General features: G+C 37.7%; 2 protein-coding genes and 1 pseudogene across 3 annotated transcripts; all 3 read right to left on the bottom strand.

Moving 5' to 3' along the window:
* Window positions 1-13,945: 13,945 nt before the first annotated feature.
* HPGD (15-hydroxyprostaglandin dehydrogenase) lies at window positions 13,946-44,642 on the bottom strand. The gene is made up of 7 exons (XM_059697619.1): window positions 44,442-44,642; window positions 43,990-44,113; window positions 40,500-40,606; window positions 32,617-32,713; window positions 19,800-19,876; window positions 16,752-16,915; window positions 13,946-15,737 (listed from the first exon to the last, which is right to left on the bottom strand). Exons 1-7 carry the CDS (start codon window positions 44,532-44,534, stop codon window positions 15,599-15,601), a joined length of 801 nt encoding a protein of 266 aa, XP_059553602.1. The 5' UTR covers window positions 44,535-44,642; the 3' UTR covers window positions 13,946-15,598.
* Window positions 19,872-28,456, bottom strand: LOC132235367 (keratin, type I cytoskeletal 18-like; annotated as a pseudogene).
* Window positions 44,643-151,947: 107,305 nt separating the features above from the next.
* GLRA3 (glycine receptor alpha 3) lies at window positions 151,948-286,097 on the bottom strand. Of its 2 annotated transcripts, XM_059695290.1 has the most exons (10): window positions 285,816-286,097; window positions 260,235-260,362; window positions 249,701-249,768; window positions 225,480-225,703; window positions 218,297-218,379; window positions 192,671-192,808; window positions 189,178-189,392; window positions 172,494-172,637; window positions 170,100-170,144; window positions 151,948-152,270 (listed from the first exon to the last, which is right to left on the bottom strand). In XM_059695290.1, exons 1-10 carry the CDS (start codon window positions 285,884-285,886, stop codon window positions 151,998-152,000), a joined length of 1,389 nt encoding a protein of 462 aa, XP_059551273.1. In that variant the 5' UTR covers window positions 285,887-286,097; the 3' UTR covers window positions 151,948-151,997. The 2 variants fall into 2 exon arrangements, with proteins under 2 accessions (XP_059551273.1, XP_059551274.1); XM_059695291.1 differs by lacking the exon at window positions 170,100-170,144.
* Between the last annotated feature and the right edge of the window lie 2,261 nt (window positions 286,098-288,358).

Below are 288,358 nucleotides of genomic sequence, written 5' to 3'. Positions count from 1 at the left end.
TTGGCTGTACCTTCCTCTAATAGTCTGGCTTCCTCCCCAGGTGGATTTGATCAGAGTCATAAAAATGGCTGCCAGTAGGCACAAGAGCAACATGTTACATGATTCATACCCAAGGGGAGAGAGATTGCCACTTTGTATAACCATTTAACAAAAGTCTTAAGATTTATTCTGATTGGACCAATCACTGTGGCCAGGAAGAAACCAAATGTTGATAGATTTGGACTTGTGTGAAAGCCCCTAATGGACCAATTCTTTTGTTTTAAATAGGGAAAAAATAATATAGCTTGGAACCTGGAGGGAGTCAATCCATTCAAAATTCATGGCTACAGCACAGGGGGTGAGGGGTGTTTCCAAAGGAAAAATCTAAGCGCAGTTAGTAAAAGTGAAATAAATTCTGAGTACATAACCAACTATTATTCACAAAGTTCCTCTATATGGAATCTATTCTTTCAGTTTTTGAAAAAAGTATAGGAAAACATAGATACAGAGGTTTGTTTGCCAAACAGGAAAATTGTATGTGACTCGTATTTAGTTTGGCAAAGAAAGTTCCTTTCTAGTCTATGGTAACCAGATCTTTACTCATTTCTTAGCATGGATATACATATCCAACCATGTGAGAGATTCTAAGTATATATAATTCAATGGCACTTTTAGCCCCCAGACATGTGGAGAAGTTCTAAGAGACCACGTACAAGTAACTTATGAGGAAAGTGACCAAGATGGTACCAGCCAAAGTTGTGAGTTCCACATGGTCTGGTGTAAGGTTTACAACTGAAGACAGGGCATGTATGATATCTAGTTTATGAAAATAGAATTCTGAGGAAAGAGCCAATTCAGCACTTAAAGAGTTAGCTAGGAATCAATTTTCTTGACCCTCATCTCTCTTCTTGGTTCTGTGGCTGCTATGTTTTCTAACAATTAGTAGTAAGAAATTTTAATTTAGTGTCCTTATGATTGCTCTTATTTCATTACAAAAAAACAGAAAAACAAAACAAAACAAAAACATGCCCTAACCGGTTGAGCTCAGTGGATAGAGTCGGCCTGCAGACTGAAGGGTCCCAGGTTCGATTCCGGTCAAGGGTATGTACCTTGGTTGCGAGCACATCCCCTGTAAGGGGTATGCAGGAGGCAGCTGATCAATGTTTCTCTCTCATTGATGTTTCTAAGCATCTATCCTTCTCCCTTCCTCTCTGTAAAAAATCAATAAAATGTTTTAAAAAAACATAAAAAACAACAACAACACAGCAGTTTTCTTTTAAATAAATGAAGGGAAAAGAAAGAAAAATCTGTCTTCAAATTTCTTCACTTTCAGATCATCATGTTTAAATATTTAAGGACAATCCCATTGACAGAAAGTAGCAAATATTTACTTTTCTGCTTGGTATTGACATATGGGCCTGTGACAGCCCTGTTCCAACACCCAACTTGATTGCTACCAGAATCTCTACATCCAAAAATATCTCCTTACCTTCCTCTGGTGCCTAGAATTTTTATCTGTGGGATCGTTCCTGATTTGCTTTTAGACCTTGTCTGGACAAGTTACTTTTTAGAATGCTTAATACAGCGTGCGTAGAAAAACATGCTACTAATATGCAGGTTAAATCACTGTGTCAAGCTTGGAATGTGAAATGCTTGGCTCTTGCCCTTCCGGCCTTGGCTGCATGTCTTTTTCACCTACATGTGGTGAAAGGAGAAAGACATGGAGCTCTGTTTGCTGCCCTGAAAGAGCCGGCATGGTGAGACATTGGTGTGAAGTATGTAACAGGGGCCCTGAAGGAGAAGGACCAGCTGAGTAAGACTACTGCTAGGAAATATTCCATTGTTTGGGCTGATAATTAAGATCTTTTCTGTTCATCAACTCACAGCAATGTAAATATCGAATCCCATGAGTTTTAATCGCTATGTATTAGAAATATTTCAGAATTGTCTGCTCAGCACCCCTCCTTCTCATGGGTACTATCAAGCCTGCTCTCTAATTCCTCTCTCCTGTCACTGTCCTGTTCACAGAAGGACACCATAACCGAACTGGATCAACTAGAATCCTTGTAAGAGTTTTAGAATGAAAGTAAGTATCTGACAGTATGCCAGGAATATGGGTACAAAGGTAAAAGTGTGGAAGCCATTAGTGGCTGTGTATTTTATTCTGTGGGCAGGACAAGCCAGAATGCAGAAACTAGTGTGATATTTTAATCAAATGAAGACATGAAAGAGATGCAAGATCCAATAGATGTTACCTAAATCTAAAAGAAAACATTAAAAAATACAAAATCCAATTAAGTGGTGAAAAATGTCAGGTAAAATCTCTGGTGGCAGAATTCCATTTATTAAAATCAGGTGAAAATATTAGAAAAAGGAACTGTCTTGAATCCTGTTGTCAGAGGCAGGAGCAGTATCAATCTGTATGTCTACAGTCCCAGGTCTTTCATCCTGGCCTCAAGTCATAGATCAATAGTAATTTTAACACACTGAGATGTTAAGACCAATTTCTTTTTGAATAACAAAATTGCCTTCCTGAAAAGATTTAAAATGAAATACAGCATCAAATCAATACTCTAGTATAACAAATCTTCACTTAACATTGTAGATAGATTCCTGGAAATGGCTGTTAAGAAAAATGGTGTAAAATGAAACCAATTTTACCAGGCTAATTATATGAATCAAAGAAGTTCCTATGGCATATTTCTGCTCACAAAATAATCACCCGTCTTCGAAATAAAGACCCCCCATTTCAATATTAAAACAGTAATGTGAGTTATACATAGATTTAAAGAAGATCAATCAAAACAAGTAAGATTATTATTTTCCAACGCCCTCATTTCATGTTTACAGGTGACCAGAGCCTCTCCCAGCAGCTCAGGGGACAAGACAGGCACTCTCCCTGGACAGCACATCCTTCGATCTAAGGGCCACTCAGGCCCACCGTACTCACTCAGACTAGGGCGATATAGATACACCAATTCTCCTCACATGCATGTCGTTGGGATGTGGGAGGAAACCGGAGTCCCTGGAGAAAATAGTCAAATAGAGGAGAAGAAACTGCAGTGCGGACACTTTTGGAGATCCTGGGTCCACTTGTTTCTGCCATTAGCTGCATTTCAGTCCCTTGAGTTCTGTAAGTCACCTTGGTGTCATAATTTCTTGCACTTGAAACCAAGAGCCTGAACTCATCTATGTTTTTCCTAGAATCTCTTCTGCAGAAATGTAATTTGTGAAATGCAAATTGGACACAATACCTCCTCTAGTCATAGCCATTCTAGAAGAGCCAGAGAAGCTCTCCAGCATAGGCCTGAGGATACTGAGTTTCATTCCTGAGCTGCCATCATTTCCCCCCCAGGGAGGTCAACTTCCCCATTTATTAAAACAAAGTGGATTTTATATTTGACCCCTGCCTCATGTGGATAAGGAGAAAATAAATAATGAACTTTGAAAATTTTTGAAAATAATAATTCTAGTTCAAGGTTGCTGGAATTGCAGTTACATTTCAAGAATCTCCCCAAAGCAGTTTACACTTCATTTATTTTGTAGTATTGGGGTAATAATGGTGTCTGTCTTATAAGATTGTTACAAGATTTGAAAGGAAGCGCTTGGCTTGCTGTCTAGAACAGAGTAAGTCCTCAATAAATGCTATTGATGCTGCTATAAAACTTTGTACATGGCATCTAGAAAACCTGTGAATGGTCCCTCCCTTTCACTGCTCATTGTCCACGTGACACTGCTGATTCTGATTCCCAATTGTGTCCTGTCCATTTTTACCTCTTCATCTCCATTATTACTGCATTTATTGAGGCCTCTACCATCTCTCCTATGGAATTTTGGAATATTTCTCCCCTGAGTTATCCACACTTTCAGGCCAGCCCTTACCTCCTCCATTCTGAATCCACCCCAAGATTATATTCTCAAACACCAGCCTGTTCATATTGCTTCTTATCAACATCCATGGAAGTTTCCCTATCGGCCAACAAAAAGTGCAAACCTCTTATAAAGCTTCAGACAACTTCAACCCTCAGTTCTAAACTCCTAGGGAACTGATAATTACCGTTTATTGAGCTAATTATACATTTTTCCTTCCTAGAACACCTTCCCCCCAAAATTCCTAATCATCTTTCAAGACTGGGCTCAAGTGTCTCCTTTTTTATGACGGCTTTTCCTTCCTTAACCCCTCAAGCAGAGTTTCCGTTATAATCTTCCCATCAACCCTGCCCATAAGTCTTTTACAATCCTTATAACATGGAATGATGACGCTTTCTCCCTGTTCATATCTGTTCCCCAAACATGATTGTGAGCTTCTTGAAGGCAGGCCTGTGACTGTTGCATCATTAATTCCTTGGTGTCTAGTACTGTGCTTGGCTATTCAGTCAACGTATGGGAAATTGCAGGCAGAACTACTGGTATGCTCAGAAGTTAGAATATTAAATGCAATTTACATCTAAATTAAATTTAAAACTTCGCTCATTAAATATCCTGCGTAAGAGCTTCAAGAAAATTAAGTTTTCTCACAAAATTTCCTTCTATGGGGGGAAATGGCTGTTTTGGATTATAAGCGCACTAAATTAAAGTAAAACAAGTTTGTCTCCTTAGAAAGTGGGGCAGGGAAGAAGAAAAACGTTTTTCATTACTTTCGTGTTTAACATGCAGGTTAATACATCATTAAAATTGGATTTGTCACACATAAGCTGAAATGCAACAGAGTTGATTGACTATGTTTAAGTCCGGGGGAGCTTAAAGAGGGGCTAGTTTCCCCATTTCTTACTGTCGGTTTCCATGTTAAAGGGGAAGAACCCCAACAGGAATGGATTCAGTGAAGCTCATGATTGAAAATGACTATGGGGGTGATTCAGCCTTTTCTCTCTACTATAAAATGCTCAAGTAGCCAAGAGGAGGTAATGAAAAGAGACACTAACATTTGCCTTAGAAACCTCAAAATATGAGTAGCCTTTTAAAAAAAGAAAGTTTTATTGGAGATTGCCTGGCTTTCTACTCATCAAGTTGTGTTTTTGTGTGTGTCTATGTGTGCGAAGAGCTCTCCAAATAGAGTTATTCTGCTTAGTTTTTAAAGTTTTGAATATTTTACAGCAATGACAAGAAACAGAACTGTTTGGAGTTCAGCATTCCTCATTAGTCACTCACCACAACTTGTAATAAGATGAAAAAAGATAATGGAAAGCAGAGATCAATCGCTGCTCTGTTGTACTGGGCATAAAATGATATTGAGAGACACAGAGCAACCCAGAAACCCAGCAACCTTAGGGCCTGATGTGTGATGTTTTAGAACACAAGTAAAAAGAACTGTCTGGGATTATGGCTGATATCGCCCCCTGCTCCCCCCCCACCACACACACTCACACCAAAACAGTTCAAATCAACCAGCAAGCAATAAGTAAACACTTGCTATGCACCAATGAGCTATTGGCAACCTGGAAAGGCCTGCTGTTCTGTCTTAGGCACTTTGATTATCATATGGAAAATGTATTCATTGTTCCATTGAGTCTAAATCAACAATGATTGCAAACATCTGCATGCATACAATTAAATTTAAAAAATCTATTCCTTATGCTTTTATTCTAGGCTAAATATGAAAAACATATTTCCCTGAAATTCATCCAAGTCTCTTCCTACTATCATTACCCTAAAACTCCCATCACCCCCCTACCCCATCCCTAACATTAATTTTCTCCCATGTGCAGGATTTCTATCCTACCCATCCCCCTTGCACTTTTTCCTACTCTCTCCCAAGAAGATTTACAGATAAAGATGAAAGAGGAATAAAGTAAGAAAAATCTAGAGCTGGAATTTGGGGACCCTGTAATTCGATAAAGATTAGCCCAGGTAAGGCGGGACTGGTGAATTGTGGTTTAATTGTGTAAGGCCTGAAACAATTGTCTGGAGGGCTGGACTTTGTGCCTTTGGAAATAGGAGGCAGAAGGTTTGGAGTTGGGGACTGACCCACTGAGAGGCATGTGTTAGATCCCACCAACATAGTATTTAGGGTTAATTGACTAGGACAGACCCTGGGAGCTGGAGAGCAGTTATGATAAAAATCAAAATACATTAGCACATGTAAAATGTTGTGAGAACTTGACTTTGGGATGGATCAAAGAAAAAGGGCAAGGAGGAATAAAAGATTTTAGGCAAGAAAGATGTAATTTTCTGACCCAATTTCATAAATAGCAGCATGTTTGCCTCCATAAAACCATAGGTGTCTGCTTGTATCACTCCTGTACATTTACAAAATCTTTTGTAAATAATATATAGGAAGAGAAGACAAAAAAAGATGAATTTTATGATAATACTTTAAGGGACATCAGATAAGGATGATAAAATTTACTGAAGAAAACTGATACCCCAAACATCCTCCTTACCAAGGAAATCTCCCCACACCCATTCCCATGGACAGGAAGAATGGCCCAGCCATTCATCAACTAACATTTTGTAAGCTCTTAGACACAAAATCTAAATAAAATAAGCACTGGACTGATCCCAAATTGGGTGGCCTCTGTGACTCATTTAAAGAGGTCCTTGCCAGAGGCTGGAAGTTCACACCTAGGTGTCTGTACAAGATGGGGTAGCAAGTGCAGAAGCAGCAAAGTAGGTCCACACAGTTCTGAAAAGCCTTCTACCAAATTATCCCTCATATTAAATAAGTAGGAGAAACTGGACATTAACAAAGGTTAGAAAAAAGCAAAATAGTGAATGAAAACCATACTGACCTTTTCTGATTATGGGAAGCATAGTATTACTATGAATGCTATTAACTTGCTATAAACTTAACTGCAAGGACCATTATGTAGTACTATAGAACAGAAACAAAATTAAAAGTAATTTTTTAAAAAATATATTTTATTGATTTTTTTACAGAGAGGAAGGGAGAGGGATAGAAAGTTAGAAACATTGATCAGCTGCCTTCTGCACACCCCCTACTGGGGATGTGCCCACAACCAAGGTACATGCCCTTGACCAGAATTGAACCTGGGACCCTTCAGTCCGCAGGCCGACGCTCTATCCACTGAGCCAAACCAGTCAGGGCTAAAAGTAATTTAAAGCCCTTTTGGTCCAACTTTCCACTTACACAGATATGCTGTGTACAATATCCTTAATAGGTGGCTGCCAGCCTCAACCATTTCAATGATCAATGAATTTTCTGCTTCCAGGGCAAATGTAATCTCATTTAGAGTATCCTAATTCTGATGGTACCTCATACCACATTCCTTGTATCTCCAATTACTAATAATTCTATTCCCTTTTGAAAACTATGTCTCTTCTGTCTTCTTTTATAACAACTACAAAATTTGAAGTTTTGTATACTTCTCTCATTGCACTTAAGATAAAACGTAAACTCCAGATTTTTAAGCCCTCTTAAAATGTGATACTTAAACTCAAACATAATATCACAGAAGTCATCTGATCAATACAAAGAAGAGTGGAAACATTAACATCTAGTTTGGGGGAATATATATTTACATATATATATATATATATATATATATATATATATATATATTGATTTCAAAGAGGAAGGGAGAGAGAAATATAAACATCAATGATGAGAGAGAATCATTAATTGGCTGCCTTCTGCATGCCCCACACTGGGGATCAAGCCTTCAACCCTGGCATGTGCCCTGACTGGGAATCAAATTGTGACCTCCTGGTTCATAGGTCAACACTCAACCTCTAAGCCACACCAGTCAGACAGGGAACATATATTTTAAGGCAGCTTAGGATGCTTTAGCCTTTTAATAGACATTTCATTCATTCATTCATTCATTCATTCATTCATTCATTCACTCATTCATTTTACTTCATGCACAGCATGTTCTATGAATTGAAACAGATAAAGTCCTTGTTTCTATAGAGCTTATATTGTGGTAGAGTAGAAAAACCATATGAGGTTAAAAAAAATAGCAGAGATAAATTTACAGAGAATCAGTCTTATAAAGATAAAAATAAAAACAAGGGCGATGTGGTAGCCTAGGGTAGAATTGCTAAATAGGTTAATTTAGAGTAGTGGTAATAGGAGGTCTTACTGAGAAGGTTATATTAGAGCCAATAATATGTGGGAAAACAGCCATCTAGTTAGAAGACCGAGCACAAGGGCCTGGAGGGGAGAGATAGTTTTGACACATTCCAGGGTCAGCAAAGCTCCTGAGCCTAGAGAGAAGTCAGACAGAAGGGGAGTGAAAACAGGTGGGATTTTATTCTAACTGCAATGGGAAACCATTGGGGGTTGTAGAGAGAGGTCAAGATGATTGCATTTACAATTTCATTACTCATGCACCCATTTGTTTTCTATTGGGTCTCTCATTATATATACTGATTTTTTCTTTTTTCTGTTCTTTAGATGTATCAACTATTATTGTGTTTCTTTCTTTCTTTAATTTATTTTTATTGTTGACACTATTACAGATGTCTCCCACTCCCTCCTTCTTTGCTCCCCTCCACCCAGCCCCAGTCTGCCCCTACTCTGGCCCTCACCACACTGATTGTGTGTTCCTGGACGATGCATATACATTCTGTGGCTAATCCCTTCACCTTCTTTTCACCCAGTCTTCCTCACCCACCTCTCCTCTGACATCTTTTAGTCTATTCCATGTATCCATCCTCTGGTTCTGTTTTGTTCATCAGTTTATTTTGTTCATTAGATTCACATATAAGTGAGGTCATATGGTATTTGTCTTTCTCTGGTTGGTTTATACATTATTTATTTTGTATATTACATTAAACACTATTGATTTCTTAATATCTAATAGTACTTAGTGGTTCTTACCATGTCCCAGAAAATATAAATAATTTAGGACACTTTCCTACTTGCTTCCTCTTGACTTTTGTGTTTTCATATATTTCTAATCCTAGAAGTGATGATTTTCATTGCTTAATACAAGAAATCTTTTTTATTTCCTCACACCTTTTTCTTTTTCATTACCCCTTATACCTCCCTGCCTCTCTCTTCCTCCATCTGGGTATCCTTTTTGGCGCCCGAAAAACTCCTTGCTTACATTTCTTTGAATGTAGATCTGTTGTAACAAATTCTCTGTTTTGTTTTTTTTTTAAACATCTTCTTTATTGTACCTTTAATTTTGAAAGAGTTTCTTCTGCATGTATAGAACTCTAGCTTTATTGTTTGTTTGTTTTGGAACTTTGAAATATTATTTCATTGTCTTCTGACTTATGTAGTTTCTGTTATGAGGACACTTGCCAATTTTACTTTTGTTACTTTAAAGATAATTTGTCCTTTTTTTCCCCTCTGGCTTTTCCCCCCTTTGTTGTTTGTTTGTTTTGGTCTGGTCATTGGCTTCCCGCAGGCAGTTTTTACTATCATTTGGCAAGCTGTGCTTTTCTTCTTGTCATTTGCATTGTTTCTGAAATCAGTAGCTTGAATTACATTTGGAAAATTCTTGAATTTTACTTTCAAATTTTCCTTCTGCCTTGATTTTCCTTTTCTTCTTTTCTAAAACTACTTGTACCTATGTTAGACTGCTTTGAGTTTCATATTTCTCTCATGCTGTTTTTCTCTATTGTCCATCTCCCTTTTTTTTTTGTTTCAGTTTAGATATTTTTAATTTAATGCTAGGAATTGTGTACAAAAGTTAGAGAAGCTTTGGATGATAATTTTTCTCCAGAGAAGGTTTCATTGACTTATGGCAGACAAGTAAAATAGTGGTACATCAGTTAAATCTAATAAGGAATTAAGTTCATTTGAGCCTGGGGTTCAGTCTCTGTAAAGCCTGGTCTCTTTTTCTGGTTTGCCCTTACTTGTAAAGTACAGCTTTTTGGGGGCCACAAATGAAAGCCTGGGAGATTTTCTATTGCCTCACAATCATAAAGGACACGTCATTATTTTTTCTCCCCCACATGTAATCTGATGAGAGCTATGTTTAGTTTTTCCAGTCTCTTAGCAGCCACCTTATACTTAGCTTGTCTGCTTCTCAATCCTAGCTGCTTATGGAGTGTTGAATGGCCTGTAGTGAACCTGGTCCAGATCTTTCTTTTCTGTAGTTCTTTTCTCTAGATAATCTTTCCTCTCAAATTCTGATGTTTTAGTAGTCCTAAACTCCAATCCCCACCCCCAGCCTTATAACATTTTAATACTGTTTTATTCTACTGTTCTGCAATTTAGTAGTCATGCTATGCTAGTTTCTCATCTCTGTGAATTTAAAAATTGGCCTCAGTGGAAAAGTACCAAAAACACTACAATCGTTTTGGTGAGCTTCTCTTTTCACCAATGTCTTGGTCTCTCAAATTCTGATTGCCTGGGTGGCTTTCCTATGCCATCAATGAGATTTTTTGCATTGACCAAGCTTTCTTAGGTTTGTTTTTTATCTCTTCTTTCCTTCTTCTCTCCCTCTCCCTCCCTCCCTCCCTCCCTCCCTTCCTTCCTCCCTCCCCTCCCATGAAAGCCAGAAGCTACTTAATAATTTTTGTTATTAAACATGCTCTATTTTAAATGTCTTTTTTTTCTGTTTTAGGATTTTCACCTTTTTCCTGTAATATCTTTGTTTTCAGAGCCTCCCTGCATCAGCTAGCAATTGCTGCATTATAAAGAACCCATACAATAGTGGGTTAAGACAGCTATTTATCTCACAACTCTGTGGGCTGGCAATTTGGGCTGGGCTCAGCTGAGCCCTTAGTTCTGTTGTTGTGAGTCAGCCTTGGCTAATCTCCTATGGGGCTCACTCAGTCCCTGCTGCTGGCTGCTGGGTTGGCTAGGAACTGGCAAATAAAAAGTGTTTTGGTTCTTCTCTATGTGGTCTCTCATCCATCAGCAGGCTCTCCTCATGCTTGTTCATGAGGTGGCAGGATTTCAAGCACAAAAGCAGACACATGCATACAAAAGCTTCTTCAGAAACCACCCACTATTGATTCTCTTGCATTGTTTTGACAAAGGAGGTCACAAGGCCAGCCCATATTCAAGATAGGGAGAAATAAACTCCACCTCTTGTTTGGAAAAGCTAAAAAGAACGGTTGTCATATTTTTAATCTATAACGCTTGCAAAAGTCGTCATGAATTCTAATATTAAATCTCTTGTACTTTTGTACAGGGTGTCCCCAAAACATATAGACACACTTTAACAGCTGAAGGCTCAATTGATGTTTCTTTCTTTTCAGCCAGACTAACCTTCGAACAAAGGAGAGTCATCCTAAAATGCTACTGGAAGTTTGAAAATGCACTTGAAGTACAAACACTGCCTTTATAATTATTCAAAGTATGTATACATTTGGGGGGGAGCAACCCCAAAATGTATACACAGTTTAAAAGCTGATTAACTCAATTTTCACTGTTTCAGGTTTAACTGATTTAAATAATGGGTGAAGCCAGACTAAGCTTTGAACAAAGACAGTTTATCCACTAGACTGTTTTATGGGGATACATAAACGATAAAGCTTATGGTACAAAACCAGCTACAGCTGACGAATTGAGGGCCCGCAAATACCAAACAAAATGATTGTTGATGTTTGCAATTCCATTGCTTCACATTACCAGCAGGGCCTGGACAAGAACAGTTATTGATTTGAAAACAGGCATTGACAATATATATATATATATATATATATATATATATATATATATATATATATATATATATATATTTATTTCTTTAGATTATTTTAAATTTTGAAAATGAACTATATGTTAATAAACACTGACTTTATAATCATTCAAAATGTGCATACTTTTTTTGGACACTCTATATATTAATAGTCTCATCCACTGAGAATAATGATAGTTTTTTTCCTTTCCAATTTTTACATTGCCATTTCCTTTCATTGCCTGATTGCACTTAATAGACCATCCTGTACAATTTCAAATGAAAGCAGTCTATCTATGTCATCATGAGAACCGTATAGGAAGAACTCAATGTTTACAACAGAGCTCTGTGGCTGTAACCACCCCTCCTCTTGATTTTCTTTTCCTTTCTATAGTTTCCTTCTGCATCTTTGTCTGGGGGCAGTGTGTGCAAGTAGCTCACCATGTCTGCATGTTCTGGATTGCAATCCTTTGTGTTTCCTGAATAAATAATTTTCAGTGATGGAATACCTAATTATTTCTGTTTTCCAGTTGACACTGGGTTGTATCATCATTCCACGTTTGGCTCTTTAGTTCTCTTGTAATACTTTTTAAAAAATGTTTTTAAATTGATTTTAGAGAGAGAGGAAGGGAGAGGGCTAGAGAGATAGAGACATCAATGAGAGAGAAACAGAGATTGGCTGCCTCCTGCACATCCCCTCCTGGGGATTGAGCCTGCAACCTGGCATGTGCCCTGAGGGGGAATCAAACCAGGAACCTCTTGTTTCATGGGTCAATGCTCAGTCACTGAGCCACACGGGACAGGCTCTAATACTTTTGTAACCAATACATTCTTTCAGACTTCAGTGCCATTTTCCAGATCAGTCCTTAATCAATATGTGTCTGCACTAATATTTACATAAGACACCCTATACTAAAACTTGTGTATATATAAATTTTGCCCCCAAATTGCTCAGTAATTATTTGTTGAATGAGTGAATATATGTGTGTCAGTGTTATTTGAAAACTGGGGATGGGGAATAGTTTAATGGTTCAAAGGTAAACTTACAAATCCCTATTAAAATTTAGTCTAACTATATGCTGATGATGTAATTTTAGTAAGGAGAATTAGAAGTGGTGCTAATAAGTTTGAATGGAATTATAGGATTAAAATGGTAACAGTCAGAAATTCAGAAATGAAGGCTGTCTGGAGGCAGTGATTGCAGTCAATGTTAAAACAAGTAGCTTTTGAACGTTTTTCACTTGGACCCTCAATAAGAAATATATTTTACATTGAGAATGAGCACGAACACATATGCATGAGATGCCTGCTGCATTTTTTATTCATTTTCTTCTGTCATATCCCATCCAACATGATACATACAATTTGAAAAACATGGATCTAGGCATATTATAGGCACCACGGTAGTCTGTGGAAATTTATCTAAAGGATTAAGGCATAGCTAATCCTTTGTTCACTCTGTCTTCCCCTACAGGGGTTATCTCTGGTTTTTGTTCTGGTAACGGCAGCCTAATTTTCCTCTTGAAAATTATCCCTCTCCTTTTCTTAGTCCATAGGATGCAAGTCAATTTCCTGCCCATGCTTTGTGTTCCCCAGCACCCTCCATTCTACCAGCTCTGGGGAAGGCATGTCATTTGGTATCTCTCTGACTACACGCATGTCTCAGTAATCTGCACATAAGCTAAGAAAGGCCAATGAACTCTTGCCAAAAACAGGCTCTTGTTTTTCCAGTTTGGAGGTTGGAGAGAATCCGGCTGTAGCTCCTGGAAGCACCATATGAAGAAAGCTGCCTAGGAGGGAAGCCAACAAGAGGACAGAGATGGAGGACCGAGGACATCACTTGTGACCTTACATCCAATCACCTTTTCCAGGGCACCAGTAAGTGTGCCTTTTGAAATTCTAATGTAAGAAAAAAGCTACCCATCAAATGATATTTAGTATGAGAATGACTTTAGATTTTATTAAACATGTACATTTCCAGACCTCTTCTGTGTCCTAAATTTATGAATAAATAAAGCATAGATGGAAATCATTGACATCATCACTTGTATCTTGAATGGTATTATAAGTATCTAAGACTATTGTCATATTGAAAAAAATAGGTTTGTTGGACATTTCAATGTCAATAGCGAATCTCAATCTTTTTTCAGTGCCCACACATTTTTAGTTTTGCTGCTCTGCGAGCCCTACTTCATGTATAGGGAAAAGACATTTGAAAAATACATATTATTCACATTTGGATTTTCACTGAAAGATACAATTAACGGAACTAAACCTCCCCCCAATTTAATATTTATTTTTTTTCTTGACCAGCATGTAGAGATGTCATATAACATTATCGATTTATTTAAAGCTATTTATAGAAGATAAATTTTAATGTAAAATAACTTTTTAAAATATAAATCACATTTTTTAGTTCTACCCAGTTGTAAATATCTGCGTAGTTTATTAATTTGAAAAAAATTAAAAATCAAAGTACAGAGTTTACTGAAGGCTGCCGATACAAAGAATTATCCATGAATGAAAAGCTTAAGCTACAGCTTTAAACATTACAGTGGAAAAATATATACAAAAGTGACACACCACATATAGTACCCATGTTATTCACTGATTGGTCACTGCCGTAATGTACAAATAAGGTTGTGCTAATTATACAATTTATCTCTATTAGACAGTCACTGATGTTCATTTCTTGGTGGCTTTTGAAATACATTATGTGAAGATTTAGACAACAGTTACTCATATTCAAATTCCCTTTTAAAAGTGAAGGCAACTTGTTCTCTATGGCAGAATTAAAACAGAGCAAGATATGGCAACACTCCAGGATCTCCAGGAAATATTTATTAATCTCAGGTGGATAAATTTTGTTCCAAGCTGGGAGCTCTGGAGTTAGCAGACACAGTGAATCACTCATACAACAATTACATTTTGTATTTTGTATAAGTTATAAGAGGAAAGGATTGAGTTAGAAATCTTGTGCTTTCACTATTATTAGCTTTAATTATTGCTTGTGAATAGGGTTGCCCAAAGCAGGTGCACTTAATGATCCCATCTTAAAAGACCTGACAGGGAAAACAGAAATACACCACAGCTATTTTTACCTCTTATGATTATGGCTCTGAGCATTCAAAAACATTTACAGTGGAAGCTGCAACAAATTGGCTTCTTCTGCATCGCTATACATAGAACACTAAGTAACTTCTGGAGATGTGTGTGTGTGTGTGGGGGGGGAGTTTCATTAAAAGGAAGGCACTTTTGAAATTAGTAAAAATAAATGAGAAGTAACCTGAAAAAAAATTACATCTGTATTTGTTTTCTTAATAAGTGTATCTTAAATACAACATTTTAGGAGCACTATCTTTTCTGCTGTAGCTATTACAAATTTCATTCCTGAGATTTTTGGACTCAATGAAAGTTTTTAAAGTAAGCAAAGAGAGAAAAACCGCTTTTCCCAGACGGGAAGCTGAACTGTGAATCAACAACTCAGCCAGTTACATTCTGTCATTTTTCATGCATCAGATTTTTCATTTAGGATTGTACGCACACTGTAATTTATTCCTTAACTGCCACCAAATAGGCCACAACTTTAAAAGCTGACATGTTCAGCTGAAAGCTGGTATATAAATTATTGTTACTAAATAGTTGCCATGGTCAGTAGCCTCCCTCTTTTAAAATGCGAATATTGAAAGAAAATGAGGCATGTCTTTTACATATGGTTTGATTTAAATAACAATTCAAGTATCCCCTTTAAAATGATGTTCTGAAAAACAATATTTATGAACCACAAATTTAAATACATGTTTTGAAAAGCAGAATATTCCTTGAATATCCTTTGTTTTAATCATTACCTAGACCATAAGGATCAAAACCTAGCTTTGGTTCACATCATATTTTTGACAGTCCCCAATTTTTTCTCTCTATATTTAACTAATCATTTAGGAAAAAATTAACATCAAGTGCATGAAGGGAAGTGTTATACAATAACATTTCACTTTGAAAGTTATATTCGAATGAAGATATGGTCTGAATATAAGTCACTTGTGCTTATCTTCAGTTATGGCTGATATAGAAGATGTTCACTGAGTTTTTACAGGAAGTGGAGTTGCATCATAGTCTTGAAAATGAACTCCCTTAGAATATGTGATCTTCATAATAGCGCCATTTAAAGCATCATCTTCAATGAGTGTTATTAATCCATCGGCGATTGTTGATGGGCTAAAAGGAAAGGAAACACTGGTGTTTTAAACTAAAGATGAAGGCATAATTTTCACTTCAGTTTTTAGTTACTTTTGAATAATTTACTACTTTTAACATGTAATAGGAAAATGTTTATCAGGAAGCTGATAAACATTTTTTATTCAATTAGATAGTAACTAAGTTATATGATAAATTAACTAATAGATTTCCAATCCTAACCTGCTATCATTTTGACAGGAAGGATTTATGAATTTATATTTATTATTTACATTGACAAAATTACTATTTTCTCATCTTTATTCTGCCAGTACATGTTAGACTTATCAGACAGAAATGTTATTCGAGTGAAAATAGAAAGAATTTTAGCTAACATTAATTGCATATCTGTTACTGAATCTGTTGCTGTTTTAAGTACTTTACATGGATCAACTTATTTGTGGACTTTCAAAAGTCCCCTAAGTTTGTTTTAATATTATCCCCATTTCACATGTGAGAAAACTGAGTTTTATGGAGAAGTTCATGGCCAGAAGTGGAGTTGGGATCTGATCCCAGATGGTCTGATTCCATCAGCATGAAAGCTATGACTCTATACTGTGAAATCTGACTGCTCTAATTCAGACATCGTTCACCAAACACGTGTTGATCCATTGTTTAGTATAAAAATGATTGCAGTTAGGGGGCCATATGAAATTTCACAAAGGGTATAAGTAAATATGGCTTGGAATTTAGGCTGATAAGGAATCACTGCTTCCAAAGATAACTAAACATCACCTTTTTACACTATATCTGATTGTGGCTGAAGGTATTAATAATGCATTGTCTATATCTTAATGCAAAATTCATAATGTAGAAACAGTCTATTCGGAAACCCAGAAAAGATATTTTCTTTCACAGAGTATGCCAAAGCCAAACTTTGAAGTTTGCATTCATTTCTCAACTTCAAAACTTTATTCCCCCTCCCCCTTTTTATTGCTTATTTGTAGATAGTGCTTTGCTCCATCAAATAAAAAAGATAGGTATAACTTTACTCACTCCAAAATCCCATAGTATTTCATCATATCTTTGATGTGGCATGCATATTCTATATATTGTCCCATGTTTTCTTCTTTTTCAATGGTTTCAAGGATGGGCGTATTGACAAAGCCTGGGCAAATGGCATTGATTCTCACACCACTGTTCATAAGATTAGCAGCCATCTGCCAATTGGAAGAGGAGAGTTTCAGGTTTCAGTAGTCTTGCAAATGCACAGCATAGGACAGACTGATAATTAAAGCTATTCAAAGGCTCTGATAGGAAAAATACTAGTCAGATATCCTTGTGGCTTCATAACAATGGCAATATTAAAGTTGGTTCATAGCAGGAAGTAAAAGAATATGTATCTAAAGTGTTGAATTAATTCCGGAAAGCCTCACCTAATTAAATTTTTTAAATGAATATTACTGGAAAACCCTTGAAAATACTTAATTATCTAAACTGCTCTTATCTAGTGAACACTGCAGAATCTGAAGGTAAGAAGCTGAGGCTTAAACTTAATATCCCAGGTTTTCTTTCAAAGATTAGGGCTGAATAACAGAATAGTTGCTTAAATAATACTATTAGTGGAAATTTTTAAGACTTTGATTAATTCTAAAGATACTCTTCATTATCTAGAAGACAAATTTAAGTATTTTCAGACTATCTTTGGCTTAATTTTCACCCCACTGATGTATTGGAACTAGCTGTAAAACAAAATGTAGTTGATTATTTGGGGATTCCATTTGCTTACTTGGCAAAATTAATCTGTAACCCCCCCCCCCCCACCCCCCAATTCCCTGGGGCTTTCAGGGTCATTTGCGGACAAGCCACAGAGCAGGGAGAAACTTGAATTGCCCAATGCCAATGTTCCAACTGAGGTTCAACAGAATGATACTCTGTTTTCTGGTTTTAGTTCTTCTAACTATAAACAGGTCTCCTTTTCACAGTGCATTCAGTCCATGTTTTTCTTATTGTTGTGCTTTTTGTTTGTGATTTTGCTATTAAAAATGCCCCTTCGCCCAAGCATAGTGTTGAATTGATGTCTAGTATTCCCAAGCAGGCCTTACCGAAAAAATATGTGTGTTAAATAAGCTTCACTCAAGTGTGAGGTGTAAGTGCTGTTGGCCATGAGTTCAACATCAATACAATACATATTAAATAAGGTATCTTTAAACAGAAATTCACATAAAACTTTACACAGAAATTAACATATGTATTAATTGACCAAAATGTTGTGACCAGAGGCTCCAAGAAAATGCTAATTCAGTGATTAAAAGTGATTTTATAGACCATAACAATCAGGAATAAGAGTTGACTGTATAAGTTCCCAGTCTTGCAATTGTAAATATGAGATTTCTGGTCTTTGAGGTTTATTTTGATTTTTAATACCTTTATGTGTTTATTCAAAAGTTGAGTTAAAGATTAAGCCTTTGGAAATTAAATTTCCAGTGAATTTAAACTAAGATTGTGAGAGCTTCTTATCTTTCTGATTGAACATTTACTGGTCACACATCTGTTTTCTTTATCCTAGTATTTTTTCTGTTGTTAATATTTTTCTCTTCATCTGTCTAGACTCTATTTCTCACTAGACTAACCACTGCTGAGACCTCCCAATTTCCTCATTTCTTCCACATGTGTCATCTCAACATATTTTCTAACTAGCAGTCAGAATGGTCTTGTTGAAATGGAAATCTGATCTTGTCACCCCTGTGTGTAAAAAATACATTGATGGCTTCACTCTCACTAAAATCTAAGCTCATTACTACAACCCATAAGACCCTCTTGGTCTGGCCCTTGCTTACATCTTTAGTCATTTCTCATCCTACTTTCCTTGCTCATCTAGCTTCATCCAAGTTACCTTTTTTTTTTCAGTTATTATGAAAGGAAAGCATTCCCATTTTACATTGTCTTTTTAAAAAAATGTATTTCAGAGAGGAAGGGAGAGGGAGAGAGAGATAGAAACATCAATGATGACAGAATCATTGATTGGCTGCCTCCTGCAGGTCCCACACTGGAGATTGAGCCCGCAACCCAGGCATATGACCTGACTGGGAATCAAACCGTGACCTCCTGGTTCATAGGTCAATGCTCAACCACTGAGCCGTGCGGGCTGGGCCCCTTTTACGTTATCAATGCATGTGATCAATTAGGTCTAAAATTTTTTTAAAGCTGTGTACACTTTACACGCTAGGGCTCCATGGAGACATCATCCTTCACGACTCTACCCAGTGAATTCCTGCCCACCCTTTCTGCCTGCCCCTAGGCGCTCACTCAGTGACAGGTAATGGCTGAAGCATACTGCAAATTCTCTTTAAGGAAAGCAGAAGTTAATGCTTTTTAGATTTGGAGTCAATTTTAAAATTAAAAACGATCTTCCCATTATGTAGTCTTAGAATATTTTTCAATAACACATCTATGTTCAGAACCTACTTCATTTTAAAATGATCTATTCTTACCCTAACTCAGTGGTTCTCAACCTTCTGGCCCTTTAAATGCAGTTCCTCATGTTGTGACCCAGCCATAAAATCATTTTCGTTGCTACTTCATAACTGCAATGTTGCTACTGTTATGAATTGTCATGTAAATATCTGATATGCAGGATGGTGTTAGGCGACCCCTGTGAAAGGGTCTTTCGACCACCAAAGGGGTCATGACCCACAGGTTGAGAACCGCTGCAAATGGTTTGGCTCAGTGGATGGAGCGCCGCCCTGTAGACTGAAAGGTTCCAGGTTCCATTCTGGCCAGGGGCACATGCCCAGGATGTGGCTCAATCCCCAGTAGGGGGTGTGCAGGAGGCGGCCAATCAATGATTCTCTCTCATCATTGATGTTTCTATCTCTCCCTCTCCCTTCCTCTCTGAAATCAATAAAAAAAAATAAAATGATCTATTCTTTATTTGGTCCTTTATGTGATCTAAAACTATCTTTTTATAATAAAGACTGAACTATAATATTTTACTTTACTCAGATGCACTGAATCCTGAACTTGTTCCCCTCGACTGTATAGAACTCCTGCTACACACATGTACAGAGAGAAAAAGAGATAGTGTGGTTGTTACATCCTCACCGCTGCTGAGCGTGTGAATCCAACTATGCCATGCTTTGAAGCGCAATAAACAGGCTGCTGTGCAACTGGCATGAGTCCTAAAACAGACAACAAATTTAAACAATTTTATTGAACAATAAGCAGATGAAACCCAATCATAGCTATGCAAAGGAATCATTTGTGCCTGTTCATTTTAAAATTAATCTAGAAAATACACTGAAACAATCACCAGACAGCTTTGTAGAACTCACTAGTCTTATCATGGCCACTCCTTCCATGATCTCTATCTACTGCACTGCCCAGAATGCACTGTAGGTAAGTTATAGCTGAGGGATGCAATCAAAAGCGATATATAACTTTTTCTGTTTCCCCGACTTTCTGTCAAGAGAAGTCAATGTTATCTAAAACTTATAGAGAATCGTCTTTAATTCCAGTAAATTACCATCTCATTTTCAGTCTTTAAGCCTGGATTTTTAAAAGTACATAGTCTACATTTTTAAAGGTTTCCAAATGGCTGAAGAGGCTTAAATTGCTTAAATGGAATTTGGAGAATCTATGGTTTTAATTCATTTCCTTTCATAATCATGTACAGAATTCAAACAATATTAGAATTTGTTTAACTTTCCACATGTAGGCAATAGGAACTAATCAAAAACATAATTAAATTCATGGTCTGGAGAAAAAGCAGGACTCTAGATTGTATAGCATCTTTTCTCCCCTACCTCCTAGTCCAATTCTCCCCTCCCCTCCAATAAAACAGCAAGAAAAACTCATTTTACTATAGTAACTATTACTATCAAGCCTATCTCTCATAATTGTCAATTCTCCATCTAATCAACAGTAAGACTTCTAACTACAGCTGTCTGTATATTTCAATTTTTATCTAATTTCTTGAAGTAACTCATTTTCACATTTTTAAAATTCATGATTTCTGAGTCAAGAAACAGTGATCCCTGATTACTCTAATGATATTACTATCAAAAGTCATGCTAATAACGCTCAATTATTCTGCTGAGGCGTGCTCATCTCCACCCAGCTAACTAGTTCCAGAGCACCACCAATCAGTTGAGCATGTTGTGCCAAAGTTCAGCAATAAATGCAGACCTTAACCACTCCCTGGGTGCCTGCCCAGAGCAATTTAAATCCCGAGAATGATAATTCACACACTGTGCGTCCGCCCAGTGATCTCAAAGTACTGGAACAGGTAGTTCCCTTCTTGTTTTGTTTTGCTTGTAGGTTAAGTAAATGTGTAAGTTACTTTACGTTCGGCAATATCAGTCAACAAGAAGTCACGGTGCCTGCACAGTGTACACAGGTGTATGAGGAGTTGAGATGGAGGCAATAAATAGTTGCATCAGGCATTGCGGCTTCTTGTTCATTGAAGTTGGTTTCTGTTTTACCCTCTCCTTAAGTGTTTCTCAGACAGAGGCAGTGTGGTTGTGGGACGGTGTCCACAGACTGCAGGAAATGCAGAGTGAGCCTACATCAGCGATAAGCTAGTCGACACGGCCACAAAGAGCACAGGGATGCTGTTCATAAACGTCACAGTTGAATTTGGAATGAATTTCTGTTATGTAAGTGGAGCTACTGAACTTCTGAACCCAAGCTAGTTCAAAGAGTCACAAACGTACAATATATCAAATTCTGTTATGTTGTTTCTGTTTAAGAAGCAAGCAAGCACAAGGCATATTCTTTCCTTTAAAGGTAGAACGGAGCGTGCAACCATAAAGAGAAGATATTTGCATTTTTAAAATGCCACCTGGTTTTATGAATCTTGTTGTAACATTTCGATGACATTTTCACTGCTATCCTGCAAAAACATTTACTCTTGCATTGTTTCACTTTTTGATATTATACAGATCAAAAGCTGCGTAAATTAATTTCAGATGTACAGAAATTGTGCATCCTTTTCTCTTTATATTTTTTGCAGCTTTATTAAGGTATAATTGACATACAATATAAGTTTTGACATATGTGGACACCCATGAAACCACAACCACAATCAAGATAATAGACACACATATCCATTTCCTAAGTTTCCTGATGTCCCTTTGTCATCTCTTCCTCCCGCCTTTCCCCTCCCCCAGGCCACCACCGACCTGTTGCTTTGTGCCACAATAGATTCGTTTGCTTTTTCTGGAAGTTTACATAAATGTAATCATGTAGTGAAACTCTTTTTTGTCTGACTTCTTTCACTCAGGATAATAATTTTGAGATTCATCCATGTGGTAGTGTGTATCAGTAGCTCATTTTTCTTTTCTGAATAGTATTTCACTGTAAAGTTAAACTTATCAATTGTATATACATTCACCTGCTGATGGATATGTGGGATCTTTCCAGTTTGAGGATATTATAAATAATAAAAATAATTCTATTCTTCAATTATTTTATTTAGGCAAGTTGCAATTAATTTAGTTAAATAGAGAGCTTTCCTTTACCTCCACAATAGATGTAGATGTTAACTGTTGCTTCTTATATGTCCAATAGGTAGGATGGGTTAGTGATCTGCAACGTTTTTCCCCTACCTTCCAAATGACTTTCTTTCCCACCCCCCAAATGATATAAACTTTTTCTTGGTCTCCTGCTCCCCCAAGGGGTGCCCCACATCTGCTGCCTTAACACCTCAGAACTTTGGTGTCCTTGACCTCAGACACCACTTTGCCACCCACAATTCTGTGGGTGCTGGTCTTTTGGATGGCCCTGTATAGAGTTGCTGTTGTCCAGGGCATCACCAAGATCAGAGTCCTCCTCTTCTTTCAGCAGGAGCCTGTCAATGGTGATCTCGGCCTCCAGCTTGACCTTGTTTAGCAGGGCCTCATACTCCTGGGCCTGGTGCTGCCCCTCTGCCCCTGGCTGGGCCAGGTCTGACTCCAGCTGCAGCAGGATCCCAGTGAGCTGTCCATCTGCATGGCATAGTAGCCTGTCTCCACCTCCCTCAGGCTGTTCTCCAAGCTGGTTTTCAGATTTCTTGTCAAGTTCAAGTCGACCTCCAAGGACTGGACCATATGTCTCAGCTCCTTGACTCTCATCTCAGCAGCTCCTATGTCAGTGGTCTGTGAGGTGACCACTGTGGTGCTTGCCTCAGTCAGCTGGGACCAGCACTTGTCTGGATCCTCTTGTTCTTCTGAGCCAGCTCTTCATACTGGGCCCAGATATCTGCCATGATCTTGCTGAGGTCCTGAGATTTGGGGGCATCCAACTCTATGGTCAACCCAGGTTGTCAATCTGGTTTTGTAGACCATTTAATTCCTCCTCGTGGTTCTTCTTCATGAAGAGTAGCTGCTCCTTGAGAGCCTCATCTCTGTCTCCAGCTGCAGCTGAGTGATATTGACGTCGTTAATCACACTGCCTTTGAAGCCCATTGATGTCACTCTCCATAGACCAGTGCACGGCCAACTCCATCTCATACTTGAGTCTGAAGTCATCAGCAGCAAGATGGGCATTGTCAATATTTAGAGTGATGTGGGCCTTGTCCACTGAACTTGCAAAGATCGAAGCCCTTGGGTCCTCGATGGTCTTGAAATAATGCCCCCAGGCTCTGACTTGGGGTCCCTTCTTTTCCAGGTGTTCCCAGATTTTCTCTATAGTCTCTGATTATCAGCCTTCAGACTCCTCACCCTCTCCAGGTAGGAGGCCAGGCAATCATTCAGGCATTTTGCATAGTCTCCTTCTCACTCTGGATGACCCCTATACCTTCCAGATCCCTGGACATCCCTGAAGCCAAGTCCTGAGGCCCCCACCCGCCCCACATGCTGGTGGAGTGGGACACAGAAATCTGGGAGCCTGAGACCACAGCACCTGCATAGACACTGGACAGGCTGCTGGCCGGCTGGGCCCGATGGCTTGCCACTAACTGCACAGAGCTCAGGGTCCAGTAGTTTGTGGAGAAGCTGGAGCAGGTGCGGAAGCTCATGTTGTTCAGGGAGGAAGGTGAGAGGTTCAAGCAGCTCAACTGACTTTCAATTGAGAGATTTACTATCTACTCAGTCTGTTGCTTTGAAAAGGTATATTAAATGGAGGAAGACAAACTCTTTTTCAAGCCAGATCAACCATATCCAAAATTTTAGTTAGGTGAAAAATTTTTAGAAATCAAAAATTTTCTATTGGTTCTTAAGACACATTTTTTTTTCTTTATAAGTATAGCATTATTGCTATTGTGGTTTAGTTTCAGTATTGGTTAACCATACTTCTTTACTTACCTTAAACCCACACACCAAAACATAATGTTTCTATGTGCTTCAAACAAAATGTGTTCTGATGCTGGTATTAAGGGTCAACATGGAGAATTGTGCTAAGTGTGCCAAGTGTTCATGGTATGGATTCTGGGGACACCATTCATGTGGTAGTTTGCATAAATAGCACCCCCTAATGTGTGTGGTTTACAATCTACACAACTATCTATATACAGCAGTCCTCTATGGTAGAGGAAAGTGACTAAGCAAAAGAGACTGAGAAAATGTGAAGGGATTAAGAAAAAAAACACCACCTCACAGACACAGAGAATAGTATGGTGATTACCAGAGGGAAAAGAGGGATGGGGGAGGTAGAAGAGAGGAAAGGGGGGTAAACAGTAACAGAAGGAGACTTGACTTTGGGTGGTGAACACACAATTCAATATACATATGATGCATTATAGAACTGTAGATTTTGAAACCTATATAATTTTATTAACCAATGTCACCCCAATAAACTTTACCAGAATGTTACTTCTTATAATATGTAGTCATTTAAAAATGTCCTCTTAATCGAGTTTATCAAGAGGGATTATAGCATAGTGGTTTTGGACTTTGGGTGTCAGACTGGCTGAGTTCAAATCCTGAATCCACCATAATGAGCTATGTTAGCTTTGGAGGGGTAACTGCTGTGTACCACTGCGTTTTTCTTCTGTGAAATGGAGTAGGAATAGTAATTACTGTTCAGTCTTGCTTGAGATAATTTACATAAAATACTGAAATGAGGGCCTGGCAAATAATAAACATTACTATTTGCTATTTTTTTTTATAAAATATAAATTAAAGTTCAACATATTCCCTTAAAATGAAACATCTTAAAGTCCTGTTTTATTGACTTATTTACCTATTTATCCGCCTTGTACCTTCTTATGAAAACGTATCTTTTGCACTAAAATGCCACTAAAACCTGGTAGAGAATCCTAACTTGGAATAGTTTCTGGATCTTGACAAGCTGTGGACTGTTGCTTATCCTAGTTCAAGAGGATTTATAGAAGTGCATTTATCTAAGATCTATGCATAGTACCTCTCAAGTACAAAATATAATGAAGTAATATTTAAATATACCCTATTGAAATGTGTAAAACCAATGGGAGGACCCCAGGTGCAGGGGTAGGGTAGCACTTGATTGGTTGAATAGCCAGATCAACCCTATCCAACTTTAGGGAAGTTTTGCCAGTAGAATGACACAGGACCAATTAGTTACTGGAATTAATTTGGGTTTTTAAAATCTTGCAAATTAATTCCCATATGCACAGGGAACTTTATTTGTCTTACTATTAAAGGACTTAAGAGTAACAACAAAGCAAAGGATTGTGACAATGAGAAAGTAGTCTCTAAAGAAATGTCATCTTGTTTAATGTTATGAGAAATCTTTTATTTGTGCTTAAAAATGAATAACTTACATTTAAAAAGTACACACTTTCCAATACTTATTCCAGGCCCACCATTGTGCAAGTTTAGTTATAGACTTGTATAAAGGCTTTCAAACTATATCATGTCTAATTAGTAACAGGTGTTTGTCTATCATAACTATAGATTTAGGAAAAAAATATCAATAGAGGGAGAGATTCGACCCATAAAACAGAGACATATTTTCTATAACCACTCAGGTTAATAACACCAATTAGCCATAGACTGATGAGATAATTATTAAAAAAAATTAAATGCCTGGAAATTACATATGAAATTATAGGAGAAATAAGGAAGTCATTTAGAAAAATATAACATAATTTACATTTCCATATTTGCTTTTCCATCTTTAATATTCTTTCTACCTACATTTAAAAGAGATAACTTTAATCCCTACATCTCATAGAAGATAAAAGCTCAAAAAATTATCTTAAAAACTGAAATCTGCTCAGATAAGGCAAGTGTACTATATCATCATTTTCTTTTAAATAAATAGAAGCGCTGTAAAACGGACTATATAGAAGTGCTAAAGAAATTAAACTTAGAAAAATAAGTTGAGAATCTAAGGATACTGATCTTTCCCTGACAACTCAAACTCAGCAGCAGTGCCAGAAAGCAGAAATCTGAATTCCTCACATTTCTTTACCATCCAAAAAACCCTCCCACAAACACAAAACTGTCTACCCATTTTTCTGTTTTTAACCATCACTTCTCTAATATGAGGGAAAAAAGGAGAACTACTGAAAATCTATTCATCAATGTTCGTGCAGAAAGCTGACCAAAGTAACTGGTGGACTTCCCCATTATGTGATTTTCCCACACGACAGGACATGTTATCTGATGCTGCCTTCACCCTCAGTCTCATGTTTACCATAACAAATAAGGTCTGAAGTGTGACTTGACATAAAAAGTGACATAAACTTTCATGAAACTACATCTCCTATAATTAAAAGCTTTCCAGAAAGGTAACTTCAAGAATTAACATTGTTAATTCTCAGAAAATTGCTCCTAATGTTCCACCAAAATCCACCTTCCTAAAAGTTCAGTCATTGCCTATGCTGAGATGAGCTTCCTAGCGACTCAAAGAAGATTCCTCTGCAAACTGGAGGCTGGCTCTGCAAAGTGTGGTCCAAATACCAGAATCAGAATTTTAGGACCCACTCCCAGACCTACCGAGTCAGAATCCGCACATAAACAAAGTCCTTAGGTAATATCTATGCAGGTTAAATCCTAGAAGATATTACCTAGTAGTCTTTTCACCCCCCAGGCTAGGAAACGACATCATTTATCCATTCCTCAAAAGGTCAATTTATAACTAACCTTTCTTATTTATTCCTTTTGGCCTGTCTTCTTAATGATTTTATGCCATAAGACTACAAAGTGAACACCATGGAGAACTGTGCCAGGACTAAGCAAGAAAGGTAGCTCACATATTTATAACAGTTGGCATCTGACCAATTAATATCCAGAAATATAGGCTTATTCATCCATGATATACCCTAAAATATAGCAAATAAAGTTACTTTTATTACTATTGCTAATTCTTACCACATTTTCCAAGTTATGAAGCTTGTTTGATAGTAGTTGTTCAACTATATAGATACTGAAGATTTTTAAATTGACCTCTATTAAAGGGACTTGAAAAGTTAAATGTGATATCACAGAGCCAATAATTTATCATAAAGCCTGGAACTGGCAGTTGCTAACTCTGTTAGGCCCCTTGCCTTGTATCAAGCATATTTGCAGAGGTGGAACCATGTGATTTTTTAATTTTTAGCCTAGAGTTGAAGGAGGTGATCAATGTTTCTTTACCTGAAAATTCTGGTCTGTTGTGACATTTCAGGCCATGGGAGTCCCAGCACCTTGCAACTCAATGTCCTGTTTCTCTTTAAATGGCCTGTGCTATGCTATTTCATTCTGCTCTATTGATTCAAGATACTTATTACATAGCTTTTGGTGTGGAAAAAGTAAGTAAGGAGGGGACTTACTTTTATGCTCCCTCCTCCTTTTTTTTTCTATAAATGCTCAACATATGTTTGATTAACCTGAATTTGTTACTTAAAGTAGTAATTTTAGCACTTCCACCTTAACATAAACTGCAAGCGAATGATATTATCTATAATAATGAAAACATAACATTCTAATTAGACTGGATGTCCTTCTGGATGTCCTTTCGGTTGACCTTCTGGACGAAGCCAGGGCTTCGAGGGGAGCCTCGTCCTGGATGCCAGAGGGAAGCCAGTGCCCACAGCCAAAGGAAGGAAGGCCTACTCTTGCACGAATTTTGTGCATTGGGCCTCTAGTTTTAGATAAAACTTATAGGGCAAGTGAGTATGTCCCTGCATTGATATTTAAGACATGCTAAAAAAAAATATGATTTTCAAGTGTTTTCTTGAGGTTCTAATGTTTTCAGCTCAGAGTAAATAGGATTTCATGGGATCTCCCACAAAATGCCACTAAGTGACTTCAAGGCACAGAGGATGCCCCCCAAATAACAAGACCTCAGTAGCTGAGTGTGTCGGCCGATGGAAGCAGGATTCTAAACAGATTCTTTTTCCTGCAACAACTACTTTGTCCTTCATACCGATTTTAGCAACTAAGTATCTAAGAAGCATATTTGACTCTTATGGGATGTTTTATGGGAACACAGACATTTAATTATCTGCATTAAACCAGCTTCACTCTTTCCTGTTGTTCCTTCCAACTTTTCCTCTTTTGATAGTTCAGGATGAATGTGGCAAAATGAGCGCAGGTTTATATATTATGTTTACAAATAAAAAACCCATATCGAAATGTCTATGCGGTTAACAATGATCGGAACAACTTCTGGGCCTCCAGACTGGAGCACACCCTCCCCTCAACACGCTGAGGAATCACCCTCCACTTTAACTACTCCTATGTTTGTTAAACTTATTAATTGCATTTGATAGGTTTGCTGTGCGTCAGTGGTCATTACTCATTAACTTCTCTCCCCAAACCAGTGTGTCAAGGTTTTTACTATGACAGTGAAGGACTCCACTGACTCTATGCAAGAGATCATAATGATAGACTGGCTGAGTTGAATGTAACCCACAGCTCTGCCTTTAATACAGTGAGTGGGGGGTGGAGGGGTGGGGGTGGGGGTGGGGAAGGAAGGGCATAAGGACATAAGGATGAGGACAGGACAAGTCTATGAGGAAGGAAAGTTTGGAAAACAAGAGGACGCAACCATTGGAAATACTTCTTCTACAACGTTGTCAATTATACCTCAATAAAGCTGGGTGAAAAATAATTTGACTCTAGAGCTTCTCAAAGACTTTTTTGGTTGGCTGACCTCTACCAACATGGTATGACTGCAAGGGTATAAAATGGTTGATAACATTTATGAGGAAAGTGGGCAGCCAGAGAGGTCCACATTTATCTTCTACTATTACAACATTCTGCATTTTTGTCAAACTAATCTCATTATGGAAAGAACAGAAGCTCTTGGTGAGTGGACAGAACACAAGGTAATACGTTTTAATATTCTCTCTGAGATGAGGGCACCTTAGTGACAAACCCCTGGGTGGGCAGAGAGGTAGCAGAGGACTGGTAGCAGGTTGGCCACTGTCAACAGGAAACAGTATAAATGCACCGGGTATGGAGGCCAAGCATCAAGAAAGGAGGGTGCCTCCCTTCATACTGGTGAAGGTACTGAATCAAGTAGAAGAGACAAAGATACACTGTTTATAATGGTTTCAAATATTGGCTCTCAGATAGGTAAGAAGAGAATTAACACCCAGGGGTGGGTAGTATGATAAACCAAGCTCTTAGCCAAGAAAGCCAAGTGGACCTCTAATTGTAATCCCCAAATTGCTCTTCTCAATGGCATGTTTTGACTTGAGACTTTGGAAAGCTCCTCAAATGTTTTCAGGACTTTACTCTGTGTGTTAAATGGGGCAAAAAATTAAGATTCCACTGAAGGTTTAGTAACATAATTGTAAGAGGAAAGCAGTGGCTCACATACACTAGCAGTATTTGGCAATCCCCGTTCACCACATTCTGGCCAGTCAGGAGTATTTGATCCGATAGCTAACACGTTAAATTTTATTTTCATTTGCATCATCATGATTGCTCGTGAGACTGACCATTTATTCCTGTTTATTAGCTGTTTTGTCCTATCTGTTCTGTGAATTGTAGGTTTATGTTTTTGCCCTTTAATTTAAAATATAGAGGTTTATTGTCAGTTATATTAACTCATTATATATTAATAATTTTTCACTTTTATTTTTAATCTGAAATATTTGCTCCACAAGAAAGATCCATAGACCTCAAGAAAGCTAAGGCATTTTTATTGTTAATAAATATATCTCACCAATATATCAGAAATGCATTAAAAATATATTAAAGCAGTGCCCAAGAGACCTGAAGATACTAGCAAATTACACTGGCTTAATCACGTTGTAAAAATTATTTTTTTAATATTTTTTATTTTATTTCATGGGCTAAGATGGACATGGTAAGAGAGATTAACAGACACACCATAGATAGAAGAGTTAGATAATTCAGATAAGACATGAGGTCTTTTATCAGGCTGCTTACACATGAATTCCAGCTCTGCTGCTTCCTAGATGTTAAACACTATTGCAAGAAACTTAAAGCCTTCTGCCGAGGTGCCCTCATCCACAAAATGGAGATTATGAAATCTACTTCACGGGATTGTTGTGAATATTAAATGAGATCATTGCATACACAATATGTGAACTATTATGGAAACAGGGAGTACTCAATGAATGTTCTTATTGGATAAAAGGCAGTATTACATTGCATTTCTCTATCTATGGTCTTTAGGGAAGGAAACCTCCTCTTATGGTACAGAATGTCGTCCAGAGAGTCCTAAATTGATCCAACCCGAGGCCTTCCAGCCTTCCTAAGAAGACATCAGTGCCTCCAGTGACACAGGGCAAGGGGCTTCCTGGATAGTGATCCAGGTTTAAGCTTTGCAAGCCCTCCCAGCTGTAGAGAGAGAGTCCATGCAATTGTCTCTTGACCACCACCCAAGTTTATTCACATTTATATTTTAAATAAAAATTAAATAGTTCTTGTTAATTTTCCTATCATGCATGTATTTCTTCTTTATGGCTTTATTTCTAAATCATGTAGATTTAGTCTTGACAATTTACCTTTAAGGTTTCAGCCTCCCAGAAACTGAAATTTGGTCCTCCTTGAGGCCAAATATTTTACATATTGCCCGTGCTCTTACCTCTTAATCTAGCCTTAGAATTGAAATTCGTAGATGTCATATTAGGAATAACAGCCAGATTATCCTGAAGAAATTATAGAATTAGGTCTATAATAACTTTAGGGATGCCATTTTGTCCTTAAGAGACCTTCTAAAGGAGATTCCTAAGTCTCCACTGGTGGCAGGTTTTGGTGGTTTAAGGAGCGTCTATTCCCAGAGGAATGAGGAAAATGGTGACAATCAGACACAGGTGTGGTCATAGGTACCTCCAAACCTGGATACCCAAATATTATTGAAGCTGGGAGGTGGGGAAAAGGTCTGAGGACACCTACTGTGAAATGACCACACGAACAGAAACCAACCAGATAATTTAAGAAAGTCTCACTATTTGCGGACATGAATAGTTGAGACTTGCTGTCACTATTGGTCATACTTCTAAAACTTCATAATATCCTTTGAACTATTTAAGAACCATTCATTTATTTTCTAGAACTTTAAAACTAAGGGATCTGGCTAAGTAACTCCAAAAGTTCCTGCTGACGGTTGATAGCTACTTTTGAGTTACATGATACCAGCTGATAGTAAGTCCTACTGCCCCGAGTAAAGCAGTTTGGATTGCACGTGGTGATAGAGGCTATTAACTGTCTACTGGAATCTACTCTTCCCCAGGCACACAGCTAGACTGCATTTCCCAGACTCTCTTGTAGTTAGATGAGCCGTGAGAGCAAATCCAGACCGGAATATGAGCAAAAGTGAAGTTTGCCATCACTGGGTGGGGAGGGGGGAAAGGGAAGGGGGGAGGGGGGGGTCCAAAAGAGCAGCTACGCCTCCTCAGTGTTCTCATTCTACTGGAGAGGAGTCCACAGTAACCTTGAAGGCTCCATAGTGGAGACAGAGCTTCTGCCAGCCTTGTTTTCCAAATGACGGCATGCTGCAGAGGTTCCCTGCAACAAGAACCTCACCCTGGGCTGAGTATTCTATATTTAAGCCACTATGTGCAATAGTAATTTATTAAGTCCATTTATTACAGCAGATTATCATTGAAGGGTGGCAGACTAGGCCACCCCCAAGCATGCCACTTTGGCATAAGGATTATGTTGAGGTTAAGAGACTTGAAAAACAACAGGTGCAAGAAAGGCACTTGGACCTCCCCTTTCTTCCAGAAAGCAGGAGTTACAAATCCAATGTAAAACTGCCCTGTCTAAACAAGGAAGAAAGAAACATTTTTATCACCAGAGACCAGGAATCAAGGCCAAGAGAAATCTGTACAAGCAGACCTTGTTAAAAGAAAATAACTCTTATCTTCCTGTAGCCTTCCTGTATACTTTAGTTACATTTCCACAATTGATTCCCTTTGTTGAACCTCGTTTATAAACACTTAGGACTAGCCACTTCTTTGGGTCTTCATTTTTCCATTGGAGGTTCCCATGTACCTGTAAAAATCTGTATGTTTTTCTTCAGTGAATCTATCTCATGTCAGCTTAATTCTCATGCCTAGCCAGAGACCCTAAGAAAGGAGAGGTAAAGTTTGACCTCCCGACGGCATATCCCAACCACTACTTCTGCCGTATATTAAAACTCCATGTTCTTATTAAAATCACATAGAGGTACCTTAACTTCTCTTTGTACTTTTCACTTTGCCAAAGGTGCTTTCACATGTATTACTGATCAGGAATCTCACAATAATCACTGAAAAACAGTAACCCTGGGAAAATATACGTGTGTGTGTGTGTGTGTGTGTGTGTGTGTGTGTGTGTTTAAAGAGTACTTCAGTAAGATAACTTAAGAAGTCACAATTTAAAATAATAGAAGTAAACATACAGTTCAAATGTTTGATATGCAATAGAAAATTCCATAGAGCCATTAAGAAAACAAACAAAAATTAAACAAAGTTTCAATTCCAAACCCGAGATGATAATAAATATACTTTGAAGATTTACTTCTGTGGTCCAAATCACCAATAAGAAATAATTATTAACAAAACAAGTGTCCTTACCTGCCAAGGATGACATATTGACAATGATGCCACCTTCACCTCCATTTTGCTTACTCATGTAATCCAAACCAAGATAGGTTCCACTGATGACAGAAACCTAACCCGAGGGCATGAATGGGAAAAACAACACAGACATTACACTCTGTCATATAATCATACACCAATATATTTATTACTATCCCAGGCAGAGTTCAACAACTGTTATCGATGAAGGGTTTTGAAATAGCTCTTAAAAAAAAAAAAGCTAGTCATTGACTTGGATTCTCTTTGGTTTGCGTAAAGTTGTGGAGCTTATCACATCTCTGCAAAACTTTACTTAGTTGCCCAATCTGAGAGTTTATGATAAAGATCGTAACCCTATGGTGTTTTGTCAACATTAACTCAATGTTCAGCATCATCAAGAATTCTATATATTCTTTTTCTTTTCTAAAGATTGGATACAACATTCATTTACCCTTATTAGAAGCATATGGTCCTCATGCCCGGGGAGTCTGCATTCATCTGCTCTGTTTAATTCCCTTGGATCTTGCAGTATATGATAGTAGATTCCCTTAATTTCCACTATTATATATCACAAGAATCTAAGAAAACAAAACCTCTAATTTGCATTTGTATCTACTTTTCCCCCAGGTAATACAGAGGAAGGTGATCGCCCAGCTTTAGTATAGACACTGATTAATCTAATTCAGTCATGGAAATCCCATTCTCCTTGCCAGAGACTGGTTTAGGAGATGGCATGTGACCCATTTCTGGCCAGTAAGACCTGAGGGGCAGCCGGCTGGAGCGGAGTGAAGGGGCTGGGTTGGGGAAGGGTGGTAGAAGAAGGTGCTCATAGAAAAATTGTTGATACTTTTAAGAAAACCAGAAAGAAATGATTATATTACTCCTCTTCCATTGCTTTCTATAGGTGCGATGGCGAGCATCCTCATAATGAAACTAGAATAAAGGATGACAGTTGGAAGAGTAGATAAGAAACTGGATCCTGAGATGCAACATCCAACAGTCCTGATGCTACAACCCTGTTGTGTGAGGTCACATAACCTTTACCCAGCTTGAATGGGAGATTTGGTTACTTGGGACACATGGTCTTCAGTAATGTCTGCCACTTAATTGCGTTCATCACAGCGTACAAGTGTGCTTTCGCTGGTTTACTCTGCTTCACTGCTCCTTGCCATCGGTAGATACCCTTTCTGTTTTATTCTAATATTGAAGAGTTCACCACTACTCAAAGCAACTTGTGATGTGAAACTTATATTTGAAATCCTTTTTTCCCTTTTAAGAACTTCTCTCCCTTCCAACTCAGATTTCTAAAAGGTGGAAATTTTCTTTTGGCATCTTAATGCCTACCTTTTTCGTTCCTTATAATACTGCAAAGAAAATGACGCAATAATGAGTCTGGAACTGAGGGCACAGATTACTGTTTACCTTCTTTTAATTTAAAAAAAGTCCTTTGGGAGTTCTTTGAAAAGTGTTCAGAGTTGCCTCTCTACCTAACAGGAGTTTAGAACAAAAAAGTAACTTGAAGATTTTATTCACTTAAGCCATGTGTCAGTTTGATATTAAGTGGGCTTAGGGATAATGAGTAAAATCCCCACATGATTCCCTTTAAAATGGAAACACAGAACATGAATGGTTTATATAAGAAGGAAAAACTGATGCTGCTCGCTTTTGCCCAAGTCTCCAGCATGTCCGAACAGAATTTCTGTTTATGCATATTGGCACTATGCTTCTTCTCAGGTATTTACACTCTGCTGACACCCTACATTTGTGTTTTCAACATCTACAAGATGCAACCAGCTAGAAAAGTTGGGAATGTGTAAGCTTTATTGTAATTTTTTGTTAAGCAAGATTGATTCCCATGTCCTTGGTGGAGAAGGAGCACAAAGGGTAATTTCCCCATCCATTGTCAGGATATGAACTGAGTAGCTTTTCAAATGGAAACACTCTTGGACTAAATCTACATGACAAGGTCTAATGCTTTGCCCTGCAGGTTCTTGTCTTTTCTCCAGTCCAGTTCTCAAGAAATATAGCAATATATATGATCTTTCTTTTTTACCCCTGAAATCCTTTTTCATAGTCAATATTGTTCCAGTTTTGCTTGTTTAGGTGGTAAATATTGTCTTCCCCCTTGCAGAAATTACTTACAACTTAACTATGATAATAGTTCAACTGGATCTGCCTAACTATGATAATAGTTCAACTGGATCTTTAGATATTATAGAATAGTAATAATAGAAAGTAGTTACTAATTTAATTGGTAATCAACATCTTGGTAACCAAAAAAAGGGAGTACATTTGACAACAATATTTCTATCCATTTCTTCAACTCTTCATTTTGAGGTAGAGTAGGAGAGAGGAACCCGACTCACATAGAAATGAGACAGTGAGAAAGGAAGAAAATGTAGATTTTTATACTTTGGAGAAGAAAGGCAATTTATTGAGTGAATACTTTGTAGTAGAACTGTGCTGGATGTGTCCTACAAATCATGGCTTGTTTAAGCTAGAGGTTATCTTTATTCTTTCACAAACCGGGAAATTCAAGATCAGAGAAATAAAAGTTCACGAATTCCAAATTCAGGACTGAAATGTAGTTTCAACTAATTCTAAATGTATACCCTTTCCAAGTTCAAGCCTTATATTTCTGAAAAGAAAATCACCAGCAGTAGCCATCTATTTTGTTTCATTTTTATCTAAACATACAAAGGGATTCAATATATGCTAGTTACATGTCCAAATTAGATTACAAATCCCACTTGTGTGGGGATTGATTTTTTAGGGTTATCAAAGCTTCAGAATGTACAATAAGTACATTACAGAACATTCTTATCAATATTCCAAGTTAAATCTATCTCTGCCGAATTGCCAAGCTAACCTTTGATAATTATGCAAATAGTTCTTTTTGAACATTCCCAGCAAGCTCTGAGCAGCTATACCGAAGGCTGCTGCGGTTGGCTTCAGACTAAGGAGGAAGTACAGAATAACCGAACGGAAACAAAGGACTGGGAAGAGGTTTATTGTACCTCTTGTGTGGGAAGAGTGATGAGATCAAAGGATAATGAAGGGTTAAGTTTGGTAAGGAGTCAAGGTGAAAGGACAGATAATACTGTGTGGGATTACTGAGATATTAGGAAATCATCCAAACATTGCATTAAAATTCAAATTAAATATCCATGGATGTAAAGTATCATAGGATGACAGTTTGTTTATCCAATAAATAGTAATTGAATATCTACTCCATACACAAAACAATAATGTTCTACCTTGAAGACGTTATAGCATATTAGCATAAATTACACATGTATCAAAATCACTCTAAAAATAATAATTTTAATAAAGTTTAAAAATTGGTACATCAAAGAAATCCAAAACACCAATCAGAAAGAATGTATGCACCCCTGTGTTCATAGCAGCACAATTTACAATAGCTAAGATCTGGAAACAGACCAAATGCCCATCAGTAGAAGAGTGGATAAAAAAGCTGTGGTACATCTATACCATGGAATACTATGCAGCAGTAAAAAAGAAGAATCTCTTACCCTTTGAGACAACATGGAGGGACCTGGAGAGTATCATGCTAAGTGAAATAAGTCAGTCAGAGAAAGACAAGTATCACATGATCTCACTTTTATGTGGAATCTTATCAACAAGATAAACTGATGAATGAAATGGATCTGAGACATGGAAGCTTGGGACAGAGTGTGGAATCTCGGAGGGAAGGTGGGGGAGGGTGGGTGGGTAGGAGGCAATCAACCAAAGACCTTGTATGAATATATGCATAACCCATAGACACAGACAATGGGGCGGTGAGGGGCGGGGGGGGGTTTGGAGGGAGTTGATGAGGGGAAAAAGGGGACATATGTAATACTTTCAACAATAAAGATTTTTTTTAAAATAAAATAAAATAATAAAAAGTTTACATCATATAAATATGTTGTGTGAGATTTCAGAAGAGGGAGGTATGTAGTAAGGTTCTTTAACTAAGTGGTTACTTTCTTATAAGGACAGAATATAGAAAAATGTACAGAAGAACACACAGAATTGTGTGAGGCAAATTATATTCAGAACAATGTCTAAAATATCATTATATTAACCACATGTAAATATTTGCATTATACTAACAGAGATAATCAAGTTGGAAGGACCATGATTGGTCAGACTCTAATCTACTCTTGCAATGGGTGTCTTAAGTAGGTGGGGCAGTAACATGTTTGTAGTTACATATGGGTAACAAAGCTTATATTTTGTTCTAAGTAAGATTAAACAAATGTCTTCAGCCCTTGGTGTTAAGCTAAGGAGTGGTTTATGTCAGAAGAGTCCAGAGAAAAACAAAGGCCAGCTAAATTTCAATGCAGAAGAATCCAGGAGAGTGAATTGTAACTAAAGGAGTCAAATAACATGCCCTTGGTCTTCCAGAATTTCCTATTTTCAGATAGTTTAGGAAACTTCCAAGCTTGGAGCAGATGTTTATTCACCTAGGCTATATTCAAGCAAACATGCTCTCTCAGCTGGATGAAACAGATAATTCGAATCCTTTGTGACAATCTCTTTACTATTTCCATGTTTCTCATATCATTGCACACTTTTCTGACATTTTTTTTTCTCAGAAGTAAGACATAGTAGGTGTCCATTATGAATATATTGACTATAGAAACTTTATACCCTAGTGACCTTCATCTATACATATGTAGCTATGTATTACTGATGAAACTGTTAGAAATATCAAACAATTTTGCTAAAGGGAGAAAACTGCTGCAGCATGATTTGTGCTTTTCACTAGGTTAGCTCAAAGCAAAAACAAAAACAAAAAAAAACCCACTAAAAATTCTTGTCACTATGTGGTTCTGGAGAGTAGCATAAGTTCATAAGAATATATTCTTAAAAATTTATGAAGCTCTCAATTGGTTGTAGTATCTTTTTTTCAACCAAAAAATATAATGAAATATACTTCATAATAAGTCAGGGTAACCACTAAAGATTAGATATAAAACATACAGTTTTCTTACCAGCAGGAGAAAATTAGAGCTATCCAATGGAATTTAAGAAGGAAATAGAAAAAGAACAAAAACAAAAAGGAAAGTGAGTAAATATAAAATATGAAGTAAAATGGAAGAATAAATCTTAATAAAAAAGTAAAAATAGCCCTAGCTGGTTTGGCTCAGTGGGTAGAGCGTCGGCCTGTGGACTGAAAGGTCCCAGGTTCGATTCTGGCCAAGGGCACATGCCTGGGTTGCAAGCTCGATTCCCATTGTGGGGTGTGCAGGAGGCAGCCAATCAATGATTCTCTCTCATCATTGATGTTTCTATCTCTCTCTCCCTCTCCCTTCTTCTCTGAAATCAATAAAAATACATTTTACAAAAAGTAGAAATAAATATAAGTGGCTTAAATTCACAAATATAAAAAGCAGATGTTCTCAGATGGGATTTAAAAAGTAAGATCTCATATTATACTGTCAGCAAGAGACAAATTTAATATAAAATGTTACTTATATTTTTAAAATAATGTAATAGAAAATAGTATATCTAGGTAAATGACTGATTTCATATATGGAAATATGGAATGGACCAAAACATCATAGGTTGCAAAGGGATATACAACTTAAAAACCAAATGAAAGATCAATAAATTATAATCACTAGCAATTTATTCTCCAAATATTACAGGTTTATAATATGAAGTCTAAACTAACAGAATTACTGAAAAAGGCAGGCAGATTAACATCTGTCCTTTGAGATATGATTTGATTCTGTTCAAAAACTGACAGATTGAAGAGATAAAAGTCAGCAAAGGAATAATTGCCACTCAAAAAAAAAATAGAAATATTGTAAGAAAATAAAATTATAAGCTACAATCATGTAGAAGTAGAGACATAAATACAAAATCAAATTAGGTATAACTAAGCAAAATCAATGGTGTATTAAACATTGATAAGCCATGATAAAGTATTATTTAGCTGAGAGATATAAGCATGTTTCACAATTAGAAAATATTTCATTTTATTTCACTTACATTACTAGTTTAAAGTGGAAGAAAAATCATAGAATTGTCTTACTTCAGGAAAAGCAGTTGTTAGGTTTCTCTAAACACACACACACACACACACACACACACACACACACACACACACACCAGAAAGACTTTGGAGGAAATTTGACACATAGGTCTTAAAATTATTTTGAATATAATGATATCCAGGAACACTTGAGACAAATTTTAAAAAGGACTTCAAGGAGGTGTTTGTACTTTTAAATGGAAGCTTTTGTTTTCATTTACAGGAGTTTAGGCATCTATTAAATTTGGGGAGCAACTTTGTACCCTTATCAAAGCGATGCTTATAGATTCAGCTCTTTTGTGAATTAGTATAATTCTCATTACACCCATCAAATTATTAATACAATTAAGTAATTACTTCTGGAAATGTTGATTCAAGTCAAACATTTATTGACCAAGCACTATTTTCAAGATATTGGGCTGATGACTGAGAGAGGAATATAAAGAACATAACACAGTTCCTTTTTTGAAGGAGTTTATAATCTCCTAGTTGGATATCATGAAGTAGGGGCCACTCCCTGTACTTTACCCATACCCACTCGGCAAGTGAGAGTGACCTTAGCAAGGCCAGGGTGGCCTCATGCACAGCTCGGCTGGGATATTTTCCTTAGCTAAGGTTTGGGTTATACTAAACCCCAATACCTTATGTCAGGTGTGTATATAAATGGGAAAACCACCAAATGTGTGATACAATGGATGCAACAGAAGTTTTACTTCCTAATTTTACATTCTTATAATTTAAGTAAAAGCGAAAGAATCATCAAACTTTGTAAAACTTACACCATATACTACGTGCACAAACAAACACACATATGCATACACACACCAGCTTTCAGGATACAATTCTTAGTAACTACAAAGTCCAAAAATCACTGGCCTGGTTTTCTGTTATATTGCTGGAATTAAATTAAGATTTATTTTTAAATAAATAAGTTAAGTCATGGCTGGCAATTATTTTCTGTAAAGGGCAGGATAGTAAATTTTTTAGACATCACATATGATAGGCCTTTTCACAACTACTCAATTCTGCTACTGTAGCATGAAAGTAGCCAGAGAGAATCCTCCTATATAATAATATGCAAATCAACCGAATGGAGGAACAACCTGTTGCTATGATGCACACTGACCACCAGGGGGCAGATGCTCAATGTAGGAGCTGCCCCTGGTGGTCAGTATGCTCCCACAGGCAGAGCACCTCTCAGCCAGAAGCTGGGGTCAAGGCTGGTGAGCACAGTGGCAGTGGCGGGAGCCTCTCCTGCCTCCGCTGCAGGCAGGCAGTAAGGAGCGAGGGGTCCTGGACTGCAAGAGCCCTGGGCTGCAAGAGGGATGTCTGACTGCTGACTTAGGCCTGATCCCTCTAAGCCGGTAGTCAGACATCCCTCGAGGGGTCCCGGACTGTGAGAGGGTGCAGGCTGGGCTGAGAAACCCCCCTACACCCCCCAGTGCACGAATCTTGGGCCTCTAGTGTGTAAATGAATGTCTATAGCTGTCTTTATTTTTTACATTTCTGTTCACTTTTTTCAACCACTTAAAAATGTAAAAGCTATTTTTAGCTTGCACGTCATACAAAAACAGGTGGCAGGCTAGAGTAGTCTGTGGGCCATAGTCTGCCAACTCCTAAGTTATGCAATAAATTATGTTCCCTTTCATATTTTCTTTTATTATTTTAAGACATATTTTCATAATTAAAAATCTCAAATATCTTCCTAATTATAAAAGGAAATGCTTTTTTTTCTAACTTTCTGTAGTCATTGTATTGTTTCTGTGAATAATTTTTCTTGAAAAATCACATTATTAAACACTTTTAGGCAATTAGCATGGCTAAGATGGCTTACCAAGTTAATTTGCAGCATTTTTTCCCAGTTTTTCTCATTATTCACTCCAGCATTATTGACCAGAATGTCCAGTTTTCCAAAGTAGTCTACAACTTTTCTGAAAGCATCTGAAATCAAAAAAGAGACGTTACAGATATGTTCTTTCTTTTCATATGTACATGTAAGCCATATCCTACACCATGGCATGCATTTTTATGTATCCACCCTGTTAGCGCGAACATTACACTCTTAGTGACTCAATGCCTTGCTCCTCAGTGTGGCTTGTGAGCCAGCTGCATTAGTCAGCATCACCTGGGAGCTTATTAGAAAGGCAGAATCTATGACCACCACAGACCTACTGAATCAAGAACCTTAATTTTGCCCAGCTAGTGTAGTTCAGTGATTGAGCATCAATCTATGAACCAGGAGGTCCCAGGTTCAATTCCCAGTCAGGGCACATGCCCAGGTTGTGGACTCAATACTCTGTGTAGGACGTGCAGGAGGCAGCCAATTAATTATTCTCTCTTATCATTGATGTTTTTATCTCCATCTTTCTCTCCCTCTACCTTCCTTTCTGAAATCAATAATATATATATTTTTTGAAACACACACACACACACACACACACACAAAACCTTCACTGTGTTTAAGCAAGGTATAGTTTGCATAGATTCTGAAGCATGAAGGTCACTCATTCCGTGGTCCAATTACATATCCAGCTCTTACAAAGCCTCCTTAGCCAGTTCATACTAGGTTTTCCTACTCGTGTGTGAGAAACACATTTCTCAGGGTTGACTTTTACATAGTGCTATTGATTTAAACTGTTTCCTGGGGCCTTGTACCATTGGTTCTAGTTCTATTACTTGAGACTATAAATAACAATTGTGGTTGCTCTTCCAAATGACAATATATGTTCTCAGATCTTGGGGCCAACTCATGAGTTCCTTGAAAAAAAAGTACATCCAAGTAAAATCATAGAATTGTTAACAACCACCAAGCACATTAAGTTCCCCAAAAGATAATTCCTTATGCAACTTAAGTGTCAAAAATAGTGGCAACATTTTCTAATATGTGCCCTTCCCAGTACCCTTTACCATACTGGAATGGAAAACAACAAAGTAAAAACTGTTTCCTTTTTCATGGAATTTTTACAATAATTCTTAAGATCTCAAATTGATTCTAGGAAAGATCCTCTAGTAGAAAAAAATTAAGAACTTTTCTTTTTATTCATTTATTTTTGCATTCCATCCTAAGAATGTTCTCTTCAGAACTCCACATCCATCTTATAGGAAATTAGGTTGTTAAATATGTATGTCTATTAGCCATCGTTTGAGCTAATGTATAAAGTGTCCAATGTTTTGTATAAAGAGAATTAATAAATTAAAATCCTAAAATGTATTGATACTCTTTAATAATGTGCTGAATTTTTTCAAAGTAAATCAACTGTCTATAGAGTTTTCATAAAACAAACAAAAAATATGTATATCTAATTACTTCTTTAATTTTTTCTCATTTTGGTCTCCACTGCATTTCTTATATTCTGCCCTTACCAATGTATAATATACCATCTTCTTTCTGACATACCCCTAAGTGTTGGGCCCAAGCAACTTACAATCTCGCTCTTGGTGATGTTTATATGCTGTGGTACTCTTTGTAATTTACCTACTCCCCCCATCACCACCACCACCAGGTTGCATTTCTTCATTTATAAAAAGAAGTCTGTCTTGTTCTTCTCCAAGAACATTTTCACCTCTGTATTTTTATGATTTCAATGAAGGCTCCCTTGGCCACATGTCTAAACCATTTGAAAAGTTATAGGCAGCACTACATCCTGAAATCGGAAGAGCCAATGCCGTGTTTTCCTGAAGTGCAAATACGTGCTGATGTCCAGACAACATGTGGCTTTCTCATGACCACATGCCTCCTCCTGGTCACTCATTATGTGTCTGAGTTTCCTCCTCCACAATCACTTATCCTTAAGGAATGTGTTTACAGCCAAGGTACTAATTTCAAATACGGAAAAGCAAAAACAATGAAGGTTAAATGTCACATGTGAAACTACACAAATTCAGACAGAAATAGCTTCCAGATGATCTATACCATGGATTATTCCATCCTGCATGGATTTTGAGATTTGACATGCCTCTATTCTTGATCCAAAATGTCATGTGCAATCAACAAACCTTTATCCTCTGGCAAAATATGTTCCATCAGCACTGTGTTTATAGCTCTCTTCTGCTCATGCTTGTCATCCATATTATAGATCTTTATTAGCATTTTCAGATTTTAATTACATATCTTCCTTTAAAACAACTTCCCTTAACTGTAGGGGAACACTCCTTTCTAACATGCTATTCTATTTCTAATCTCTTACAGAATATCCCAACATTTTCAAAGAAAGTCATACTTCAGTGTTTCTTTAAGAGCAGGAGTAGCAGTGACTTTTAAAAAATATATTTTTATTGATTTCAGAGAGGAAGGGAGAAGGAGAGAGAGATAGAAACATCAATGATGTGAGAGAATCCTGCACGCCCCCCACTGGGAATCGAGTCAACCAGGCATGTGCCCTTGACCAGAGTTGAACCCAGAATCGAACCCGGGACCCTTCAGTCCACAGGCCGACACTCTATCCACTGAGCCAAACCGGCTAGGGCCAGAGTGACTTTTATGAAAGTTTTTTTTCTCCCTTGATAAAAGATGTGCCAACAATTTACCCAGTCTTTCAATAAAACTTTGTGAGATACAAATATTTATTTTTTTTATTTTTTTTCTCCTGAAAAAACTTTTTTTTCCTGCATATCTGTTGGACCTCTATATGACCAAATCCGTTTATATACCAATATCGTCCCTGATATTTCACAAGTGGATTGTTCTATTTTAAGTGAGTAGACGGAAACAGGAAAGCTTTGAGGAAAGTCTGATAGAAACTTTTCTTCTGCCATCCTCACACTGTAGCGCAGCTATATTATTTTTAAACTACTATCTCAGAGGGGAAAAACCAAAGAGAGCACGTGGTTAACAGCATCTAGCATGTCTGTGCTGATGACCCTCGACCCTGCACTCTAGTACTTTTTTAAAAGAGAAACACTGCCAATTTCATTGTCATCGGGCTGTGTCTTCCAGCTTTCTGGGAGAAGTTGTTGCTTGCCCCAGTCCCTTAGCCTCTGTTTAACTTTCCAGGTTCCATCTGCAGTTTCAATCATTTAATAATGACTGTTAGCAGCGCTGTCTTTGAAGACACCAAGGAATTTTGATTGCATGATACGCTGCCAAATGACTAAAATAAAAGGATTTCTCAGGGTTGGGCTCCCTCCCTCCCTCCCTCCCTCTTCGTTTTTTGCGGCTATTGGGATGTCAGTAGGAAGCACAACACTCCAAGCTCCCTCCTCGGGCTTAGCGGTAGCTGCTCTCCAGCTGCCTGCCCCAAGCTGACTCTCTGGCACCGGCTGCCTTCCAGGTTATTGCTTGTTCAAGGAGCGTCCCGCGTCGCTGAGCAGATCTCCTTGCTTACCTCTCAGTTTTTCCTGGTCGGACACATCGCAATGGATGAATAGAGTTTTCTGGGGTTCAAACTGCTCATCCAGAGCAGCTTTACACTCGATACCTGCTTCATAACTCCAATCCACCAGCGCTACCTGCGGGGAAAGAAGAGGAGCCCAGGTCCCGCGCAGCTCGAGGACTAGACACGCAGCAGACGATCAGTAAACAAACAACAGGACGCTCCCCGTGGGGACCTGACACTCAGCGATCCAAGGTCGGGTTTTCTCCCAGCCGCTTTGGGGGTCTACTCCAGGGCGTCAGCCTCGGCAGCTTTGGGACGTGGCGCGGTGGGCACGTGGGGGCGCAACGCCCCGATCCCCCACCCCTGGGACCCCCTGGGCTGGGCCGGCGGGATGGTGGAGGGGTGGGAGGTGAGTCTCCGGGCTCGCAGAGAAGGTTTCCGCGGCCAGGCGCGGCTCTTACCTTGGCGCCCTTGTGCAGCAGCGCCTCGGCCACGGCCCTGCCGATGCCCTGCGCCGCGCCGGTCACCAGCGCCACTTTGCCGTTCACGTGCATGGTGCGGGCGCTGCTAGGCGTCTCTGCGCCTCCGCAGCTTTTATGTTCCCAGGCGCGCGCCTGCACCCAGGCCCGGCGCCCTCCTGCGAGTGGGCGGGGAGGAAACTGTCAAGCCAACGCCAGGGCACCCAGGGCTGTGTCACCTTGCCCTGGAGCGCTGCGCGCGATCTTTGCCTTCCTGACTCTCTGCTGAACCCAGGTCACAGCCTTCCTCCACCTCTGGCTGCGCTGCTGGCCGCGAGCGGACAGGGAAAGCAGAAAGGTTATTTCTGAAAAGGATTGCCCTCCATCGCTCCCATTGTGATAACGATGTACGGTGCCAGGTGGGGACTGGAGCTATGGGGGAGAGGGGGAGACACTTTGTAAAGCAGGTGATTGTCAACCGCGATGCTGTACGCCTGAAATGAACACAACATAATATTGGATGTCAACTGTCATTGAAAAAATAAAAGAAAAATTAAAAAAATCTTTCCTTTCAGGGCGCTAAAGACCACCTTCGTCAAAGGACGGGGGAGAAGAGGCTTGGGAGCTTCAATCCCCCCTCCTGCGACCGGGTTCTCCACTCCCTTACCGCCTCCCCTCCCCTTCTACTCCCCTCCCCCGAAAAAAGAAAGAAAAAGGCAAACAAAGCAAAAGTTTCAGGATGTTGCTCTTTTGTCCCAGTCTACTTTTGTGTCTGAATTCGGGCTCACGGCCTTCGGAGTGGGAATGGGGGGAGCCGAGTTAAGTAATACCAATGTTTCTCACTTTCCTTGTGTTTTTGACAAACTTGAATCTATCCTTTTCACGGCTGGTTCTTTAAGAACCCTGTTGGCACTTTTGTTACAGATCAGGATAGGCTGCATGTCATCCCGAGAGCGCCCTGCAAGAATGTGCATCCTTCACTTGCACGGGACTTCCAGGTCGCTGTCAGCCTGGTGAATTGTGGGTTCAATGGAATGCTTACCCGTTGACTCATACTTGTTTCAGAGCTAGGAGTTCAGTGCGGGACAGAGGTTCCCTGTCCTCCAGGAACTCGAATGGGAGCTGTGTGCTGAGATGCACTCAGCCAGGGCTATACTGATGATCCGGTCACTTTTTTCTTTTTTTCTTTGTCTCCCCCTTTTTTTTTTCTTCATGTTTTCACCCCCAGGCTTCAATTTTATTTTCCATAAGCTTAATACCCGTTGGCATTTATTTTCATGAACAAGGAAATCTCAGCAGCTGGGGAGGTGACCTTTGTGTACTTTTTTTGCTGCTTACAGGCCACCGGAGGAAGGGGATTGTCGCAGTAGGGAAGGCTGCCTGGGGATGCTGTGTAAGAGAGATGTATGCTGTCAGCAAGCCACTGAAGCAGGTCCTCAAAGTTGCTTTGAAAATGGGTCTTGCCCAGCCCCGTGTAGCTCAGTGGTTGAGCTTCAACTTAGGAACCAAGAGATCATGGGTTCAATTTCCCAGTCAGGGCATGTGCCCCTCTTGAGGGAGGCATCTGATCAACGATTCTCTCTTGTTGATGTTTCTAACTCTCTCCTCCTTTTCCTTTCTTTTTGAAATCAATAAAAATATATTTCTTTTTTTAAAAAAGAAGAAAATGGGTCTTGAAAAATATTGAGAAATTAAGACAAGGAGAGAGATATTTATATTCTATCATGATAAATTGTAATGTGAAGAGTAGGTTGAGGTATCAGATTGAAAGAGAGCAGCAGCAGACAAAAATAAGAGGAAATAAACAAAGCTCAGCACCTCTAGCACATGCACAGAACACAGAACAAGAAAAGGAACAGTTTCTTTGTCAGGAAAGACCTAACGAAAGAGACAGGAAGAACCGCTAGAGTGACACAGGGCTCTGTAGGGAGAGCAAAGGGTTGCGGCACATATTGGGGGAAAATAGTTTTGAGAAGATAGAAGCAGTTAATGATGCAAAGTGCTCCGATGCACATAAGAAAAGAAGGCTAGGAAAAGAAATGCTTTGAAATTTTCATAACAATAATTAGTGTTAGTAAATTTATAAGGCACAGTACATATTAATTAGTGCTAACTAATTACTTCTGGATTCATAGAAAATACATGAGATAGAGGAAAATGTGAGAGGTTTTGTTTGTTGTTTTTGTTTTATTTTGTCTGTTTGTTTTCAGCGCATAGAAAAGACTGGAATTTAAGGCAGAGTTTCTTCTCGTTTTCCACTCCCATTGTCTTTATTCATACTCTTAGACATTTTCCTGTGATGATAGCAATAGCAGTTAGCCTTCTGACTTACTTTTTGCCCCCCAAATTTTTAAATCCAATTCAGTTTCCACAGTCCTCCAAGTAAATATTCTAAAACATAGATCTGGTCACATGTAGACATCTTCATTTTTAAATCATTAAGATATTTAAACTGGGAGGCATTCTATGCCCCATGTCTTTGCTGTAGCCCCTGTTTGCACTCTGGGAAACCATGTGGGTTAAAACCTTCTCCACTCTCTCAGCATCAGGCCTATGTCTTACAGCATCTGCTCGCCTGACTATCCTTTACCTTCCACTTTCTTCACTTGTCTTCCAACTCAGCTGGAAAAACACTGCAGTGGTTACTGCAATCACATTGTAATTATCTCACTATCTCTTGAGTGTTTGCAAGGAGAGCTATCTTTATCTCTGGATGTCTCCAGCATCCAGCTCAAAGTATGTGCTTGTACTTGATGAATGCGGTTCAGATAAACAAGAGAAGTTGGAAAATCTGAACCAGATGATGAGATTTCCTGTATACCGTGGTTCCCTTTAATGTGACTTAAAAGTAAGATTGAAAAAAATACATTGGATATATGTACTACATCTTTTTTATCTGATCATCTATTGAATGACATTTCATTTGTTTCCATGTCTTAGCCATCATGAATAATGCTTCAATGAACATAGGGGTGCATAAATCTTTGCGAATAAGTGTTTTCAGATTTTTCAGGTGAATGCCCAGAAGAGGGATTGCTGGGTCATATATAACCCTATTCTTAATTTTCTGAGGAATCATCATACTCTTTTCCATAGTGGCTGTACCAATTTCCATTCCTATCAGCAGTGAATGAGGGTTCCTTTTTCTCCACAACTTCTCCAACACTTGCTTTTATCTGTCTATAGCCATTCTAAAGGTGTGAGATGGCATCTCATAGTTTTGATTTACATTTCCTTAATAGCTAATGAAGTTGAGCATCTTTTCATTTATCTGTTGACCATTTGTATGTCTTGGGAGAAGTGTTGTTCAGGTCCTCTGCCCATTTTTTTCATTGCATTGTTTGTTTAGTGTTGAGTTGTATGAGTTCTTTATATAGTGTTTTGGATATTAACCCTTTGTTGGAGCTGTTGTTTGCAAATATCTCTCATTGATTGGTTCCTTTTTTGTTTTGTTAGCGGCTTCTTGGGTTGTGCAGAAACTTTTTAGTTTGATATAGTCCCATTCATTTATTTTTCCCTTTAATTTCCTTACCTTTGGGGTTAGATACATAAATCTTCTCTAAGACAAATGGCATACTACTCAGACATAAGAAAAAATGAAATACTGCCATTTGCAACAACATGGATGGACCCTGTGAATATTATGCTAAGTGAAATAAGTCAGTCAGAAAAAGCTAAGACCTATATGATTTCATTCATATGTGGGATATAAAACTGAAACTCAGACACAGACAACAGTATGGTGGTTATCAGAGGGAAGGTAAAGGGGACCAAATATATGGTGACAGAAGATGATTGGACTTTGGTTGATGGGCATATAATGCAATATATAGATCATATATCATAGAAATGTACACTTGAAAACTATATACTCTTATTAACCAATGTCACCCCAACAAATTTAACTTAAAAAATAAAATTTAAAAAAGATTAACTCTCACCCTCCACACATCAGTTCACAATAAGAAATGCATTCTTTTCCCCATTTTGTGAATGAGATTACCAAGCTTAGGGGCTCACTCAAGGTTCCAGAGCCTGGATTCAAACCATTCTGACTTCACAAAGAATGCAACATGCCCACGGAACCTGAGCTCTTCTCCTCCCAGCGCTGTGCATTCCTGGAAGGCGGGCTAAATTTAACAATATTTGTGCACCATACACGGTGCTTTATACATTATTAGTCTTCAGTAAGTATTTAGAATTCTAGACCTGTAGAAACCTCATATCCATTAGGAATGGGTTCAAATGCATATAACAGAAGGTTCAACTCACAGGGCGTCCGAGAAATAGGGGCTTGTTTTGTTCACATGACAATGCTTTGCTCACAGGGAGGTCGGTGGCTAGAGTGAGGAGAGATGATTCCTGGGGCCAGGGTTGGCAGTGGCTCCTCAGTCATATTAAAATCGGCGACTCACTTGGAATGTCTATCTACTGAACTTCTAGTCAATCTTCCCAACTGTGCTATGACAAAGAATTTGTCTCCTCTTGGTCCAGGCTTTCTGGCATGGACCTCCTAAAGGCCTTGGAATTTCCTGAGCGATGTCTTTGTCATGCTATTGAGGTGACTTTTGGTGGACCTCTAGGAGGGGGCTGCTCACCGGAAGTCCGACTACATGATTAGAGGGTTGAAACGTTGGGCCAGTCCTACCTCTGGGAAGTGGTGGTGGGTTTGGAGACAGAGTTCAATCACATGGCCAATGATATAATCAATCATGCCTATATAATGAAACCTCACTAAGGACCCTGGGCACCAAAAGTCAGTGGAGCTTCATGGTTGGTGAACACATCAACATGCTGGAAGAGTGATATGCCCTGACTTCATGAAGAGGGCACAGAAGCCCTGCATTCCTCCCATACCTCATCCTATGTGTGTCCTTTATAATAACACTGCAATCATAAGTATAATGCCAAAAAAAAAAGAAAAAATTTATTGGTATGAAGAAGAATGTTTTGACATTTTATTATATTTTATATTAAATGTCCACATTGACTTAAAAATATCTACAGGGCATTATGTATAGTATACCAATAAACACATACCTACCCCCTTGCCCCTCGCACACCACACACACCAGGGGGTTTGTGTGTTTATTGTTTTTGTTTTAGATAGAGGAAGGGAGAGGGAGGGAGAGATAGAAACATCAATGATGAGAGAGAATCATTGATTGACTGCCTCCTTGCACACCTCCTACTAGGGATTGAGCCAGCAACCCCCTGGGCATGTGCCCTGACTAGGAATCAAACTGTGACATCCTGGTTCATGGGTCATCTCTCAACCACTGAGCCATACCGGCTGGGCACACGGGGAGGCGGGGGAGGAGGGGAGGAGGTGGAGTTTGATATACATTTCTTACAGTATTACTCAGTTTCATTTACATTAGTTATATATTTCTAGCCTCAACATGATTAGAGTTATTAAAAACATGATTTTTGCCCTAACTGGTTTGGCTCAGTGGATAGAGCGTCGGCCTGTGGACTGAAGGGTCCCAGGTACGATTCCGGTCAAGGGCATGTACTTTGGTTGCAGGCACATCCCCAGTAGGGGGCGTGCAGGAGGCAGCTGATCGATGTTTCTCTCTTATCGATGTTTCTAACTCTTTATCCCTCTCCCTTCCTCTCTGTAAAAAATCAATAAAATATATTTTTAAAAAAACAACATGATTCTTAACTAAAACTAAGTTAACTCTGAAATAAACCACCACCCATATAATTTTGTGAGAGCATCCCTGTTTACAGGTTGTAGTTTACTTAGTTGTTTGAAGTTTTTTAAAATAAAAACAAATAAAATGATGCAAAATGAAGTGACAGACAAATTAAAAGGGATGATTTCTTTTCCTGCCATGCCATTGCAGGTACTGGGTGTTGAACATTCAGGAACAGACATCCTGGGTTCAAAGCACAGCCGGGCACAGAGAGACTCCCAGGGTTAGAATCCAGCTCCCCCACCTCCAAACTGTGACCTTGAGCAAAGTACTTCACTTCTCTGAATCTCAGCCTCCTCATCCAGAAAATGAGGATGATAATCAGACCTATTTCATAACGGTGTTATGAAGACTATACCGAATTAAATAAATACAAGTCAAGTGCTTAGGCCAGGTTCTGGCACACAGCACGTGTTATGTAAACGCAGTTATCACTAAGCACCATGCATATATCATTGCGCTTACTATTTACAACCCGACTGTGAGGCAGTTCTTATTGAGGTCGTTTTACAGATAAGGCAAATAGGTTTGAAGAGGTGAGGGAGTTGGGCCAAGGTCACGAATCTAGAATATTGAAGGAGGTGGCTTTGACTCAACGTCTGACTGACTCCTGAGTAGCACTTCTTTTTTTAATTAAATTTCTGGATCACATATATATTTTCACAAGCACGCTAGTCTTTGCTGACTCAGTTCTGACCTGCTAAAGCAGAGCTTGCTTTTTGCCCAGGAATGAGCACAGATATCCCAGTGTCAGCTAGTCCCAGGCCCAGCTCAGACAGAGATGTATTAAGTCACCCAGTAAACATAAGCTTATTTAATCTTTAAGTGAGCACATATAAATCGATACAGAAATAGGCTTTTTTCTTTTTTTATATATTTTTATTGATTTCAGAGAGAACAGGAGAGGGAGAGAGAGAGAGAAACATCAATAATGAGAGAGAATCATTGATCGGCTGCCTCCTACACACCCCACACTGGGGATGGAGCCTGCAACCCGGGCATATGCCCTGACTGGGAATCTAACTGTGACCTCCTGCGTCATAGGTCGATGCTCAACCACTGAGCAACACCAGTTGAGCTAGGCTCTTTTCTTTATTGAAACCAAAAAAGAGCTGCATAAATAAGGCAATTTCTTCTAATATTGGGGTCTAGGGTACTTGTCTTGGCTTTGCCTCCACAAGTTACAACAGAGGAGCTGACTATTCTTGATTATTTCTATGTTTTTGTTTTTTTGCATGCTATCTCATGTCATCATTTTGCCAACCCTGCAAGGTAAATATTGTTATTCTTGTTTTTACAGCTAAAGATGAGGCTCATGGAAGACAAGTGACCTACCCAAAGGTCACACTTTGAAATTAGCGACACACCTGGGTTCGAACCCACCTCATGCAGTTCCAAAGCCTTCGCTGTTTCCACTACATTCAGCTGTCTTAGACAAATGGATGTTAAACGCAGTCTCTTCCTCTTGGCTAATTCCTAGGTTTCCTGAGCTGCTAAGTGGGGGAATAAATTGACATTCCATGAAACACCCAGTAGAGTGCCTGGCACTATTTGGTGATCGATAAATTATCATTATTAGGTTCTTCCTGAATATTTATATTTATTTCTAGACTCAGAGATAAACAGTTAACAATAGAAAAACAATGATGATAAGGATAGATTTATAGTTCCAAAGTATAGGTGAGATATTTTAACTTTTCATGATGTATTCGTCGGCCAGGGCTGCCATAACAACACAGTACAGTCTGTGGCTTAAACAACAGAAATTTATTTCCTCACAGTTCTGGACTGAAAATCCAAGATCGAGGTGCTGGCAGGTTTGGTTTCTTCTGAGGCCTCTTTCCTTGGCTTGCAGATGGCCGCCTTCTGGCTGTGTCTTCACGTGATTTCCCCGGATGCATGAGCCCCTGGAGTCTTCCTGCCTATTTACATTTCCTCTTCTTATAAGGACACCAGTCAGATTAGAGTAGGGCCCATCCCAACAGCCTCCTTTTAACTAAATCACTTCTTTAAAAGCCTCTCTCTAAATACAGTTATATTCTGAGGTCCTGGGGGTGAGGCCTCTAACAGATGAATGTGGGGGTGGGGGCAGAATTCCTCTTATAAAAGATAGGTTTTTTCAACTTGGAAATGGAAGTGTGTTTATTGGCAGAATTATATTGGGGAACCTTATAAATGTATTAAGAATTGAGCCAGAGTTGTGATGTGTCATTGACAAGGCATCCTGTTCCTGTGAGTGGTAAGAAGTGGAAGGCAAAGTGGGAACAGAATTGAATGGCCAAGGTTACAGCTGCCAAAAACAAGGCAGTGATGTGTGACAGAGGGTGAGGGTGGGGGAAAGAAATTTCTCTGTTGCAGGTGACCCCAGATTTGAGAGTGAGGAACCTCTGAATAAGTTGCTACACCTGTGTTCTCACATCTTGTGGCAACTGCTCCAAAGTAATTTGCATATCAAATGTTAAGCATATATAAATTGTACCATTTATTCAAAAAATGTTTCTTGGGCACCAAAGATATGTCCTGCACTGGAACATGAAGCCATGCAGTAAGTAAAACAAATGGTTGCACTCAATAGCCCTTGTAACTAAGCTGGCAGGGGAGGCAGACAATAATTTGGACATAGGCAGCTGTATGGGAGTGTGAGTCAGAAAGACATATGGAGTGAGGTGGGTGAGGAGAGAGGAGGCTCCTGTAGCAGGTGCTATTCCTCCTGAATCCTAAGAGCAGTTTAGGAGCAGTCCAGAGAGGAGGGGAGAAGGTACTGCAAACTTTCAGAAGCTCGTTATCTAGGCATTGAAGACATTTTTTAATACATGATTTTCTATGTTTCATAAATCCTTAAAGTTTTTAAGGTAGTAAATGTAATAGCCCTTATAAATTAAGGTAGAAAAACTTTCATCAGTGAATCTATTTTTGGTTCTGAGAATTAGAATACATTACCGAAAACCAGCTTTGGAATGTCTAGAATCTGTGACTTGGAAGTCAAGGGAATTTGCCCTAATATAGGCTGATGTGATCAAGCTACGTGGACATCTGCAAATCAAATCCTCAGGTTCCCCCATCTGTAACTCTAGGGCTTGACTTAATAAGAGAGCCCATGTGTCTCCCAAAGGAACTTGCTTGTCCTCCCGTCCCCAGTACCCTGTCTCCTTCCTCCTCCTCCTCCTCCTCCTCCTCCTCCTCCTCCTCCTCCTCCTCTTCCTCCTCTTTTCTTCCACTCTCCCTCTCTCTCATCCAGGCTTAGAATTCCTTGCAATAAGAAATAATAAGAAACTAAGCATGAGAGCAGGACAAGAAAGAACTGTTTGTTCTGGAAGATTTCTAGCAGACCCACTGTTCCAGGGAGTACATTTTATGCTATCTTCCTGAAGAAAATTAATGGGATTTATGGGCACAGAAAGTTACCCAGAAACCTCACATTAGAGTAGGAAGAGGAGTGTATTGTGGTTTTCAGGGTTACAGCGGCTTGACATGGTTAAATAGATGTGCATTAGTTTCCCGGGACATGTTTCCAAAATAGTGGTAATGATGGTGATGATCATGAAGATGGTGGTTATTTATTAAGGGCTTGCTCTATAATAGGCACTGTAGAGGTTTACACACATTATCTCTCTTATTCCCTAAAATGATGCTGTGAAGGTGCACCTGTGATTTTCTTCCGATTTACAGAAAGGTGAGGCTTAGAGATATTTAGTCAATTGTCCAACTTCACACCATTAGTAAATGGCAGAGCTGTTGAATATGACGTCATCCCGTGCATTACCGCTATATTGCTCTGCTGTACGTTTGAAAGTCTGCCAAATTGTATGATGCACATTACCCACTACCATTTCTTTTTCTGATTTGTGTTGGGATTGAGTAACATTTCAGGAAGACATTGTGGATATACTTAGGCATTTTTTAGAATTGTACGGTAGGAATAAGATCCTGGGCATTGAGTAACGGTATGGTTAGGCGGTGCTGAGTACCCAGATTTTTCTGGACTGAGTTTTAGAAAGAAGAAGGGAAAGGCGAGCCTTCCGATCCCAGCTTACCACTGACCAGCTGTGTAACAGGTGGCAAGTCACTTCCTTCTTCTCAGTTGTTGTATAAAATTTGAGGTGGGGATGGTGGTTTTTATAACAATGTCAAAGGAAGGGTAAGTGATAAGATGGATGTGAAAGCATCCAGTCTTATGCTTGGAACATCATTCAATGTTCATTGATCCCCAAAAGCTCCTGGCAAAGTCGAAACACATTTTCAAAGACTAAATTTTAGCAAAAGGATTTGAGGAAGGGGAAAATAGAAACTTTGGAGGGGTTTCTTGGTAATTCTTAAAGGAAAGCAACAGAATAAAAATCAACTAGAAAATATGATTGTGAGTAATGAATAAAATCAAATTTAAATTTCAGCAAAAACAGGTAAACATGATCTCAATTGTTGCTGTGAACTAGTAGATGGCAGCCAGACTGGAATATGGCAGGGTCAGGGGATCCTTTGTGCTAAAGAAACAGACCTGAGAGCAGGCCCAGGGGAACAGAAAGCATATGCACAGTTGAAAACTCAAGAGAATCTAAATGAGAAATTATTTGGGCCAAGAAAGAAAGAAAGAAAAAAAATGACCAGTTTGGCTCAGTGGATAGAGCGTCAGCCTGCGGACTCAAGGGTCCCAGGTTCGATTCCAGTCAAGGGCGTGTACCTTGGTTGCGGGCGCATTCCCAGTGGGGAGTGTGCAGGAGGCAGCTGATGGATGTTTCTCTCTTGTGGATGTTTCTAACTCTCTATCCCTCTCTCTTCCTCTCTGTAAAAAATCAATAAAATATATTAATAAAAAATGAAATTATTAATTTTATAGAGTACAGCACAAACTGAAATCCAGCTTGTATAGGTCAATTCAGTTTAACTTACAGTTACTTCTCCCACTTACAGTCAAAGTAACTGGTGGCAAAGATTTTTAAAAATAAAGACATAAATTCTGACTTTAAACAACTTATAAGCTGGTGGAAGTGAGGAGAGCAGGTGATGGTATATTTTGTCTGTTTTCAACTGAAAGAGCAAAGCATGAGAAAAATACTTAACTTACTTTATTATCACTCTCCGCTTCTCACCTCCAACTGCTCACAGGCTGGGACCTTCCCCCCAAAGCCATAGCTCTCCGAACTGTGGCACTGCCTCCCGACCTTCCCAAGCCAAATTCTCTTATTATGCTGACATCAGAGTTTTTAAATACAGTTTAAAATGGCGGTTGTAATGTTCAAGAAAAAAGTAACCTTGCTCAGTAATTTGAAACAAAATCATGTCCTCTAAATATTTTATATTCCAGTACATTTCTTAGGGGAACCGACTTGAATTTTTAGAACAATTTTAGGTTTATAGAAAAATTGAACAGAAAGTTCAGAGCTTTCATGTACCCTCCAAGCTCCCCCATCTTGTCAGTTCTGAGCCCCAACCCCACATATTTCCCTTATTATCTTGTATTAGTGTAGTATATATATATTTACAATTGCTGATCCAGATATCAGCACATTAATATTAACTAAAGGCCAGAGTTTACACTGAGCTCATTCTTTGTGCTAAACAATGCTATGTCGTTTTGACAAACACATGTCATATGTCCATTGTTACTATCTCATACAGAATAGTTCCACTGCCCTAAAATCTTTCCTTCCACCCAGACCCCTGGCAACTGATCTTTTTATTGTCTCTGCAGTTTGGCCTTTTCCAGAATGCCACGTATTTGGGATAATGCAGTACGTAGCCTTTTCAGACTTGGTTTTTTCACTTAGCAATATGCATCAACACACTTTCAATGAATGCTTTCAATGTACAAAGCATGGAGCTAGAAGCTGGAGTAATAAAAATTCATACCTATAATGAACTCATGATCTAATAAGGCAAGCAGATATGCAAATAAATAAATTACAATAGATGGAGTAAATACAGGAGCCATTAAAAATACATAGAGATAGCATGAGAGAAAACAAATTATCTACAGATGGGAGTAAATGGAGAATAGATTAGTTAAGCCTCCCCAAGTAAATAATTTCTAAGCTGGGTTCTGAGAGATGGGTAAGGTTTTACAAGAACAAATGCGTCATCATTCTCTAGTTTCTTTATTCTGACAATTCCAGGAGTCATTTACACACATACATTTCATATATATATATATATATATATATATATATATATATATACACTTGAAAGCCACTTCCCTTCCTATATCCTTGGTATAATCTAGGATTATATTGGCAATATAACCTGAGCATGTGACAAATGCAAATAGATGAGTATATTTTAAGACTTTCCATGAATATGCAAATAATGATGTTATTGGCCTGATCTACTTGTACTTTGACTTGCTTTTCTGTCCTTGATAATAAATTTGTGACCAATATACTAGTAGCAGGAATTAAGGGTGTTGTCAGAGACTGTAAAAGAAAGTCATCTGTCATACACCGAGACTAACCCTATGACCACCACTTGTCTGCCAGAATAAACTGTCAAAATGGTTTAATGGTTGTGGTTCAAACATAAAGATGTGCACATAGATACACAATACAAATCCAAAAATATTTCCGATTTTTCCTTTAAGTGAATTTCTATTCTGATAAAATTAACCCATGCTGTTTTCCACAGTGGCCGCACCAATCTGCAGCCACAGCACCAGTACACGGGGATTTCCTTTTCTCCACATCCCTGCCAAAATTTGTTTGTTGATTTATTGGTGATAGCCATTCTGCCAGGTGTCAGATGATATCTCATTGTGGTTTTAATTCACATCTCTCTGATGATTTGTGACACTGAGCATGTCTACTGGCCATCCATATGTCCTCTTTGGATAATTGTTGATTCAAGTCCTTTGCCCATTATTTGATTGGATTGTTATTTGTTTTTTGGTGTTGTTTTGTAAGTTTTTTTTTTTTTTTTTTATAAATGTTGGATATTAACCTCAGATCTTCTTAAAGACTCAAACTTTAGTCGCCGTTTAAATAAAAAGAAGTTCAGAGTGGCTCAAGTCATTTCCTGTACTTAAAACACTTGGCAAAAAAATGTGTTCCAGAGTTATTAAAACTGATGTATTCAATTTTGGCAGCTTCTTTTGCCTTCAGGATACTTTGCAACATCTGCTATTCCATAGGGTATATAATAATCATGAGTGGCCTTGTTTTATTATGTTCTTTTCAATACTTAAATATATGTGAAAAATAAAACACAAGCCCTTCAGGGTGAATGATACTGTAAAATAATTTTTTTGGCAAAGTGTGGGGAAAAAATGCAGCTTCTCTCCTAATTTAAATCTAAAACAACTCCCATAAATTAAACACCCACAGAATAAAACTTATTTTTCCATGTAAAGACCTTAATAAAATGAAGTAATACATTTCCTGAATTGCATCATTGAAGGAGGTTTGTGATGACCTTGAAGGGTAGTAGAATATGACAACCCAAAATATACTACTTTGGCATAAGGATTTTTTTTTTTTGGCTGATGGCAATTAAGTAAATATTAAAAAAGCTCTCTAAACTCTATTTGCCAAAAAGCAGGACATACATTTGTAAAGGTGTCCCCTCTCCTAAGAAGAATAGCGGTTAATCACCAAAGAAAACTCCAGACCCTTATGAGTCCATAGGCAGCCTGATATCACAAACTTTGCTAAAACTAGCCCTTGTCTATCATTTCCCCATATATTTGCCTTTCCACAATTTTCTGCCTTTAAAAGCTCAGAATCGTTTTCTTTTGTGTTGTCACTTCTCATACAAAATTATTCTTCTTTTATTAAGATGCTATGTAAACCCAAGTTCTAATCAACCCAGTGATTTATTACTGGGTGCTCCCATGTGCATGTACAGTGTGCATGTTAATGAGCCTGCTTGCCTCTCTCTTGTTGATTTGTCTTTTGTTTAATTTACAGCCCCCCAGCCAATGAGCTTAAAATGGTTATAGGGGAAAGAATGATTTTTTTTCTCTACACTCTTAACTCCCAATGACATGCCTAGAGTTACAGTTCTATTAAATTTCTTTGCAAACCCATGTTATTGCAAATGACAATATTTCAACATTTTCATGGCTAAGTAGTATTGCATTGTATATATGTACCACATCTTCTTTATCCAAATATCTGTTGACAGAGAGATTGTTTCCATGTCTTGACTATTGTGAATAATGCTGCAATGGACATAGGGGTACATATATCTTTATGAAAAGTGTTTTCAGATTTTTAAGGTGTATAACCAGAAAAGGGATTGCTGGGTCATATGGTGGCTTTATTCTTAAATTTTTCCATAGTGGCTGCACCATTTTACATTCCCACTAGCAGTAAGCGAGTGTTCCCTTTTCACCACTGCCTCTCCAACACTTGTTATTTCTTATCTTATTGATAACAGCTAACCTAACAGGTGTGAGGTGGTATCTCCTCATGGTTTCAATTTACATTTTCCCTTATAACTAGTGATATTGAGTGTCTTTTTATTTACCTGTTGTCCACCTGTATGTCCTGTCTGGAAAATGTCTATTCAGGTTCTCTGCCCATTTTTTTTTATCAGATTATTTGTTGTTGTTGTTGAGTTGTATGGGTTAGTTATATATTTTGGGTATTAGCCCCTTATCAGAGGTATCACTTGTAAATATCTTCTTCCAGTCAGTTGGTTGCTTTTTTGTTTTGTTAACAGAAACTTTTGAGTTTGATGCAGTCCCATTCATTTTTTCTTTTGGAGTCAAGTTCACAAAAACCCCTCTCAGATCAAGACCCACAAATTTATGCCTATCATTGTCCTATATATTTTATAATTTCAGGTCTTATATTCAAATATTTAATCCATTTTTAGTTAATTTTAATATGTGCTGTTGATAGCAGTTCAAATTTTATTTGTTTGCATTGAAAGAGGAAATATACGGATGCATTTATGTGCTCAGCTCTTAGGAATGCTATGCCAATAGTTTCATAGTTTTTTATTGTAAGACTAGAGGCTCGGTGCACAAAAATTTGTGCACTCAGGTGGGTCCCTCAGCCTGGCCTGTGCCTTCTCGCAGTCTGGGGCCCCTGGGGGTCCCTTCCCCTGGCTGCTGGCACCAGTTTACCTCCGGCGCCTGGAACCCAGGCCTTTGCTCTTTGCCAGGAGGTTCTGGCGCGGTGGGCGAGGGGCTTAGCTCCTTGCTTGCCACGCGCGGGCCACGGGGGCGTGGCGGAGGCCTGCACGGCGGGCTTCCCTCTTTGCTCTTCGCTCGCCATGCTGGCCTTTGCTCACTGCTCCTGCCCGGGGCCAGCTGGCTTCGCTCCATTTCTTGGCGCCTATGTATGCAAATTAACCACCATCTTTGTTGGCGGTTAACTGCCATCTTTCTTGGCAGTTAATTTGCATATCACCCTGATTAGCCAATGGGAAGTGTAGTGAAAGTACGGTCAATTACCCTTTTTGTCTTTTATTAGAGAGGATATTTACATGTATACATTAAGGGAAGATACATATATTTTTTGACTCCTGTAGTTAAATTTATTTTGTTCAGGGATCATGCTAGCTCATTCTAACCCCCTAAAATATTTTTATATTCCTCTTTTTAAGGAGTCACCTAGGATTTGCCAATATAACAGCTAATTGGATTAAGCCCCAAGGAAGCTGATGGTAATTTTCTTTTCATCAATTATATATTTGTACCTCTGTCTCCTAAGAATGTAGTATAAGTTCAGAACATTTATTTTCTGGAGTAGAGAGCCTGGAAATTCTTCAAAACCCTCTAAATTATCCACTCTTCAACTTGAGCAAGAAATGCTAAGTTAGGCTGTAGGCCTCTCCAGACACTTAGATTTTCCACCTTTAAACAAAAGCATTGTGAATAAAATATAAATATTCATAGAACATTGAATTCAGAAATGTGTAATAAGAAATTATTGATCATATAAACCCCATTAACCTTTTTTTTCAAATCTCATGAAAGTACTATCTTGAGTTGATTAGCACAATATTGATAGTGATGGTCAAGGACAACAACTGCCCAAATGCTTTACATAGTGTCAGAGGTAGGCAAAGGAAACATTAAAGAAGCAAACAGATGAAAGAGACTGAGGAAAGGTGAAAAGAGAGAAGTAAGTATAGACAAATCTATAATAATAAAAGCATACTATGCTAATTAGACTGGATGTCATTTCAGATATCCTTCAGGGAAAGCCATGGCAGCGGGAACTGAGGCAGAGGTGGTTAGGGACAATCAGGCAGGCAAATGAGCAGTTAGGGATGATCAGGCAGGCAGGCAAGCGAGTGGTTAGGAGCCAGTGGTCCTGGATTGCAAGAGGGTGCAGGCCGGGGTGAGGGAATCTCCCCCTCCCCAAGCATGAATTTTGTGCACTGGGCCTCTAGTTATTGGGTATTTTCCTAGCACTTTTCTCAGCATCCTTTCTAGACCACTATGTGGTTCACCATTACTGACAACTCACTGTCCTTCTTGTATAGAGATTGTTTTCTGTAGAAGAATCTTGATTATATACTTTTTGCTTCAGCAATTCTCTTTCTATACATTTATCTAAATAATTTTTTGAAATGTGTGCAAAGGTGTCTGTACAAAGAAATGATTTTCAGTGTTGTTTCATAATGACAATAGGAGCAACATAAATACCAATAATAGAAAACTGGTTTCAAAACTGTCATGCAGCCACACAGTGAAATAGAATGGTACTATTAAAAAATGTATTGTCTTAACTTGTTGGTCTCAAAATTCTTTGACCCTCTTACAAATGATAAAGAATGACAAATAACTTCCTTGTGTGTGAATATATCTATCTAGTCAATCAATCTGATTGTTCCAATGGTATAGTTCAACTCTGCGTCCTCTTTACTGCACACTGGGGTCAGGTCACCAGGCACAAAATAATGGCTTCTCAAATGTGCAGATAAGCACAGAAACATACCAACCTGTGCTTTTTAGGATGAGGAGGAAGAAAATTAATATAAAGGTTAAAAAACTTCCTACATGACTTACTACCAAAAGTTGGCTCTTGAGAATTCCAAGCAGATTGTATGAGTTAAACTGCCTCAAAACCTCAAAATCAAAATGTAAAATAATACACTATATTTTCTTTTAGAATCTACCAAGGTGGTGTTGAGGAATTTATACGTTTCCACATAAGAACCTGTAAGATTAAGGACAAATTGTAACGAACTTCCTGTGTTTGCTACTTTATTGTGGTATCCTTGTTTCTTGTTTAGCAATAGCTTAAGTAGGTTTTGCAAGCTGAAAAGAAAATTGTTTCATGGGTGTAGGGGCAGGCTAAACAGGAATGCAGAGCAAAGAACTACAACAGGCCCTGCTGGTTTCTTACAAGCTGTACACTGTTGTACAGCTTGTTGAATGTTGTAAGAGACCTTCTCATTAGGTACGAGACATGCACCTCCAAGCCAATCAACTAGCTATAGTGACGAACCTGCTTCCAACTCATTCCTCTACCTGGCAGGATTTAGTCAAATAGTCTTCATGCTGTAAGGAAACCTCCATTATGCTAATGGAATCATCTTGTAATATTCTTCATCCGATACTTGATCTCTCGGGCAGCATCCCTCAGTATCATTACCCAGGGTTTCTTTAACACATTTAGTAATGTACCTAAGCCAGGTAACTCCTTCTTTTGTTGAACAGCTCAAACTGTTATAAAGTTGTTTGTTATGTTGAATATTAAAGTATTTCCTAAATAGAAAAGGATTTTTTTGTTCTGATTCTATACCCTGGTATGACACAGAAAAACTTTGCTCCCTCTTCCTCATGTCATTCTTTCAAATACTTGGAAGCAACCATGATATTTTGCCTAAATATTCATTCATGTTTTCATCATAGAAATTTACAGTTTGTTCATCATAAGGTTTCAAGTCTCTTTACAATCTTTGTCATTTTTCTCTGGACATATTTTAAATTGAATGGTTTCCAAGATCTCATTGACAGAGAGCAGGCCGACAGCTGTATGGGGAGAGGAACGGGGTGAGGGAGAGTGGGGGGATTGAGCTAAAAAGAAAAAACAAAGAGAAAGAATTCATGGGCCCAGGCAACAATATGGTGATTACTAGAGGGAAAGGGGTGAGGTAGAAGAGGGTATAGAGGGCATAAATGGCGATGGATGAAGACTTGACTTCGGGTGATGAACATGCAATATGGTTTACAAATTGATGTGTTTTATAATTGTGCCCCTGTAATCTATGTAATTTTGTTAGCTAGTGTCACCCCAATAAATTCAATACATAAATAAATAAATACATAAATATACAAATAGTTTCCTAGATTTGAACAAAAATTTTTAATTTGTGCACTGTATGTAGGAATGAGTAGTCCCATCAAATTATGCATTTCTATGGTGCTTATATTTAAATTTGTTTCAAGTATTTTTCAGATATATTGTTATCTTACCTCTTTCTCTGTATTGTACTCTTTTTAGTACTTAATTTTATTCAATATTTTAATTTTATTTTTAGTTCTGTGAAATCTAACAGTTGATATAATATGACAACCCAAGGATACTTTTGGATTTCAGATTTTTCATCCAAACACATCTATCTTGACCAACTCATAGAAATTTGTTTTTCCTTTGTGTTTGAAAATGGTGCTGAAAAAACACTCCATCCATTTTGCACAGGTAAAGTTATGTTGTAGGCTTGTGGCTGGTTCCTGTTCTGATTTCTTAATGCCCATGATATCCCAGTCACCCATTCCTGCGTTTAGCTACATGTCAAAGGGATTGAACATAGTGAGAGGTAGATTTATTATAAAACACTAGAATTTTACCCATGTGTGCCCTCCTCTCAAACGATAGCAAAATAAACTCATACAAGCTAATTTGTCTATAATATGCACCTTAATGAAAAACTTGAAAAATTATTTTAATTAGTCTATTTCTCTATTTTTGGAATGGTGATAGTTACAAAAGGCAAGTATTATTCAACCTTTAGGGGGAAATCTATTTGGTAATTGTTTTTTTAAGTTTATCTTTTTTGGAGAATCTTAAAAGCAGTTAAATACTATAAGGGAGCTCCTGTAAGACTGTCAGCTGATTTTTCAATAGATACCTTGTAGGTGAGAAAGGATTCTACAGGAAACAAAGTGATGAAAAGCAAGGACCTACAACCAAGACTACTCTATTGAGCAGAGCTATCATTTAGAATCAACACCAAACCAGTATTATATGAAATATTAAAGGACCTTATTTAAGAAGAAGAAGAAAAAGGTTTAAAATATGAGTTAAGTGGCAATAAATACATATCTATCAACAATTGAACCTAAAAAAACAAACAAAATAAATGAACAAACAGAACAGAAACAGATTCATAGTTACAGAGAACATTTTGAGAGTTGTCAGATGGAGGGATGGAGGGGAATGGGTGAAAAAGGTGAAAGATTAAGTACAAATTAGTACTTACAGAACAGTCATCAGGATATAAAGTATAGGGAATATAGTCAATAATATTGTATTGCTTATGTATGGTGTCAGGTGGGTACGAGATTTATCAGGAAGATCACTTAGTAAGTTATGTAATGTCTAATCACTAAGTTGTACACCTGAAACTAATATAATATTCTATGTCAACTGTAATTGAAAAATAAAAAATTATATTACCAACTGGTGTGATTGAGCGTCGACATATCGATGAGAAACATTAATCAGCTGCCTCCTGCATGCCCCTTACTGGGGATTGAACCCACAATCCAGGCATGTGCCCTGACAGGGAATCGAACCAGTGACCTCTTTCTTGGCTCTGATTACTCTGTCACTCTCCCTCTTCCCAATACTTAAGGACCCTGCATGTCCTGGATGATCATTTAAAATTCACTAAATGGTCTTTGAATTTAAAGTATTACCAGAAGAAAACATATGTAAATTCATTTACAGTCTTTTCATGAAGGCATTTCTAAGCATGGCACAAAACCCAGAAATCAAATGAAAAATGATTGATCCATTTGCATCAAAATTAGCAGATTTTATATGAAAATACCTTATACCTGTGATAATAGTATCATAGTTCTGTTTTTTAAAAGTTTTTGTCTTTAGAGATACATAGTGAAATATTTGTGGACAAAATGGTATGATGTCTGGGATCTATTTCAAAATGACTTGGAGCGGGGTCAGGGTGAAGCTTGGTAATGAATACATGGGGTGCTTTTCTCTCTCTGCTTTTATATGTTCAATTTTTCCATAATAAAATTGTTTTATATGCCAATTTTATAGCTTTAGATCCCTCTTTATTTCACATGCTTCCTCAGATGGAGTTTGCTCACTAAGTTATAATTATAAAAAGAAAAAAGAATGAAGTTTATCTTTTTAAGGAAAATGGGCTATTTGAAATGAGTCCTTTCTATGCAGCTTGGTCCATATGTAAAACAATGCATTGTTCTCAGCTTCAATGGTTCTCTGTTGACTATCTTCTTTGGATCTCTGTCCTTATCCAGCTCTGAATCCGGATACATGACTTTCCTGCCAGAAGTTAATGCTTATTTCTCATTTGTTTTCATTTCCTGTTGCCTTCAGAGCTCCACAGAGGGAAGGTGCTCTATCTGTGATCTCTAAGGCATGTGGCTTTCCCAGGCAGATTGTTTATTTAATAAAAAAGATAGAAGAGAGTGCACTCTATTTGTTTGGAATTACGTAAATATTCTTTAAAAAGAGGATTTCCTCATTTATTCCACTTTAGTCTTCCTGTTCAGGGAGAGTTTTAAATGTACCTTTCATCACTATATGATGACAGTTATAATTATACCAAATATATTAAAGAAATTGAGAATAAGTAAAGGAAAATGAAATAACAATTCCTGAATTTCTCTTCATCTATATTGTAAATATAGGATTACTACATCTGAATGTATTAAAAACCATTGATCATTGTAAACCCAACAATAAAAGCAGCAGACATAGTGCTGTAATAATAGCTCAATTCGGATGAAAATTATGAAAGAAGAGACTGATAGCTAATTGTTTTACATGTCAATCTTACAATTTTATTTCCCTCTTTATTTCACATTCTTCCTCAGATGGAGTTTACTCACCAAGTTATAGTTGAAGTTAAAAAGTTCTTTAAAAGGTAGCAGAAAATATTTTCAATGAGAAATAATTTGTTTTCTATACCCCCTGACATTATCTTGTGATTCAAGTTTTAAAATAAACATAGAACTCAGATAACATTATTAATAAACCTTAAAATATTTTTACATGATAGTAAATACAATTATTTCTCAAATATGTACCTATGATGGGACATGTGGTAGCACAGAGAGAAGAGAAACAGCAATGATTAAATATTATTAAGAATAACATTTTAGCTCTAGCTGGTTTGGCTCAGTGGATAGAGTGTCGACCTGCAGACTGAAGAGTCCTGGGTTTGATACTGGTCAAGGGCACATGACCAGGTTGCAGGCTCTATTCCCAGTAAGGGGAGTGCAGGAAGAAGCTGATCAATGATACTCTCTCATTGTTGATGCTTCTATCTCTTCCTCTCCCTTCCTCTCTGAAATCAATAAAAATGTATTAAAAATAATAATAACATTTTATAATAAATGTCAATGATTAACATAAATGTGATATATAATATTTCTATAAATATATTACACATTATCTATGTTGCATATAACATTACATATCTATTTATAATACATATAATTATATTATCTCATATTTTAACATATATGTTTGTTTTGTGTAATACATAGTATTTATAGTACAGAGATATTTAATATAATAAAATGACAATAGTATTTTGTTTTTATTTATTTATTTTTAATTGCCCAATAGTATGTCATGCTTCATGCTATAGGCTTTATATATTATCTCATTCATGTTTGTGCCTCTCAGTGAGGTAAGTCCTATTTTATGTCCATTTTAGCATAAGGAAACAGGAGGAAAGATATTGAGTAATATGCTCACAGCAACAGAGATAGTAGGTGGCACATGTGGAGTAGAGCCCTACTTTACTAGAACCTCCACATTTGTTTATAACCCCATTATATAAAAAAGAGTATAATACTACCGACTTTGTAATTTGTCACAAGACTTTGATTTTTGTATTAGATTCCCCTTAAAAGTTATATTTAGCCTAGTAGAATGTTGAAATGGTTTTGCTGTTTCCAGAGCACAGACTTTGCTGAATGACCAGCACTAACCGCGGCTGGGATTTTTAATTTGCAGGGGCTAACTAACCTTTAAAGTAAGTGACTGTGTAGATAATTACAAAGACTCACATTAAAAACATGAGAGGATGTTCTGAAAGATTGTTTTCACAGGACTTCCTTGGTCCCTATTAAAATGTTATTTGATTTTATTAGAAATGACATAATAACAGTAAAAGCAACTTTCTCTAAGAGTAAATCACATTTGCTATAATTATTTACTATCCTGTCTATTACTATTACTATCTATAAGAAGAAAACAATTCAAAAGAGAATAAAGTAATAAGCAAGCAGAAGTTATAAAATGAGATCACTGTTAGTTTAATAAATATCAATAGATATCATGTTTTCTTCTGTATTGCAAAATCTCTACAGTCGCTGATGGCAAAATTCTTTAATAATAAACTTGCATGAAAGGATAGATGTTAAACCATTATGCAAAATCCCCATGAGTTATTTACCAAACTACATTTACTTTACAAAAAGCAACTATAGGCCGAAACCGGTTTGGCTCAGTGGATAGAGCGTTGGCCTGTGGACTCAAAGTTCCCAGTTTCGATTCCGGTCAAGGGCATGTACCTTGATTGCGGGCACATCCCCAGTGGAGATGTGCAGGAGGCAGCTGGTCGATGTTTCTCTCTCATCGATGTTTCTAACTCTCTATCTCTCTCCTTTCCTCTCTGTAAAAACTCAATAAAATATATTTAAAAAAAATAAAAGCAACTATAATAACAAACTAGCATAAAAATAACTTTGAGGCGCCATTGGGTACAAAGAGTAAAAAAGGAAACTGAGTCATGAGAAGCAATTCAGTCCTCACAAAATTACATCTGGTTTCTGTTACTTAATAACATGCTTAACAATCTAGAGTTCCAACTGATAGTATAAATACCGCTTAGACAAGATTTTTATTACCTGATCAAACTTTAACTTCTACTTTTTTATTATTGAGGAAATAAATGTACTTGAATTTTCTATTCAGATTGAACAATTACAATGAACATTGGAATTCCTAAGAGAATAGAGACATGTATCCTTTGACACTAGTTTTGTAGAATTTTGAGGCTAAAATGTTATGATAGTAACCTGGATGTGTGTCAGTTGGGGCATTGTTACAATGTTGATGCTTGAATTAGACTAGGGTGAACATATGTTCATATGATAGGGTGAACATTCATACATCAGTTATTGATAATTTTTTCTCAGAATATTTTTATAGTATGGTAAACATTTCTGTATAAAAATAGTGAAGTAGCCAAGCCAGTGTGGATCAGTGGTTGAATGACTATCCATGAACCAGGAGGTCTTGGTTTGATTCCCAGTCAGGGCCCATGCCCAGGTTGTTGGCTCAATCCCCAGTAGGGGGCATGTAGGAGGCACCCAATCAATGATTCTTTCTCAACATTGATGTTTCTATCTCTCTCCCTCTCCTTTCCTTTCTGAAATCAATTTAAAAATAAATAAATAAATAAACAGAGAAGTAAAACCATCAAAATGACTATTCTAGCTCAACATAATTACTTCAAACAAAGAAGGCAAGATGAATATAAATTCCTACCTAAATCATGATATCTATAAATATAGATGACCTTATTTAAGGGGAAAAGAAATGTATTAAAATCACAATGAAACAGCAGAGAAAGAAAGTGTCATGGATTCAATGTTTTGCAAGGGACACATCATATTCTTTAAACAATAAGTTATCAAGTGTTTTACCACAGCTTCTTGAAGTTGATACATGACCTTTAGATTTGTCATGCATACTACATGATTTTCTTGTTTGGAGTTACACTGGTTTTGTTTTGCAGTGAAGTCCATTAATTATTCTGCTATTATTTTTTTTTTATTTAGAATTTTGGATATTATTTCACAGAGATTCAGAGTTTGAAGTGCCTCAAAATCTTTGAACTCAAAAAGGTAAAGGAAGTTTCTTTATGTCAAATATTAGGATAAAAGCAAAGTTAAAAAGCAAACAAGCACTGACTAAATGTTGGATAGACTTAACTAGTTTTCTTTGTGTTCACCTCAGGCATACATTGAAAGCTTATTAAAATGTATCGACTTGTGTAAAACTGTCATAAAAAAATCATAGCTTTAAAATCTTCTTGGTTCCTTTAGGCAGAACCACAAGGGAAACAAACAAGTGAAAAGAAGTATTATTGTTTGAAGGAACAAAGAGTTCAGGGTTTTACACATTCCCTCAACAATTGTTCCTATTATGCTCAACTGTACTGTCAAGGCACCGGTCAGTCTTTTTCAGTTTCTCCTTTTTACTGTAACTTAAGACAAGCTATTGCCTTCTCTTTTGTCCTTGGTTTTGGGTTATGTTAGTTCACCACTGTTATGTGCCAGATATATCTTTGACCAAGATGCCTAGTTCTTCTGTTTTTCTTTTCTAGATGAAGAATTGTAATTGTTTGAGCCTATCACCATAGTTCTTCTGTATCAAAACTTTCATTGCCAGGAAGATTTCTTTCTCCGGCTTTCCAGAGTCCTCTACGGCATTCATAAACCAGAGTTAGTTATCACTGATATAATTCACTGTCTTTATTTCCTAGTTAGGATTATCTCAGTTAGACTTGTCTTCACAACTTTTATGATGCCTTTGATATTATGACAAAAAAAAAAAACAAAGGATGCATGGATGAATTGAAACAGTATAGAATAAAACTAAGAGTGTTTTGTTTTTATTTAGAGGTGCTTTTTGTTTGTTTGTTTGTTTTATTAATCCTCACTTGAGGATATTTCCATGATTTTTAGAGAGATTGGAAGGGAGGTGGAGAGACAGAGAAAGAGGAACATTGACGTGAGAGAGACACATCGATTGGTTGACCAGGGGCATCAAGCTTATAACTAAGGGACGTGCCCTTGACCAAAATTGAACCCTGAGACCCTTCAGTGCATAGGCTGACACTCTAATCATTGAGCCAAACCTGCTAAAGCTATTTTTTAAGATATATTTTTTATTGTTGATAGTATTATAGATATCTCCCATTCACCACCCCTCTTTACCCTTCTCCTCCCAGCCCCTACTCACCACCACCCCAGGTCTTCACTACCCTATTGCCCGTGTCCATGGGCTATGCATGTAAGTATATAAGTTTCTTTGATTTATATCTTTTTGTCCCCCCAACCCCACGTTGAGGTACACCAGTCTGTGGTTGTTTGTTCTTTTTAAAGAGAGGAAGGAAGAGGGATAGAGAAATAGTAACACTGAATATACCCTGGCTGGAATGGAAATGGTGACCTCTTGGTTCCTGGGTCGAAGCTCAATCGCAGAGAAACACCAGCGGGCAAGCTAAGAGTGTTTTTACAGAGAAGGCGTATACACTGCTGAGCTTCTCTATAAGCAGAATACAAAGAGTCTATTCTTTCTTTTGCAGATCTGAGATCATGGGATTTTTCATTACCTCAGTAAACCTCCACTTAACAAAATATTTGCAACTTACTGCTATTCACAATTAGAGTACCAACATGATGAATTAATGATTGTTGCTATATAGGTAAATTCAGAGACTTCTCAGAAAACTCTAATTTCAGATCTAACTTATTTTGTTCCAAGGCTGATTCGGAAATTTTGTTTAGATTTCCTGTTCTTAATGGATCTTTGAGTGGTGTTTATCTCTGTAATCTATAGCCACAGGGAACAGTGGAAATTCCTTATAAACTGGTTATCCTCAATCAATAAATAAAAAGATTCACATTTTAGGTGGGTGTTATGTTCCGTAATTAGCCTGTAGAACAAAAGCCACACACACTGAAAATTACTGAGAATATTTTACATAGTCCTTGAAGTACACTGATCATTGTTTTGTGTACAAAAATGCCAAATAGTATTAGTATACATACACTAAAAAAAATGGAAACTACTAAGCAATCTAAAGAAGAATCTAGCCCTAGTCGGTTTGGCTCAGTGGATAGAGCGTCCGCCTGCAGACTAAAGGGTCCCAGGTTCGATTCTGGCCAAGGGCACATTCTTAAGTTGCGGACTAGATTCCCCCCAGTAGGGGGCATGCAGGAGGCAGTTAATCAATGATTCTTTCTCATGATTGATGTTTCTATCTCTCTATCTCTCTCCCTTCCTTTCTGAAATCAATGATAATATTAAAAAAATAAAGATCTATGATGTGTATGTCTATTCATTCAAAACAGTCATACTTAAGACAGGCATAAAGTGTCTAGCAGTGAATTAGAGATGAATGGAAGAATCCAGCTTCCTGGTACATTTTACTGTATTCTGTTTTCACAGTAAGCCTTATTAGTGCCGATAGTGTTGTGAAGAATACAGCGATGGTGAGGTCACTTCTATGCATGCAGATGAGATGCTGGTCAGATTTTAAAGTCAGGGCGTAGGTGAATTGGGTATTGTATTTATATAGTTCCCCTGTAGAGTCTAGATATTCAGTAAAATAATAGGTCTCACTGGCATGGCTCAGTAGTTGAGCATCAGGCTATGAACCAGGAAGTCACAGTTAGATTCCCGGTCAGGGCACGTGCCCAGGTTGTGGGCTTGATCCCCAGTAGGGGGTGTGCAGAAGCCAGCCAATCAAAGATTCCCTCTCATCATTGATGTTTCTATCTCTCTTTCCTGCTCCCTTCCTCTCTGAAATTAATAAAAATATATTAAAAAAATAGGTACCAAATAAATGCTTGTTGAAGAGCTAAATTAATTTTTTACCCACAACTTTCTATTCTTTTGCATCCTAGTCCATGTCCACTCAGGCAGACTGCTGCTTTCTTCCTTTCATCATTTCTTTCTTTTTTTTTGGTCATATTCATACATGCAACCTCTACCTTTTCACCCTCTCTCCTTCTCTTTCTCACTTTCTTTGTTTCCTTCCCTTCTCTTATACTTTCTTTCTAGTCAATTCCATCCCAACTCATCTGAACACATTTCGTGAGACTGAAAACAAAAATTTAATGTTTTTATAAAAATTTTAACAACTCATAAATTGTTTAGCAATTCAGAAATGCCTAAAGAAAAAGCAACCATAACCTCCACACCCATCCTTACCATTTGTGAACCTCATTCTAGCTATGTATAACAGCCTACCTGTGGATGGATGCTTGAATGGACAATGATACTAAAATCATCTCTAGCCAACACTTGCTGACATTGTTCAAAATGTTTTCAATTGATGTTTATTTCATCCTTTCTCTGAAGTCATGATTATTTCCATCTGTATTTTCCAGGTGAGGAAATCAGGACTCCTGGAAGTTAAGCAATTTGCCCCAGGTTACATAATCAGTGAAAGCTGAGTGAATAAACAAGCACCCTTGGATTGATGAGGGATATTAGGAAAGATGAAATGACATTACTTTAAAAAAAAATAGACAACTATTTTAAAGCAGTTTTTGGTTCATGGCAAAATTGAGCATAAAGTAAGGACAGTTCCCATATACTTTTGAGTAAAAAAAAAAATTGTAAGGAATCATTAATAGAAATATTTTTATTTTAATTTGGATAGAGATGCAAATCAACTTTTTGAATAGAAATTTTATTTACTACCTGAATAGCTCTTGCTTCTTCAGTAAAGTATGATCAGGAGGATACTGATGACAGATCAGTTAATATGGAAGTCAAATAATATAAAAGGGGATAAAAATATATCATTAATTCTGATGTACATGCATGAATTATGAACTATTAAGTATTATCAATGTAAGAAGTGATAAAACCTGTAGAGAAACTTTATAAGAGTTTATTTTAGCCCAAACTGATGACAATGCTGGGAAGCAAGACCTCAAATGCTTATGAGGACAACTAAAGGCCAGGTGCACAAAATTTGTGCACTGGGGGCATGTCCCTCAGCCCTGCCTGCACCCTCTCCAATCTGGGACCCCTCGGGGGGTGTCTGACTGTGGGATCAGGCCTAAACCGGCAGTTGGACATCCCTCTCACAATCTTGGACTGTTGGCTCCCAACTGCTCACCTGCCTGCCTGCCTGATTGCCCCTAACTGCTTCTACCTGCCAGATTGATCACTCCCTAACCACTCGCCTGCCAGCCTGATCGCTCCCAACTGCCCTCCCCTGCCAGCCCAGTCATCCCCAACTGCCCTCCCCTGCCAGCCCAGTCATCCCCAACTGCCCTCCCCTGCCAGCCCAGTCATCCCCAACTGCCCTCCCCTGCCAGCCCAGTCATCCCCAACTGCCCTCCCCTGCCAGCCCAGTCATCCCCAACTGCCCTCCCCTGCCAGCCCAGTCATCCCCAACTGCCCTCCCCTGCTGGCCATCTTGTGGCGGCCATCTTGTGACCACATGGGGGTGGCCATCTTGTGGGAGGGTGTGATGGTCAATTTGCATATTGCCTCTTTATTATATAGGATAGTTTTGCAGTTTCTTTTATGCATTTATTTGTGTGTTTTTTTGTTAATCCTCACTAGAGGATATTTTTCCATTGTTTTTCAGGGAGAGTGGAATGGGGGGGGGAAGAGAGAGAGAGCGAGGAAGGGAGGGAGGGAGAGAGAGAGAGACAGTGGTGTGAGAGGGGCACATCATTTTATTGCCTCCTGTACCCAACCTGACTGGGGAGGGGATAGAATCTGTAACCCAGGTACTGCCCTTAACTAGGAATCAAACCCTAGACCGGGGGTGGGCAACCTCTGGCACGCGTGCCAAACATGGCATGCCAGTAACTTTTGCTGGCACGCGAAACCCTCTCTTATAATCTTCCATTTACAATTTTTGTGAACATTTGAATGACTTAAATGTTAAATTACAAGGAACTGGCAAGACACTTGATGTTATGGTTGGTTACATAAAGGCTTTTGAAAAGAAACTGGACGTCTTTAAGAGGGATGTGGATGGTGAGAGATTTAGATATTCCCCAAACCTCAAGAGGCACATCAAAGACCTCCCGAAAGATGACAGAACAGACTGTCAAAGCCTTCAAAAACTGTTTTTAAACATTATCACATCAACTATTGAGCAGTTCTTCTCAAGATTTGTGAAATTCAGAGAACTAGAAGAGACAGCAAAATTCATGAGGTTTCCAGACAGCATGAAATTGGAGGAACTAAACTTACAAATGTTATCATGGATAGACATGGCTGACTTTGAAATGCAGTTGATTGAATTTCAGAGTAGCTCAATTTGGAAGCAGAAATTTATTGACCTTAGAGTTGACTTGGAAAACATTGAAAAAAAGTGATTAGAGACAGGAGTACCAGAGAGAAGTGTCGAAAATGAACTATTGAGGACTTGGAATGCCATTCCAGAAATTTTTTTCTGTTTAAAAAACTTTGCAACAGTGTTACTCTCCATGTTTTCATCCACATACACTTGTAAATCTTTGTTCTCAATGATGAATTTTGTTAAGTCTCATAATAGGAGTAGCCTGATGGATGAAAGTAGTAGCTCGTGCATATCTCTGAAGGTCATGAAATATAAACCTGATGTAAAATCTCTGTCATCAGTGATGCAGCAGCAAAAGTCCCACTGATAATATCAAACGGAATCATAAAGTTTTCTGTCGGACTATCAGTGTACATGTACACATTAAAAAATAAATGTATTTTTCATCATCGTATACTATGTTTTTGTCGCTCGAATGAATTTTATTATTTCTTCAAGGTTCTTCACATATGTACACCTTAAGAGATATCAAGTAGGCATAACATGTTCTCAAAAAATTAGGGTTGGCATGCAGAAGAATTTTGAGTCAGAAATTTTGCTGGTTTTGGCACGCACTTACAAAAAGGTTGCCCACCCCTGCCCTAGACCCTTCAGTGCTCGGGCCAATCCTCTAACCACTGAAAAACACTGGCCAGGGCTCTTTTATGCATTTGAAATTATGGAGGGAACAAATGTAAGGAAGATTACCTGGAGGTGGGAGAATACAAGGTGGGGATTGGATTCCAGGATAGTTAAGATTATGTATTCTCTTTTGCTTATTTCAAAGATGTGTTAACCTAGATGAACAAAAACAATGGACAGAGCGTACTTAAGACAAAGATAAACTAAAAGTGTTATGTGATGGAATGTGACTACCCATTATAATGTGCCCAGTTAGAAACTTGATCCGATCACCTTGATAGGTCACTTCCCAAAGAATCCCTTTTTTGTCCACAGTAGGTGGTAACATTTTTTACTATTGGCCAAGTCTTATTTGCTCCAAGGAAGAGAAAAATGTATAATTAAAAAAATTAATTGAATGGAATCTAACAGTATGTTGATCAAAGAGAGTATTTCATAGGACTTCTTTTCTAAATTTAATTCAATTATACTCACAAGGATTTTTTTTTATTTATTGCTTAAAGTATTACAAAGGGTATTACATATGTGTCCATTTTATCCCCCCACCCTAGACAGTCCCCTAGCCTCCCCTATCCCCCAGTGTCTTATGTCCATTGGTTATGCTTATATGCATGCATACAAGTCCTTTAGTTGATCTCTTACCCCCCTACCTCCTGCCCCCCAACCCTCCCCGGCCTTCCCGCTGCAGTTTGACAATCTGTTTGAGGCAGCTCTGCCTCTGTATCTATTATTGTTCAAAACTTTATAATGGTCTCTATTATCCACGAATGAGTGAGATCATGTGGTATTTTTCCTTCATTGACTGGCTTATTTCACTTAGCATAATGCTCTCCAGTTCCATCCATGACGTTGCAAATGGTAAGAGTTCCTTCCTTTTTACAGCAGCATAGTATTCCATCGTGTAGATGTACCACAGTTTTCTAATCCATTCATCTACTGATGGGCACTTAGGCTGTTTCCAGATCTTAGCTATGGTGAATTGTGCTGCTATGAACATAGGGGTGCATATATCCTTTCTGATTGGTGTTTCTGGTTTCTTGGGATATATTCCTAGAAGTGGGATCACAGGGTCAAATGGGAGTTCCATTTTCAGTTTTTTAAGGAAACTCCATACTGTCTTCCATAGTGGCTGCACCAGTCTGCATTCCCACCAGCAGTGCACAAGTGTTCCTTTTTCTCCACATCCTCTCCAGCACTTGTCGTTTGTTGATTTGTTGATGATAGCCAGTCTGACAGGTGTGAGATGGTACCTCATTGTTGTTTTGATTTGCATCTCTCAGATGATTAGTGACTTTGAGCATGTTTTCATATGTCTCTTGGCTTTCTGAATGTCCTCTTTTGAAAGGTGTCTATTTAGGTCCTTTGCCCATTTTTTGATTGGATTGTTTATCTTCCTTTTGTTAAGTTGTATGAGTTCCCTATAAATTTTGGAGATTAGGCCCTTATCAGATATGACATTGGCAAATATGTTTTCCCACACAGTGGGTTTTCTCGTTGTTTTGTTGATGGTTTCTTTTGCTGTGCAGAAGCTTTTTATTTTGATGTAGTCCCATTTGTTCATTTTTTCTTTAGTTTCAAGTGCCCTAGGAGCTGTATCAGTGAAGAAATTGCTTCGGCATATGTCTGAGATTTTCTTGCCTTTGGATTCTTCTAGAATTTTTATGGTTTCCTGTCGTACATTTAAGTCCTTTATCCATTTTGAGTTTATTTTTGTGTATGGTGTAAGTTGGTGGTCTAGTTTCATTTTCTTGCATATATCCGTCCAATTTTCCCAACACCATTTATTGAAGATACTATCTTGGCTCCATTGTATGTTCTTGCCTCCTTTGTCAAATATTAATTGAGCATATTGGTTCGGGCCGATTTCTGGGCTCTCTATTCTATTCCATTGATCTATATGCCTATTCTTGTGCCAGTACCAGGCAGTTTTGAGAACAGTGGCTTTGTAATACAACTTGATATCTGGTATTGAGATCCCACCTACTTTGTTCTTTTTCAGGATTGCTGCAGCTATTCGGGGTCTTTTTTTATTCCAGATGAATTTTTGGAGAGTTCGTTCTAGATCTGTGAAGTATGCCGTTGGTATTTTAATGGGAAGTGCGTTGAATTTATAGATTGCTTTGGGTAGTATGGACATTTTAATGATGTTGATTCTACCAATCCATGAACACGGTATGTTCTTCCATCTGTTTATGTCTTCCTCTATATCTTTTTTCAATGTCCTGTAGTTTTCTGAGTAGAGGTCTTTTACCTCTTTAGTTAAGTTTATTCCTAGGTAGCTTAATTTTTTTGGTGCGATGGTAAACGGGATTGTTTTTATAATCGCTCTTTATGAAAGTTCACTATTGGTGTATAGAAATGCCTCAGATTTCTTGGGGTTAATTTTGTATCCCGCTACATTGCCAAATTCATGTATTAAGTCTAGTAGCTTTTTGATGGAGTCTCTAGGGTTTTGTATGTATAATATCATGTCGTCTGCAAATAAGGACAGTTTTACTTCCTCTTTTCCAATTTGGATGCCTTTTATTTCTTCTTCTTGCCAAATTGCAATGGCTAACACTTCCAGTACTATGTTGAACAGGAGTGTTGAGAGGGGGCATCCCTGTCTTGTTCCTGTTCTTAGGGAAAATGGTGTTAGTTTTTGTCCATTGAGTATGATGTTGGCTGTGGGCCTGTCATATATGGCTTTTATTATGTTGAGGTATGATCCTTCTACTCCCACCTTGCTGAGAGTTTTTATCAAAAATGGGTGTTGAATTTTGTCAAATGCTTTTTCTGCATCAATTGATATGACCATGTGGATTTTTTCTTTCAATTTGTTTATGTGATGTATCACGTTTATTGATTTGCGGATATTGTACCATCCTTGCATCGCTGGGATAAATCCTACTTGGTCATGGTGTATGATCTTTCTGATGTACTGCTGGATCCGATTTGCTAAGATTTTGTTGAGGATTTTGGCATCTATGTTCATGAGGGATATTGGCCTGTAATTCTCTTTCATTGTGTTGTCTTTACCTGGTTTTGGTATTAGGGTGATGCTGGCTTCATAGAATGAGCTTGGAAGCGTTCCTTCCTCTTGAATTTTTTGTAGTAGTCTGAGGAGGATAGGTTTTAGTTCTTCCTTGAATGTTTGGTAAAACTGCCCTGTGAAGCCGTCTGGTCCTGGGCTTTTGTTTGCTGGAAGCTTTTTGATGACTGCTTCAATTTCTTCCATAGTTATTGGCCTGTTGAGATTTTTAGATTCTTCCTGATTGAGTTTTGGAATGTTGTATTTTTCTAGGAATGTGTCCATTTCCTCCAGGTTGTCTAGTTTGTTGGAGTAGAGCTGTCCATAGTATTTTTTAACAATCATTTGTATTTCTGTGGGGTCTGTTGTTATTTCGCCTCTATCGTTTCTGATTTTATTTATTTGGGTCCTCTCTCTTTGCTTCTTGGTGAGTCTGGCTAGAGGTTTGTCAATCTTGTTTATCCTTTCAAAGAACCAGCTCTTGGTTTCATTGATTTTCTGTATTGTTTTTTTGGTCTCTATGTCATTTATTTCTGCTCTAATCTTTATTATCTCCTTCCTTCTGCTCACTCTGGGGTTTTCTTGTTGCTCTCTTTCTAATTCTTTGAGTTGTAGAGTTAGATGATTTACTACCATTTTTTCTTGTTTTTTGAGATAGGCCTGTAGAGCTATAAACTTCCCTCTCAGGACTGCTTTCATTGTGTCCCATAGGTTTTGGATTGTTGTGTTTCACAAGGATTTTTGAAGAATGCTTTCATTCTAATTTAATTAAAATGCAAGGTAGAGAATTAGGAGAGTTATTGGAAGTTCATGGTTAAATAAGTATAACTATAGTGAAATCTCACCATGGGAGACAATTTTTTTTTTTCTCAACTGAAGACATGCTTTTTATTGATTTTAGAGAGAGGAAAGGAAAGAGAGAGAGAAACATTGATTAAGCCCTGACCAGGAATAGAACCCACTATCTTTTGGTGCATGTAATGATGCTCCAACCAATTGAGCCACACTGGTCAGGGCTATTATTTATTTATTTATTTATTTATTTATTTATTTAAAATAAATTACTCTTAAAAATATTTTTAATTGATTTTTAGAGAGAGAGAGAGAAAGAAACATTGATGTGAGAATACAACATAGATCGGCTGCCTCCTGCATGTTCCCTACCAGGGATTGAGCCCATAACCCAGGCATGTGTTCTGACTGGGAATCAAACAGGCAACCTTTCAGTGCATCGGAAGATACCCAACCAACTGAGCCAGACCGGCCAGGGCACAGTGGGAAATAATGTTATCTGTTTGTAATGCTTTTACTCTTATGTCCTGTTTCTTTAATAAGAATCAGACTCATAGATTTTAAAGGAACTTAAAATGTCATCAAAATTGAGAAACTATGTATATTTTGTTACTGTTTGATTAAATGTTTCACCTTTCAACTGGTTGTTTTGGCATCAATTCAGCTCTGATACTTAAATATGAAGGGCTACTATTGACTCTAAATCATGGAATTTGTTTTCAACCTTGCTCTTACCTTATCAGGGAATTTAATCAGCTAGGAGCTTGCTACCGATCACCACTAGGAAATTGAGTACATATTTTTTGTCGTTGGTGAAGAGATTATTTTCTGAATATATGTACGTAAACAAATAGACTTCCACTTTAGCTTTACAATTGCTTTGGGAATAAATTCAAATGTACTTACTAGAGGTTTATTTGTTTTAAAAATTAGTTTTAAACTTCAGCTAGCTAGATTTAGCTATCCTTAGTTTTGTTATTATTCATTTATTTATTAACTCCAAAATTCAATTGGAATTTAAGTCAAATCCCCTAGAGACACGTGTAGCAAATGTGTGAAATCAAGAAAAACTACTAAATATAAATTATTAACGGTAATTATTCTAGAAACAATTGTCTAAATATTCTAGAACCATGTCTAAATGGTTCTCCACAGAACTATTTATTTTAGAGAAAATGAAGTGGAAAGATTAAATGACCTAAAATTACCTCAACTTCTTAACTTCCCTATGGAATTTTTTTAAATAAATTATTTATATATCAAGAATAAAGACTGGGTGGGAAAACTGCTGAAATCAGATAACAGTGTTCTATGAATCTAGTGATTACAAAGGGATGCAAATAACTGATAAAGAGGTTGTATTTATACATCTTCAAGAATATCACTACCCTTTTTGAAATAGACTTGATCCTTCTCTAGCAATTAAAATAATACAACTCTACTTTGCTTTATAAACAAAACATTGGAAGACAATGCTCCAACAATGATAAAGTTTATTTGGGTTAATGAATATCTTGTCATTTATTTAGAACTCTTTCATTTCTTTAGCCTGCACATATATTACACATGTGTCAAGTAATCATTATAATAGGACTATGAGTCTACAAAGCAAAGCCTATTAAATTGTTCTGCAGGGCTCAATCCCCAGCCCTTGTTGGGATGCATGTGGGAAGCAACCAATCGATGCTTCTCTCTCTGTGTCTCCCCCTCCCTTCCACGCTCTCTGAAAACCAATGGAAGAATGTCCTTGGGTGAGGATTAACACACACACAAAATTGTTTTTGAAGCATCAGAGACAGTTTTGAAGAGAAGGTAAGCTTTCTTCTGACTTGAGGTAAACAGGGGATCATTAGGTGAACAAGTGAGGTCAGAGAGGAAAGAAGTTCAAAAGTACTGGGGTGTGAGTTAGGATTAAACATTTAAAAACTTGCAAGTAGTTCTGGTTTGACATATTTGGTTTGACATTCTGGTTTGAAATCATTGATGCATACAAAGATGATGGAGGGAAATATGTAGTTAAACCCCGGTCTTATGTGCTCCTGGAAGATAATTGGTCTTTTTCCTGTGAGTAACTGGGGCTACTAAAGGATTTTAAGCAGAGGTTAACAAACACGTTTTAAAGATTACTCTGATAGTTGGATGACTTGTTTAAACGTTTTTACTTTTTATTGTATTTATTTATTTTTATAGATGATAAACATGCTTTCATTCTGTATTACTATGTGTTAAGATGAAAAGGAAGAAAGAAAAGAAAGTGGGAAAAGGAATAACAGGGGGGAAAAAATCCCAAATATTTTCTTTGAAAAATACCTTGACTTTAAAAACAGATAGATAACAGCCAATCAATGACTCTCATCATTGCTGTTTCTATTTCTCTCTTCCCTCTCCCTTCCTCTCTGAAATCAATAAAAATGTATTTGAAAAAAATTAAAAATAATAGTAAAATAAAAGCCAGTTAAAAAAAAATTAAAAAATGGATAGATAGCTACTTCCAGAACTTGTTAGTAAAATGACATTTGGATTGGTGGCAAAGACATTCTTGAACTTTTTCTCTCATATAGGGACAGTCTTGACTTACTTAATATTTTATTTGCTTATTTATTTTACGTAACATTGGAAAAGATGTGTATATTTTAACCTGTATAAACTCCTGGGGAGGGGGGATCTCCATATTTGTGGAATATCATGTATACTGTATAAATATTATTTATTTTTGTTTTGTTAAATTTATCTCTTTTTTTGTAGCATTACAAAATGCATTTTAGTTTTATTGACATCAGGCTCTGGTGAGCAAGTTTAACCCAATTCTGTATACCTGAGTCTAATGGTATCCATATGTGTTTTTTAAAATATAATTTCAGTTCTTTTCACCATATTCACTATTTAACTCAACAAAAGGATTTCATCATTTTTCTTTTCTTGTTATTGTTTTGGTTTTGCTCAGTTAAATGGATGAAAATGAGTTCTGCAGAAACTAATCTCACAGGTGATCTGATTGTGAATTCCTAACTGGACTGGTCATGGTGGGTAGGCACAGTAAAAGGCTCATTTTTTCCTTAAGCAATCCCTGCCCATTCTTTCTGTGCAAGTAGGTTAACACACCTATGACCATATTCAAGAGAGCACATAGTCTTAACTATCCTGTAATTTCTCCTGCCTTCATTTAATCCTTCTTATGTCCTCAATATGGGAGAGGAAGAAACTTTTTCTATATGCAAGGTTCTGTTGGCTGGTCTAATAATCAAACAGACATGACATTTAAAAAACAAAACAAATAGACATAAAATAGATTAGCAAGAGAAAATAATCAAATTTAATACATACATATATATGGGAACCCCACATACATGAGAAAGTCAGAGACCCCACATGCAGGAGGTGTTCAGAGATAGAAGGGGGATCAGGTACATAAGACATCCTGAGCTAGGGATGAGATGAGGTCCCTTGGGGGCTTTCAAGGGTCATTGCAGGATGATAAGAAGAGCAGATATTTTAATAAATAGAATTTTGCCCTACCCTATTGATCAATCAAAAGAGATTATCTATAATAACCTCCCATCATGGGCAAGGCCTTAATTCAAGTTTTTCCAGGTAGTCAAGGGTGGGGTGGAAGTTTCTCTTGAGTCTGGGCTAAAGTTGCCTTTAGTTCAAACTAATCTCCATGGCACAGAGGCACATCTTGGGCTGACTTGGTCTGAATCCCTACATTTCCGGCCTCTGAAACTTCTCTGAAAGTTTCATATCCCAGAAATTGGGTTGGTTAGGTTGTTCTATATCTGATTAAACCAGTCTCAGTCTTGAAAAGAGTTCAGTTCAGTTAAAAAGCTGCATTTCAGTCTCAGTGGTTGAGCATTGGCCCAAGAACCAGGAGGTCACAGTTTGATTCCTTGTCAGGGCACACGCCTGGGTTTGGGCTGGATCCCCAGTGGGGGCATGCAGGAGGCAGCTGATCCATGTTTCTCTCTCATTGATGTTTCTATTTCTCTATCCCTCTCCCTTCATCTCTCTAAAATCAATCTATAGATATATACATATATATATCTATATCTATATATCTATATCTATATATCTATATCTATATATCTATATATCTATATCTATATATCTATATCTATATATCTATATATCTATATCTATCTATCTATCTATCTATCTATCTATCTATCTATATATATATCTCCTATATAATAAAAGGCTAATATGCAAATCGACCAAATGGTGGAATGACCAGTACTATGACACACACTGACCACTAGGGGGCAGATGCTCAATGCAGGAGCTGCTCCCTGGTGGTCAGTGCGCTCTCACAGGAGGAGCACCCCTCAGCCAGAAGCCGTGCTCACTGCTGGTGAGTGCATTGGCGGTGGCAGGAGCCTCTCTTGCTTTCATGGCAGCACTAAGGATGTCCAACTGACAGTTTAGGCTTGCAGGGCGGACCTAGGCCATCAGTTGAACATCCTCTGAGGGCTCCCAGACTACGAGAGGGTGCAGGTTGAGCTGAGAGACCCCCCCCTGAGTGCACGATTTTCATGCACCAGGACTCTAGTATATATATAACTGTGTTTCATTTCAGGAGGCAGTGATGTATTTTGATTTCTAAAGTTAAGCCTATGGTGCAAGCAGTGGTGTTTAACAAGAGACATCTCGATAGAAGCAAGGAAAACAAAGGTTAATCATGGAAGCAGACTATAACCTTAGTTTCTGAGCTCTGAAGGCAGGCAGTCAAGATTTCTAGATGTCTATCTCAAATTATTCTTAGATGGAGTGAAGACAGTCAGTTACAGTTTGATAGATTCTCCTGGTCTGCGGTTTGAATGTCTCTGGTGATATTTCTGTAGCAAGTATGAAGATTGTTCAGAGATGATCCGTTGTGGTGATTTCTCTGAAGTCCTATATCAAGCTGTCCAACTTTAGCCTTCCAGCCTTTGTGGCCTTGGAAAGGGCAGTTTTAGTTCTTAAGTCCAATCAAAGGATGAGAAAATAAAAATGTTAGTTTGGAGGGTTCAGCTGAATATTTAAGAAAACTAGAAAAATTCAGGATTAGTCCAGTTTATAGGTAGAAAATTAAAAAAAAAAATTCAAAAAGCAATGAGTAGCACTAGAATATAGTATCCACAAAGATCTATTATGGTTTCTATTGGAATATTTTTTCTCTCTAAAATTACCCCATCTTTACCAAAGATAACCAAAGTAAGACTAATTTATTTGCAAAATAGTCTATTTCCAATAAACTTGACCTGATTATTTGTATGAGCCCAGCAAGAATTACAATTAACCAAATAGGCTCCTTTAAATCTGCTTTACTGGAATTTTTCATAAGAAATCTTCAATCTTCAGTCTTGAATTTAAAACGGCCCCTTGAGTTCTGGCTGGTTTGGCTCAGTGGGTGGAGCATCAGCCTGTGGATTGAAGGGTCCCAGGTTCGATTCCAGTCAAGGGCACATGCCCGGGTTGCAGGTGCAGGAGGCAGCCTATCAATGATTCTCTCTCATCATTGATGTTTCTATCTCTCTCTCTCTCCATCTCTCTTTCTCTCTGAAATCAATAAAAATATATTTAAAAAATGAAAAATAAAAAGGCCCCTTGAGGCTAAGAAGCTAAGTCACATAATTCACCTGCAATGCCTATATATTTGGGGTTACTTCCTCTCTTCTTGAGGCCCCGATTTATCCAGAGATTCTTTCTTTGCATCTCCCAGGAAGCAAACTGTTTCCCACCCGGAAAGACTGCTGTGAACTATGAAGGCGAAGTATTGGGCTTTTTTTCCAAGGGGTTTTTATTGGCTTCCAAAATCAATCTTAATCCCTTAAAACTTTCTGGTCATATCTGAGTCTATTCATGTCTTTCCTAAATATGACACTTTAGTCAAATCAGTATGTCCTGTTATAAAGAGAAGAGATTCTTATTGAATTTATGCAAACTAACATTGCCCTGAAAAAGACATACCCAGTGAGAGTTTCCAAAATTTAGAAGAATCCATTAGAGAGAGAAAAATAACTGTTTAGATACTGCTTACAAAAGTATAACTTACCACATAGTTTAAGAGGAAAAAACCAAAATCCTTATATCTGGAAAACATTTTAAAAATTCAGCCATATTTTAAATAAAAGGTCATAAAATTGTAACCCTTCTCATCAGTTTCTTTAGTCCCGTGTAATTCAACTTGCTCTGCTTGAATCCAGTTTTTCCATTAGTTCTCTCTGCCTTGCCTGGTAATTGAGGGTGATAGGGTCAGTGATAATTCCACCAAGTTTGCAAGGCTGTCTGTCAAGGTTCATGTGGTTTGTTTAGTAGAGTGGGACCCCAATCACTAGAGAAGGTGCTACATTTATGGAAAAGGTACACCCCAAGTGGGAAACACACTTTCTAACAGTTTATTTGCCCTCTGAGGGCATCAGTCTTGTGGCAGGGGAAAGCTTCAACTCATCCCCCCCAAACCATACATACAACAATAAGAACATATTGGCAAACCATACTAAGTGGTAGTTGAATGAAGTCCAGCTTAAATATTCTAAGATGGATGAAGAAATGCAAAAATTTTTAAATATGCAGGAAGCTGGGAAGATCCAAGAGGCACCCCCAAAGGAGAATGCAGAGAGATGCAACCCTCACAAGGATAATATTTATTCCCAGAGTTAACCTAAGAAAGATGGGGAGCCCTATCTAAACAGCTATTCCCAAACACAGGGAATCACATGCTTTCTCCCTTAGAATAGAATAAACTTTAAGATTCCCTAAGCTGGATCCACAGCCTCTATGGCTGCCTGCCAGATGCATATGCATCATCCAGTTGTCAGAGATAATAGACGATCTCTGGGAGGAATATAAGACGCACAAAAAACTCCCTTGAGAGCTAGTCATAGCCGGATAGAGAGCAAGGTGCACCTTGGCAAGTGCAACCTCTGGATGGTAGAGGCCAGAGATAAAATATTCTCACTCATCATACGGCCAAGCTCTCAGGACATATAACAAGATGAAAGGAAAGAAATCAGAGACAGAGAAAAATAAAGTCCGTGAGGACTAACACCAAGTAGCCAAGAGTCACTAGCCCAAGAAACTAGTTTCACAAATATTTTCTCCTGCCTATCTAAATTTAGAAGAGAAAAAAAGATTCTCACCCCTTTCACACCCACTGGTTCCTGCTGAGAGATGTGTGTGTGTGTGTGTGTGTGTGTGTGTGTGTGTGTGTGTGTGCTGACATGGCAAGAAGCCTTACCTTCTGCCAGCCTGTGTCAGATGACCCAGAACCTCTTCACCTGCAGCAGCCTCTTGGGTAAGTATGGAGTTTCAGCCAGTGAGTTTGTCATGCTCACAATGCCAATTTAGGGAGGAACAAACTTTTCTCTACCCTCAAAATTACTCTGGCAGATTAACAAGGGGGAATAACCAAATTTAATATGTACGTATGTATAGGTGGCCCGCATATGTGAGAGAGTCAGACCCTAAAGGCACAAGAGGTTCAGAGATACAAAGGGGATTAGGTATATAGGACATTCTGAACTCTTTAAGGCTTCAAAGGATTATTGCAAAATGATAAGAAGAGCAGATGTTGCCCGGCTGTTTGGCTCAGTGGTTGAGCATTGACCTATGAACCAGGAGGTCACGATTCCATTCTTGATCAAGGCATATGCCCCGGTTAAGGGCTGGATCACCAGTGGAGGGCATGCAGGAGGCAGCCAATTAGTGATTCTCATCGTTGATGTATCTATCTCTCCCTCTCCCTTTCTCTCTGAAATCAATACAAATTATATATATATATATATATATATATATATATATATATATATATTTTTTTTTTTTTTTTAAAGAAGAGATGTTCAGTAAATAGAAATTTGTTATGCCCTAAAGATAGGTCAAAAGACATTATCTCTGATAATTTCCAATTATGCACAAGGCCCTAATCTGAGTTCCTCCAGGTAGTCAAGGGAGGGGCAGACCTTTTTCTTGAGCCTGGAGCTAAAGTTAGCCTTTAGCTCAAAACAATCTGCATAGCATAGAGACACGTCTTAAAGTGAATCATTTTGGACTCCCACACTTCCTTATTTCCAAATGCATACAACAATCTGTCAACTTCCATTTATTGGGAGCATTTATATCAGCCTGTTGAGATTTTGTTTCCATACATATCCTCTATTTGGCTCAAATAAATTTTTATAAAATTTTCTTCAGGTTTGAATTTCTTACATTGACACTTATAAACTCCTTTACTCACTTAGTAACATAAATGAGTCGCCCCCTTTATGCATTTCTTATCACTAATGCTTGCCCATATCAACATTGCCATCAAAAAAAAAAAAAAAAAAGAAATCAAGAGGAAGGCACACTTCCAAGTTCTCTCTATGAAGCCAACATTACGCTAATCCCAAAACCAGATAAAGACACTAAAAAGAAAGAGAATTACAGGTCAATATCCCTGATGAACATAGATGCTAAAATCCTCAAAAAAATTCTAGCAAATCAGATCCAGCATTACATTAGAAAGATTATACACCACAACTAAGTGGGATTTATTCCAGGAATGCAAGGATGGTACAATATTCTCAAATCAATGAACATGATACATTACATAAACAAATTGAGACAAAAATCACATAATCATATCAATTGATGCAGAAAAGGCATTTGACAAAATTTAATACCCCTTCCTGATAAAAACTCTCAGCAAAGTGGGAATAGAGGGTATTTTACATAAAACTCAAGCTTTTTTTTCATACACCAATAATGAATTCACAGAAAGAGAAACTAAAAAAAAGAAAAATCCCATTTACCATTGCAACAAAAAAAATTAAGATACCTCAGAATAAATTTAACCCAGGAGGTAAAGGACCTGTACTCAGAAAATTACAGGAAGCTGAAAAAAGAGATAGAGGAAGTCATAAACAGATGGAAAAAATATACCATATTCATGGATTGGTAGACTCAACATCATTAAAATGTCCATACTATCCAAAGCAATCCATAGATTCAATGCAATCCCCGTTAAAATGCTAATGGCATATTTCAAAGACCTAGAACAAACTCTCCAAAAATTCATCTGGAATAAAAAAAGACCCCGAATAGCTGCAGCAATCTTGAGAAAGAAGAACAAAGTTGGAAGGATCACAATACTAGATATCAAGCTATATTACCAAGCCACGGTTCTCAAAACTGCCTGGTACTGGCATAAGAACAGACATATAGATCAATGGATAAGAACAGAGAACCCAGAAACCAACCCAAGCCATTATGCTCAATTAATATTTGACAAAGGAGGCAAGAACATACAATGGAGTCAAGACAGTCTCTTCAATAAATGGTCTTGGGGAAATTGGACAGATACATGCAAAAAAATGAAATTAGACCACCAACTTACACCATACACAAAAATAAAGTCAAAATGGATAAAGGACTTAAACATAAGACAGGAAACCATAAAAATCTCCATAGGCAGCAAAATAGCAGACATATGTCTTAGCAATATCTTTACCCATACAGCTCCTAAGGCAATGGAAACAAAAGAGAAAATAAACAAATGGGACTACATCAAAATTAAAAGCTCTGTACAGCAAAAGAAACCATCAACAAAACAAGAAAGCCCAATGCATGGGAGAACATATTTGACAATGTATTCTCCGATAAGGATTTAATCTTCAAAATTTATAGGGAACTCATACAATTTAACAAAAGGAAGATAAACAATCCAATCAAAAAAATGGGCAGAGGACCTAAATAGACTTTTTGAAAGAGAACATTCAGAAAGCAAAGAGACATATGAAAACATGCTCAAAGTCACTAATCATCCATGAGATGCAAATCAAAACAACAATGAAATACCTTCTCACACCTGTCAGAATGGCTATCATCAACAAATCAACAAATGTCAAGTGTTGGAGAGGATGTGGAGAAAAGGAACCCTCATGCACTGCTGGTGGGAATGCAGACTGGTGCAGCCACTGTGGAAAACAGTATGGTGTTTCCTTAAAAAATTAAAAATCAAACTTCCATTTGACCCAGTAATCCCACTTCTAGGAATACATCCCAAGAAATCACAAACACCAATCAGAAAGGATATATGCACCCCTATGTTCATAGCAGCACAATTTAAAATAGCTAAGATTTGGGAACAGCCTAAGTGCCCATCAGCAGAGGAGTGGATTAGAAAACTGTGGTACATCTACATAATGGAATACTACGCTGCTGTAAAAAAGAAGGAATTCTTACCATTTGCAACAGTTTGGATGAAACTGGAGACCATTATGCTAAGTGAAATAAGCCAATCAGAGAAAGATAAATATCACACGATCTCACTCATTTGTGGAATGTAATGAACAATATAAACTGATGAACAAAAATAGATACAGAGACAGAGAAGCATCAAACAGATTGTCAAACTTCAGTGGGAAGCCAGGAGGGGGTGAAAGAAATCAACCAAAGGACTTATATGCATGCATATAGGCATAACCAATAGACATAGACACTGGCGGGGGAGGGTGAGGGCATGTGCTGGGGGGTGGGGGTGGGCTGGGGGGAGGTCAATGGGGGAAAAAAGAGACATATATAATATGATATGTAATACTTTAAACAATAAAAATTAAAAAGTGCCTTTTTCACAATATGTCTCATAATTAACTTTCCATGATTCTTTATTACCTTATCTCTTGTAATTAACTCTCTGTATACAACTAATCCAGTTGTTTTTCCTTCTTAGGCTTTTCACTCTAGGGAGGGCCACATTTGCTGTCTGTTTAACTTATTTTCTCCTTTACCACTATCTAACTGAGTATGAGAGGGTGGGCTTCTTACTATTTCCTCATTTCTGTGTCCTCTTAAAAAAATTTCCATGCTACTGAGACAAGCTAGTAAGCCAGGACAAGTAAAATATGGACATTTAGAAGAGAGAAAAAGATTCTCACCACTGGCTCCTGCAGACAGAGATGTGGTGGTGTGAGTGCTGACATGGTAAGAAGCCTTACCTTCTGCTAGGCTGTGCCAGATGACCCAGGATCCCTTCATCGTCAGCAGCCTCCTGGGTGAGCGAGGCTTCAGCCTCCTGGAATGATTGGGTCTAAAGAATTCTTCTGCTTGTATTATAAACAGCTGTGTATAGATTGAAAAATATAGGTATGTGAGTAAAGGAAATAAGCAGGTATGGGTTGTTTTTTTCCCTTCATGGTATTTTGCTTAGTTTAGTGGGGTTCATACTCAGAGTAGTATGATATTTGTTGTAACTTATAACTAAATGGGACAAACTAAAATACAGAATCAAATATTGTTCTACCTGAGACTAAAACAACCACTGTCAATTATAAATCAGCCTTTTCCTCTTGATTATATGTTTCTAAACATTACATTATATTTAAACAGATGTATTATTATTACAGCGACCCCGTCTAAACATAAGAGGAATACATGTTTCAGAATCTCTTGAAGTATGCAAAAACACTTTAGAGTCAATTGCTTAAAACATAAACAAATCACGACAATTTTCTACTATGAATCCAAAACTGTTTTAAGTGAGTCAACATTTTATGAATCATAACAATATGCTAATACATTTAAGGTCGGGACATACCTATATGAATATGTCCAAAACATACTTTTAACCATCTATGGGCAATGTTTGGAGCAAATGTAAGTTCCCAGACACTTTGCATTGGAAGTAACTAATCAATGTGCGGAGTGCAAAAGGCATTTGGTCACGGGAAAGAAGAGAAGCACTCACAGCAAAAAATAGTTCAAAGTGAGGTAGAGAGGGTCGAATTCTTCTGTAATAAGAGATGCCAGCTTTTATTCAGACATCCACATACTTGGCACTTCTAAAACGAAGAAGGCAATGGGCATGTCAGGTCAAAGGGAGGCCAGGTCAAATGTTGACATATGTCAGGCAAGAAACACTGTGAAGGTGATGCATAGCTATGTATTCTAACTTCTACATGTGGATTCTTCGGTCTCTAGATAAAACCAGGGATTGCAATACTGCTGGAGGTCTGTTATAAATTTGATCGTATCTTACTGTTTTCTCTTCTTGGTGGAGCTTTTACTCGCCTTAGCCACAAAGAACTGCAGCTAACCAAACTGACCACAGATGACCTTTTACTACAAAGAGTTCAGGGTATGGCTCAATTAATGGAAATAGATTTGTGGCGCTTCCACATAGATCCAAAGAATTCTAGAAACCAAGCCAAGTCAGCCAATATGAGTGTGAGCCAATGATAAGTGAAAATAACTCCTTAGACCACTGAGTACTACTTGGCATTGAATAGCAATAATTTGATTTATATTGCCTTTATGCTTTTACAAGATCAAAACTTCTTTTTCAATAATTTTTAAAAAAATATACTTTGAAGAACAATTAACAATTTTTTAAAAAAAATAACTGAGGAAATGTTGGGAAAGGTGTTGTGCCAAATTATTCAAGGCAGAGGGCATACACTTTTTTGTGCTGTTGATTGTTTCATGCTTTGATCACAATAAGCCATCTATTTTTTCCATTTTAGGCATTTAAGTTAAAAAGATTTAACTATTTCATAGTAAATAATGTCCCCATCTCCCTGAAATTTTCAGGTACTAGTCCTTGTCAATTTATTCCTCCTAAGATCAATCTATTAATTTTGATTTACCAATCACCAAGCATTTAAAACAAGACAATCAGGGAGAGATTAGAGCAATTGAGAGCAGGTTAATCTTTACAAATCTCCTTTCACTCCTAATATATTTTAACATACATTTTGAGGAAATCTTAAAAACAGGTATTATTATTTTTTTCAATAATATAAGAGCATAGGGAATACTCTCCCAAAATATTTAAGTTCTAGGAAATTTTTTTTATTTAAGCAAGGTGAATAAGATATAAAACAGATACAAAGCAGTGCAATGGGCTTTAAGGAAAAGGCAAAAGTTAAGATTATATTTAGCTTTGTTTAGGTATTTTGCAAAAAAGTGCTGTATAAATTTTAAGAATTGCTAAATGTTAACTTAATCTGTTTTAGTCAAAGTGATGTGTACAAATAAAAAAATTAGGGAAATACTAAATAATAAATAGTCTCTTGCTTCAATATTCTTCTCATCCAACTTTATTTCTCACAGAAACATACCATCAAATCTTTCAGCTTTTTAAAAAGCAATTTCTTTTTTAAAAGCATATATACATATACATATATGTGTGTGTGTGTGTGTGTGTGTGTGTGTGTGTGTGTGTGTGTATGCAAGAGTAGGCCTTCCTTCCCCTGGCTGCCAGCACTGGCTTTCCTCTGGCAACCGGGACCCGGGCTTCCCTCTGGCTGCTGACAGGCACCTGGGACCCAGGATTCCCTCACAGCCTTGGTTTCGCCTGGAAGGATGGAAGGACACCCAGAAGGACATCTGGTCTAATTAGCATATTAAGCTAATATATATATATATATATATATATATATATATATATATATATATATAGAGAGAGAGAGAGAGAGAGAGAGAGAGAGAGAGAGAGAGAGAGAGAAACTACCTGTGACTCTATTAGGGATTTAGATGTTATATAGCTCTTCATGTTAGTGGTCTGCTATCCATAGCACATTGATAAAGTTCAAAAACAAAATGTTGAATGAAAAAATGCAGATACAGACTAGTACATTTTAGCTGATTCCATTTGTATAAAGTTCAAAGACAAACAGAATTAACTTTTTACATATGCCTCAGCTTCATGCTTGCTAACGCTTGGGGAGAATCTGAATCAAGACCCATGACCTTCCACCATCCTGTGCCCTGGGATTTTGTTTTTCTAGGATATGGATAAAACTAAAGGCACAATAGTATAAAGAGGGATGTTGCTACCTAGTTGTATAACTATGGCATTCCTTTATCTCAGAACAAGAAAGCAAGAAGTTACCACTGAGACTCAACATTGATCATGATTACAAACAACAACAATAATAATAATATAACCTATAATAAAAGCATAATATGCAAATCAACCAAATGACTGAACAGCAGAACAACCATCTGGATGACCTTCAGGACAACCACACTATGACATGCACTGGTGCCAGGCCAGCCAAGGTGAGTGTGATGTGATTGGTCAGGGGGCCCACCATTGCCCCATGATCACCTCTGTCCAGGCTACCCTCTGCAGGGTGATCTGTCGGGAGGCTCCAGGGAACCAGGGGTGTGTGGCAGCAGACATGGGCAGTGCAAGGCCTAGGCGTGGGTGGGTAGCAGGGTGGAGCTGTGAGGTAGCTGGGACCTCGAAGGCTTACCCTTGCATGGATTTCGTGCACCGGGCCTCTAGTCCTATATAATAAAGGGTTAATATGCAAATCAACAGAAAAGTGGAAAGACAGTGTGCTCCCACAGGGGGAGGGCCACTCAATCAGATGCCCTGAGCCAGGCTCACGGCTAGTGAGCACAGAAGCAGTGGCGGGAGCTTCTCCCGCCTCTGTGGCAGCACTAAGGGTGTCAGACTGGGGGGCACAGGAGGTCTGAGGGACACTCCCCCCACCACCCCAGTGCACAGGGCTTCTAGTGATAATGATAAGAAACAATGTAATATGTCATTGTTCATGTTATGTGGCCCTGATGATTTTTTAGTTGAAGACAGATTCCTAGTTTCCTGTCGTCTCTTCCTAAAACTCCCACAGGCTTTATTATTTTTTAACCTAGAGACATCCCTTAGCTTTGTATCCTCTCCATGGCTCTTTCCCGATCATCTATAAATTTGAGTACAAATCTTTTGGGTCTGCCTTTTCATGAAGTGGAAGGAATGCTTTTGAGTCTGACAGACTAGGTTCCCCCCTTACTAGCTATGTGGCCTTAAGTAAGTTACTCCCAGAACCTCCATGAACTCTGATTTTAAAGATTATATTGATGTTTAGAGCACAAAGTTATTGTTCGATTATATGAAATACAAGGCACTTTATCACTTTCCTTTGAGTACAATAGACTTTCTAAAAATGCTAGTTCCTGCTCTTCATCCTTATCCATTCCTGTCCTTCCACTCAGGCTTAGCAGGTCATTATTAAGTTAGTTGATCAAAGGCCCACAAATGTGTCAATTATGTGATCATAACAACATCATCATGTGCATAACAGCTTAACCATTCATTTTCTACAGAAATAGTTTCAAGTGATAACCTTGGAATATCTTTATTGAATCCCATGCATGAAACAAGCAAAGTCAACTGAATAAAATGATAGATGTTGTAGAAAGATAGATCACCTGGCAGATTAGGGGAAGTGGGTATCAGGTGGGTGAGAGGGGAGATAAGCCACTAAACCATGAAGAGGGTAGTCTCTAAGGGTAAATATTCCTTTCAGTTCTTCTTGTGAATCTTTCTAATGCAGTATGGAACAAGCTCCCTGAACTATAGTCTCATATTCCCCAAACATTCTTCTTTTGCAGATGACAGAAATAATGAAAAAGTTACTGAAACACTTATTTGTTGAATAAGTCAAATAAATGGATACAATAATGATTAGTACAATGTATAAAGAGTATGAATTTTAAGACAAGAAAAAAATCAGCCTAAATCCATGATCCATCACTTACTAGTTATGTGCTGTTGGAAAATTTAATTTAGTTACATTGCCCAAGGCTCAGTTTCTTAATGTGCCAAATGGAGACAAATGTAGTGGAAGATAATGTACCTATTTTTAGAACTGTGGTGACATTAAGATGATGTTTATAAGGTCTTTAGCACATTGCTCAATAATGTTTATTACTAACTAGAGGCCCGGTGCATGAAATTCATTCACTGGGCAGAGGGAGGGGTCCCTCAGCCTGGCCTGCACCCTCTTGCAGTCCGGGAGCCCTTGGGGGATGTCTGCCTGGGGATCGGGCCTAAGCTGGCAGGCAGACATCCCTCTTATAGTCCAGGGCTCTCACAGTCTGGGACCCCTCGCTCCTTACTGCCAGCAGAGGCAGGAGAGGCTCCTGCCACCACCGCTGCACTCGCCAGCTATGACCCCGGCTTCTGGCTGAGCAGTGCTCCCCCTGTGGGAGCACACTGACCACCAGGGGGCAGCTCCTGCATTAAGTGTCTGCCCCCTGGTGGTCAGTGTGCATTATACTGACTGGTCATTCCGCTGTTCAGTTGATTTGCATATTACACTTTTATTATATAGGATACTACCTGTAACACCACTACTGTTATTTCCACCATTTCAGTGTGTGCGTTATCCATTTCATGTCTCAAAGGCAAATACAGAGCCATTCTTCTTCTATGAGTGGATCAGAGGCCCCTGGTTTGAATAACAAAATGACACTGGCAACCCTTCAGAGACACGGACTGCCTCACCTTGCTGCTCTCAAGAGTCCTGGTTTGCTGACATTTTCCAGTGTGAGAGTTCTTGGTGTCACAGCCTCCCTCCCTCCTTCTCAACCTTCAGGGATTACATGATCACCTCCGTCTTCTATACAGAATTGGAAGAAAACTTCTAGTGCTTTTATAGGCAGAGTTTGTGCCCCTGGCATAATAATTTTCACTGCACTTAAATAATCTATGTACCCTTCAAACTACAGGTGAAAATAAGAAACACTGGCATTTCTATGGAGTCATCCAATGTAACATTTCCCTGGGCTATTTGAGTCAAATGGGTCCGGTTCATTTTGTGTAAACAGGATGTATTTGTTTCAGTGACCTAACATTTTTATGGCTGAGCCTCATCATCCATCATATTTATATAGCTATAAGTTCAATAAAAACTGTGACATTGTAAACAGATATTTCTGAAAGCAGAGAACAACATTTTCTCAAAATGTATTGTCTCCCTTGATGACATTTTTGGTTGTTTTTGACCAACAAATATTTCTGGAACAAACTTTGTCTGATATTTTATAGGATAAGCTTCTTTCCCCTCTTTTTGTAATTTCTGTTATTTGAAATGTTTTGTTGTTGGTAACAGTGCTTATGTAACCAGTTTATAAGATCAGCAGAATTAAAATAGGCCCAAACATAAAACAGGGTTCCTTCTTCCTAAATGCTTCTTTTGACTAATCCGTCAAATTGTTCTATTCTATCCTTGGATGAAGATTCCAGCTTTTCCACAACTCGCAGGAATGAATGTTGCATTTTTCAGCTAGTAGAAAGTGCAACCCAGCCCAATGTATTATCATCAATCTTTCATCAGATTTAAATCTCTTTCCCCAGCTCAGTCTTGCTGCAAAAAAAATCCTGCCGTAGGAAGAGGGATACTGTTGGTTTTAGCACTATTTCCCTACCCTTTTCTTTTACTTCTTCCCCCCATCCACCGATCTCTGACTCTCCAAGGGCTGCGTGAGAGAATGAGGATTGGATTGTGGAGGAGTGCTAAGGACACAAAAATTCTTATGTAAGTGGAGCAGTATAATGGAGCCCTCTGTTATGGCAGAATCCAAATGCTGGTTATTTCTCTCATAAGCCATCTTGTGGATTCTCTGAAATTCCCCTATTGGGGAATCCCATGAGCAGTTTCCTGAGGTGGGCAATATTTATCTCAGCTGGCCCCTTTTGGCACTGGCCTCAGTCCTGGCTTCTGGCAGCCACCCTCTATTTATTGGGTCACTTAATTCTAGCCAATGCTTTTGGATACCTCCTTTTCAGGGTGACACAAGTTCATACCTTTCCATTCAGCCCTCATCTGGCCTATGAAAAACATAACCCATAGCTCTGAAAGAGCATGTTCAAAGCATCACCTCTTTATTCTTTGCAACAGGTTGCTCTAGTAAACTTGCCTCTAGTCTCCTCAAACATGCATCAGGCACCAGACCCTGCATTTCTCAGTTTCCCAAGGTCACCAGGTCAACCCAATTCACCCTTCTCACTTGGCATGGGGGTTTAGGGCTAAGGGTGGGAAGACAGCATCTATGTGTTCTCATACTGAAAACTGTTTCTCTGAAGAAATCCATGCTCTGCTGTATCTCACTTTTCAGGCTTCTTTTTTATATAGTTGAGCTAACAATGACTTTTAAGGATCATGAAACTATTTTTAAATATCCTACCATTCCTTAGATGGTATGGATCCTTGAAATCCTTTATTCTCTTTGTGGCGGCTCAGTTGAGAGTAAGAGAACAAAAATATACTGTACATACATAGCAAAATTTATGCCACGCATGGCAGAAAAGCCTTAAATTTCTGAGAAGTAAAACATTAATCATAATATATCTGAAGTTTCAAAGACAGAGAAGCATCGGCCAGACTGTCAAACTTCAGAGGGAAGGTAGGGGAGGGTGGGGGTAAGGGGGTGTGATCAACCAAAGGACTTGTATGCATCCATATAGGCTTAACCAATGGACACAGACAACAGGGGGTGAGAGCATGAGTTGGCGACAAGGGGATAAGGACACATATGTAATACCTTAATCAATAAAGACAAATTTTTTTTATAAAAGTATGTAATGGTATATCAATTGACTGAGCTATGCTGTTTTCTCTTTATTTTTTTAATGTTTGAAGATCCTCCCTTTTTATTAATGTTACCATATTGATGTGGATATCTCATCATTTTCCTTTGTAATGGAATAAACAATAAGACAAGCCTTCTATACAAGCTGTAATTATCAATCAAAACACTCAGTATAAAAATGTCACTTCAAAAGTTATTTTAATAACACTTATAGTAGATTTGATTATAAAAATAGTAAATGCAGATTGTAGAAAATTGAAAAATATAAAATACATGAAGAGATTGAAATCATCAAGAATTTGAAAAATCAAAGATACTTAAAAATTTGTTTGATGTATATTTTTCCAGTTTCTACTTTTACAATATGTGTTTTGTTTCTATTAATGTGGTCATATTGCATATATGCAATTAATCCTACTTTTTAATTTAATACTATACATTAATATTAAAGAATAATGAAATAGAAAATATATTTTAATGGCTAAAAAAATCTATCATATAGTTGTAACATCATATATTTTATCACATCTTTATTATTAAACATTTATGTAATTCCCAAGTTTTACTATAGTAAGCTCATCAAGAAATTTTCTTATACATAATTCATTGCATATAGTTTTTATTATCTGCTAAGAATATATACCTATACTGGCTAAATCAAAATCAAAGGGTTTGAACATTTTGAGCTTTTTAAATTTATGTTCTAGTTTCCACCAGCAATGGTGAGTACAAATAGTATCAAATTCTACTAGATTGCCTATTGATTAAAAAAATATTTAATCTATTGAGGTAAGATTGTCAATAAAACCATGTGTTTCAAGTGTACAACTCTATAACACATCGTCTGCTTGTTGCATCATACACTCATTACCATACTGTTTCCAGAGTGGCTGCACCAATCTGGATTCCCACCAACAGTGCACAAGTGTTCCATTTTTCCACACCCTTGCTAGCACTTGTTTGTTGATTTATTGATAATAGCCATTCTGACAGGTATGAGGTGATATCTAACTTTGGTTTTAATTTGCTTTCTTCTGATTAGTGACACTGAGCATCATGCTACCTAATATCAAATTATACTCCTGTAAGATCATAGTAATCAAAACAGCATGATACTGACATAAAATCAGGCATCTAGATCAATGGCCAGAACAGAGAGCTTAGAAATAAACCCACCCCTTTATGGTCAATTCATATTTGATAAAGGAGACGAGAACATATAATGGGGTGTAGATAGTCTACTCAATAAGTATTGTTGAGAAAATTGGACAGATACATGCCCCCCCCCCAAAAAAAAAGGAAGAAGGAAAGAAAGAAAGAAAGAAACTGGATTGCCTCCTTAAATCACACACAAGAATCAGCTCAAAATAGATGAAAGACTTAAATGTAAATCGGGAAACCATAAAAATCCTATTAGAAAATATAGTCAGTAAAATCTCAGACATTTCATATAGCAATATTTTTATCTGAAATATCTCCTTGAGCAATAGAAACAAAGGAAAAAATAAACAAGTAGGAACACATCAAACTAAAAAGGTTTTGCACAGCAAAAAAAAAACCCAGCCTGGCTGGTGTGGCTCAGTGGTTGAACGTCCACCTATGACTCAGGACTCAGGAGGTCATGGTTCGATTCCTGGCCAGGGCACATGCCCAGATTGCAGGCTCAGTCCTCAGTGTGGGGCATGCAGGAGGCAGCTGATCAATGATGCTCTCTCATCATTGATGTTTCTAGCTCTCTCTCCCTCTCCCTTCCTCTCTGAAATCAATAAAAAAATATTTTTAAAAATGAAAAGACAACCTGCTGAATGGAGGAATATATTTGCCAATAATACATCTGGTAAGGAGCTAATTTCCAAAATTTACAAAGAACTTATATGTTTTCAACACCAAGAAAACAAGCAACTCGATTAAAAAAATGGACAAAGGACCTGAATAAACACTTCTCCAAAGGGGACATACAGGTGTCCTATTGCTCTTTAAATTTCAATAATTTCACACATGAAGATGGTATTTTATCATTGGTGGTGTTTTTATTCCTCTCTCTAATAATCATGCTTTTTAAGTGGCTTCCATTTACATCACATAAAAATCTGAGCCATTTGGAATATTCAATCTGAAGCTTCCTTACTTGAAATGAAATAGTTACTGAGAATCTTTTCTAGTAGTATAAAAAAGTGTATTGACCATTATGGTGGGTAACTGTGTCTGGAAATCTGGGCCAAAACCATGTCAATTTGGCTTATATTCCAGAACTCTGTGGCCTTGCCTTTTTATTTATTTTATGTGCAGGAGAGAACTAAACTACCTTCTAAATGCCATTCTGGCCGTATGCTGAGCCCTACTAAATCACTTCCATGTGCAATCAACCCTGTACCTCCCATCAGCCTTTCTTTCCTGTGAGCGTCAACCTACTGGCAGCCTTTACCCCAGTGGCTCAAGTTCTTCCTCAAAGCAGCAGCTGAATCCACTTTGCAGCTTTTCCAAAACTTGCAGAAAGAACCAGCTCATCACATCTCATGTCATCGATTTCAGTACCAGCCATCAGGAGGCCAGGCTGCAGAAGTTGGGGTGCCAGCCCAGGACTCTCTTCTCCAAGCTCACAGGCAGTGCCATTACTCAGGCAGCAAGCTCCTGTTTTTGAGAAGTTTCACCTTCATGGGATACCTACTCTAGGCTAAATTTTAATAATGCCAACCTATCTTCTTTATTTTCTATCTTTTTTCTGCTACCACCATGGTACCTTCCAATTCTGTTTTTACTCTTCTGTTAACTAGTTAACAACTTCACATCTAAAAATTATGTATGTTAAAATTATTTTTTCTTTAAATAACTAGTGAGATTTCTCTCTCCAGACTAGACCCTGACTGATGCACCTAGAAAAAAGCAGTAGCAGAAAATATGAACATGTTCTCTTGAAAATAAAGGGCCAAATGTCTACATGAAAAAGAGCCAGGTAGTTGATATTTACTAATGTGCAGAAACCTTTGAGTTAGATTTGGATTTTATGGTTCAAGACATGTAAAATGTTATAGTATAACACATTTTTAAAGTTGAGAAGATGAAAATGGCAAGTGTAAAAATCAGGGTCGTGTTGTTGTTTATTTATGTGGTTTTAAATATATTTTATTGACTTCAGAGAGGAAAGGAGAGGGAGACAGAGATAGAAACATCAGTGATGAGAGAGAATCATTGATCTATTGCCTCCTGCACACCCCACACTGAGGATCAAGCCCGCAACCTGACCGGGCCATGTGCCCCAACCAGGAATCCAACCATGACCTCCTGGTTCATAGGTCAATTCTCAACCACTGAGCCACAATGGCCGGGCAAAATCAGGGTTGTTGATGGTGCTGTGGACTGAATTGTGTCCTCTCCATCTTGATCTGTTGAATCCCTAACCGCCAATGCAATGGTATTAAAGGATGGGGTCTTTGGGAAGTAATTAGATGAGGTGATGAGGGTGAGATCCTCATGATGAGACTAGTGCTTTTAAAGAAAAAAACACCGGAGAATTTTCCTTCCCAGTGGCATGAAGACAGTGATAAGGCAGCTGTCTGTAAGCCAAGAAGAGAGCTCTCATCAGAAAACGACCATGCTGACTCGCTGATGTTGGACTTAGCTTCCAGAACTGTGAGAGAATACATTTCTATGGCTTCAGCCACTCACTCTATGGTATTTTGTTACAGCAGCTTAAACAGACTGTTATTATGGGACAGAACAGTTTCCATTCCATTTGAAAGAAATTATTAAAATTTGATGGCATGTGAATGAAAACATTTTTAGGGAGAAAACCAAAGGAGAGGAAATGTTCCCCATGCTCATTGGGCAAAGGAATTCTATGGTCTGGGATGTCAGAACCCCAAGGGATTCTTACAACGGAAAGTTATTAATTTAGAACAATGGTATTTCATTCACCTATAAAAATGATAGGTACCATTGGCCTTCTGATAAAGTTTTCCAGGACCCAGACCCAGTTGAATTTTCCCAGACCCAGTCTCACTCTGTCATATGAACCACCTCAGTGACCAAGATGCTATAAGAACTTATTGAAGAACAAGTGGAAAAAAAACTCGCCAGGCTTTTGAAATCATCATGGCAGCCTGATGTAGGAGGGCAGGATTACATGGAGCAGTGGTGGGTAAATAACTACAAGAATATAAAGGTCAGGCCTGACCACCAGTTGCTTATCTAAAGCAAGTAAGCAAAATCCATTCTACTTATTGAAAACTTTTGTGATTATTTCTCTTAAATGAAATTTTTAACTATTTTGTTTAAATCTGATCTACATAATAGTGAGTTGTGTTTTCCTATATTTCTTTGTTTATTTCTAGTAAAATAATACAAAATGATGCTTACAAATGAGAGGGAAAATTACCTGCAATCCCAGGAACTAACCTTTTTGTTTATTCCTTTCAGGTTGCTTTGATGAATATATTTTTTTCATAATTGTAATCTTAGTGAAAACAATTTTTTTCATTGTACTATTTTAAAAATTATTGAATAAACATTTTATGTAAATATTTTAATGACATAACATATAACATAACTGTGTATATTATACATATAGTATATGTAGTATATATTTGACAATAATTATATACTGTAATTCAAATGATTTTTTTGTTAGAAAATAGTATTTTTCACTTTTTCCTGTTGGAAACAATACATCTATGAATATCTTTGTTCACACACTTTTTGGGTTTGTTTTTTAATTGTTACCAAAGATAGCAAAGATTAAATGAATGGAGCCTATAGTGCGGAACTCATGAATCAGTAATGAAATCAGTCAACATAAATTAGCCAGAGTTGCTAATGTATTTTCATTAGCGGAGTTGGTGCTTTCTTTAATTTATTTACTTTATTTATTTATTTATTTATTTATTTATTTATTTATTTATTTATGTAATCCTCACCCAAGGATATTTTTCCGTTGATTTTTAGAGATAGTGTAAGGGAGGGAGAGGGAGAGAGAGAGAGAGAGAAAGAGAGAGAGAGAGAGAGAGAGAGAGAGAGAGAGAGAGAGAGAGGGAGAAACACTGATGTGAGGGAGACACATCCCTTATGTGCCCTGACAGGGACGGGTATTGAGCCTGCAACTGAGATATGTGCCCTTGACCGGAATTGAACCCAGGACCCATCAGTTCATGGTCGGATGTCCTATCTACTGAGCCAAACCAGCTAGGGCAGTTGGTGCTTTCTTTCATTTGACCTTGGGGAAACTCTGGGAAAAGAGCAGGGGCGCTTCAGGGTGGTTCTACTGCCTGACTTCACTCTCTGTGTCTGGATCCTTTCATCTCTGCCTGGTTGGAGACCTCTGGAGGAATGTGGTAATTTACTGATGTGGATAATAAAAACATGGCAGTGGGGGCTCTGAAGTCAGTGGATTTCAGGGGTAGGATATCAGTGCGTTCATTGTATGAGTTCAGTGTGATTGGGAAAGGGAAATGTAAACTAACAGAAACCAAGAAATTCCAGTAAAGGTAGAGAGAGCTAGAGGTAAGAGAAACAAATTCTATGGAGGTTTTCCTCAGAGACTCTTTCTTAGATTTCGTGACCAGAATGGTGTTAAAAGAAATATAAGGAAGACAAGATTATTGGTTGCATTTTAGCATCTCCAACTGTATTCAGAGTATGGAAAAGAAGTGTATTTTGTGAAGTCTAAGAAAAATTAATTTTCATTCAGTAGGGACTATTTAAAACAGACATTTTCCTACTTTGTAGTGATCTGGGATTGACGAAATCTGTTTTTGCCAGTTTAGCCCTAGCTCAATTTGAATCAAACTGCCAAAATGTTATTTTAATGGATTTTATTGGTCAGCTTCAATTCTAAGTTAAATACAAACATATAAATTCATTTACTTTCAATTTGGTCTTATTTATAATATACATATGATTCACACAGATTTTTTTTAAAAAAGTCTTGTAGTTACTAAATATATTCTTAAGATAAATTGAACTTCTTGACTAGATTTTTCCAAGAAGGGTTTCCATGGATTTTTGAAAATAAACTCAAATGTGTCCACAAAAATAGGATGTTATTAAGATATTCTTCCTGATCCTCCACTTGACTCTTTCCAAAACAAAAATGGAAACTTAGTTTGACCTCTTGTACCATGGTGCTTGCCATGTATTCCAAAACCAAATTACATTATCACCGCAAATGAAACAGCAGCCATGGAAAACTGATTTTGAATGGGGCATTCCAGAGTTTAATCTTTAACATCAGCATCAGATAATACTGGGCTCTCATAGGGTGTTTGGTATGCTAATTGGCAGTACTCCAATAACTATATATGCTATATATATGACATATATGTATATATATATACATATATATATTATAGTATATGTGTGAGATATATTACAATTTTGTATTGATTAAATTAGTGTTATTAAATAAAATGTTAAATAATATAATTTTATTACCTAATTGGAAGTTTGACTGAAATACAGAATGTTGCCAAAGTAGGTTTACAGTTGTTCATATGGAAAATGATATAATAATTAATAATTAAAGATACAAGAATAAACTCTGTCTCATTTATTCATAACTGTAAATCAACTTTTGTCCCACCCTGGAAAACCTAAGAGAGAGCTTTTTACTCAACTAATGACACAGAAAGGACATTTTAAGTCAACTCAGTGTTCTCCTGCACATTTTAACTGTATTCAGACAGGAGAGCCCCTATGCTGTTATAACCTACACATTGAATTGAGTTCACTTTTCCCCCATCTTCTCTGCAGTTGCAGACAGGAGATTGCCATCGTGCCACAGGATACCTCCCTGTCCATGCTCTGGCCTCACGGTGCTCACATGGGGGAACTGGACAGTAGTTTGGACACCTATCCTCCATTGATGGCAAATCAAAAGCCAGGGGAGCCATTCACTGAGGCAGGGTTCTATGCTTTTTTCCCCTTTTCAATGATGGGGTAAAATTATGGCAAGAATGTGTTTTTTAGGCACATGTATCGATTTCTTTTAAATTTCTTGTATCTTCCTAGATATAACCAAGTCACTCTCTCATTAGACATTAGATAATATTACTATAGACACTCATTTAATCTAAGAGTAACAAATTTATTCCAAGTCAATCAGCATCAGCTACCGTATTTTTTCCATGTATAAGACGCTATTTTTTTCTAAAATCATTAGACTGAAAACAGAGGGGCCTCTTATACACGGAAGTCTGCTGAGGAGGTAGCTGCCCATACCTTGTCAAACAGGCTTCCTCCAATCACGAGCCTTATTGTTACTGATGTCAGCTGATGCTGTAATTGGAGGTAGAGGTGGCGAGTGCACAGATGCCACAGGGACTGGAGCATTCTGAGTCCATGAAGATGTCAAAGAATAAAAAGGTAAATACCATTAGGTGATTGTCTTACTTTGCAAAATGCAAACTGAATGTCATCAGCTATGCAAAAGAGCCTGGAAATAGAGCTGCAGAGAGACAATTTGGACCTCCTCCCTCTGAGTGTATGATCAGACAGTGGAGAAAACAGGAAGAACAACTCCTTAAGATGCCAAAAAAGAAGGCCTTAATGATGCATTTCCCTTGGTTTCTCAGTGGAATTGTAACAATTTATCAGTACTTGCTAAGTGCCAGGCATTGCAGTGAACACTTTGATAGTAAGGTATCATTTAATCAGCATTGTTTGCAATTTATAGATGAGACAGCAGAGGGTCAGGGGGTTATGCAATTTGCCAACTCCTATACAGCTAACAAGGGGGCTGTCTGAATCCAGAGCTTGTGCTTTTAATAATTCTACCACAGGTTTCCACAGCATAGATCTGGTTCAAGGAAGACAATGTAATGGGCACTTTGGCCCATGTGGATCTGGGTGCTTTGTAAGCTCTGGGCTGTCACACCTCTGGAAGGGTAATATTCTCCACAAAGATGTTGGCAACGTACGCCACCATCCTGATGTGCTTTGCAGTAACAGATACCAGTGTGTTAGAGGGGGAGGAAAGCATATATGAAACTCTCCAATGTAATCAGGCCTTTTCAAAGCATTCTGTTGATTTCAGAGAGGAAGGGAGAGGAAGAGAGTGATAGAAACATCAATGATGAGAGAATCATGGACCGGTTGCCTCCTGCATGTCCCCTACTGGGAATGGAGCCCACAACCCGGGCATGTGCCCTGACTGGGAATCGAACCGTGACTTCCTGGTTCACAGGTTGGCACTCAACCACTGAGCACACCGGCCGGGCTCAAAGCTTAATCTGTTCAAGTGAGAAGAAGGAACACACACACTCCTAATTGAAAGCTGGATTCAAAGGAAGATTAGCAGTACAGTGATAAAATCTTCTTTACTATTTCATTTTTTGGGGGATTTGTCACATTCACATATTATTAATGAATAAGAATGATATAGTAGTGATAGTACTTTTTCTTTTTAAGGAATCTTTTCATTATAAGTTACTTAAAGGAAGCCTGACACCCAGTGGCATTCCTTCCCAGTCGGGGGGACCCATCCAAGGGCATTCCTCATAATGAACAAGAATAAGCCTGGGTCAGGGGCTGTGGCCACCACTCACTAGATCAGCTTCCAGTTTTTATTTTCAGCACATGACTAGAACCACAAAGTTATGTTGTAAGTCTGGGTGAGTCACGGTTCATTAGCTGATAGTCATTCCGTTGTTAGAATTTTCCACCCTGCAAATGTCAAAATTAGTGCTTGAAAGTCCCTAGAGATTTAAGAATGAGTTCCCAATTAAAGCTTAGTGTTCACATGGGTTAACAAGAGAGGAAGGACTCGCCAGGGAACTAAAATGCTCTCATTTGATAAAGCATGGACAGTTTGAGACAGCAGACATGTGGCATTTTCAATCTTTTTTCTTTGTTGCAAAATGTTAAGCCCCAACATCCAGATTGCCTCCCTGCTATGTAAGTCTGCCATGTTAAAGCATTTCCTCACTTATCTTAAGTGGAATTATATATTCAGATATTTCATAAAAAATGTATTATTTAAGACACTTGCCCTCATTTTAGTGTCTCTAAAATCAAAAGCACTAATTTTTAAAATACATCAAGACCTTTCATTACTGACCATATGTTATACTTAGCCATCATATTAATATTGATTAGAAATAGCTTCCAGGTGGATTACTCAATCATCTATTGTATTCAATAACATTTGCCATCTATATAATTTAAGCCATGAAAGAGACAGACATTTATAAATATAAGCTTGTGATAAAATGCCTGTATTATTCTCCAAATAATACAGAACTATGATTCTCATCTCTGACCTTAGCCAAAAAAATTTTATTGCTCATGATTGTGGAAATATTCTGGGTTCTGGTTTTCCTTAACTCACCTCTTGAGTACATCATTTGCTCAGGAAAAATACCCTTAACATTATGAAAATACTTTGCTAAAGATGCCATCACCTGAAAAACCAGCTGTGCAAAAACTGTCAAAATAGACTTCATTAGGTCACAAGTGTGAGGTCCATATCTTAATGAGCTTTATTGAGTCCATCAGAAGCAATACGGAATGGTCACACTCTCTTTTGGGCTTCTGGGATAACTTCCCCAGTCACCTAAGTTGACCCCTTGGTAGCAAATCAGTGGAAGAGACAGTGAGATGTGCATACTCTGTCTTATTGACAACAGGGTTACTTATATCATTTTCATTTAGTCAGGTGAGATCGTATTTTTTTTCAGTGCCTGTGATGTGGCTTAAAAGAGGAACTCGGAGATAATCTAGTTAGAACTCAGGCACTCTTTGCAACTCCAATGTGGCAGGTAAAGAGGATATAATTTTTCTGTCTATTTTTCCAGTCTTTTCTCCATTTGTAGTATCCTGGCATGTACATCTCATGTAGATATATGGTTCCATCATAGCTATGTCATAATCAAGATTCCTTCTGGAAGAAATACATCCCCTTCCCCCATCCCCTCACCAATTGCATGAGAGATGGAGACTGACAATTTTAAACATGATACATAAAAATTAAAATCAGAAGGATAGCTTATCTGGGTGAACTTCTTGTAAGTTATATACATGTCTAATCATTATGATTTATACCTGAAACGAATATAATACTGTATGTCAATGGTAATTGAAAAAACAAGCAGAAGAATATCAATTTCTCATTCATCTCTTTAAAAATAATGTAAAACAATTAAAGATTATTTTATTTTAAAAATGTATCAATCAACTATAGTATCCTATGTAAAATTTTTATTTTCACATTCATTTTCATCATTTATCCATATGCAAAAATATTACATTTTATATAATAAAGAGGTGATATGCAAATTGACCATCACACCCTCCCACAAGATGGCCACCCCCATGTGGTCATAAGATGGCCACCACAAGATGGCCAGCAGGGGAGGGCAGTTGAGGGTGACCGGGCTGGCAGGGGAGCAGTTTGGCGTTGATCAGGCTGGCAGTGGAGTGGTTAGGGGGTGATCAGGCTGGCAGGGAAGCGGTTAGGGGCAATCAGGCAGGCAGGCAGGCGAGCGGTTGGGAGCCAGCAGTCCTGGATTGTGAGAGGGATCCCAGATTGGAGAGAGTGAAGGCTGACTTGAGGGACACCCCCCCAGTGCACACATTTCATGCACTGGGCCTCTAGTATAACTGTAAAAATGCATATTTCCTTATTATATAATCATTTTTGTGTCCATCAGGCCTCTAGTATAATTTTTAAAATGCATATTTCCTTATTATATAATTATTTTTCATCAGTTCATAATTATTTTTTTCATATGTAATATTTTATCTAACTGATGAGCCATAATTGGATTTGAACATTCTCATAGAGTGAGATGTGTAAATTTTTAATGAGATTTTCTTTAATGGATACTGCTAATATTAACAGGTTTATACATGAAGCTCTCTGGCTTCCATAAAATTAATTTCCAGGAGAAGGTTTACTAAATCATAGTGACGATAATCTTAACTTCTTTTGATACATCTTTGAAAAGAATTGCTTAGTTTACTATGCTTCAAGCAGTGTGTGAATATTCTGGTTTCACTACATGATGGTTAATATTTGAGTATTGCAATTTTGCAATCATTCACCAAATATTTTTTTAGAGTCTGGGATACATTAGTGAACAAAAGTAACCTAAAACATCTGCCCTATTTAGGATGGGCTAAAATAGTCCATATCATTGTTTCAAATTTACAACCTTTTCATTGCCCAGGAGGATGTACATTTATCTATGTGTTTATCTATAATTTTCATCTTTGTGTGTGTGAATTTCCTGCTCATGTATTCTGGAGTCAGTTTTCAAAGCAGAGATCCCACGGCCCTGTGGCCTCAGTGACCTGAATAAATGGCTCTAACATTTTAGGCAAGTCAGGGTTATCAACAGTCTTCTCTGTTTCTCATCCAGGTACCTGGTGGCAAACATTTCTAGTAGTGCCTCACCGCTAGTCGTCACTTCCAGAGAGCATGTGCCAAGGCGACGTGATAAGGACTGTTTGCTGCCACAGCTAACAATCATCCGGAAGAAACCACAGTACCAGGCTTTCCTAATCTCTCCTGTCAACCAGTGGAACTCACCAAATACGTGGAGTAGATTAAATAGATGAAGCAGCCTTCAAAAGCTTAAAAATATCCAGTTCTGCTGCATTTTCTGCTACCTTTTCCTACTTGTGTTGAATTATTTGGTTGTCATGTTAGACAAGTTTGAACTATTCCTCTCCTGAGTCATTATACAGCCTGGGTGTGGCTTGTAAGGAAAAGGTCACTGCCTGAAAAGCTGTATTATGCAACGCAGGATCTGTATTGACGGAAGGATGGCAACAGCTCCTTGTCAGATGGCTTTGCTCAGTGGATTTGACTGTGAGCACTTAAAGCAGCAGTTCTCAACCTGTGGGTCGTGACCCCTTTGGGGGTTGAACGACCCTTTCACAGGGGTCTCCTAAGACCATCCTGCATATCAGATTATTTACATTACTAGAGGCCTGGTGCACAAAAATTTGTGCACTCGGGGGGGGGGAGGGGTGGTCCCTCAGCCCCGCCTGTGCCCTCTTGCAGACTGGGACCCCTCAGGGGATGACCACCTGCTGGCTTAGGCCCGCTCCCCGGGGGACTGGGCCTAAGATGGCAATCAGACATCCCTCTGGCAGCCCGGCAGCCCTCGGGGGATGTCCACTTGCCAGCAGGGAGCAGGCCTAAACTGCAGTTGGACATCCTTAGTGCTGCTGAGGAGGCAGGAGAGGCTCCCATCACCACCGCTGTACTGGTAGCCATCAGCCTGGCTTGTGGCTGAGCAGAGCTCCTCCCATGTGAGAGTACCCTGGCTACCAGGGGGCAGCTCCTGCATTGAGCATCTGCTCCCTGGTGGTCAGTGTGTGTCATAGTGACCAGTCATTCCCAGTCCTTCTGCTGTTAGGGTCAGTTTGCATATTACCATTTTACTATATAGGATAGAGGCCTGGTGCATGGGTGGGGGATGGCTGGTTTGCCCTGAAAGGTGTCCTGGATCAGGGTAGGGGTCCTGCTTGGGTGCCTGGCCAGTCTGGGTGAGAGGCTGAGGGCCATTTTCAGGCTGGCGGGTGACTGAAGCTCCCAACCTCCCCTTTTTTTCTTTTTTTCTTTTTTATTCTGGGATTTATTTACCTTCTATGGTTGTCACTGGAACTGAGAGCCGGCTTTAGCTCTGAGGCTCGGCTCCAGCTCTGACACCTTGGCTGCTGAAAGCAGGTATCTGGGTTTGTTTGGCTTCTATAATTGAAACACTGTTGCAGCTCCAGCTCTGAGGCCCGGCTGGTTGAAAGCAGGTTTCTGGGGTTTGTTTAGCTTCTATAATTGCAACATTGTTTCTTAGAGTGCAGCTCAGAGGCCGGCAGTTGCAGGCGGGGAACCTTGGCTTCCTCCATCACTGGAGCAAGCAAGCCTCCTGTTTGCTTCAGCTGCCTGGTTGCCGGCCACCATCTTGGTTGGCAGTTAATTCGCATATCACCCTGATTAGCCGATGGGAAGCATGTTGGAGGTACGGTTAATTACCATGTTTGTCTATTATTAGATAGGATTATTCATAACAGTAGCAACATTACAGTTATGAAGTAGCAACGAAAATAATTTTATGGTTGGGTCACAACATGAGGAACTGTATTTAAAGGGCCAGAAGGCTGTGAACCACTGACTTAAAGAGTAAGAGATAAGTGCCCAAGGTACAGAACTTAAAAATGAGGACATCATTTGAGTACATTATGACAGAAAAAAATGGGAATAACTCTCGAGGCCAATACTCAAGTTAAGGCACATAGTTTTGCCCAACACTTTTCTCAGTTTTCAGCATTCCTAGGCTTATAGATATTTTATGAGATAGCAAGTCCTTGGAAAAATCCACTGTGGTCTCTAGAATTAATTTCTTGCAGAAATGCAGCGACCATCCACACAAAAAATCCCTTGCAAAGTCAAGACAAAAGACCAATAGATAGCAGTAGAGTCTGAATCAATTTCCTTAGACTTTGAAAGTTGTGTTTACATTGGATAGCTGAACATTGTTCATATTTTTTGTATTTCTAAATGGCAAAATGTGATCTTTTTAAAGTAAAAGTTTGATAATGTCTTTGACAAGCCCTGTAACAACATTTTCTGCCTTGTTCCATGTCCAGCTACTTGTGATTCTCTGTTGTCCCTCGTTTCCTGGGTCTTTGCCTTTTCTTCTGCCTATAACAATGCCTTTTCCTTCCTTTGCTGGATAGTTCCTTATAATTCTCAAGTTTTGGAAGGTTTTTCTTTCTCCAGTTCCAACCCCCAGCTTTATTGAATATAACTGACATATAACGCTGTTTAAGTTTAAGATCTAAACGTGATTATTTGACGCATGTATGTATTGCAAAATGGTCATCATAATAAGATTAGACCACACATCCATCACCTGACATGGCTACTATGTTTTTGTATTATTTTGTGTGGTGAGAACTTTTAAGATTTACTCTTTTTAGGAACTTCCAAGTGTGCAATACCGAATTGTTAACTCTAGTCACCATGCTGGACATTAGATCCCCAGAACTTCTTCATCTTACACTGGAAGTTCATATTTTTTGACCAACATCTCCTAAATTTCCTGAACTCCAGCCCCTGGAAACCACCAGTGTACTCTGTTTCTATGAGTTTGGCATTTTAAGATTCAGCACACAAGTGAGATCATACAGTATTGATGTTTTTCTGTTTGACTTATTTCACTTAGCGTAATGTCCTTATGGTTTATCCGTGTTGTCATAAAAGGTGGGATTTCCTTCTTTTCCCCCCCTCATTTAATGGTTCTATAATACTCCAATGTACATATATACCACATTTTCTTTATCTATTCACCCATCAACAAGCATTTAGGCTGCTTCCATGTCTTGGCTACTGTGTAAAAAGCAGCAGTGAACATGGGGGTACAGATATCTAGTTGAACAGTGATTCATTTTTCCCCCAGATACATGCATTAAGTGCGATGCTAATGATATGGTAGTTCTCTTTTTAATTTTTTGAAAAAGCTCTGTGCTGTGCCAGTTTACATTTCCTGAAAAGGTTTTTCAAATTCTTTCCTTCTTGCTCTGTCCCTATGAGCTAACGGCTTTCATAGAATTTAACATGGCATACTTTAATATTTTATTTCCTTCTCTCTTTCACTCATCACACTGAGCAGCTTGAAGGAAGGTAACATTTGTTTGATCAGTATGTTTCCTTGGCATCTACTAGGTTCTTGATAAAAATTAATTGAAGGAATAAGTGACAGATAAAAACAAAAGAAGTAAGAACTTTCTGACAATAGGGACATTTGCACAATTGAGGGAGCAGGAGCATGTTAACAAAAAGAAAGCACAGTGTGCCCTGGCCAGTGTGCTAAATGGTTAGAGCATCAGCTCCGGCATGTTGGGGCAGCAAGCAATTGATGTCTCTCTCACATGGATGTTTCTCTCTCTTTCTCCCCACCCTCCTTTCCACTGTCTCTAAGGTGCAATGGAAAAATATCCTCAGTGAGGATTAACAAAAATAATAAGAGAGCACAGTGTGAAATGATTGGCAGTTCCTATTTGAATCTTGTCTTAAGTTTCTTAGGGGCCTTTTAAAACAATTTTTTCTATGCTACCATCATTCATTAGCTGCTTTATGAATCTACAATTTAGTACTGTGGTTAAAATGAGTGGGGAGTCATAACATCTTTGTTTGCTGTTTTAATAATCGATCTGTCCATTTTTATGCAAATGAGAGATCCAACTTTGCACTTTGATTGTTCAAATAGCACTGCCCTGATTGATTGGAGTCCTGTGTTCTCATTGGTCATTATGGAGCTGCTCTGATGCTCTGATTGGTTGGTAAAGATGCAAATGAGAATATAGCTGTGCAGCTCTGATTGGATGGGGCAGTTCTCAGCCCAGTGGTCAAAATACGGTTTCCTTCACAAGGGTGGGGTGGGGTGGGGTGGGGTGGGGTGGGGTGGGGTGGGATGGGCAGGGGTGCCATGCAGGAGCCTCCACAGCTCAGTCTGCTGCTTTCCCCTGATACGCAGTGTGCATGGGAGGCCTCTGCAAACAATGGTTGCTGGACTCTGAGTATGAACCTGATTAACCAGAAGGAGTCCTTTTGGCAGGTATATTCCCTCTCAGAGTCAACAATAGGAAATGACAAGTATACCATATCTGTTAGTAAATACACAAAGGCCTGTTAAAATTATGGTTGAGATATTGAACTGCAGCTGATTCATAATACAGTGATGATGGAATGAAAACTAATAGAAAGTGATCAAGGAATATGAGGAAGCATTTTAAAGGGAAAAATATAAAAGACTAATAAACATAAAAAATGATCAACCATTCATCAGTAAATGTAAATTAAGCAACTTTTTTTTTTTTTACTTTCCGATAAACAAAACTATTGAGATTGGTGATCTACTTATTTAATTGGTAACTCAGTGTGGATGTGGTGAACAGGAATTCTGATACATTGATGGTGGGAGGCTAAAGTGGTGCAGTATTTCTGGTGAACAACTTGGCAATAGCTACAAAAATAAAAATGTACATTCCCTGTCATGCAGCAATCTCAGTATTAGAATTTTTTTTCTGTGTACATATATGGACATGTCTTCCAAGACACATGTATTTATTGAACATAGTTTGTTACAAAAAGTAAAGCAATGATAGAAATGTTCATCAGTGGGTCAATGAGTCAAATACTTTCCAATCATTAAAAAAGTAGATTTATAGGTAGCTATGTATTCATACACATACTTATACAGAATACATTCTTTTTTTTTGTAGGGTGAGTACTGGAACTACTGTTAAAAATAAAAGTTGCTAATTGATGAGCATTGATCATCTTGGTCACCGCTTTTCTAGGCCAATCTTTGTAATAAATATCCTGGATTTATTGGGCAAGTTGCTGCTCCGCCCTGACTTCCAGCATATCTGCTTATGTTTTCTCTGAGAAGTGGGAGGTGCCTGAGATGTGTTTTCAGTATCCAGGACTCCTTTTCAGAGAACTGCCCTGAGGCGAGTGGAGCTGGTTTGCCAGCAGATGCAGAGAAGAGAAGTGCCTTGAAATGTACTCCTGGGTGTGCTGGCTGCTGTTAAACAATGACTGTTGGCTAGAAGAATTCACGAAAGCCTGCCTGGTTTCCTTACCTCTGGTTGGAAGACCGCTGAGGTGTAACTTACATTCCAGCTGTTAGATGGGGCCAGGCTGAGCTTATCCAGTTGCGGGACACATGCCTGTGGTCACATCGTTGCTTATCATATGCCACTTCATATTAAAGCTATTTGTAAACATTCTTTTTTTTTTTTTTTTCTTTTATGAGCATTTATTTATTCTAGTTGTCAGTAGCAGAGGGTAGCAAGTATGGCACCTTAAAAAACTGCCCCAACATCTCCCACCAGTTGGCTCATAGGGATAGGGAAGAAAAGCTGTGTGCAGCAGGGAGGGTGTAGCAGGATGAGGGCTGCAGAGTATGTGGTCAGTGTGTCCACTCCCAGAATCTTGAAGTCCAATGACAAGGTAGTTAATCTTTTTTTTTTTTTTTTTAAGATGCCTTTTTTTTTCTTTTTTTTTTTTTTATTGCTTAAAGTATTACAAAGGGTATTACATATGTATCCATTTTATCTCCCCGCCCTAGACAGTCCCCTAGCCTCCCCTATCACCCAGTGTCTTATGTCCATTGGTTATGCTTATATGCATGCATACAAGTCCTTTAGTTGATCTCTTACCCCCCTACCTCCTGCCCCCCAACCCTCCCCGGCCTTCCCGCTGCAGCTCGACAATCTGTTTGAGGCAGCTCTGCCTCTGTATCTATTATTGTTCAAAAGTTTATAATGGTCTCTATTGTCCACGAATGAGTGAGATCATGTGGTATTTTTCCTTTATTGACTGGCTTATTTCACTTAGCATAATGCTCTCCAGTTCCATCCATGACGTTGCAAATGGTAAGAGTTCCTTCCTTTTTAGAGCAGCATAGTATTCCATCGTGTAGATGTACCACAGTTTTCTAATCCATTCATCTACTGATGGGCACTTAGGCTGTTTCCAGATCTTAGCTATGGTGAATTGTGCTGCTATGAACATAGGGGTGCATATATCCTTTCTGATTGGTGTTTCTGGTTTCTTGGGATATATTCCTAGAAGTGGGATCACAGGGTCAAATGGGAGTTCCATTTTCAGTTTTTTAAGGAAACTCCATACTGTCTTCCATAGTGGCTGCACCAGTCTGCATTCCCACCAGCAGTGCACAAGTGTTCCTTTTTCTCCACATCCTCTCCAGCACTTGTCGTTTGTTGATTTGTTGATGATAGCCAGTCTGACAGGTGTGAGATGGTACCTCATTGCTGTTTTGATTTGCATCTCTCGGATGATTAGTGACTTTGAGCATGTTTTCATATGTCTCTTGGCTTTCTGGATGTCCTCTTTTGAAAGGTGTCTATTTAGGTCCTTTGCCCATTTTTTGATTGGATTGTTTATCTTTCTTTTGTTAAGTTGTATGAGTTCCCTATAAATTTTGGAGATTAGGCCCTTATCAGATATGTCATTGGCAAATATGTTTTCCCACACAGTGGGTTTTCTCGTTGTTTTGTTGATGGTTTCTTTTGCTGTGCAGAAGCTTTTTATTTTGATGTAGTCCCATTTGTTCATTTTTTCTTTAGTTTCAAGTGCCCTAGGAGCTGTATCAGTGAAGAAATTGCTTCGGCATATGTCTGAGATTTTCTTGCCTTTGGATTCTTCTAGAATTTTTATGGTATCCTGTTGTACATTTAAGTCCTTTATCCATTTTGAGTTTATTTTTGTGTATGGTGTAAGTTGGTGGTCTAGTTTCATTTTCTTGCATATATCTGTCCAATTTTCCCAACACCATTTATTGAAGAGACTATCTTGGCTCCATTGTATGTTCTTGCCTCCTTTGTCAAATATTAATTGAGCATATTGGTTCGGGCCGATTTCTGGGCTCTCTCTTCTATTCCATTGATCTATATGCCTATTCTTGTGCCAGTACCAGGCAGTTTTGAGAACAGTGGCTTTGTAATACAACTTGATATCTGGTATTGAGATCCCACCTACTTTGTTCTTTTTCAGGATTGCTGCAGCTATTCGGGGTCTTTTTTTATTCCAGATGAATTTTTGGAAAGTTCGTTCTAGATCTCTGAAGTATGCTGTTGGTACTTTAATGGGAAGTGCGTTGAATTTATAGATTGTTTTGGGTAGTATGGACATTTTGATGATGTTGATTCTACCAATCCATGAACACGGTATGTTCTTCCATCTGTTTATGTCTTCCTCTATGTCTTTTTTCAACGTCCTGTAGTTTTCTGAGTAGAGGTCTTTTACCTCTTTAGTTAAGTTTATTCCTAGGTAGCTTAGTTTTTTCGGTGCAATGGTAAACGGGATTGTTTTTATAATCTCTCTTTCTGAAAGTTCACTATTGGTGTATAGAAATGCCTCAGATTTCTTGAGGTTAATTTTGTATCCTGCTACATTGCCAAATTCATGTATTAAGTCTAGTAGCTTTTTGATGGAATCTCTAGGGTTTTGTATGTATAATATCATGTCGTCTGCAAATAAGGACAGTTTTACTTCCTCTTTTCCAATTTGGATGCCTTTTATTTCTTCTTCTTGCCGAATTGCAATGGCTAACACTTCCAGTACTATGTTGAACAGGAGTGTTGAGAGGGGGCATCCCTGTCTTGTTCCTGTTCTTAGGGGAAATGGTGTTAGTTTTTGTCCGTTGAGTATGATGTTGGCTGTGGGCCTGTCATATATGGCTTTTATTATGTTGAGGTATGATCCTTCTACTCCCACCTTGCTGAGAGTTTTTATCAAAAATGGGTGTTGAATTTTGTCAAATGCTTTTTCTGCATCAATTGATATGACCATGTGGATTTTTTCTTTCAATTTGTTTATGTGATGTATCACGTTTATTGATTTGCGGATATTGTACCATCCTTGCATCCCTGGGATAAATCCTACTTGGTCATGGTGTATGATCTTTCTGATGTACTGCTGGATCCGATTTGCTAAGATTTTGTTGAGGATTTTGGCATCCATGTTCATGAGGGATATTGGCCTGTAATTCTCTTTCATTGTGTTGTCTTTACCTGGTTTTGGTATTAGGGTGATGCTGGCTTCATAGAATGAGCTTGGAAGTGTTCCTTCCTCTTGAATTTTTTGTAGTAGTCTGAGGAGGATAGGTTTTAGTTCTTCCTTGAATGTTTGGTAAAACTCCCCTGTGAAGCCGTCTGGTCCTGGGCTTTTGTTTGATGGAAGCTTTTTGATGACTGCTTCAATTTCTTCCATAGTTATTGGCCTGTTGAGATTTTTAGATTCTTCCTGATTGAGTTTTGGAATGTTGTATTTTTCTAGGAATTTGTCCATTTCCTCCAGGTTGTCTAGTTTGTTGGAGTAGAGCTGTCCATAGTATTTTTTAACAATCATTTGTATTTCTGTGGGGTCTGTTGTTATTTCGCCTCTATCATTTCTGATTTTATTTATTTGGGTCCTCTCTCTCTGCTTCTTGGTGAGTCTGGCTAGAGGTTTATCAATCTTGTTTATCCTTTCAAAGAACCAGCTCTTGGTTTCATTGATTTTCTGTATTGTTTTTTTGGTCTCTATGTCATTTATTTCTGCTCTAATCTTTATTATCTCCTTCCTTCTGCTCACTCTGGGGTTTTCTTGTTGCTCTCTTTCTAATTCTTTGAGTTGTAGAGTTAGATGATTTACTACCATTTTTTCTTGTTTTTTGAGATAGGCCTGTAGAGCTATAAACTTCCCTCTCAGGACTGCTTTCAATGTGTCCCATAGGTTTTGGATTGTTGTGTTTTCATTGTCATTAGTTTCCAGGATGTTTTTAATTTCTTCTTTGATCTCATTGGTAACCCAATCAATATTTAATAGCATGCTATTCAGCTTCCAGGTGTTTGAGTATTTTGGGTTGTTTTTATTGTAGTTTATTTCTAATATTATGCCATCGTGGTCTGCGAAGACGCTTTTTATGATTTCAATCTTCTTGAATTTGGGGATACTTTGCTTGTGACCCAATATGTGGTCTATTTTTGAATATGTCCCATGAGCACCTGAGAAGAACGTATATTCTCTGGCTTTGGGGTGAAGTGTTCTGAAGATGTCTATTAAGTCCATCTGATCTAGTGAGTCATTTAGGATTGCTGTATCTTTGCTGATTGTTTGTCTATAGGACTTATCCAGTGCTGTCAATGGTGTATTAAAGCCCCCTACTATGATTGTATTGTTGTCGATCTCTCCTTTGATATTTTCCAGGAGTTTTTTTATGAATTTGGGTGCTCCTACATTGGGTGCATATATGTTTACCAGGGTTATATCTTCTTGTTGTATTGATCCCTTTAGTATTATGAAGTGGCCTTCCTTATCTCTTGTTAAGGCCTTCACTTTGAGGTCTATTTTGTCCGATATAAGTATTGCTACCCCAGCTTTCTTTTCCTTTCCATTTGCCTGAAAGATATTTTTCCATCCTTTCACTTTCAGTCTGTGTGAGTCCCTTCTAATGAGGTGGGTTTCTTGTAGACAGCAGATGTATGGGTCATGTTTTTTTATCCATTCAGCCACTCGATGTCTTTTGTAAACATTCTTGGATGTTAGACTTTTGAATGCAGGACTAATGATCTATTTACCTCTGCATGGCCCACAGAACCGCAGAATAATTTTACGCCCAAAGTTGATTCCATAAACATGTAACTGATAGAGTCGTTTCTGTTTTACATTTTCTTTCCCACAAGGACGGCTGGATCGCTTTTGTTTTGTTGTGCTTATGCCCTTTTTTTTCTTGCTTCTTCCTTTCTGTGAATGATGGCCTGCATTTGTTGGCCAGCTTGCTAAAATGAGCAGTGCACCACTTTGCCGCAGGTGAACGTATGTCCTGAAACCGGCTGTCCTCAAATAGACGGAGCTACCTTGTCATAGTTGACAAAGATTCTCTCCCAGACCAAACTCCAACATGGCTTCTAGCAGCCTAAGGCGGTGTCTCTGAGATGACCCAGGTCATCTGTGTGGAAAAGCTCCTGTGTGGAAAAGCACAAGGCTGCCAAAACAATTCATCACTTGTCCCAGCTAATACCTGAGGCTAGGCCCCAGCCCTCCCAGTCTTAGAGCACTTATTAACCAAAACAAACAAACTTACTATTGTAAATTCTTCCTCTGTCCCTTGGAGATATATATGTATCTCCTATAACCAAGGACAGTCTTTTTCAAGGACTTGAAAGCCATTCCTTTGAAATGCAATCATCAGGAAGGACAGGGCCCCTGTCTCCTGGCCTCTGTGGGAGGAGCTTGGCTTCAATAAGTTGTTAGTTTGCAGGCACAGATGGCCTAGTGGCATTGACCTCCACCTCTTACCCAGCTCATTGTGATTTTTCATCCTGCACCTCCATCCCACCCCATGCACACTGCGGGGGGCATCTGCTCCCTTCCTCTCCCTCTCGGCTTACTTACTTCCCCTCCCTCTGCACATCGAAATAAAGCCCAGCTTACGCTGAACTCTTCCTACTGCAGTGTAATCACTGAGCAAAGCCTGTCTTTCTGCCTTTAACTAGCCTCCAGCTTTCTCTTTGACAACACTTCCGAATCTTGTGGGAAGCACTTTGCTTTATTGCTATTAGGGTAAGCTGTAAGAGCCATTGAGAGTTAATCTGCATTTTTTTGCTTTCTATTTACGGTCCTTTGCAAATACTAAATGTCCATGATTACCATAGTTTTAGATCTGTCCTGTTGTCCAAACATTAATCTAGTTACCTTCCCGTGACAGATTTGCACAACGCTGAAATATTTCATGTAAAAATATGTTCTCTCCCATTGAGTGGACATCTGAACCACCATCTCACATTATTTAACCAGCTGTTTTGTCCATGGTTTTAAGGTCTGTACATATTTCCTGTTTTTAAAACCAATTGTTTCGGTGCTCATGGTATGTTATGTAGTTACAGGATATTTAGGATGACTGTTTAATTTCTAAGACCCAATATTTCTAAATGTAATAAACTTAGATTTATTGTATATTATTAGATTATTATTAAAATGCAATAAACACTATTTCTAAATGTAATAAACTTAGATTTTCTTTGCCAGCATAAGTGCCTACATTTTGCAATATTTACAACATGACCCAAGAGAATATTTATATAGTGTTATGTAGGTATATATGTTTGAATGTGTTTTCCTTTGTTGTGGAGATAAGCAAAAATGAACTTGTTAAGTGTTGGGACTTACTATAATAACATATCTATTGATTATTTACTTGCTATGTGTTAAGAACTTTATGTTCATTACTACAAACTTCAAGATAGGCAATATATTTCCAATTTCAAAATGAAGGAAATGAAACTCCAAAAGGCTTTGTATTATGAAATTTAAACCTAAGTCTGTGTCATTCCCAAATCTATGCTCTTTCTACTATACTATACTTCCAAGTTATGTACTATTAATGGTTTGGAAAAGAAAAATGTTTTTGCTGAACTATTCTCACAAATTGTCTGACCGCAAACATGTACAGGAAAATCTCCAACTCAAACTTAGAGACAAGAAAAGTGAGTCTTATGTTCTATTGCTTAACAAATACAGCCAAAATGATTTAAAAAATAATTTAACTAGGTTCTAGGATGAAGTTGTTTACTCCAAATTTAATAAATTACACCAAGGAAACCTGCCTGTTTTGCAAAGTTAGAATGAATACATTGTATACTATTTTTTAATGTTGTAAAGAACTTTCCTGGGAGGTACAAGAAATTTATATAAACAAAGGAAAGACAGCTGCACAAAAGGAAATTGGCAGGAAAATATAATAAAAACAAAAATATCCTCCAGAAATACAAGTTAAATATTCAAAAGTATTAAATTATAACTCTTTTATGACTTGAAATTTGTTTTTTATTTATCTTTTTGTCTGATTTACTGCTAGGGTGGAAATAACTTCTTTTTGACTTTTTAAAAAAATATATATTTTTTTATTGATTTCAGAGGCAAAGGGAGAGGGAGAGAGAGAGTTAGAAACATCAATAATGAGAGCGAATCATTGATCAGCTGCCACCTGCATACCCTACACTGGGGATCAAGCCACAACCTGGGCATGCGCCCTGACCAGGAATCAAACCATGACCTCCTGGTTCATAGTTTATGCTCAACCACTGAGCTACACTGGTCAAGCTATAACTCCTTTTTTTTTTAGTGTGTTATTACCAATTTTTGCACCTGCTGTGACTTTTATCTGTAGTTAAGCTTCACTAACATTTAATATGCACTGTATCAGAGTTTAAGATACAGTCCAGCAGGCTCACAGTGACATAGCATTTTTTCAAATCAGGAACTAGATATTTTTATCTCTGAAATTTCAAATTCCTGCTAGAGAGGATGTAATCTTAAGGATCAGATTACATTTAAAATCCACAGTAAGGCCCTAGCCAGTTTGGCTCAGTGGATAGACCGTCCGTCGGACTGTGGACTAAAGGGTCCCAGGTTCGATTCCAGTCAAGGGCATGTACCTTGGTTGCAGGTTCTCCAGCCCTGGTCAGGTGCATATGTGTCTCTCTCACATAGATGTTTCTCTTTGTCTCTACCTCTCCCTCCCACTCTCTCTAAAAATCAATGAGAAAAAATATTCTCGGATGAGGACTAATAAAAAAATTTAAAATAAAATAAAATACATAAAATTCATAGTAAACTCTTTTCTACCTTAGCATTAAACATAATTGTGGTAAAGGCCTGGGGAGGATGGGAGTGGGATGGAGGGTCAATGGAGAAAAAAGAAGACATACGTATATTTACTTTCAACAATAAAGATACATTTTTAAAAAGAATTGAACATTCTTCTGTATGATTGTGGAATGTCTAATTTTAGCTTTGTAGGGAAGGAAAAACGTCTTTTTCTTCTACCCATCTTAGGTTCTATGGCTGAGGCCCTATACATTTTGGCAAAAGATAGATTATCAAGAGAAAAACAGGCGTTTTATCAACATGTGCATCACATGTGTACACATGGGAGCTCCCAGTGATAAGTAACGCAAATGGGTGGTTAGAATTTGGTTTATATATCAGCTTAGGCAACAAAGGGAAAGGGGCTTTGGGAATGGGCTTCTGGGCGAGGGACACAAATTATGGGAAGGTGACCAGGAGAAGTATGGGAAACAAAGGTTGTTTAGCAAGTTCTGTTATGCAGATTCAAGTCAGAGCCTTCTCTGCTGGTAAGAGTTGTGTAAGAGTCCTCTTCTTCCTGGTCCAGGAGAGGGAGACATCTTTGCAAATGTAAATTTCCTTCTAAAGCATTTCCAGGGTTTGCAGGGGCTCCTTGGCATTTCGCTCAAAATAATCTATTTGCCAAGGAGGCATATATTAGGGTGGCAGATACTGGTTCAGTGTCTACTTTTTATGTCAAATTCTTTCAGTCTATCTTTTGCCTTTCAACAATTTGATCCACAGGAAGGTTTTAGTATCCCCAATTATTTAAGAATAAATCCTTAAGTCGTTAATTCATATATATATTCTTTTTACATTTGGACACAAGAGTACCATTTTAGTTTCAGAAACAAACAAAAAATATTGTTAGGGAATAATCTTCTTAAATCTTCAGAAAATCCAAATCAGTTGTAATTGTCCCTTTGTGTATAAAGTTAAAGGCCTGGAATAATGGAACTTAATGAGGAGCTCTTGGAACCTGTCATGGATTAGGACATGCAGCTTTGGTTTGAGACCAAAAAATTCAGCTGCACATTTGTTTGCCTCTTACTTAAAGAATAAGTTTTAAAATTTTATTTTTAATAGAGCTTCTGCTTAGTTTCAGAGTTCTTCTCCTGATGCTTTTGTTTCTTAATGCTTTATTATTTACTGTATTTTCTTATTAACCTCTAAAGTGAAATAAAGTGAAATAATATGGTTGATGCTGAAAAGAAAGCCAAAAAGCTTCAATCATTTTCACTTCCAAGAAGATTGTTTTCTCAGGCTTGTTTTCTCCCCCTCTCCTTGCCTTTTCTCTCCCTCCCGCTCTCCATCCCTCTTCTGCTTCCTTTCTAGCTTCTTCCCTTTTGTCCCTCCTTGCTTCGTTTCTTTCCCACCCCACACATTTAAAAATATATTCAAATACATTGAATAGTGGCATCTTCTGGGCTTTTGACCACCCCCACCCCAGGAATCTAGTTTCTTCCTGAAGATTTCTCCCACTTATCCTATTTCTCATAGTTATCAAGTACACATGATAAATACAAGAACTAAAAATTGAAAGATAAATACAATAGAGATTGGCACTTAGTGATATATGTAAAAAAAAAAAAAGCATAACTGATCAATGTTAACATGGTTAGAAATTATCTAGGTCCTCTAATTTGATTACTTAAAATATTATCGTTTATTTCTGTCCTTGAAAGGTTTTCTCTCCTGCTCTTTTACCCTATTCTATTTTTCTTGTTCTATGTTCTATGATGTTGGCTATAAAGCCTATTTTAAGAATAAAACTAGCTGCTACTGAAATCCAAATTATAAAACACAATTATTTTAATGAGCTTTTTTCATTAGTGTGGTTTCTCAAACATGGAAACAAGTTCTGGTCGAAGTTTCTGAGTTTGGCAGTGCGGGAGCAGCAGGCTTGTGGGGCTCTGGGGATACACAGAGGGACAATTTGACCGAGTATGAAGAATGATATTCTTTTCCCTCCTCTTGGTTTCTATGGGAATTTGTTCTATTCAGTTTCTAGTCTATCCATCTCAGACTGTGCTTTCTTACACTTACCAGAACATTGAAAGTAATTAGAGATGAAAGGGAGGGAAAGGAGAGCACTGATAAACATGATCAGAGTTAAATCACGTCTTGAGGGGAAGACTTTGTGTGGAGTTCAATAGCTTGAAGAGTTTGTCAGAATTCTATTGATTTTGGAATTTTTAGCTTATTGTTTCTTTCTCAGACTCTGAAGAATGATGTAATTTACTTCTGCTCCTTTAGATATATATTTTATTTATTTTTCCATTACATACTTTTAGATTTTTTTAATGGGACATATTTGACTTTATAAGGTTTCTTACTTCACCTAAACACAGTTTCATAAACCACAAAGAAATATATTTTAGTCATATCAAGTTACTGTGTGGGAGGCAAGCACTTAGACACCTAATTGGGGCCTTTATGAACCTTCAAAATTTGACCTCTAGTCTTATCATGTCTTTACCAATTCACTTATAGAAAACTTACTATCTGTGTGAGGAGGCAGAAGATGAAGAGAGATTAATTTTTAACCTTAAAATGTTGTATTGTGCTATTATAAATTTTTTGTATCTAAAAGAAAGGGCTATATTTGTATGGGGCTTTAAAAGATGGCTAGAATTTCAATAAATCTTAGGTGAATACTCTTTCAGGTGGAAAAAGCAATATGAGCAAATTTTTTGTATGATATTTTGGCAAGATTTAAAGTTTCCTGGTCTGATTTTTTTTTTTCAGGGTGGTTTTGGAGGAGGGGTAAAGAGAATTATTACTTAAGGTTAGTAATAGAAAGCCTTACTATGAAAACATACCCCAGAGTTATTCTTTTGTCTCCAGAAAATCATTAAATATCTAGAGTGACTAGAATAATATGATAGATCTGCCCTTTAAATTTTTTTTTCTTAAACCTTATCACCTCCTAAAAGACTATGCAGCTTATTTACTATGGTAAATAAAAGTTTATCCACAAGAGCAGAATTTTAGTCCAACTTTTAAAATAATGTCTCCAAATGGCTAGCATGTGCCTGGTACAGAGCCAGTACTTAATAAATATTTGGTGAATGAATGAATGGATGCAAGCTTCAGAATTTAACTCTGGCGATAACATGAAGGACACATTTTTGGGAGACCCTGCTTTTATTTAATCTCAAATTTCACTGGTGCACTTACTAAGTCTTACACACACATTCTACATTACCTTTCAGTGACTCACTTCCTTTGACATAGGGTATTTTCTGTGAGCCAACCTGTCTCTTCACCTGTTTGAGTCTCACCCACGGGAAGGAATGGCATGAGCATCACAGACTAAGGACCAAATGATGTTTCTTTGGCTTCCTCAGGACAATGACCTCCTTACTTATGTGTAAAATGTGCATGAAAATACTACTTCATAGAATTTCTATAAGGCTAAAATGAGAAGACCTATATAATTCCTGGGCCGGTGCCCAATGTATTATGGAGGCTTACTAAATGTTAGTTTCCTTAACTCTCCATTCTTCAAGACTCAAGTTTCTATCAGTCCCTTAAAGTCTTTTCTAATCACCAGCGCCCATAATTATTTTTCTCATTTTTGAAATGCATACTTTTTCATACACTCTGAGATTTTTTATATGTCACTTGGCTAACATCTGTACTCTCTTTTTGATGCAAAGCCCTGCCCTGCCATGTATGTATTGTTCTGAAGGTGTATGGCTTCAAGATGTTGCCACATCTGCTTCTTACAATGTCATAGAATAAAGTTTTGTTTTGTAACAAGTCACTCCTAATGCAATCACTTTGTACTATATACAAAAGATTCTCTGGAATGCATGCCTTGAAATTCCAATAAACTTGAACCTTGCTGAGTTTTATCTGAAAGACACTATAAGAGAGTTGGATTGTGCTATTATAAATTTCTTTGTATCTATTTGCTGCCCTTATTATGTAGTTTTCAGATCTTTTTTGGGCTATCATACAGGTATTCAGTGGTACTGGTTTTACTGTCTCATAGATGTGGGATTATTATGGCTTTTATTAGTCAAGTCTAAAAATTATTTAAATCAGAGTACTTGCCAGATCAATTTTGTGATAGTAAGTTATTCTCCTTTTTTCTAGATACTAAGTTAATATATGTACTTTGCTATTTAAGCATGTTCATATTATATGAATTTGTGCATATACATATTGTATATTGCATGTTTATAATTTGTTATTTTTCTTTAAATTATGAGCTCTTTAAGAACTCTATTACTTATTTTATTCATTATTTTCATTTTCTGCATAATGTCCTTTTTGAAATGGTTTGTCATTTCCTCTTAGAAGTTTATAGTGAAAGCTAACAGAAAATTTATCTTCTTTTACCTTAGAAGCAGTATTTTAGCCTGTACTTGGAGTAAGGAACATGAAGATGAATATGACTGTTTTTCCCAAAATATGTATTTCTCAGTGTTCATCTGGAATCTAAAATCCCAAGTTCACAAGTCTCATTTATTTTATTGTGTTTCTAAATATTTGCAGAAATTACAAAATATATTAAATTTGTTTTAAATTTATTTAGCATAAAATGGAACCATTCTCTAATTTTTAATAAGAGAAGAAAAATTATCTTTTCCTTTTTTAAAAAAAATATACTTCTATTGATTTCAGAGATGAAGGAAGAGGAAGAGAGAGTTTGAAACATCAATGATGAGAGAGAACCATTGACTGGCTGCCTCCTGCACTCCTCCTACTGGGGATCAAGCCCGCAACCTGGGCATACGCCCTTGACTGGAATTGAACCCCTCAGTTTGCAGGCCAACACTCTATCCACTGAGCCAAACCAGCTAGGACATCTCTTCCCTCTTCTAACCAGGTTGTAACACATATAAAACTATGCTTTGAAGAATCTTATTATACGTTAGTGTTAATATCCCAATTTTCTCTATTACCTTTTAATAAATACAAATCAGAGAATTATTTTAATACTTGAATTGTATTTTTAAAACAAGTGTAATAAAAATCTCTAAGAAAGAATGATGGTTAGGTGTTTTTAATCATAACAGTGTATACATCTTTTGACATGGCAGGACTTTTAATTATTTATGAGGAAGTTAATGTAAGATTACATTTGATGACTTTTCATACCAAATACCTGTTTAAACTCTTAGAAAAAAAAAAATGACAGTGTCTTAAAAAAGTATATCCTCTTACTTGACTTCTCAAAATTATATATACTTGTCCTATGTGTATATATATATATGTGTTTATGGGTATGTCTATATATATATATATATCTTTGTGAGCTGGTCTATGGTTTTATCAGGCCCTAAAATAAATTATAGAATTCTGAGGCCTATTTGCCACCTCCCAAGTAAAAGTCTGCTCTGATTTTGCAGGTGGTTAGAATCAGGTGGGCCTGCTTACTCACTGTTGCTCCTTCATTTATTCTTCCTTCAAGAAACCTTTATTGAGTGGTAACTGTGTGCCAGGCATTGTGTAAGATGCTGATTCTATAGAGTGTGGACCCTAAGAAAGAAGGTACCCACTAAAAAGGGCCCCTGGTCGCTAACTGGGTTCAAAAAAACAAAAACTAGAGCCTGGCAGCCATTTCTACATAGAGGCCCTTCATACCAACTGTACTTCAGGGAGAAGCCTGCCGGGAGCTGTCTGCCTTTGCTGTGGCTTTGCTATAGGAGCCAGTCCTTATACAGGAGATCCTGAAATCCTATTTCAACCAATAGGCCTGAGACTTTTTATCCAATTGGAGCTGCACAGACATATCCTCATCAGTTTCTTTATTGACCAGAATGGCTCTATTCTGACCAATCAGAAAAGTGCCCTTTGAACCAATCAAACTAATGATTTGGAGTCCTCATTTATGAGGATGGACCAATCAGGGACCAGGGGCAGGTCTTCTGTCTATATAAGTCAACTAGCTCCTTCTGGCTCTGGGAGCTCACTTTCCCTTTTCACTGAAGACTGCGTTTCCCTGTCTGGAGCTGAAACAGTGAGGATGTCTCACTGGGGCAGAAAAGACCAGCACAGGGCTAAGCAGACTGGCTGGGAGCAGGCCATGGAGGAGCAGAGCAGAGCTGTCTAGCTACAGAGGGGCTCTAAAGCCATCTGCCCCCAGGCCCACCTCGCAGCCATGCTGTATCATTACTGAACTGTTTTGCACTGTATAAGGTTTTCTTCTTCACCAACACCCCAAATTGGGGATTTCTGTTGGTTAACAAGAAATAAAAGGGAACTTCTGTCTTCAGGGAGATCAGTCTAAGGCCAACAGACAAAACATGCAATTACAATGCATCATTGTAAGTGCTAAAAGAGAAATTAAGTATAATTGCAGGGATTTGGGGAACCGAGATGAGAAACTGTAGTTAGTCCCCTGGTAAAGGATGCAGTGACTAGGAGAGGGTGTGTCCTGGCAGACATCTGATAGGAGTTGGGATCTGAGCTGAGTTTAAAGAATAAGAATGCCTGGCCAGTTGGGAAATGAAGGGAATTTTCAGGAAATGGAAAAACATATACATAACACGGTGGCATGAAGAGTATGGCAAATTCAAAAACAAGAATGACTAGAGCATAGGATGTGGATGATGAAGCTGCCAACTGAAATTGGAGAATTTGGAAAGCTACATCACAATGTAACCTTGTTATTTTGTTGAACAATAGTTGAGTGGCTTCCATCATGTTTATGTTATTATCCACATTCCTTTGTGAGGCACCTAGACCTCACCGACGCTTGCAAGGTCATCTCACTGCTCACTACTGTGACACCTCTCGGCGTTCCACCTTTCTGCTTTCCCCATAGGTGGCCTAGATCCCCTGTATGGAAGAGATTACATGTATGGGAGTGAAGGGCCACAGAGATGCTGTTTTTGCCTTCTTGGTTTCTTCATGTCATGGCTGCTGTTCTACTCTGCTGTAGAAGCCCTGTGCTGGTGTTGGGTGACCCTACACAATACACATCACCGTACTCGGAATTTGACATGGGGAATGAGACACAAAAGCCCCTCTACTCTCAAACAGATCTAGTTATAATAACTCATCTTCCTTTTGCCTCCCTTTATGTTTTAGTTACTCTTTTTTTTTTTTTTTTTTTTTTTTTACAATTGCCACACTTAGTTCAATCTGTTATGGAAGCGTTTAGGTTTTGCCACCCCTTTGGGTATTTATTTTCCTCTGGGGGCTCTCATGTACATGTGCATATGGGTATGCCTTTCCCTGGTCAATCTCTCTTATATCAATTTATTGTCAGGCCCAGTCAGGGACCCTAAGTGGGGAGAGTAAGTTTGCCACCCTTGCAGTAGCTTCAGGGAAAATTCCCTGGATATTTAGGTTGGAATTTCATTTGACTTATAGATAAATTTGAGGGGAAATTGAAATTTATATAATGTTAAGTCTTCCCATTCATTAGCAATGCCTTTCCCCAAATGTCTAAACTTTATTTTAAGTCCATGTGTGAGATTTTATAATTTTTCTGTACAGCAGTTTTACATCCTTTTTATTAATTTTGTCCTTAGAAACACTATATTTATTGATGCTATCACAAGTAGAATATTTTTTATATTATTACATTTTCTAATAGGTTATTGCTAGTGTGTAAAAATACTCCATATTTTTCTTTCCCCAGAATTCCCGTAGAACTCTCTTATTTGTTCTAATAGGTTATATATTTAAATTTTTGATGAAGACAAAATATTTACAAATGACAGTCCTATCCCTTCCTCTCTTACCCTGCTACCCATTTTTTCCCTTTACTTTGTTATTTTATAGGCGGGGAACTCCAGGATTATGTTGACTTTTGTCATTCATGGTGGGCCTGTTGAGTTGCCTTCTCTTAATGAGTGATAACAGTTATTAATTTCTAGAACATACAAAATTATTTTTTACCTTAGGAAGTTTTTAGATACCATTTTCTCTGCCAAGGATGCTGTTTTGTCCATATTCTTCATCACTCTTTCCTTCACATTATTCATGCCAAAGCTTAAATCTCACCCATGAATAATTCCTGACTCTCTCATGAATAATTGTACAGAAACCAATGACAAACTAATTGACTTAAGCAACGTTGAGGCAATCTATTGGCCCCACATTGAAATGTGCAGAGGTGACTGTGGCTTTAGTCACAACTGGGTTTGATATTGAGGGCTCTATGTCTCTCTCTTGTTTCTCAGAAAAATTCCCTTTAAGTTGTAAATGTGATTACAGCCCGCTTCTTATAAGCTTAGCAACTCCACAAACACGGGAACTTCTTCCTTGTTAAAGTGTCAGATTCTGATTGTCTGCACTTGGGTTATGGCCTCATCCTCACGTCAGTCACTCTTATAGGGAAAAGTAACCAGAGTCTTATCTCGGTGAGTAGAATAGGCTCCGTGGATAACAGTCTGTCCAGAATTTCTTAGCATGGAAAATAAATAGCTCCCAAATCATTGAGATGCTGGCTAGATGGACCAAAACATTTGAAGACCTCTACACATGCTCAGAAATATATTTCCTGGCACCCCCATCCTTTTATGTTCTATCTAAGCCCATTGTAACCTTTATGTCACTGACCCTGAGTTGGGATTATTTCATTTATCTATGTTCCCTGAACTAGAATGCACGCTCCATGACAGGGAGGGCACTGGCTTCCCTGTGTACTGTTGCATCTCCAGGCTATAGGATGGTGTGTGTCACGTGGGAGGATTCAATAAATATTTGATTTGAAAGAATAAACTTAACTAGAATCAATAATTGTGAAAGGTAAGATTCTAATATTTATCAGGAGAAGGTGATATTCAATATTATGGTCTTTATTTCTTTTTAAGTCTCTTTTTTGAGAAACTGTCTTGACAGTTAGATCCTACTCATAGCTAAGCAGATCTATGAACCTCCATATAAACTTAATGAATTAAATCTTTGGGCTGATCTAAACTCACAAATTTAAATTTTCTCTTTTTATTACTGCACCTTGACTTTTATACATATTGATTATCAATATATTTTCATATATGTTCTTGCTGTGTTATTTTAAGCATTTTAGTTAACTTCTCTAACAGCTTTCATTTTCTTGTCTATAACACTCGAGTCTTAATATCTAGCTCATAGGGTATCATGAAGATTATATGAGATAATGTTGTTAAACACTAGTACAATACTTTTCAATAGTAAGAATTAAAAAATGGTCATTATTATTGTCATCATATCTTACCTTTTTGTATAGAACACTTTTAAAGCAGAATTCATGTCAACCACAAAAGAGGTGGCTGTATTCTCTTACAAGCTGTTCTTTATGTAAAATTACTTTTGACAAGTAACTAGTATCTCCCACTATCTTTAGGTTATTAGTTTCCTTCTGATTTATAAAAATCATATTGCAGAGGCCATAGTGACTTAAGAGAAAAGAGAAAAAAAATTGTTGGGGCTATTTTCTCATAAAATGTTAGGACCCATGGCAGGTACCCGAGCCTCATGAACTCACTGATGTTCACCTCATTGGTAAAATGGTAGAAGGAAGGAACACTGGGCATTATACTGCTTTCCAGTAACCACGCTAAAGTCATTCTTTTCATTGGCTTACATGTAAAGTCATCTAAAATACACCAAGTAAAACATTCATAAACACTTATTTGGAGCAACAGAGGTAGTCTGAGTTCTCCAGGTCTGCTTGATGATAACTTTCCTTTCAGCAGGTCCACTCCTTCACCTGAGCCAGGTGCTCTCATATTCTTGCTCCCAGAGTCATGACTTAGATTAGCCCTTCTAGAACTTTCCAAGTAAAGATATGAGAAGCAGAAGCAGAATGGAAGTGGGAGCTCAGCCAGTGGAAGACTTGGGACATTCTCTCTTTTTAAAAAATTACAGTTGACATGCAATACTGGACTGGTCAGGGTGATCACTTTTGAGTTATACAAATGTGGGGACTCGCTTTTACAGGATGTCAAAGCCTGGAAAGGTGAAAGATAACTGGGACCAAAGAACCAGAGAGAAGCAAGTGTTGTTGAAAGCGTGGGTTCAAAGCCAAGAACTGTAGGACAAAGGAGACAAAGAGAGAAGCAAGTTAAGGTGTCTCAGTCTATTTCTTGGAACAGGTTTTATTGTTTTATTACTTCCTTTTATGGGTAAGCCATAGTGGGGTGTGTGTGTATGTGTGTGTGTGTGTGTGTGTGTAGGGAGTGTTGATATGAGGTGTGTTCATTACAAGAACCATGGATGAGACAGACATTTATCCCAGCAATAAACAGAGTAAATCAGACGGAAGTGCCCAGAGAGGCATCTCAATTATTGAGATCTTAATACTAGTGTTATGCACCTGTTTATTTTTCCAAATTTTGTGGATTTCCTCTTTTTCTTTTTATTTATTCACTTTGTCCTTTATTTCTTTCTATCTACTCATTTACTTTACTACTTCATGTCTGAATGTTTGACTTATCTTTCCAGGACCAACTTCATTTTGTGTTTTTGCCTGGTCTCTTATTCATTTACACAGTTGTCTATTTTTTCAGTTTAGTTGTTTTCTCATTGTCTTTTGTTCTCATATTTATCCAGATGTTGACTTCTTGTTCACCATAGATGTTGGTTTCTGCCTTTAAGGTTTGCCGGATGATGACTCACTTCCTGGATCCGGGGGCAGGGATTGGTGTATTTTTCAAACCCTCAGTGGGCAGCCCAAAGAAGTCAAGAAGTAGCAAGCATAGTTCCTGAGGAAAAGAAGGGAGACAGTGCTGAAGGGAGTAACTGCCTCCACAAATCTTTGACTCTTATATAGTTTTATCCAAATCCAGCCTAGCTGATTGTTTTAATTGTGCACTGACCTCTTAAGTGGTTTGTCTGTCACCACTCTTCCTAATTCACTTACCCATCACAAATAAGCTCTGATTATCTTTCTTAAAACAAAGCAAGTTTTACTACTCCCCTAAATCATATATATATGGTGATCTTTTATGTAAATATATTTATACACATACAGGGTAGAGCAAAAGTGGGTTTATAGTTGTGAGTATACGGAACAGTTTATTCTTGTATTATTTATAAATTATTGCATTATTTTCCATGTGAACAATGTAAACCTACTTTTGCCCCACTATATATATATATATCTTCCCATTACCTAAGAGTAAACCCTCTTATCCCTATGAAGTCCAAGTTTGACTAGGAAGATCTTCATAATTTGGCACCAATTCCATCTTTCAAACTTGACTGCTCACTATCCATCACACTTCTTTTCACCCCATGAACCTATACTCCATTCCAGCAGCATCTCCTCAATTTTTTATGTGCCACTTTATGATTTTACAGCATTGCATTTATTCCTTTGGCCTGGGATAGTTTTCTTTCACTCTTCACCTCATCTTTTAAAACTCACTTTTAAATATCATCTCTCCTTCCCAGGCAATTTGAAATGTTCATTCATTTTTTTTTTAATTTTCATTGTTAAGAGTATTATAGATGTCCCCTTCCCCCCCTCCCCCCACATCACTCCTCTCTACCCAGTTCCCACCCTGCTGCAATACTTCAATTTTTTTTTAAATATATATTTTATTGATTTTTTACAGAGAGGAAGGGAGAGGGATAGAAAGCTAGAAACATCGATGAGAGAGAAACATTGATCAGCTGCCTCCTGCAGACCCCCTACAGAGATGTACCCGCAACCAAGGTACATGCCCTTGACTGAAATCGAACCTGGGACCCTTTAGTCTGCAAGCCAACACTCTGTCCACTGAGCCAAACCAGTTAGGGCAAGCCTTCACTTTTGATGAGTTTTTAAAAGTATCTTCTTAATAGTTCTCATTCTCTTCTCCTTCTCTTCTTTCCCCTTCTTTCTTTCAACAAATATTTTTGGAGTGTGGACTCTGTGCCAAGTAGTGTGGTAAATGAAAATATATGGTCTGTGTGCTTAAGGAGTCACAGTTACAATGCAATCTCATTGTTTGTGACTTATGTTCTACATTAATCATAAACTACCTGGGAACAGAAACTGTCTTGTCATCAAATGTTCAGTAATACCTGACATAGGAGAGAGCATAGAACAGGCTCCCAGAAATGTTTTTTAAAAAAGAATGAACAAATTCGTTAATAAAACTTTTAAATAAAATCATTTTTCTATCTAGTATACATATTTAATTTTTCTCTATAATCTATCTGCTAAAACAAACAAACAAAAACAACACTATCATTTGGACACTAGACTAAGTTCAGTATGTACATGATCTCTTTTATACTTTACAGCCCTATTTCATAGCTGAGGGAACTAAAGCATGGAGTGGTCAGTCATAGAGTTACTGACTAAATGGTGCTGCTGAGTCTGTATCAATCCTGATGGACTTTAGTATTTGAATTCTTATTTGCTCTCTCAATTGTCTCCAGTTGCAGTCTTTTGGTCTCTCTTACTAATCATTGGAATTATAATAAACAGATTTTTTCTCATGTTTATATGTTAAAATTAAAATGGTCTAATGTTCATTCAATGTATTATAATGTTTATGAAAAAAACACACACACACACACTTGTTCTATCTCAAAAACAAAAAGGTAACATGGAATATAACATGGAATGTTATGGTAATGAACATCATATTTCATTTTTAATATTAAAAACAAGTGTGTCATAGTTTCTCTAAGGTGTATATCAGAGTTTGCTTAAGGCTTTCTCAACTTGATACAAAATGTTCCTACTTTACATTTCAAAGAGAATCACAACTAATTTCACAATAATTTGTCAGCATGATTAAAGTCATGAGCTTCCGGAGGCTTGCACGCAACTGGGCATGTCCTGATGACAATGAAAACATCATGAAAGTAAAATAATTATCAACCAATAGAGGTTGTGTGTTGTAGAAGTACCATCACTAGGAGATTGGTTTTATAATTTATTCTGCATTATATTCTCTTTAAATTTGGAGTGCATTTTGCTAGAATGGTAAACAAAAGCCATATACTCATTTATAGCCTGCTTAATATTTTTAAATGCTTAGTCAAAACAAAGAACAAAGCATAATGTTTAAAACATATTGAAAATTGTGTTTATATATATAAGTTTTTTTCAACATCTTTATTGAGGTATCATTGATATACAGTAAACTGCACATATTTATTATTTTTTAAATATATTTTATTGATTCAGAGAGGAAGGGAGAGGGAGAGAGAGACAGAAACATATATATTAGAAGATTATTGAGTATTATTAATCAATATGTGTTAATCACATACATACAGAAATTTAAAAAAATAATTTCAAAAAACTCTCAGTAAATACTGGGAGACAACCAAGAAGAAAACAATGATAGCCAAGGGAATAGCTATTATGATAGATGTATACAAAGAATATTTTGGAAGGAAAAAGAGACCATAAGAAAAGTCTGAGTTTATTATATTTAGTATGTTTCCATAATCTATTTGATAATGTTTTCCAAGGGGAAATAAATATTGTAAAAATGGTACATGGTGTTAATCACATATATTAGTCAGAAAGAATGTCATGTACAGAGGTACCCCTGAACTATGCTAAAGTTTAGAAATGTATAAGTAAATTAATATATTTAGAGCAAAAAATATAAATAGGCCCCAGGTAAGAGACAGTGCTGGAGTAGTAGATTTCCAGATCATAAAAGGCTTTCTAAGGACTTAGTCATAGAGTTCCACTGGGAAATTTTCAGGAATGATGGGACATGATTAAACTGTGTTTTTCTTTTTAGAGCTAACCCTTTGGAATGAGTGTGGTGTGACTAAAACCTGCAGTATGGAAACAGCTTGGAATCCATGACAGCTGATGTTACTTCCATACATTTTTACCTGATCCTATTTTATTTTGGTGACAGACTGGTGAATAATGGGATAAGTCCTCCTAAATGGATGTTTCATCCCTCCTACAACTATTCTTGGTGGTTGAACTATTTATAAACTATTAAAGGCCCAGTGCACAAAATTTGTGCACTGGTGGGGACGGGGGAGGCTCAGCCCGGCCCACACCCTCTTGCAGTCTGGGACTCCTCAGGGGATGTCCGCCTGCCGGCTTAGGACCAAGATCCCCGGAGATCGGGCCTAAGCTGCCAGGCGGACATCCCTCTCGCAATCCGGGACCCTGCTCCTTACCACCTGCCTGCTCACTGCTCCCTACCGCAGCTTGCTGCTCCTTAGCACTGCCACGGAGGCAGGAGAGGCTCCCACCACCGCTGCTGCACTCACCGGCCATGAGCCCAGCTTCTGGCTGAGCGGCGCTCTCCTGCATTGAGCGTCTGCCCCCTGGTGGTCAGTGCACGTCGTAGTGACTGGCCATTCCATTGGTCATTACACTGTTCAATTGATTTGTATATTAGGGTTTTATTATATAAGACTCCTTTATATATAAGTGATTGCATCTCACTAATGACATTATTATTTAGTATACTTTATTCTCCCTCTTTCCCAAATGAAAGCATAATGTTTTTAAAAAATTTGTCTTAGATAAGACAAGTAAGCTTTTTGCTATTTATATAGTCTCTTTCTAGGAAGTTTAAATTAATGCTATTCTTATAGCCTTTTTTAAGTTTTCTTCCACACAGGTTACATGACCTATACTATCTCTATACTAGAGCACATTCTTATCTTGGCCACAGCTAATGAAAACCAGGAATAGTTACCTAAACCAAACTAGGCCAATTTATGAAGTGGTTAATAAATTATGAGGTAACCTAGATGTAAAACTTTGCCCAATAGAAGCAGACTATATTAGAATATGACTAGCTGAACCAATTAAATTCTTGCTTTGGGGTGGGGGTTGTTTGGGGGGCTACTGAGGAGGTTAGTAGTTGGTAATGGAAGCAGAAGCTGAAGACTGCAGAGAAATGACAAATCCAGAGAAGCCTTCATGCATTGAGAAAAAGCTAGGGAACACTCAGCAGTTGAAGAAGTAAAGAAAGAGTATGTTTGAGGTCCATAGCCTTGAAATAGTGAGCCACCGAGAGTAGGAAGCATGCCTGCTGTGAGGGTGTGACCAGGTAAGAGTTACAGTGCATATTTTGAATGGCTTCCCAATGTTCAGTAATGTTGGCTTTGCAGTGCTTCACTCACTACTCATTCCACAAATACTCATCAAGTGCCTCTGTGCCAAGTGCATACTCTAAGTGGAGGATTTGTTAATGAATAGAAGAGCTCTTACCCTTGTTAAATTTATATTCCAGTGGCAAAGATAATTTTTGTAATGTTCTCTATCCTATATAATAAAGAGCTAATATGCTAATTAGATTGGACGGCAGAACGACCTTTTGGAATGACCAGTGGGTGAGGGGCGGGGCCATGGGGCTACAAGGTGGCCAGGGCTGCGAGGGTCCAACCCCTTACATGTGCATCGGGCCTCTAGTTCCTTTATAATAGACCCTTATCACCTGAATGAATATAAGTATGCCTTTGTTTCTTGCAGTCTGAGAGTCTAATAAAAATGCTGTTTCTATTTTATGGGCATTATTTTAAAGTTATTTTCTTTTTTTTTACAAATATCAATTCAGTAAATTTTTATGACAATTCTAAAAGTATCTATTGATTTTAGGAGAGAGAGAGAGAGAGAGAGAGAGAGAGAGAGAGAGAGAGAGAGAGAGAGAGAGATTTGTTGTTGCACTTATTCATGCATTCATTGGTTGATTCTTGTATGTGTCCTGACCAAGGATCAAACCCACAACTTTGGCATATCTGGACAGCGCTCTAATGACCTGAGCTACCAAACCAGGGCCAAAGTATCTAAATTTTACAGAACAGGAAATGAAGGTAAAAAGAAAACTTTAATAAAAAAAATTCCCTGAATTAGATGGTGTCAGTAGTACCATCTACTACTAGTAGATGGTGCAATCAAGTTTTTAATTCAGGTAGTCTGACTCCTATGTTCATGTTTTCCACCATTTTCCTATGCTGCCTTTTAAGGCACTTGTAGAATTCCCTTTGTGTTCTGTGTAATGACTAGTACTCATCTTTCATCTCCTAATTAATTTTACATTTCTCAAGAACAGGGTTTCTAGTCAGTACTTAATATATATCATCATCAGTATGGACAACTAAGGGACTTTAAATGTAATGGGATGATGAAGTGATAATGCTGCTGGTCACTTTGGTCACAACTTATATCAGGAGGTAATAAGTAGTCTTTCTTGATATCTTCAATTAATCATTATAGAATCACATATTACTGTATACAGTAACATCATGGTGAATCACAGTAATTCTCAGAGGGGTGTACATATTAACATAGCTTTTATATGCCATAAGCTCTGAGTCACAGGAGCAAATTGACATAACATAACTAGCCTCCGGGTACTATGGTAATTCTTCTGAACTATGACTTACATCGTTTGTTATATATAATAATAAAAGTATAGTATGCTAATTAGACTGGACAACCTTCTGGACAAAGCCACAGTGGTGGGGGCTGAGGCAGAGGCAACCACTGTGGTGGCGGGGGCTGAGTCCCTTGCATGAATTTCGTGCATCAGGCCTCTAGTATAATATAACTGAGAATGTTTCCATATTATTCTTACCATTGTTACATGGTAAATCTCTTTGCGTTTAAGTACACATTTGTTTTAAATATATTTTTTATTGGTTTCAGACAGGAAGGGAGAGGGAGAGAGAGATAGAAACATCAATGATAAGAAAGAATCATTGATCAGCTGCCTCCTGCACGTCCCCCACTGGGGATAGAGTCTGCAACCTGGGCATGTTGTCCTTGACTGAAATCAAACCCAGGACCCTTCAGTCTGCAGGCTGATGCTCTATCCCCTGAGCCAAACCAGCTAGGGCTAAGTACAAATTTCTTTGTGTTGTTTCTTTATGTTGTTTTATTATGTGGATTTGAGCAAAATGGTTGAAAATCTGTGGGTACTTGAGATCGATATACAACATCACTCTACCTCTTCAATTTACAACAGTGATAGACACCAAACACAAAATTGCTTACAAATTTATTTTGAATATGATCTGTCTTCTCATTTTTGTTTCAACAGATTGGATTTTTATATAATTCATCAAGATCCCCAAATATTGCACAAATGTTTTTAATATTTACCCAGTAGTCCCACTTAAACAATGTTTACTAAAAAATAAAAGTTGAGCCGAAACCGGTTTGGCTCAGTGGATAGAGCATCGGCCTGCGGACTGAAGGGTCCCAGGTTCGATTCCGGTCAAGGGCATGTGCCTGGGTTGTGGGCACATCCCCAGTGGGAGATGTGCAGGAGGCAGCTGATCAATGTTTCTCTCTCTTCGATGTTTCTAACTTTCTATCTCTCTCCCTTCCTCTCTGTGAAAAATCAATAAAATATATATTAAAAAAAGTTGAACATATCACATTGAAATTCACTACTGCAAAAGGATTAAAATGTTTGAAATGCTGTAGGTGCTTTATGAATGTATTCCCTAAGGTATGAAACTGTTACCAAGGAAACATTTTGCAGATGTTAGTAAATCTCTTGCTTGCTTTTTAGAAGAGGCACAGGAAGACAACATATTTTTCTTGGAACATTTCAATTGAACTCAACCTGACATTATTGTAATAGTTTCTAACTCCTCAGAGTCATATATAAATTATTTTGTTAGTTGAAAATTCTTGCAATTTATTTCAACCATGATGATGGTTTGATATATGTGCTTGTTTTTCAGGTTTTGAAAGTACCTGCTAAGCAGAATTCATAAACTGCAATAGTATCTTAAGGGAATTTTATTATTAATAAATATACTGAACATGAAGCAATAAAATTATCATTAATTTATTGAAGAATAAACACACTTAAAGGAAGACATAGGTGAATAATCAAGAGCACATGTTCACTTTCTCTGATTCGTGTTTCTCTGTAATTTTAGCAGATTTATCAATGTCTTTTAAGGCTGATGACAATTCCATTAGTTTTCACTAATTCCAAAGCTGAAGGGGTAAATTAATTATTGATAATTTTTCTAAATTATCATTTGACCATGTATAATAGTTGATTTATAATGTTTTCTTTTTCTTTGGAATGACATAGAATGGAGATGAATAAAGTAATTCTATACAAATACTTTTCAAAACTAAAGATTTTTGCATGAAATGAAAGTTTTAAATGTGTAATTAAGATAGTTCTATTTTTATTATTAAATAGAAATTCACAATAAGAATAAAATTTAGCCATATATTAAAAGACAGAAAGAAATAGTAAAAGAAAACATCTAAATTAACAGTTTTGCTTTGTGGTTTAAATAACAATTAAACCATTATTGCTTCTTTGGCTTTATGGATTTTATTTTATTTTTCAAAATATAAATTTTATTATTAGTGTTTTATATTTTTATTGATTTCAGAGAGAGGAAGGGAGCAGGAGAGAGGGATAGAAACATCAATGATGAGAAAGAATCATTAACCGGCTGCCTCCTTACTGGGGATAGAGCCCACATATGCCCTGACCAGGAATCGAACCATGACCTCCAGGTTCATGGGTTGATGTTCAACCACTGACCACACTGGCTGGACTAAAATATAGATTTTAAGTCATACATTGAAATAGGCAAACAACATGATGGATATTTGGACTAAAACTTAGTCATCTTGACAACATACTTTAATTGCCCATAAATTATCTATTTTAAATATTTGACATGTTGGGCTATATCTTCTGCAGTATTTGTAGCCATTAAAGTCAGTCAAGGAAATTAAATTGTTATGTCTGTTTTAAGATGAAGGTTTTTCATATGCTGGGATGATGGAGAGATTAGGCAAGAACTCTCTTTGTCTCTTCTTTCATGTAAAGTTGTCTGTACATCTAGCATTTTCAATCTTTCGGATTCCAGTCAATTGTGGTAAAGTTGACATAAAATAAAACACAGGGAAGTGGAACATGAACTTAAAGTTAGGATATAAATGATGAGGGGACCGTGCAATATTTTCTTGATTTCAAAATTAACATATATGCTCAGCAATGCCGACCCTGTATTTATACTTTTTAAATTAGCCCAAGAGAGAATACATTTCAACCAAGAATCCCTAATGACATTTTAATGGAACCAGACAACAAAATCGATACCCATAGCAGATTTTCTTCTATAACACTGAAATGTCTTTTCTATTTCTATTTCATACTTTGCATTCTTTTAAACTTTGCATTTCTTTCAGGATATAGTTTTCTCAAACTTTATAGTAAAATAGGAAGATGTTAATTTTTATATTGTAACTTCTGATCTTAGTAAACCTGGCCCCTATTACCTCCACTAAAAGATCAAGAACAAAGACCAACTGAGAGTGGAGCTCTGGCTTTAGTAGTTCCTAGGATCAGTAAGTACTATTGAGCAAGATGGCCTTGTATCTTTAGGCTCCATTTCATTACTTTTAAAATAAAAGTTTTAAATACCACATGATCTCACTCATTTGTGGATTATAGAGAACAACATAGACTGATGAAAAGAGACAGACCCAAAGACTGAGAAACAGCGATCAGGCTATCAATCCCCAGAAGGAAAGTAGGGGAGGGCGGGGGTAAAGGGAAGAGATCAACCGAAGGACTTGTATACATGTATATAAGCCAAACCAATGGACATAGACAACAGGGGGATGGGAGCATGAGTTTGTGTGTGGGGGGGAGGTTGGGGGTTAATGGGGGGGGATGAGGACACATTTGTAATACCTTAACTAATAATAATAATAATAATAATAATAATAATAAAAGTTTTGAATAGGTTTTCCCTGAACACCCTATTTAATAAAGCACTTAAAGGGTGGGATTATGTTGACTTGCATATTTTTTTTTCACTTTTATACACTTTTATGCCACAGTATTGCTCTCAATCATTAGTGAAAATAGCCTCATCATTCTAGATGACATTTATACTTCCCAAGCCAATAAGAGGGAGCCATCTTGTGGTTTAGGCTCAGAGTGACTTACATTTATACTGTAAAAGAATGTGTAATTTTTTAAAATACAGTAGTATTATATGTGTTATGAACATGATCTAGATGTTTAACTTACAGATAATTTAAGGAAAACTCCAGTTCTTGGTATGAGTAATTGTCAGGTTAGAAATATCATTTTCCTATTATCTGTGAGAAAGTTAACTAATAAAAATATTGGGATAAATGAAAAAAGTTGTTATATTATAAAACTAGGGGACCGGTGCATGAAATTCGTGCACTGGGTGTGTGTGTGTGTGTGTGTGTGTGTGTGTGTGTGTGTGTGGTGGGAGTGTCCCTCAGCCCAGCCTGCCCCCTCTCACATACTGGGAGCCCTCAGGCGTTGACCCCCATCACCCTCCAATCACAGGATTGGCCCCTTGCCCAGGCCTGACGCCTCTGACAGAGGCGTCAGGCCTGGGCAGGGGACCCTCATTTCCCCCCATCACTGGTTCTGCCCCCAGCCCAGGCCTGATGCCTCGGCCAGAGGCGTAGACCCCCATCACCCTCCAATCGCCTGATCGGCCCCTTGCCCAGGCCTGACGTCTCTGCCAGAGGTGTCAGGCTTGGACAGGGGACCCCCATCTCCCCCTGATCACTGGCTCTGGCCCCTGCCCAGGCCTGAGGCCTCTGGCTCAGGAATCATGCCTGGGCAGGGGACCCCCATCTCCCTCTGATCGCTTGCTCCACCCCCCGCCCAAGCCTGACGCCTCTGACCCAGGCTTCAGGCCTGGGCAAGGGGACCATCATATCCCCCCAATCCCCAGCTCCGCCCTCCACCCAGGCCTGATGCCTCGGCCAGAGGAGTTGACCCTCATCACCCTCTGATCACCAATCACCGGATCGGCCCCTTGACCAGGCCTGAGGCCTCCGGCAGAGGTGTCAGGCCTGGACAGGGGACCCCCAGCTCCCCGCTGTTGCAGACTCCGCCCCTGCCCAGGCCTAACGCCCCTGGCCTAGGCGTCCGGCCCGGGCAGCGGGGACCCGCAGCTGCAGCGGCCCCGCGATCGTGGGCTTCGCTTTAGGCCCAGGCAAGGGACCCCTAGCTCCTGGGACTGCCAGCTTCGACCGTGTCCAGCTCCCATCGCTGGCTCCACCCCTACTTCCTGCTATCACTGGCCAGGGCGGCAAAGGCGCCTGATTCTCCGATCATGGCTGGGGGACAGGGCAAAGGCGGCCCCAGGGTATCGTCGTACGCCAATTACCATTTTTCTCTTTTATTAGATAGGATAAATATAGGCAAAATATGTTCATATAACTTATTTACTTATTAGACAACATAATTTAGTTTCTAAAAGGAAACTTTAAAAAATAATATTAATGTGATACTATTTTATGTTGTGAGTGTATTTTTATTAACAGTTACATCGGTGTTATTTCTGCTAAACATAGGTACTTTTTAATATGTGTTATATATTGTATTCTTATACAACAGCATATGACAAGCTTACATGCCATAATTAACATGTTTAAATTCCAACTGATCAAAAAGTTTGATTTTTATGACTCAGAGTTTTAATGACAGAATATAAAAGATAATATTTTATTGTCTATCTTATTATCATTATTCTGTCCGCTGAGTTATTTTCTGAGATTGCCCAACCTTTTGCTATCCTCAGTAAGTGTTACAACTACTAACACAGAACACACTGAAAGATTTCCATCATATAAGAAAATAAATCACAGACAATGACATGCCAGGTGCTGTACACCCTTAGTTTCAAACAAGTCCCCAGAATTGTCTAGAAAACAATTACTCATACAAAGAACTGGAGATTTTCTAGATTCAAAGTAAATTGTAAGAATGTGTTATCTGCATTTTTTCATTATTTTTTAATTCAAAAGGGAAAAAAAATCAATAACCTGAATTGAAAAAATATTTTAATTTACTATGTGCAACACACCAATTTAAAACCCATAATTTTAGGAAAGATTGAGTATTGGAGATTATTGATTACGTAAAAATAGTACTAACGTAAAGTGTGCATACATCCATGACTTATGGTTCCTACAGGAGCTATTTCCTTCCTGGCTTTGCTACTGAAGGTGGAGGAAGCCTTCCTATTTGCTCTCCTTGCGATTTTCACAGCCTAATGAGTAGGTTCCAAAAAGATCTGTTGTTGATAATGAGGAGAACAAAGAAAGCACCTAGAGATAACAATATTATCACCAGGTAGACTTCTAGTATCCATTCTGGCATTTATTAAATGCAATGTAACAGAGTAGACTATATTTCTTTCAAGGGATTCAATTATTCATTATCAATCTTATATCAGCAACTGGCAATTCAAGAAATAATCCATGCCTTTGGATGCTCCACTTTGGAAAATAATTTGGAAATGTGAATAAATTCACCTTGTTTCCTATTTATATTTTAATTCTTTCATTGTTTAGTCACTTAGGAAATACAAGGTTACATTCATAAAAATGACCTTTCATAGAATAAGTATTTCAAGCATGGTCAATCTGTACAAAATTACTTTTTTAGGTGGAAGTACTTATTTAAAAAAAAGACCCTATAAATCTATAAAGATAATTATTTCTGTAGCTGATCATTTACAAGAGTTTAGTTACCCCTCCTCCCAAAGGAAACAGAATCTGACATCAATTCAAAATATTGAAAGAATAATTTTTTTATGGATGGCTTAAAAACAGAGACCTGTTTGGAAAACCAAAAGCCATTAAACTATACAAGTAAATGTTGTCATTTGATTTCTATCTAGTATGAATTGTTTTGAGAACAAATTTTTAGACAATCATACCTCATGTCACAGAATAGGCTATGAGTGAGCCTTCTTTCCCAGCCCAGCTTCCGGTTACCCTTGTCAACTGGGTGAATTTTTTAGAGCAGTACACTGTTGGGTAAAAAGTGTCTATTGAGATAATTTGATAAGACAGCACACACAGGTCAAATAAAGGAAACAGAAAAACAAAAATATCTGAATAACTATAGTATACTACAGTTCAGTAACTATGCCTCTTTCCAGTGTAATATTTTCATGTAATTAATAATGTAAATGTGCAAAATTACAAGTAAGGAATATATAGAAAATCAGATTATCAAGAAGAAAACAGCTGTCGCCCAGCTGGTGTGGCTCAGTGGTTGAGAGTCAACCCAGAAACCAGGAGGTCATGGTTTGATTCCTAGTCAGGGCACATGCCCGGGTTGTGGGCTGCATCCCCAGTAAGGGGTGTGTAAGAAACAGCTAATCAATTATTCTCTCTCATTATTGATGTTTCTCTCTCTCCCTCCCCCTCCCTCTCTAAAATCATTAAAAAAATATATATTTTTAAAAAGAAAGCAGCTGTCACCAAGTAAATTGTGATAGAACACATTATAATAACCAATGAATTTAGTGGTATTGAAAATGATGACTATAATGAGAATAATAAATATTTTAAACCATGGTAGTAAAAATTAATCATAGCTTACCAATAAGCAATAATCACTTTATACTTGTTTGCATACATTTCATTTAAGAACGTATCACCTATAAGTACCTCTAGCTCTTATACTTACAGATGAACTAGCCTGATTCTATGCCAGCATTTCAGTAGAAAAGTTTCTGCTGATGTTATGATATGAATCATTCAAGTGCAACTCAATTAGCAAAGGGGAAGCTTGCCAAGGAAAATCATAATGCCAGCTTAGCAAGGAATTCTCAGTTTATCAATTTTCCTGAACCTTATGCAGCCAATAAATATAAAAAGACATAAATTACAGATATTCCAAAAATGAGAGACAAGTTATCATATACCATACTGAAACATTTTCTTGAATTTTTTCCTTAATCTTTACTATTATACTATCACCTAACTGTGAAGAGGAAAAAAACAAGCTGAAGTTCCAGATTTTAAAAAAAGCAACCCAACATTCCATTGTGAAATGGTCTCTATGGGCCAGTTAAGTAAAAGTGGTTTATTCAATAAACAGGTTTTAAGGAAAAGGCTTTCAAATAAACAAAAAGTATAAAAACAATAATGCCAAGTCATTTTTCTAGATAGTAACACATCTCCTCTCATTCTATCCCAGTAGAAATGCACCCTTATGGTACTTTTCCTATAACAATGTATATATTAAGGCTTCTCTGAAACATATATTACTGGTTTATAATCTAGATATAATAGTTTCCATCAGAGCAAAATGTACTATGACTTTTCCCAAGAAAACAATATGATCCTTTGATAAAATCTACTCTTTATAAAAAATGAGACAAGAGTGATATCCATATTATTGAAAAGCGTGTTTATTGTTTTTGATCAAATTATCTGCAGTTACATGATAAATGCCATATACTGTATATGAGTTAATGACTCTGATTAAAGAGCTTGTTAGTTGCAGAATTGAACTAAAGATAATATAAGGAGAAACAAGTTGTTAAAATCATGCATAATTTTGAAATATACTTTCCGCATAATTTCCTAAAAGAAATGACATCATCTGGACAGGAAGACATACAGACAACAGACACAGGAAGACATATTTTAAATCTACAGAAAAATAACACCATAAATAGCAATGCTTTTTCTGGAGGTCCTTTAAACATCTTGGCTCGTGAATAATAAATCACTGTATATGATGTGAAGATGGTAGTACATTAAAAAGATATGGCACATTTTCTTTTCATTCTGTTTTCCACAAAATGTTATATAATGTTCATAGAATGGCAGGCTACTTCAAGCTATTTTCTCCCCAACAGCATCATCATCTATCATACATTAAAATACAAACTTAAGGAACAGCTATTGCATAATCCATAGAGCTGAAAGTGGAGGAGTACAAAGTTATTCAAGCATGTTCAAACACAGTCTTACATCCAAACCCTTTCCTGGCCTTTAACCCACAGTTCCTCACCTCTGCATTTACAGTAACAAGCCAGACTGGATAATGTGTATGTAATGGGGGTTGCCTGAAGGCACCTTTGCCAAAACTACCCTGGAAAGAAATCAATGATTAAAGTAAAACAAGTTAAATCATTATATTTTTATTAATTTTAATCTATAAATATAAATTATGTTTGGCTTATAGTTTTTAAATTAATATTACCTTGTAAGGTTTTATATATCTTCATATTGTGAAATGCATTTTCTGTTGTTGTTGTTAATCCTCACCTGAGGATATTTTTCCATTGATTTTTTTTAGAGGGATTGGAAAGGAGGGGGAAGACAGAGAAAAACATCTATGTGAGAGAGACACATTGATTGGTTGCCTCCTGCACGCGTCCCACCACAGGGCTGGGGATAGAGCCTGCAATCGACCAGAATCAAACCTGAGACCCTTCAGTCCTTGGGCCTATGCTCTATGCACTGAGCCAAACCAGCTAGGGCTGAAATATATTTTTAAATACTCAATTTAAAAGTATTTCTATGTTATAGGAAGATATTTAAAGTTATGTACTGCAAATAATGTGCATAGAAATTTTTATCAATGTATGTTACCTTATAAATGATTTCATATTTCATTATTTTATCAACCTGAAGACATCTCATCATTGTTTAACACTTGATGTGCATTTATGAATAGCTTAAAGAAGAACAAAGCTAGAGAAAGGGGATTGAAAAGGGTATTGATTGAGCCTAAACATAGGCAGCAGATATGAATCAATATATGATGTGCTGTCTTAAGGGAGTGGAGTTATTTGGAATTTATAAAGTAAAAGTCGTTTCTTGATGATGAGAAACTTTTAAAAAAAATCACTTAGAGCTGTGTCACAATGGAACAGGCTGCCCTCAGAGTAACAAACTACCTGTTTCTCTAAAAGATTTATGAGAATTTACCATTACATCCCTGGTAATTTTTACCAGGGATGTAATGGTAAAGATTCTGACATTGAATGGAAACACCTCAAAGATTTATCTTCAATTGTAATGATATGAAAGGGAGACAGTTAAAATGAATTTGAAGAAGGAAAAATTATAAAACGTTTAGAGTTAAATCAAGCCTTATCAGAAAATAAATTTATATATGTTCACATCAATTGTTCTCTCTTGAGGAACTTTGTCGATAATCCAGAAAGTCATGTCTTATTTCAAACATACTAAATTCAGCATTTAGAACAGTGCCAGGGGGGTAGAAGATTCTCTACAAACATTTGCTTAATCAATGATTGAATCATAACCTCCTACATTGAAGACAGCGTGTATATATTTTTAAAAATGCATTAGTGATTCTGATGTACACTAGGATCCAGAACCACTATTTTAAAAACCATATTCCACCACCTTTAAAATTCTCCTCTTATTTTGCTTATGCTTAACCATAGAAAATAACGAGAAAACTGCCTACGACACTATAAAATCATCCAACATTACTAGTTATTAGTAGCTGTCTCGTAGAAAAACGGTTTTTCAAATAGTCATTCTTCAAAGACAGTCCAAGTAGATTTTTAGAATTCTTTTGTTAATAATTAGAAAAAAATTTGATCTGTGTTGTTGAGGCAAAATATGGCTTTGTAATTAAGAGATGGCCAAATCAAATGATTACACTGTTCACATTTCCCATTTATATTGCAAAACATAGCACGGAATTATGGACCTTTGTCCAGAAAATTGAATCATTTTGCATTTTCACTTTGAAGGAATTTATTCCATTAATAACGCGCGCGAGCACGCATGTGTGTGTGTGTGTGTGTGTGTGTGTGTGTGTGTGTGTGTGTGTGTGTGTGTAAATGAAGAAAAAGGAAAGAGATGAAGGCAGATTAAGCTGGAAAGTGCAGAGGGAAAAAATGAGGCAATCCCAGCTATCAGCTCAGCATTTCTCTTTCTTTTGGCGTGATTCCTGGGAGAAGCTTCTCCAGAATAATTTCCTGCCCCAGTTATTTTCAAATCCTAGAAAGTTATATTTTATGCATGGGCTGCAGGCATCTTTGTCATGAGGAATGTGCATACCTCCACTTTTCAAGTATTTACAACAGCAGCTGCCTCCCTATGGAAGTTTACTTGTTGGTATCAGTTTTTAGAGAGGAATGGGGGCTGGGAGACACATTTAATTTTAAAGTTAGTTAACTTACTACAATTCTTAGTGCATGCTGATTATTTATTCCTGAAGAGTTTATGAAACAGTGAGAATAAAATGGGATCGCTTTATTTTACTACTCTTTGTAGTACACGGACAAGAACGTAAAAATCAACGTATCTGCCGAGGAAAAATAAAAGTGCCGCTGGCATTATGGGTATTCCATTTGCACTCAACCGAGAAGGAGTCCGTGTGTTTATCTATGAACACTTTATTTTCTAAAATATTGTATTAAACAGCACCAAATTGTCTTATAGCTACAAGCTGTAATTCTTCTTGTTATTTTTAACATCTCTTTACAATGTCAAAGGATGAGCTGGTAAATTTCAAGGTCTAATATATGACATGGAAACTGGAGAGAATGACGTGTTTAAAGGTTCTATTACACGGTGATTGTTGAAATAGACATGATAATTCCTGCAGTGCTTATGAATGGCACTGTGGTCCCAGAGAGAGGAGGCAATACAGACTTATGAAGGAATTGTAGAGAACAAACTTGGCTGACATTATTTCCCAAATTTCAGACGTCTCTAGAATTCTAATCATTATGGCTGGACCTTTCCATTGCTCGTTATTCAGACAGGTTCAGTTACAGAAAGTGATCTTGTCAAAATAGTCTGAAAAACTGCACTAGAAACTCCTTTAATATTTCTTGAGCAGAACAGACAATTTTGGATAGATTTTTAAGGGACATCGAAATTTGTCACTCAAAAAGAATTGTGCCAATTTTGCAACTAAATTCTTCTCTGAAATGCACATGAAGACAGCAACTGACAGTGCAAGTTAAGTTTATAGTCTGTCAGAGCTAATGGTGCTAAAAGTTTCAGTACCTCTCTACTAGCATGTAACTCAGTCCAGAAGTCAAGCACAGGCAATGAAATAATCTCCTTCAAAAACGGAAAACCCAAATTAACAAGCAAGATGTGGCTATCAGAACTGTGCTTAATAGGTGGGTACAATTCAAAAGACAAACTTGCAATGATAAAGATGCAAAAGTTCTCTGAGTCAGTAAGTCCATGTCTGATTAATATAGGTTATATTTCCATTGATTATATTTGCCTTAAATACACTGTTAAAATGAAAATGTCTTGTGGGCGGAAACCATACTTATTCTCTTAATGTGTTTTAAGCAAGTCCATTATTCTGTAGTCTTTGCCTTGTCAGCATTAATAAATACTGACAGGCTGTGTGTAAGTTTATGTTGTATACTTGGAATCGTTGCTTTTTTTTTTTTTTTTTTTTTTACTAGTTCACCATCAACTAGACGAGAAACACAGATGATATATGCTGATAAATTTGGAAAGCTTTGGCTTTATTATCTGTGTTGCAACGTATGTAGAATCTATTTTGGAGTAGGAGATGTGACCTTCAAGGTGGTTAATGGTTGATGGATCTAGGACTCCAGCATGTTTTCCTTCTGTTTCCTTCTTAGAGTGTGTGCTCTCAGTTGTTAGGGGACACTCCTGCAAATTTAACAGTTGCCAATTTCTTACTTGCAATATTGAGAGTATTTTCCATTTTTAACATGGGCCAATCCCATATTCCCTTGAATCTACTTCATGGAATATGTACTGTGTACTTTATAGATGAAAGGAAAAGTGAGCTATCAATATAATACTCAGTTCTCCAAAGTGACTAGCAGGTTGAGGTCTATTGTATTAAGAATAGAAAAGTATATATTTTTAAAAAGATGATGGCATGGAAGCCTTTTTTTTTCCCTCTTAAAATCATAACTACTTACATTGCACAGAGTGGTAAAGCAGTTAACCACCTGCTTTCTTCTGTGAAACAAGTTGGCTTATTTTTTCACTTTATTTTTCTAAAATTTCCATTATCTTCCATAAGATCTTAGAAATTCATAAACCCAATATATGTATTCATATTTTAGGGCTATCTAGATTTTAAAACAAAATTTATAATTCAAAAATTATAATTTAAAATTCAGATAAAGATTATTAGAATATATTCACAGAACAGGACTAAAAATTGATAATAGAACAGTCATAATGATTTCTTAAATCCAGGAGCTAGGAGGTGGATGGGCTCTCCAGGTGAGTAATTGTAATGGAGAAACATCCAGAAAGGTTGAAGAAGTTTTAAAGAATCTGGCTGCCCTATCTGGTTTGGCTCAGTGGATAGAGCATCGGCCTGTGGACTCAGGGTCTCAGGTTCGATTCCCAGTCAGGGCACATGCCTGGGTTGCAGGCGATCCCCAGTCGGGGTGTGCAGGAGGCAGCCAATCAATGATTCTCTCTCATCATTGATATTTCTATCTCTCTCTCTCCCTCTCCCATCCTCTCTGAAATCAATAAAAATATATATTGAAAAAGAAATAAAAAAGTGAAAAGATTCTGGCTTTCTTGCTTCCACAGTTTCTTTCTGGAATCTATTTTAAGTAATAAAAAGAAGTTCTAGGTCCTTACTATAGTTGAACTCCAATTCTAATGTTTGGGAGAGACAGAAAACAATGTCATATATATATATATATATATATATATATATATATATATATATATATATATATATATATATATATATATTAAGGTCTAAGGTTTCCTAAAAATTCATAGACTATGGAACCATATATTTCAATGGTTGAGATATATAATTATTTTAAAAAGTGAAATAAACTTCATGTACTATACAAAAATTACAAATTTTCTAATGTGGCTATTTAAAAATATTTCAGCCTGATCAGCGTGGCTCAGTGGTTGAGCGTTGACCAATGAACCAGGAGGTCACGGTTGGATTTCCAGTCAGGGCACATGCCCGGGTTGTGGGCTCAGTCCCCATTAAGGGGCATTCAGGAGGCAATCAGTCAATGATTCTCTCACATCATTGATATTTCTATCTCTCTCTCCCTCTTCCTTCATCTCTGAAATCAATAAAAATATATTTAAGAAAAGATAAAAATATTTCAGAATATCCATATTAGAATTGCAACTTATGTGTAGGTAATTAGTATATATGCATTTGTTTTATTTTCTCAATACTAATAGTTTTCTCATTGGCCTAATTTGAAATATTAGGTTTTGACACAGGAATTGTCCAGGCACAGACCACCTCAGGATGCTAATTATAAGGTACTTTTCTAGTTTGAAAAGATCTAGACATGTTTTTATAAACAAGGGTAATTTGGCCTTTTAGTTGCAAAAATTGTTGAACATACATTAGTTTTTAAAAGTTATTTTTAAAACTTAGAAGCGGATAGACCAGAGTTCAAAAACATTGAGAAATTTTTAGCTTTAAATGGCAGTTTTTACTTTTAGATTGAGATGGTTAAAGGTCAGAAAAGATTGCTACCTGGTTCAAAACTGGCCTGTTTTTTCCTCGGAATTCTGAGTTCATCGTTTTCTTAATGTTTAAACCTTCCTCTGTTAGTAATTTGGCACACTGAGTTTCCATTTAGTGAATCTGACCAATAATCATGCATATCTAAGAAGCATTTCAGGGGTCTTTAAAAATACAGTATTGGTAAAATAATACAAATAGAGCAAAATGGGAAAAGAAACAGAGTCTGGTTCATTTTAACCAAGAACTCTGTTACGTAGTTGCACTTAATTACACTGCACAAAATGAGTTAATGCCCCATTGCAGTTGAAATAATTCCATGGGGTTGCTGATAAATTTTAGGTAAAAATTTTATTCAAAATTATTCACATCTAGTGAATGGCTTATATATTAAAATCATTGATTCACAATTATAAAAACTGTCAATCCTCACTTTATAGAAATAACTTATTTTTATAATTTAGGATTAAAATCTTCCCTCCTTAGATTTGGAGCTAAGAGTTTGAAATCATATAACTTTGATGGGAAAACTTTTATTATTAAAAATCTCTCATAAATCCAATTTTGTGTTCATTAAATTCATTTTTATCAAAATGTAAATACTATAATACCATTGGATTTTAAAGTCTCATTCTAAGTTAAAATGTAAAAATCTTACTGAACTGTGTTCAATTATATAAAAACATTAAACATAATTACATACAGACAATTAAGCAGCTATTAAAAATCTAACAAAACAAAGGTACTACCTTGAATTTTTCAGTGTTTGTCAATAATTAAAGACACATAGATACATAGCTAAAACTCTTATTTAAACACAACAATGTTGTTTTCAGTATTTTCATTCATAGACATATAAAGTTAAGAAAAGTTGATATTTATAGAATGTGATCTCTTAAGCCATACGTTTTGAGTTTCCAAAGAGCAAAATTTAATATCCTAAACAAGTAAAGCTATTATCTAAATAATAAAATTTCTTTATTTTAATCTTCTAATTTAAATTTTTTGTTATTACATAAGTTGGTCTGATAGTATTTGTATGTACAATTTTCTATTACTATTTAACAAGTTTTCCATTGAATTACCTTATTATTTTTTCTATCTGTAACTACAGTATAAGAAAATATTTTAAAGCTTCAAGCTACTAACTTATCTTCAACATTTCCCTTTTCTCTTTGTATAAAGTTCACTGTGAAAATTTTACTTTGTAAGATAATTATGAAATTAAAAATCAAGAAATCCAAAGTAGTTTCCACATGTGCTATTATGTGACATTATATAACGTACAAACACATTGGCAGTGATACTTCCACTTATGTGATTTACTATGAAAGAGCAGATAAATCAATATGAAATAGAATGTCTATACTACATAAATATATATTTGGTATCCATTAAAAGAATCTTAACTTGCCTCAATGACTTTGCATAGCAAATCATAATAATCCCTTCCTTTATGCATTTTAATACAATGGTCATCATTTGTACACCACACACACACACACACACACACACACACACCCTTATGGCGAAGACACTTTCATTCGAATTGACTGTTTGCACTTGCATGACCCCGGAGACTTAATCTCATTGCTGATGTATATCCTCATGCCTAAGAATTTTATAGATAACCCAGTAGAAAATATTAAAAATCAAAAAGGCTAATGGGAAGCAGGCTCGGGAGATGGTGTCAATCTTCTTGGCCCGGTCGATGAAGATCTTCCTCATTTCATCAGGGCTTTCTGGCATTACCTGGACAGGACGGTTTGGGCCCTTGGGGGTCACACTCTCTTTTGCTTGCAGACACGGCCCCATGCCATAGGCAGTGAAGCTGAAGCGACTTTCCCTTACCTCATCATCCTGCCATCAGAAAAACACAGGAGAACACTTTAGTCATGAAACAGAGCATAATTAACAGCAACTCGGAATCACAACTTAAGCTTTATCATGATAAATGCTAACATTATTATAATGAAAAGACAAGCCTACAAGAATGAGTTGTTTTATTCCCCACTCAAGTTTTATTGATTGAATGTGCATCACAGAGATGTGTCCATTAAGAAATATAAAACTCTCAAATTATATGTTTGAATGGAAAAGTAACAATTCTGTTATTGTGTATATATTGCTAGAATATCTAAATAAATTGAGCAAGAAAAAATCTATTGGATATTATGTCACAGACTAAATATTTTTTAGATTATGTGTCTAAATGGGTAAATATGATGTCAGATACGTACCAGGATCATTGACTGAATTTTTATTTTTCATGGAGGCAAATATTTTAATGTTTATTTCCTACACTTTTATGTTAGTTTGTTTCAAAATACAGGTTAACTCAATAACTCTGGTTAATTTTTGTTATCCTCAATGCTACTTGTACGTTTTATACTAACCCATTTGGGAGACTATAAGATAGTCCCATATTCTGGCTTACATACAATTGCTTTTCAAGTGCATTGATTTAGTTGAAATTATGAATGAAATTTGGCAAAAGTTTATTTCATGTTAAGAAAAATTATGAATTATTATGTTCTAAAAATTATTGTTACTTTTCTCTTAAATGTTATAAATTGAAGAGAATTCCCTATGCATATACATGAAAGAAAAATATAAATTTAAGGAAAAAATTATTAATAAAACTATAATAAATCAATAGTGTTCATGATAGGAAAACATGGCACTTACTGATTTATAATAAAGTTCATTAATGAATAATTTAATTTGAAAAATTTATTTAGATTGTAACAGTAGATGGCTGCCAATTAATTGAATTTCTTGCACTAAAATTGAAAGTTTAAAAGATGACATTTTACAAATTTATTATAGCTTGCCTCTTATAGAAGTAATCTTTATGGTAATACAAGAGATAAAAGTAACCAAGTATTCAAACTCTTGAAAAATATTTTGAGTTTTGAAAGTAGAAGGTCAATGAATAGTATATTACAAAATATAAAAGTAACAAATAAAAATTAAAATGGATTCTAAAAATGAGAAGATGATCAAAGTTGATGTAATAATTATAAAATAGGTTTCTGGTGAATTATGAAAGCAAAAACATATAATTATTGGAAAATATCTCAACTGAAGGTGTATCAGTAATTGAATTTTGAGGAAACCAGTATGACATAAAAGCCGATGATCCAAATCCCATGTAATTATTGCTGTAATCCTGCAAAAAATGGAACTTGATTTTTAGTAGTCTTCATAAGAATGTTCATTTGTGCTGGCAATTTTTTTTGTTTCCATGGAGATTTTAAGGCTATATTATTGTTTGCTTTGAATATTTTATTACAAAAATGCTAAGATTTTAGGATTTTAGCGTCTGTGCTTAGTAAAGTAGTATCTATTGACTACCCTTTTTTCTAGTTTTATTGAGAAACTAGAGGCCTGGTGCATGAAAATTCATGCACTGGAGGGGGGATCTCTCAGCCAGGCCTGCCCCCTCTCACAGTCTGCGAGTCCTTAGGGGCAGGAGGCAACCTCGCGATCAGGGGAAGGTGATGCCCCATCACACCTCTCCTGCTGCCACTGCCGGCAATGCAAGCCTCAGCCAGCCCTGGTTACCTGAGCCTTGGGTGGCTCTGGGTGTCTGGGTGGCCAACATCCGAGGCTTACCTGTGCCTCGGACTGGTCCTAGGTGGCTGAGCAGCCAAAATCCGAGGCTTGCCTATGCCTTGGACCAGCCGTGGGTGGCTGGGCAGCTAACATCCAAGGCTTGCCTGTGCCTCGGACTGGTCCTAGGTGGCTGAGCAGCCAAAATACGAGGCTTGCCTATGCCTTGGACCAGCCGTGGGTGGCTGGGCAGCTAACATCCAAGGCTTGCCTGTGCCTTGGACTGGTCCTAGGTGGCTGAGCAGCCAAAATCCAAGGCTTGCCTATGCCTTGGGCCAGCCCTGGGTGGCTGGGCAGCCAATATCCAAGGCTTGCCTGCACCTTGGGGCGGCCCTCGGCAGGTGGGGGGCTGAGGGTGGGTACGGCTGCACGGTGTGCCTGCCGTCCCCCCCCCCCCCGCCCCCCGTCTGGGCTGAAAGGACTGTGGGACTCCAGCGGGGCTGAGAGGACTGGGCACTGCCATCTTGTGGCTATGGGCACCACCATCTTTGTGGCAACATGATGGTCAATTTGCATATTCCCTCTTTATTAGATAGGATAATTGATGTATATCACTGTATAAGTTTAAGGTGTACAACCTGATCGTTTGACTTACATATATTGTGAAATGACTACAATAGGTTTACTTAACATCCATTATCTCTTATAGATAAAATAAGAAAAAATATTCTGCTTGTGAGGAAAACTCTTAGGATCTACTTTCTTAACCACTTTCTTATATATCATACACTAGTGTGAGCTATGGTCATCATGTTGTACATTACATGCCTAATGTTTTTTTATCTTATAACTGGAAATTTGTACATTTTAACCACCTCCTTCAATTACTACCTTTTAAACCATCTGTTCTAACCATATTTTCAAACCTTTGGAGACCCCCATACCTCACAACAGAAATAGTCATTTAAGATTGACCATATTTAGTGAACAACTGTATTTTTCTCAACCATATCTTTTCACATAACTGACAATGAGTAAAGGGTTAATGCCAGCTGGGGGCTGTCTCAGGACTGCTGAGAGGGACTTCTGGTTCTTCCAGCATCACTTCCTTGAGAACAATAGAGTTCAGCTAAATGGGGAATGTGGTTTGCTTCATCCGCAGTGAAGGAGGCCCCTGCTCTCGGGAGGCCGTGCAGGGGCCCACGTGACCAGACAGTATATAGGCTTGTGGGAAATAAAGGCTGTGACTTCTCTGTGTCAAGGTGACCACAGCCACATGCCTTGACTGTTGTCTGTGGCAGTTGTATCTGTATGTCGTGTGGGTGAGGGGCAAAAGAGCCGTGCTCTTGAGTACCTGCCAAGCCTCCCACTTTGAGGAAGATGCTGCGTCTGACGGGAGGCTTGCCCCACATGCCCCTGTAGGACTGAATAAAGGGCCTGCTTGGCCATTTGACCCCCACATTTCAGCAGTGGGGACAGAAGCTGACCTGGCTCTCAGATCATTGCAGGCTCCAAAGGTTGGGAGGGAATTCTGATGAGAATGTGGTACTGATCCACCCTGGGTTTGAGGTAGCAGAAGCTCTGTGGAAAATAACTGAGGATAAGTCTTACTATCAGAATATGAGTGACACAGTCTCAGACCTTGTTGAGTTGGTAGATGGGTGATCAGTAAAATAAAACTGAAAGGAACGAGGGTGAAAGAATGGAAAGGAGAGTGGCTCGAGATGCAATTAATTCCTTGTCTCCTATTAATTGATTATCTTTGAAACTGAAACTACTCAGGGGTGGGGGAAGAGAAACAAAAGCAAAGAAAGCTAGCAGCTTCATGGCCTGCACTCAAGATGAAACCAGAGCCCTGGCCGGTTTGGCTCAGTGGATAGAGCATCGGCCTGGGGACTGAGGGGTCCCGGGTTCGATTCCGGTTAGGGGCACGTACCTTGGTTGCGGACACATCCCTAGTGGGTGGTGTGCAGGAGGCAGCTGATTGATGTTTCTAACTCTCTATCCCTCTCCCTTCCTCTCTGTAAAAAATCAATAAAATGTATTTAAAAAAAAAAAAAAAAGATGAAACCAGAGGTGCTGGGACTTAAAAGGACATTGCACTTAACCTTGATGTCACGTCTCTGTAACCCCAGACAAGTGGCATTGGAAAATAGTAACTATCATGCAGCCCTGTCTGATATAATGTAAAGCACAAATAGAAGCCATGTGTGTAATTTTAAAATTTAAATTTATACTTGCTACAGTTTAATAAGTTAAAAGAAACAGGCACAATTACTTTTAGTAAGACATGTTCTTTAACTCAGTATGTCTTAAATATTCTTTAAATATTTACTAAGTAAAAATTAAAGAGATATTTTACATTCTTTATTTCTTACTGAGTCCTCGATGTCAGTGGATATTTTAACATGCCTTAACTCAGACTCCATATTTCTAGCACTCAATAGTAGCACATGGGGCTGGTAGCTACCATATTGAAGAAAGCAATCTCTCTATATAAAAGCCTAATCGACCATTATGACCAAACGACCACAATGACTGGAACGACCAGTTGACCAGTCACTATGATGCGCATTGACCACCAGAGGGCAGATGCTCAATGTATGAGCTGCCCCCTGGTGTCAGTGTGCTCTCACAGGGGGAGTGCTGCTCAGCCAGAAGCTGGGCTCACGGCTGGTGAGCGCAGCTGCGGCAGCGGGAGCCTCTCCCACTCTGCAGCAGCACTACTTAGTGGTGGCGGCAGGCGCAGTGGGCAGGGATGAGTGTGAATACTGTGGCACCAGGCCCCAGCTCAGACTCCTTCCTGGCCACCTGCTGCTTGGCGCAGTGCTACATCCCTCAAGGGATGTCCGACTGCTGGTTTAGGTCCAGGGGTTGGGCCTAAATCTGCAGTCAGACACCCCCTGAGGGGTCCCGGATTGCGAAAGGGCGCAGGCCAGGCTGAGGGACCCCCCCTGCTGTGCATGAATCCATGCACCGGGCCTCCAGTTCCAATATAAAGGAGCTGGGTCTCAACGTTTTTCAGGATCATGAGGTTGATTGACCTGGAGGCTGATAATTTTTTTTGCATGCTGCAGCATGAAAAGTAATGTTTGGTGTGAATGTTAGTTCCTAATCTGCTGCAGTGTTGCCATTCAGGAATTATTGGCAGGTGTATAATCAAAGACCCTTTTTTGAGCGAGTGGAGCTTTGAGTGGTGGGAATCTATACTGAGGAAGGCTGCTGCCTGGTTCTCTCACTGCTGTGAAATAGAATAGCCCTTTAGGGGAGTAGCAATTCGATAATTTTAAAAATGAGCCTACCCGAACCTTATCCTTTGGCCTCCTCTCGGGTAGACACTGATTAGGAGAATCCCTTGGGCATCAGTTCCCCAGGTGGTTCTCTTTTTGGGAAGGCAGCAGGGCATATATAATTCATGGGTACATTTGCTTTTGCAGCTGCCACTCTAGGTTTTACTGATGGAAGAAAAAAAAATACCCGGGCGATTCAGAAGAAAGGTCATGGCCAGAGGTGAATCTATTAGCTCTCTTTGGGTGGCTTTTAAGACACAGAAGAAAATTGACAGAATTCCTAAGACAGATTTCCTAGCACATTATTGCCCGCTGGGAGGAAGGAAATCTGTTCCAGTTCCGGCAGCTGCTTCCTTTAAGGACCCCTGTGAAATCTGCTGCTTTCATCTCAGAAGTTAAATCCAATGATGCCAGTGGGGAATGGAAACAAAAGGCACTTATACGAGTTGCTGAGTTTACTCCATCCGTTAGGTCAGCTGAAACAAAGAGCATTGACTTGAAGGCCAGGACCTCCTTGCCTAATTCTGAATGGGGTTTCAAGGCTACACTACAGTTAAAGTTGAATGTCCGGGAGTGGTGAACATAGCTTTGGGTGCCAGTGCACCGTGTACAGTAATGCTGCTGGGGAATGAGAAGGGTATATGAAGAGCAAGAGAAGCTGGTGGGGACGAGAAGGAGGCATAGTGATACAGTGGTAGCAGGTACCATGTTCATAGTAAAAGCTGCACATAGGAAAATAAGGGGCTGAGATATATCCAGCAGGTGGCATTGTCTGGCTAAATGTATAATCAGAAAGGACGTGACATGTGAAGGAATGATCTTGCCAAATCTGGCTTAAGCCTAATCTTGAGCAATTGTTCCTTAGCACGGATGTAATTGGATATATTAAAATGAGAGCCCTTAGAATGGCCTAAACCTTCCTCTGTAGTAGCTATTAAACAAGATTCCAGGCAAATAAAGAAAGCTCTCAGTTTTCAGTGAGGGAATGGTGGTGGCAGCATTAATCTTCTCTAGAGCATCCGCACCTACCCTATGTAAAACTAAATGGGTCCTGAAGGCTGACTACTTGGGTTCCTTAGAGATGTACCCCCTACAGCCTTCTGAAATGACTCAAGAGTTTCAGAAGGACAAAGAAGGCTGGTAGGCTTTGATAGACTTGACTAAAATGTTCCTCTTAATCTCAATCTAAAAAAAGTCAAACACAGTGTGTCTTCTTGTGGGATAGACCCAAACTATAACCTGTCACCCCTTAAGGAAACCCGAATTCTCCAGCATATTTCCACAACCTGGTTGGAAACAGTTTGATTCAGATCACTGTCAAAAGTGAGTTGGTTAATGAGAAATGATAGTTTCCCTCTCTGAGGAGAAAGTCAAGGGAAGTTTTGGAGACTGCAGTGGCACACATGATTAGGTAAAGGTGGCTAACCTTAACCTTGACAAACTACTAGAGACAAGTCACAAACAGTGAAGGGCAAGCTGCTGTTTCTTCTGGATCCCACTTGAGAAAAACAGCTTGTAACACTACCTGAAATCTGGCAGATAGGTTTTGGATTTCTGTTGGCCGCGCTGTATAAAGTGACTGGAAGACAGACTGAATTTGAAAGGGGAACAAGAGATTTGAGGCAGGCCATAACCCAAGCTGACCCTCAGAGGCCTTAAAATTTATCCACTGCAGAGGTATCTTCTACTAAAATACATATGGACTAGAGATTCTGGAGAAAGTTTAATAGAGGTTTCCTAAGGTAGCTGCTAGGATTCTAGACTAGAAAACTCTCTGATTCTGTGAGCAGGTATAGTAATGTATTGGAATGAAGGCTACTGGCATTCTCTTTTGTTCTAGAAGAATCAGACCCCCCAAACTGAAGGAATCTGAAGAACATCAGACTATATGTAAGCCTAAGTTTCTACAATGTTAGAGGTGATGTCAAAAAAGCATTAAACAGACTGATGAATCTCAGAGGGAAGGTGGAGGTGGGTGGGTGGGGAGAGAATTTATATGCATATATGCATAATCCATGGACACAGACAATAATGAGGTGAAGGCCTGGGGCAGGGGGTGGGTGCAGAATGGAGGAGGTCAATGGGGAAAAAAAAGGGGACATCTGTAATACTTTCAACAATAAAGAAAAAATTCTAAAAAATTTACAGCAACAACAAAAAATGGCATTCTAACTTAAAATCCCTGATAGAATGAAAATGGTATATTCAGAAACAAGTTAAGGGGAGTACCTCGGGAAAAGCATGTTCATGAAAAGGTACCTATCTGACAATGATCCAGTGACGGAGTCTCTGGTTGAGCTACCAAAGTGGTCTAAACATCATGATTCTCTTTCCATTGAGGCAAAACAGGGCACCTGGTTCACCAATGGAAACTCCGATATGAAAGGTCAGGACTCAACCCAGACCTGTAGTGGAATGAATAACTGTTGTTGAAGAGAGGAAGTAAAGTCCACACAATGGGCTGACTTGAGAACAGTATGTGTGGCAGTATGGGAAGAATTGGTTCTTGCTCTCAGAGCAATATCTGGATATCCAAAGATGCCCAGGGTGTGAGCTATAATGCCTAATAGAAATTCCAGGGTGGAATGAAATTAGGTCATTTAATGCCCACCAAGTTGCTAGCTCAGAAGAAGATAAGAGTGCCAATACAGATGTCTTGGACTGGCCATGGACGTAGCCATGGTGGTGTCCAGGCCATGCAGCAATGGACAGAACTGTGACATATTCCTCTGTTGCACAATGAAAGCACCCATGTGGTGAGAGCTTGTCTTGAATATTAACAAAGAAAAAATTGCGCGAAAATTGCTTTGGGTGAAAGCACCCAATGACAAGCACTCACGCACAGCCGGCAGATGGAATACTTAGGGTCTTTGCCCATGGCTCCCGGAAGATTTAATGGGTTTTGGCAGAAATAGACAGCTAGTCCTCTTGGAATTTGTTTACACTGTAACAAAAGCCGCAGCTGACAATACTATTAATGGCTTGGAACAAGACATTTTATATCAGTTTGGGCCCCTACAATAGATCTCATTGGACAAAGAAACACATTTAAACATGACCGGTGTATAAAATGGCCCAAGAACACCACATAGAAAGGGCATGTCATACATATCTCACCTGCTGACAGAGCAATGGTTTACACAGGAATTGGAATGAGCAATGAAAACATGCATTACTAAAGACAGGATGACAATGACATGATGGCTGGCTAGTTCACTAGATGAGTGTGTGTGAGAGTGAATATGAGTGAGTTTAAGTGGGAATGCCTTTAGAAAGCTGTCTGGTTTCTGGTGGGGAAAGTGTACGGGGTGGAGTGTTACCTGATATAATGACTCTGGGTCCAGGATCCTATTTGCGTTTTTTAGCTGTAGGGACCATTGCTGCATATGACACTGCATCTATTTCTGTAAACTAGAAGCCATTCATGCCCTGTGCAGGTGAGGGAAGACAAAATCCTGTGTGCTGAGTAGCTTAGCTGCATATGACACTGCATCTATTTCTGTAAACTAGAAGCCATTCATGCCCTGTGCAGGTGAGGGAAGACAAAATCCTGTGTGCTGAGTGGCTTAGCTGCATATGACACTGCATCTATTTCTGTAAACTAGAAGCCATTCATGCCCTGTGCAGGTGAGGGAAGACAAAACCCTGTGTGCTGAGTGGCTTAGCTGCAAGGCCCCCAGTTAAATGAAGCTACTTTATCTGCTGTCTCTCTTGCTTTTTATCCGTCTAAAAAGATAAGTCCATGACATACAAGGTTAAAGCTTATATCAGTCTTGTAAGTATGATTCTGTCTTTAAGCCTGTAATCAGAGCTATGGCACTGCACTGAACAAAGCTACATCACATTTGGACATCGGTTTTGATAGAAAATGACACATTGGAACAATTTAAACTTAACCATCTTTATATAGCATTGGTTCATCACAAAAAAGGGCAACAGTTTGTAAAACTTCCATCATTCTTTGTGCATGCAGTGATGATCGTCTTGGCAAGGCCAATGTTTCTTGCACGGGGGTCTATATAACACCTGTCTTGGAATCACTCACTGGGAGGGGTTGTTGAGACTAATTTTCTAGGTCTCCATGCAGAGATTCCTTCTCATTAGCACTTAAGCTGTCTCACTTATCTGCACTTCCAACAGGGTTTGTAGGTGATTATAATGCCCAGTCAAGTTGTAGAAACAAAAGTTTCCTGGAGGCACAATGCAACTATCCTAATCAGCTTGAATTCGTAAGGATGTAAAAAAATTTTTTAAATTCCTCTAACACTCTATAATTTACATTTTAAGTGGTGGTTTATGGAAATATATCCTTGTAATGGCTTTTGCATTAGTATTAAACTATTATTTTATTTTTAAGCAATTCCTGTTTTTAAGTAAGGTTGTTTCTAGGTAAGACTATATGTAAGAATATACAACCTATATCTTTATCCTTTTTAAAATATGCTACAAGACATAGGCATATGTTAGAAAAGAGACTTTGAATAAGTATGTTATACTAGTATAATGTGATTCATTACATTATTGTTTTCAAAAGCACCTAGAATATGATTTCACTTACAAATTCATCACCAATGGCTTTCCTACTAATTTTGGAGTTGAAGAAACAGAAACCTTTAGTTTCAATGAAAACACTTTCCTCATTAAAATGTCTTGTTCAAATATTTATTTCCTGGCAATGGTAATAGAAAATAAGAGGTTGAGGAACACTGTCTGCATAATAAAAATATGCGTGTACCATAGCAAATAACTTTCAAATATTTTACGTAGTCATGAATATACTAGATAGTCCAAATGTAAATTCTGAGTCAAGATTGGTATTCAAAATGAAAATGTTTTATTATAGTTACGTGATTCCATGGCTTCATCATTTATTGCCAGGAGTCTGGGTAGTCTTACTTAGCTCTCAGATTTTGGGTTTTTAGTTCCAAAAAAAAAAAAACACCACAAGGATTATAGCACTAACTAGCAGGATTGGTTTTTTTTTTTTTTTAGGGTGAGATAAAATATATAAAACACCCAATAAGTTACTCAAATTACTGCTATGATATTATTAATATTGTGTTTATTATAATTGTAGTATTATGGAAATTGCATAATTACACAATATAAAATAAAAATATGATTACCGACTTGAATCATTTTACTATTAGATATTTTAAATCCACAGAAACAAACCTAGCACTAAGGTGCTATGTAAAATAGACCTACCCAGTTGCTTCCTCTGCAGTGGCCTTACACTTGTGTTTCACTTAAAAATTAGTCAACGGCAGCCTTGGCCAGTGTTGCTCAGAGCATCGGCCTGTGCACCTAAGGGTCATGGGTTCAATCCTAGTCAAGGGCGTGTACTTGGATTGCAGGCTCCATCCCAGCCCAGTCAGACTGTGTGCCAAAGGCAACCAACCAATGTGTCTCTTGCACATTGATGCTTCTCTTTCTCTCCCTCTCTCCCTCTCTTTGTCTCTCTCTCCCCTTCCCTCACTTCCTCTCTCTCTCTCTCTCTCTCTCTCTCTCTCTCCCTCCCTCCCTCCTTCCCTTCCACTCTCTCCAAAAAAAGCAATGGAGAACTATCCTCAGATGAGGATTAACAACAAAAAAAATAATTAGCCAACAGCATACATTTGAAAATAGCACTTTGCCCTTCTATGCCTTACTCTGCTATTGTCACAATATGTAGGGTTTGCTATATGACTGTTAGAATTCTTTGCAAATCTAATTTCTGCAATCAAGAAGTCTTTAGCCTTGTCAATATGTTCCATGAAACAGCACAAATGTTTCTGTTGTGCCCGTTAGGTGAGGCACGTGGAGTCATCTTATAGCTTCAGAAATAGGATCTCCGCTCTGTTAGTCCAGACTTCACGTAGTCAGATGCTGAGAGAGAGTAAGGACCGCTAGACCTCAAAAAGGTCATGTGGCTTTAAAAAAGTGACTGACCTATTGGGTTCTTTTTGAAAGGCTCCACTTAAAGCATTATTTTTTTTCTAACGCTAACGGCCTGCAGAAAATGCCCATCCTCAAGGACAGTTACTTGTCTTGAGCAAAATGTACTCTCCTTCCCATTCACCTCCTAGGCCTCAGCCCACTGCATCTGGTTCTCCCACTACAGGCCTCCCAGACCCCACGAAGCACCGAGGGCCAAGGAAGCACTAATTTTAAGCACAGTTGAAGCTTTTCTAATAGCTCAGCATTAATATTAGATTATTATATTAAAAAGTGCATTAAATTATTTTGTGACTAATTTCTTTGGTTTCAATGAATTTTCTAAAATCACCATCACTTAAAAAATTCTAAGGTAAGATAAAAAAAACATGAATGATTTAAAAATATTTTTATTTCAAGTATCACTCAAAATATTTCTTTGATATAATTCTGTTTTCTGGAGATAATTTCAGCTTAAATTTCTAATGAACTGAAGGCCCAAAATCAAGGTGTTTAGAAAGACATCTAAACTTTTGACACTATGTGTTAGCCAATATTTAATGTTCATAAAATTAAGGCACTTTACAACTCAAAATATAGTTATTAATAGAAATTAAATAGAATAAACTCAAAATGAGCTCAAGAACATGGCTAATTAAAAAGGTACATTTTAATAGTTAATTTTCCCACAAGTAAATCCTCTTAATATGCTTCAATCAAGTTAGAAGGGTAGGCTATGAAGAAGGTAAAAACTCATTTACTTAAGTGTACAATTCTTTCTACAGGAGGGCCTGTTTTTACTAAATTTGTAAGTGAGGCAAATGTTTCAGTTATTAAGCACCAATACCATATTGTGAAACATTCAAAGTGCTTTTCGTTGTATTTAGAGAACTAGAGGCCCAGTGTATGAATTTGTGCATGGGTGGGGTCCAGCTGGCCTGGCCTCAATAGAGGCGGGTTAGAGCCAATCGGGGCCTGGCTTGTTGGGAGGAGGAGATGGTGGGAGATTGGCCAGCTGGCCCCACCCCCTATTGGGGTGGGGGGGCAATCAGGGGTGTGGGACTATGGGCAGATCAGGGGAGGGCTGGCTTGGAGGAAGGGCTGTAGAGGGGTTTGGCCAACCACCTGGCCCTCCCCCAGGCCAGCCTAGCCTCGATTAGGGTGGGAGAGGCTGATCAGGGGTGGGGCCATCTGGGGGGAGGGGCCATGGGAGGTTGTCCGGTGGCCCCACTCCCGATCAGGCCAGTTCACTGGCCACAGTGGGCGTCCTAGTGACCAGTCGTTCTGGTCGTTATGGCATTCTGGTTGCTGGCTTTTTATATACATACTAGGGGCCCGGTGCACGAAATTCGTGCACTGGGTGTGTGTAGGGGGGGAGTGTCCCTCAGCCCAGCCTGCCCCCTCTCACATACTGGGAGCCCTCAGGCGTTGACCCCCATCACCCTCCAATCACAGGATCGGCCCCTTGCCCAGGCCTGACGCCTCTGACAGAGGCGTCAGGCCTGGGCAGGGGACCCTCATTTCCCCCCATCACTGGTTCTGCCCCCAGCCCAGGCCTGATGCCTCTGGCCCAGTCATCAGGCCTGGGCAGGGGACCCCCAGACCCCTCTGATTGCTGGCTCTGCCCCTTGCCCAGGCCTGATGCCTCCGCCAGAGGTGTCAGGCTTGGACAGGGCACCCCCATCTTCCCCCGATCACTGGCTCTGGCCCCCGCCCAGGCCTGAGGCCTCTGGCCCAGGAATCATGCCTGGGCAGGGGACCCCCATCTCCCTCTGATCGCTTGCTCCACCCCCCGCCCAAGCCTGACGCCTCTGACCCAGGCTTCAGGCCTGGGCAAGGGGACCATCATATCCCCCCAATCCCCGGCTCCGCCCCCCGCCCAGGCCTGATGCCTCGGACAGAGGAGTTGACCCTCATCACCCTCTGATCACCAATCACCGATCGGCCCCTTGACCAGGCCTGAGGCCTCCGGCAGAGGTGTCAGGCTTGGGCAGGGGACCCCCAGCTCCCCGTGGTTGCAGGCTCCACCCCTGCCCAGGCTTAACGCCTCTGGCTGAGGCGTCCGGCCCGGGCAGCGGGGACCCGCAGCTGCAGCAGCCCCGCGATCGTGGGCTTTGCTTTAGGCCCAGGCAAGGGACCCCTAGCTCCTGGGACTGCCAGCTTCGACCATGCCCAGCTCCCATCACTGGCTCCACCCCTACTTCCTGCTATCACTGGCCAGGGCGGCAAAGGCACCTGATTTTCCGATCATGGCTGGGGGGCAGGGCAAAGGCGGCCCCAGGGCCGCCTTTGCCCTGCCCCCCAGCTCTTAGCTCCCCCCTGGGTTTCCGATCACTGTCAGTGGCAGGGGGCTTTTTCCTGCTTTCCCTTTCACCTCCCTGCATTGTGCCTACATATGCAAATTAACCGTCATCTTGTTGGCAGTTAACTGCCAATCTTAGTTGGTAGTTAATTTGCATATAGCCCTGATCAGCCAATGAAAAGGGTAGCGTCGTACGCCAATTACCATTTTTCTCTTTTATTGTGTAAATATATTATATTAAAGACTGATTCACATAACAGGAGATAGATTGAAAATCCAAGCGTAGATATAGCCATTCAGTTGAATTGCTTCATTCACCTCTATCATCAACTATAATATACATAAGAGGTAAGATTTTTCTATCTTATTCTTAGCTCTCAAAAATGACAAAAAAAATCTTATATGGTGAAGGAGTGGTGAAGGCATGAAGATTGTCAGTGAGTGGTAAATAAACATTAAGTATCAAAAAGGGTTAGTAATGATTATGTGAATTGCTATGAGATTCAGCAGCATTAAATATGTTATTTTTATCCTAATGTTTCTTCCCTAGTAGATACCTTTGGGGCGTTTTTTTCTTTCTTGTTCTTTTGGCGTGTTTTTATACAATGATGATTTTAACTAAATTATCCCAAAGGTCATTTTATTAAAATAATTTTCTATAACTTTTAATTGCTGAATAGGAAAGTGACAGATGGAGAAAATATGAAATGCTATTAATTTTCAGTTACATGATTTCAAAGTGTGTGGATTTTGAAAAAAATTACTAATAAAGTAATGGTTTATTTTTGTTGGGAAAAATCACAATCACTTAGACAATTCTAAGGTAAGATAAAAAAACATGAATAATTAAAATATTGTTTTTCTAAAGTATTAGCCTAAAGTAAAATATGCAGTTTAATACATCTGTATATATTTATATATTATTTAAAAATAGAAGTGTTAAAAATGCAATTATAGATGAGGTTAAAATACTTTATTGTTGCAAGTCAATTATCAGTATAAAATTCTTTAAAACCTCACTCCTATGAAAACCTTGCATTTATTATAGATGGTATTTGAATTAGTTATGAATTATGCTTGGCATATTGAATTTAGATTCAGATATGGTTTGGAGATTGCTGAATGGTAAAATGTCAGCTTAAAATGAATGTTTTACATGAAATATTATGAAAATTTAATTCAATCTTCTATATTTTAGACTGATAAGAAATCAATTAAATAATTTTAAATTATCTGTATATCTATTTCTATCAGCGGTTCTCAACCTGTGGGTTGAGAACAATGAAAATACATCCTGCATATCAGATATTTACATTATGATTCATAACAGTAGCAAAATTACAGTTATGAAGTAGCAATGAAAATAATTTTATGGTTGGGGGACACCACAACATGAGGAACTGTATTAAAGGGTCGTAGCATTAAGAAGGTTGAGAACCACTGTCAGTGCCAACTCATAATCATGGAGTGAAGTAATATAATGTAGTAGATAGCATGTGTAAAAAGCAGTACTATAAACCTATTTTAGTTAACTCTGAGATGGAAGTCCCTACAATGCATGTGAAATTAAATTAAATAAAGAATATGTTACTTTATTGAATACTAGAGGTTCAGTGCATGAAATTTGTGCAGGGGTGGGGGGGGGGCCTCAGCCCGGCCTGCACCCTCTCACAATCCGGGACCCTTGGAGGATGTCCGACTGACGGTTTAGAGGGATTGGGCCTAAACTGGCAGTTGGATATTCCTCTCACAATCCAGGACTGCTGGCTTCTAACTGCTCCCCTGCCTGCCTGATCACCCCTAATCCCTCTGCCTGCCTGCCTGATCACCCCTAACCACTCATCTGCCTGCTGATCACCCCTAACCGTCTCTGCCTCGGCCCCCACCATGGCGGCTTCATCCGGAATGATGTCCAGAAGGTCGTTTGGCTATCCGGTCTAATTAGCATATTACACTTATATTATTATAGATTGTTTTCCTAAATAAGTATTTCAGAGGCAGAATAGCTCTGAAAATAGCTCTGTTGAACCTAATCTCTAAATATTTGTTTTCAGAAAATAATTGAATTCTTACAATTTTTGTTTTACTAGAGAGGATGAAATTTCTAACCCTCATATATCAGAATCATTGAAATAGAATTTGTTTAAAATTATTTGAAAACTATTTATCTTCAGATATGTAACAAAGAAATTTGTAGGAAATATTTACCTATTGAAAGGATATCTTATACTCTGGAATATAGCAGAAACTGACCTGTAATGAAAACTATTAAATAATTTAGTGTACATGGGTGCCAAATTGTTTTCAACTTCGGAGCATCATCCATTCAACCAAAATAGAGTACATGTATATTTGTATTTGTCCTAAGATTATGGAGCTGACAGAATGTGCAAGGTCAAAAAATCAATTACGCATTATTCTTAGAAGTTACCTTGAGTTATTTTTAAAGTAAGATAACACATAAATACATAAGTAAATAAAATAATGATTTTTTGTACATATAGTTGAAATACAGTCAATTATATCTTTATTATTAAAAGATAACTATCATGTCTAACAAAATATAAACTGGGTAATTATTTTCAAAACCTAAAACTAATGGTCCATGTTTATCTCAACTGTGTATATAAATAAAAGTGAATACCATGATAAATAGGAAGAGGTGCTAGAATACTGTGTGAATGCATTTTCTCTCAGCAAACCATTGCATCACTACATTATATTGCAATGCAGAAGAAGCTACATGAAATGCACTAAAGCAATCCCAAATCATCCACATCTCTCAACAAATCAAATATGTTCAGAAATATTTTGGCATGTCTTAATAACCCTCCAGTTCTAATGCAATGATATCATACAAGGGAAAAGCAACTTCTAACCAAAATACTTCCATGCCATGCATACACCCATGCATACATATTACTGGAGAGAAGCAGTATGACCAGGTGCAGTGGGTAGTGTGCACACAGCAGGCTATGACAGTGTGGGGTGGGGAAATTTGCACACAAGAGCAAACTTTATTCTTTCACAGTAGACAAAAGGTTCACTTGAACCTTCAGAGAGGAAAAAGCAAGGCATTAAAAATTGTCTATAATGCCTAAGTCATTGCTGAACCAAGTTAAAACTTTTCTAGGAGCCCTAGCTGGTTTGGCTCAGTGGATAGAGTGTTGGCTTGCGGACTGAAGGGTTCCAGGTTCAATTCCGGTCAAGGGCATGTACCTTGGTTGCAGGCATATCCCCAGTAGAGGGTATGCAGGAGGCAGCTGATGGATGTTTCTCTCTCATTGATTTTCTAACTCTATCCTTCTCCCTTCATCTCTGTAAAAAATCAATAAAATATATTTAAAAAAAACTTTTCTAGGAATAATATTTACATCAGTAAATAAGGTCTCCTCCTGTGACAGACTTTCTATAATGAGGCTATTGTATTTTGCCTGTTCTGACAAATTAGAGTTTAAAAAAATTTTTTTTCAGGTAAACCAGTAGTACTCATGAAAGAAAGGACACAGAATTAACTTTTAGACTCATTTTGATTATGTTGATTCAAAGATTTAGAGGACTGTTTCCAAATAGATTTTGTTTGTTTGTTTGTTTTTTGGTGATGAATTTGGTCAACCCAGAGAGTTATTAGGTTCAGAAAATTATCTTTTAAAAATTAGAATGATTAACACAAAATTTTCTATTCTTAATTAAGGCATGTGGTAGCATCATCTGCAGAGGTTTTTTTAAATACATTTTTTTCCTCAGAAATTTTAGTTAGTAGACTGGACTATTTGTATAGGATTGCCTAGACTAAATTCTTGGCTTTGATAGGTTTAAATTCAATCACTGAATATGTACATGTATCCTTGTGATCTCTTTCTTATCAAACATATCAATGGATGCCACTATCAAAACCAAAATTATTCATTTATTATACTATCTTAACAAATCTTAACATTCAGAATGTGTTCTAAAAGACAAAGCTTTTTATTTTTGCCTAATTTTTAGATTTCTATTTTCTTTTTTTAATATATTTTATTGATTTTTTTACAGAGAGGAAGGTAGAGGGACAGAGAATTAGAAACACCGATGAGAAAGAAACATCGATCAGCTGCCTCCTGCACACCTCCCACCGGGGATGTGCCCGCAACAAGGCACATGCCCTTGACTGGAATCGAACCTGGGACCCTTCAGTCTGCAGGCCTACGCTCCATCCACTGAGCCAAACCAGTCAGGGCTAGATTTCTATTTTCTGATAAGAGGAGCTGCTTTTCAAACTTTTTGTATAAATAAATTTCCCATTTATTTTGAAACTTACTTTGTCAAAGCACTTTTTATGGGGACTATAATAAGGCATGTATAATATTTCTGTTTAATATATATTAAAGTTTTTTTTGACTGATTGAATAACTTGGTTAAATAAGATGAAGAAGAACATTTAAATATCCTTTTACTGAGTGAGGGAAGACAAATGGAATTATTAGAAAAAGAGAGTATTCTTAGCTGAAGGGCGATGCTGGTATTTTGGCTTTACATATGCAAAGGGATGTTTCCCCACCAAACACTGCCTGGGTGCAGAATATGCTCTCTGCTTTCTTACTGACGACCACATTCCTCCACTCAGAGTTAAGAAAGTGAATTTACCGTGTCTGAGAAACGGTAAAACTTCTCCAATGCAAAAGCTTCTGTCTGGGATTGAGAAACCAGAGAATCAGGCATACATGATTAATATAATTTCACAATTGGTTTCAATTACGTATACCATTTTAACAATCATGTATCAATTAATAGATTTTTACAAATGCAATGTGTCCACTTCCCAAAGTATGAAATGAGCTAAAAAACAAAACAAAACAAAAAGACCTGGATTTTATTATTTTTTTTTCCTGCACCAAACCTTAATTACAATATTTGCACATGGTGTATTTCAAATAGTGATTAGACAATAAGATATTATTTTTGCATTTTCCTAGAGTGCCAATTATTAGAAAATTAATCTTGCTGTCTTTCATTGCACTAAAGAAGGAATGTCAAATATTTGTATCCCAATAGTCTTACAGGTGGTAAAACTGAATAATGAACTGCTTCAGTAAGGATAATATTTTAAAAGGAGGAACCAGAATTGAGCAAGTAAACTTGTAGTCTATTATGTTATCCACTGGATACCGTGACTGTTGGAGATGAGGTGGTAGTAGACAATGTCTGAGCTCTTAGCCCCACATGTGTAATACTTCTCATTTCTAGAGTTTGCAGTATACATGACTGATAAATTTTAAATTGTAGAAAGGAGGAGAAAGGAAGGGAAATAAAAAGTAAATGTGAAAAAGCAAACCAAAATGAGAGAAGAAAATAAATATTTCCTTACTTATGATTAATGAGATTAGAAGGAAAAATTGTCTTCATCAAACATTAAAGGGAAAGACAAGAGCTTCAGCCCTGTGATACAGAATTGTTTTGTCCTATTACAGTGTTTCAGCCAGTACCAGGTCTCAAGAGAGAGAAAGGGGATGCAAATAGATAGTAAGGGAGGCAGGCTAAGGGGAAGAGAAGAAAGAAAAGGCGAATGAGGAAGGACTAGAAAAGTCTAAGAAAACTAGCTGACAGGGGTGAGGACAGGGTAAGGAGATGAAAAAAATTAATCTCCCATCAAAATATGTTTTCATGTACAAATTATATGCTTTCCTTTTCATAAAAAATTGATCAAATGCAAAATCTAGCATTGTTTTTTGTTGTTGTTGTTGTTTTTGTCCAGTGAATTACCAGTGTATCCCAATGCTGATGTTTCTTCCATGCTGCACTGAATCGGATATTTATTGGAGCAGTGATGATTCTGGGGAGTCAATTAGTTATTGCTTTAGAAGATGACTAATACTGAGTAGGCTCAGCACTGAGAGGTCATGGCTTATGCTTTAAAAGGTTTTATGAATCTATAAATCATTGTCAATAATTTAGAAGCCAGAAGGAATCCTTTAAAAAATTAAATCCTGAAAAATGTGCACTATATGAACTATGAAATTTCTCTATTGCTTATGACTCCACTTTCTTTCAAAATATTAGCTGGCACATGCACATTAAAAGAAGTGAATATGCTGGCCAATAGAAACTCTTCCACACAGAAGAGGAAAGGGTTGGTTAAAAAGAGAAGGCATTGTAAGTCTTAATAGAGAGGAGTCACCCCATTCTGTAATCCAAATCCAATTAGGAGATTACTTCTACAACTTCCTGTGATCTCCCAATGATGTTCTAAATAACATTTCTTCTAGGTTTAATTTATTAGGTTGATGGACAAAAATAACACTATGTTGTGTTTCCCATGGGGATTCAGAAGAAATGTCTTTAAAACATGAAAGTATGCATCAAAAAAACCCTCTTAGTTCTACATGAACATCAAAGTATTAATAAATAGGTAGTATATGATGGAAAGAAAAGAATTCATTTGGGAAAAAACAACAACTTTAATAGCTATATTTGATGACTTATGTGAAGTAAAATCACCAGAAACATACTAACATTGCAAATAAGAAATGACATGTTTTGGTTAATGAAAGCAAAAAATGGTGTCTTTTCAGGAAATACACTAGAAAGAAGTTGAGAAAGCTCTCATGTCAACAGTATACCTAGATGTCACCATTTTCTTCCTGAAGCTATTTTTGACAATTTAAATTTCAGTTGGACAAAACCAAAGGAACAGCATGACATTTAGTCCTTGGTCTCCACTTCCTCTCTTCACATCCTATTAAATATAACAGCCCTAGCTGGTTTGGCTCAGTGGATAGAGCATCGGCCTATGGACTGAAGGGTCCAGGGCTCGATTCCAGTCAAGAGCACATGATTGGGTTGCAGGCTCGATCCCCAGTAGGGGTTGTGCAGGAGGCAGCCTAACAATGATTCTCTCTCATCATTGATGTTTCTCTCTCTCTCTCTACCTCTCCCTTCCTCTCTTAAATAAAAACATATTTTAAAAATATATTTATATAACAAACTCACTTTTTAATGAAAGTTGGTATCCCGATGAACCCAATGAATTTAATTGCTTACCTTATTCTTTCTCTTCCGTCGAAATCTCAGTAGTTCTTTGTGTTGTCGTGATACAAAATTTACAGCTGCATATTCCAGAAGTGCTGCAAACACAAAAAGGAGGCACACTGCCATCCAAATGTCAATAGCTTTGACGTATGATACCTAGCCAAGAGAGAGAGAGAGAGAGAGAGAGCGCACAAATTGACTTGTATTGTTACTTCCATTGGGAAGAAAACCAATTGTCTGCTATAAAGCATAGCATGTGTATACCAGTTTGGGGGGGAAAGGGAAATGACACCAACACTTTCTTTTTTTTAACTTAAGAATTTTTTCAGTAATTAACTTTGCAAGTTTTATATATTAGTCACACGTCAAAACACATATTTTTGTTAATTTCTTTTCAAATGTGGTATTAGACCATACATATGATGGGGAAAAAATAAGATGAAATGTAATTTTATTTTTAGGTTAGTATAGCATAATGCTTGGAAAGTATGAAGTCCTATTAATATATACCATACCATCATGGCAGTATAATGCTGTTTAGCTTTTTAGGTCCATAGTTTCTTCATTAAAAAGTGTTGTATTTTGAAATGATTTTAACCTTACAGATATTGCAAGAACAGTAAAAAGAACTCCCACTTCTGTAGTAAACATTTGGTTACATTTGTCTATATATCTCTATCTCTATTATAATAGAGATAGATGTTGTCTATATCTGTGCCTTTCTCTCTAAATTATTGGAGTCGAATATTCAGTCGTGATGCTCCATTACCTCCAAAAACTTATATGTATTTTCTAAAGGAAAAAGAACACTCTCATACATGACTCTAATACATCCAACAAAATCAGGAAATTAATATTAGTAAAACACCACCACCTAATTTTAAAACCCACTCCCATTTCACCAGTTGTTTCAATAATGCCCCTTTCAGCAGAAAAACATTTTTCTTCAGAGAGGAAGGGAGGGGAGAGAGATAGAAACCTCAAGGATGAGAGAGAATTATTGATAGGCTGCTCTTGCCTGCCCCCTAGTGGGGATCCAGCCTGAAACCCAGGCATGTGCCCTGACCAGGAATCTAACCATGACCTCCTGGTTCATAGGTCAATGCTCAACCACTGAGCTACACCAGCAGGGCAGAAATTGCTTTAATTTTGCTCTCAGATTAACTGGACAGTGATTTACTGCATATGGCAACTGCTCAAGGATGAACACTTCTTTTGAGTTTCAGTGTCATTTCTTGTAGTATATGTGTATGCATCACACAGCTAACGTGTTCTATGCAAGCAGTTTCAGTAAAATCATTACCTTTTGTGGAATAAGCATGAGATCATTCATTTTATTGCATACTTTAGGCATGCCACTTAGACATGGGGGAAAGTACCTCCTTTGCCAAGAATTAGGAATAATAATGAAATATATTTATGATAACCATTTTTTTTTAGGTGTTCCTAGGAAATGGAGAGTTACCTAGAAGTTTGTTTTCCCACTTGCAGAAATAAATGTCCCTTCCCCAAGGAGATATAGTCCCAGGAAAGCAGGAAGTGAGGCTAGATGTAGGCAAGAATGCACTACTTACTTCTTTGGACCAGTGTGTAGCTACCATAGGGAACAACATTTTACACTTTGAACATTTGACTATTTCAATGCTGCTTGTATCTTCTGTATTTTTTTTCCTTTCTCATCATCTTTAATATTTGGTAAAGTTATTTTTTGTCCAATATCAGTCTCTGGAAATCTTGATCAAATATAGGTTGTGGTTTAAAAGAGGAAGTGGCTCAATATTTGGAGAAAACTTATGGTAGAGGGAGAAGCAAATCCAGCAAGAAAACACCTTTCTGCCACCTTTCTCAGATGGCTTTTCAGGTCTCAGGCTAGACTTTGCCCAAATCTGTTCAAAAATCCCCTGGCACCTATGCTTACCTGAATATGTTGCATTGTAATTGCTTATTTCTTGTTCTTTTTCTGCTTAACCTGTGAATTCTTTAAGGGCAGATGGCACCTCTATTTTGTTCACTTTGACAAGAGTGTTTAGCATGTGTATACATATTTGTTGAGTGAATAGACAGACAAATGAAGGTGTAAAATATTAAAATGCAAGGGAGGAATGAATCATAGATGATGATTCATATAAAGATTCACTTTATGGAGAAATACCTTAAATTTTAATATTTTTCTCTCAAACTCAGGTCATTTCTTCACATCTCTAATGGTGTCAACTTACATATGAAATATGCCAACAAAGGAGCTCTCTGCATCGACCCCTGTATCTTGAGTGTGACTTCTGCTGGTCAGAATGACCTCTACCGAGCAAAGGGAAGTATGCCCTCATTTTATTCCAGTGCTATGCTAAGTGTCCATCTGTTTGTAAAGCATAAATTTAAATCTCATAAGTTCTGCAGTTATGCCAGAAATTCCCAGTTGCCTTCAAATACATGCATTCCTGGAAGATGTAATTCTGCTTCCAAAGGTCCTCTCTCAAGCTACGCCATTCCTAGAAGAATATGAGTCATAAAGCATGTGTGCATTCTTTACCAACCTGAATGTATAATAACATGAAACAAAGAGATTAAATCAGAAGTTTGCTTTCCAGATGAACCCAATGAATGTTTTCAATGACAGCAGACATATGCAAACTTCCTTTGTGTCTGCCAGGGTTCTGCTCATTGTGAAGAGCTGCCAATTGTTGAGGCTTCAAAGCTTACTTTCCTCATTCTCCCCTCTTACCTCACTCACCTATTTCACCTCTTTTCTCCTCCTCCACCCTCCCTGCTCCTCCAAGCACAGCAAACTCTGGATCTGGGTAGTTTGGAATGCTAGGCTCGGTAACTTTATGTAAAGGTAGCAGTTTTTACTCCAACAATGCATAACATACTCATGACCTATAGCACACTCCCCATGTGATTCAAATTATCACCTTTCCGTCCCCTACTGCCTGCTGTCTGTCCTCTGGGCAGTTTCATTCCAATTCGCTTCATCCTTCTGGACCACCTTGCCAACAGTCCCATCATCCACTGTGATATTGGAACCCTAATTCTATTTTAAGCAACAATCTCTCCTCAATATTACCCATTAAATACATGTCCAAAATCTGTTTCATGGTGTACAAATTCCTTCATGATTGGCTCCCAACTTATCTTTCTTACTACATGCATTCATTCACTTTTTTTTTTCACTCAACATTTACTGAACACCATTAATGCACCTAAATTCTGTTCTTAGTGTTGTAGTTACAGAGGTGATCAAGACAGACAAGATACTTTTTAAATTACTCACTTTAACCCACTGTGCTGCCACTATTAATTTACATATCATTCTCCTTGCTCCTTTTAGGCTACCATTTCCCATGAGCTAAAAACAAGGGTCAGGTCTTATTCATCCTTATATTTATAGGAGCTACCATGGTGCTCATTATAGTACAGGCTCTCCAGTAATGTTGATTTGACTGAACCATGTGGAGTGATTTATAATCACTGGCCGTTTATGATTAGAGAACTAGTTTTAATAGCTAACATGCCAGGGAATATTCTTAGTAATGTCTATAGAACTAACTACTAAGTGTTTTTAGCAGTTGTCCAAAACTAAGACTTTAATCCTCATAACCACTGAGGGAACTATTCCCATTTTAGAGATGTGGAGACTGGGGCACAGTAAAATAACTTGCTTAAGTAAAATAACTTGTCACATAGCTACCATTAGAGACTGAATCTGAATATTGAAAGGACAGATTAGTGCTCTATATAAAGGACCCCAGAGAGCTCCCGCATCCATCCCACCATCAAAGAACACAACCAGAAGATCCCACATCTATTAACCAGGAAAGGGCCCTTCCCAGGCACCAAATCTGCCAGTACCTTGATCTTGGACTCCTAAAATTCCAGAACTGTGAGAAATGAGTTCCTGTTGTCTCTAAGCCACTCATTCTGTTATAGCAGCCTGGACTAAGACAGTTACCAAATTGCGCAGCTAAGACTTAAATACAACTAACCTAGCTCCAGAGCCCATAAATTTAACTATTATTCTATGTCTAGTTATTAGGCTGCTTCTATTTAAGCACCATTACAAATTTACAACTGTGACCACACTAAGGAAAAATAACTCTCTGTATATCAACATTCCAGCCTCTTTAACTTTTACCTGATAGGTAAAAATCAAGTCAGTACACAAAAACATATTGTAAAGTCCTCTATACTTTTTGGGTTTGATCCTAAAATCAATAATCAACTTCTTAGCATTGTATTTATCACATAAAAACAAACTAGTTGCTCTGGGGCAGCAACGTTAGATCAGGGAAACATTTTTATCCTCTGAATACAATGCAGGTCTCCTCAACACCCTTCTTACATTAATTATAATGGAGTGTTTCTGTGAGCTAGGAGATCTTTGCCTGCTTGTCATATGATAATTCAGGAAGAGATCAGCTTGATAAATTATTTGAGTGTGCAGAGCTAGATTACTACAAGGTCTTGTCTTTTTTATTCTAAAAAATATTTTATAATGCATGGAAAGGAATATAAGTATTATATGTTCTGTAGAATTCTTATATCATACTATTTCCCCCCACCAAAATGCATTCATTCTACTTTGCAAAGTTATTTATCATTAAAAAATAGAGGATGCCTGCTTCTCCTATATTGATGATATATATATCATCATCAATAATTATCATCATCTATCATCCTGACTATAAAGATTGGAACCAAATCACCTTGGCCCTGGGAAGCAGGGAGCTCTGGGAGCTTGCCTGAGCATGGATTTCTCTATATCTACTCTTCCGGTGTTGCAAGGAAGTGTGCATAGCAGGATTCAAGATAGGATAGGATACAATAAAAAACTCCCAAAATATCACTGGCTTGAAAAAAGAGAAGACATTCCATGTTCACTTTGAGTCTAATGGTGACTCTGGACTACTGTCATTGTCTTCCTCACTGTGACCTGTGGAGTTGAGGAAAATCAGGGCACTGATGGGCCTCACATTTGGTCATAAGTACCCCAGGTCACTGTTCAAAACTCAGTAATCAGAGCTACTCACAGTCAACCCCAACAACAAACCAAAGATGCAGGACCCTACCCAGAGAAAGGCAGCCTCAGCGGCTGAGGGAGTGGATGGGGCAGGCACTGGTACTTCTGAAACAAAACCCCGGATCCTACAAGCACAGACTTGAGGAAAAGTGTGGATTATAATCTGCTCACTGCTCACGCTATCTTGAATAAAATAATAAAGCAGCTTTATGAGAGTACAAAACCCATTGCTTTACAGAAAGAAGCTGGTCATTATTTTAGTGAGACAGAAAAAGAAACCTCCCTGATCTTCAGCCGAAAATTTGCTCCCACCATAGTGTCAAGTCCAGTAAAATCAATTGGAAGGAAGTACGAAAAACAGAGTCCGGATGGCCAGAGGGAAGGGTTGGGTGGAGGCGGGCAAAGGTGGGTAAGGAGAAATGGGAACAACTGTAATGGTGTCAACAATAAAAATAAAAAAAAGACTAAGAAAAAATAACAGAATCCAGGCAGTGAATCTCTAAAGTCATTTGATTTTTGTGCTCTCTGACTCAGAGAGATACTTAGATTACACATATCACCGCAGGCAATCTTTCATCACTAAATTGACTTTTACACTAGTCTGTGATAAGATTATTGAGCAGCAGCAGTTTTAGATTATACTCTCTTACAAGTACGTTGGATGGGCCGTGTTAGAAGTACAGCGCCATATTCTATAGTTGAGAGGCCTGCCAAGGCGCCTGCCTTTCCCCTACTCCACTCGAAGGTGCTCCAAAGTTTTGCTTCCTGGGACCAGTAATGTCCTTTACTACATCCCAGACTATAAAGTGATAGTAAATTATACTTACTAAATTCTAACTTATAACCCAGACTACTATTAATCAACCAGAAATAGAAATTTAAAATGTATTTACAAGCAGCCACAACTTAAATTTAAGAACAAGGAATTGATTAAACCAGAACCCGGACATAACTACATATGGTGCCCAGTGGGTACCAGACTTATTCGGGGGATCACTTTGAACGTTATGTAAATGTCTAGCCACTATGCTCTACACCTGAAATTCATGTTATGTTGAATGTCAGCTATAGTTGAAAGTGTAAAAACAAAACCAGGGTTTACAAAACAAAACATCTCATGTAAACCAATCTGTCAGCTAGGTTTATTATCAGGTGAATTTTCCAGGAATCACTTGAGAGTGATTATTTTGTCAATTCTTTTCTCAGTTCAATTTGTTTTTTATTTAATAAAATGGTATAAAAATCACAGTGCATTTCTCTTGATTAGCTAAAATAGCTCTTTGAATAGGGTGATGTGTTCTCCTCTTACTCACAATCAATCCTGGCGAATTCCCCCAGTTCCTTAGAATTGTCTCATACATTGTAATGAGTAATTCTGGCTGTGGAATGGTCAAGTGACTCAAGTATACAGCTCAATGCTTTTCTCTGAGACAGGCTGAACATTTTCCTGCTTATGTTATGGCGTTTGTTCTGGGTATTTTGTTTCAGATCACATTGGCTATTCATTTGTCTTTGGCTTTGTAAAACCCAAATTGTAGTACAGTTAATCCCACCTTTCTCCCTCATATAAAACCTGTAGAAGATTTTTGGACTTCGTAATGTTTATAGGAAAAATAATATTAGTCTCAAAATCATGTTGATCTTCATTTAAGACCTAAAGCCAGAGAGAGAAATAATAAAAACAATGGCAAAGAATTAAATAATGTTTTGAAAACAGGTGTTGAAGTGGAGTAAAGCTGATATTTAAGCTAAAGGAACTGTCAGGAGGACATTTCCTTGGAGCAATAAGCAGTGAATCACACAGCACAGGATGCTGTGAGCTTTGACATGTACCACCCTGGAGGCAACAAAACAGCACAGTCCTCCTGATGTCACATTCATACTGGATGCTTAGAACATCATATTTATTTTCCACATAAAGGTTTTCACTTTAAGAAATAAAATGTGCCTGGCTGGCATGGCTCAGTGGTTGAGTGTTGCCTTATGAACCAGGATGTCATGGCACATGCCTGAGTTGTGGGCTCAGTCCCCAGTGTGGGGTGTGCAGGAGGCAGCCGATCAATGATTCTCTCTCATCATTGATGTTTCTATTTCTCTCCCTGTTCCTTCTTCTCTGAAATCAATAAATATATATATATTTTTAAAAAAAGAAATAAAATGTAACAGGGAATCATAATAGCAGAACTGCATTATTTCCAAAGTGATAAATTTGTCTAATTCCTCCAGCCACCAGATAAGACAAGTGCAACCAAAAAGGCTAAGGGAGCCCTGGCCAGAGTGGTTCTCATGCACAAAAAGTTGCAGGTTTGATTCCCACTCAGAGCACACGCTCAGCTTATGGGCTCGATCACACTTCTCTCTCTCTTTCCCTTCTTCTCCCTCTCTAAAAAATTTAAAAAAAAAATCTGAAATAAAGGACTAAGAGATTTTGAAAGGTGGCCTGGTTATCTGTGATTTCTGCTGCAACTATGGGAGTTTTACAATCATCTGTTTTATAGGACATGACTCATGTTTACACTTAGATGAAACTGTAAGACCTAGTTGTTGGAAATGATTCTTAGGTACATGCTGTTAGTTACTGGAATTTCTTAATATATTGATTTTTTTTTTTACCTGCTCGGTTAGGCTTGAATTATACTGTTGACTTCACTCTCCTCTGCATTTTTCTATTGGCTATTTTGTGTTTCCATTACATCATCTTTGTTGTAATAATGTACTTCCTATTCCCTAGTTTTCTGAGGTTTAAGGCCTTTATTTATAACTTCAAACAGAAATGAAAAAGACATAAAGCCTATTAGGTGCTTTTCCACACTGATTTTTGGACCAAATTCTTTATTCTACTGGGAAGGGGGAGTTTTGTAACCACTATTATCTGTCAAGAGTGTTTGTGATATGGTTCTAGGATATATGTGAATGCAGTAAAGGGAATATAAGACATTATTTAAGTAAAATTATCTCAAGGTTGCATATACGTATTTTTGTTTTTAAATTTACTTTGATGTCAAAGCCAATGCATTATGTCATTTCAAAAATATTTTAAACTTTGTGATTGATTATATACTTTTTTCTAATTATGCCTTCAGATTAAAGAATTTATGTAATGGTTCTTTGTCAATGTCAACTCCAGAGAACATGCTTGATAACTGCTAATTTTCAGCTTAATGAGATCTTGTAAGCCCAGTAAATGTAGGCTTTAAAGTCAAATGTAGAACAAGAGCTATCTATCAATATGCATTCCTTTCATTATAGGACTCACCTATGTTTAGGAGTCATCTGTTCCAAAAGCACTTATAAGATTGGATGATAGTCATATGCATTATGTCTCATGATTTTAACAAAAAGGTATGAATAATTCTCTCATTTTCTGTGCCTTTTTCTTTTTCTCTTTTTCCCCTAATGAATGTAATATGGAACCAAATTATTATGTTCAATGAAAAATTTTTAAAAATTAAATGTATTGCCCACATCAAAAATTGTTTTATAAAGAATATTTACTTGTTAAATACTGTCACATTAATAAACTTTAAATGAACCCACTTGCATCACATTTGTACTAAACTTTATTAAAGTATATTTGACTAGATATTAGAATCTTGTATTTAAATGGTGAGGACCAAACTATTACTAGGAGCAATAGTTACTAATTGCGATGTTAATTGGAAAACCTGACTACTCTGCAGCCCCGCCCTACCATTTACATCATTGCTGACATTTATAACTTCCTCTCCTTTAAAACTGCAGGGTATTTTTAAGAGGAATAATAACATATATTTTGAGAACTAATTAGATAAGAACACAATAGTGAATAGAAATCCTTCATTTTTTCTTTTTTTTAATGTAATGTTACCTATAGATCTCTGTGTACCCACACAATCATGCTATTCAAATAAAAAATAACCATTCAATTTATATTTTCTAACAGCTGTAATCACCTGTGTAGTTGGCATCTTTATGAAAAATAAAAACTTAATATGTTTTCTAAGAACCTATAGTTTTATTAGGCTGTAAGATAGATATATGCAATATTTAAATTCTTTTTCATTAATTTGGTGATTCTCAGGAGAAAAATAGTGCTCTGCATTAATAAAGAGTAATTTAAGTTCTCACATTCTTTTAGGGCGATGAAAAAATGACATACTCTTGCTTTTCAAATTAAGTCAATATTTAAAGGCTCAGTAGTAAGTAAGTGTTTAAAAGGTCATGTTGTCTTGCCAAAACCGGGCCAAAACCGGTTTGGCTCAGTGGATAGAGTGTTGGCCTGTGGACTGAAAGGTCCCAGGTTTGATTCCGGTCAAGCGCATATACCTGGGTTGCGGGCACATCCCCAGTGGGAGATGTGCAGGAGGCAGCTGATCGATGTTTCTCTCTCATCGATGTTTCTAACTCTCTATCTCTCTCCCTTCCTCTCTGTAAAAAATCAATAAAATATATTAAAAATAAAGTCACGTTGTCTTTAAATATCTGCATGACATTTACTCAATAGACACATAACTCCTGTTTGAAGTTATAAATAAAAGCTCTGAAGGTCAAAATATATACAAGATAGTTTGTCCTTTCAAAAAACTACTCCTCATGGGTTTCACAGACAAAGTGAATGGGGGGAAGGTGAGAGGAAATCATTTAAGGTAAACAGCTTTTGGGGCAGAATTTGTAATTTTCATCAGCTACTGGCTTCCGTGAAATATTTAATTGAATTGATTAGCCACCTTTGAAACTTCACGTGTTTCTTTGTTTCTTATTTTGTAATGATCGGGAGCTCCCTGCCAAATGACATGGCCATAGTGGTGGGGCCAGAATGGAGAAATCACACAGAATCTTCCCACTTCCCTTTCTCCACCCCTTCTTTCCCTCTTGTTTTCTTTAGTATTTGTTGATACGACAGATTCTGGTCTAAGAAAGGAGATAGAAAGTTTTAGCAATTATAGTCTCTGAGGTAGATAAGACTATTTGTTGACAATCCTTTTTTTCCCTCCCTTTCTCTCCTAGGGTTCCCTGTGGGGGGAATACAGTCCCCCACCTTCTTGCTTTCCTGCACTCCTCCATGGGAAAAGCATGCTATCAGTACCCGAGGCCCTAAAATGGGAAGACCCAGGGAACGGATCTGCACCCACTTTGCAGCCTAGATCTCAGCCTATCCTAAGTCAGCCAATCTCAGACAAGCCCAGGAGAGGGACAAGCAAAGCATAGGCCTCCAAGCAAGAAAAAAGCTGATAAAACATTGAGATTTGGAGATTGTTTGTAACGCAAAATAATTGCAGTATAAGTGCATTGAAACAGGGCCTGAAGCCCCATGAATTTCATGATATATTGTGTTAAGAGCTAGGGTTTGGATGAACTTGGAATCTAGAGATTCCCCATCTCTGCCAAGTTTATGTCTGCATGGGTGCAAGTATGTGTATGTGCACGTGTGTGCGTGCACATGTCTTTCTGTTTAACATCCTAACTTCAAGGGTCTCTGATATGATAATGGGTTTGAAGCTCGTTTCTAAAAGACTGAACTAGTGTGTACATGGTGACACTCATGTATTTCTGTGAATGATACAAAACAGAAAACATGAACCAGAGCTAGACCTTAGCTGGTCCCTATGAAAGAGAATGAAAAAGGAATGGGAGTAGGTCTCTAGTAGGAAATAACTGATCTTTGGAAGCAGAAAAGAAAGGGTAAAGTGGATGTAATATTGCAGAATACCCATGTTTTCCTAGAGTTCCCTGCTGTGGGTTCTTTCTAGAACCCATAGTTTCTAAATTAAAACAATATTTTGCCCCTTCTCTTTTATTTCTAGCCATCCCAGGCTTAAAAAAGAATATAATTCCCCCAGTTCCAAGATCTTAACAAGGTATTAGTATAAATCAAATTTATACTAAAAAGTAATTAAATAATTATTACCATCCCCCTTTTTACCCTGATTAAACTTAACCCTTCCAGGAAAGATTTTTACATTTCTTTAAAATACCACACAATGTTGAGATCTCAAAGAGGATGGAAGAAAAGTTTGGGGTGAGTGGCTCTTACCTTTAACTAAACTGAATACTTGTTCTGCATATGTGGTAGATATGGCCATGGGGGAAGGAAGGAGAGAGAACACTTTATATGTTCAAGTCCATTTCCAACAGGAGGAGGAGGGCCAGCCACAAATACATCTTTTCCTCCTCTTTCTGGGCTTTCATTTATACTTAGGAAAATTATCTCTATCCAGCTACAGTTGACTCCCTGAAGTCTGAGGCCTACATGTCCTTGGTCAGAAATTTAGAAGTTTTGACTTTTTTTGACAATTCCGTGTGGTGATCTTATAAGGATCTCAAAATTAAAATGTTCAACCAGAGATCAGTTACCTTCACCAAACTTCCCATTTCAGTATCTCTCACAACTACTTGCCCAGTGACTCATCCAAATGCTATGCTTCACGCCTGCCTTTTCATCAATCCTCAATGTCCAGCTCATAAGTAAAGCATGTCTATGTCACTCCCAATACACCTTCACAAAAAATATCTACTAGTTCTAAATCCATCTGCTACGATCTATCTCTGCTGCTACCAATCTAGCCAGACCACCATCTGCTCTGGACGACAATAGTTTGCTCTGCTTCCACTTCCACCCCTTCTATCTATCTCCACAGGGAAGTCAGAGAGATCGCACTGATTATTAAAATCCTTCCAAAACCACTCCAAATAAACCTAATCTTTACCACGGCCCACAATCACCACCGTTTTCTCATTCACTCTCGTCCAGTGTTAGGAAGTGTTCCTCAAAATATACAACTTTAAAAAGTTGTTCCCAAGAGAGTGCATTGTCACCCTCACTGGGCCACTGATGAAGGCACTACAGACATGCCAAGTAGTTTTTAGTTCCAAGAAGTGAATCGCAGGGGTCTTCTCGCTTTGGGCTATTACAGGCTTCATTTATCGTGACACTGTAGAGGCCAGTGTCAGAGAGGGCTCTCAGGTGTGTAGTTCTCAAGGTGCTGGCTAAGGTATGTTCTCTGACACTTTCTACTCTGAGTTATTCTTATTCTACAGGAGATTATTGGCACAGAGCCAGGACAAAACACTAAGTAGTTATCATAAATTAATGATTTATTGTTTCTTCCTCCAACGCCTGATAATCCTATTGTTTTCCTGAATTTAATTTGTTTTCCTACTTCCTAGATTTCCTCAGTAGGACAATGGTGGTTGTTTTAGTGGTAAGTCTTTCCGGCATCTGAGACTTCTTTTGTGAGGTAGAGAGTAGCAGATCTTAAGGTCTAAGGTTTCAGACATCTGTTTTTAAGTGCAAATGTAAGACTCTCGCATCTTGCCTTTCTAGTCCCTCCCTACCCCATCACAGAATCAGAATTTTTTAAAAATGTTCTACTCTTTTAAATTATTTCATCTCAATAGGTTAATTCTTGTTTCCTCTGGCTATTCACCACCTGCCTTCCCTGAAGTCTAATGTATATAACTGAGTATGCTAATCCTTCCATTCCTTAACTATCGCAAAGCCTAAAATGATTTGGTCACCTCCTCTTAAGATATCACCTTACCAATAAATTCTTTTTTGTGGCTCAGAATGAAATGTTATTACATTTCCAGTGGTCATTGTCCCTATAATTTGAGAGATGTAGAGGTTTTCTACACATTTATGTATATAATTAAACTCAGAGGGAAAAGTGCATTCTTTCCCTGAGATCACAGTGAAATAAATGCCTTAAAAATCTTTCTTAATTTTTGAGAAAAAGTTTAAAGTCATCCCAATCCTTCTTTCCCTTTAAAAACAAAACTTGTGTCTTCATTAATTTTTTTTATAATTTACTGCTTTTTTAAAATCTCTTCTTCCTCCACTCAAAACTCTATGATCTCCCAATCCTGCCTTAATCTCTGTATCCAAATATCTTTATACTAGGGGCCCGGTGCACGAAATTCGTGCACTGGGGGGGGGTTGTCCCTCAGCCCAGCCTGCCCCCTCTCACATACTGGGAGCCCTCAGGCTTTGACCCCCATCACCCTCCAATCGCAGGATCGGCCCCTTGCCCAGGCCTGACGCCTCTGACAGAGGCGTCAGGCCTGGGCAGGGGACCCTCATTTCCCCCCATCACTGGTTCTGCCCCCAGCCCAGGCCTGATGCCTCTGGCCCAGGCATCAGGCCTGGGCAGGGGACCCCCAGACCTCTCCGATTGCTGGCTCTGCCCCTTGCCCAGGCCTGATGCCTCAGCCAGAGGCGTAGACCCCCACCACCCTCCGATCACCTGATTGGCCCCTTGCCCAGGCCTGACGCCTCCGCCAGAGGTGTCAGGCTTGGACAGGGGACCCCCATCTTCCCCCAATCACTGGCTCTGGCCCCCGCCCAGGCCTGAGGCCTCTGGCCCAGGAATCATGCCTGGGCAGGGGACCCCCATCTCCCTCTGATCGCTTGCTCCACCCCCCGCCCAAGCCTGACGCCTCTGACCCAAGCTTCAGGCCTGGGCAAGGGGACCATCATATCCCCCCAATCCCCGGCTCCGCCCCCCGCCCAGGCCTGATGCCCTCGGCCAGAGGAGTTGACCCTCATCACCCTCTGATCACCAATCACCAGATCGGCCCCTTGACCAGGCCTGAGGCCTCCAGCAGAGATGTCAGGCCTGGGCAGGGGACCCCCAGCTCCCCGCTGTTGCAGGCTCCGCCCCTGCCCAGGCCTAACACCTCTGGCTGAGGCGTCCGGCTCGGGCAGGGGGGACCCGCAGCTGCAGCGGCCCCGCGATCGTGGGCTCCGCTTTAGGCCCAGGCAAGGGACCCCTAGCTCCCGGGACTGCCAGCTTTGACCGTGTCCAGCTCCCATCGCTGGCTCCACCCCTACTTCCTGCTATCACTGGCCAGGGCGGCAAAGGCGCCTGATTCTCCGATCATGGCTGGGCAGCCCCCCAGCTCTTAGCTCCCCCCTGGGTTTCCGATCACTGTCAGTGGCAGGGGGCTTCTTCCTGCTTTCCCTTTCGCCTCCCTGCATTGTGCCTACATATGCAAATTAGCCGCCATCTTGTTGGCAGTTAACTGCCAATCATAGTTGGCAGTTAATTTGCATATAGCCCTGATTAGCCAATGAAAAGGGTATCATCGTATGCCAATTACCATTTTTCTCTTTTATTAGTGTTGATTGTGCCTCTTAGAAACTGAAATTTCCTAATATAAAGCATTTTGTGCTCTTCTTTCTGGTTGCCAACTTACAGAACAAATGAACTTTGATTTCTGCTTAGCTCATGAGGAAAATCAATGAGTAAACTGGCAATTTCCTTTACAAATTACTCAGGGAGCCCTTGAGACATTTAGACATATACAGGAGTTGGCAAAAGTAGGTTTACAGTTATTCTTATGGAAAAAGACATGCAGGTTATGATTATAATAGCTTCAATAACTCAAAAGAATGTCACAATGCATTTTGCCCACCACTGTATAAATAAGCCTTGAGATGAATTAGTTTAATCTTATATGCAGATTTACAATTTTCACTAAGACAGTATTTTTTAAAACACTAGTTGATATGCATAATTTTGAAAATATAATTCAATGTTTAAAAAATAAACCTTATTTTGAAAGGCAACCATTAGATCTTAACAAAGCAGAGGGAACATCGCTAAATATCAAGTTCTCCTTATATTAAATAACATTTTTAGTAATAAAATATTCTGTCATCAACTTTTATTCCTTGAAACATTTTAATCTAATAAATTGAAACATAGAATACAATTCATAGGAAGGGTTAAGGGACCATGACTGCACATTTATAATGTACTTAGCATTGTAATTAGATTGCATCAAATGCACAAGAAAAGTGAATGCCATTTTTAAAAAATATATATATTTTTTATTTCAAAGAGGAAGGGAGAGGAAGAGAGAGAAACATCAATGATGAGAGAGAATCAATGTTAGGCTGCCTCCTGCACACCCCACACTGGGAATCAAGCCTGCAACCAGGGCATGTGCCCTGACTGGGAATCGAACTGTGGCCTACTGGTTCATAGGCTGATGCTCAACCACTGAGACACAAGAGTCAGACAAGTGAATATTATTTTATTATATCTCTGTCATTGCAAAGGATATAGAGAAGTCTGTTGCAAGTTAGATAGAATTACTTAATTTAGAGAGGAGAAATGTCTTTCTTAGAAGTCATTGAGAAGAAGAAAATAATTTTATATTGTTATGTTGCTAATTAGATGAAAAAAGAGACTATGTTTTATTTCAACATATCTTCTGAAAAAAATGGGGTCTTTTACAAACCTCATAAAGAAAACAGTTTATTTTAATTCTGGCAGCTCAGCATGGACTAAAATTGCGGTATTAGATAAGCTTTTTTTTTTTTTTTATTGACCTGTGGCTGCTTAAAAGGCAGAGGGGAAAAAACATACCCCCCCAAAATATATTTAACTCAGAGTGCAGCAATATTGGCACTCCCATACAATACTTGTGAAAGTGTAATTGCTATACATTTTGCTGATGGGAAATTTAGCAATACATTTCAATGCTTACAACTATTTGAGCAGAAATTGCAGTTCTAAGAATTTACACTAAGAAAATGATACAAATAGATATAAAATTATATGTGTGCATGTATATATGTGTCCACATGTACATATATACACATATGTGTGTACCAGTATATACATGCATATTTATAACATTCATTATATGTATGTTCATTATTGTGTGAGTCCTAATAGTAAGTATATTGTTATAGTACATCCATACAATGGAGTATTGTGCGATCATTTAAAATTACTGTATAGCCTGGCTGGTGTGACTCAGTGGTTGAGCATCAACTTATGAACCAGGAGGTCATGGTTTGATTCCTGGTTGGGGCACATGCCTGGGTTGCAGGCTCGATCCCAGTGTGGGGCATGCAGGAGGCAGCTGATCAATGATTCTCTCTCATCATTGATGTTTCTCTCTCTCCCTCTCCCTTTCCCTTACTCTCTGAAATCAGTAAAAATATTTTTAAAAATAAATAAAGAATAAAGTTACTGTATAGATTTACTTTATTTATACATTTGATAGGTTTCTAAATGTAAAAAAATCTATACATATAAAATTCTATAGTGTATCAGAGTATTATTGATGTTTAAATAATTGGGGGTCATAACTATGAATGTATGATATCATTGGTTAGCAAAATTTTTTTCTTTCTTTTTTTCATTTATCTTTATTGTTGAGAGTATTATAGATATTCCCCATATTGCCCCCATCCATCTGGTTCCCACCTTCCCCAGGCCTTCTTCACACTATTGTCTGTGTTCATCCATTATGCATATGTGCAAATTATTTTTCTTGATCAATTTTTGTGTTTTACAAAGGTTTCTGCCTTGGTCATTACTTAAAAATCAGCAATGAGCCCTAACCGGTTTGGCTCAGTGGATAGAGCGTCGGCCTGAGGACTGAAGGGTCCCAGGTTCGATTCCGGTCAAGGGCATGTACCTTGGCTGTGGGCACATCCCCAGTAGGGGGCGTGCAGGAGGCAGCTGATCAATGTTTCTCTCTCATCAATGTTTCTAAGTCTCTATCCCTCTCCCTTCCTCTCTGTAAAAAATCAATAAAATATATTTAAAAAATCAGCAATGAATAATAAGTACTTATGAAAAAGATCTGACAAAAACTAGCAATGATGTATATGTATATAACTATGCATCTATACATATTTGTGCTAATTAATATATTTGTATGTCCTTTGTGTGCACTTACCTTTGGTAAGGAAGCTCGGGATCCTGAACTCTGTGTGGTCATAGTCAGCACAGTAGTTATCCCCAAAGCTACCCTGGCCGGAGCAGCATCCATATTGATCCAGAAGGAAACCCACGACAGAATAACAATCAGGAGACTGGGGATATACATCTGGATCAGATAGTATCCCATTTGTCGTTCAAGATGGAATCGCACTTCTATACATGTAAACTTTCCTGATTGATTGCAAAATAAAGGCAGTAATTGGTAAAAGCAGGTCTTTGTTTTGGCATCGAATCGCACAGGTTCCCCCCCCCCCCCCCTATAATTTTGTCCTAAAATTTTCCATTACCACCAAAAGAGATCCTAAATCATATATGCAAATCCATTTCTGAAAAGTATTTTTTCTTATTTTTCTGCTAGCATCTAGAAGCAACAAGAAAATGTACTGTTTAAGGAAATAGCATAGTATTCCTATTACTTCACACTTGATTAACACTGCATACTTGTCAAACTGCTCAAAGGTCTATTATTTCACTTGATTCTAACAAATACCTCTGAGGTTGATGAGACAAATTACTCAGTGACTGTGTTGTTTTTTCTTGCTCATTGACTGTTTCTGGTGCTTTCAAGTATTTATTTAGAGTCAGGTACTACTATTTGTTCCAGAAGCCTTTACATTGACTTTAAAGTCAGTGCTAAAGGATAAATACAATTGAAGTTGAATAGTACCTTAAATGCAATATCTGTAATTTATTTTATGTATTGATAATTTAGAAACTATTAATGCTAACAAATAGGAAAACATTATTTCCCATTGATAACTTCAAACATAACTTAAGAACACACCTAATAAAAAGACACCTAAGGTACATTTGTCTTATATATTCACGCCTTTGTGTCTCTATTAGAGTAATTAATAGAGGCATAAATTGTGGTTTAAGTAAACATTTTGTTGACATTTCTGCTTATCCCCTGGTTCTATTCCCTACTCTATTGCCATGTTACCTCTCCTTAAAATAATTGTTTATCTTAATCATCTAGCTCTTGGTTTTATTTTTCCCTTATTCAAACTATTTTAAGAAGGATAAGGTCAGGGAGTTAGCACACTGGTCTTTCTTTAAGGGACATTCTGTAATCTTATTATAAGAGAAAGAATCAGAGAACACAGCTGGGAAAATTGCTAGTATATATATATTGCTAGTGTAGGGTTCAGTACAAAATTTCTATTATTGTGACCTGAGCCACATGCTACAGTATTGCATGGTCTGGGCTGCAGGAAGAAGGGATGGATGAGATTCCAGAGCTTAAAAGTCTTTACAGAGTCTCATAAACTCTGGGAAAGTTGGATTCCACACTTAAGTGTCTAGTAGTCAGAAACATATATGCCAGCTACACATGATCTTTTATCAAATACATACAGAATGTTGAACCATTCTTAGAGTATATGAAAATACTTTAGATGTTTAAAACTCTTAAAATATAATTTTTAAGTTTTTCTTTAAAATAATGAAATGAAATAGAGCAAGAATAATAAGGCATTTCCGTGATATAACTGTTAAATAACTCAAGTAATTTCATGGTGTAATCAGTAACAATTGCTAACCATTTGGGTACTTTGAATACATTCTTTACAGTTCATATGATTCTCAAGAAAAAGAAGCCCTCATTGTGAGGCTACGTTTAACATGGTGACTATAGCTGGTAACATTGTACTGTATAATTGAAATTCGCTAGGAGTCTAGAACTTAAATGTTTTTGCATGCACACATCACATAAATATGAGAGGTGATGAACATGTTAATGAACTCAATGAGGGGAATCATTTCACAATGTATACTTATATCAAATCATCACATTGTACACTGATAATCTTACAATTTTAGTCAATTATCCCTCAATAAAATTGGAGGGGAAGCATTTTTGCTGATACAGATTGAATGTAAAATTTTCCTGTTTAGAGTAAAATGGTTCCTCTCCCCCTTCCTCCTGGGGTGGACAGGCTTTTAGTATTCTCACATGTACAGACAAATTTTCCATGTTAAAATCCACTCTATTGTTTTACTCAATAAATATTTATTGAGCATCTGTGTACTTTAGCAGATCCCAGACATACAGAAATGAAGAGATACAATCCTTAGCTTTATTAATTTATGGTAATGAGAGAAACAGATAATGTATAAGTAAACATGTCAGTTGAAGGTATAATTTCAGACAGTGAAAACAGGAGGAGGAAGGGAGTGGATTTGGGTGTTTAACCTGTGCTGGTGATGAAGGGTCATTTGAAGGCCAGCCCTAAAGTATGTGAGAGTATTAGGCCTGGGATAATTTGGAGAAAGAGGCTTGTGCACAGGAGAAAGACAAGTACAAAGGACCTGAAGCAGGAATGAGCGTGGCAGATATGAGAAAGTGAGCCACTGTTACCATTTACAGAGCAAGGCAAGGAGAAGCAGAAGAGGGTTTGGGGCAAGAGATACCACCAAGTTTGTGCCACCTTGTTACAGCGTCCTGAAGAAACAAATCCATCATCCAAAACCAACTCTAGATACTTTTTAGCATTTCTCTGAAAGTTTTTTGTCATTAAAACTGCCCCTAGAGGGTGGAGCAAGGACACTGGTGTTGACCTGTCTGCTCCTTGTTGTTGTGTAGAGATGTTAAACTTGAACTCTCTACTAAATTAACATGAGCCTCACTCCTGAAGAACTGTGGTAGGGGGTGAGAAAATGGCAGCGATTTTTTCGCCTGACTGTGAATTGATTAAGAGGTAAAAAAGATTAGAGGCCTTGTATAGTAAAAGGTCAGATCACAGTTCTGGGAAATGCTGAGCCCAAGAAGAATCAGTTACTGTAATAAAGTGATAAAAACAGCAGCTGATGCAGGTGGGAGGCCATGAATTAACCACATAGGAGGGATGCCTCCGTGGAGGACAGTTTAAAAGAATGTGTAGGAATAAGTTAGACAGTATAGATATTATGGAATACCCCGTGTCAGCTGAATGTATTGAATCTTTCAATCCATTATGTGAATAACTATATTTGGCTTCTATCCTCAAAGGCAAAAGATAACTGTGTCAGTGTGAATAGTAGGTGCTTAAGTAACAATACCTTAAATGCATGAAATTGTGGCCAAAACTTTAGACAACTGATGTCTTAAAAATTAAAGAAAGCAATTTCTTTCATTTTGTTAACAAACACAATGTTTATGTCCCAAGAAGCGTTAAAAGTAAATTTTATTATTCACATAGAAATTAAAGGAACTTTTTTGGAAACATTACTATGTAATTATGAGCTTTTCACAAAAAATATGTAAATGTAATTAAACACCAAACATTTCTTTGGTCCCATACAGACTGGTTACATAACAATAGGCTATAAGACAAAGCACCTGTAACTTTCCATTTTCTGCTCCATTACTATGGAAAACATTGAGCTATAAATAGTGAAAATAATTAACCTAGCACTACAATTAAGAAACATCTGACTACCATAAAACCACAAGTTGTAATGAAGCATACCTGTGTTGTAATGTTTAGTGCAGTATCGTAAATCTTTCTCTTCTTTCAACAGAAATTGGGGCAGAGTGAGTCCTTCTGCCACTTGTACAGGTGCCTCATCTTGCCATTCAAAAATGAGATCATTCATTGTGTATCCAACTAGGCAAAGCATAATAAATAAATAAATATATATAGCATTAAAGGGCATTCAAAGAGATGAAAAAGCACACACACTACTTACACTACTTGTACAGTTTACATAGGATGGGAAGGCCAAGCACTGTCACCTTAACTCTATCAATTGAACTATTCCATCTCACAAAAGTCTACTAAAATCTATTTATATGGAATATTTATCAAATAATGTAATAAAGTGTAGTAAGCTACTAATAAGTATAACATACATATACATTCCTCCCTTGGTATTGGCAGCTACTGTATTAATTAATTAATTCAACAATTCATTTTTGTTCTACTCCATTGGATTTCTGCTCACCTTCTCTCAAATTATTCAGGACTCTTTCAACAAAAACTGAAATGGTCACTGTTTAGGGAATGACCTCAACTGTAACATTGTGGGGGGGGGGGGGGCGGGTAGAGAAGGACCAGAGCTGATACCTTCCTTAATTTAATAATTAACTATTTTAGTTGATGGTATCTGCATCTAGGTTCCAAGTCCCAAAATGAACAAAATAATATTTTAAATAGAAATGTCTGCTATTCAGGAAAAAAAAATCAGAGCACAAAGAAAATCCACATAGAATAGTTTGTGGAGGAAGAAACTCTTGCATTTACTGTGAGTTCAGGAGAGAATGAACTAAGGTATTTTGTAATAAGTAGGCACCTTCTAGCAAATTAAATTTCACATTTCTATTGGAGAAGTACTTAAGAAAGAGCAGAATTTTATATTTTCCTTCCTTCTGAGTGAGAACTTGTTCAAATGTACATTAGGAAGCTGCTGCAGAGAAAGCCCGAAGTCAATGGAACCCAAAGGGGGGCCTTGTTACAACGCACAACCACCACAGAGGCACAACGAAAGAGGCATCGGGTCTGGCCTCTGAACTAAGTATTCAGGTAAATGAAGCAGAAGCTCTAGGTCCAAGAAGCAAGGGTAACTGTCCCCAACAAATTTTCCTGTAGCTTATATTGTAAGGGAGAGCCCGTGAGCCTGATTAGAGTCAGCTGGCTTGGTGCACATTAGGCTAAACAAACAATGGGCAAGCAAGGGAACTGACCACCCTTCCCCCTTCTCCCAATGTCTGGAAAATAATCTCCCCAAAAGAACCGAATAGGTCTAGTTGTGTTTGGAGTGACTTAACTCAGAGACCCAACTGCACCCACGGACTCTTGGGAATACCTGGCAGCAGCCACCCGCCTGGCAATAGAGATGGTAGTCACGAGGACATCAGTGATTAGAGCAGTGGTTCTCAGCCTTGGCTGCACATTAGGATCACCTGGGAATCTTTTTAAAATCCTGATTTCTGGGCCTCATCCTCCAGAAATTCTGTTTCTTTGTTACTAATGTTGTGGCCCCACCCCATAACAAAGAAACAGAATTTCCGGAGGATGAGGCCCAGAAATCAGGATTTTAAAAAGATTCCCAGGTGATTCTAATGTGCAGCCAAGGTTGAGAACCACTGCCTTAGACTGTCTGGATTTTGCTGTCAAACTTAATAGCAGCACTACCATCAGTGTAATGGATCCTTACGCGCTACTTGGTAGAGTTTGTAAAGGCATCCAGACTTCAGGGGTACATCTGAATTCTGGTTCCAGACAGATATGGAAGATACAGAGTCTGCAAGACTATGCTCTCGACCACTGGATGTAGCACAGCAAGGACTTATGCTGGACTCACTCATACTGGAATACATTTCATTGAACCCTTCAAGTAATGATTTAATTGCTAATCATAGAAGGCTTTTACTTTTACTCATAAGTCCTTTGATGTATTCATTATAAATACCATTTTACATAGAGAGAAAATAGATGCACATTTCTCAAGGTTCGAAAGGTAGTAAAATAGGCACCAATTCTTATTTGTTTCTAGATAAGGCATGTACCTTATCCTTCCATACCTGAAATCTCTAACGACACAATATGGGCAGTTTTATCCCAATTTAGACAGATAAATGGAGAAATGAACTGAAACCTCATTTTGTTTTTGCATTCTAAATTTTTCTTAGGGGCTTCTGCGAGAAGAAACTCGCCCTCTGAAATTCCTTCAAAAACAAGCTTGCATTAGTCTCCAATGCCATTCATAGGCAGCACATTTAACTTGCTCTTGTATTAAATAATCATCCACATGAAATGACTTAGGTATGGGCATGTCATAATCAAACTATGCTTCTTCATTATGGTCCATAATATATTTAAGTTGGAAGTCAGAGGAAAAGTCGTACAATGGCATGTGTAAGGGATAATTCATTATTCTGAGCAACTTACTAGATATCCAAGGAAAATAACTAAATGAGACCTTTGCTTCAATAAACCTTCAAACAAAGCTTTAAAAAAATCAATACTTTTCTACATAGTTCAAAGTGTTTTAGCATCCTTACACTTTCGGTTGGCAGACGTTTATACAAGTCTGAGAATGTTAAGGAGAACAGACTGGCTAAGGAGATCAATGTTGTGAGTTGAATTGCCTTGTACTGCAATAACCTTCACAGCAAAAAGAACCTTATTCAGGGAACATTAACCCTAACCTCAGCCAGAAATCTCATTTGGCAGCTGCAGGGAAACTTGTAAACGAATAGCTCGACGCAACCAACAGTTGTTTCTTCAACAAGTATTTATTGTGCACTGACTGCAGGTAAGGCATCCGGCTGGGCATCAGGGAGTGCGAGGTGGTGTTGCCAGGTAGAAAGCAAGTGACATGGGAGAGGTACCAAGTGGTGTGTGCCTTCAGAAGGGGGATCTATCATATCCACTTGAGTTGCATCTTGAGAAAAGGCAGGACCCGTATATCAAGAATGTGAGAGGACAAAGGAAATAGCATCATCCACTGAAAGAAACTGCGAACTCCCAGGACTTATAACAGATCTAGCAATAACTTCATTGGTCTAGAGCAGCGGTTCTCAACCTGTGGATCGCGATCCCTTTGGGGGTCGAACGACCCTTTCACAGGGGTCGCCTAAGACCATTGGAAAACACATATATAATTACATATTGTTTACAGTAGCAAAATTACAGTGATGAAGTAGCAACGAAAAAAAATTTATGGTTGGGGGTCACTACAACATGAGGAACTGTATGAAAGGGTCGCGGCATTAGGAAGGTTGAGAACCACTGGCTAGAGCCAGTTTGCATAAAGGAGCATATGGAACGAAGAGATAAATTAATGTCAGATAGTGTAAAGTTTAAATCCTAGGTGGAAAAGTTCAGTCTTTAAAAATTCCCTGTGGGCAATGATAAACAATTGAGTCTTTTGAGCAGGGAAGTGACGTGACAAGAATTGTGCTTTAGAAACATTATTCCAGCAGGATCCTTTCATGGAATTCACAGGGTCTGAAGTGCTTTATAATCCTAAGACATAATTTACGTTTTTCACTGTGTTGACATTTGCCCGGATGGTGAAAAAACAATGGTGGGTAAAAGTTCTGGTGCGTTAGCATAATTAAAGGCAGTGGCCCCAAACTGCTGGCGGTTATTGTGCTTTTTAGCTCCATATATCACAGCAAGAACAATGCACTTTTATTTAAGAATGTTCTTGATCCTTGATAGATAATTGTATCAAATTTTGGCCCTTATATAAATAACTTTTACAATTCTGTGTGTCAAAATGGGAAATGCGTATCAAGCGAGTCAGCTGCATACTATACTATAATAATTCTTAAGGAAAAGCGCCGGCATGATTGATTTGCAGGGTAAACCAGCTGGTTTTTCTTGAAACACCGTTTTCACTTGAAAAACAAAACAAAACAATAAAACACACCATGTCTGGCAAACTGTGGATATTGTGATTAGGTCTATGGCAGACCATTTTCTTAAAAATAAAGGAAGTGAGTGCATCTATCACACCTAGGTCAACGATTGATTTGTTGTCAATGATAGATTTGCGCTTTCAAGTCATAAGTAGAATTTTGAAAAAGTTATTATCCCAATACTTAAGGATTTTTTGATGAGTTTCAAGGTGACATTAACAAATGTGACCTTTCGATATGTGTGTCAATGTTTGGAAAATATGAATAACTCATTAAGCTACCATTTTCTAAATAACCAAAGCATGATGTTAAAAATCATGCATAGGGCCAGGCCAGTGTGGCTCAGTGGTTGAGCATCAATCTATGAGCCAGGAAATCACAGTTCGATTCCCAGTCAGAGCACATGCCTAGGTTGCAGGCTCGATCACCAGCGGGGGGGCATGCAGGAGGCAGCCGATCAATGATTCACTCTCATCATTGACGTTTCTCTCTCTCTCTCCCTCTCCCTTCCTCTCTGAAATCAATAAAAAGAATCATGCATAGGTAAAAGATCCATTCAAAGTGCAAGCTAGAGAAGTGGATTTTAATTTACAAGAATATAGAGAGTTCATTGATTTGGTTTCCAATTTCACATGCAACTAACCTTTAAAGAACTACCATCATCAGAAAATAAAGATATGTGCATGTTACAATGGATTGTTTTGTGTGGGTTTTTTTTTTTTTTTTGCATATTACAGAATTACCTTCTTTTAAAGGCTGAATAGAATTCTTTTGTATGCATATACATTTTCTTTATCCATTAACCTGTCAATGGGCTCATAGGTTGTTTCTGTACCTTGGCTATTTCGAGTGGTGCTGCAATAAACATAGAGGGCTAATATGCCTTTTGCACATGTAGTCGTAGTAGGAAGTAGCCTTTGTAGATTGGCTTCTTTCACTTGGTAATATGTATGTTGGTTTACTCCTTTTTGGTGATCCTGATTTCAATTATTTTGGATAAATGTCCAGAAGTGGGATTACTGGATCAAATGGTGGTTCTACTTTTAATTTTGCAATAATAGGTATGAACTTTGAGGATATAATACTAATTCAAATAAGTCAGTCATAGAAAGATGAATATCGTGCGATTTCACTTATATGAGGTCTAAAGTAGTCAAATTCATATAATCAGAGAGTGGAATGGTGGTTGTCAGGGGCTGGGGAGAAATAAATGAGTCAACAAACATAAAGTTTTAGTTAAACAAGATGAATAAGCTTTAGCGACCTGCTGTTACAACCTCATACTTACAGTCAACATACCATACTGTACACAAAAAATTGTTAAGAATGTAGATCTCATGCTACGCATTTTTAACACAATAAGATGAATTATTTTTTTTAAAAAAGGTATGTAAATCAGAGCAAAATAATCTGAAAGAAAATTCCTTCACCAATTTGTGCTGAAATGAGGATTCTAATTTACTGAAATATTACCTCTTATTTATATTCCTAGTGGACCATTGCCAAAAAATGAGAATTTTTTCCTTTGTCTTCTCAAGAATGCAAACGAACCTTTTCAAAAAAATTTTAATTATTTGCCAAAATTAGAAAGTAATTAAATGTGTATTTAAATGAGAATATAAAGTTAAAGAAATTTTTGAAGTTTCCAGTCTAAGCCACAGCCAAATAACTTATACCACAGTCTTTGCTTATATAGCTCATGTCACTAGAGTAGCCTTCTCTGACAATCATATAAAATACTTGTCCTCCAACCAGTCTACGGTCACCCTTTCCTCTTTATTTTTCCCATAAAACTTATCTTTGCTTGAAATGGTATATGTTGATCAAGCTTTAATTTTGTTTACTGTCTTCATAGCATCCTAAGATTTAAACTTTATTCTGTTTTGGTCACTGGAATGTTTCCCAGTACTTAAAATAGTATGTGGCTTATAGAAGGAGCTTGATACTACTACATACCTATTGGTATGTACAAAGTCCAGAACAGCACCACCACCAAAGACTGATAAGAATGTGAAGCAAAAGAACTCTTCCATTGCTGGTGTGAATACAAAAACGATGGAGTAACAGTTTAGAGGTTTCTTACAACAGTAAACATATGCTTACCGTTACATCCAGTAATCATTCCTTAATATCCACTCAAATGATTTGAAAACATGTCCACACAAATTTATAACAGCTTTATGCATAATTGCCCAACCTTGCAAACAACCAAGATGTTCTTCAGTGGTACAGTCAGACAATGGAATATTATTCAGTGCTGAAAAGAAATGAACTAGCAAGCCATGTAAAGACATGGAGTAAACCGGCGTGCATATTACCAAGTGAAAGAAGCCAATCTACAAAGGCTACATCCTACTACAACTACATGACATTGTGCAAAAGGCAAAGCTATGGGGACAGTAAAAAAAAATCAATGGTTATCAGGGGTTTGGGTAGGGGGAGGAAAGAAAGAATAGGCAGAAGACAAAGAACATTTAGGGCAGTGAAACTAGTTTGCCTGATACTATAAATGGATATATGCTATTATAAATTTGCCAAAACTTAGAGGATTTACACCACCAAGAGTGAACTCTGATGTATGTTTATGGATCATAATAAACGTACCACTCTGGTGTGGGGTATTGATATTGAGAAAGGCTGTGCCTGAGTGAGGGGCAGGGATGTGATTGGGAAATCTGCACTTTATGGTCAGTTTTGCTGGGAAACTAAAACTGTTCTAAAAAAATAATGTCTATTTAACAAACCAAATCTCACCAATAAAGACATTCAAATATTACAAATAAGAAAAAATAATATTATTGAAATGTGGCCCTGGATTCAATTTTACCAATCCATTAATTTAACAAATAATTACTGAGTGCCACTCCATATAAGTACATACGTACGTTAAGGTGCTAGAACCACAAAATGACTTAGCTCCAATCAAGACGCTCATAGTATAGTGGTAGCTGACAGTAAAACAGATAAACTGACAGATTGTGGAGTCCTACAGAAATAAGCAGAGAGGTTGATGAGAGCTCAGGAAAGGGTCCTAAACTAACCTGAGGGGTAGAATCAGATGAAGTTAAAGGGAAGACTGTCGAGATGAGTAATGATTATCCAGGTGTAGCAGGGTTAAAATAGATATTTACCATATTCAGATGTGAAAAATAAAAGAGCATTTGTTTTCAACTCCTTGAAAATGCATCTAAATATGACACCTCCATTCCACCTGATTAGGCCACAGCCGTGGGCAAACTACGGCCTGCGGCCGGGCGTTTGAAATGAATAAAACTAAAAAAAAAAAAAAGACCGTACCCTTTTATGTAATGATGTTTACTTTGAATTTATATTAGTTCACACCAACACTCCATCCATGCTTTTGTTCCGGCCCTCAGGTCCAGTTTAAGAACCCATTGTGGCCCTCGAGTCAAAAAGTTTGCCCACCCCTGGATTAGGGTGCACTTCAGGGACAGCAACTCAAACTGACCAATTGGAAATGACAATTTCTTTCTGGGAGCTCAGTCTTAAGGGAAAATGTTCAGTCTTTCAGGATTTCTCCTTTTCTTCCTTTTTTTCTTGTCCAGAAGCCACTTGGTTATAAGAAGGCTATATCTTCCATTTTACTTCTAGATTCTCCCATGGTATAAAAGAGTCTGAGACTATTTTAATGTTTAAATGTTAGGCTAAATCTATAAAACAGCCAATATCAACAATGGTTCATATGTCGTTACCAGACCCTTTAAATAACAAAGAAACTAACATCATTTTTCCGGGCAGCTAACTCCTGATCTGAGTAGTGGCAGAAGTTTTCAACTTTGTTCCCCCTGCTGGCCACTTGGTGTACAAAACTGAGACATCTGTGAAGTATCCGTGAGTGACAGTGCTGTGGAAAATTACGTTAGTTGTAAGTGAAGGCTGAGTAGTGCTGCCATGGACCGCATATAAAGTAATCCGAATGCTTTGAGATCAACAAACATGTATTTATTTTGTGATTGGCAACACTCACATTTTTGTAAAAAACCCTTCAGGCAGCAATGGGCTAAAAGAAATGAAGGTTCATATTTATTTAAAAATTAAGCACCGAGTTTACATTTCACAAGAAAGTTGATGGTGAATGTGCAACTTGAACATTTAACATTCATGAAAAGGGGCTCCATGGATAGCATTACCCACGTAAAAGCCAAAAGACACAAATGAGCTGAAAATACATCAACATTTATTTCAGAATTTACAGTCCTTTAAAGAATACTGCCCAAAGATGATAATTGGATATGTGCATTTGCAGGGGGAGCACTTACATATCTATAATAATAAAAGCATAATATGCTAATTAGACTTTTTTGATATAAAGTTTTCTTGGAAAAGTGCATAACAGAAAATTTGCATGTAATTAAGATTAGTCCCATTCCCTGCTTCAGAGAGAAAGTTGGCTAAATTAATTTTAAATGAGTTTAATTTTTAAATTCAAATCTTTAATCCAAGTACGCTTTTGGAATTGCATTTGTTGAAGATAAAATACCCGATGCCCTTGTAAATCCTATTGTAAAGTCTCTCTTAAATTAATTTAAGAAGTTCAACACTGAAAATAAATGTCATTTATTTGTGATGGAGCTGAGTAAAATGTTTGTTGGAACTCATCACTGTGTTACAAACTATGTTCCTTGTAAATTAAAAAAAGAAACTATGGAGCTGCAATATTTTTGGAATTAGTTGTGATACATTTGATTTATTTTATATTCATAAACTCTTACATTCTGTCAATTGAAGAGAAGCTGTGGCTGTTAAAATTTACAACTTTTTAATGTAAAAACAGAGTAACTAAACTATAATTTTTGTGTGTAACAAAGCTGATGTTAAATTAAAATTATATCTCATCATGACACAACATGTTTTCTCTATTTACTGCTTGTCATTAGTTAATTTTTTAAAAAGTTTGACTATTTGAAGAACTATTTGTAAATATTCTGGAACTCATCATTTTATAACAATGATGAGTTCCAGATATATTTATGAATATTCTGATTATATTCTGTAATGCTATTGAACTTTTGGTAAATGGGTTCTCTAAATTTTGGTTGCATTGTTCAAAGTAGGTTGGAAATATTTAATCAAAATTATTTTATAAATGGAGCACTAAATTTTTAGATTCTAAAGTTTTTTAGCAAATAGGATTTATTAAAATGAAGTTTCTAAACAGGAACACATTGAGATTAATGCCTACAATAGAAAGGGAGAAACAATGAGGTCTTAAATAATACATTTATATTTCAAATTTAAGAATTGTGCTATGGAATACATTAGCTTAATGGAAGATTATATTGATATATTGCTTGTTTTTAATTAGGTAACATATTGAAGTGAAATGAAATTAAGATGACACATTTTCTAGCATCTAAATTAGCAAAGAATTTTAAAATATTCCTAAATAGAAGCAACTACTTTGATTGAGTAGTGTCCCATAAACATATTTGTTGCTAAACAGTACTCTTATTTAAGAAAAAGGCAGTATCTATAAAAATATATGGGCTGAAATAGGTTACCTATTTCAACAAAAAAGTTAAACCAAACTTTGGAATTATCAAATATTTTAGCTATATAGATTATTTTCTCAATTAAAAAATGTATAGTCTACACAGTAAGATCAATTGCCAGTATGAAAATTTAAAAATATAAACATTAAATAATCATTATTGAAAGAAATTATTGCAATAAAGATACAAACATGCTATGGTCTTGGGTAAAAGGACTCATTATTATGAAAAATGTTATTCTCCCATAATTAAGCTACAATATTAATTCAATTTAAATAAAAATCCTGCCCTAGCCAGTTCTCTCAGTGGTTAGAGCACCAGCCCTCTGACTGAAAGGTACTGGGTTCGATTCTGGTCAAGGACACATACCTTGGTTGCGGGCTCAAACCCCAGCCCTGGTCAGAGTGCATGGAGTAGGTAACCAATCGATATGTCTCCCTTACATTGATTTTTCTCTCTCTCTGTTTCTCCCCCTCCCTTCTACTCTCTCTAAAAATCAATGGAAAAACATCCTCAAGTAAGGTTTAACAAAAATAAAGTAAAAAATCCTAATGTAATTTTTCAACTGGAAATTAATCTGAAGTATAAAAGTGCATGCACAGCAATGGCAATTTTGAAAAATAAAAGTCAAGAAGCAAGAAAGGGAGGAATAAATGGTGATAGAAGGAACTTGCTTGAGATGGTGAACACATAATACAATATACAGATGATGTATTATATAATTGTACATCTAAGACCTATATAATTTTATTAACCAATGTCACCCCAATAAAGTCAATAAAAAATAAAAAGTCAAGAAGCAAGAAAGGGAGGAATAAATGGTGATAGAAGGAGACTTGCTTGAGGTGGTGAACACATAATACAATATACAGATGGTGTATTATAGAATTGTACATCTAAGACCTATATAATTTTATTAACCAATGTCACCCCAATAAAGTCAATAAAAAAGAAAAAGTCAAGAAGCAGACCTGCCTCAAAAAGGACAGGTTATATAAGTAAAGCTATGGTGTTTCAATAGCTTCAGCTATGGAGCCTCTGTACCCATTAGGTACAGAACAGAGTCCAGAATCAGATGCATATATGGAAATTTAAGGTAAAAATGACACGTCAAATCATATGGAAACATTCTTAATAAATGATAATGGGGAAAATATCTATCTTCTTAGAAAAATACTTACACAAAAATGCAGTCTACTTGTGTTTAAAATGTAAGCACGACCTGTGCTATAAAATTCCTGTGTTAAATATATATTTTAGTATTTGGGGAATATGGGAGGCATAATTGATTAAGAAAAAGATTTTATGATATATATTCATATATTTACAACCCTCTGTAGTATGAAAGAATGAAAGGTATCATAAAGTTAAAATTTTGAGGACATACAAATAACACATATAAATAAAAATGAAAAGATAATCTCATATAAAATCAGAGAAAGTTTAAACAGAAAACAGACTGAAGCAACAGTAATGGTCACTAAGTATGCAGAACAAAGAAAGGTCAACCTCAGGGAGTAAAAGAGTGAAAGACACAATGGAATACAATTTTATAGTCATCAGATTAGAAAAAATAACACCTTTAAACCTGAAGCAAGATGGCCATGTTAATATGTTTTGTACAAAATATTATTCTTTAATTATCTATACTTTTGTATGTTTGAAATGTCTTTTATATTTATACCACAGAAGGAATATAAAAAAAAGGTCAGGAAGCAAATTTGAAAGTGGATAACAGTGAAGAGGATTTTGAGTTGAGTTTCAGTTGTTTGTTTATTTTTGTTTGTTTTTCAGTTTCTAGTGTTTAAATTTTCCAGTACAAACATGTTGATTTTTTAAGACATCATTCAAATGTATTGTATTCTCCTTTTAAAAAATCAAATGATCTGTAGTCATTTTAAAAATAGCTTAAAAGCCTACAAAAGTGAAAAAAAGGTTATTGCTAAGTACTTTATATCCTGAGTTGTAATATAAAATAAACACTCAAAGGGAAAAATGTGCCCTGCAAAATTAAGTTTAAAATTAGTTTTCAGATTTTTTAATATTGTAGATTCACATTTAGTTTTAAAAGTGAACTAGAATCATATTTGACCTGATTTATTCAATTGAGAGAGAGAGAGAGAGAGAGAGAGAGAGAGAGAGAGAGACTAAGATTTCTGGTTTTGACCCAGCTTGTAAATTCTTATGTTCTTAACTAGCAGCTGGAATTTTAAAAACAAAAGGAAGAAAATGCTCAGACTTGGCACATGCCTGCTGATTATTGCCAGGAGAAATATCACTCAAGTAAATTGTATTGACCTGACAAGGAACAACTGCTATGTCAAAATGTATTTAATGAAAACATTTTATTCATAATTTACACACTTAATTTGAATAAATTTACCATAACCAGGTTGTTATCTGTGGTTTCCTTTACATTATAGGCCTGCTAAATTATCTTTCTAGTAATTGCCCTTTCTCTAAAACTCTCTGGTGTAACTAACCTATCCTCATTATTCTGCTAGTACTTTGGATACATTTCTCTTTGAAGACCTAAAACACTTTATTATAGACTGCAGATGTAATCTTTTTCCCTCTTTCTCTCAGACAATGGTGGACATATAATTTGTGACTTAACTGCTTTTTTTCAAATGACAATTACACTGAAAAATTTATTCACATTTCTCAAAACTTCACAAAATGACCACACATTGAACATCCAGTGTTTTAAAGTTCTTATGAGACATCTCAACTAAAATCAAAAGATGACCTGATCATTTAATGAGGATTGGATGGACTTCTGCCCTAGGAGAGGATATCAGAGGGCTTGTCCGAGTGCCTCTTTGGAATAAACTCCAGCTTATGGGAAAACATTGTCTGGCTACCAGAAGGCTGAAGGTTCAGATCTGCTCACATTTATGAAATAATTTATTTCATGGACCTAAACTATAACAGACAGACTCGACAAGCCAACATCAGTTTGGCAATATCTAAAAGTTGTGTAATGTTTTGAGTAGAGAATAGAAAGGCACTATAATAATCTTTTGACTGGCCTCAGGGTATTTTGATGCCTGATATTTCAGGATAGCTAATTATTTATAAGGACCTCAACTTCACTAATCCTTGGGAAGAAAGTCCTGAATAATATTAGCAAAAGACCCGCTTCAAATTCTTATTTCCAGAAGATTTGAAGAGTATTATTATCAAATAGCAGAAATTTAAACATGACTACATAAATGCCAGAGAATTAAATTATAAATTTATCTTCAAGGTGAAATATTATAAAATGTCTTTTACTGCAATACATTCATTAAAATGCAGAAGAGAATACAATTCTCTTTTTTATCTTATTTTAATTTTCTTGTTTTCTAGTTCTTTACTTTCATCTTGACCTTCATTACAGGCAATTCATCACATTATTTTTGTTTACTTGCTTGATTTTGTTTTCCTCCTGACCCTTTTTGTGAACACACCATGGTTTCTAGATGCTCTGTTTTTAATTTTGCATGTCAGATTTGTGGTCTTGTATATTTAAAGAATTTCTTGAATCCTAAAGTTAAGGCAACTTTTGCTGTCATCTAAAATGTAGCTCACTTATCTTACAAAAGAGAAAATGACTCTCTGAAAAATTAGTGGATCTACATAGTTTCTTAATGAAGAATATAGACTTATGATGCATTTTCCTGAATTAGTTTCCTTACACAGAGAGTAGCAACGGATCACATAGTTTAAGGAATTATTGAGATTGGACACTGGGGCCATCTCTGGGAAAGGCACTACCCAAATTTTGGAAGAGCATTCCCTGGAAAGGTCCTGTGAAGTAGGATGCAAATATGAGAGTTGGGGAAACTGGGGTTATTTGGGGAATTAATTAAGGAAGAAAGAAAATGGTGACAGCTCTGAGCAGCAAAGAATAAATGGAAGGATCACAGAAAAAAAAAAAGGACATACTCTTATTACCAATTATGCTGGAATATTAAGGTAAACCATATAGTTAGCAAGATATTTGAGGAATTCTAATGTTACCCTTACAAACAAGGATTGCAAAATACCATTAAATATAATATGTTTAAGTGATCTGTAACTGATTTAAAGAGCAGTTGCTAATTTTTTCCAGGAGTAATCAATCAAGAGGAAAACCTCTAGTGCAGTGGTTCTCAACCTTGGCTGCACATTAGAATCACCTGGGAATCTTTTTAAACTCCTTCAGTGATTCTAATGTGCATCCAAGGTTGAGAACCACTGCTCCAGTGCATGTTGCAGACATTTCTCAGGCCTGCTCTTTCAGGAGCACATAAAGGTATGCTGTCCAATTCTCCAGATAATTAACTAGGAAAGATATGGATCATCAAGTTATAATTATGGACTGAATCTTGCGAGATGATATTTAACTGGGGCAAAGGCAAAATACTTTGCATTCAGTTAAGCAAATCACCTGGGTAAACACGGAATGGGCCACATAGAACTTAGTTGTAGTACTTAGCCAACTGCAAATGGGGTCTCAGTCAAGAGTGTTTTGTAGCTGCCTCTAATGTACGAGTAATCTTAGGCTGCCAGTCACAGAAAGACTGGCACTGGCACCATGAGGGGATGACCCACACTGCATGTCTTGGTTTAGGCCAATGTGTGGAAAGACATCCAGCCAGGCGGGAATAAGCAGAGGAGAGAACTGGAGATCTTTTCATATGAAAAAAAAACCACACAAATGAAATTTGTGTATTCAACTGGGTATATTTAACTTGCAGAGCTTACTTAAGAATACCAGAGTCACAATTTATAAATATTTGGAAATCATCAGATAGATTTCAAAATGACTGATGCTTGTTCTAATTTTGTGAGCTATTAATTCATAGGAGTTTGCTCAGTCCACTTCTTAATTGTGTGACTTTGGGAAAGGCACTTAACCTTTCTATACCTTAATTTGCTGAAATAAGACCTATCTCATTAAGTTGTACTTATGATTAAACCAGGGACCATGTGTGAGAGATATAAAACTATGGTGACATCAACTTTTTATAAGACTTGTAACTATATTGTGTTTTTAGTATATTGTTATATGGTTAGACTATTTCATAATGGGCAAAAATTCAACCTACCAAGAAGGGGACAGATTGGGAGACAATGGCCATGGTGTTAAGTAGAATGAAATAGTTAATGTTTAAGTGATAACTGATTTTATAAGTAACTAGTGCATTAATGAATATTTTTGGTTTGGAAAAACTTACTTTCTAATCAACATTGTAACTGCAGAGGCTTAAGTAATACATACTCAGAAAACAAGAACTGTCTGTATCTCTGACTATTCAAGCAAAAGGCACAATAGTATTTTGAATAATATTTACGCTGTATAAATTATGAAAGAGCTTGAATAACAGTACAGATGGTTAGGAAATAACCATTGCTCAAATCTATCATTCGCCTTAACTAATATTAGCATAAATTCCAGAGTAACCAGTCAGTTGAATCACATGTAGTTTTGAAATGAATCTGAAAAATTAAAAAGCAAAAACCTTCCATCTCTCTTTATCCAAGATGGGGTTTTTATCCAAAGCCCCATCAGAGCATATTTTGAAAGGTTTTTAAAATTTTTGTCAGAACTTTATCTTCAAATTAACCCTTAAAAGTATCTTTCTATAATTTTTGGAATTTAGGCTGTTCTTTGTTGAAAAAGTCCTTTCTACACCAAATTGTTTTCTTATATTTGCTTTTCCAACCTGAATAATTAAATGTTCTTTAACTTTCTCACACGGGTGATGTTTTCCTTTTTTTGTTACCTACATTCCTCTTTAGATATGAAATACATAATTAGATCCTTTATGAATATAGTGATAATTTATGTATATCCTATGTCATATTTGTCTTTTAGTAAACAACAAAGTTTTATTATGACTCTAAAAATTATTATGCAATATTCTTTCATGATTAAAAATATCCTCTATTTCTTTTTATCGTCTGGAGGAAAACTTGCTCGTCTAGGCTGACATAAATAAAAGGCTGAAAATAAATCTTTAGGGTTTTTTTCTTACCTCTATTCCTGCACAGTGACTTGCACTGTATAGTCTAAATCATAATATAGCTGTTTCCTTCCCTCGTAGATTAGCTATTTATGAAGCAGCCAAACAAGACGCATTTATAAATAAAACTGTGATGTTAATGAACATTTGTCTTTTGAAAAGATAACCTTCCGTTTTATTTCATTCATCCAATTTAAAAATATCATGCTGTGGATGCTGAACTTGAGTAAACTAATAACAATCTACTCCAGAGGAGGAAGGTTACTGATCACTTTAATATTTAATAACTTTCTCTAGTCACGTCACTCAATTTTACATCTTACCAGTAACAATTGCACATGAAAATTACATAGTGTTTTTTAAAATTAAATAAAGCACTTTGTGAAAAGCATGACTTCATTGCAGAATTCCCTCTGTAGCATATGAGTTAATATTTTTATTGATATTTTATTAGGTGATATGAATTTTGAGGCTTCAAGTTGTCATGGTAATTGGTCTGTGTATTTTCTGGCTGCACTTGAGAGTAAAAAAATATATATATATATTAGAAGGAAAGAAAAATAAATGAAACTAAGACAATTTCTGTACAACGAAAAGCAAGCATTCACTGTATTTATTCCAGAATTCTTTTGCGAGGTGGAATGAAGAATGTTCTAGACCAGAGGAAGAAATGGTACATTGAACCTCTAACTTTTATAAAAGTGGTCAGGTAAAACTTTGCTGAAATTTGAGGATAAAGCACACTGTGGATCAGGCCTTTAGATTTGATAAAGGGAATGTCTGAAACTGGGACAAACAAATGGAGCCACTTTCCTTCTATTGGCTTCAGTGGAATTCTCGGTGATGAGAGTTAGCTTTCTAGTTTAATCTAAGCTTCAGTTTTAGTGTGATTATTTCATTTTTATTTTTAGTGGCAGCAGAATAAGTCATTATGCTAAACACCTTTTGAATTGAAGTTAATAAATTTTTACTTATACTTAAATATTGAAAGAAAAGTTTCCTATTGTTTTTTTATGTTCAGTGCAAATGCTCTATGACTCTGCATTCCATGAGGAAACTTGATTAGTCATATCATAAAGAGCATTTTACTGTCTTTCTCTGTTTTACTCTTTCTTTCTGTTCCCCAGTTTTGCTTAAACTCAGTGATGCTCTTTTTTTGGTTTTTATTTTACACACTATCTTCAGAAATTTCATTTATCTTCATGTCTCCAAGCAATATTTCTAACTTTATCTCTATAGTTGCACAACTATTCTTAATTGAACCTCTATTCCAAGACACCCATACTCTAAAATAAATTTCTAATTAAATATGTATGTTCACAAGAAACATGGCATTTTTAAGCAGATGTCAGCTTCTGCACTCATTTTCCATGAATCACCTGCTCTCTTCTAATTCACGTAAATGAAGCAACATTCAAACCCCATGATTGAGAGAAATCTTGGCAGACTCATCTCTGTTTTTTTAAATTTTAAATGATGAGAGAGAGAGAGAGAGAGAGAGAGAGAGAGAGAGAGAGAGAGAAACATCAATTTGTCATTCCACATATTTATGCATTCATTGGTCAACTCTTCTATGTGCCCTCAAGAAGAATTGAACCCACTAACTTGGTGTATAGCAGTGGTTCTCAACCTTCCTAATGCTGCGACCCTTTACTACAGTTCCTCATGTTGTGGTGACCCCCAACCATAAAATTATTTTCGTTGCTACTTCATAACTGTAATTTTGCTACTGTTATGAATCGTAATGTAAATATCTGATATGCAGGATGTATTTTCATTGTTACAAATTGAACATAATTAAGGCATAGTGATTAATCACAAAAGCAATATGTAATTATATATGTGTTTTCCGATGGTCTTAGGCGACCCCTGTGAAAGGGTCGCTCGACCCCCAAAGGGGTCGCGACCCACAGGTTGAGAACCGCTGGTGTATAGGGATGATCCTCTAACCAACTGAGCCAGGGAAGGGAGCCTGAACTTTATGCTTAATTCTTACGCAAATCATTGAAAAAGTCTTCCAAATATTTCTTTTTCCCCCATTATTGTCTCAGCTCTTTGAATATTTTATTACTTTATGATGAATTTATCTATTTCAATAGATTTCTTCTCATGCTCTTAATTAAATAAGATTTTGCCTGATGATTTTTCTTCATTGTAGATCAGTGGATATAACTGGAGGAGAAAGTTGCCCAAATTTTTCTTTTATTGTTTTTAACCTAACTTATTTACTACATTTCTAACATTTTTTCATTTTCTATTTTTTTATATGCAACCTATTTTTTTTTCTCCTTAAAGAGTTTCTCCCAAGGTGTGCCTAGCTTCTCAGATTTTTCAAAGTACCAGTTTTGTGTTTTTCTGTGATTCTTTGAATGTTCTCTTTTTCCTTTTTGGTCTCCTTGAATGGAATGCTTAGCTTAGTGTTTTTTAGGGCAAAAAACTGCTTAGGTTGTATCTCAAAATTTTTGATTCTTAGTGCTTTGTTATTTAGTACCAAGTCTTTTTTCTTTTCCTTTTTTTTTTACTTCTTTAAACAGTTATTTGTACTAGGTGCTAATAGTTTCCAGGCACATTACTATATAGTAATGTATAATAATTCATGTTAATATCTAAACATTTATAGTAATTTTATATTGTTATTGATTACATTGCATTTTAGTCAGAGATCACATTCTATCATGTGTTGATTCTTAGGAATTTATTGAAGCATCTTTTATGGATTACTACATAATCTTTGTAAATGCTCTTATTTGCTAAAAACAAATGAAACTATGAGTTTCCTCTCTATCTGCAAATAAATGAATTTTGTTAAAATATTTGTACTGTACTTTGAAGTTATTGACTTATCTATTTTTAAATCATAGTTCAAGTTATTGACATCTATTTTTAAATCATAATTCTGGCTGCTTTATATATTTGGAAGAATACAGAAGACATTTTGATAATCATTATACCTTATTTATGTATTATTTCTTTACGAGCATGTAACCCGTGTTTCTCTTAAGATTTTTTCCTATAATTTATTTTTTCTAATATAGAAATTATTACCTTGAGTTTTTTAAAAACATATTTCTCTAATGTGCATTTTTCTTATATCCCCCAAGTTTCTTTGTATGGTATTTTTAAAAAGTGTTCAGTTGACAACATATTGTAGGATTTTAATATTTGTTAATATCTAGCTTGGGAATCTATTTTGATGCATAGATTTAACCTTTGCATCTATTTTAATTATAATATTGAGAGCTACTTTTGCTCTCTTCCCTTGCTTTATGTATATTATATTTTTATTTATTTTCTTCTTTCTCACATTACATTTGATGAATCAGTATTTTTTTAGCTCTATTTTGAAAGTTATTTATTCTACTTTTATTCTTTTTTTTTAAATATATTTTATTGATTTTTTTACAGAGAGGAAGGGAGAGAGATAGACAGTTAGAAACATCGATGAGAGAGAAACATCGATCAGCTGCCTCCTGCACATCTCCCACCGGGGATGTGCCCGCAACCCAGGTACATGCCCTTGACCGGTATCGAACCTGGGACCCTTCAGTCTGCAGGCCGACGCTCTATCCACTGAGCCAAACCGGTTTTGGCTACTTTTATTCTTTGATGTTACCCTTAGCTCACACTTTTGTTGTTGTTGTTGTTTACTCATCAATTTCTGTTATAGAACTCTTCCTCTGATTCTCCCCGCATGCCTCTTCTCCATAACTTTCTTTTTCCTACAGTAGGAATTAGTATCAGCCAGGGTTTTAAATCCAAGTCATGAATGTACACTTTTAGGGGTCGAGCGTTATTGCTAGTTTAGACAAAATAATTTTCTAAGTAAATTGCTACGTTTATTCACTCTTAGTATTGTTCTTCTTTGTCATTTTCTCCTTTGTGCTAACAGTACAGCATTAACATTTGCTTATCATCTTTAATGGAATTATTATATTGAATAAATAACTCCTCAACTAGTTCTTGAAGTCCTTCAAAACAGGGACTTTGGGGCTTTATTTATTGTTGTAGTACCCAACATATTATGTGAAATATATTAGGTACTTGATAGATACTTTTCAATTTATGCTTAAATGAATGAACATCCCCCAAGTCACTTAAAACAGTCCTGGCCATTGGCATACACTTACTGAATATTTATTGAATTACTGAATATCATCACAAGCTACTAAAACCTTTGCCTTTAAATTATGTTTCTTTTTTTCTTGTTTCCCATGCCTCTCAAACCAGTTATTTTTCCCCTTTTTCAGTCAGAATTCACTCAATTGTCAATGTTATGTTCCTTACAGCTCTTCTTCCAGTAGATTAAACTCTTTTAAATCTTTTAATTTATGATTTTAAGCCATTATTTGTTTTAAAAAAGATGTGGGAATTTGCTATGAGTTTAAGAAAAACACCTTGAAAATCTGACCTCAGGATCTGCCACTTTGACAGGATTTTAATGTCCACTAAAGAAGGTTAATAAACACTATCTCTATTTTGAGCCAAATTAATTTCTAATAAAAGAGCAGGAAGTGCTTACTGACTGAAATATGAAAGGGACACTTGAGGCAATCTACTCATTCCTGATAAAGGAATTAAGAAGCAAGGGGGAGGGGGCAAGAGGCTCTGTTTTGCCTAATTGAGCTTTTGATTAATTTGGAAGTGTTCTGGGAAAGGAGAAACAATGAAAGGTCATGTTATGTCAACACTGTGTACTGCAAATTAGCCCTTTCCTTACTCAAAAAATAAAATAAAATAAAATAAAATGTCCAGAGACCCAGCTATCTCTCAGGTGCTGTTTCTTTCTCATTTTTCTTTATAAGTAACTTTCACAAATAACAGATTTTACTCACTGCTCTCACTTTCTCATGCACTTTTTTAATTTTTGAAATCCAGATTTGACCCTCATCATTTGAATCACATTGGTCTCTGTGATCAATAACGATGGCTTTTTTAAAATTTAATTTTTCAATTACCCTTGACATGCAATATTATGTCAATTTCAGGTGGACAACATAGTAGTTAGACATTTATTTACTTATGAAGTGATCCTCCAATAAGTCTAGTATACAACATTATTGACTATATTCCCTATGTTGTCCTCTTTTCAATCACCTTTTAAAAAACATTTCACGGCATTTGATACTGTTAAACAGATCTCCACATTCTCTTCTCTTTTGAGATGAAATGCTATTGATTTGAATTTGCCATCTATGATGACCCTTTAGCTGGAATTCCTTCCAAAACCCTCTAAATATAGACATTTCTTACGGACCTGTTCTTGATGTGTCTGTTTTCCTCTCTATATTTTATCCTTCAGAAATTTCATCTTCTTATTTGAGTGACTTTCCATATGGCTTTGAGTAATGTATCCCCAGTTCTAACTCCCCCCTTTGGCTTTATACCTAAGTTTCCCAAACCTCAAATATATTAAGATTTAGATTTATCAATATTCCCTTCAGCATTTACTTCTTCATCCTACATTTTCTCTCTTTGTCAATAGTTTTAATATGATTCTACTTATCTAAGAGCTTTAGCTCTGACTCATCAGAGCCCAGAACCTTTATATCAACTTTGTATGGGAGCAAAATATGCCAACCCAAAATATGCCACCCTAGCATAAGGAGTATTTGAGATAAAGGCACTTGAGAAATAGCAGGTGCAAGGAAGGCATTCTAATCTCCCCCTTTCTTCCTGAAAACAGGAACTAAAAACTCGCATGTAAAAGATGTGCTCTTCGGATCAAGAAAAAAGAAACATTCTTCAACAGGAATCAAAGTCAATAGAACTGTGTGCATACAGACCTTGTTAAAATAACTCTCATCTGCCATTAGCCTCCCCACACACTTAGTTATTTTTCCACAATTGCCTCTCTTTGTTCAACCTAGTATGAAAGCATTAGGTTTTGCCACTTCTTTGAGTCTTTATTTATTTATGAGGGATCCCATGTTACATAAAACATATATTAAATAAATCTGTAACCTTTTCTCCTGTTAATCTGTCTTATCTGTTTAATTTTTAGGCCCAGACAAAAACGTGTAAGAGGGAAAGATAAAATTTTGCCTCCCCTATAGTATCAACCTCTAATGTTTCTACCTTCTACATCATTCTGCTTTGACACTATTTTAGTTATTTTTGGTTGGAGTATTATGAAACTTTTTACTTTTTAAAACATTTTTAGTTACAGTTTACATTTAATATTATTTTATAGTAGTTTCAGGTACACGACATAATGGTTAGAAAATCATATACTTTTCAAAATATTCCTCCTGATATTTCCAGTACCCTTCTGGCATCATTCATAGTTATTATAATACTAGAGGCCCAGTGCACAAAAATATGTGCACTTGGGGGGTAGGGGGGCTCCCTCAACTCGGCCTGTGCCCTCTTGCAGTCTGGGACCGCTCGGGAGATAACGACCTGCTGGCTTAGGCCTGCTCCAGGGTGACAGAGGGCAGGCCCAATCCCTAGATGCAGCCCCTGATTGGGCTCAGAGCAGGGCTGATTGGGGAGTTGGCGTGCCACCCCCTGTCATGCACAGAGCAGGGCAGATCGGGAGGTTGCAATGCCACCACCAGTCACGCTCAGGGTAGGGCTGATTGGGGGGTTGGGGCACCGCCCCCTGTCACACTCAAGGCAGGGTCGATGGGGAGGTTGCGGCGCCACCCCCTGTCATGCACAGAGCAGGGTTGATCAGGGGGTTGGGGAGCTCCCCCCTGTCACGCAAAGAGCAGAGCCAACCAGGAGGTTGAGGAGCTCCCCCCTGTCACTCACAGAGCCACAGGGCGATCAGGGGGTTGGGGAGCTCCCCCCTATTGGGCACAGAGCAGGGCTGATCAGGGGGTTGGGGCGCCTTCCCCTGTCATGAACAGAGCAGGGCGGATAGGGAGGTTGTGGCCCCTCCCTTGTCACACACATTGCCGCAGGGCGATCAGGGGGTTTGGGTGCTGCCTTCTGTCATGCTGATCCCAGTGCCAGGAGGCCTCGTGGCTCCGGTGATCCCGGTGCTGGGAGGCATATTACCCTTTTACTATATTGGATAGAGGCCTGGTGCACAGGTGGGGGCCGGCTGGTTTGCCCTGAAGGGTGTCCTGGATAGGGTGGGGGTCCCCACTGGGGTGCCTGGCCAGCCTGGATGAGTGGCTGATGGCTATTTGCAGCTGGTCACACACCCTTCAGGGTAGGGGTCCCCACTGGGGTGCCTGGCCAGTCTGGGTGAGGGGCTGAGGGCTGTTTTCAGGCTGGCAGGTGACCGAAGCTCCCAACTGCTCCTTTTTTTTTTTATTTTATTTTATTCTGGGCCAGCTTTAGCTCTGAGGCTTGGCTCCAGCTCTGAGGCCTCTGCTGCTGAAAGCAAGTATTCGATTTGTTTGGGTTCTATAATTGAAACACTGTTTCAACTCCAGCTCTGAGATCCCGGCTGGCTGAAAGTAGGTTTCTGGGGTTTTGTTTAGCTTCTATATTTGTACCAATGTTTCAAACTGCAAGCTCAGAGGCTGGCAGTGGCAGGCAGGGAACGTTGGAGTCCTCTGTCGCTGAAACAAGCAAGCCTCATGTTCGCTTCAAGCTGCCTGGCTGCCAGCCGCCATCTTGGCTGGCAGTTAATTTGCATATCACCCTGATTAGCCAATGGGAAGGGTAGTGGACGTATGACTAATTACCATGTTTCTCTTCTATTAGATAGGACTATTGACTATATTTTCTATGCTATACTTTACATCCCCATGATTATTTTGTAACTACCAATTTGTACATATTAATACCTTCACCTTTTCCACCCAACTTCCCAATTCCTCTCTCCTCTGGCAACTGTTAGTTTGTTCTCTGTATCTATCAGTCTGTTTCTATTTTGCTTGTTTGTTTGTTTTGGTGTTTAGATTCCACATATAAGTGAAAACGTGGTATTTGTCTTTCTCTGACTGGTGTATTTCAGTTAGCAAAATACCCTCTAAGTCCATCCGCATTGTTGCAAATGGTAAGATTTATTCTTTTTTTATGGCCAAGTAGTATACCATTGTATACATGTACCTCCACTTTTTTATCCACTCATCTACTGATGGGCATTAGAAACTGCTTCCATATCTTAGCTGTTATAAATAACTGCAATGAGTGTAGGAATGCATACATTCTTTCAAATTAGTGGTTTGGGTTTCTTAGAATATATACCCAGAAGTGGAATTGCTCCTCAACATCATTAATCATCAGAGAAATGCAAATTAAAACCACAATAAAATATCACTTCAGACCTGTCAGAATGGCTATTATCAATAAATCAAAAACAACAAGTATTGGTAAGGATGTAGAGGAAAGAATGCTTATGCACTGTTGGTGGGAATGAGGATTGGTGCAGCCGCTATGGAAAACAGTATGGAGTTTCCTAAAAATATTAAAAATAAAACTGCCATATGAAATCTTCTTAAGTAACCTTGGTTCATTTGGCTGAAGGAATATTTAAGAGCATAATATTGACCAAATCATGCTCTTGCTCCTGAATCTTGGCATGCTCCTCACTGCCTATTGGGTAACATCCAGCATCTCTGGTTTAGTAATTAGGACACCAGTTTGCCTTTGACTATTTTGCATGTGATTTTTATCTCAATATCTTCCCATACACCTAATTTTGCAACCAGGATACAGAATCAGCCTATCCTCAAAATGCCTTTATAATATAGACAAAAAATATTCACATTGCTGGGAATCTTTTGTTGTTCTTCACCATTTTTATTGCTAATAGCTCTCCCAACTAAAACTTGGTTATTTTATTTTAATCTAATTTAGTACTTTATCCATGAGTACGCTTAGTATTTAAGAACTACTTATAAAATTAATGCATTAAAATTTAACAAGAAAGGCATCATTATCAGAGAAATAGCTATTTTCACTTCCTTACATTAAGAGAACCCAACAGCATGGGTGGACCTGGAGACTATTATGCTAAGTGAAATAAGCCTATCTGAGAAAGATAAGTATTAGATGATCTCACTTATTTGTGGAATCTAATGAACAAAATGAATTGACCAACAAAATAAGACCCAAAGCATGGAGGCATGGAACTAACATACCTCGATGTGGGGGTGGGGTGGGGGGGCAAGGAGAGATAAACCAAAGAATTTATATACTTATATGCATAGCTCATGGACATGGACAATAGGGTAGTGAAGACCTGGAGGGGTGGGTGGGTAGGGGCTGGGTGGAAAGGAGTAAAGGGGGAGAAAGAGGGAGACATCTGTAATATTGTCAACAATAAATGTATATGTTTAAAAAAGAAATAGAGAGAACCCAACTTAGAGGGTGACCTCATTCCCCCATGAAGTAGGCACGCCATCTAGTGACAGCTCCCCCACACTACAAACCTTGCCTCAGGCCCGCAAACCCGAAGATTCACCTTTAAATTTTCCTCAAGGAATATATCAAAACGAAACTTTAAAAAAAGATATAACATAGTGCCTTAGGAAAAAATATTGAATAATATTTTTGTATGGCATTAAAATTAAACCTGCATACCAATTAATTTAAGGTTGACTATATATAGATAAGTTCAGAGAAACAGAAGGACCTGAAGTTTTTATGTGTTGACATTGATCAGTGATGTATTTGGATCCACTTTGAAAGAAGAAATTTTTTTAAAAAATGTCTGTTACCTTGGCTGAATCTCTGATAAAGTGTGAGAAATTTCTTTTCCCCTAATATGACATATATAACAAACCCTGCAGAGTATACTCTGAATAAATATTAGCTGAGGAGCAGCATAATAGTTCAGAGTAGCATAGACTTTGGACCCCGATGGTCTGTTGTGACAACGTTCATGAACTGGAGCACAAAACTCAATTGCGCAGAAGGACCATTTCGCATCTGGAAACATGGCAATAACAATATCTTCGTTGTATGAGAAATAACATATGCAAACTATTTGGTCTATACCAGGTAATCAATAACAAGTGATCATTTGGTTTTAATGATTATTATCCTTTTACCTTTGATAATGTGTAAAGAGACATAAAACTGCTTTTCAAGCTTAAAAACTATTATCCCTAGTCCCCAATTTCTTCCTTTATCATAGCATTTAGTGCACATGTTGCTAGACATCATGACTCTCAATACCTGGTGAGAAATACCAAGCTTATTTAGTAAATATCTGACAACAACAATTACAAAATAAATTATCTATAGAATACATTAAAAACCTTTCATATCTACTACATTTTTTAAAGTATTCAGATAAAGTAAGTTGTTTGTACTTACAACTCTCCAGTTGCATTATGCACGTTTGCACATCCATCGGAAAATTCTTGAGATCCATTGGACAGGAAAGTGTTAATGTCAATCTGAAGAAATTCAAAGCAATTATTCTTAAAAAAATTATGACATCCTATGAATGTTATATTGGTTATATTGTTCAGGGTACAATTGGAAAGCAAAGTTGCTCTCGGTAGTAACTAATGTTTATTCAAATAAAATTTGTTCCAAGTTGGCTGTTATTTATCCTGAAACAGCTGTACCTTTATATATAAATCTGATTTTGGGGGAAGGGAGAAGAGCTGTATATTTAAACATCCAATCACATATATTTATCTATCCTTTTTTTCCTTTTAGAGATGGCTATAGACATCTAAAAGAAGTCTTTATTTCCAGAAGAGACCTTCAAAAAAGAAATCTGAGAGTGAGATCGATAAAATGAACACCAAATGCCAAAGAATACACTTCCCCCAAATCACATGGAGCATATTTGAGGAGGCAAGTATATCCTGGGGATTAGAGTTCTAAATGTGGTAAATTGGAGTGCAGAGATGCAATCCTGTGTGACAACTCCCTGTCATCTTTGTAACTGCATGAAAGAAGTTGTCACGAACATCCAGCAGTATTCAGCAGGGGAATAAACTCTGAATCTACTCTCTAGAATTGTCAAGTCCTACCTAGAACTGACAATTCTAGGTGATAGAGTGGGGTTTCCCATTGTGGGACTAGGGCATGTCACCAGGTCTTATCAGGGTCAAGTAACAGCCCTCTAGAATAGGTGTGACATCTTTCCATGCTCACCAAACAAACTTCTGATTTGGCTTCACGCCAAGTGACTTGGATGGTGTACACCGGTACTTTCCCTCTTCCAGAAAGTATTTGGATGTAGGCATCCCAAACCATTCATCACTTTTGAATTTATTTATTTTTTTATTGGAAAAGTTTATTACCAAGATATCTTCAGGGATTACCAAGACTTTGTAGTTCCTGGACCTGAGAAAAATACACCCAGATCTAATCAAACCCAAGTTTATTTAAAGCAAGTTTTTTCTGAGATCTCTCTGGCCAACTCCCATCATAGCAAGTATTCCCAGTGAAATTTGTTATATTGATGAGCGCCCTAGGCGGAGTTGTTTACTTAAACTTTATGACCATAGTCAGATTACTTCACCCCGTAATGGTTCAGTTTTCACCTCTCTAACATAACATGAAGAAATGACAGTATCTGCTCTGGAGAGATGTGATAAATGTGTTAGTAATACATGTAAAGAACTTTGATAAGTGCTTACACGCAGCAAACACTCAATAAATATTAGTAATTAAGGGTTACTAGTACATTCTACCACTCTCAGCTTTCCCTATCTCCCCCTCCACCAAATTATACAGGATGGGCACAAAATGACTGGATGAAATCATAAAGCTTATATAAAAATATAAGCTTTTACAAAAGTAATTACCAGCTCTAGTAAATGGAACCACATTCTCCAAAACAGCATTACGATACAGACCATGCATTAAAGTTGTAATGGTGTGTGTCCTACAGTGAAGACTCTTGGTGAGATCCAATGAACATAGTTTGAGAGACATCAATGAACAGACAGGTGAAACTGCTAAATGTTTAAGATTCCCGGAGGGTCATTTGACAGTTCACTCAAGTCAGAGTCCATAACACATGAACATAATTCATAGAGCTCACAATTCAAAAGCAATTTTCTCCTGGCTCAGCTAGGTTGAGTGAGTCTGTAAGCATGATTTTTGTAGATTTGCAAAATTCTCCCTTAAAAAGGCAGTTGTAAAATCAGTTGGACATGATGTTCTCTGTCTTGAGAAAGGGTTTATTGGAGGTGTGTGCACAAGTACGTGTTGAGTGTATGCACATTAATTTTCCAGACATCCAGGGCCCACTGGCCAGCCAGCTCTAAATTTTGGCTTGCAGAATGAACTCTGTGACCTTTTGTACGGAAGTAAATAGCATTCTGAGAACCTTTTCCAGGCTCTCACCATGCATGTGATGTCAAATTCATATCCTGGCTATTTTTCTGGCATAAAATGAGAGACATTACATAATTCTTTTTTTAAAAAAAAAGTGCTTGAAAAGAATTATTTGGGAAAGAAAACCACTAGAACTCGTCATAAATCACATCCTGAAAAACATTTACTTATTGACACTCGTTTTGTTTATGACAGGACACAATTGCTTCTTTAACAGCATATGAATGAAAAAATATGTGTCAATGTTGTGGGTGCGATATTGAATTTCTTCATCAAAACATTACAAGTAAATTGTGACTTGTCCTGATCACATCAAAAGAAAACGAAATCAAAAGGTAATTAATCACATTCTACTGTTTTGGAAATGAGAATCTTCTTTGTGTTGAGAGAGGACACTTAGTTCTCTTTCTGGGACAAGACACATAAACAGGATATGGCGAAGTCTTGGCTCAGTGAAGAAGTAGAAATGTTAAAAAGGATGATTATAATCTGTGACAGTTGACCTCCTTAAAATTGACATATTACCCATTTTTTTGAGCAAGCACTGCCCTAGCGTATGCCGTCTATCTCGACCATTAATTGACGTATTAAAAAAATGCTTTGTCACTCCATTTTATGTTCTTTATGAAAATAAGAAGTATTTTTATGAGTTTCTAATATTTCTAAATTTAGTGTTATAAGAACAATGGCAAGAGTCCATATAGGGCTAATTTGAGGATTCTGAAAAATATCAGAATTTAAGCCTTTTTTTGTGGTTTATTTTTTTTGTTCAGTTTAGTTTTTTGTTTTCTTTTTAGAAATATAAAATTAACAACTCAATGCCTATTATATGCCAGGTAGTATGCTGGGTGCTTTACATATATTATTTCAGGCACACAAACTAATCTATAGTGGCAAAAAGCAGATCTGTAGTGGCTCTGAGATGGGGGAGTAGGACAGAGTTTGAGGGGCAAGGATTGTAAGGGTCATGAACTTTTGAGAGTGATACATACCTCTACTATCTTGATTGTGCTGATGATTTCATGAAAGTATAATACACATGTTGAAACTTATCAAATTGCATACTTTAAATATTTGTAGTTTATTACAATTCAATAAAGCTGCTTTTTAAATTATAAACAAAAATTTATTTTTCTCAAGTAAAGAGACTTGCCCTAAATCACAGCATGTAAGTTGTAGAGGCTTGATCTGGGTTGGAAGACATCTTGTTAGGTGTACCAAGACCACAAGGCTTTGATTATTCTTTTACCTTTGTCATTTCTTAGCGTTATCAATGCAGCTGCTAATTTTGAGGGATGTGATCATGTTGTTCCCCAGGAGAAAGAGAAGGCTGGCTTGTATTTTTCTATAAAAGCCGTGCATTCCCCAAACTCCATGTTTCAGAGCTGTGACACAGACCCATGGTGTGTGTTAAATTAATCTGGGCCTGTTGCACGGTTCCAATGAGACTTGAGGACAAGGGACAAGTAAGGCAAATATGGGGATGCTTGTGTTGCTTGTTGGCAGTGAGTAATACATTCCTTTGTCTCCGACCCAGGACTTTCGTGTCCTCAGTCAGCATCCGCTAGTCATATGTTGGACTTGAATTGATGTTCTGCTTTTCAAATAATTTCTCTGTTTCCTATTTCTTGGTATCTTGCTTCTACTTCTTAGGAGACTCCTTCACTTCATCATTCCAAGTATTCTACTATCTGCCCCCCCCACACACACACACTCTGGTTTAGTATTTGTTCTTTTTAAAAATATATATATATTATTGATTTTTTACAGAGAGGAAGGGAGAGGGATAGAGAGTTAGAAACATCGATGAGAGAGAAACATCGATCATCTGCTCCCTGCACACCTCCCACTGGGGATGTGCCTACAACCAAGGTACATGCCCTTGACCGGAATTGAACCTGGGACCCTTCAGTCAGCAGGCCGATGCTCTGTCCACTGAGCCAACCAGTTAGGGCTACTATTTGTTCTTATGCTCTGAGTTACTCATTTTCCTTTCCTAGAAGTATCTTATTTCATGTATCCAGTTGTCTCATCTCTCCAGAGATTTTTTTTAATGGTCTCTTCTGCTCCCTGCACTTCCCCTTAAATCATTCATCTCTTTTTGTTTCTTTAATTTTCCTCTTTTATCTTTATTTTCTTTGCATATTTCTTCTGACATCTGCTTCTTTTTTATTCTTGTTAATATTATAAGATGTCCTCAAATGTCTGTTTATATATAAGAACAAAGCACTAAAAACTATTTGGAGCTCAATTACTAGTGGATAGTTCATTGAGTAATAAATAGTCTTATCTGTAAAATGATTATATGACCACCCAGATTTTGCATTGGAGGTTCCCTAAATGTCGATATCTGTATTTTTTTTCTGTTGGGCAAGTTAATTTCTCCAGAGGCATATTCTTCTGACTACTGCTCAGTAAATGCCTCGGTCTGGTTTTCAGCATTTTAAGGGAGAACAGGGGTATCACCGTTTAGTGTATCCCTTCCTTGTAATCCTTATTTTCTTGGTAAGATGCTTATGACAGACCCAGCTGTGCCTGTAGTCCCTACTTGTGAGGTTCTTGGCACAGACTCTCTTAGGTTTTCTGTCCTGCTTTCTGCTCAGGTCAGAAGGCAAAAAGGCAGCCCCTGATCTAAAGAATGTAGTAGATGAGGAAAATTAGGAATAGAAAGCTCGCTGATGTTCCCACAAAGTTTAAGTTGATTCTTTTTCTTTGATCTCTTGTCTAGTCCCTACTTTCTGAAGTCCTCGCTGCCACAAATTTCTAAAAGTTTGAGGGTAATATGTCTTCCTATTGAGTTCTCTTACTTTGGCGTACATGCAGCTATCTCTGCCTGTTAAGTCAGTTTTCCCGAGTGCATTCACTTTCAAGCTTCCTAAAGCATGTGGTCATCATTCATCTGTCACAGTCTTCTTTTCCATTCCTTTCACCCTCCTGTGTGTCAGGGCCACTTTATTCCTTATTTAGTTTACTTCTTTATTTTAGTGGGTTGAAGGAGAAAATACAGATAAATGGATAAGTTAAATAGGTCTGGTTTGCCAGGACATTCTGCTTCTTTCTTAAAACAACTAGGAAAGCCAGATCTCTCGTGAAACATCACAGATGCTCCATTTGTAAATTGAATGAGACTTTTTTCCTAGCACAACTTTTGTTAACAAAGAAACTGTTTGCCAGTTGAAGATTTCAAAGTACTGTGAGATTTCCAAAAACAACTCATAGAAAAACAAATTTAGTCTTTGATCATGTGAGCCAGGATATAGCAAACAAAAACTGGGAGCTGAGAGACATCATCCTGTTTCATCTGAATTCATACCGAAAAGACAAAAATGCAATTCTGAATTATTCCATAATTTTCCTCAAAATATTAAAAGAAATGTGAGCAATTCATAATGGATAGCATTGTTTTGCAATTCCAATAAGATGATAAAAAAGTAAATATCCATAATCATATAGCACACACACACACACACATTATATTTCAATTCTATCGATGAAAAGATTCTAGATGTTATAACTTTTAAGATTTCCTGACATAATTTTTTAGATTCCCTGAGCTGCTCTGACTATTATTATTCCATGCTATCTGGTGATATATTCTTGCAGCCAAAATCTGTCTGCAATGAAACAGTACCTTATAATTAAAAATAAATCATACCTTTCACAAATTTTCAAGTTAACAGGAAAATTTAACTTGCTTATTCGCAGCCTGTCATGGATTCCCTGATATCCATTATGAATCCAAAACAAATAAGAATCAAGGATTATGACTTGGAGTTTCAATCTCTCATCAAAAAAATATGTATATCTAACTCATAAGTAATACATAACTCTTTCTGAAGAATTCAAATAATATAAACTCACATATAATAAAAATTAATTATTCATAATTATATAGGACACTGTATTTCAATTCTATCGATGGAAATATTCTAGACATCATAATTGCAAAATGATTATTCCATTTCACCTGGTGATATATTCTTGCAGCCACCTTTATTCCTACCCAAATTCAATCACTTATTTCAATAGTTGGTTATTTTCTACCAGTTGTTGGGCATCCTTCTGAAGTCTTGCATGGATTTACATAGATGTGTAATTTTACATGCACAGTTATGCTTACATTAGAGGTCTGGTGCACAAAAATGTGTGTACTCGGGGGGTCCCTCAGCCTGGCCTATGCCTTCTCGCTCCCTGGGGCATTGGGCCTAAGCTTGCAGTCAGACATCCCTCTGGCAGCCCGGGAGCCCTCAGGGGATGTCCACTTGCCAGCGGGGAGCAGGCCTAAGCTTCAGTTCCATCTTCCCACTATCTTTTGATTCTTATACTTTTTACAGTAATTTTCCAAAAAGGTTTTAAATTCTCTTGCTTTTACCTGGGATTCACCATTAAGTCATTTATTCATTTGAGAGCATAGGGATAAATTACTGATGAAGCCTGAAATCTTCCTTTATATCTTATGTAGCAATGAATTATTCAGGATTATATTAACACATATTAGTCAGTTTTCAGCAATGTGACAAGTGTCAGTTAAGAGTAGAGTGATGTCGCCTTTTCACCCTTAGAAAGTAATGTATGTATTGAAAGGAAATTTATTCACATGAAATAGGAAAATATGAAAAACACAATACATTAGCACGATGTGTGTGTTTTGGTATTAATTATTGTTATATTTTTGGTATTAGTTGTAAAAGGCTATACGATCTTCTAAGAATTAACTTCCAAATAACTAAAATGTAAATAAAGTCTTTTCTAAAGGATAGTCAGAGAAGCTCAGGAAATCTAAAAAAAAACATATCGTTGAAAAATAATTTATGGAAAATGGATCTCAGAGAAACAAGTCTCTATATTTCTTCACCTGTAAATATTACAAGAGTATGATACATAAAAACATACTAGTAATCACAATGTATGATTTGGCTACTATTTCATTTGCCCTTAAATCACTCACCCACCTGGCTGATTAAGTACCTGGGCTATTTGTTAAAAAAGCGGATTTCCAAGAATTATTCATACAGTTTCTGGATCTAAAACTTGGGTCTGCTATTGTTGATTAGACATATTTGGAAATAGTACATTAAAGTAATTTAGGTGGAACAATGAAAGCAGTTAATCAAAAATTTCAAAACACTCACTAAAAGCAAATATAGAAAACCCAACACTTTTCCAACAAAATCAGGAATTTAAGTCTGTAACTCACCTTATTGAATAAAGAACATTTCCATTCTTGAAAATTCTTAACAGTTTGTTATCTGTAGTAACTTCGTGAAAGTTGGCACCCTTTTCATTGGCAAAGAACAGGTCAGGTTTCCAAATGGAGTCCAACATGGAAGGATCTAGGTCTAAAGAGTCATCAGGATATTCACTATATGCAAGGCGAGGATCGTTCCATTTCTGGCGAAGAAAGATATTCACTCTGTAATCCTGCAATGAAAGAAGGAAAGTGGGGGGGGGGGCTTCTGCTTTAAAGAGTTTAGAATTTTATGTGCTATTTTGGGGGGCTTCTCTGAATTATAACAACAGCCACTGACATCCTTGTGAGCCTTCCACCCCACCCGATCATCGCTCACTATCGACAAGAGTCATTTTATTTCTGAGGCTTTCTCTGAGTTTTCAGCGATCTATACACCTCCAAAGAAATGGCCACACACTTTTCTCATACATATGTCTTGTGGTTCTATTCAAAATTCACTCTCCTGGTCTGTCAGAATAAAATATTGGGCTGCCTGCTACCTGACACCTGGAGTAAAATATTTTCAACTTTGCATTTATTTTCTAGAACCATTTATTTTAGTGGGTATCTAAGAGCATCTGAAATGCCTCTAGTGAAATTTTCTTGAAAGCTCTCTGTATTATAAAAATGACCATATATGCTTTTTGATAATGAAGACACATATTCTCATGTTTAATATAGTATGCAAATTCTATAAAATAGGTGACTTGGGAAAAATAACAGGGGACTTTAGAGTAATAAAAGAATAATAAAGGCACATTATTGCCAGCAATTCTTTAAGAAGATTTAGCTCATGAGATATCCAAATTAGACCTTTCAAAGTTACACTTAAAAGAGAAAGAGTCACTGATTTCAGCCAAATTCTTGTTCACAAATTCTGGACTAATGTATAAAATGACAGGACTGATAGCTGGGGTCATAGGTAATGCTTATATCCACATACTGGGTACACATTACAAATATAACTTTCACCTTAGATTTTTGAAATGAGCAAATAAACATGTAAATTTGATTACAAGCATGAGTAATGTGAACATTTTTAGAAAGCTTCATTTGCGTGAAAAAATAGGCTGAAGATATTCAGAGAAACTGAACACTAGTTTTTATCTATTTTTTTATTCCTTGAATCCCAAATTATTACTTGTTAGAATATAGTAGCTAAGCAATCACAAAGGATGCTTCCATAATATTAGACCCGGTAGATGGCTTACCTTGCAGGTAGATCTAATTTAGAGTGTGTAGTGACTGTAACAAATCTATATGTTCCCTTAGTCATTTTGTGTGCACCGAGTCCTCTATCTTCTGACTCTAGCTGATGTTACACACCAAATAATATATTTTCTGCCTGCTAGGTGCCCCATGTATCTTCAAAAGTGCCAACGGAGCAGAGTTCACATCAGCTTCTTTACCATCAAGCTTACGATAGTGTGGAAATCTTACCAACCGTAAGGGTGTGTAGAACCTGTAAATGGGAATGTATGAGTGAGCTCCTACCACACAAGGACAGGTCATCCTCTCCTGGCCTAGAGTTCAGAGTACCATGCAGCACACCTCCATGGTGGCCAATTCTTGGGTCCCTCACCATTCTGCTGTCTGTGCCTCAGCCCTAACCACCACCAAGAGATGGTAATTAGACTAAAGTCAGTTTCTCTCTGCCTTACCTATAGGAGAAGGCTAAAGCAAGACAAGTGATACCTGCCAGGGAAAAAAATAAAGAATTTTCTTTTGGACTGGACCCGGTAGATGGCTTACCTTGAAGTATTTTTATGCTGTAACTAATTTATTAACTGAGAACACTCTGTAGTCATTCAGACTGTGAGGCAAAAATAAAACGAATTTTAAGCTCAGCATGTGTAATAAAACTTGGCTCAATCTCTTTATCCCTATGTTATTGATTTAGTGATAAACTTTATAAACCCAATCTTGGATCTTCCAGGAACACTCTTTGCTCTAAGAGTGAGCTAAAAAAGCCACCGAGTTTCCTTCAAGAACAAAATCAACTGTCAGCTGTAACCAAAGCCAAGTGTTCACCTGCATCCACTGTGCTCTTTCTTTCAATAGCCAGAAATATCTTTGTTTCTGAACACATTTAAGTATTTGATTTAAGGCCAGCGACCAAAGCAAAACTCAAAAATAACCATCTCCTGAAAAACTAGAAACTTACGTTTTAACACTCCTCATAGTTGGGTTTTGCCCTGCTTGCAAATGAACATTATACTGAGAAACTTCTCTCTTACAACCAAATTCAGCATTTCAAAAAATAATTTTTAAAGCTGATTCTTTATAGCCAACATATCCTATTTATACCCAGCAACCAATTATAGTAATTGCTTTTGAATCCTGATTGTGAAAATGTGCAAAGCATACATACAATGACATAGTAAAATAATACCACCTTAAAAGAAGTCCTTGCAATGCAATTTGAAATAACTTGCTTATAATAGAAGACCATGGACTGGAGAAGGAAACAGCTTTGCAAAGAAGAAACTAACAAATGTGTGTGCAGCATATGCAAAAACATCTTAAATGGACTTATGTAGAACAGTTATATGTGAGTAAAAAAAGGCAGTAATAAATATGAGATAATACATACTGAAAGTGAAATCAATATTTATAGTTCTCATTTCTAAAATCTAGACATATTTTGAATTCATGACTCTTATATGGAATCATAATATTTTAGGACAGAGATATTAATGGCCTTCAGAATCATGAGATATACATTTGTGTTGTTTTAAGCCACTAAATTTGAATCTGTGGCAATTTGCTAGAGCAACAATAGCCAACTGATGCATTTAAATTTTTGAATGGATTTTAATACATGCGCATTCTCATTTTTTTAATGAAATCCCTAGAATAATACATTATTTTTGTCAGTTAGTCTAGAGCAGCGGTTCTCAACCTGTGGGTCGCAACCCCTTTGGAGGTCGAAAAACCCTTTCACAGGGGTCGCCTAAACCATCGGAAAACACATATATAATTACATATTGTTTTGTGATTAATCACTATGCTTTAATTATGTTCACTTTGTAACAATGAAAATACATCCTGCATATCAGATATTTACATTACAATTCATAACAGTAGCAAAATTACAGTTATGAAGTAACAATGAAAATAATTTTATCGTTGGGAGTCACCATAACATGAGGAACTGTATTAAAGGGTCGCGGCATTAGGAAGGTTGAGATCCACTGGTCTAGAAGGTAGAACATTTAAGGCAACATCCCTGGATTCCTAGCCAAATGGAAAAATTAACTCAAAATTCTTCCTGTTTTTAGGAGTCCTAATCAGAGATACTGGCATATTTCAAAATGATCAGAAAAAAAGCTTTCTTTTCTCAAAGAAATAAGGACAAAGGGCAAACTCCCTGACAATTACTTTGTTGGTTTACTTAGTTAGATTTTCTAACTAATTCCGAAGTACTACACAATATAGGCTTACCATGCATCACAAAGTGCAGAATACTAATACTCAGCAGTGGAATAATTGCTCCTAATGTCATCTCCATAATATGCCATCTGCTCTATGATCCCCACCACAGGCAGGGTGGTCGGCTGGGGCCACTGACTGAAATAATGGCCCATTGGGAAAGTGCCTTTCAGTTCTCAGTTACTAAACCAACAGGGGGAAAAGCCATCTTATAAGAACTATTTAGAAGCTCAGAAAGGTTATTTCAAATCTCTCCTTGACTGCTTCATTATCCATATGTTTATATATTCTCTAGAAAAGGGCAGCACCTTTTTAAAATTATGAAGATTTTTTTTAAAGGAAACCTAGTTATGTACCAATTATGGAAATACAAAGTTAAGAATTCACAAAAAGTAAAGTAGACTCGCAAAATAATTGTAGCATATTAATTATAAACAAAATGCATCCTTGTTTTTTAGAACTTGGGAGTGTTTTTATAATAATAGTTTTTAAAGGAGATAATCATTATTAAAATTCATCTAATTTATTAGGATTGGTCAGAACAAACGTGTGTTGAATCAGTGAAATAACATTCTATATGTCTCATCCAGTAAACTCTGTTTAAATATAAGATTGATTCTAGTCCTTTCAGGCTGCTGTAACAAAATACCATAGACCAGGAGCCTTATAAACAATCAACATTTATTACTCGCTGTTCTGGAAGCTGGAAGTCTGAGATTAGGGTGCCAATAAGTATGTGCGGGTCCCCTGGGTTGCAGACTTCTAATTGTATTGTCCCCTGGCAGAAGGTGATAGGCGCTCTATGGGATCTCTTTATGAGAGCCCTGATCCCATCCATGAGTGCTCCAATTCTCAAGACTCAAGCACCTCCCAAAGGTCCCACCTACTAATACCATGCCTTTTGGGGGGACTAGGATTTTAACATATGAATTGAGTGGGATGACAAAAAAGCAATAGCAAGATTGAAAATTAAACCACTGGCAAAACAGTAAAAAGATTTATACAGTTGACTCTGAACAATACAGGGTGGCGGAGTGCCAGCCCCGGTGGTTAAGAATCCGGGCGTAACTGTTTACTCCCCCCAAACCGAACTAGAGGCAGCCCTTCGCATCAGCACGTTTTGCATTCACAGATTTTGCACCTGCAGATTCAACCAACCGAAGATCAGAAACAGTATTTTCCACCTGTGGTTGGGAATCCACGATCGGAAACAGTAGTTGGGAATGTGTAAACACTGGTCTTGATCCCGAGTTGGTTGAATCCACTACACGAAGGGCCAACTCTATTGAAAAGCCGGTGTGTAAGTGCACCCACTCAGTTCAAGACCATGTTCTTGAAGGATCAGCTCTATTCCATTTAGAACACTGTGCGGTGCCTAATTTCTGGAGAGGTAAACTTGTTCATTGGATTATTATTCCAGTAGAGATTTATTCCAACTAATATCATTTATTCAATTTGGGCATGCCTGGATTTAGAGCTAAAGGCCTACACAGAGCCAGTAACTGCTTCCTTTTAGTGAAAAAATAATAGTAATTTATGCAGCTCTATGAGTGTAAGGTAACAAGTTATTCTCAGCCTTAATGTGCTCATGGCAGTGCTCCCCAAGACCCCACTTATCTAGTGGTACCCTTCTTCCTCCCAGCACTCACTTCGTGCATCCCTACTCAATTCCCCTTGGCAAATCCCATGCGCAGTTCTCAGCATTCTCACAAACCGGGCTAGACAGCCAGGAAGAATGCTCTCTCTCTCCTTCATAGCAAGTTGTGCCAACACACCTATAGCTAAGGGGCGGGGGTGGGAGGGTGGGGTGGGGGAGGGCTGACACGATTACCTGCCTCATATTTCTGCCCAAATTAGTTCCTAAACTTCTATCCACTTCATTTTGTATTTTCACAAGTAGGAAAAGAAAGCTTATATACTTCCTCTGGTTTGGGCAACATAGACTTGGAAATTCTGCTACTAGTACTTTCATTCATGACCCCAAATTTATAACATTTATATCCAACAAAAAATGTGCTCACTTGTTTGGATTGGCCTGTTAAAATGAACATAACCATTTTTTTACACATAGCACTTATTAATTTGCATTTAATGATATGTGGGCAATGATCCTCTTATAAAGCAGTTATTATTATTTATTTGGGGGCTTCCATTAAACAATTGTTGTTCCATTACTGAAATGTATGATTTGGATCATAAAAAGAGATTTTGGAAAATGAACTATTATTTAGTCTTTGTAACATCTTATTTTCAATCAATGCTACAAAAGCTCTTCAAATCAAATAGGAAATTCTAAGAACCCACTATTAGAAAGAAAAATTTTCTGAGGATAGCTGAGACACACTTTACAAGTTCAAGGAAAGGGAATCTATAATAATAAAAGCATAATAAGCTAATTAGACCTGACAGCCAAACGACATTCTGGACAATCTTCTGGATGAAGCTGCAGCAGCAGGGGCTGAGGCAGAGGTGGTTAGGGGCAATCAGGCAGACAGGCCAGTGGTTAGGGGCAATCAGGCAGGCAGACAGAATGGTTAGGGGTGATCAGGCAGGCAGGCAGGCAAGAGGTTAGGGGCAATCAGACATGCAGGGGAGCAGTTAGGGATGATCAGGCAGGCAGGCGAGTGGTTGGGGGTGATCAAGCAGGCAGGCAGAGTGGCTAGGGGTGATCAGGCAGGCAGGCAGGTGAGCGGTTAGGAGCCAATGGTCCCGGATTGAGAGAAGGATGTCTGACTGCCAGTTTAGGCTAGATCAAGCCTAAACCGGCAGTTGGGCATTCCCTGAGTGGTCCCAGATTGCAAGAGGGTGCAGGCCAGGCTGAGGGACCCCACCCCTGCATGAATTTTGTGCACTGGGCCTCTAGTACCATAAAATAATTTTTGAAGATCTTCCAATTAGTGTGTTTCTTGAATGTATGGTGTAAACTGGTAAACTGTGTTATGTATCATATCATATGTGCCTTTTTTTCTTTACTTTAAATTTGGTCAAATATCTACATATAATTTTTACCATTAGTGACATTTAGTACATTCACAATATTGTGTAACAATCACTACTATTTATTTTCCAGATTATTTCATCACCTCAAAAGGAAACCTTGTGCCTAAGCTGTCACTCCCCATTCCCCCATCCCTCCAGCCCCTAGAAACCTCTAATCTGCTTTCTATCTCTATATATTTGCCTACTCTGAATATTTTATATCAATAAAATCATTTGATATGTGGCTTTTTGTGTCTGGCCCTTGTACTTAGCATTATATTTCCAAGGTTTATTTTACATCTGTTTTTAAAGTGCTTTTAAGGACATAAAGATCATCTGTTTAATATACCAAAAAATTGAAAGTTCTCATTGGGAGAATTATAAATGTAAGTTGATATAATTTCAAAGACAAATGTTTTTGGAAATAAATATCATATATATAATAATATGTAAAATCACAATTCACAATCAACATAAAAGATGAAGTTAATAACTATTATTAATTGAATAATTACTAACACTTGGGCATGAAGCTACATGCCTTAAATATAATTTGGAATTGGAAAAATGCTGATTTAAAATTTGCCTTGTTTGTAAGTTTTCAGGAATATATTTAGACCTAATAGCTTCATCTTACATTACAAGTATTTTTCATGATAGCAAAATCTAACACTGTCAGAGCATCTTCTAGTTGCTTCCCACCAATCAGTATCAGGTCTGATTTTACTAGTATATGTAACTAGAGGCCCAGTGCATGAAATTCATGCACAGGAGGGGGGGCCTCCCACAGCCCAGCCTGCACCCTCTCACAATATGGGATCCTTCAGACATCCCTCTAGCAATCCGGATGACTGGCTCCTAACCACTTGCCTGCCTGCCTCATCTCCCCTAACCACTGTGCCTGCCTGCCTGATCACCCCTAACTGCTCACCTGCTTGCTTGATCGTCCCTAATTGCCTCTGTCTCACCCCCCGTCATGGTGGCTTCCTCTGGAAGGACATCTGAAATGACGTCCAAAAGGTTGTTTAGCTGTCCAGTCTAATTAGTATATTACACTTTTATTATTATAGATTTTGGACTAATATTACAGAACTGACTAATAAAGGTAGATTTATTCTGAGCCTATATAACATCAAATATTACTAAAGTAAATAAATTATACAAACTAAGTTTCCTTACCTTAAGTGTTTCCAGTTTAAATATAATGAGATTTTTAGTTATATACCTACATATTTTTAAATTATATACCTACATCTGTTATTTTGTGGTAATCTTCATACTCCCCTTCACAACTTTAATGAACTATTAAATCACATTTTAATGACACTTAGCAGCTTGGATTTGGGGGGAAGACATGGTTTAATAAATAAAAGCAAAGGAATAGATGTTATTAGCAAAGGATTTTTATTGTATTTGTTCTTACATTTGTCTTCAGTAGAATAAAGTGTTCACACAAATAAATTATTTCAATAAGTATTTTCAAATTGTTCTTAACACTGAGACTTGTTACCATATCACACTTTCACATTTTAATTGACGTTTAAATTTCCAGTGGCTTTTCTGAAAATCTTTTATAGTCTTTTGGCAAGCTTTTGATTCATGAGGGCTCATATTGGATATTATTTACTAATACAGGATGAATATTAAAGGAAAAAAACCTCCCATTTGAAAAGTTTTAGTGAGTTAATTATTATACGTTCAAGATGAAATTAAATTGTATTTAGAATGAGTTTTCCTTCTGAGCAATCCAGATAATTTTTAATTAGCCATTTGTTGATTTGGAGATTTGCCAAGAAGCTGTGTGGGGACTATTAACTGCATTTTAAAGCTGTAGAGGAATTAACTTCTTTTAGAAACAATTATTGCAGCATAATTTAGGATAATTCTTGAGAGTAATAGATAAAATTTTGCTTCTTCTGCATCAAATGAAATAACCACTTTAAAAATCTACAACTTGTTCTTAAGTATATTACCTAAATAGTACATATGCAACCCACCAAAATCAGAATTAAAAAGAAAATGTTATCAATCATTAGGTATTTTACTTCTTGATAGACAACACCACACATTTTAATATTTCTATATTTACAGATATCTGGGATTATGCTGACACATTTAAATGTATTTGGGTATAGGGTATCATGACAGGCAAAAGATAAGTTGTCACAATTCCTTAAGTTTTTACTTTTCATAAAATAGTTGGCAACCTGTGGCTGTGCTTTTCTATTTGAATTTATAAATTTGAGTGCATGTATACTTTATAAAATGCAAATCCTATGGTGGTTTTAGCACAATGTAGATGATAAAACTTTCAGAAACACTTAAATGTGATTATTTTACTTCTACATTATAGTTTTGTCCTGGTCCATTTCTGAACCTGTTGATATATTACTTCCTCTATAAAATTATCTTTTAATTTATACTGGGATATTTTCATGATGGCAAAATTATTTTAACTGATGAGAACATGTGGAATAAATTGTCTTTACCAATCCCATTTTATAAGGCCAGGAACAAAAAGTGAAATCTCCCTAATTTCCATCCAGGCCTTAAGCTCTCACTGCATGATACACAATATACTGCTTACAACAAATGGTATCATCTCAAAGTCAAGGTCTCTTTGAAGTTGGCAGATTATTTCCTCTCAGGGACTATGCTCACCCCAGCTGAATTCCACTGAGTGACTTCTGTTGTAACCATGTACAAAAGGCCCAGGAGACCTGCCCAAACCCCTGACCTACAAAATTAGGAGCTATACGAAAATGTGTTTTTATAAGATACTCAGTTTGGGGGTAGTTTGTTATGCAGCAACAACCAAAGTAGATTTGGTAACTGGAAATGGGGCTGCAGTAAGAAAATAACCCAGGTGCAATGGACTTTGGGACCAGGCAACAGGCAGAAGCTTGAAGGTTTTGGAGACTTTGGGGATAGCTGAAAGGATGAGGAGGAAATTATCATTAGAGGATGGAAAAAAAACACACAAAAAAACCCCCAACACCTTTGTTTTGTGGTGGCAGAAAGTTTGGCAACACTGTCATCTCAATAATGTGGGAAATAGAAAATGCAACTAATGGACTATTGTATTTGGCTAAGGAGATTCCAAGCAAAATCTCACCATTTTAATGGACTCAGGGTAAACATCTCAAGGGTATGGCTGTGAAACCCCTGTATATAGTTCAGAAGATTGAAAAGTTACTTCATAAATTTTCTCAACCAGAGCAAAAGGTTTCTATGCATTTCAAGAGTGTTTTCACACAGAATCTTAACTTCCAGTCCAAGGTAGAGAAGCTCACAAAATGGTAACACACATAGGAAGCCCACAGAAATGGTAAGAGAATTCAATTGGTAGAAACACCATCAGCAAGGAAGGGAGAGGGAGAAAGAGATAGAAACCTTAATAATGAGAGGGAATCATTGATTGGCTGCCTCCCGCATGCCCCACACTGGAGATCAAGTCCGCAACCCAGGCATGTGCCCCTGGCTGGAATCAAACTTGGGACCCTTCAGTCCATGGGCCGGCGCTGTATCCCCTGAATCAAACCTGCTAGGGTTCATCCCTACTCACTTTTTAAATGGGAGTGTCTATTGCAGTTAATCCTAGGCTTGCATCACCTTTGCATGTTGACTGTATGTGGGGTAGATAACCTGCCTCTTAAATTAACAGATCGTTTGATCAAGAGGAAACATAATCAAGCTCTTCTCTTTTGGAGCTTGATGTTAACTTAGACCTGACAGCTAGAGCCCAGATTTCTTTCTTTTTTTTAATCCCTCACCATGCATCTGAAGGAGATGTTTTCATAGATTTTTAGAGAGGGGAAGAGGAGGAGGAGGAGGAAGAGGAGGAGGAGGAGGAGGAGGAACATTGACCGTAGGAGGGATCGAACCCAAAACCCAGGTATGTGCCCTGACCAGGAATTGAACCATGACCTTCTGGTGCAAGGGATGGCATTCCAACAAACTGAGCCACACATGCCAGGGCAGTGAAGTAGCTTCTGTTTCAGCCACTGAGCACCAGCTGGACCACCATTTGTCACCAGTGGTAAGCTGCAAGAATGAGAACCATGGACTGTTTGGCCTGCTTGTCTTTGAAGGTCATGTGTATTTCAATCCTTGAAGGAGAGAACACTAGTAGTGCATAGAAACCAGTGGTGATATTTACAAAAATTTTTACCTATGACCATCTAAAGTGAAGTATATCATTTTGCAGACCAAGTGCTAAAAGTCCATAGCAAAATATAATGACATAGGCATAAAGGATTCAAGAAATGAAAAGTGAGATGCCTGCTTTTGTCTATACTGGGAATTAAAAGAAAAAAATATCCAGCTCAGAAATTTAAATTTGTAGGTTAAGGTATGGCTGGAGAGCCAGGGATTTGTCATGATTTTTCTCAAAGAGTACCTTCTGTAGCTTTAGGGGTAAGGATTGTATGGTTGAAAATTAGAGTCAAAGGATGGCCCTCTGGGCTACTAAACTAAAAAGTGCATTATATTCACTCACTTGCAGGGTGACATATGTGAATGTTAGGGTCCAAATGGGAGAGAGTGAAATTTCTAGTATTGGAATGATAAGACTTGGGAGGATTTGTAAAACTCCAAGCATCTGTAACCTGCAGCATGTTTTTGAAAATAGTACCACCAAGCCATATCCTGGTTTATGGGGGTGGGAATGGGAACAAGCAGAGGCCGGGTGTCTGGGCCCTGGCATCTCTCTCCTGGAAGCTTTACTAATAGACGGGTTGACCTTCAAGTTCTTGGTGAAGTTTTCAGGAAGTTCTTAAAAATGTCTTGTGAAGAACTTTCCCTCTCAGGAATCTACCTGAGACACAGTTTCTTCTTGGTAAAAAAATTACTCTTATACAACCTTAACAAGGAAAAAGAGAAGCTTATCTATCTATCCATCTATCTATCTATCATCTATCTATCTATCTATCTATCTATCTATCTATCTATCATCTATCTATCTATCTATCTATCTATCTATCTATCTATCTATCTGTCTATCTATCTATCTATTATCTATCTACCATCCATCATCTATCTACCTATCTATCTATCTATCTATCTATCTATCTATCTATCTATCATCTATCTATCTATCTATCTATCTATCTATCATCTATTGACCAATTTTTTAGTAAACTACATCTTTACAGGACATTCCTCTGGCTAAGCCATGATAGTAATATCTTATGTATTATGTGTATTTCATAAAGATTTGTTGCCACTGGGCCAGGCTTGAGGATGAACTCCATGGGAAATCATTTTGAGAATGGTTTTACCAAATAGTGGAAGATATGATGCAATGCTGGTTATATGAGTAAAATGAAAACATTAATATTATCACAGAAGCAGAAAAGGAAACAAATCTGGCCCTTGTATCAAACATGGAAAATAAATTTGAAACACATCTGAATGTACTTGCAGTTAGTATAGGTGTGTGTGAGGGGGAGGGGGCACACATAATGTTTGGAAAATAACATCTTATAAAAAGGAAGATATTCATATGTTAATAAAGAGAGAATATAATTTAGTCTCCAGTCCACATGTATGAATAGTTTTGCAAATAGCTAGAGGGCATAAAATATATCTCTTTTCCCTAAGAATACCCAGTGCTTCTGACCTATTTTCTCCTGTTGTTCCATATGCTACCAAGCAATGAGGATAGAAATATTGGCCTTGGGCAAGTGTACTCAGGAGCACCCCTATAAATATATACTTTGGAGAACACATTCTCAGATAGAACAATATTTTTCCCAAGAGAGCAATAATTGGTTCTTGGTGGGTGAAAAATATCTTACTCCTTATATGTATAATTCAAAGATCTACATAGAGTATATAAACAGATATACACTATAGAGGAAGTATTAAAACTTCATGGAGAGGGCAATTAGGGGAAAAAATGTCAAAAAAGACTCCTTAGAGAGGCATAATGAAAAAAAAAATGGTTGAGAAACACTGCCTTAGAGAAAACTAAAGCAAAAAAGGAATGCAGAGCATATTCACTTCTGCTGTCAAGTTTTGATTAATCATATTTAATTTTATAGTGCATGGGTGAGGAATAGCAATTATCTTTAGAGCAAGTTAAAGTATGATAAAGTGTGAAATATATTTAGAATAAAAATTTTCAGCCTCTGGGGCTGGGTGAAAAAAATGAGGATTAAGAAAAAAAAATAAAAAAGAAACTTATAGACAAAAGCAAGAGTATGGTGATTACCAGAAGGAAAAGGGGGAGAGGGAGGTAGAAGATGGTATAGAGGGGATTAATGGTGATGAAAGGAGACTTGACATTGGGTAGTGAACACACAATACAATATATAAGTGCTGTTTTATAGAATTGTATACCTGAAAACTATATAATTTGGTTAACCAATTTCACCCCAATAAATTCAATTAAGAAAGAAAAATGTTTAGCCTTTTTAGTAGCTGCTTCTGGGATAAGTGCTTAACAAATGTATTATACAAGGTATATTAAAATGGTAAATGATTGTCAAAAGACTGTGTGAGCAGAAACTCCAGGAAGCCCTAATGAGGATAAGAAATGACTCTAGAAAAAACAAAAAACAAAACAAAACAAAAACAGTAAAAGAACAACAACCTAAAGCAAACAAAATGGCTCCCACCAAAGAAAAGGGTTAAATCTTATCAGCTTAGAGAGGGGTCTGGCTGTTCTCTTATTACTTCTGGGGGAGAGTCGCATGCCAGGCCCCTGGATTCCTGGAAGTCTGTAAGTGAAGCCACATCCCTGCCTAATACCATTAGGGGGATGGAGGCAACTCCAGTGGAGAGAGGAGATGAGAATTCTGTGAGGGGAAAGTAGAGAGGAATTCTTCACTAATTCTGAAAGTCTGTGGAGAGAAGAATTCCAGTAAGGGCTTGAAGAAGCAAGAACTCCCAAATGTCTTCCCTTCCCTGAGAAGAAAAATAAGTCTTCATTATCACCTGTACAGAAATGGAATGGGTTTCACAGATAAAGGTTGCCCAGGACTTATCTGTGAATATGTGCAGTTTATCTGCTTAATGTTGATAGATGTTATAAGCTGATTTTTGTTAATTAAACCTAAAGAGACCTTTGTGGCAGGATTATTTGTCTTGGGCTTTAGCTAGTCTCTGGAGTGCTGGCAATAGTCCAAGAAAGTCCTAAGGAGAGTTTTAAGAAGATGGTGTAGATTATAGTAATACATACGTGCTATTAAGTCGGTTTCCTCATACTCTCCCATAAAGCAAATAGTTTGTTCTCAAGCCTCCTTGATGAGATCAAGAGAAAAACCATCTTTCTTATATTTTTAAAACAAGAAGTACTAAACTTGAAGTACTAAACACACACACACACACACACACACACACACACACATATATATATATATATATACACTAGAGGCCCGGTGCACAAAAATTTGTGCACTCGGGGGGGAGGGAGGGTCCCTCAGCCTGGCCTCTGTCCTCTCGCAGTCTGGGACCCCTCGGGAGATAACGCCCTGCTGGCTTAGGCCTGCTCCTGGGTGGCAGAGGGCAGGCCCAATCCCTAGGTGCAGCCCCTGGTCGGGCTCAGAGCAGGGCTGATTGGGGAGTTGGGGTGCCGCCTCCTGTCATACACAGAGCAGGGTGGATCGTAAGGTTGCGATGCCACCCTCAGTCACGCTCAGAGCAGGGTTGATTGGGGGGTTGGGGCACTGCCCCCTGTCACACTCAAGGCAGGGTTGATGGGGAGCTTGCTGCACCACCCACTCTCACACACAGAGCAGGGCCAATCAGGGGGTTGGGGAGCTCCCCCCGTCACTCACAGAGTAGGGCCAATAGGGGAGTTGGGGCACCGTCCCCTGTCACACATAGAGCAGGGAGGATCAGGGGGTTGGGGTGCCGCACCCTGTCACACTCAGGGCAGGGCTGATGGGGAGGTTATGGCTCTACCATGTCACACACAGAGCAGGGCCCGTGGGGGGCGGTTGGGGCGCCGCCCTCTATCACCCACAGAGCAGGGCCGATCAGGGGGTTGGGGCGCTGCACCCTGTCACACACAGAGCCGCAGGGCGATTAGGGGCTTAGGGAGCTCCCCCATCAGGCACAGAGCAGGGCTGATCAGGGGGTTAGGGTGCCTTCCCCTGTCACGAACAGAGCAGGGTGGATAGGGAGGTTGCGGCCCCGCCCCCTGGCACACACAGAGCCGCAGGGCAATCAGGGGGTTTGGGCGCTGCCCCATGTCATGCTGATATCAGTGCCGGAAGGCCTCGCAGCTCCACTGATCCCGGTGCTGGAAGGCATATTACCCTTTTACTATATTGGATAGAGGCCTGGTGCATGGGTGGGGGCTGGCTGGTTTGCCCTGAAGGGTGTCCTGGATCAGGGTGGGGGTCCCTCTTGGGTGCCTGGCCAGCCTGGGTGAGGGGCTGATGGCTCTTTGCAGCTGGTCATACACCCTTCAGGGTGGGGGTCCCCACTGGGGTGCCTGGCCAGTCTGGGTGAAGGGCTGAGGGCTGTTTTCAGGCTGGTGGATGACTGAAGCTCCCAACTGCTCCTTTTTTTCTTTTTTCTTTTTTATTCTGGGCCAGCTTTAGCTCAGAAGCTTGGCTCCAGCTCTGAGGCCTCTGCTGCTGAAAGCAGGTATCTGGTTTGTTTGGGTTCTATAATCGAAACACTGTTTCAACTCCAGCTCTGAGATCCCAGCTGGCTGAAAGCAGGTTTCTGGGGTTTTGTTTAGGTTCTATATTTATAACAATGTTTCAAACTGCAAGCTCAGAGGCCCGCAGAGGCAGGCGGGGAATGTTTGAGTCCTCCATCACTGAAGCAAGCAAGCCTCATGTTCGCTTCAAGCTGCCTGGCTTCCGGCCGCCATCTTGGCTGGCAGTTAATTTGCATATCGCCCTGATTAGCCAATGGGAAGGGTAGCGGAGGCATGGCTAATTACCATGTTTCTCTTTTATTAGATAGGATATACTAATAAAAGGGTAATATGCTAATTAGACCAGGCATCTTCTGGACATCCTTCTGGACCTCTTTCTGGACAAAGCCACAGTGGCAAGGGCAGAGGCAGAGGCAGTTAGGGGCAATCAGGCCGGCAGGGGAGGGCAGTTAGGGGTGACCAGGCAGGCAGGTAGAGGTGGTTAGGGGCAATTAGGCAGGCAGGGGAACAGTTAGGGGCATCAGGCAGGCAGGCAGGCAGGTGCGCATTTAGGAGCCAGTGGTCCCAGATTGCGAGAGGGATGACCGACTGCCAGTTTAGGCCCAATCCCACAGGGGTCCTGGATTGGAGAGGGTGCGGGCTGGGCTGAAGGACTGCCCCCCCACCCCATGCACAAATTTTGTGCACTGGGCCTCTAAAATATATATATATGTCAAATAGGAATTTTCCATTTTCTAACTGAATACCTAAGCAGCAGGACTGCTTAACTCTTTTGCCTGCAACTGTTCTATTTGACAGGGCACTTGTGGCACAGCCCAGATCCCTGTCAATCTGGCTTGTTTGAGTGCATCTGAAACATGGTTAGGGTGGCTTGTTTTATAGATAGGCTGCTAGTTTTATCGCAGCCACAGAAACGCGTCCTCTAACTGGTGTTAATGTTCACTCATTTATCAGTCAGAGATTCAGCATTACAGCTGAAGAGCTATTTGCAATTTTAATTGATTGCGACGTACTTAACACTAATTGACGTGTTAAATCCATGAGTAAGGAACAAATTATGACTAATGCCAATCATCTTACAGAACACAGTTCCCCATCTTGCTGCCCATTTTCTCAGTAGAGCTTGAAATTACATTTTGGAGTGCATTCTTTCAGAAAAGCAAATTCTCAGAGGAAAAGGTGCAGGATGATAAATTCCATGAAGATGAGCACCATTGCTAGGAACCATTCACAATAATCAGATCACATCTGTGTCATGGTAGGTGGCCAACAAACATGCTTAATTGATCTGGCAACAGTGAATGCTATATCCTGTCTTCCTCTTGAGAGGACCACGTGCAGATAACAATCACTTGGCATTACACACTAGCTTTACAGAAGGTAGAAAGAGGAGGGTTGCACTAAGTGACATATGTCTTTGACACTATAATCAGCCCTATAATCTTCCTCATTGTTTTCCAACTCAAATGTTTCAAATACCTAAACAAAATACAATTAACCTTTCAATTGACTTAGCTAGAATGAAAGAAAACTCTACATAGACACATGGTCCAATAAAGAAGAGAAGATACAGAAATATGTGCCTGACAACTCCCTCCTCCCCAGACACTTTTCTTCCTGTTGTCATCAGCATCCATTTCTCCTCGGCACTTTCCCCCCATAGAACTGGAAATATGCTTTTACATATCTTGTTTGTTTTAATGACACCATGACACCGCAGCACAAGTAAACAATTTTATTCTTTGCGATATGCTTCATAAGAAATTGCACCTGTGTGAACAGGATCTGCAGAGTTTCTTTTTGAGAGCCAGAGATTAAAAAGATGGCCCCGGGGACGACGGCACCAGGCAGAGATTTATTCACCTTTTTGATGGGGTCACCAGGATGTGTAACCTTCATGCGTCTTTCTGCAACCTTTCCCATAAATATGCCCTGTTTCTGATTCATGCTTATAAGGATAGTTCAGAACACATTCAGACAGCCAGTCGCCAGTTACTCATGCTTGAAATTAAAAAATCTTCCAGACCAATGTCATCGTTATATTTGGCTAGGCTTTACCTATTACTCAAAGTAAGAAAAGTAAGACAGTGGGGCAAAGATCTTAACAGACATAATCTTACTATTAAAAGGATAGCAGGATGCTTTCAGGCTATTCTAAAAGGAAGTGGAATATCATCTATCTCATCATCTGCTACATTAACATGTTTAAATCTAGAAATATAAATTACGCTGGAATAGTCCCTGAACACTATTATGGCCCTCATAAAATGAATGCACTTTTACAAGAACTTAAACTCAATGGTAATAGATACAATGGACCAACTTATTTTGGGGAAAGGTTACAAAAGGACAGAAAAGATGGACTTCCCTTTAAATTACACACATTTCCTTTCAATTATCATGAAAAAAAAAAGCCATTACTGTAAAATCTAGTTGATACCTGAAATAATTGCATCATAATATTTTATTTTTAGACATTATTCTTCAAAGATCATAAGCACTATATAATAGGAGTTCTAATTTCTTATCTTAGAGACCTATCCATACAAAATTTTAGTGCTTTTAATGAATTTATCTCTCTATCAATATAGCTAAAAGAGCGAACACTTTTTGAGGAAAGATTATAAAATTACATGTGAAGATTTGAATTAAAAAGCCAAATCCATCTGGGCAATATTAGCAATACTCATAAGATCGTACAATTAGATACTTAGCTCATATTTTAGAGACTGTAGCACCAATTTAAGTCAGTGACCAGGACTCAGAACTGCAAAAACAGACCATATGACAAAGCAGGAAAAATAGAGTTTATCCACTTGTGTCAAAGACACAATAGCAAAGTTCTCTTTTTGGAAAAAATATTCTTTGTTAGCCAGGATATGCATGTGTGTGTTTGAGTATTTCACAATATATACTTAAGAGCAACTTTGTTCTGAGAATTCTCCTTTTTGTTAATGTTTAGTGATGAACATATCAGAGTGGATTGCTGCTCTATGGAGCCTATAATTACAAAAAAATTAAATAAAATGCCCATGTATTTAAACAAAGTATTTTTTTAAGATAGAACTTGAAGGTAAATTGGATTAAAATTATAGAATGTCAATGGAGTCTATTTGATAAATCAGTGCAAGGAATTAAATGTTATCCTAACACAACCAAATACTGCTATATATACACAACCAAATAAAGTAGCATTAAAAAAAAAGCTTGTCATCATCATATATGCACCTATCATTTGTGTGGAAAATTGAAACACTGTAGAGTTTGAGCAATTCTATGAGCTCAAACAGACCCTCAAGATACTCTCACCCAACCCCACCACACATTGCTGTATACAGGCACCTAAAACACTCTTATACCAAAATAGCTCACCTGTTATTTTAATTTTTTTTTATTTTAGAAAAGTACTTTATTCTAAGGGAACTGGTGAAAAGTAATGGTTCAATGAGAAAATATTGACTTAAAGCACATAGCAGAGCAATTCTCTAATTCTTATTGGTAACAAGATGGAGAGCCATCTGTTTTCTGAAGATAGAAGATTCAGCCAATTTATCCATTTTTAAATACTGCTATATATACACACCCAAACTACTACATACACATATATGAGGTGTTTTGTTGTTGTTTTTTAAATGCAACTTACAAATGTTTTCATCCTGGCATATAAGCCTTATCCACAATTCATCACAGGTTTGCAGGAGTGTTTTTCACTTACTAGTAAGTGTCACTTAATGTGGAGATCTTAAGCTTCCCTTCATAGAAGCAATAAAAAACACTCCTGAGTTCTTTTGGTCTCCGCAGGTTTAAAAGACAAAATAGACACGCCTCTGTCATCAACAGGAAAGAAAATGACCCCAATGATGGTAAACCAGCTTTATTTAAATTTTTTAAGAACTATGGTTTCCAATAGTTGTTAAATCATTTTCTGCTTAAGAAGAATGTAAACTTGGAATAATGGAGGCTGAGTAAGGCCTTAGAGAAGCTCATTATATACAATGACACACAACTCAAATGTGAGGGAAATAGGGAAGTCTAGAGTTCCCATAATACTTAGAGAAAAAAATTGATGGCAATATGTTGAGAATAATAAAACTGTACTCAAAGTGAGAATGTTTGGCACTATAATAAGTTAGAGAAATATTGGGAAAGGATGAGTTTAACAGTTAAAAAATTTGAGTTTATACTATTAAAAATGCACATAAATATTTGAAAATTTTGGTGCAAAAAGATACAAAATATGTTCAAATTTGAATTTCTTAATTTTTAAAATTACTTAGTTTTTAGAAAATGGCTAGAATAAAAAATATCTACTAGAGAAACTTTCTCAAGAATCAAATAATTACCTCAAATGGGACTAAAGCTGGATTTTAAAATGGGGAGAAATATAATGGAGACTAGATCATCAGAGGGAGCTTAATATATTTGGTCAATAAAAACATTAAAAACAGTTAAGAACTTTGTTAGGCAGATATATGTAAATTGGGAGAATTACTTAGTTCTATTTGAGATATAAGTTCTCAGATATAATGTTATTCATTAAAGATTATAGGTAAATTAAAATTCTTTCCTCTTAATTTTAATATGTTACCTTAAATGAATTAGTTTATTGTATTATAAAAAGTAAACTACATTTGCCTAACAAATGAGAATGTTTAAAAATATATTGATATGCTTATAAAAATTAAGCAATATTATGCAAATAAAACAATGGCATAAAGTTTAGTTTGTAGAGCTGTGATGGTGGGAACTAAGATTAAATTACATTAATTTGATCAAGTGGTAGCAAAATACTTTATGATTCTTAAGATAGAAATAAAATAACAAGTTCAAATTTTCTCTATTCCTATAAAGAGGGACACCATATTGTAGCTAATCTATCTGATGCCATTAAAATATTTTACAACGATTGAATCTGGGGTTTGGAAGACTAAAAAGAAAGATACCAATGTGGACATCTCAATTTTATAATTCTTAGTTTATTTTATAATAATTAACCTCTGGAGTGTTTAATTAATGTTCACTGATGCTGCTTGGGACTCTGAAAAGGAGAATAATAGAGTCTAAAAATGATTTCAAAGAAAATCCATTATGATGGAATATGTAAGGCTGGAAGGAATTTCTACACTAAAGAAGGGAAGAAATAAAACTGTGTGAGGGTCACTGTGAGAATGTATAGAACAGTATCAAGCTTTATGTATGATACTATTCTATAAAGGAAATCTGTCCAAAATGATTAAAGGTAAGAAATTTAGCTGGTGTAGTCATCTATAGATTGTCTGTTATAATCACTTAGTGCTTATAACCATTTAGTGGCAGACTAATGTATATGTCATAAAAAGCAGAGGCCCTCAGGAATCTGAGAATCTTTCAGATTTAATAAGGAAATCTGGCTATGTCTCCTCTTGTTTCTAACTCCCTTCCTCCACACCACAAGGATAAGTAAGGCTGTAAACCTTTCTGACTATTGCCATCAAAAGTATTTTGTGGAAATGATCTTGCAAAAGAGGAAGCATAAACATATTTTCCAGGTTTTCAGGACTGTACAGTGTATATAGTAGCAATTAAAATGAGAAAGTTGCCAGGGCTAGAAATACAATTTGGAGAGTCTATATAGAAAAAAAAAGACAGCAGAGATTCCTTTATCTTTACTACTAGAGACCTGGTACATAAAATTCGGTCCCCTCAGCCCAGCCTGCACCCTCTCTAATCCAGGACCCCTCGGAAATCCCTCTCACAATCCTGGACTGCTGGCTCCTAACTGCTCACCTGCCTGCCTGCCTGATTGCCCCTAACTGCCCCCCTGCCTGCCTGATTGCCCCCAATTGCCCCCCCCCCCGGCCTGGTTGCCCCTCACTGGCCCCCCAGCTGGCCTGATCACCTCATGCAGCCTGCTGTTCGGTCATTTGGTCATCCCTCACTGCCCCCCACCCCCCTCGCCGGCCTGGTTGCCCCACGCAGCTGGCTGTTCAGTAGTCCGTCCAGTTGTTTCGGTCATGATGGTCTCTGGCTTTTTATATATAAGGATAATTTGGAGTGGTTATGTACAATTGCAGGATATAAATTGGTCATATATTCAACCAATTCCAGGGGTCTGAAACAGAACTATAGTCACTTTAGGGTCAGAATTGCACCAGAAATACATGGTGCTTATACAAGCAAATACATACATGTTCTCTGTGTTTGCACAAACACAGACACTCACATTAATGTTAATTATATACTACTAGGGGCCCGGTGCACGAAATTCGTGCACTGGGTGGGGGGGGGAGTGTCCCTCAGCCCAGCCTGCCCCCTCGCACATACTGGGAGCCCTTAGGCATTGACCCCCATCACCCTCCAATTGCAGGATTGGCCCCTTGCCCAGGCCTGATGCCTCTGGCCTAGGCGTCCGGCCCGGGCAGCGGGGACCTGCAGTGGCAGTGGCCCCGCGATCGTGGGCTCCACTTTAGGCCCAGGCAAGGGACCCCTAGCTCCCGGGACTGCCAGCTTCAACCGTGCCCAGCTCCCATCGCTGGCTCCACCCCTACTTCCTGCTATCACTGGCCAGGGCGGCAAAGGCACCTGATTCTCTGATCATGGCTGGGGGGCAGGGCAAAGGCGGCCCCAGGGCCGCCTTTGCCCTGCCCCCCAGCTCTTAGCTCCCCCCTGGGTTTCCAATCACTGTCAGTGGCAGGGGGCTTCTTCCTGCTTTCCCTTTCACCTCCCTGCATTGTGCCTACATATGCAAATTAACCGCCATCTTGTTGGCAGTTAACTGCCAATCTTAGTTGGCAGTTAACTGCCAATCATAGTTGGCAGTTAACTGCCAATCATAGTTGGCAGTTAATTTGCATATAGCCCTGATTAGCCAATGAAAAGGGTATCGTCGTACGCCAATTACCATTTTCCTCTTTTATTAGTGTAGATAGTTAAAATAATTCTATATAATGCCCAAATATGTGAAGTCAGTTTTGTTTTTTTCCGCTGATGCTTTTAATCTACACTAATAAAAGAGAAAAATGGTAATTGGCGTACGGCGCTACCCTTTTCATTGGCTAATCAGGGCTATATGCAAATTAACTGCCAACTAAGATTGGCAGTTAACTGCCAACAAGATGGTGGTTAATTTGCATATGTAGGCACAATGCAGGGAGGCGAAAGGGAAAGCAGGAAGAAGCCCCCTGCCACTGACAGTGATCAGAAACCCAGGGGGGAGCTAAGAGCTGGGGGGCAGGGCAAAGGCGACCCTGGGGCCGCCTTTGCCCTGCCCCCCAGCCATGATCGGAGAATCAGGTGCCTTTGCCGCCCTGGCCAGTGATAGCAGGAAGTAGGGGTGGAGCCAGCGATGGGAGCTGGGCACAGTCGAAGCTGGCAGTCCCAGGAGCTAGGGGTCCCTTGCCTGGGCCTAAAGCGAAGCCCACGATCTCGGGGCCGCTGCAGCTGCGGATCCCCGCTGCCCGGGCCGGATGCCTAGGCCAGAGGCGTTAGGCCTGGGCAGGGGTGGAGCCTGCAACCGCGGGGAGCTGGGGGTCCCCTGCACAGGCCTTACACCTCTGCCGGAGGCCTCAGGCCTGGTCAAGGGGCCGATCCAGTGATTGGTGATCGGAGGGTGATGAGGGTCAACTCCTCTGGCCGAGGCATCAGGCCTGGACGGGGCCAGAGCCAGTGATCGGGGGGAGATGGGGGTCCCCTGTCCAAGCCTGACACCTCTGGCAGAGGTGTCAGGCCTGGGCAAGGGGCAGAGCCAGCAATCGGAGGGGTCTGGGGGTCCCCTGCCCAGGCCTGACGCCTGGGCCAGAGGCATCAGGCCTGGGCTGGGGGCAGAACCAGTGATGGGGGGAAATGAGGGTCCCCTGTCCAGGCCTGACGCCTCTGGCCCAGGTGTCAGGCTGGGCAAGGGGCTGATCCTGCAATTGGAAGGTGATGGGGGTCAACGCCTGAGGGCTCCCAGTATGTGAGAGGGGGCAGGCTGGGCTGAGGGACACTCCCCCCCACACACACCCAGTGCACGAATTTTGTGCACCGGGCCCCTAGTGTTTAAATAAAAACACAGAGATGCTGCTAAATGGCTATATATTACATACATGATGAAAAGACCAATTTTTTAGATGGTGCCTGAACAGTCTCTCCCTGTTGAGAGAGATCCTCTACACACACGCACACACACGCACACACATGCACACACACATACACACACTCCACTCCCCCACAAAATCATTTGTATATTAGATTACTTTTCCTTAGAAATTCGCTATCAAATCATTCTGAGATATAGAAAATGAGCATGAGCATAATTCTCTACTTAATGGTTTTGGAAGCTAATAAATCTTGAAGTATTTCATATTCTATTTTAGCTAAAATCAACTTTGAAAATTAATGCAAATTATACTTGTTAAATTTAGAAATGGAGTATAATTCTAGGTAATTTAAGAACCACCATACATACTTTCAATTTTAAAAAGTTGCCTGCTAGACACTTTTATAGATATGCAGTGATTCATGTGCCTACGTCTGCATTTTATTTTAGCTAAAGTGCACAGTAAAGGCTACAAGGCAAAGAAGAGCTACGTGATCTCTAGAGAAAGTTATGAAATGCAAAACAGAATAAATCTGTTCTATAATAATATATTTTTTACTTTAATAATTATGTAAAATGTTCTCAATTACATGGTAATGAAGTGTTTATTCAGCAAGTTTAGTTAAAGCATACACTATTGTTTGCAAAGTATTTATGATGTTGGAGACAATACTATACTTATTTGAAAAAAGTAATCAAATAGAATACTTAAAACAATATTATGAATACATTTATAAGTATATAAAATAATTAAACATAAAATTGTTTATTGCTATGCTTATATCTGCTTACTAAAAAGCATTGGAAAGGAATAAATACGTCACATGATAGAATTTTGTTTTTATTTTGAGATTTGGTACTTAATTCCTGAAGTGTGAAAAACCAATCTCGTTTTCACTTACACTTATTCTACAATATACCATCTCTAAATGAGACATTTTTACTTGCAGTTGATCACAATTTAATTACACCATTAATTTTATCCTTTAAAATCTCATTATGTTAATTTTGGCTTTAAATTAAATAACATTAGCAGAAAAATTGCCATTAATGTGACTATCAATTACTTTGGTATGAAAGTTATTACAAAGGAAACATGCCTACCATGGTTGTCTCAGCAATAGAGCCAAAGCTGTTTATGAATATGTTGCATGTGACATTAACTGGAGGACCTGAAAACAGAGATTACAACATCAGGACTATTTAGGTACTTATCCAAAATATTTTCAAATAATTTCATGCTTCTCACTAATAGTTTTTTTTTTAAAGAATATTTTTAATATATGTATACACACAGGTGCTTCAGATTGAAGGCAATCATTCTGTGAAATAATCTAGATCACAAACCACAGTTCCTAGTCTCCCTTGAACACTGATGCTGGTCCGTTGTTCACCTCTTTCGGTCTGTCTCCATGATGCAGACATCTCTAAAGGCTCTGCATATTTAGTAAATCCAACATCTGAGCCTCTAAAGGGGAGTTTCTACTGATGTTTTCCCACATGTATGGACCATATTTTCCTGTTTCTTTGCATGTCACATAGTTTTTATTCAAATCCTTTATTGTTTAAAGTATTAGATAGGTCTCCTTTCCCCCCCATTGACCTCTTCCGGACCACCCTCACCCCCCAGCGCATGCCCTCCCCACCTCCCCTGTCTCTGTCCATTGGTTATGCTCATATGCATGCTAAATATCACATGATCTCACTCATTTGTGGATTATAATGAACAACATAAATTGATGAACAAAAATAGAACCAGAGACATAGAAGCATCCAACAGACTGTCCAGCCTATGAGGGAAGGCGGGGGTTGAGGGGGTAAGAGATCAACCAAAGGACTTGTCACATACTTTTTTTAAAAAATGTGGGTACTTTAGAAAATATTTGTCAGTTCTGGAAACCAGACCTCCCGCTTCCACCTGACAGTGTTTTGTCATTGCTGGTGTTTCTTTTACTTTTTTAAATATATGTATATATATATACATATATATTTCTTTATTGATTGCAGAGAGGAAGGGAGAAGAAAAGAGAGATAGAAAGAAACATCAATGATGAGAGAGAATCAGAGAATCATTGATGCCCTGCCTCCTGCACACCCCCCACTGGGGATTGAGCCCGCAACCCAGGCATGTGCCCTTGGCCGGAATTGAACCTGGGACCCTTCAGTCTGCAGGCCGACGCTCTATCCACTGAACCAAGCCAGCCAGGGCTCTTTTACTTTTTTATAAAATATTTTTTAAATTGAGTTTTAGAGAGAGAAATATCAATGTGAGAGCAAGACATCAAAACATTAATCTGTTGCCTCCTGAACGCCCCCTACTGAGGGCTGTGCCCTAACCAGAATTGAACCTGCAACCTTTCCATGAATGGAGGACACCCAAATAACTGAGCCACACCAGCCAGGGCTGGTGTTTCTTATTGCTGTTTCTTGTTTAATGACTTACCTGGACTAATACTATAAAGCCTGTATTCCCCTAGAATGTGCAGCCCATGAGTTTACTGGTCAACAAATGAGTCATCAGAGATTTCCTCAATGAGTAAGTCTCCAACCCTTTGCCAAGGGACTTTGTGTTTGTTTGGAGGCATGTCTCTGATGTTCATGCTTTACCCTTCACTTCCTGCTTGCACAGGGTCCCAGGTCAGCCAGAGGTGAGAGACTGGGGTCCTCCTAGAACTTTCTGGAAACACATCCAGCCCTACACATGTGAGTAGCCTCTAAGAGCCACAAGAACATATCAGAACTTTTCAAAGCTGCCTATGGGCATTTCATTTCCCAAATCTCCTAAAATTTTTGTTCAAGCTCTTGTTTGCCCAACTTGTGATTTCCTGTGATCGTTTGCCACAAACGCCCTGATGATAGGATTTTCCCACTGAGGGAGTTCCCAGGTAAAATAAAATAACGACAAGCCCTCTGAATGCGACTCTGGAGTAAGAGCCAGAAGGTCCAACACTAACATAGTTCTGGGTATGGCCTTCCTGTGGAGCTCCAGATCTGGTCTCTAAGAGCTGCCAGGCTGCTGGGTTTTATAGCTTCTGTGGTGGAGATGTGGCTGGTTTTCAAGGCTACTGGGGACCTGGGGAGCGGGGCCATATTTAAATGCCCTTTGTCCTTAGGAGAAACTCATCAGTTTTTCTTTCATTAGCATCTTCATAGTGTTTCAGGCTTTGGGTTAACTTTTAGAGTTCTAAAGGTTAATTATGACAGTTTTGCCAGTGTTTTTGTTGCTTTTTTGTTGTTATTGTTTATTCTCACCTGAGGATAGTTTTTCATTGATTTTTAGAGAGAGTAGAAAGGAGGGGGAGAGACAAAAAGAGAGAAACATCAATAAGAAACTATTGGTTGCCTCCTGCACATGCCCTGACTGGGACCAGGAGTAGATTGAATCTGCAACCAAGGTACCTGCCCTTGATCAGAACTAAACCTGGGACCCTTCAGTCTGAGGGCTGACGCTCTATCCACTGAGCCATACGGACTACGGCTAGTTGCTTTTTTTGGAGAAGTGAATTCACAAAGATACTCACTCCACCATTCTAGAAGGCCCCTGTAAGTGCCTGATTTAATATTCATCATAAAGCCAAGAATTTTATTTTGTCAGACCCATTTATTCATTCTTTTACTAAATATATAAAACCTGTGCACACCAAAATTGAAGAGGACACAGAGAAATTATCTTCTAGCAGGGTAGAAATGAATATAAATCAATAAATCATTGACTACCACTTGCCACCATATACTGTGCTGTCTGAATCATAGATATCACTTTATCCATCTGGCACTGAGAGTGAAAGCAGTAGTATTAAGTCCTATGTTAAGAGGACTCCTCTGATATATTTGTATTCTCCTTAAAATGTGAAGCTGGTATCTCACATTGACCCAAGGCTTGCATAGTAAAGCCAATAAATACAATAAGGAAAATAGCATGTATCCACAGATGAGTAATGATCAAAGAAGTGACTAATCGAGGCTTTCACTATTATTTGGGAACTTAATGATTAACATTATATGAAGGATTCCAACCCTTGCCCCTCCAACATGCCTGCAATCAGGTGCAAAATGCTCTTTTTAAAAGCAGAAAGTGGGCTTTGTTTCCAAATCTAAATTTCATGTGGTAGTAAAGCAAATCACAGTGATATCAGGCCTGAGCTTTATTGTTTAATCCATCAGTTAACAGATGTGTTCATCACCTGGTTATTAGAGCAGACATAAATGCTATTTGGTCCCCATTCTTGCACTGTGGGGGGGAGGGGGGAGGGCTCAGCCCAGCCTGCACCCTCTTGCAGTCCAGGACCCCTAAGGGGATGTCTGCCTGCTGGCTTAGGCCCGGTCCCCATGTGGAGGTGGGAGAGACTCTATCCACTGCCGCTGCACTCTCCAGTCATGAGCCCACTGGCAAGCCCAGCTTCTGGCTGAGTGACGCTCCCCCTGTGGGAGTGCACTGACCACCAGGGGGCAGCTCCTTCATTAAGCATTTGCCCCCTGGTGGTCAGTGCGCATCATTCTTCCATTTGGTCGATTTGCATAGTAGGGTTTTATTCTATACAATAGTATCTTCTTCAGCAGAAAGAAAGGTGAGTGGATTCAGGCACCAAACCTTAATTCCAAATTTTAAAAATAGAGCAGACACTCACTTGAAAGATATATACATCTGTATTGATATATAGATATTTCACTTGTATAGAAATCATTTTATTTTAAAACGTACTAGAGTATGAAACAATTTGGAAATAAAAACCATTGTTCTTAAAATAGCTTTGCCCCAGGTCATGGAACCTTTTCAGTGTGACACCAAGGTATTTGATGTTGACTTAATGCACATGAATGAGCCATTACAGATTCTTGATCATGGGAGTGTGGTGAACCAAGACAACATGGCGAATGGTTGAATGGATAGCAAAAGCTTAGAAACAGAGACAATAGTTAGTAATTTATTGTAATAGTACAGATTGGAAGTGGAATGGCTCTGATCAAGAACAGTGACAGTGGAAAGGTATTTAGGGAATGAAATGGATATAGTACTATCATGTTTATAAAGCACTGTATTCTACACTGGAAGCTCTGATCTATGTCAGTTCAGGGCAGGAATCTTGGAGTAGTCTTTCTACCCTAGCTATGGATATGTATAACTCAAAAATTATGTAGAGAATGAAGCTCTGAGAAGATTGTAAATCTTCTATTGCCACTACAGAGAGCACCTGTTTCAGCAGTCCTTGGCCAATCTGCTTCTTCTCCATGCCAGTGTGAAAGCTGTTATATTCATCTAACACACTGCTATGTTTAGCAACAGAGCAAATAACTGCTATACCATCCATATGGCAAATTGTGCTTTTAAATTGTTCATTACATTAGCCATCGCTGGCCTGAAAAGCAAATGACACTAGTTGCAGATGTTTTTAGCAGTATGTTTTCTTCTAGATGTTTTTTAAAGAAATAGAACATGGCTTTTAAATTCAGAGGTGGATAAAGGCAAAATGGCAAAGGCCAATGCAAAGCCTAGACAATTATATTATTGCCATGCACATTGGGGAAATTGTTCACTGGGCAGACCAAGAGGAAACAAAGGGACAAATAAGAACCCAAATGGTTATTAAAATGACTCTAAATAATTCTTGACATAATGCTGTATTAAAGCCTCAGCCTTTTTATAGACAAAGAATGCAATTAAAAGATGAACTATCAAAAATTATGTTTAGTGATTAATTTTTTTATTTTGAATACATATATATTTTATGTAGTGATGTCACAAAGAGAGATATTTTATTTTTTAATTAACAAACACGTATTTGATTACTTTAAATCCAGATTATAACCTACTTGTTAGATACTTGAAAAAGGTTTTAAAATTATGGGAGAAAAATAGGATTCAGATCATTTTGCCCCTCCCTTATCCCCTTTCTAATCCTAAAGCCATTCAGTCAAGGAGAGTAAATAAGGCTCCCATGCTGGGGCTGGCTGCAGGAGTGTGATAACCTACACAGGATGAGAAGGACATCCTTGGAGAAGGATTACATAGCATGGGATGACGGAGCCAGAGTGAGTGAGAAGAACGTTGCCATAGTGATGCAGCCTGGTGTGGGTAATTAGAACCAGAGAAGGGTAAGGACAGTGTCCACATGGGGACATCCAGGCGTGGAGGGTGAGACTGAACAGGACCCCCGGGCACTGTGCAGGAGAGGAAATGGCAGCTGACTAGGGAGATTCATTACATATTGATCAATATCTTGATTATATGAAGGATAATGGGAGCCAAGTTTCTTACTATCAGATGAGGAAGTTAAAATATGGAAACTCAGAAACTAGAATAAACCCATGGGATTGGAAATATCAATGTGAACTCATGATTTTCAGTAGATAAAGAATTACCCTAGCCGGTTTGGTTTGGTGGATAGAGCGTCGGCCTGCAGACTAAAGGGTCCCAGGTTTGATTCCGGTCAAGGGCACATGCCTGGGTTGTGGGCTCAATCCCCAGTAGGGGATGTGCAGGAGGCAGCCGGTCAATGATTCTCTCTCATCATTGATATTTCTATCTCTCTCTCCCTCTCCCTTCCTCTCTGAAATTAATAAAAATATATTTAAAAAATAAAGAAGTAAATATTTAGATGTAAATTAATATATATGAATATGCATATATGTGTGTTTGTATGTATATATGTGTATTTATACATATATGTATATGTATAAAGATATATCCTGGCAAGCATCAACCTAACCAATTAAAGTAAATACCACCAGTCATAGTAAAAATTAAGATGATCCACCATCTGATAAGAACATAGCATCACTTCTGTGATATGTCTGTCAAGATGTAGTACCTAAACCAAATCATGAGAAAACATTAGACTAATGCAAACTGAGGTACATTCTGTTCAGTAGAGGGATAATATTCTTTAAGTGCCTACATCCTGACAGTTATAGAAAGAATAATCTTCAGGTTCAGATTAAAGGAGACAATGTGATAAATGATGAATAAAATACAAGATTTATTCTAGATCAATTTTATTTCCAAATTCTTTCATTTGCAATGAAGCCATTATTCAAAGAATTGATAAAATTTGAGTGGGGTCCACAAATTAGGTGGTAACAATACATCCACGTTAATTTGCTTGTTTTGATGGGTAGATGGTGGTTATTTAGAAGAATGTTCTCGTTTATATGATACACTCAAGTGTTGGGGCACCAGGTCAACAACTTACTTTCAAGGAGTTTTGGGGGAAAATAGCTAAGTGCAATATTTGCAAATCTTCTGTTAGTTTGAGATTGTTTAGAAGTGAAAAACACACACACACACACATAACTACTACAGAAAGTATACATTAAAAATAAAATAAAAGAAAGCCTAAAAATATAGAAAGCAGAATCTAAATCTATGGATATTCCAGATGCACATCTACAATTTTAGAAAGGCTTATTACTAGAGATTCTTCTTGGTAAAAGGACCATATATCATGTAAAAATGCAAGTCGAAGACATGCCTTTAAAAGTTAATTGTGAATTATATTCAAGAATAACAGTGTCGCCGAAACCGGTTTGGCTCAGTGGATAGAGCGTCGGCCTGCGGACTGAAAGGTCCCGGGTTCGATTCCGGTCAAGGGCATGTACCTGGGTTGCGGGCACATCCCCAGTGGGGGATGTGCAGGAGGCAGCTGATCGATGTTTCTCTCTCATCGATGTTTCTAACTCTCTATCTCTCTCCCTTTCTCTCTGTAAAAAATCAATAAAATATATTAAAAAAAAAAAAAAAAAAAAAAAAAAGAATAACAGTGTCTGGGTAGATATAAATAGTTAAAATGTTAACACTTTCAGTGAAAAAAAATACAGGCAGGAAATGAGTACTGGTACACATGCCATTCTGTGGATAGAATGCGTTGTAGCAGAAACGACTGTTTAAAAACAGAATTTGTGATGTGGGAGAAAGGGATTAATATAGAGAACTATTACAGATGAAAAGACATAAACCACAAAGACATTGGAAGGCAAACAATGTTATTTCTAGATAAAGGCCACTGGAGATAGAATGAAAAAAATGCAGTCAGTGTTTGAGAGGAAGACATAATCAGGTAATTGCCCACTGAGTACTTTCTGCCTGGATCCAAATTAGACTCAAGGGTTGTCAAAGATCAACTGAGGGCCCAAACAAGAGGATCAAAGGGAAGAAGTAAAATTCAGAAAAAGCTGGTAAAGTAGTCTGTGAAATAATGTTTTATCATCTATGGATGCACTTTTATAGGCTTCTAATACCAAAGGACTCCTGGACGCTTCTATTTCAAGAGGGGGATTAAACAGTTTTCTTTCTCTCTGAAGACATAAAATTTTTATTACCAAATAAAAATGAAACAAACATCTAATACCAAAGAGAATGGGTGGAAATTCATCTTCAGCTTAATGACAAAATATAAAAGGAAGAAGAAAACAGAGCAAAGCCTAAAATAAATGTAGGTTAGGACTACATGGAGAAGGGAGCTAATGATCTAAGAATGACCCAAGGATCTTGAGTTGTTTTTTTTTTTGTCTGACTTATTTCACTTAGCATGATATTCTCAACATCCATTCATGTTGTCACAAATGGCAGTATTCCATCCTTTCTTATGGCTGTGTAGTATTCCATTGTATACATGTGCCACATCTCCTTTATCTGATATGTTGACAGGCACTTAGGTTGCTTCCATATCATGTTTACTATAAATAATGCTGCAGTGAACATAGAAGTGCACATATCTTTGTGAATAAATGTTTTCAGATTTTTTTAGGTGGAAATAGGCAGACAGAAAAAGCATGATTTCACTTATATGTGGGATATGACTGAAAGTAACAAATAAACAAACAACAAAAGTCAACAAACAGAGACTCACAGACATAGACAGTACTATAGTGGTTACCAGAGGGAAGGGGAAGGGGAGTAGTAAAGGGTAAAGGGGACAAGTATATGGTGACAGAAGAAGATTGACTTCAGGTGGTGGGCACACAATGCAATATACAAATAATGTATCATAGAATTGTATACTTGAGACCTATATAATTTTATTTACCACTATCACACCAATAAATTTAATAATAAAAAAGAATGACCCAGGGAGGCACAAAGCTTAAGGTCATCTATAGGAAAGGAAGTGAGGAGCTGCAAGGGCCTGTAGGGAGAAACCACAGGCACCTGTCTCAGAAAGCTCCCTGACTCCCATCCATATTCCTGTAGGGCAGGGGTAGTCCTGGGGTTTAGCACTATAGCATTTTTGAAGGAATGGAAATAACTTTTTGGTTTTAGTTTTGCAAACATAGTTTATTAAGGTGATTGGAAATAGTATGGTTCTGTTAACTAGTGCTGACTTTTTGTCTTCTTTTTCTAACTTTATTGAGATACTAGAGGCCTGGTGCATGAATTCGTGCACAGGTGGGGTCCCTCGGCCTGGCTGGTGATCGGGGCCAATTGGGGCCATCTCGCCCAGTCCCAGTTGGGGCCAATTGCAGTTGGCCAGGGGGAGGGACCATGGGAGGTTGACTGTGGGAGCGCACTGATCACCAGGGGGCAGCTCCTACATTGAGCGTCTGCCCCCTGGTGGTCAGTGCACATCATAGCGACCGGTCGACCGGTCGTTCTGATGATTTGGTCCTAACAGTCACTTTGGCTTTTATATATATAGATAATTGACATATAATATTGTGCACAAATAAGGTACACAATGTGTTGATTTGATTCACTTCCGTATCACAGTATGATTACACCGCAGCATTAACTAGCAGCTCCATCACAGCACAAAATTACATTTTTTTGTAGTGAGAACATTTAATCTCCTCTTTTAGCAACTTGCAAGTATATAATGCAGTGTTATTAACTTTAGTTACAGTGCTGTGCATCAGATCCTCAGAACTTAGTCATCTCCTGTTTGTAAGAAGTTAAAAAAAAAAAAAAAGGAAGGGAAATAACTTTTTTGATTGGGAAAAACAGGCTCCATGACAATACTCAAAACTAAAGCCTTCTCTGTTTTGGCATCTGGAGGAGCTCAGACCAAAGCCTCATCAGCACTCAGCACTCACTAAAAGCAGTGCGCTGGCCAGGGCAATGATGTCTCTGTCAGATTTGCCTTTCCAGAGAGAGAAGCAACAGAAAACCATTTCCCTACAGAGAGAGAGAGAGAGAGAGAGAGAGAGAGAGAGAGAGAGAGAGAGAGAGAGAGAGAGAGAGACTAAACCTGTCTTAGCACCCAGGCACATCAACTCAATCCTTCCTGAACTATGCAGTGTTTTTCTTCAATGCTCTATAAGAAAACCAGGGGCTTAAAGAGAGCTAAGATGAATTAACATAATTGTCCCTGCAGGAAGAAAAGAGATTATTTTGCAGAAAGGGGAAACAGAAAAGGTGGAATGTAAGAATGGAGGCATTAAATTAGCAGTCTAGTTAGTGCAAAGGCATCTCATAATGCCTTGTTTGTAAAAGTCCCAGAAAGCAATCAGACATATTTCACCAGAAATTAACCAATTTTACTTTTGGAGTGTTTACTTCAAAGAAGTAGAACTGTGCATAAGGATTGTTGAGACAAGAAGCTGCTGCTTTTCATCACTAATATCTTTAGACAATTTAATGTTTGCCAAATTCAGGTACATGGTTTTCGCTATTTTCATAAATAAAACAAACAACTAAGCATACAAAATAGTATCTGCCTAGCAACCTGTGACACCACCTACCCCTATAACTTCACATTCAAGGAAATGGTTTAGGATAAAGAGGACTGTGAAGAGACCATAATACAATTACAGAATTAAAATGCTCCTAAACATTCCCAAATACCCAGGACACTATGTCATGTCCAAGAGTGATTAGAGGACAAATCTAAACAATTCTCCTTAAATCTAGGGGAAACAAATAAGGATGAAGGGTATGAGTGGGAGTATGTTTGAGACAGACGATAGAAGAAATCAGATTTCTTTTTGTTTTTAAAGAGAGAGAGAATTATTTTGGAGAATGACACAATGCCAGCATAAGCAGTAATATTATTAAAGATAAATTTGCATAGGAGGATACTGCTTTTGTAAAATATCCTCATAATGCTGAAATTTCTCATTTTTATTTGAATATGGTACCCCTTAAAATTCTTTCCTATAAATTTAGGTAAAACATTTGGTAGGTAGAATAATTTTTTAAATGTTATCAGTGGCTTTACTTATCCAGACCCTTCCCCAGTACATAAATTCAACAACGATATGATTCTCCACAAGATACAAAATCCTGCTGTGGAAGATTTAAAATATGGGAGCATTATTGTCAGCTCCAAGAAGCTTTTATTCCAGTTAGTGAGAATATTCCATTGTAGTGAGAATATTTTATATTTTCAGAATTTTTGGTGGAATCAATTTTTAAATGTTATCTTGTTTAATCACACTTAAAATACATTTCATGCCCAGCTAGGGGTGGCTCAGTGGTTGAGCATCCTTTCCAGGAACTAAGAGGTCACTGGTTCAATTCCGGTCAGGGCATATGTCAGGGTTGCGGGCTGGATCCCCAGTAGGGGGCATGCCAATCAATGATTCTCTCTCATTATTGATGTTTCTATCTCTCCCTCTCCCATCTTCTCTGAAATCAATAAATAATATATTTTTAATTTTAAAAAATAAAACACATTTAATATACAGTAGAAAGCAGAACAATTACCTTTAAAATTGGGTCTGATTCTTGCATCATACCCTGATGTCCTCCCCATTAATTTATCCAGAAAGTCAGAAGGTGACATTGGAGCACTTCTAGATCTTGCACTGTTTGTTTCCTTTGTTGAAACCAAACTAAAAATAAGAAAAAAAAATACACCATAGATTTTACCAAAAAAAAAACCTTCCTAACAATTGTTACCTACAAATATAAAATTAATATGCTAAGCAAAAATATTTCTGAAAACCAAAAGGAAAGCTTTACATACTATACAATGAATGTGATCATAATGACAAGGTCTTTTAGGTTTACGGTTAGTATTATAAGGTTTCATAAGTTTTTAGCCCAAGGTCAGAGGTGATATTATTTTCTGTTGAGTCTGGAAACAAAGACAAATTATTAGGCTTTCAAACTTTGCATGTACCCAAGTTTCATTTCTAATTGCAGTTTTTAGCTAAAAGTATCCTTAATGATTCAGCCATAAGAAAATACAAAAAGTCATCTGCAATAAAATTCTTATGGCTTTTATTGAAGAAGAAAAAATTACCCATATGATCTCATTTTACCTTAATTATCTCCCAAAAAAGTCACATTCTGAGGTATTTGGGGTTAGGACTTCAACATATGAACTTTGGAAATTTAGCCTATGACACTGGGCATGCTCACATGTGTGTGACCCTCTAGTTGCCCAGGAATATGTGGAACTTTTCCAAACCTCTAAGGACATATTATTCCATGGCTTTTTCTTTTAAGCTTTTTAGTTAGTCTGTTGTTTGCCTCCACTAATAGCCTCCAGTAACCATGAAGTCAAAAAAGCTGTCTCTTTAAATATTTTTGACAAACATTCCCAGGAAAAAGCTTTTCACAATGGGTACTCTCTAAGTTAGGTCATATAAAAGGAGTCATGCAAAGTCAGGTCTTCCAGAAAACCCCACACAAGTCAAATAATAACCCTTCAAGAATGAGGCTTTAAAGGAGTTCAAACTCCATTCTGCCCCCTCTCATAGCTACCAGGTTGTTTTTTATAGCGATTGTTGGCTATTGGTGCTCCCTTGAAGCCTGAGAAGGGGGGACAAGCATAAGGCAAGTTACAATAAAACAACTCCCACTGTTCTGACCAAGATTCAGATGTTTTTCTTGATTAAACTATTTCATGGATTATTGCAAGTCTCTGATTAATTGCCAGAGCTCAAAAAAAGTTGGTTGTCACATTTTTGGACTGTTATCTTACTGCTGTTATGGAGGACACAATTTATAGAAGTCCACTGTTTTTGCTGACATCACCACTCAAACAGTGTCTTCCTAGACTTCTTTTTATATTCGTTTTATTATATTTGTGCTTTAAAGACCCACAATCTTCAGTGGCACCCTGGAGCTGCCCCTCTTCTCTCTCTCTGGATAACTGTATTTACTCCCATGGTATCAGCTATCTCCCATCATGCTATTTTGTAGGACTTAAATATCATTTTTCATAAATAATGTAAATATTTGCTTTTAAAACAAAGGATACAAGTTTACCTTTGGGTTTCCCCATAATGAACCCTATTACCAAGCACCATTGGTTTGCTCTAACATCTCAAATTATTTGAATAATTATATAACAAAAACAAGATTATTGTTGTTTCAGTAAGATTCAAGAATTCTTTATCCTTTTAAGGTTACTAATGTACTATTAATCTTTTTAGTCTTCATTTCTTTTGAGATATTCAAAAACAATAACTGAGCTACTACAATAATCATGGCCTCCTGAAATTTGATTTGAAATTGGTTCTATTTAAAAGTTTTTAATAATTCAATTACAGTTGACATTCAACATTACATTAGTTTCAGGTGTACAGCACATAGTGGTGAGATATTTATGTAATTTATGAAGTGATGCCCCGATAAGCCTAGTACTCACCTGGCACCATGCACAGTTACTGCAGTATTATTGACTATCTTCCTATGCTGTGCTTTACATCCCAATGATTATTTTGTAGCTGCCGAGTTGTACTAACTAACCCCTTCGCCTTTTCTACCCAGCCCCTCAACTCCTCTCACCTCTGGCAACCATCAGTCTCCATATTGATGAGCTTAACATCGGTACTTTTAAAATTCCATTTGAACTAGGCTTTTAGTGCCAAAAATGTGTTTCCAAATATATTATGCAAAGATCATGACACTGATTCGCCAGCAATGGGAATATATAAACATTAATTTTATAGGAGACTAGACTCTTATAAGTAGAACTTCATTCATTTATTCATTTAACAACTGTTATTATTGCTTCCGAAGAGTCTGAAATCATGTCTGTAATAGTTTGAAAAAGAAGGGATAATATATATATGATATGAATTTAATCTTCTTAAAGGTTAAATAAACATTAAATAACTTTTTAAAGGTTATCATAAAGCCTTTTAATGCTTATGAAATAGTTTCCCACTAAAAATAAAAATTTTCGTTGTTTATACAATTAGTAATTAAAATAAGCTGATGGAAAGAAAACACAATCCTTCTTATCACTACCATAGTCAAGGATAAAAGATAAATATCACCAGGAAATAATCTTAGAAAAGCAAGCTATTTCACCTCATACCAAAAAATCTATTAAAATTATGTACTTTCTATAATAAATATTATATATTTTACTGTAAAATATAGTATTACTTTTTATTTTAATACTAAAATAAAAATTATTACACATTTATATTAAAAAAGAAATGATGGTTCTTTTTGACATGGTACTTAAAATTAATAAAATTACAAGTATAATTTGATCATTGAGTTGAAGGAGCACATGAAATACACACTGGACTGTGATGGAATGAAGAGAGGCAAATTTACTTTTAAAATACAATATAGAAACTTTTATAAGCCTTTTGTGAACTGAGAGACGTTCACTAAAAATAAAATCATAGTGCTTTCATTATATAAAAGTATCCTTTATCACACCAACATGCATTTATTTTATTTTTTCCCCTGCCCTTAACAATCCCCTGGCCTCCCCTACCCCCCAGTGTCTTAAGTCCATTGGTTATGCTTATATGCACCAACATGCATTTAAATATCTGTTAAATGTTGAAACAATAAATTAAGGTGAAGAGATTAGCCAAAGAACAGATATGAATAACCCATAGACACAGACAATAGTGTTGTGAGGGCCAGAGGGAAGGGGGCTGGGGGATGGGTGGATGTGGGAAAAGGCAGGGGGAACTAGGGAAATCTGTAATAGTGTCAACAATAAAAACAAGGTTTATACAAATAAAGTTTTAACAAACAATGCATTTTGAGTTCTCATATAATTTATTCCATGCAAAGCACTGTGCTAAGAACACAATCTGAACCTTTAAAGTGTTCACAGTTGGGTAGATGACTCTGTCTAGATTCATCTGGATTCTACAGGGAATCCTTGGGAAGCATCCATGAGCTGGAGCTGGGAAGTGAGATTACAGTGAAGATAATAATTGGCCAGCTCCCTTCTTTCTATCTCTGCGAGCAAAATCCTCACGTTTTGTAAGATGGATTCACCACCAAGCTCTGCAGAATGATGCCTATCAAAAATGAGAAATTCTGAGCAGAAAACTATTCCCATAGTCTTTACTAGTTATGTTCCCTTCAGTCACACAGAGCCATCCAACTGCTTCTGGACAATTGAGTTTATTTCTGAAGATTCACAATTTTGACACAAAATGACTTATGGTCAGCAAAACAACACTGACTCATTAATTGGTTACAAAGCATTTCTACATAGTTTATCCCTTCTTTTTCTGAAAGGGGTGGAGGAGGATGTACATATGGAAAAACTTTCCATCACCTACAACCCTTGCTCTGGTATATTTCTCCTAGAGCTTTCTTCCTATTACCGTATTACCTGAGATTTGCACCAAGTGATCACTGCTAGACAGTCTTCAGAGAACCATAGTGATTTAAGAGAACGCATAGTAATTCATACATATATGACCAATCTGGAATCTTTTTTTTAATTTTTAAGTAGTCCATATCATCTGTACATACATATTCAAACACTTCATTTTATGGTTTTTTGTTGTGTTCTTTTTTTTACTTTTTATTGAATTTATTGGGGTGATACTGGTTAACAATGCTATATAGGTTTTAGGTGCATGATTCCACAACACATCATCTGTACACTGTATTGTGTGTTAAGTTGTTAAAATTCAGAATAGGAGCCAAAACCGGTTTGGCTCAGTGGATAGAGCATCGGCTTGCGGACTGAAAGGTCCCAGGTTCGATTCCGGTCAAGGGCATGTACCTGGGTTGCGGGCACATCCCCAGTAGGAGATGTGCAGGAGGCAGCTGATCAATGTTTCTCTCTCATTGATGTTTCTAACTCTCTATCTCTCTCCCTTCCTCTCTGTAAAAAATCAATAAAATATATATATATAAAAAATTCAGAGTAGGAGGAAGCTGTGGGGGAAAAAAAAGTAAGATAATTTAGAATGGATTTTGGATAAGAAACTTTGCCATCAAGTCCATTTTTTATCTAAACCTTCTAGTTTTTAACAAAACTCATCATATTTATAGCAAGTTACTTTTGAAAAAAGCAGATTTGAATGTTTAAAAAGTCTTTTATTTATGAAAATCGCAAAATCTGTGATAATTTGCCTGCCTCCCACACTTGGCTCTTCTTTTATGTGCTGTACCAAGTATGAATTTACTATTAACTTTTTTTTTTTTTGAAACTGTGTGGGCTTAAACACATTCTCATCAATGAACTTTTTTTTCATTTAAGTATTTTATATATTCTTTTTATAAAGACATGCTACTTGAAAGTTCAGAGACTTCAGTTGCTGAGAGGCTGGCAAAAACCAATTTTCTAAAGCATTGAAATCAAACATCACAATTCATCAAAACAGGTAAGTCCCCTCTCAGTTCTCTTCCCTCTCTTCCTCATCAATGAGACAAAGAGGTAAAATAAATCCACTTTTGGAGGACTGAAATAACCACTAAATATAGATGCTTTATGGTAAATCCTATATAATAAAAGTCTAATATGCTAAGTGTCCAGTCATCCGGTTGGCCATTCAACCAATTAAAGTATAATATGCTAATGATATGCTAAAGCTACTCAACTGCTCACTATGTTGTGCACTGATCACTAGGGGGCAGACATTTGGCTGGTCTACCAGTTGCTATGATGTGCACTGACCACCAGGGGGAAGACTCTCCGATGAGTAGGTTAGCTTGCTGCTGGGGTCTGGTCAATCGGGTCTGAGTGAGGTGGGCCAGACACATATCCTGGAGCCCTCCTGCAGTCCCTCCCTGGCTGGCCAACCACCCACATACCTCCCCAGCCCCAATTGTGCACCAATGGGGTCCCTCAGCCTGGCCTTCACCCTCTCACAATCTGGGGATGTAGGAGAGCTGGTTTTGGCCCAATCCCCACAGGCCAGGCCAAGGGACCCCACTGGTGCACGAATTCATGCATTGGGCCCTCTAGTTTAATATCATTGTCAGTATCTATTTACCTCTGCTAAATGAACCTTAAAATTGAGAGAAAATTATGTAGCTGGGAAACATAATGTGAGAAAAGTCTTGGCACCTGGGGCCACAAATCTCCATGCACCCACTTTTATAAGGTAATTTGCACAGAGGGAAGGGTGCCCTGTAGGGAATAAGTCAGTGTCCTGACTCCTGAGGCAGAGAAGGTCCAGGCTATGATGGAGAAAGGACAGTTTTACCATATAGGGTTACAATTCCTTGTAGGAGAAAAAAAACAGTTATTATTTGAAAATTTTTGTAGGAATACCAGCAATTGATATTTCTAGTCTTGGTTTGAAAAATAACACACAGAATGGAATAGGTGAGCATTCTTCCCACTTTTTATTTATTTTTTATTTATTCCTTTAGCCTCTTTAGGGGAACTAAAGAGAAAGAAACTGGGATATCTGGAGATAGGTGAAGTTTTGAGCACTTCTCAGGAAAACATACTGCCTTGGAAAAGGAACCACTGTCGGCCCTGAAGGCATGTGTGGTGAAGCAGGCTTCCATTTGGCTGTGTAATAGTAATTATTTTAAAAGGAGGCCAAAGTAGAGGATTATAAAAGGGCTATTCTAGAATATCTCCAGAGACTCAGAGAAATAACTAAGAAGTAAAAATCCTCGGGGTACTAGGATTTTATTTTTGCCACTGTGAGCAACACAACTCTTGCCTGTGAAATATGATTATCATTTTATAAAGTGATCTCATTTCTACCTTAGTTTGATGGGATGTAGTGTAAACCCTGAGATGGTTGGGTTGTTTTTTGTTTTGTTTTTTCCTTTTTGTAATGCAAGTGCCTGACTTAAGCTTTGATTGCTGAGGCATCCATTTCAAAGAAGCCACTTCAAACATTGCCTGGGATAAACACATTGCCAGCCACACAGCTAGAGAAGAGATTCCTTTGTTTTAGAGGCCTTACTTGATCTCATAACTGACCATTTGGGCTACTTGTTTGTTTTCTCTTCCCCGCGCTTTAAAATCCTCCTCTTACATTTTAAATTCACCAAGAAATAGTGAACCCGCCAAACCCTAGGCCCTCATCCTCAACCTTGATAAAAGCAGAACCCCAGACACTTCTCTCTCTATTTATCTCCCTCTCTCTATCTGTGACCTCTATGTGATCCCAGGTGTAATTTTCCCATCTTGTAAGTACTAAAACCATACTTTTTCAAAGTTTCCTGATGATTATGGTTGAAGGGCATCTTGCAATAACAGTAAGAACCAAAAGTGCTGGTCCAGTTGTAACATTGTTTTCAGGAAGGGAAGCCTTCTGTGGGAAGCCCCCTGGGGCCTAGGTGCATGCCCTCCAGGCATTTCTAGCTGAGAGCTTTACTATGAATAGACTGAGACCTGCACAAAACCTGATAACCAACAATAAAAATGAAAATTGCTTCTTGATCTCTCAGGAACAGGGCCTGTATACATGATATAATTTAATAGTCATAATAATCTTGCTAGTTAGATATAGTTACATATGCATTACAGAAGAAGCTAAGGAATAGAGGTTTTTTTTGCCAGGCCATTCAGATACTAAATGTATAATAAACCTATATTTTAAATGGAATTAAACTTTCCACTGAAAACAACTAGACAAGATTGAAAAAAAAAATCTGTGCTTTGGAGAGCTGACAATAGTGAAAAATCACGTGGCTAAAAACCAAAGGGAGCCCTAACCGGTGTGGCTCAGTGGATAGAGCGTCGGCCTGCGGACTGGAGGGTCCCAGGTTTGATTCCAGTCAAAGGCATGTACCTTGGTTGTGGGCACATCCCCAGTGGGGGGTGTGCAGGAGGCAGCTGATCGGTGGTTCTCTCTCATCAGTTTTTCTAACTCTCTATCCCTCTCCCTTCCTCTCTGTAAAAAATCAATATATTAAAAAAATAATAATAACAACAAAGGGAAAAAAATCACAGAAGTAAGCCAAGTATTTAGATTTGCATTTCCCTTAGAGGTGATAATAAGCTTCATAATAGCTGAATGGTTAACAATCTGTGCACAAATTTGAAAGCATTATGGATTTAAGGAGATAAAAATTGTAATCGAGAACTCACCAAAGAGTCGATACCTCTAAGTTGATTTGAGGTCACATATAATTACAATTTCTGAGTAAGAATGAATCAGAAATGTAGAAGCATTAGGAGAAAGCTAAGCATAGCTTGGAATCATCTCAGTTTTTGAAACTAGAATAAAATAATAACAGATTGCTAGCAACCTAGTGCTCCAATAAAAGCAAACATAAATCAAAGTTATTACTACGCAAACCTATTCCTTCACCATTCTTTTCTAACTTGGATAATGGCAACTCAATCTTTCCATTTCTCAGGATTGCAATCTTTGATAACCTTGGACTCCTCTCTCCATTTCACATATATCCATCTGGTTGGCCCTGCCTTCCAATTTCTATCCATAATCCAAACCACAGCTTATCATGTCCTCTTCAGCTTCTCTGGCACAACCTACCACTAGCTGTGGCAGGAGAGCAAGAAGCTAAGAAAATTCCTGGTGAAAATTCCTGGAATGAAGAAACTGAGACAAGAAAATTAAACAAGGCCAAACAGTTTGGGCAGCTTGCAGCTGGCCTGTGAATTCCAAAACCTTATTTCCCCCCACCAAGGACACTTGAAAACTAATGGTTTATGCCTCTCCTCCCTAACCAGAGAATTCACAGCTTAAATCACCCTGGCCTGGGAAAAATGAGAACAAAGGCCCAATGAATGCCATTTGTGCCAGCTAAACCCACGGGCAAATATCACGTGTGGGATGTTAGGGCAGGAAAGGGGGAAGAGGGAAAGAGGGGTACTTTATCTCACCCACTAAACAGAGAAGCCAGCCACCTTAGGCCTTGCCAAACAAGATGACCAAATGTACGTACAAACATTCTGAGATAAGCCACAACAATGTAGAAGGGGACTTGGAAACCTAGTCTGCTATCCAAGATATCTGGCAGGAAAGCTTTGAAACCTACAGGGAGAAGGGTATAAAACCCCTTGAACCTCCACTGGCAGGTATGTTAAAACTAGCTGAGTTGCCAGCTTCTGCTTTATGCCAAGTGTATTCCTTTTTATAAAATATATTTTTATTGATTTCAGAGAGGAAGGAAGAGGGAGAGAGAGATAAAATCATCAATGATGAGAGAGAATCATTGATCGGCTGCCTCCTGCACACACACCCCACTGGAGATCAGGCCCACAACCCAGTCATGTGCCCTGACTGGGAATCAAACCATGACCTCCTGTTCATAGATTGTCGCTCAACCACTGAGCCACACCAAGTGAATTCTTAATAAATTTGCTTGCTTTGCTTCAACACTGCTGTCTGTCACTCATCTGAAATCTTTCTTGTGGGATTAACAAGGGTCTAGGAGGGGACAGGCCTCCTCCGGCTTGGTGCTGTCCAGTAACATAGCCATTGCCTTTGCCTGGAATGCTCATTGGTCCGCTTTTCATCTAATTAACTTCAACTTACCTTTGTGATCTAGGTTTGAGCATAATTTCTTCAGGAAGCCATAGCTATTCTCTCTGAGTTTATAAAATATTTCTCAAGTTTGTGTATCTCATTTGTAGTACTTGTTACAATGCAACTGCCATTTTTAATAGAATTAATCAATGTTTATATCCTTCTTTGTAGGAACTACTATTTAGGCAAAAACCATAACTGTTTCAATGGCCCCAGAAGTAATCTGGAGCATCCAGAGTAACTATTGAATAAGTATTTTTGAAATGAATTAACTAAATGTGATGATGAAGAGGTCAAACATCAGAACATGACCCTCTAAGGATATCAATAATCATGCTTAGAGTATATGTTTAACACTAGAGAGAATCCTGTCTTTCTCTCCTTCTTTCCTTCTATCTAAGATGGAAGGATGTTAATAACTTATCAGGACAGATCATAGAACAAATATTTAGAAATAGAAAAAAAGCCAAGATATAAAAATCTGAGAGTGTGACTTACATCATCAAAGTCATAGACGTCAGAAAATATCATTTAATGGCGGAACTGGAGACTTGTAAAATGGACTGTCGTAGGTGTCTTTTTAACTGATATTGCAGTGATGTTTACAATCAGTGCTTACATAAATTAGTGCTTATAAGAGGTGTCTACGCTCAGTGCTTGCTAGGTGTCAGTGATAAATTACATATTGTTTGTGTGTTTGTAAATGAAGGGTTAATATAAGGTTATAGATGGGGGATGGGTGGAAAAAGGAGGTCTCCATCCTATATAATAAAAGGCTAATATGCGAATTGTCCCCTTGAGAGTTAGACGGGGAGTTCGCTATGAAGTGCACTGACCACAAGGGGGTGGCGTGGGACATGGCAGGCGACCAGCAGCAGCGGCGGGGCACTGAGGGAACGAGGGAAGGAGAAGGCGGGGAACCTGATCAGCCCTGATTGCCAGCCAGGCCTACGGACCCTACCCGTACACAAATTTTGTGCACCAGGCCTCTAGTTCAATAATAAAAATAGATAACAAAGCATTATCTAGTGTACCCCTGAGGTTTCTTAACCCTAATTTTTATACAATACTTTTTTTTTATCTACAAAATATTTTTTATCATAAAATCACTAATTTTTCCTAAATACTTTCAAAATGCTATGCTCAAAATTCATGGTAATTGTTATAACTTCTATAAAAACTTTTATTAACTTCTGTAGGGAGTGGCTCTAGGGTCATGCCTCAGACTGATCTGTGGCAGGACCACAAACAAGTCCCAGCTTGGAGGGCAGAGCTCTCCTAGCATAATCAAACTTAACTTATAGCCCTCCCTAGTTCCTTCCTAGGTAGCTAATGGGCTGTGGGAGGTGCAGCAAGTGCTGCCAAAACAAGGTGAAACTCACAAGAACATTGTAAACATGTTGACCACTATCCTTGTTTTGCTTTGTGTGCTCTGACTGTAAAATAAAGACTCAGCTTGCAGGCCAGGGCACTGTCTCTCCATCAGAGAAGCAGCGTTCCACCAAGCCCCATCTGTATTCTCTGGTCTGTCTTCTTTAATCCTTCACTGCCCCTCCTCAGGCTCACTGAACTTGCCCGTGCTGGATGCGGCACAAACTTCTATGCAGACTGCCTATTCTCATGGGTAGGCAGTTCATAGTTTTGGCAACAACCTATTTCAACTAAAAGAACTAAAGGGCTATAACAGAGCTAATTAACTCACTGATTTGTAGCTTCTTAATGACATTTCTTTTAAAGAAAACTAATGAAGTATTTCAGATACATTGAAAATTGCTTACAATAGACTTAATAGTTCCAATTGTGTATTGAGTGCACAAGATAATTAAGTGGAAGTGATCATGGTACAGTGGTTGAGGCTTCAGATGGACAGCCAGGAGGCTTACATTTTGTCACGAACTAGTTGTTTCACCTTGGGAAAGTCATAAATCATTTTGCCAATATAAAAATTGAGATTTAAAGTGGCACCCATTTGTCACAGGTAGATTTAGTAAACCAAATGACAATCTATACATATGTTTTGAAACATGCCAAGCTCTAAAGCCAGTACTGGGATTTTGCTTTTGATACCATCACTCATGATCAGGTGTATCTTTAAGTGAAAAAAAGAGAAATTCACTCAAGCTAATTTATGTAGACGGGCCCAGGGCAGTTATAGTAGTAGCTCATAAAACCCAAGTGTAGAAAAAATAGACAAGCATCAAGAAAGACTAAGCATCATAGAAGAAAAAAAAAATCTGATTGACTTGTGCCAGGTTATGGATTCAACTAGTGGTTGAAACCACTTTAGCAAGAGAGGTTGAAAGTCACATTTCAAATGTGTGATTTTAGGGGCCAGACTTGCTCACTGCTTATTCTTCCCTTAAATAACTTCTATTCAGGACATTCAGTCTCTCAGAGCTCAACTCCTGCATCATATTTAAAGCAAAATCACCTCATATATCCTTAAAGTATGCACAAAGCTTGTTTTAAAAACACTTCTTTTAATCCAATATATGTGCATTGTACAAAAGAAATAATAAAAATACAGTAAAATTAAGGGGGAAAGCACCTTAATCCACCACTCAGAGATACAGAAATCATCCTTCCCCTTGTGGTTTTAACTGTTATAGGTATTTACAAACAAACAAACAAACAAACAAAAAACACTACAGCAGAAGTGGTACTCCTTTATTCTGAACTCTCTACTTCCTATTTTCAATGAATTGTGCTGGCATTAATGCCTGCTAATGAAATGCATCTGTATAAATCTCCAGATCAATAAGACTCAGGATATAAAAGCATGATATTTTAAAGCACCAATCTCTGGAGTCTCAACCTGAAAAGAGATGGACACAGAATATTAAAATGGAGACCTGGTAAGCTTTTTTTTCCTAAATAATATTAAACCTGCAGAGCACTGACTCATTCAGATTATGGTAGATATTCCCATTGGTGTGACTACAAGTGTTTATGTAAATATTTATGTTTCTGGTTTACATTTATTCAAGACAGTTTAAACCTTTTTCTTCCTGTGGCACAGGAAGCTCCACATTTGACTCATCATTACATTCCTTAAAGGAGGGAGAAATGGAGCAGAACAAAGGCAGGAATCAAACAATAAAGAAAAAAAAGAGTTTATAATTGGAAGTGGTAAGACAATATAGCAATGAGTATGGTGTTACTCAGTTTCCCCCTACAGTAAGTGATAATTAGACTCTACAGTAAGGTTTTTATTGGACTACATATTTTTTTAAAAAAATTAAGAGACAGAAGAGGTCAGCAAAATGTATTCCCTGTTATTAACATTATGCTTAAAGCTACTATTCAACTGAGGTTACTCACTCTGACTCTTCTCCCCTCTTCTCCCTCTGCCCCACCTCCGTTTCCTTCTCTCCTCAGTCCTCTTCCACCTCCCTTCTTTGTATATGCCTAAACTACTTGGGAGAAAATGTTTACAGTTTCACAGTAAACAAAAGGATTCTAAAATCTCTGGATTATAGAAGTTATTTCCTATGGCAGAAAGAGGATATATTTTCCTTTAATTGTGCATAACAAAATCCCTAGAAACAATGCTTTGTAGGAAAAGCCATTTTCAAGACGTAAAGAAAAGGGTTCAAGGTGAGAGTACAAGATGTGTGCCAACGCTGCCAAAATTGGTGCTCGTAGTTGAGAACAAAGAGTAACGTTTTGAAACTGGGTCCTATTTCTATACTCTTTGATAAAAGTATTAATAAAACATTCTTACTGTGATTCTAAGAGAATAGATCACATTTCAGCTTTTATGATCATTTTATTTTCTCCTTTACAATAGCCTAATTGCAGTGTTTGGAAAAATAAGCAGTTGGTTCGAATTAGGTGATGTGGGTTCTACCTCTGGCTTTGCTACCTAAATTAGTGCAGTCTGAATAAAGATCAAGTCTCTAGCCCTATCAGTGGTCGGCAAACTCATTAGTCAACAGAGCCAAATATCAACAGTACTTCTTCAAAATAGACTCGCCCAGGCCGAAAACCGACTTCTGCGCATGGGCCACGAAGTTTCAATCGCACTGTACGTGTGTGCCTTCACGTGGTATTTTGTGGAAGAGCCACACTCAAGGGGCCAAAGGGCCGCATGTGGCTCTCGAGCTGCAGTTTGCCGACCAGGGCCCTAACTGGTTTGGCTCAGTGGATAGAGCATTGGCCTGAGGACTGTAGGATCTCGAGTTCAATTCTATTCAAGGGCACATGCCCAGGTTTCAGGCTCAATCCCCAGTAGGGGGCATGCAGGAGGCAGCCAATCAATGATTCTCTTTCATCATTGATGTTTCTATCTCTCTCTCCCTCTCCTTTCCTCTCTGAAATCAATAAAAATATGTATTTTTTTTAAAAAAAATCAGATCTTTAGGCTTCATTCTCCTCCCAGGCAGAGTGATGGGGCATCTGCTGCAGTGGGGCCTGGACTGAATTACCTAAGGGACTAGAAGCACAGCCCCTCCAAAGGCTTTTCTGTGCTTTGTAACTGTTGAGTCAGACTAAACCTGTCTGCTTCATTGTTATCTTTATCCCAAATGATGACCTTGCTTTCTTCTTCAAAGAGAAAATTGAGCTTTCAATTGCAATTCTGAAATCACTACTCCCATGTCTATAGCTTGCTATATACTGCATCTACTCTAACCTCCTTCCCAGAGAAACACTGAGCACACTCTTTTTGTTTAAAAAGCTACTGTTCAACTACTGCTCTTTAAATCTTATCAGTAATTTTGCCCTTTCTCTTCTGTACCTCTCTGGTCTCTTCCTAAGCATTTCCTAATTCACTGACTTCTTTCCTCCAGGCTGTAAACAAGCTTAAACCCTCTCCCCTTTTAAAAACAAAACTCAACAAATAAGAACTGCCTATTTCAACTCTGTCCATCATTACTTCCCCTTCTAGTACTAGTAGCTTCTTGAAAAAAAGGAACCTATATTTTCTCTTTTATTTTACCTCACCATTCAATGTTATGCTAACATATTTGTACATATATTTTTATAGCAAAAATGCACTGGAGAAGACTTCTGATAATCTTCCATAATTCTTTTTGTTTTTATGGCATTTGACATTACTGATCATTCTTTCATTTCTAAACTTTACTTTTAGGTTCTGTGACATACTCTGTGTTCCCCTTTTTCTCTTACCATACCGCCTCTCTATTTTTTTCCAGTACCTCTTATTCTTCCCATCCCTTAGCGGTCGATGTTCTTAAAACTGTGCTTTTTCAAACCTGAATATGCTTAGGGTTTGATAAAATGAAGATTCGGATTCAGGAAGTCTGTGGTGGAATTCGGAGTCTATATTTCTTTTTTTTAAATTTTTATTGAATTTATTGAGCATTTCTCATAACCTCCCAGGTGATGGTTATTTCCTGGTTCAGGGGCCACATTTTGAGTATCAATACCCTTGAAGTGGGGGAAGGACTTTTGTCATCTGCAGACCACAGTGATTATAGGTGTGCTGTGTTATTCTTAGCTCAGCCAGCAGTGAGTTGGGGCCTGGGACAGCTAGAGTCAGGCTTGGTGGCTCTGTGACTCACCAGGCAAATTGGTGCCAGTTTAAATCTCCATTTTTATATAGGCAAAATGATTTATGACTTTCCCCTCCAGCCCCTCCTTGAGTGGAGTCCAGAGTAGGCTGGAAGCCTGAGTTGCCCCCAGCGACACAGGCCCCCAGCCACTCCTTGAGCGGAATCCAAGGCCAGCGGGAAGCTTGGCTTCCTCCATCACCAGAAGCAACCCAAGCCTCCTGCTTGCTCCAGCTCTGTGGCCTCTGCCATCTTCAGTCGTCTTCAGTATTTGCTCAGTGCCTGTGTATGCAAATTAACCACCATCTTTGTTGGGTTAATTTGCATAGTCGCTCTGATTGGCTGGTGGGTGTAGTGGAGTAGCAGAGTGATGGTTAATTTGCATGTTTCTCCTTTATTAGTGTAGATTTGTAGGAAGGGGAGAGGGAGGAGGACTTCATAATCTTTTTTAAGATCATTACAAAGAAACAACCTAAAGTAGAAAGATTTCTAATAGTTTTACCCATATAATCCTCTGTTAACTCTATTGTTCCCAATAAATAAGACAAGAGGCAAGTTAAAGATACAGGCAGTTCATTCATTCTTAATAGGCAGTGGGATATGCTATACAAAGTTGGGTCCCTTCATGTTTTAATAGACTAGAGGTACGTCTGTTCTTAAAAAAAGAAAGATTTAAGAACTGGTGGAAAATGTCATCAATGCATTTTAGGGTGTTTTATTATTTAATAAAAAATAATTTATAGAAATATATTGTTCATAAGTTTGGGAAAGTCAACATTTGATTACAGTAGGTCCTCAGGTTACGTTGGAGATCCATTTCTACCGCACAATGTAACGTGATTTTCGCCGCAAGTCAGAATCCACCTACATAAGCACCTACGTCACTCACATGGATCACATACACAGCAGTAATGAAGTGAAATGGTAAAAATAATTTTAAAAAAAGATAGCAATTCCTGACCTTTACTTGTGTTAAATAAATAATAAAAAGCATAAAGCACATATGTACATATGTTGAAATGATGGTACTTTTTTTTTAATAAATAAATGAGAGATGGCGATGTAACCACAAAACGATGTATGTCGAGTCCCATGTAACCCGTGAACTGCCTATACATATGCCATTCTTCTTTCCCTTGTCAGAAATGCAATAGTTTCTTTATAAAACTATGAAAAGTCATGTCTTCTTTTCTTGGGTTTTTGTTTTATTAAATATATCAATACTTAAGTTCCAGTCCTCAAATTTTCAATACACAGAAAAACACACATTTAATTTATAGAAATGAACAAAAATATGTATATTGACATTAGCAGAACAAGTGAATATAAAGGAGCTCATTTGAATATTTTCTTCCCTTCATATCAACTAATGACAATGAACCATTTTGTTTCTAAAGAGGAACCTATTATTTTCATAAACATTGGCTGATTTTTTTTCTAACACCCTACAATAGTCATATACATTTTTCCTAGGCAGTTAGACCCAAAACAACATAAATCATGATTTATTAGAAAAAAGACAAAAAGGGGGGTCCCATGGTAGAAATGTCGCTGTGAAATCTTCCGTAGCCCCCATTTCACATGGAAACTGGCCTGTTCCTCTACTAACAATGTTTTTCCTGCCTGAAATGCTCTTCCCTCTCTTCTGCCCACTCCAATTCCCTCAACTATTTAAGGTCTGTTTAAATTTCCTTCTTATAAAGAGTATATACTCCTTTCCATTACTAAAAATGTTTCTTTTCTCAATATTTGTAATTGTTATTATTTTGGGTAGTTATTCATGACTACATTTTTTAAAATTGCCAGCAAAAAAGGAAAATTATTCAACCACCCTTCATTGAGTCTCTTGTGCCTAAAACATAAATATATGTAAATAAACAAAATAAAAGACAAAAATAAATATTCAGTGATATTCAGTGGTTCTCAGTTTAGCTAGAGAATTGAACATGTGTCAGTCATTATGATCCCAGAACTGTGATAGGTGCAATAATAGAAATTCATATACTGTATTATGCTTTAAGAATGTGCATTATTTATTTAATTATTATTAGGATGGTCATTTGATTATGCCTTCTTTCCAGTGATCTTATAAAAAGTAGGTAATTAAAATTATGTATTGATTTAAAGATATAGCTTTATATGTGCATATAAATATTTGATATATACATTTAATAGTTATTTACACACTGCCTGGAATGTAGTCATTTTTATAGAGAAATTCAGGTAGAATGCCATAGGCATTCTGAAACTGGACCACTCAAGCTTCATACATGGAGCAACTACATGGAAAAGGTTATCAGCTCAAATCATGCTCAAATAAACACACTTTCCACAAGCAGAATGATAATTTTAAGTTGAGATTAAAACATTAAAAAATAATAATAATAAAATATACAAATACAAATATTTGGGGATATATATATATATGAATTTCACTTTGGACAGGAGAAAATAGAATAATGTTTTAGTTTTGATTTGATGAAAATTGTTTGCTAAATATTTTCTACTTGAGGTAAAGAAGTCCTTATTGTTGGAACATTTTTTTCTTTTTTTAGAGAGAGTGGAAGAGAGAAGGAGAGACAGAGAGAGAAACATTGATGTCACATCTATTGGTTGCCTCCTGCACGTGCTTGATCAGGGCCAGGGATGGAGCCTACAACCTAGGTGTGTGCCTTTGACCAGAGTCGAATCTCGGGCCTTTAGTCTGTAGGATGATGCTCTATCCACTGAGCCAAACAGGCTAGTGTTGTTGAAACATTTTTAAAGTTTATGGGATGACTGCATGTTAGAGATATTTTTGAGAGATTTTCATATATAGGTAGGATGTTGGAAAGACCAGTTACTTCTAATGCCATCCCAATCATCCTATGTTGTTATTGGTTGTATAATGGTATCAGAAATATCCCAGGGCTAGCAAAAATTCCCAATTGTTTATGGCAAATGTTTGTATGCACTCATAGAAAATTCTTCATCATTTGCATTGAAAGTTATTCTATTCAATAAATTATTTCCAGACAGTGTTAATAATGTTTAGATTTTATGCTATTTCTATTTGTACCACTGATGTTACTACTGTGCATTAAGTTGTCTGAGAGGTGCTACTAATACCTCCTCTTAAAAGTATTTCAAGTATGGAAATTCTAAAAGAAATTCAGGAATTCACCATGACTGAGCTCCTTCTCCTTCTTCTCCTTCTCCTTTTCCTTCTCCTCCTCCTCCTCCTCCTCCTCCTCCTCCTCCTCCTCCTCCTCCTTCTCCTTCTTCTTCTTCTTCTTCTTTTACCACTGTTTTCTCTTCTGACATATAAGGATTTCAAACTCTGTTTTCTTTAAATATGTGTGGTTGTCATGCAATTGGTAGAATGGCTTCATTCTGTGTAGCTGAACAACCATTCACACACTTTCTGTTTGTGGCTAAGCAGTGCCTTTGTTCTGGAACCAGTTCTCTGAAGATCACTCACTTGTCTCTCCTCTTGATCCATCCTCCCAAGCAAAGCAAAGCTACAACTATACCATTTTCCTATAGAGAAAGACGAACAACCTACATTTCCACATAGACATTCACCTACATATGAATTTATTTTCAATAAGTATGGTTAATCCAAGTAAAAAGATCATCACATGGACAAAGATAAGAGATAGTTTGGGTGGGAAAATCAAGGGGGAACCACTATATATGCTTCATGAAGTAAGGAAAAGGAAAAGATGTATGTCCTCCAAAATAATTCCCTAGAAATCTCATAGGAACATGTAAGTGAATAAAATAAATTATTTATGAGTGTGGACTAATTTATGAGATTCGTTGAAATCAGAGCATTGGAGGGGTTTATAGAAAAGTGTTAGAAAGATATATGATATTGGAAAAGAGTGGGTCCTTGGGATTAAAAGGATGAAACTGATAAATCTGTGACTTTGTCATTTTTTTTTTTATCAATCTCAACTCCACAGTTCAGCTCAGGGCTCTCAGTACTTCTTCTCTGTGCCCTGCTCTAAATGTTCTACTTCCATTACATATAAAGATTTCCTCTGTTCTTTTTTCTTTGCACAAACATGATCACCTTCATAACACTGTGATTGTTAAATCTACAGGTCAAACATTATTTCTGCATTCCTAGCTGATAGCAAGATGTCAAGATCTGTTGCTAGCTTCTCAAACTCAAATCACTCCAGACTAAGTTCAGCATCCTTTTTTCTTCAAAACAACCCAAATTCTCTGATGGTGTTGAAAAAGATCATATTTTATACATGAAACTAAAAAATTTTTGTATAGCAAAAATACATCAACAAAACAATAAGACAACCTACTGAATGGAAGAAGACATGCACCAATCATGTATCTGATAAGGGGATGATCTCCAAAATATGTAAATTCATACAACTCAACATCAACAATTTAACAATCCAATTAAAAATTGGGCAATGGACCTGAATAAACACTTCTCCAAAGAGGATATACAGATGGCCAAAAGACATATGAAAAGATGCTCAATGTTACTAATCATCAGAGAAAAACAAATTAAAACCACAATGAGATATCACCTCAAACTGTCAGAATGCCTATCATCAATAAATCAAACTACAAGTGTCAGCGAGGATGTGGAAAAAGGGAACCCTGTGCACTGTTGGTGGGAAAGAAGATTGGTGCAGCCACTATGGAAAAGAGTATGGAGTTTCCTAAAAAAATTAAAAATGGAACGGCCTTCTGACCCAGTGAGTCCACTTCTGGGTATATATCTGAAGAAACTCAAAACACTAATTTGAAAGAATAATTGCACCTCCACGTTCATTGCAGCATTATATAAAACTAGAGGCCCAGTGCATGAATTCGTGCATGTGTGGGGTCTAGCTGGCCCGTCCTGGGCTGGTGGGGCAGAGTGGACATGGGAGGTTGGCTGGCAGGCCACGCCCTCGATTGGAGTGAGAGGGGGGTGATTGGGGGTGGGGCCAGCCAGGGGGAGGAGCCGCAGGCGGTTGGCCAGCTGGCCCCACCCCTGATGGAGCTCATTGGCCACAGTGAGCATCATAGCCACCAGTCATTTCAGTCATTCTGGTGTTCTGGTCACTGGGTTTTTATATATATAGATAGCTGCATATAATCAACTAATCAACGTAAGTGACCATCAATAGATGAGTAGATAAATACATATATGGTACACAATGGAATACTACTTGGCCACAAAAGACCTAGCAGCTTTTATGCCAAGTGAAATAAGTCAAACAGAGAAAGACAAATACCATATGATTTCACTTATATGTGGAATCTAAAGACCAAAACAAACATACAAAATTAAAACAGACTCATAGGTACAGAGAACAAGCTAACAGTTGCCAGGGGGAGGGGATTGGGAGGCTGGATGAAAAAGGTGAAAGGATTAAGAAATACAAATTGGTAGTTCCAGAATTGTCACTGAGGTATAGATTACAGCATAGGGAATGTAGTCAACAATATAATACTATGTATGGGCACTGGAAATATGGTGAAGAGCACTTTGTGAAGTATATGTTTCCTGACCACTGTGCTGTACACCTGAAACTAATACAAAATAATATTGACTATAAACTATGATGAAAAAATTAAGAAAAAAACATAAAAATTAGTTGATCCAATAATTCTTCTAAAAGGTCATGAAGGCCATCTTTGGGTAGTCCACAACTATTTTGTTTTAATTGTTTTTTTCAAAATTGTTATAAAATAAGATCTATGTAATAGAGTTAAAGGAAAGGGGGAAAATAGACATGATAAAAGATCATATTGTGACAAAAGCTTCAAACATGGTCTCCAAATTATAAAACAAGAAGGTTATTCTTTCTTCTTATAGTTTTGTCATTATTATTTGTTTAAATAGTTCTTACTATTACTAATTATTATTAGCTAGCTTATGGTTAATTGCAATTTTGAGGTAAATTGTACCTCTGAAAGAGAAGTTTATAGAAATATTTTGAGCTAATATACAAGATCTTTCCCATAATAACAAATATCCTGTTAAATTATATGCTTCTAAATTTTACACATATTACATTGTGAAAGCAAGTGGTAACTTTTCCATATTTCTGCAGGTTTATTATTGTATCCAGCTCAACAGTTGTTGCCATTAAAATATGATTTTAAACTATAAATTGGAATTCCCTCAATTGAATTTGACCATCACCATTCCCTAAGCATACTATAAGCCTATATCATTCCTTTGCATATAAGATTTTCTTTATATCTTATTTCTGCTTGTGGAGCAAGCATCTTAGAAGATCCAGCACAAGTACCAAGCCTTCTGGGTAGCTTCCCAATCTACACTCCCTAAACATTGCTGTGTTTTTCTTTTGTTACTTGGCCTTTTGTATTTTCTTCCCTACTAGTTTCATGTCAGGAAAGATAGTTTCTCAGTCATTCCTAGGCAAATTGTACCCATTGCTTAATATTACCTATGATGCACATATTTGTTCATTGAGTTGCCTCAGTACATAGTTGTGTGTTCAAGGGAAAGAAAAAGTATGTACAAGAGGAAATATTTTATAAGCTGTTTTCTGAATCTGCAGGGCAAACTGCTTGAGGCATTGACTAGAAAACTGGGCCACCATCCTTCTATATTTGGGAAAATGTCTCACCAGAGACACAAAGAGAAAAAGTATATATTATGTATAGCATAATATTAAAAACCTATATAGAATCCTGATACTGTAATGTTTATTCCTTGAAGTATATTTTTATTTAATATCTTACATAAGAAAATAGAGCCAGCACTAAAAGGGGTTTCTTCATCCTCTAAAACATACCACATGCAAAAACAAGAAATTTTGTGCCAAAAATGTTTTTCTTAAATTTTGAAGTAAACCAAGAAAACATCTTATTTGTGATTATCATGAAATTTGACATTCACACATTCAGCTTTTGATAAAATGTACCATAATTTATTTATCTGGCAGGTCTATGTTGGTATCAGATAGTAAAAATGAAAAACAAAATTGTATGTGGTGAAAATAGTTAATTTTTGGCAGTTCCTTATTTTTGAAATTTGTTCCTCAAGCTCTTCATAATCTCACTTATCTACATTTAAAAGAAAGCCGAACACTGGTGTCTTGTTCTTTATTTTATTAATATGGAAACTAGAACCCAAAAGCCAAAGAATTGTGCCAAAATTAAGCAATACCTGAGCAAAGTGTGAAACTTTTAAAAATTTCACTAATAAGGTATTCAAATTTCTTATGTCTGTTTACATAATTTTCTCACTTATTTTTAAAAATATGTTTCAATTCATTTCAGAGAGAGGAAGGGAGAGGGAGAGAGAGATAGAAACATTAATGATGAGAGAGAATCATCAATTGGCTGTCTCCTGCATACCCCTACTGGGGATCGAGTCCGAAACTTGGGCATGTGCCCTGACTGGAAATTGAACCATGACCTCCTGATTCATGGGTCAACACTCAACTACTGAGCCACACCAACCAGGCTTCTTACTTATTTTTATTACAAGAACTATCATTTTAAATAATTCCCCTTTAAAATTATATTTCTTATACCAGACTTGTTCTGGTAATAAATACTTCTAGTTGTATTATAGTAGAAAATATTTTTGTTCTGATGCTTTGCCTTAATAAAACTTATTTACTAAAAAGTAGAAATTATGCCAAGATAAAAATAACTAAAATATCATTTATGGGCTCACAATAATAATCTAAGAAAATGCTAAAATTTTTAAAATAATATTGCACTGATCACATTTTGTAGTAGTAATGGCAACAAAAACTCTCAAACATTGCTGGCAGGAGTATAAATAGGTGCAACTACTTTGGAAAACTTGCAGTATCAACTCAAGCTAAAACCAAGCAGTATATATACTAAACTACCCCTGAACCAACAATTTTTGCTCTAGAGAAAGACTTAGGCCCAACCCATACAGTCCCCAAAATGAATGTATTCACAAAAAGATATCTTCAAGGATGTTCATCGCAGCATTAGCCAAAACCTAAAAAATACTTAAGTATTCCATAATAAAACAACAAGTAAATTGTGATGTCTTCATATAGTGGAATACCATATAGAAATGAGAATAAACAAGCTATTGCTATATGGAAAATCACATAAACACAATGCTCATAAAAATAAAGCAGACACAAATGAGTATTTATATAAAATTCAAAAGCAGGGAAAACATATTCATTGTTGAAAAAGTCAAGGTGGTGATTATCTTTTGGCAAAACAGTTCCTGGGAAAGAATACTGTGGTGGCAGAGAGCAGGGTGGGGACTTTTGTTACACTGGCAATGCTACATCTTGATCATAGTCTCTTTACATGAGTGTGTTACTTTTGTGAACCTTCATACAGAACTTGTCATTTGTATACTTTTCTGCATGTATGTTGTATCTCAATTAAAAAATTAAAAATCTTTTACAACCTATGAAAAAAAGTTTGTAATCATAAATTATCCTATATAATAAAAGGCTAATATGCCAAAATACCAAATGTTAGAACAACTGAACAACCAGTCACTATGATGTGTGCTGACCACCAGGGGGTGTGTATGGAACATGGTGGGCATTGGCCGAAGTGGGATGGTGGAGCAGGTGAGTGGGGACACCAGACCAAGGCAGGCACTGGTTGCTTTCATCGGGGCGAGCCTCTGATAGTTACTGAAAATTCTTTGCTCCCGCACACCGCAGTCCCATCTGCCTCTCACACCCACTGCCAGCGCCTGCCCTGCTCGTACCCTCAGCCAACACCAGAGCCGAAGCTTGCACCCACTGCCCATGCCCGGCACCAGTCCCGATCACTCAGTGCCATCAGTGGGTGTGAATGGTGGCTGTAGGCCCTGTTCACCCCTGAGGGCTTCTCCACCTCCTCCTGTTCCTGAGGGGAGATTGGGGTAGCAGCCTCTGCTCACACCTGCTGCTGGTGCCAACCTGAATCGCTCTGTGCTGTCAGCGTGTTTGAGCGGGGCCAGTGCCATCAGTGCATGGGAGTGGTGACACTGGGAGCAGGGCTGCCTGCAGACAGCGAGGGGGAGGGGCGGGGGAGGGCGTTGGGAGGGGCCAGGTAGAGGCATGGCCCAGAGTTCCTTTCAATGTGCAAGAATTCATGCACTGGGCCCCTAGGATAATTATAAATATTGATGGTTTCTAGATATTTTTGCCTCCAAATCACCCTGAAAAGTATATTTTTAAATTTAAAAGATATCTTTGTGAATTAACACTAAATACTTTTGTTACTTTTTTGAGTTTACATGTTTTTTTGCTCAGTATATCACAAATAGACTTAGTGAACAAAGAATAGTTTCCATAAACACATTTATTTTATAAAATATTTTCAGTAGAGGGAGCTTCACTTTCTTTATTTTAGAAAAATGTTCATTCAAGGGCCATCACTGAAAATAAAAAATACTTAACATTTTGTATTATTAAAGTTCTTCATAGAATGCTGAAGGTAAATGAATAAAAAAGTGCTACTCTCATTCAAGACTAGTCTAAGATAGAGGGGAAACTTATTCAATTTATAAAAGGAGAAAAAAAAACTTGATGAAGAATACACATATCAATTAAACTTCTATATTGGGTATGTCTTTTTCAAGAAATTACATTTTTGGAGTATTCATAAAAACATTTTTAACTAAAAGTATTTAATATTAATGAAGATAAGTTCTTATAGTCATGATTATGAGTTTGAAATACAATTTTTGTATATTCCAATAAAATGACAAAAATCAGAGATTCTAGTGATGAAGACTACATAACTAAGAATGTATTATAACAAAACAAAAAAAGGATATATTATAACAAATATGGTGAATTGCCATTATACAAATCTGACCACACTGACCAAAATATTTTAGTTACTGCATTAAGCTTCCTAAATCTGAATATCTATTAACTAAGCTATTATGATTTCTCTTATAACATTAATTCCTTTCCATGAAATGTCCATAAATGTAAAAAAGCTCTATACTCTTTGCTTTGATCACTACATACAAAATTTGTGACAATTAGAAAGTTTAAAAATTTACTAAGTCTTATTAAAATATTTTCACTGAAAATATTCTGGTTGGCAGTGGTTCAACCCCTTAAGAAAAAGTCAATAATTTCATAATATAATAACCTCCACAACTGGCCCCTATTATTATAGGCTTACAAAATAATATAACTTTCTGTAAGGTAGCTTTTATGAAATACATTATGTTTTTCTAAGGTGTCCAAAGGTGAAATTTTGATGTGGAAACTCAGAAAAGGATATTTACTACTTCAATAGAAATCAGCATACACAAAACTTATTCTAATTATTTTATTTCAATCTCTTGTAAAGCTTGTGAGCCATAAGATGGAAATTATAATAAAATGAAATTTATATTGATGGTTCAAAAATCTATATGAGCAATACATTGCTTATACATTTTTCATTTAAGAATAGTGGTTAAATTATCTGATCTTTTGCCTAGTCTCATTTCCTTTTAAAATTAATTTAAAAGAAAAAATGAGGCATACAAATAGACTGGACATAAGAAAATGATATGTCATAGAGCAATATCATTGTTCTATGGGTGTTTTTTTTTATTATAGCACTTTCTCCAAAAAGATTACTCTTGACATGTAACATATCTAATGATTTATTTATATATTACCTGAACTAAGCTCATTAGAAATAGCACTTCTTCATTTAGTTTTTATTCATTTACCTTAATCTCTGGATATATCAACAATGTTCATATTTTTTTTCTGATTAATAAACGTTTATGTTCTAATTGTTTTCCTTTTAAAAAGTTAGTCATGTTCCATTTCTAACTAGTAAATGTTTTTAACTCCCCAAAAGAGAGTAACCCACAACTTATAATTTACTTAGAAAAAGACTCTCTAATAGCAATTTGAGAAGGAAAAGCTTGGCTTTGGAAATAACTTTTCCAGGGTAATCTCAGTTGCCTCTAATATAAGACGACAGTTACTGAAATGCATTATTTTCATAAAATAGAGCAAAGTTACATGTTTTCAGAGGTCTCAGTAGATAGAATGCTAGGCACTTTAGACATAAAATAATACGATATAAGGGGTGCTCTCAACAAGTCAATTTCTAATTGCATTCTTGGTCTCATCAATAACAGGTGGTTGCATTCTAGTACACAGGCTTTTTAAATAAGTTCTCCGACCGTTAAATACAAATAGACTCACCTGAGTAACAGTGCTGCTTCCCAGAAATAAAATCCCGAAACTAATGTCCGAAAGTGTCTCACGTGGGCCATGATACGGAGAGATATTCACGATCCTGAAATTAGTCTTATCCAATGCATGGGGGAACAAGAAAGCCTGGAATGAAAATAAGCAATCTAACTCCGTGTAGTGGTGGAGACAAACGCTTGGAAAGCTTCAGCACCATAGACAGCTCCGCGCGGTCGGCGGAGGCCCTGTCTGCCTTTCAAACCTTTGAAATTCGCATACTACCCTTCTCTGAGCACTGAGCAGAGGGGCATTCACGGGGTTACAAATGTGCAGGTGATTTACACAGTGAACGCGGAATAATGGGTGAGATGAAATGTATGAAGTGCCTAGGTTCTGGGCAACAGTTCACTGGAGCTCTAGCGGCAAAAGAAAGAACGCTTGTCCTTTCCTGACTCAGACCCACGTTTGAAGAAAGAACAGCAGCCACAGCCGGAATGAAAATGCTTCTTCACCTGCTCCAAGCGCCGCCGGCCCAAATCCCACTCTCCACCTTTGGGTAAGACCCCAAACCGCTAGCGCGGCAAAGGGAAGCGGGGCGGGGCCAGACGACACTGTCTGGCCCGCAAATCACAACCGCACAGCGGGACAGAGTGACAGGCCACTCACGATGGTAGGCGGTGCTTAGCACTTCACCCTTTTTTTAAAAAAAAGCAGCGAGTAACTGATGCAGAGCCTAGAGGGCGACTGGAGTGTGTTGGGGGAAGGAAGCTTCAGGGCTAAGCCTGGGAGAATCAGGGGCCTTTGTGGGTTAGTTAGCAGAGTCGCTTTGAAGGGGCCACCCATTGTTCACTTCCGAGAAAAGCTACAATTTAGTAACTGTGATCCCATGTCTTTGACCTTACACGGAGATGTAAGAGTCAGCTGTAAGCCCATTGAAAGGGCTAAGGAAGAGCAGAGAATGTGGTGCATGGGCAGCAGCAGACAGGAGAACACACTGCTTCTAGAATCCTCTCTTAATCCAGCTTCTGGCCAGGAAGCATTATTGACTAGAGTGAGTTGAGTTTCCTTCACTCATAATAAGGGTTCTAAAAAGATGAAGGCGGGAAATCTAAAGAGATGGCTACTTAGAGGCACAAGCTACCCACCATTTCTTCTTACATATTTTCATTAACTTAACAGTAAGTTCAAGTAAGAAGGACAGCTAATTCATTTGTTATACCTCTTCTGTCATCCATCTCTCTATCTGCTCTCTCTCTCCCCACCCCCCTGCCATCTTGACCATTTACATGGGGATGTGGATTGGAAGACTGAAAAGGAAAATTGTGTGTGTGTGTGTGTCTCAAAATAATGGAATATTAAAAAATGGAAATCTATTGTTAGATCTTTACAGTGGCTTTTAATACTATCAACAAGTATCAAAATGTTCACTCACCTCTTCAGTCTTAACTTTTGCCCCAAACCCCTGCAAATATATTCTGAAAGCCCTATTTTAATCTCATAACTTTCTCAATAAATAAACTCCATGCCTTTTTACTCTTTATCCATTTTCCTTTTAATTAGATTCCAACAGCAATTAACATATCAAGTACCCTGTAAGTCTATTTAACTGGAAGAGTAGAAGTTATTACCTTCCAACCCTCTTCAATGAGGACAATGGAAAAAAAAATCTCTTCTCTTTACTCTTTAGCAGACATCTTTTCACATCTTCGTTTTCTTATTTAAATCACAAACTTCCAGAAGCCCACAAGTAATATCATTGATTCTGCCCATGAATATTTGCATCTTGAGAAAGTTCATACAATTTTAGTTAACTCAATTTTTCAGTGAGTCTTTTGAAAACTCATGAAATACAAGTGCTTTTTAGTTGGCCATTCTTTGAATAGCATTAATTGTTTTAAAAAACACAGATAATAATAATAATAATAAAAGTGAAACTTACTCTATTTCAAGAAGGCTTAGATTCCTTGCCTTGTTTCACCACTAAGTAACTGGGCATTTTTGGAAAAGTGTTCTTGCCGGAGACCAATTCCAGCATGTCATAATTTCAAGAGTTTCATCAAAAGGTTGATGAGACTTGGGGACTCAACAGGGTTGAGTCACACCTGTTGGGAATGGCTAAAGGCATTTCCCCAAACCTGAATAGGAAACTGATTGTGGCTGCCAGACAGTTAAAGGGCATCTTAATCTACATGTTATTGCCTCCTACTGGCCAAACACCTGGACAGCCGTAGGCTAATTCTCCCATTCTGACAATGGACTCTGTACCAAACCCGGACCCTTTGAAGTGTATATCTCTGCCTTGCCTCAGGACAAGTTGTGTTAATAAAAAACATGGGGTCCTGGGGACTGAGATAACCTAAGACCTTAGACTTAAGATCTTGGATCTTAGCTCCTTTAGCTAAACTCCTCTGACCCCCAATGCCTTTCAAAATTATATTTCATCTCTGGACTCTTTATTAGTCTCTGGATTCCTATGTCACCTACACACAGCCCCTTCTCCAGATTCCTGAAACCTTCTTCATGCTGGGACAAGAACCCCGGCAGATCTACTTTTA

This window comes from Myotis daubentonii, chromosome 5 (genome assembly GCF_963259705.1).
Source record: "Myotis daubentonii chromosome 5, mMyoDau2.1, whole genome shotgun sequence".
NCBI lineage: Eukaryota > Metazoa > Chordata > Mammalia > Chiroptera > Vespertilionidae > Myotis > Myotis daubentonii.
This window is presented reverse-complemented; position numbering and strand designations above follow the sequence as displayed.

Bases quoted from the DNA above. Each gene is read 5' to 3' on its own strand.
- HPGD (XM_059697619.1), bottom strand. From the start codon at position 44,534: ATGCACGTGAACGGCAAAGTGGCGCTGGTGACCGGCGCGGCGCAGGGC. The intron at 19,877-32,616 runs GTAAGGACACTT...TGTCTGTTTTAG, and splicing joins CAATATGTCATCCTTGGCAG to GACTCATGCCAGTTGCACAG. The intron at 15,738-16,751 runs GTGAGTAAAGTT...CTTTCCTTTTAG, and splicing joins AAATACTATGGGATTTTGGA to CCCATCAACAATCGCCGATG.
- GLRA3 (XM_059695290.1), bottom strand. From the start codon at position 285,886: ATGGCCCACGTGAGACACTTTCGGACATTAGTTTCGGGATTTTATTTC. The intron at 170,145-172,493 runs GTAAGCAATTAA...TCTCAATCCCAG, and splicing joins GACGGAAGAGAAAGAATAAG to ACAGAAGCTTTTGCATTGGA. The intron at 152,271-170,099 runs GTAAATTCACTT...TTCTGATGGCAG, and splicing joins TTTACCGTTTCTCAGACACG to GATGATGAGGTAAGGGAAAG.